At 34.3% G+C, this 243,793-nt stretch overlaps 37 protein-coding genes, 3 long non-coding RNA genes and 5 other non-coding genes across 70 annotated transcripts; 21 read left to right on the forward strand and 24 right to left on the reverse strand.

The window, feature by feature from the left end:
• The first annotated feature begins 5,703 nt into the window (after nt 1-5,703).
• Nucleotides 5,704-7,599, forward strand: LOC108207899 (E3 ubiquitin-protein ligase At1g63170). Its single transcript, XM_064086952.1, has 3 exons — nt 5,704-6,014; nt 7,123-7,246; nt 7,390-7,599. Exons 1-3 carry the CDS (start codon nt 5,704-5,706, stop codon nt 7,597-7,599), a joined length of 645 nt encoding a protein of 214 aa, XP_063943022.1.
• A 3,629-nt stretch (nt 7,600-11,228) lies between these two features.
• LOC108209486 (digalactosyldiacylglycerol synthase 2, chloroplastic) lies at nt 11,229-14,002 on the reverse strand. Of its 3 annotated transcripts, none has more exons than XM_064088500.1 (7): nt 13,862-14,002; nt 13,702-13,741; nt 13,105-13,298; nt 12,690-12,956; nt 12,245-12,597; nt 11,522-11,981; nt 11,229-11,440 (listed from the first exon to the last, which is right to left on the reverse strand). In XM_064088500.1, the coding sequence occupies exons 4-7, from the start codon at nt 12,942-12,944 to the stop codon at nt 11,381-11,383; spliced, it is 1,128 nt and encodes a 375-aa protein (XP_063944570.1). In that variant the 5' UTR covers nt 12,945-12,956; nt 13,105-13,298; nt 13,702-13,741; nt 13,862-14,002; the 3' UTR covers nt 11,229-11,380. The 3 variants fall into 3 exon arrangements, with proteins under 3 accessions (XP_063944570.1, XP_017235904.1, XP_063944569.1); XM_017380415.2 differs by having other exon boundaries at nt 13,105-13,430; nt 13,862-13,999; XM_064088499.1 differs by lacking the exon at nt 13,862-14,002 and having other exon boundaries at nt 13,702-13,818.
• A 1,789-nt stretch (nt 14,003-15,791) lies between these two features.
• Nucleotides 15,792-18,446, forward strand: LOC108209487 (uncharacterized). Its single transcript, XM_017380416.2, has 6 exons — nt 15,792-16,562; nt 16,924-17,083; nt 17,178-17,365; nt 17,585-17,708; nt 17,858-17,988; nt 18,101-18,446. The coding sequence occupies exons 1-6, from the start codon at nt 16,332-16,334 to the stop codon at nt 18,233-18,235; spliced, it is 969 nt and encodes a 322-aa protein (XP_017235905.1). The 5' UTR covers nt 15,792-16,331; the 3' UTR covers nt 18,236-18,446.
• A 1,297-nt stretch (nt 18,447-19,743) lies between these two features.
• On the forward strand, nt 19,744-25,520 carry LOC108208740 (phosphomannomutase). Of its 2 annotated transcripts, none has more exons than XM_017379265.2 (12): nt 19,744-19,941; nt 20,290-20,381; nt 22,948-22,992; nt 23,130-23,196; nt 23,575-23,651; nt 23,986-24,021; nt 24,204-24,259; nt 24,370-24,469; nt 24,551-24,646; nt 24,735-24,824; nt 25,006-25,057; nt 25,307-25,520. In XM_017379265.2, exons 2-12 carry the CDS (start codon nt 20,313-20,315, stop codon nt 25,360-25,362), a joined length of 744 nt encoding a protein of 247 aa, XP_017234754.1. In that variant the 5' UTR covers nt 19,744-19,941; nt 20,290-20,312; the 3' UTR covers nt 25,363-25,520. The 2 variants fall into 2 exon arrangements, with proteins under 2 accessions (XP_017234754.1, XP_017234755.1); XM_017379266.2 differs by having other exon boundaries at nt 20,295-20,381.
• Nucleotides 25,521-27,342: 1,822 nt separating this feature from the next.
• On the forward strand, nt 27,343-31,236 carry LOC108208739 (putative threonine aspartase). 3 transcript variants are annotated; one of them, XM_017379262.2, is made up of 11 exons: nt 27,343-27,574; nt 27,683-27,733; nt 27,945-28,065; nt 28,144-28,228; nt 28,576-28,657; nt 28,852-28,942; nt 29,355-29,521; nt 30,007-30,170; nt 30,425-30,548; nt 30,627-30,731; nt 30,861-31,236. In XM_017379262.2, exons 1-11 carry the CDS (start codon nt 27,425-27,427, stop codon nt 30,951-30,953), a joined length of 1,233 nt encoding a protein of 410 aa, XP_017234751.1. In that variant the 5' UTR covers nt 27,343-27,424; the 3' UTR covers nt 30,954-31,236. The 3 variants fall into 3 exon arrangements, with proteins under 3 accessions (XP_017234751.1, XP_017234753.1, XP_017234752.1); XM_017379264.2 differs by having other exon boundaries at nt 28,164-28,197; nt 30,861-31,189; XM_017379263.2 differs by having other exon boundaries at nt 27,344-27,574; nt 29,358-29,521; nt 30,861-31,189.
• LOC108208738 (K(+) efflux antiporter 2, chloroplastic) lies at nt 31,089-41,182 on the reverse strand. Its single transcript, XM_017379261.2, has 21 exons — nt 41,000-41,182; nt 38,962-40,672; nt 38,579-38,750; nt 38,398-38,488; nt 37,922-38,058; nt 37,765-37,824; nt 37,535-37,654; nt 36,898-36,966; nt 36,567-36,632; nt 36,281-36,370; nt 35,904-36,008; nt 35,427-35,555; nt 35,005-35,214; nt 34,217-34,366; nt 33,671-33,724; nt 33,515-33,573; nt 32,765-32,831; nt 32,508-32,684; nt 31,840-31,896; nt 31,615-31,689; nt 31,089-31,390 (listed from the first exon to the last, which is right to left on the reverse strand). Exons 2-21 carry the CDS (start codon nt 40,614-40,616, stop codon nt 31,268-31,270), a joined length of 3,666 nt encoding a protein of 1,221 aa, XP_017234750.1. The 5' UTR covers nt 40,617-40,672; nt 41,000-41,182; the 3' UTR covers nt 31,089-31,267.
• Nucleotides 41,183-43,286: 2,104 nt separating this feature from the next.
• On the reverse strand, nt 43,287-44,768 carry LOC108208455 (LIM domain-containing protein PLIM2b). The gene is made up of 5 exons (XM_017378984.2): nt 44,467-44,768; nt 44,200-44,299; nt 44,088-44,110; nt 43,911-44,000; nt 43,287-43,819 (listed from the first exon to the last, which is right to left on the reverse strand). Exons 1-5 carry the CDS (start codon nt 44,599-44,601, stop codon nt 43,511-43,513), a joined length of 657 nt encoding a protein of 218 aa, XP_017234473.1. The 5' UTR covers nt 44,602-44,768; the 3' UTR covers nt 43,287-43,510.
• A 3,749-nt stretch (nt 44,769-48,517) lies between these two features.
• Nucleotides 48,518-53,393, forward strand: LOC108209178 (multiple C2 domain and transmembrane region protein 7). Its single transcript, XM_064088502.1, has 2 exons — nt 48,518-48,798; nt 50,095-53,393. Exon 2 carries the CDS (start codon nt 50,180-50,182, stop codon nt 53,198-53,200), a length of 3,021 nt encoding a protein of 1,006 aa, XP_063944572.1. The 5' UTR covers nt 48,518-48,798; nt 50,095-50,179; the 3' UTR covers nt 53,201-53,393.
• Nucleotides 53,394-54,401: 1,008 nt separating this feature from the next.
• LOC108208456 (kiwellin-1) lies at nt 54,402-55,236 on the forward strand. Its single transcript, XM_017378985.2, has one exon. It carries the CDS (start codon nt 54,531-54,533, stop codon nt 55,110-55,112), a length of 582 nt encoding a protein of 193 aa, XP_017234474.1. The 5' UTR covers nt 54,402-54,530; the 3' UTR covers nt 55,113-55,236.
• A 489-nt stretch (nt 55,237-55,725) lies between these two features.
• Nucleotides 55,726-57,159, reverse strand: LOC108206827 (probable receptor-like protein kinase At4g10390). The gene has a single exon (XM_017377243.2). The coding sequence runs from the start codon at nt 56,968-56,970 to the stop codon at nt 55,942-55,944; it is 1,029 nt and encodes a 342-aa protein (XP_017232732.1). The 5' UTR covers nt 56,971-57,159; the 3' UTR covers nt 55,726-55,941.
• A 3,508-nt stretch (nt 57,160-60,667) lies between these two features.
• Nucleotides 60,668-66,514, reverse strand: LOC108205772 (protein pleiotropic regulatory locus 1). The gene is made up of 17 exons (XM_017375838.2): nt 66,292-66,514; nt 66,106-66,130; nt 65,895-66,000; nt 64,946-65,024; nt 64,609-64,680; nt 64,393-64,477; nt 64,167-64,259; nt 63,083-63,146; nt 62,884-62,969; nt 62,698-62,799; nt 62,509-62,592; nt 62,073-62,133; nt 61,922-61,988; nt 61,724-61,801; nt 61,469-61,533; nt 61,137-61,214; nt 60,668-61,033 (listed from the first exon to the last, which is right to left on the reverse strand). The coding sequence occupies exons 1-17, from the start codon at nt 66,411-66,413 to the stop codon at nt 60,861-60,863; spliced, it is 1,440 nt and encodes a 479-aa protein (XP_017231327.1). The 5' UTR covers nt 66,414-66,514; the 3' UTR covers nt 60,668-60,860.
• A 1,102-nt stretch (nt 66,515-67,616) lies between these two features.
• TRNAC-GCA (transfer RNA cysteine (anticodon GCA)) lies at nt 67,617-67,688 on the reverse strand. Its single transcript has one exon. It is a non-coding gene; the product is annotated as a tRNA-Cys (tRNA).
• A 49-nt stretch (nt 67,689-67,737) lies between these two features.
• LOC108206089 (uncharacterized) lies at nt 67,738-73,152 on the forward strand. Its single transcript, XM_017376273.2, has 2 exons — nt 67,738-67,919; nt 72,746-73,152. Exons 1-2 carry the CDS (start codon nt 67,806-67,808, stop codon nt 72,866-72,868), a joined length of 237 nt encoding a protein of 78 aa, XP_017231762.1. The 5' UTR covers nt 67,738-67,805; the 3' UTR covers nt 72,869-73,152.
• TRNAC-GCA (transfer RNA cysteine (anticodon GCA)) lies at nt 69,112-69,183 on the reverse strand. The gene has a single exon. It is a non-coding gene; the product is annotated as a tRNA-Cys (tRNA).
• Nucleotides 70,542-70,613, reverse strand: TRNAC-GCA (transfer RNA cysteine (anticodon GCA)). Its single transcript has one exon. It is a non-coding gene; the product is annotated as a tRNA-Cys (tRNA).
• Nucleotides 71,164-71,237, reverse strand: TRNAV-CAC (transfer RNA valine (anticodon CAC)). The gene has a single exon. It is a non-coding gene; the product is annotated as a tRNA-Val (tRNA).
• A 740-nt stretch (nt 73,153-73,892) lies between the features above and the next one.
• TRNAV-CAC (transfer RNA valine (anticodon CAC)) lies at nt 73,893-73,966 on the reverse strand. Its single transcript has one exon. It is a non-coding gene; the product is annotated as a tRNA-Val (tRNA).
• Nucleotides 73,967-74,727: 761 nt separating this feature from the next.
• LOC135150225 (uncharacterized) lies at nt 74,728-75,412 on the reverse strand. The gene is made up of 2 exons (XR_010288507.1): nt 75,232-75,412; nt 74,728-75,113 (listed from the first exon to the last, which is right to left on the reverse strand). It is a non-coding gene; the product is annotated as an uncharacterized LOC135150225 (long non-coding RNA).
• Nucleotides 75,413-77,508: 2,096 nt separating this feature from the next.
• LOC108208770 (mediator of RNA polymerase II transcription subunit 12) lies at nt 77,509-91,058 on the reverse strand. The gene is made up of 13 exons (XM_017379296.2): nt 90,747-91,058; nt 88,785-88,979; nt 88,486-88,545; nt 88,174-88,279; nt 87,202-87,270; nt 87,072-87,125; nt 86,550-86,657; nt 85,913-86,062; nt 85,313-85,645; nt 82,778-85,173; nt 79,865-82,456; nt 79,347-79,677; nt 77,509-78,510 (listed from the first exon to the last, which is right to left on the reverse strand). The coding sequence occupies exons 2-13, from the start codon at nt 88,910-88,912 to the stop codon at nt 78,061-78,063; spliced, it is 6,777 nt and encodes a 2,258-aa protein (XP_017234785.1). The 5' UTR covers nt 88,913-88,979; nt 90,747-91,058; the 3' UTR covers nt 77,509-78,060.
• A 2,282-nt stretch (nt 91,059-93,340) lies between these two features.
• Nucleotides 93,341-96,963, forward strand: LOC108205776 (uncharacterized). Of its 5 annotated transcripts, none has more exons than XR_001804015.2 (6): nt 93,341-93,825; nt 93,914-94,703; nt 94,792-95,794; nt 95,894-96,072; nt 96,155-96,523; nt 96,618-96,963. It is a non-coding gene; the product is annotated as an uncharacterized LOC108205776 (long non-coding RNA). The 5 variants fall into 5 exon arrangements; XR_010289343.1 differs by having other exon boundaries at nt 94,792-95,190; nt 95,271-96,072; XR_001804017.2 differs by having other exon boundaries at nt 94,792-95,160; nt 95,271-96,072.
• A 2,398-nt stretch (nt 96,964-99,361) lies between these two features.
• On the forward strand, nt 99,362-105,062 carry LOC108209463 (U-box domain-containing protein 33). Of its 2 annotated transcripts, XM_017380381.2 has the most exons (9): nt 99,362-100,001; nt 100,220-100,338; nt 100,619-100,740; nt 101,410-101,514; nt 101,752-102,166; nt 102,280-102,417; nt 102,960-103,490; nt 103,667-104,428; nt 104,582-105,062. In XM_017380381.2, the coding sequence occupies exons 1-9, from the start codon at nt 99,734-99,736 to the stop codon at nt 104,762-104,764; spliced, it is 2,643 nt and encodes an 880-aa protein (XP_017235870.1). In that variant the 5' UTR covers nt 99,362-99,733; the 3' UTR covers nt 104,765-105,062. The 2 variants fall into 2 exon arrangements, with proteins under 2 accessions (XP_017235870.1, XP_017235871.1); XM_017380382.2 differs by lacking the exon at nt 100,619-100,740 and having other exon boundaries at nt 99,859-100,001; nt 104,582-104,927.
• A 1,220-nt stretch (nt 105,063-106,282) lies between these two features.
• On the forward strand, nt 106,283-107,933 carry LOC108209465 (transcription factor MYB17). The gene is made up of 3 exons (XM_017380384.2): nt 106,283-106,561; nt 106,705-106,834; nt 106,951-107,933. Exons 1-3 carry the CDS (start codon nt 106,429-106,431, stop codon nt 107,630-107,632), a joined length of 945 nt encoding a protein of 314 aa, XP_017235873.1. The 5' UTR covers nt 106,283-106,428; the 3' UTR covers nt 107,633-107,933.
• Nucleotides 107,934-112,129: 4,196 nt separating this feature from the next.
• LOC108209464 (cytochrome P450 86A8) lies at nt 112,130-114,195 on the reverse strand. Its single transcript, XM_017380383.2, has one exon. The coding sequence runs from the start codon at nt 114,050-114,052 to the stop codon at nt 112,430-112,432; it is 1,623 nt and encodes a 540-aa protein (XP_017235872.1). The 5' UTR covers nt 114,053-114,195; the 3' UTR covers nt 112,130-112,429.
• A 6,374-nt stretch (nt 114,196-120,569) lies between these two features.
• Nucleotides 120,570-123,347, reverse strand: LOC108205651 (ubiquitin-conjugating enzyme E2 5). The gene is made up of 6 exons (XM_017375648.2): nt 123,083-123,347; nt 122,895-122,974; nt 122,109-122,223; nt 121,971-122,023; nt 121,743-121,871; nt 120,570-120,929 (listed from the first exon to the last, which is right to left on the reverse strand). Exons 1-6 carry the CDS (start codon nt 123,124-123,126, stop codon nt 120,796-120,798), a joined length of 555 nt encoding a protein of 184 aa, XP_017231137.1. The 5' UTR covers nt 123,127-123,347; the 3' UTR covers nt 120,570-120,795.
• Nucleotides 123,348-127,749: 4,402 nt separating this feature from the next.
• Nucleotides 127,750-135,731, reverse strand: LOC108205635 (AT-rich interactive domain-containing protein 2). 3 transcript variants are annotated; one of them, XM_064088504.1, is made up of 3 exons: nt 135,522-135,731; nt 133,924-135,083; nt 127,750-128,975 (listed from the first exon to the last, which is right to left on the reverse strand). In XM_064088504.1, the coding sequence occupies exons 2-3, from the start codon at nt 134,941-134,943 to the stop codon at nt 128,142-128,144; spliced, it is 1,854 nt and encodes a 617-aa protein (XP_063944574.1). In that variant the 5' UTR covers nt 134,944-135,083; nt 135,522-135,731; the 3' UTR covers nt 127,750-128,141. The 3 variants fall into 3 exon arrangements, with proteins under 3 accessions (XP_063944574.1, XP_063944573.1, XP_017231116.2); XM_064088503.1 differs by having other exon boundaries at nt 133,924-135,108; XM_017375627.2 differs by lacking the exon at nt 135,522-135,731 and having other exon boundaries at nt 133,924-135,515.
• A 4,664-nt stretch (nt 135,732-140,395) lies between these two features.
• Nucleotides 140,396-143,068, forward strand: LOC108206697 (calmodulin-binding receptor-like cytoplasmic kinase 2). 4 transcript variants are annotated; one of them, XM_064088505.1, is made up of 6 exons: nt 140,396-141,063; nt 141,421-141,656; nt 141,732-141,900; nt 141,981-142,088; nt 142,175-142,476; nt 142,580-143,068. In XM_064088505.1, the coding sequence occupies exons 1-6, from the start codon at nt 140,889-140,891 to the stop codon at nt 142,841-142,843; spliced, it is 1,254 nt and encodes a 417-aa protein (XP_063944575.1). In that variant the 5' UTR covers nt 140,396-140,888; the 3' UTR covers nt 142,844-143,068. The 4 variants fall into 4 exon arrangements, with proteins under 4 accessions (XP_063944575.1, XP_063944576.1, XP_017232568.1 ...); XM_064088506.1 differs by having other exon boundaries at nt 140,407-141,063; nt 141,430-141,656; XM_017377079.2 differs by having other exon boundaries at nt 140,408-141,063; nt 141,999-142,088.
• A 1,873-nt stretch (nt 143,069-144,941) lies between these two features.
• Nucleotides 144,942-149,156, forward strand: LOC108208495 (uncharacterized). Its single transcript, XM_017379028.2, has 3 exons — nt 144,942-146,308; nt 146,389-146,532; nt 148,601-149,156. The coding sequence occupies exons 1-3, from the start codon at nt 145,082-145,084 to the stop codon at nt 148,943-148,945; spliced, it is 1,716 nt and encodes a 571-aa protein (XP_017234517.2). The 5' UTR covers nt 144,942-145,081; the 3' UTR covers nt 148,946-149,156.
• A 505-nt stretch (nt 149,157-149,661) lies between these two features.
• LOC108210275 (uncharacterized) lies at nt 149,662-157,081 on the reverse strand. The gene is made up of 14 exons (XM_017381592.2): nt 156,787-157,081; nt 155,675-155,733; nt 155,350-155,452; nt 154,325-154,434; nt 154,027-154,095; nt 152,923-153,525; nt 151,899-152,440; nt 151,693-151,757; nt 151,427-151,506; nt 151,181-151,285; nt 150,879-151,018; nt 150,684-150,812; nt 150,190-150,342; nt 149,662-150,118 (listed from the first exon to the last, which is right to left on the reverse strand). The coding sequence occupies exons 1-14, from the start codon at nt 156,974-156,976 to the stop codon at nt 149,983-149,985; spliced, it is 2,484 nt and encodes an 827-aa protein (XP_017237081.1). The 5' UTR covers nt 156,977-157,081; the 3' UTR covers nt 149,662-149,982.
• Nucleotides 157,082-158,832: 1,751 nt separating this feature from the next.
• On the reverse strand, nt 158,833-160,845 carry LOC108206921 (AAA-ATPase At3g50940). The gene is made up of 2 exons (XM_017377355.2): nt 159,594-160,845; nt 158,833-159,485 (listed from the first exon to the last, which is right to left on the reverse strand). Exons 1-2 carry the CDS (start codon nt 160,626-160,628, stop codon nt 159,039-159,041), a joined length of 1,482 nt encoding a protein of 493 aa, XP_017232844.1. The 5' UTR covers nt 160,629-160,845; the 3' UTR covers nt 158,833-159,038.
• Nucleotides 160,846-162,552: 1,707 nt separating this feature from the next.
• Nucleotides 162,553-169,748, reverse strand: LOC108209957 (uncharacterized). Of its 2 annotated transcripts, none has more exons than XM_017381176.2 (10): nt 169,609-169,748; nt 167,427-167,787; nt 167,004-167,248; nt 166,457-166,541; nt 166,162-166,347; nt 165,910-166,077; nt 165,605-165,817; nt 163,976-164,147; nt 163,192-163,363; nt 162,553-163,113 (listed from the first exon to the last, which is right to left on the reverse strand). In XM_017381176.2, the coding sequence occupies exons 2-10, from the start codon at nt 167,763-167,765 to the stop codon at nt 163,017-163,019; spliced, it is 1,677 nt and encodes a 558-aa protein (XP_017236665.1). In that variant the 5' UTR covers nt 167,766-167,787; nt 169,609-169,748; the 3' UTR covers nt 162,553-163,016. The 2 variants fall into 2 exon arrangements, with proteins under 2 accessions (XP_017236665.1, XP_017236666.1); XM_017381177.2 differs by lacking the exon at nt 169,609-169,748 and adding an exon at nt 169,472-169,493.
• A 2,779-nt stretch (nt 169,749-172,527) lies between these two features.
• On the forward strand, nt 172,528-174,126 carry LOC135150882 (uncharacterized). Its single transcript, XR_010289344.1, has 2 exons — nt 172,528-173,051; nt 173,211-174,126. It is a non-coding gene; the product is annotated as an uncharacterized LOC135150882 (long non-coding RNA).
• Nucleotides 174,127-174,556: 430 nt separating this feature from the next.
• LOC108206427 (lachrymatory-factor synthase) lies at nt 174,557-175,336 on the forward strand. Its single transcript, XM_017376731.2, has one exon. The coding sequence runs from the start codon at nt 174,677-174,679 to the stop codon at nt 175,145-175,147; it is 471 nt and encodes a 156-aa protein (XP_017232220.1). The 5' UTR covers nt 174,557-174,676; the 3' UTR covers nt 175,148-175,336.
• A 679-nt stretch (nt 175,337-176,015) lies between these two features.
• LOC108208385 (syntaxin-71) lies at nt 176,016-177,986 on the forward strand. Its single transcript, XM_017378917.2, has 9 exons — nt 176,016-176,425; nt 176,514-176,639; nt 176,708-176,873; nt 176,974-177,059; nt 177,166-177,234; nt 177,327-177,371; nt 177,477-177,539; nt 177,635-177,711; nt 177,784-177,986. The coding sequence occupies exons 1-9, from the start codon at nt 176,261-176,263 to the stop codon at nt 177,794-177,796; spliced, it is 810 nt and encodes a 269-aa protein (XP_017234406.1). The 5' UTR covers nt 176,016-176,260; the 3' UTR covers nt 177,797-177,986.
• A 70-nt stretch (nt 177,987-178,056) lies between these two features.
• Nucleotides 178,057-185,763, reverse strand: LOC108206647 (AMP deaminase). Its single transcript, XM_017377019.2, has 20 exons — nt 185,228-185,763; nt 184,753-184,919; nt 184,444-184,576; nt 184,040-184,218; nt 183,865-183,916; nt 183,613-183,740; nt 183,307-183,486; nt 183,021-183,088; nt 182,764-182,906; nt 182,408-182,469; nt 181,780-181,893; nt 181,332-181,472; nt 180,691-180,843; nt 180,356-180,409; nt 180,154-180,264; nt 179,651-179,824; nt 179,485-179,565; nt 178,855-178,953; nt 178,367-178,463; nt 178,057-178,283 (listed from the first exon to the last, which is right to left on the reverse strand). Exons 1-19 carry the CDS (start codon nt 185,505-185,507, stop codon nt 178,395-178,397), a joined length of 2,388 nt encoding a protein of 795 aa, XP_017232508.1. The 5' UTR covers nt 185,508-185,763; the 3' UTR covers nt 178,057-178,283; nt 178,367-178,394.
• Nucleotides 185,764-187,656: 1,893 nt separating this feature from the next.
• LOC108209256 (granule-bound starch synthase 1, chloroplastic/amyloplastic) lies at nt 187,657-191,408 on the forward strand. The gene is made up of 13 exons (XM_017380066.2): nt 187,657-188,306; nt 188,520-188,600; nt 188,699-188,797; nt 188,933-189,022; nt 189,128-189,191; nt 189,290-189,390; nt 189,488-189,597; nt 189,678-189,921; nt 190,010-190,186; nt 190,275-190,466; nt 190,552-190,638; nt 190,719-190,847; nt 190,968-191,408. Exons 1-13 carry the CDS (start codon nt 187,833-187,835, stop codon nt 191,082-191,084), a joined length of 1,965 nt encoding a protein of 654 aa, XP_017235555.1. The 5' UTR covers nt 187,657-187,832; the 3' UTR covers nt 191,085-191,408.
• Nucleotides 191,409-191,563: 155 nt separating this feature from the next.
• Nucleotides 191,564-194,356, forward strand: LOC108209257 (probable L-gulonolactone oxidase 6). Of its 2 annotated transcripts, none has more exons than XM_017380067.2 (3): nt 191,564-192,890; nt 192,982-193,083; nt 193,224-194,356. In XM_017380067.2, exons 1-3 carry the CDS (start codon nt 191,930-191,932, stop codon nt 193,940-193,942), a joined length of 1,782 nt encoding a protein of 593 aa, XP_017235556.1. In that variant the 5' UTR covers nt 191,564-191,929; the 3' UTR covers nt 193,943-194,356. The 2 variants fall into 2 exon arrangements, with proteins under 2 accessions (XP_017235556.1, XP_063944577.1); XM_064088507.1 differs by having other exon boundaries at nt 193,239-194,356.
• A 2,167-nt stretch (nt 194,357-196,523) lies between these two features.
• On the forward strand, nt 196,524-200,907 carry LOC108205674 (mechanosensitive ion channel protein 1, mitochondrial-like). Of its 2 annotated transcripts, XM_017375684.2 has the most exons (7): nt 196,524-196,663; nt 196,793-197,615; nt 197,728-198,008; nt 198,299-198,399; nt 199,058-199,165; nt 199,656-199,877; nt 200,398-200,907. In XM_017375684.2, exons 2-7 carry the CDS (start codon nt 196,852-196,854, stop codon nt 200,509-200,511), a joined length of 1,590 nt encoding a protein of 529 aa, XP_017231173.1. In that variant the 5' UTR covers nt 196,524-196,663; nt 196,793-196,851; the 3' UTR covers nt 200,512-200,907. The 2 variants fall into 2 exon arrangements, with proteins under 2 accessions (XP_017231173.1, XP_063944578.1); XM_064088508.1 differs by lacking the exon at nt 196,524-196,663 and having other exon boundaries at nt 196,718-197,615.
• Nucleotides 200,908-202,266: 1,359 nt separating this feature from the next.
• Nucleotides 202,267-204,492, forward strand: LOC108209188 (probable polygalacturonase). Its single transcript, XM_017379972.2, has 6 exons — nt 202,267-202,424; nt 202,619-202,963; nt 203,070-203,190; nt 203,284-203,458; nt 203,544-203,614; nt 203,694-204,492. The coding sequence occupies exons 1-6, from the start codon at nt 202,341-202,343 to the stop codon at nt 204,395-204,397; spliced, it is 1,500 nt and encodes a 499-aa protein (XP_017235461.1). The 5' UTR covers nt 202,267-202,340; the 3' UTR covers nt 204,398-204,492.
• A 110-nt stretch (nt 204,493-204,602) lies between these two features.
• On the reverse strand, nt 204,603-210,604 carry LOC108209190 (mitogen-activated protein kinase homolog MMK2). Its single transcript, XM_017379973.2, has 6 exons — nt 210,156-210,604; nt 208,210-208,339; nt 207,883-208,020; nt 206,179-206,511; nt 205,217-205,400; nt 204,603-205,046 (listed from the first exon to the last, which is right to left on the reverse strand). The coding sequence occupies exons 1-6, from the start codon at nt 210,320-210,322 to the stop codon at nt 204,874-204,876; spliced, it is 1,125 nt and encodes a 374-aa protein (XP_017235462.1). The 5' UTR covers nt 210,323-210,604; the 3' UTR covers nt 204,603-204,873.
• A 2,394-nt stretch (nt 210,605-212,998) lies between these two features.
• On the reverse strand, nt 212,999-215,700 carry LOC108209110 (protein BPS1, chloroplastic). 4 transcript variants are annotated; one of them, XM_017379855.2, is made up of 3 exons: nt 215,575-215,675; nt 214,523-214,592; nt 212,999-214,319 (listed from the first exon to the last, which is right to left on the reverse strand). In XM_017379855.2, exon 3 carries the CDS (start codon nt 214,304-214,306, stop codon nt 213,248-213,250), a length of 1,059 nt encoding a protein of 352 aa, XP_017235344.1. In that variant the 5' UTR covers nt 214,307-214,319; nt 214,523-214,592; nt 215,575-215,675; the 3' UTR covers nt 212,999-213,247. The 4 variants fall into 4 exon arrangements, with proteins under 4 accessions (XP_017235344.1, XP_017235342.1, XP_017235343.1 ...); XM_017379853.2 differs by having other exon boundaries at nt 214,448-214,592; XM_017379854.2 differs by lacking the exon at nt 214,523-214,592 and having other exon boundaries at nt 215,575-215,700.
• Nucleotides 215,701-216,107: 407 nt separating this feature from the next.
• LOC108209109 (CAAX prenyl protease 1 homolog) lies at nt 216,108-221,658 on the reverse strand. Its single transcript, XM_017379852.2, has 14 exons — nt 221,513-221,658; nt 220,434-220,581; nt 220,257-220,341; nt 220,074-220,169; nt 219,629-219,694; nt 219,406-219,504; nt 219,195-219,308; nt 218,987-219,097; nt 218,222-218,284; nt 217,582-217,674; nt 217,067-217,180; nt 216,752-216,823; nt 216,592-216,657; nt 216,108-216,463 (listed from the first exon to the last, which is right to left on the reverse strand). The coding sequence occupies exons 1-14, from the start codon at nt 221,637-221,639 to the stop codon at nt 216,347-216,349; spliced, it is 1,371 nt and encodes a 456-aa protein (XP_017235341.2). The 5' UTR covers nt 221,640-221,658; the 3' UTR covers nt 216,108-216,346.
• Nucleotides 221,659-222,591: 933 nt separating this feature from the next.
• Nucleotides 222,592-227,587, reverse strand: LOC108206388 (sphingoid long-chain bases kinase 2, mitochondrial). The gene is made up of 12 exons (XM_017376667.2): nt 227,192-227,587; nt 226,838-226,914; nt 226,241-226,294; nt 226,098-226,157; nt 225,266-225,343; nt 225,126-225,172; nt 224,978-225,018; nt 224,746-224,830; nt 224,537-224,651; nt 224,309-224,431; nt 224,097-224,197; nt 222,592-222,827 (listed from the first exon to the last, which is right to left on the reverse strand). Exons 1-12 carry the CDS (start codon nt 227,349-227,351, stop codon nt 222,698-222,700), a joined length of 1,071 nt encoding a protein of 356 aa, XP_017232156.1. The 5' UTR covers nt 227,352-227,587; the 3' UTR covers nt 222,592-222,697.
• A 2,388-nt stretch (nt 227,588-229,975) lies between these two features.
• LOC108209196 (uncharacterized) lies at nt 229,976-236,853 on the forward strand. 5 transcript variants are annotated; one of them, XM_017379985.2, is made up of 12 exons: nt 229,983-230,114; nt 230,351-230,412; nt 230,608-230,778; nt 230,916-231,014; nt 231,193-231,395; nt 232,020-232,213; nt 232,391-232,499; nt 232,648-232,964; nt 233,363-233,743; nt 234,221-234,302; nt 234,427-236,019; nt 236,568-236,853. In XM_017379985.2, exons 3-12 carry the CDS (start codon nt 230,711-230,713, stop codon nt 236,720-236,722), a joined length of 3,201 nt encoding a protein of 1,066 aa, XP_017235474.1. In that variant the 5' UTR covers nt 229,983-230,114; nt 230,351-230,412; nt 230,608-230,710; the 3' UTR covers nt 236,723-236,853. The 5 variants fall into 5 exon arrangements, with proteins under 5 accessions (XP_017235472.1, XP_017235474.1, XP_017235473.1 ...); XM_017379984.2 differs by having other exon boundaries at nt 230,351-230,408; XM_017379986.2 differs by having other exon boundaries at nt 230,013-230,114; nt 230,354-230,408.
• Nucleotides 236,854-238,441: 1,588 nt separating this feature from the next.
• LOC108207900 (putative F-box protein At3g16210) lies at nt 238,442-240,017 on the reverse strand. Its single transcript, XM_017378329.2, is given in 1 exon segment — nt 238,442-240,017. A coding segment is annotated over 1 exon segment (948 nt). The 3' UTR covers nt 238,442-239,069.
• Nucleotides 240,018-241,068: 1,051 nt separating this feature from the next.
• On the forward strand, nt 241,069-243,440 carry LOC108208244 (uncharacterized). Its single transcript, XM_017378764.2, has 2 exons — nt 241,069-241,934; nt 242,047-243,440. The coding sequence occupies exons 1-2, from the start codon at nt 241,225-241,227 to the stop codon at nt 243,140-243,142; spliced, it is 1,806 nt and encodes a 601-aa protein (XP_017234253.1). The 5' UTR covers nt 241,069-241,224; the 3' UTR covers nt 243,143-243,440.
• The last annotated feature ends 353 nt before the right edge of the window (nt 243,441-243,793 follow it).

Raw genomic sequence — 243,793 nt, forward strand, 5'->3', positions numbered from 1 at the left:
TTTAACAAGCATTAAGATTGTTGTTCGGCTTATAAGTGTTTCAACTTTAACAAGCATTAAGATTGTTGTTCTGCTTATAAGTTATATTATTGCAGAACATAATGTCCTACAATTTATAAAAGTAATTTTTCTATCTTTTGATTACTGTTTATGTTGTAGAACATAATCTGCAGGTTGTCGGATATATACAAATATAGTAGAACAAAAAAAATTAAGATTTAAATGACTAGATTATATTGTATAAATCTTGTACTCCAATACTCCAATATTTTTTGTACTCCATAGAACTTGACTCATATATATATCTGTGAAGATAAATGATAATGGTATTTATTTTATTTATAATATAGGTGATTTTATTGAAGCTCGATGTTTTACACATCATCGTACAATATCCACATTTTTATTCAACATTGTCCAAAATGTTTTTAATTAAGTTTTTGATATTTTTAGTGTTAAATGAGTTTCTGACTATACAAATATCCATTTTATAACTTAAAGTTGAATATTACCTAAAGTTAGAGGCTTTAAATCCGGACAAACAAGCTCATGACGACTCTTTTGCTCTATTTAAATTTCAACAAATTAATGATAATTTATAAATTTTAATAGATCGTAGTTATTTTGATTTTGTTTGAACTTTGAAATCAACATATAGTGGATTTAATTCAGATTTTTATAGATTAATAATAACATAGGATCACTTGAATCGAGATAAATGATAAAATATATGCATCAAATACAATCTTGTAGAATTGATGCTGAGTTTTTAGAAACACAATTCATCATTTATAATATTCAAAAATATTAACTATTGAATATCATTAAATTTTAATTTTTTTTATATAAATTCAATTAAATGTCATTAGATTTTGAATCATAAATCAAAATACTCACTGAATATCAACATTTTTTTAAGGATAATTAAAAATTTCAATTAAATTTCTTGATAGTTTCTATTTCTAGTTTGAATAGAAGACTTGTCATTTTATCTGTTGTTTGAATCATCCGGGGATACGCTCTCTTGCAAACTCATGACATGTTTAAGGTTGAGAGGAATTATCTAGCCATTAAGGAGTATATCAATCGCTTATCAACCTTTTTGAAAAGGTCCTAAATTTTTTAGTTATGTAATTATAATATATTTTTTTTTTGTCAAAATAGAAAATAGTATAATTGATTAATAAAAAATTAGAAGGGATCCAAAGTTTCAGTTACCGTTGCATCAGTCAAAGTTTCGATTACCGTTTCATCAATTAAAAGAGGTTTTTCAAAATAAGGGTCTCGAGAGGAAATTAATCGGTTGAGAGGGATTATTGTTACTTTAGATGCTCGCCTTGTTATTATTTTTGTCTATTTTTAAGAAATATTGTAATTAAGTAATTATGATTAGTAACTTTTTTATGTAGAGTTGTGTACGAGCAATTGCTAGACTTCCCGGTGCTTCATCTTTCAGCACCGATGGAGGGTGGTAAACACCGTTATTCACTGACAGTCATATCACATGATATAGTAAACAAAACAAAAATTGCTTTCCAAACAAATTTGTTTCGTGTTGATATACTTGGTGGTGTGCGGATGCATATTGACAAATTCATGAAGAATATTAAGGTTTTATATTTGTTAATTATTTGGGAGAAGAGATGGTATGTCCGGCTACAGGTTTCTCCCAACTTAAAAAATTATTTCTGATCAATATGTTTGGATTAAGAAAGTTGTGGGTGGATGAAGGCGCCATGCCAAATCTTTCTGAGTTAACAATTGGTAAATGCCTTGAAGATGCTTCCCCAAGGATTGAGATACCTCACTTCTCTAATATCCCTCTGTATCACTCTTATGCCTGCTGCATTCACAAAGAGGATTACGGTTATTGATGGAGTAGAAGGTAAAGATTTTCATAAAGTTTGTCACATTTTCAAGGTGTTGGTGTATAGATAATCGAAGATTTAGCCAACATGCATGTTGAACATCAAACTGATGCTTTATGCTCATTACTTTGAGCCTGGAAGACAATTTTACAATGTTGCAGACTTGCAAGTGGTGTAAATACCAATCAAAATAAATATGAACAGTTCTCAAAATCTGTCATTACTCGTGCAAACATTTACAGGCGGAGCCTTTCAATTTTTGATGTATTTTTCATGAGCTAGATAAGTATAGTACTCTGCGGCACATTATGCAGAAGTAATTATGTACTTTTTTCTGTATTTTCATTTTGATGTCCATGAGTGCGGATAAAAACAACCCTCTTGTTAGATAAATATATATTATATAAATATGTATATTATTTATCATGATGTTATGTATATATTTGTGAGCTTATTGCACTTTGTAACCTCACACTTTAGCTGATTAGCAAATCAGACCCCACACTTTGAAACGTGACAGTTTGTAACCCTAAGTTTCATTTAGCTTTCGATTTGTAACCCTGGCCCACACAGTCGTTAAATATAGCGGTTAATTTTAACTGTTTGAGAGGTAACATTGTGTATATTAGTTTCTAACAGTTACTTTACTCCACGTGACCCCTCAAATTTTATGTATCATATTTGGAAATTATTTCTGAACACACACAACGATGTAAAACAATTTAAAATAATTTTTAAAATACGCATTTACATTTAGAATCTGAAAATTTATTTATTTTTACATAAACGATGTAACTTATTTTAAAATTTTAAAATAAATACATATTTTAAAATTTATTTGTAATTTAATATATATTGTTGTTTGTATTCAGAAATAATTTTAAAATATAATACATAAATTTTGAGAGGTCACGGGGGGTAAAGTAGCTGTTAGAAACTAATATACACACTGTTACCTCTCAAACAGTTAAAATTAACGGTTGTTTTAACAGATGTGTGGGCCAGTGTTACAAACCGAAAGCTAAATGAAACTTAGGGTTACAAACTGTCACGTTTCAAAGTGTGGGGGTCTGATTTGCTAATCAGCCAAAGTGTGGGCTTACAAAGTGCAATAAGCTCTATATTTGTTAGACCTCTTCCTATAATACTCAATTATTGTTTTATAAATCTAGCATTATTATATCAAATTTTAATAAAATGATTATATTATTACAATATGTCTCGATTTATTCAATATTATTATATTTATATTTTTGATTATATTTTTTAATAATTATTGTAGTTCTGAAATGATAAATATCATATAAATCTATCATAAAAAATATGTTAATGATCGTATATATAAATTTTAATTATAATTCAACTAAAAATATTTATTCTTATATACACAAATCGTACCGCGTTATACTTTTGCAGTGTGATTCAGATTCACGATTTGAGAGAGAAACTGACCGACTGGTGCCATGACCCTTGCTACCCGTACTTTTTCTTACACTTCAAACAAACACAAACCACATGTGACATGTATACCATATTGCACTGCTCCAGCGCCAATCCAAACTCTCAAATGCACTTCCGCAGCTTGTTCAACATTCATAATCATCACGGATAAAAAAGGTCAAGCTACATCCGAGATCGGCGATTGAAACTTCCCAATCAGTTGGCCAAACTTCACAAGCATATCTAACAACGCCAAACTGATTGGGAAGCTTTAATCGCCGATCTCGGATGTAGCTTGACCTTTATTATTCCGTGATGATTATGAATGTTGAAGAAGTTGCGGAAGTGTACTATTTGAGAGTTTGGATTGGTGTAGGGAGTAGTGCAGTATGGTATTCACGTGGTTTGTGTTTGTTTTGAGTTTAAAAGAAAGTGGGATCGTGTTGTGCTTTCTGACGGTCAGACGGAGACGGATGAGAATTCTGATTCATCAAATGTTGTATATAATCATCGCGAGGAGGAGGAGGAAACGAGGTAGTGTGTATCATCTTGTAACTTGTTGTTTTAGATTTATTTGATATACATGTGCTGATGTTGTGAATGGATGATTTTGTATATATCGTTAAATATTTCTTTCGATTTGGAATTAAATGAATTTGATCTAATTCAATAATTAGAAAAAATTTATGTAAATATTTGATATTTTTATTAGTTTTGAAATTCCAGAAATCAACAATTATGAAGATGATGGGTTTTCTGATATTTGAAAAATAAAATATTTTTCAAAAAATTTCTTTAAACATGTTAAATTCTTTTCACTTTCGAGGATATTTTCAAATTAAATGTATTCTCACAAATTTCCATAATTCTTTCTATAAGAGTGAAATGATAAAAATTATTATCCCCCAATATCACATAAATATTTTTCTGAAAAATAACTTTTTGTATAAATGAATACAATTATCTGCGTAAAAACGGGATTAAATTTGTTGATTCAATAAATTTCCAGATAATCATTGAATGGCGAGGGAATCAATAAATGATTGATGGTGGGGCACCATTTTGTTCAAGGTACTTGAGTTTAATGCCCCCCTTTTCATATTAAATATCCACTTTCAAAAAAGCACACAGTTTAAAAGAAAATTTGTCAATACTCCTTCCGTTTCAAATTAGATGTCCACTTTAAAAAAATTACACAGATTAAAAAAAATGAATGTTCACCAATCAACTGCATTAAATGATCAAAATATATGGAGTGAGATTGATTTAGGAAATATAAATAAGTGATATGTGGAGTGTAATTGATTTTGGAAATATAATTTTGTATTGAAAGTTGAAGTGAACAACTAATTTGAAACAAATTTTTTTTTGAAAGTGGACATGTAAATTGAAAAATTACACTTTCAAAAAATCACACAGTTTAAGAAAAATGATTGTCTATACTCCTTCCGTTTCAAATTAGATGTCCACTTTAAAAAATTACACAGTTTAAAAAAATGAATGTTCACCAATCAACTGCATTAAATGATCAAAATATATGGAGTGAGATTGATTTAGGAAATATAAATAAGTGATATGTGGAGTGTAATTGACTTTGGAAATATAATTTTGTATTGAAAGTTGAAGTGGACAACTAATTTGAAACAAATTTGAAAGTGGACATGTAAATTGAAACGGGGGAGTATATTAATTGCATTAAATGAACATAATACATGGTATGAAGTTGATCTAGGAAATATAAATAGAAAATACTCTCTCCGTCTCAATTTATAGGCCCATTTCGAAATAAACACACATATTAAGAGAAAAGTTGGTTAGATATAATTTTATCTCATGTATCATTAATTAGTGCATTGATAAGTGAGAATATAGTTGAGTTTCAAAAAAAATCACAATAAATATATAGAATTAGTGCATTGAGAAGTGAGAATAATGTTGAGTTTCAAAAGAATCACAATTAATATGTAGATAAAGTTGTATTGAAAGAAGAGAGAGACAAGTATTTTGGGACAATTTTTTTTTCCAAAAGAGACTATAAATTGAGACGGAGTGAGTATAAATAAGAGATATGTGGAGTAGATGTGACTTTGGATATATGATTTTAAATTGAAAATTGAATTGGACAACTAATTTGAAATAAATATTTTTGTAAAAGTGGACATGTAAATTAAAATGAGAGTATCCGATAAACCCATAAACTGAAGCTTCAAATTTGGATAAGGACAACTATATTTATGACTTACGTAGGTTTCCAAATTCGAAACTGCTGTCTAGTGGGACCCACATTAGAAACACTCGTGTCCAGACAAGAAATATAATGATGCCACCACCTTAATTCACAAACCACCGCTCCACCCACCCCGCAGCTCGTAGTTATCTCCGCCGCCTTGTCAGAATGTCCGATCTTTCCTCAGCCACCGAGCACATCCAACAACACCAAACTGATTGGGAAGCTCTACTCGCCGATCTCGGATGTAGCTTGACGTTTATCATTTCGTCATTGATGTTTCTGAATGTTGAAGAAGTTGTCGAAGTGTATTTGAGAGTTTGGATTAGTGTAGGAGTAGTGCAGTGTAGTATTCATGTGGTTTGCGTTTGTTTAGAGTTAAAGAGAAAGTGGGATCGTGTTGTCGCCCAGACGGAGAGGGATGAGAATTCTGATTCATCGAATGTTGTAATTAATCATGGCCAGGAGGAGCAAACGAGGTAGTGTTTCATTCTGTAACTCTTGCTGCTTTAGATTTATTTGTAATTAAGTGTTGATGTTGTGAATTGATGAGTTTGTATATACTATTAAATATTTCTTCCGATTTTAAATTATATGAATTTGATCCGTGTTTCGTGATGATGGATATAGTAAAATTGAGAAATCATTGATAGGTAATCTAGAGAAATGTTTAATATACTTCAATTTTTAAATTAAAATTCGACTCAAGTGCTATAAGAAAGATATTTTCCAACTCGATTGGTGAGATGATATCTCTTTCTCAAAAGTGTACGTGTTTTTAATGTGTATTCAATAATAAACGTAAATATTATCGAAAAAGAGTCGCGCAATGCGTTAGTATTTGAATCTTTATCACCTAATACGCATTTTGGTTATACGTATTTTGGTAAAAGAGGGACATTTTTCAACTCGATTAGTGAGATGGTATTTCTTGTCAAAAAAATGTTTTTACTGTGTATTCAATAATATATGTAAATATTATTGGAAAAGAATCGCGCAATGCGTTAGTATATGAATCTTGACCACGTAATACACATCTTACTTGTGCGTATTTTGATAATGTGCAATTAACAATTCACGCTTTACACTTTGGTTATCTTCATCACCTTATAACTATCTTGGTGATGTGCAATTAACAACACGCGAGGTAACTATTTTTTCCTCTTTAGGCGATATACCTTTTGTTATATTGAATTGCTCCTGCTAGTAGCAACTCATTGATCAGGATTGAAGAAGCATTGGAATATTCTTATAAAAATGAGATATTGTTATGTGAAGATATTATAGGCTAGTGAAGAGGGTACATCTTACATGACTATGCTTTATATTTTTTGAATTCTGGACCTCTGTCATGTACTCTAATGATGTGCAACTATTTCAGCAGTCTCACAAAGCATCTGGAGTCTGCAAATTTAGTCTTTTTCTTTTTCTGGTGGATCATTGGATTCTATTGGATTTATATTAAGGACCAAAATTTGACTCATGATTCGCCTCAACTCTACTGGTATGTCTGATATGCTTCCTTTTTATGAATTTCTGGATTGAAGAACCTTTTTATCTGATATAATGCACGCACTTCTTTCCCAGGCTGTGGATAGTGTTCTTGGTCTTGGTTGTGTTCTTTGTTGTTATCTGTGCTGCTGTGGTATCTGTTCGATTTGCTATTTGCTTCTTGCTACAACATGCAATTCTCTCTGCCATGGAAGATCAGGTAAACATTTTTCCCGCCCATGCTTAACAAAGGAAATTAATGCATATTTATATAAACAAGCTGCTGTAAATAACTCAATTGTAATTCTATCGATGATGTCCTTAATATCTTACCCCTTATCCTTCAACTTTCATATTAAACAGAAAGGAAAAGTTGACAGCTTTCTGCGAAGAATTCCCAGATACAGGTTTCAGAGGCATGGTGTTTGTGGTGAAAAACAAAATGAGGATCCTCAGGATGAGGAGATAGAAGAACCTCTTACGGGAAAAATGACCGAATGCAACATTGATACACCCATTGAGCATGTTCTTCCTCTTGAAGATGCTGTAAGATTTCGCTATTTACTACCCTAGTTAAATTATTGAAATCCCTCCTAGCTCCTTGCTTCTTGTATCAAGATTCAGCTCTGTTGTAACTTTTGTACGTTTAACTATTAGGCTATTACTATATAAAACTTCAGCGAGAAAATCAGTCCACCCTCTAAATGCTTGTTTATTAAATTTAGGTTTCACATTCAAATCTGATTTGCAGGGAGTAAATCACAAATTGTTTTAATGCAAACCTTTATTTTTACTAAAATTGCAAACCTAGAATTTCGTTATTGATTTCAATGAAGCTGTATCATCTAAAGCATCACTGAACCAAGAACTCATGAACTCTTATCTTGCTGTGTTTGTCATAGGTATGCTGCATATGCCTATGTGCCTACGAAGACGGAAATCTGCTTCGTCAACTCCCATGTGCACATCATTTTCATTCTGATTGCATAAGCCGATGGCTGTATCTCGATGCCACCTGTCCACTTTGCAAAAGGAATATATTCGAGGGCAAAGTGTAAGGTTGTATACCATCTTCCATTTGGAAATCGAGCTGCAATCTAGTTAAGTTGCCTGGTAGGATGGTAAATTATATTGTGTCTCAACTGTGAGTGTTTAACTATTGCATGTACTGGAATGATTCTGCTGTATGAACTTATATGATGTGTATATGAAATATTTGTTTTGCACTTTCTCTTATCCATGAAATATTTTTTCTTTTTCTACACTACTACGCTGGAAGAAACATGGATTTTTTGGTGAGTCGCTAATAATATTGTTTAACTTTCTAAATCCTGATAGAAATAGTTTAGCATTAAACTTGAATCATTTAATTGTAGAATAGAGGAAGACCCAATGATCACTAGCCATTAATTACTGGAGGAACTGTTCTCCTAATATCAATAGACATTGCCTCATCAATAAGCTTGCTATCATGAGGATTCTCAGCTGCCAATGCTGAGGTTTGGTCATCCAGCTAGCACATGTGAACTCAGATTATATATCATGTAGCTACGATAAAAGAGCTGCTTTGAAACAACAATATGCTAGCCAGTAGCCCGTTATTTAGCTAGTAGCGAGACAATGGAGTTTGAGCATACCCCATGGAACCATGCTTTGTGATCTCCTGAAATATGCCTCGGTTCATCAAAAACCTCATGACCGGCAAGGGCTGTTGATGAACAAGCCAGAGCTCAAGATAATTAGGAAAGTTTCGAAAATATTAGCTATCAAAGCTAACAGCCTTGGCTGCCGCCGTTTCAGTAAAACCAAACACGAATCTCCCGTATATAAACTTTCTCGTTGAGCTATTTCATCGTATACATTTGCTTCACTTCCGATCATTCCTCTCTATTTAATTTGTACTAATAAAAGAGGCGCTGAGTAGAAAAGATATCTGAGAATCAAATTACTGGTCTTACCGGACACTAAACAAATTTTTGAAAACTATCCCTATATAATTTTATAAATATTATAATGTTAAAAATTAAAAATGTCAAATTTTTTTTTTTACAAAAACACGTGTGTCGGTGTCTGGTAATAAATCCGTACATGTGAGAGTTAATATAATGTTAGGTTGATTATGACACAATTTACAAGCATAGAAGTCGTTATATTTTAATAATTTTTTTATATTTTAAAATTTCATATTTAATTTTTTTTATAAAAGAAAAAGTTTAAAAGTAAATATTAAATAGAAATAAGTTATTGTGTTTTTAAAAATATATCTACTGTATCTGGAAATAAGTATATATTTTTACTAAATAACGAACAGACATTATTTTTTTAATATTTATTTCATAAAATATTATACAAATATAAACTTTTCAATAATTTTTTATATAATTTATTGTATTTAGCAGTCAGTTTTTGATAATTACTTATTTTCGAATGGCAACCTCTATTCTGTACACTATTATATATTCATGTAATTTAAATTCAAATTTTTATTTACTTCTTAGTAACATCTTTCGGTATCTTCATTTTAAATCTTTTCGGTATGATATTTGTTTTTGAACTGTTATTATTGTTTTTAATCGTAATTAAGTTGTTTGTTTTATGATTTTTGTAGTTATGTAGGTTTTTGGTACTTATCGCTAATATTTTATTATTTTATATATGTTGATGGTTTTCGCTTTAGATTTATGGCTCAAAATGTTGAGTTATCGAGAACATTATCCACCTGTTTGATATTCAGATTATTTAATTTTTTACCATTCATAATATTTATTTATCGTTTCATAATATTTTTTTTTACCGTTTTACAACATTATCTATATTATTAGTACTAATAGTAGTGTTATAGTTTTTCTGATCATATACTGTATAAAAATGGGTGGCAGAATTATGGTATTTTTTATAACTGTGATTGAGATTTTTGTAATGCAAATTAATTAGAAGGAAGAGAACCCTTGAGTTCACTGATCACCTTGAAAAGCAGGAGAATTTTTTATTCTCATAAGGAAATAGAACAATTTTTTGTGAAGTTGTTTCTATTTGCGGAATGGGATCTAGGAAGCAGGAGAATTTTTTATATTCTCATAAGGAAATAGAACAACTTTTTGTGAAGTTGTTTCTATTTGCGGAATGGGATCTAGGAAAACTATTTTGACCTTTAAAATCTAATATATATTAATATTAATGACAATGTCTTGTGAGTTTTTCTTTTACTATATGACTATAATTTGGACCTTTAAAATCTAATATATATTAATATTAATGACAATGTCTTGTGAGTTTTTCTTTTACTATATGACTATAATTTGGACAATTGAGAATAATTTCATTCTCGATAAAGTTGCGTTTGTCTGAAAGTTTTATCACCACCTTTTCATCTTTATAGAAAGTCATTGCCTAGTAATATAATAAAAATAATATTTTAATAAAAATTTATGCTGATAATTAAATTATAGTTATTTCATAAATTAAATTGTTTGAGTTTTAAAAATTAAAACAAATAATTTTGTTGTCATATGATCATTATATTACAATATCCGAATTATTATGAAAGTTTTTTTACGATATTATAATAATAGTTATCATTGAATTAAAAATACTATAAAATAACTAAATTTCAGAATTTTGGTATTAATATGGGATTTTTATTTATTTGAGTTCTGAAATATGATTGGAATTTTATAGATTTGTTTTATAAATTAAATTGTTTGAATTTCTTAAATTTAAAATAAATAATTTTTTTGACAATATAATCCTGTTTGTAAGATAATCGTTATATAACAAATTTTTTATCAATATCAAAGTCTTTTCATAGTAGTATAACAATAATTATTATTATTAAATAAAAATATTACATAATCCTAATAAGTATGGAAGTCTTTTCGTAGTATCATAATTATTTTATTCGATATATGTTGTTGTAATTTGACTAATTTCAATTTGTAATTTTGATTTTTTCTTGCTTTTTTAGTCCAGAATTTAAAGTATTTGATCTGTGTTTTGTGATGTGAGGGTAAATATGAGAAATAAAAGATAGCTAGATTGGCCAATATATCACATTTTTAGTTGAGTCTCGACCGAAATATTACAATAGCGGATTTTTGTGTATTATTTATAACCGATTTGAAGAATGTGTACGTTCTTTCCAAAAAAAAAAAAAGAGAATGTGTATGAGTATACAAGCATAAATGTTATTGAAAACAAGTCGGTAACGTGTTAATCCGCAACTTTTTCAGCAGTGTTGTCAAGCATCATACAAATGAAAAGTTCAGTTAATACTTTATCATCTGCCGGGATTTGAAAAAATGACAAAGCTTATACATGTTCTAACACAAAATAACCAATCAAACGTTTTGAGCATTTAGCGTCCATCTTTCCTCTTCCATGAACCACCGAAACCGCAAGCACAGAAGGAGAATTCCTGCATCATTGATAAAATTGTACAGTCTCATATTATGATAGTACAGTATATCACTGAATCTTGTTATCTTATTAAGAATACCTTTTGCGTAGAAGGTGTAGCCAAGCCGAGCTCTTTGCGCTGTTCTTCATCTGGTTTTGAACTTAAGAGTCCAGATCCAATGTAGTGCATCAATGCAGATGCATACTCGAGATTCCTCAGAACAAAAAAGGATTTAGAGATAAAATGATTTGGAGTCTCAGGTAATTTGTTCTTAAGTGCAATGTCCAGCTCTGCAGCGCTTAAAAACCGCTCTGTTGCAGCCTCCCATGACAGTTTGTGCCTCTCCGCATCACTTAGTGGGCTGGGATCCTCAGCAAGTGACTTGCATGTAGCTTCTACAAATCCAATCCCGTCCTCGAACATTTTGCAATTTGGGAACTGCTTGAAAAATTCATTTGAGGGATGGTTGGCGCATACAACTAATTTGCCCATAGCCAGTGCTTCTGCTGTTGTTGTGCAAACCACATCCGTCGTGCTTGGATTAAGAAAAAGCTTATAGCTGTAACGGGAAAAGCAGAGCAGAAGCTAATAAATAGCAATCTCAAACATGCTGACAAAGGAAAATAAGGCAAATATGCATGTGTTTACAAATGAGATAACAAATTTATAGTTCAAAAAAAAAGAAGGCAACAGATGAAGAATTTCTGATGAAACTAATAGGTCAAAAGGGATGTCAGAAGGCTGACAATGCTGTAAGAGGATTGTCAAGAAAAAGGATCAGAATCTTTAATGTGAAAAATCTAAGATCGGTGAAAAGCTTACTCATGAAATACAATGTCAGCATGATCACGCCCAGGATGAACTTGAACCTTTAAATCCAGCTTCTGGAAAGCTTCCCGGACCTGATCAGAATCCTCACCACTGCCATATAAATCAATTTCAAGTTCTTTGAGCTCCTTTTGGTGAGAACAAAGAAGTTGAAGTAGCTCTTTGTAACCCTTGTTCCATACCATCTTCCCAATGTAGTAGGCAGCATTTCTGAAAGCCTTATTTCCAAGTTGTTCTTGTTGCTCTTTCTTTCTCCTGCCAATTTCAAGGAACTTTGGATTTACTCCATGAACATTGCAGATAACAGATCTCGGAAATTTTTGGGTAGCCGCAGATAACCTTATGACCTGCAACCAATTAAATAACAGAACTAAGACTCACTTTTATATTAAAGCAGTTTAGCCTCGTGGTTTTGTTTGATCTATCACTTCTTTCTTACCTTGTGGCAGTAGATATTAACAACCCAGCTATTCATGTTTTTAAGAAGGAATGCTTGCATTCTCCCATTCTTTTCTCTTCTGACATATTCCAAATAGTTTGTGTGAACAACTCCAACAACAAGGCGGAATTTTACTTTCCATCTCTTTCCGTGGTGATACCATGTTAAATGCTCTGGTTCTTCAAGGACAGCGATCTCTGCCTCTTCATCAGGGATGATTTCTGTAATATCTCCAACACCGAAAATGCTCCCCATTTTTCTGGAAAACTGATTAAAAAAGAGGCGTGCCTTAGTTAACATGTGTTTAGGAGAGGTTTAAGTAAAGGATTTGGGCATATGACTTGTGTATTCCAAAAGATAACACTAGTGCTTGCTCATTCAAATTTCAAGAAACAGTATTAGTATTGTGAAATACCTTTCCAGGATAAAACAATATTTGGAAAGTAGACTTAAGCCCAATTCTTTCGTCAAGCCACTGCCGTACATAAATCTCCTGCTCTGAGGGCGTGTCAAATGTGATCTTATTGGGATACACATAGTCCTGATCTCTCTTAGACAGCCAAGGAATCACCAGAGTAACATCCCATCTCTCATCTTTCGAAAGGCATGCTGCACGAAAGAGAGGGTTAACGGCAGTTCCAGTCATCCATGGAAGGCTCGCAGTAGTAAATATAGCGATATGTTGTTTCTTATCCATTCAGTCATGAAATCAACATCTATTTTTGCTCTCAGATCCACCACCTATGCATGATGATAACACGGAGAACTTAAATAAACAAAGCAAATTTCATTATTCGGCCCTCCATACTTATAATTCCTCTTCAATTCTTTTATAACAGGAAATCGATGAATGAGAATCGCTAATTAATCCTCATATGATCGTGGAGTCTAAGCCCTAAGCACAAAGACTTGCTCTAAACTGCAAAACTAGTTCTAAAATATTAAATTTATGCAGAACACACGCAGAAACCTAAAATTCGGAAATAATGAACGGTGGAGCTGAAGAAAATACCTCAACTATTCTCAGTCCTCGCGATCGATGAATTGAAAGCCTAGCAAGTAAAGAAGAAACACTAAAAGATGATGATCAGATAAAATATGTGATTTCAAATACAAATTAATTATTTGACTTAACTAGTGGTTGCAAGCCTGCAGTATAAAATTCTCTTTACCTTTATACAATATATTCTTCTATCTTTTTCTTTATCCCTTGCTTGATTTGGACACTTATCATCCAACAACAGAAGAAAAGAAATCTGATCAAACAAATACTAACATGGGCTTTCATCAGGAAAATATAGTTTGGGCTTCAGCATCAGCCCATACAATTTCTTAATTTTTGCCAAATCCCTAATTTAAGGTGGTGGTGGTGGTTCCAAAGCTAGATTAACTTGTGAATAGTTAAGACCTTATATTTGTCATCACAGAAATAAAAGTCAAGAATATAGAGACAAATCGTAAACACCTGCTTTATTAAAGCCTTCCAAACATGAACCATAACACTTGCTTAACTAATAAGAAGGATAAATAAGCAAACAATTTAATAGAAACCTAGCACAAGTGAAGTGAGAAATTAAGTAGAATTTGAACAATCGAAGACCATTAGACCTGGCATGCAACATTTCTGAAATGATCCAACTGTAGAGTAGAAAAGGGAATCCAAGAAGAAGCCACTTCAAGCGAAAAACAACCGGACTTTCTGTCCTAACTGGACAGTTAAAACCCATTCGAAGACACCCTCGACCATTGCCTTAATCGGGTTTATCACATGAACTGAGTGTGAGGAAAGATCGCGGAAAGGGTAATTATCAGTCTCCTTACAATACATGAAATAATTTATGATTTTTTTTGTCAGTTTCTTTGACAAGAACATTCTCGTCTCACTATAGTTGTTACTGTCTGTTATGGTGATATTGTAGTAACCTTCAGCAACCATTTCAGTCTCCACGACGAAAGTATTCAGATTCATTTTGATTTCTTGACGTTGAGGCAAATCACCGACTTCGTCAGATGTCAGAGGAGCAGTTGTGGCCTCCAAAGGTATCTCACAGCCCCTAACAACCATAAATTTGTCTACTGATTTATAGTAGGATTTTTTCACCGAATCATCACAGAACATGAACGAATCGCTGCCAGTGCTGAGAAGCTCATGCATGAACACTCTGTATTTGACCTTAAACCTTCCCATGAAAAGCTTTCCGAATTGGAAAGTAACAGCCTTAGCACCTTGCCAAACAAAATTGAAATAAAATGAGAAAATGTCGATCACCACAAATAACGCACTTACTAATGTTGAAAACTGATCAAACCCTTTAGCCTGCAATATCAAGGGAAAGATGGACAGAATTCTCATAAAATTATCATTCAGAAGCTCAGAGCTGGTATTGTCGACGATGCAATACTCCTCGCAGGTCTTTATGGTTCCTCCCATCAAAATATACTTCAACATGGATTCCGGCTTCACGGCCTTAACCAGATGGTATTTTCCCATCAGGACAATATCCTCAGTCGCGATATGATAATTCTTGGCAAAATGAAGGAACTTAAGAGGCTTTCCTGTCTCGAACGAGGCACAAAACCTGTACTTGTTGTTGTTGAGCTGAAACCTCATGTCATAACCATTTTCAAAGGAGAAAGAGTGGGATTCCTTCTCTTGTGCATTGTCGTAGTCCTGCCAATCGCCGCCTCCTTCTCTGCTCATACCGTCCAGCAGAAGATACTTTCGTTGCTTAAACCAAGTACGATCATAGCCATGCCACAGCATGCTCATGCTGATGAATGGTATTCGAAAGAACTTAGCATTCCTCAGAAAAGTCCACAGACTGTAGGCAGCTTGCAGCCAGAGAACCCAAGTCGGAACTGCAAACGACATTTTCTGCAACACCAACTAGCCCAAAACAACCCTTGTTATCAAGCAAATAGAACTTTAGTTTACTTCACTCTTGGAAGTTGGAAGTATCTTGTGCCTTGGCTTTGTTTTAGTACTTGAGGCGTGGAAATATTCTGGAGCCTTCGCTTTATTTGCCTTCACTGACTTTATACTTTTCTTTAATCATGGAAATATTCTCAGCCATTGCTTTACTATCCTTAACAGAGAAGAGGGACCAGTCAGAGTACAAGGTCTATTAATTCTGTCGTGAAACGTGTTTCTATAGTCAATATCATAAATGTGATCTTTCTCATTTCACATATCAATCAAAATATTATTGAAATATGCTAAATTGAATTTAACCAAAAATCTTTTGCAGGCAAATGAACACTAACCCAACATGGGCTTTTTTTTAGGAAAAGATTACTTGGGCCTCGATTATCAGCTCATTCGATAGGGTATCCAATTTATCACCTTAAATTTCAAGAACAATTACAGTATACAATATATTTTAACAATTATTCAATGACAAGATGTATATTTTACCAAGTCAAATTTGTCATAATATAATCCTTCGAAATAGAAGAAAGTTGTTCGTGAGAATCAATTTTCAATACATACTCTGCATTAATCAGAAAATGGCTCTGCAACAACCTGCATTAAGGATTCGGATTGAAATCTGAGCGGTTCTGAGCAATCACATACATGAACAAACAATAGAATCGCGAAAAACACATCAGAGAGAGAAAAAGGAAGGAGAAGCAGAGGGAGAGATGACCTGCAAGAGGGTATTAATAATTGGAGGCACAGGGTACGTAGGTCAACATCTTTTAGAAGGATTATCAAATGTAGCCCTTGAGCAAGACTTTGATCTAGCATTCACGCATCACTCACATCTTCCTCCGGAGCCATTGCTTAAAGCCATTCATTCCCATTGTCTTGCTTTTCCTGTTGATTTACGAAACGGGGATGGTTTTGATGCCATTTCTGTAAAATTTGGCCAGGTAAACTTCTCTGCATTTCATGTTTTATGCTATTTCTGGTTATTGTGATGCATGTTTCTTGTTTCTATGTTAGTGCGTTTTTGCATGCTCAACCGAACCCTAGACCACCTTTGGTAATTAAGGAGGAGGAATGTTCGCGTACATTTGGTTTGGATTGGTCTGATTTTATGTTTTTATAATTTATCTATGTTTTTTCTGTGTGTTCTTAATTACAACTCAATTCACATTATTATCAAACTTTACTAGCTTTTGTTATGATTTTTCCCAATGTGTTGGTCTGTTTATCTTTTAATGGTGCGCCTAACTTGAAGATTTGTTATTATTGTTCTCGCTATGTTGGATAATTTGTATAAAATTTCAGCCTGATGTGGTGGTGAACTTAGCTGCACTTTCTGTTCCTCGTGCCTGCGAGATGGATCCTGTTACTGCTATGTGTGTCAACGTGCCATCTGCACTTATCGAATGGTTTAGTAGCTTTGAAGATGAAACTACTCTTCTGATTCATCTTTCCACTGATCATGGTACAAAATTGAGGACTCTTTAGTTTTCTGATTACCTAGCTCTGTTCTACACTTCAGGAATATAAACTACTCTTCTGATTCATCTTTACTGCAGTTTATGAAGGGGTAAAAGCCTTCTACACGGAAGAGGACGAGACTGCTCCAGTGAATGTATACGGGAAGTCCAAAGTCGAATCAGAACATTTCATTTCCGAAAACTGGGCCAACTATGCAATTCTGAGAAGCAGTATTATATACGGGCCACAGACTGCTGCACCTGTTCGTAAGTCGCTTCCGGTTCAGGTGCATTAGCATTAAGACATACCTTCTCTTCTGTAGTATTTAGTCAACTGCTACAAAAATTAGTTTGTCGTTCTTTCTTACTAGTAGTATTTAGTAAATCAGAGAAGCCGAATTATTCACATTGAACTTTAAAATTTTAGCTCTTTAAAGTGAAACGTATGCTAGATTTTGGATGAATATCATCTGAAAATCTTATGGTTGAATGCCTAATGAATGCAGTGGCTTGATAGTCTTCTTGCCAAGGGACGAGAGGTAGAATTCTGTCGTGATGAATTCCGTTGCCCGATCTATATCAAAGATGTAATTACTATCATACAAACATTGATTAGCAGATGGATGTCAGGTTTGCAATTGAGCATTTCAGCTTCTGAACATCGGTTACACGTTCTATATGCCGTTTTTCTATATTTATGCTTTGTAATTAGTATGTTAGGCACTTGAGCTGTAATGATTAGTTATAGTAACCACTTGGAACTATGGTGTTATGTCCAGATTGTAACAATATGCAGTTGGTTCTTAATGTTGGGGGGCCAGACAGAGTATCGCGACTCCAAATGGCGGAGACTGTGGCAGCTGTTAGAGGTTATAAAAGCTCACTACTCAAACCAATATCAGCTTCATTAGTAAGTACTAATGGAACCCTAACTTAAGAGTTCCCCAAGCAGGATTTGCAATTTTTTTGTTTTCCATTTTCTCTGCATCCTACACTCTTGATAATGGGTCTTTACTTTTCAGATTGATCGCGGTGTCAAGTCCCCTGCTGACATATCAATGGATATAAGCAAGCTGATTCGAGTACTAGGCTTTTCTCCCATGAAATTCGAAGAAGGTGTCAGATTAACATTGACAGAGGCAACTCAAGGCGCCTAATCCTAATTTTGAAAGCTCTAGCTCTTGTAAATGTTGTGCTCTATCACATGCTAAAGAATATGTACATGTGTAACTGTATTAGCCCTAATTTAGTTTTGGTTTTGCATGTTAAATTAGAGAAAATCGTAGGTTTAGCCCGCATGCATGTTGTTTCATGCTCATTAGTTTGAGTCTAGAAGACAATTTTACAATATGTTGCATATTTGCAGGTGATGTAAATACCAACCAAAATAAATATGAACATGAATTTTAAAAACATAATTGTTGCAAGACATCATTATTGTAATTATAGGATCAGGGACTATGGAATTTTGTGCAATGCTAGAACCGCGGTGCTTTCACATTCTAAAAAGGCATATACACAGAGAAGAAGAATTATTATTATAAATGTGTGTAAGCATCAAATTAAATGGGCAGCACCATGCAGTGAGCATATTTAACAACACATCATGCTGCATGCGCCATGCATCCAATATCAGAAGTCTGACGTTTGCTAAAGCGGTGCAAGAGGTCTTTTTACTTTTATAACTCAAATTCTATGTTTTAAAAAATTTAACATAATTAAGTTGAAAAAGAGAAATGCTAAGATGATGTTTCATTCTGGAGTATTTTTCAGAGTATTTGAAACATCAAATAGTATAGATAAAATAAATTTAATATTATTATATTAAGTCTGATTCATAGCTAAATTACATAAATTAAATAAACTTAATATTATTATACTATTTTAATATATCCAATTAATGACCCATTCAATCATTCTAATTAATTTCTGATTATCCGATTAGTTTTTTGAAAGATTATATAAATTTGAGTGACAATATTTGTTTTCGGATAATATTTAAATCTGTTTAAATTAGCCCTATTTTTAATTTAATTGAATAATAAAAGCTAATATATGAAAATTTTATAATATGATAGAATATTATATATATATATATATATATATATATGTAAATTATATTTTTTTTTTAAAAATTACACTTAAATATATCTCTGAAAAAATATATTTAATAAAAAATGAAATATACATTATTAATTAATATACTCCTATCAATACTAATAAATACAACATTTACTCATATAAGAGTTATAACTTTTATTTGATATATGTATATGTATATTTCTCAAAATATGGCTTGGATATATAATAAATTCAGCACAACCGGATACAGAACTATCACTATTATGTAATATTTAATTTAATAAATAATAAATTTAATATATGAATTATTTATGATATAATATAATAGTGTATTATTTCAATAAAAGGTAATATATATATATATATATGTATATTATATTTTTAAAAAGATTCACACTTAAATATATCTATGAAAAATGTCTATAATAATAAATATAAATATATATTATTAATCAATATACCCCTGTCAACACAAAATCTAGTCATCAAAAAATACAGAGCTACTATAATTTTTGTTAGATATTTATTTATATGTCAAAATAAGGCTCGGATAGATAAACTCAGCCCAGCCAGATCGAAACTCAAATCAGAAAAAAGGTTGAAGACAACTCTAACTACTTTGAGTGAAGCCAAAATAACATTACAACAGATCTGTACGTCACAGATTCACACACTCCCAGAATAATTACTATAAATACCAAACACTACGCACCCATTCATTCACAAATCTACGCACAACACACAGATCTACTGTGATATTACTCACATTTGATTAGCTTTTGTAAGCCACTCTTCTCTTTTTATTAAATGCTATTATAAGTGATTTGAATTGTGAATTGAGTTGAGTTGAAATCACCCTTTTGAGTATGTGTGTGTATATGATGTAAATTGCTGGGAATTGTGTCTATCTTGTTTGTATAAGGAGAAATTTTGCTTTTCCTGCTGATACTATCAAGAACTAGTGGGAAGTTTTAAATTTTTGCATATTTGTAATGTATGTTGTGCTGTAATTGTGTTGAACAGATGATTTAAATTGATCTAGTGATTTTGAGAAAGGTTTTTTTTTTGTTGATTGTGATCAAGTTCTTGTTTTTTTATTTAAGATTGAGAAAATGGGATTTTCTTGTAGTTTAGAACTTTCAACGGCAAGTAATGGCTTTGATGAAGACTGGCGTTATTGCTTTGTTTGATGTCGATGGCACACTTACTGCTCCGCGAAAGGTATGCCATTGTTCCCCTGCGATCTTGTGCCAGATTTGTTAGTCTCTCTGGATAAAATAAGTGATTTCTTGAATTTCAATCTAGATAATCTGTGGAAATGCTGTTGACAAATATAATACATGTTTTATTTATATGTTATAGATGAACAAAGATGAAGAAGAAAGAAACGAAAGGAATGTACAAACCAGATATAGCAGTATATATTAATCGGCTACATTGTAGATAGACCCTCTTCCTAAAATGAAACCTGTGGGACTTTAAATAGTGTCCAATATTCATTTTACTATAATGACGAAACTACCCTTGTATTTTATTCCTCAATACTCCCCCTCAAGCCAATGAGTGAGAACAAAGTGAAACTCTTGGCTTGAAGATTTAAAACTACTTCTACTTGTCTTCGAAAAACAGTCTCTAAACATCTCATCAACTGCATCTTCCACTTTCAAGTCCTTCCTATTCTTCCATGCTTGGATAATCAACTTCCTTCCAAATTGCTTCAATGCATGAAGCTCTTTCCTTGTTTCAACAAGAGTAGCATCCTTCTCATTGAGCAGTGCACTCAATTTTGATTTCATTCATGTATTGTTCTATAACTCTTTCCTTTGCATTCAAAGACTTCTCTAACACGCTGTTTGGATCCATATCATCACTTCTATCATTTCCATACTCTTCATTTACTGTTTGTAACTGCAAACTTGGAACACCTTTCTCTCTCGAGACTTTAAAGTTCATGTAACTTTTGCATATTGGAAAAACTATCCTGAGCTTGTTGCAACTGATCCTGCAACAGTTCTCCCTTTCTTTTAAGACCTCTAATGATTTTTGGTTTTCTTCTGCTTTATTTTACGATTTTCAGAACCTTAAGAGCAGCGGCGGCCTTCTGAACAGCCTTATTGTTCACTCTTGGGGAGGATAATCTGTTCAAGCTCGCACTTCTCTGAGATTTCCTGCTTCCTAGACTTTAGCTGCTCCATCTGTGCCTCCTTTGTTTTAATTTGATGATTAAGTTTGCTTATGTTTGTTGTTGAAGCAGAAATCTTTTTCTTCCATTCCTGTATATCTTTCTCACACTCTTCTGACTTGAGCTTCCAGTCCTGTGCTTCAGTCTTCCAGTGATCAATTTCATCTGTTGCTTTCTCCATAGCAGACTGGAGTTCATTTTCTCTTTCCTCAACTGCTTTTAACGATGACTTTAAGGAATTGAGTGCTGATTCCAGCTTAGTAAATCGTGAATCCATGTCTCGGTTTTGTTCAGACTCTAAGTGGTACTTCAGCTTTGATTGCTGACTACACGCTTAGCCTTTGTTCAGCATTCTGTTCAACCGCCATGAGCTCACTCTCTTCAAATTCCCGGATGTTCTTCACCCCCAGCAGACTCCCTAAATTTCTTATAGATACGGTCAACAATATTATTAATTCTTTTATCTAGAGCAGAGATATTTGAATTCCTTGAAACAATGATATCTGTTATCTTTTGAAGCTCTGGACTACAATGACCAATCTCTTTTTCGATATTAACTTTCTCATCCTCCAATTTTCTGAGTTTATCAGCAATACTTTTCTTTTCGATTTCTGCATACTGAATTTTCTTCTCTAATTCACTAATCCTTCCAGATGCTTCAGATTCCCTAAGCTGCATCTCTCTTAGAGACCCATTAGCAGAGAAAAATGCCTCATCCTTGCTACCACACAGAGCCTTGGCCAAGGCATTTACTTCGACAACTTTTCTGTGCATCAAATGCAAGCCATGATATAATTTCTGAATTCAACTTGGTCTCCCTGACAAGATCAACAGCAGTGTGAAAAAGCGAGCAAGAGGTAGAAACAACGAGCTTGTCTTTTCCTACAATTTTCTCAAGCGACTCCAGAGTAGAGAGAGATGAAGCAAGATCATTGGCCCACATGTTCCTTCCATCAACAACACCAGCAAACACGTATTTCCCAGAAGGGAAACTACTCTTAATCAGCTCTGAGAGTCCTTCCTCCAAGAACCAAATCAAAACCAAAGGCTGTAACAAAATAAAACTGGGCCACACAATTTATCAAACACATAGGCCATCACCCCATCAACGCACTCCCCCTATAGAGGAAATCACAGCAGCGCCTTGGAGATACACGAACAAAGATGTTGAACTCGGGTCAGAATCGAAGGCTCTGATACCGTGTTGACAAATATAATACATGTTTATTTCTATGTTATAGATGAACAAAGATGAAGAAGAAAGAAACTAAAGAAATGTACAAACTAGATATACCAGTATATATCCTGTGGGACTTTAAATAGATGAACAAAGATGAAGAAGAAAGAAACAAAAGGAATGTACAAACTAGGTATAGCAGTATATATTAATCGGCTACATTGTAGATAGACCCTCTTCCTAAAATGAAACCCGTGGGACTTTAAATAGAGTCCAATATTCATTTTAATATAATGACAAAACTACCCTTGTATTTTATTTCTCAATAAATGCTTAATCCATTTTATTAAAGAGAGCTCTGTAAAAGGTTTTACCAAGTTATTATTGACATCATTAATCACTGAAGGCTTTTCTGTGTGAAATGTTAGGCGGTCACCTTGAAAATGTTACAATTTATGAAGGAACTTGGAAAGGTATGAAATTCTTATACCCGAGTCAGTTCGCAGAAATAATTTTGAATGATCTTTTCGTTTCTTTTTCTAAGTTTAAGATATTATTGCTTAATGATATAGTATCACATATACTGACTACTGTCATATTATACTGGCAGGTGGTCAAAATTGGGGTTGTGGGAGGATCAGATCTTGTAAAGATATCAGAGCAACTGGGGCAAACAGGTCAGCTACAATCTGTTAACCTGAACATTAAAATTATTATGTTAATGAAGTGAACTTGTAAGAATTTACAGTCAGGTTTTGTTAGCTATTGTCTGTTATTATCCCTTTTTTTTTTGAAGGAGTCTGTTATTATTCCTGTGTAATCTTTGTGTGTAATCTCATCCACAATTCCCTTGTAATGTGAACAACACCACAATTAGGTGGAGTTTCTGGAATTTTAATTGTCCTGTGCATTGTTCCTTATGCATAAGTTTTGATTCTCCTGTGGTGTTTTCATCTTTTTTGAATTATTATGAATGCACTTCTAGTTTTCACATTTCTGTTGCAGCAAACAATATATATACTGCCCTTACATGTGAAACATACTTGGCTATGCAGTGATAACTGACTACAATTATGTATTTGCTGAAAATGGCCTAGTTGCTTACAAAGATGGGAAACTAATTGGTACCCAGGTAGTGCATTGATCCCTCCATCTTTGGTTGATTGACCACTTTATGTCATGGCATTATGATGAACAGTTACACCTCAATTTATAATACATAGATGCAGTCCAACACTATCTATCCTGAAATGTCCTTCCTTACCGAGTTTTGATATCACAGCATAATTACTATCAATACTGGAGAAAGTTAGGTGTTTAGTAGCAAACAAATGGACATTGCTATTTAATTCTAAAAGAATAATATGCATATTCTTTGCTTTTCTGTCCAAAGTATACATGACTCTTTTGTTTGTTGTGTTGGATTTTCGATCTTCTAACTGTTAATATTGTAATATTGTGTGCAGAGCTTGAAGACCTTTATCGGTGAAGAAAATCTTAAGGTGACATGATGGCTTGTCTATATGATCTTGTGTTATAGAAGTTGAATTCAAGGATATTAATGCTTTATGAACATCGTAATGTACATGATTGATTCATCTGTTTGATTGGTGACAGACATTATGATTGAGTATTAATATAGTCTATAAGTTATCATTTTCATGTATTGTCAATGATTATGCAGGCAATTATAAATTTTATACTTCACTACATAGCTGACCTGGACATTCCTATCAAGCGGTTAGCAAATAAATTCTGAATCATCTCAGATATATGCTTGTTTGATCTTCTTCTACAAGTTGAGATTTGTGATATACTTCCTCATTTTTTAATTTATTGATTAATTCTAGGGGGACATTTATTGAGTTCCGAAGCGGAATGATAAACGTCTCACCCATTGGCCGCAACTGTAGCCAGGAAGAAAGAGATGAATTTGAAAGATATGACAAGGTATAGGATTAGTTCCTCCCCAATGCAGCTGAACTTCGATATTCATCATATTTATAATTTAGCAATCAAGTTACATCTCAGATTCACAACATACGCTCGAAACTGGTGTCACTGCTGCGAGAGAAATTTGCTCATCTGAACCTCACTTACTCTATTGGCGGTCAGATCAGCTTCGATGTAAGTTGTTATCATTATTTTTTTTCATCTTAAAAATCCTTTGAGTTAAATAGGAGAGGGGTGCTAAAACTTTCACTGCAACAACCAGGTGTTTCCTCAAGGTTGGGACAAAACATATTGCTTACAGTACCTTGACGAATTCACTGAAATTCACTTCTTTGGGGACAAGACTTATAAGGTACCGCTCTTATTATACTAGCTCATAATATTAAGTCAGTTCTATCTACTGAGTTTCCGTATGGGTTCATCCTCTTGTTCATTATCTATTATCATAGATTTCTTGTCCCTTCTTTTTATGCTTTATATCCGTATGGCGATTAAAGTTCTATTTGAAAGCATTGATTATTTTCCTTGAACAGGGTGGCAATGACCATGAAATATATGAATCTGAGCGAACTCATGGTCACACAGGTCAGCTTGCTTTTTCAGCAAATTCATAAACTATGCATGCAAAATTAAGCACACAAAAACAAAGTCTTAGGAGGTTGACCAGGTTGCTTGCACTAGTTATTTTTACTGATAGTGTGGAAAGGCTTGGAGCCTAGGACAATACCTGTCCATTTGGATGACCATTACAACTAGTAGCGCTAGATTCATAATTCTAAATAGTGTTATAAATCAGAACAAAGTTACAATTGTGCGTTTTGATCTGTGTTTCAGTTACAAGCCCTGAGGATACGATGAAGCAATGTACCAGTCTCTTTTTGGACAACTGATCAAAGAGTTCTCGACGGTTATCAAATGTTTCTAGTTCGCTTTGTAACTTTTGTTGATCAGTTGTAACCATATATTCATTGATGTTTTTTACACATACTGAAAGTTTTGTTTACTAACATTCTCTGTGGTTGAAATTTGTATACCGTTTTCTTTGAAATTATCAAACTTTCCAAAAATTCAATGATCACAAGGGTCTTTTAATATATAAATACGATTAAAGTAGTGGTGTACAATTTTACAGTATGTACTATGTACTTAGATCGGGTATGTCAGTGTACCAGACCGGTATATCAGTATAGGACTTTTTTAGTCTTTGTTTACACATTTTGGAGTCAAGAAATTAAAAATTTGTCATAACTAAAATAATCTTGTGAAAAGAAAAATAAAATATTTATATAATACTAATTAATATAATAAATTAATATTTTTTTTTGTTGCGTGTTAATAAATGAGAATTCATATTGCATAACCTGTCTGTTATAGTTTATTTAAAAAATATATAAGATTAGTTATTCTCAAATTAGTATCAAGTCAATAAATAGATTTTGTATATAAAATCTGAACTAACAAAATAATAATAATAATATAAATATTTGGTTCCGGGTTTTGGTCTGATTGAAAACTCCCAATTTTCGATTCGATCGGGTCTAATTCAAAAATAAGATATAACAGTTCTTTCAAAAAAAAAGATATAATAGTTAATTTATAAAAATTCAACACTTCAAAGATAAGAGATATCAAAGAGTTTATTATCATTACTGACAATAACTTTCAATTTTTTTCTAAAGCAATACTCAGACGAAAGCACCATACAACAAAAATATCACAAAGAAATATCCAAACGTTATCTCGTGAAAATAATATTTTACTAGTGCTTCAATATATATATAGTGATAAAATATCTAAACATAATCTAATGATTTATTATTCTAACCGATTATATTTTATAATTTTTTAATCAAATATTCAATACTTTACACACAAAATATCAAAACGTGATCTCCAAAGATTTATTATCATAACTGACAATATCTTTTCAATTCTTTTATGAATCAGGTATTCTTTACCTCTCTATATATACAAACCGATGCTTCGGACAACAGCACCGTAGAAAAAAATATCGCAAAAAATGGAAGGGTCGAAAATTCAAATCGCTGCGATATTGGTGTTGGTATTAGTGATGTGTTGAGGTACTAGTACACTTGCTGACAACGAATGCTGTGATCTTTGTCGTGAACTCGTGATACATGTTGCAAAGGAGATTATCCCCCCAGCTTGCCCTGCTGGATTATTTGCGTCGAAAGATGTCCTGATTATATGCAGTGCATCCACGAAGGCTGCATAACTGGCAACAATTCTATCGGTACATCATTTCTTATATTCTTTGCATTAATATTTTTGCATGCAAGTTATTCGAAATTGTATCGATAAAAATGGATTTTTTTTTTCATGTTGCAGGTAAGACGGAAAGTACAGAGAAAAATTAAGGAGAATTCAAAAATGAAGAGGATTGAACAAAATGATATAATATTAATAAATTATAATTAATAAGAAAAGCAACTAACTATATATATTTTGGTTTAAAAAAAAAAAACCAACTATGTATAAAAACCAACAAATAATTGGCGGAGCGTGTCTGACCAAGAAGATGTAATGATGTATGTATATCGCGGGTCATATTCTCTTAATTTTTTGTTCTCCGTATAAATCATAATTATTTTTAGTTGGATCATCTATTTATCAGTTTTTTTCTGAAGTGAATCCATTCATCAGTTGCATAAGAAGTTTTTCAAAATAAATAAGATCTCGATTTTAAATTTGAATGAATACAAAAATATGATAATTCTTTTATCATAATAGTGAATGTATTTTTAAAATTATTTGACAAGTTAAATCTCGGTCCATTTTAAAAAAAATAATATTTCTGTTTATATCCGAGTATTTGATACTCCTATATTGAAAAAACTTAACGTCTCTTTAGAGCTTGTTTTTTCATATTAATTTCCCAGCTTATACAGTTAGCAGAGGTTTTGCAAATTGCAAGACAGACGCAGGTGATAGATGGCAGGGCGCGAATCAGGCGATGGGAACTCTAGAACATTCTTCGTGGCGGTGCACGTCGGCGCTGGATACCACGCGCCGTCGAGTGAGAAGCCTCTTCGCCTCGCCATCAAACGCGCTTGTCTTGCCGCTGCTTCTGTTCTACAAAAGGTCTCTTCTAATTCATTAATAATCTATTAATTATTTATATAACATATAATATAAATATAATTAGGTTTTAATTATGACGATTTGATATTAATTGAATGTGTTAATTAGGATACAAATGGATGTTTTGATGCTGTTGTTGCTGCTATTCAATCCCTAGAGGTAATTATAATTATAATTATAATTATAATTATAATTTGATTTTTATTATGTTGTAAAATCTTGAAGATTCTGGTAAATGATCTTCTTGTTTATTATGCTGTTATAAGGTTACAATTATAGTAGCTGTGAATCTGTGATAGATGGGTGGAGTTTTGGTTGATATTGATTGATATGTTCGAGTGACTAATGTACTTGTTAACTTTATATTAAGGATGATCCGAGCACGAATGCTGGACGAGGTTCTAATTTGACTGAAGACGGTTGTGTGGAGTGTGATGCTAGCATTATGGATGGGCGTTCGGGAGCGTTTGGGGCAGTTGGATCCGTGCCAGGTACTTGCCTGTTTGTTGCTTGATGCGAATTTTTTGTGGTGTTTGAGTAGGATTTTCTGTTAAGTTGATGCTTATCAGGTGTTCGTAATCCGATTCAGATTGCTGCGTTGTTGGCGAGGGAGCAAATGTCAGGTTCATTGTTGCTTGGTCGAATTCCTCCCATGTATGCTTTATTTATCAATTGAAAATATGACTTAAAGTTATTTGCTTATTGAAATTAGAATGCTTCTGCAATTATATTTGGATTCCAGTGGTTTATGATTACAGAAGAATGCAATGAAATTATTTTCTTTTGGTTAGGATGATATGACTTGCGCATATTGTAACTCTTTTACAGGGTTATTAAATATTTAGCTTCCGTAGTTTTGTTAAACATATTATATTAATTTTTTCCTTGTACATCATGAGGTTGACCAATGCATCCTCTGGTTTGGACTCTCCAACATGTAAATGCATAGTATAATATTCCACCAATCCTTTGTGCTTACAGAGTCTGCCTATTGTTTCTAGGTTCTTAGTTGGTGAGGGTGCTCGAAAGTGGGCACAGTCTAGGGACATTGATCTTGAAGGATCTTCGGAAGAACGTGATAAGGTAAGATGACCCCTTGTTTTACTTGGTGAATAGATTTCTGTTCATGAATTTTTCCATAAGGTCTCCTTTATTGTGATAATTTTAATTTTAATCTTTTCTTCTTCTTCTTCTTCTTCTTCTTTTTTTTTTTTGTTTTCTTGATTTCACCATCTACACCGATGTATATATATTTTTCATAATGTGCATGCAAACAGTATTTGGTGACAGAAAAGGCACTAACCCAGTGGAAGAAGTACAAGGCAATGCTTCATAATGCTAAAGCTGCTTTAAATGTATCAAAATCAGGTATCTTTATAACTTTTAGAACCCCAAAGGATTAAACCCTCTTAAAGTGGCAATCTATCTGTACTCATTTACCAGTGATTAATAATGCTGTTCTGAATAGCAACCAAAGTCCAAAAGCACAAGGTAGTCAAGAGGGTATAGCTCGAGGTTATGGTCTAGATATTGTTTCCTTGCAATAGAATTATATGCATCTAGACAGACAGCACTGTGTCTATCAGCATCTATCCCTTATTTCGCCTTCTGTCTCTAATTTTGCAGCTATATTGGCATGTATTAAATAATCGAGAATAATGGTACTTGATTGAGCCATTTTTGTCTGTGGATTCCATTCACTTATTATGCAACATATATATAAATTTCCATTTTCTTCTGTTTGTTAAGTGACTTGATTGTGTTGCATATTGTTCACCAGCAGAGGTTAAAGCATATGATTGCTCAAAACTTAATCAGGTCAGTGAGCAGTCGTCTGTGCTAAGTACACTGGAGGAGGACTGCATTATGGATACGGTTGGGGTAATTTGTGTTGATTGTGAAGGAAACATTGCATCTGGATCCTCAAGTGGTGGTGTTGCACTGAAGGTGATATATATGCTATTCAACCATTTTGATTCTATTCAACTATTTGGATTCTTTCTGTATGGACCACATTGTCTATAGTGCATCCTTTTCTTCTTTTATTTTTAAAGGTGTGTAAGAGAGATTAATGGGCTCCTAATCGTGGACATGGCATCATAAATTTTTCTTTGCTTAGATATAGAGTGTATTTTCTGTGAAAGAGAGGAAGCCTTTTCCTTGTGCATTTGTTCCCTCTAAAAGCTTCCTTAGTCTAAGATGCAAAGCATTTTTTCTTTTGCCATTGTATATGTATGTAAATCAAGACTACTTCAATAATTGTAAGATATTCACATGTATATTGTCTCAAACACCCATTGTATACATATTTGATATTTCATTTACGTGGCACATATTTATTGATACCACGTGTATTTGGTACAAACTTGAGACCTTGAATGTTTTTCCTTCATCTCAATCTACTTACAATTTAGTGCATTCAAATATTGTAGGTTAGCGGGCGTGTGGGGGTAGCAGCAACATATGGATCTGGCTGCTGGGCATCTTCTAAGGGTCCATTTGGTTCTCCTTACATTGTCGGTAGTTGTGTTAGTGGTGCTGGAGAATATCTTATGAAAGGATTTGCTGCTCGTGAATGCTGCATATCATCATCACTGTAAGATCTACAATTTTATAATTTTAAATACCACGAATAAATTTGATTAACAAGAAGCATTTTCCATCGCCATTTGTGATTTAAGCACAAGAGGCTTGCTAATATAATGCATATACCCATCAAGGTGGAAAGTATACTGTTTCTTGTAACTGTAAATGTGTTTGGTAAAGTGTGAATAGCTGCTTAAAAGATCTTGATGTGCATTTATAAGCGTCATTTTGCTCACAGGTTTCATTAGCTATTTTGTGTATCAGCTCACAATCAGGTCCGATATCTGCCTGTACAAAAGTTCTACAGTCTGTTGATGAAATGAGCAGTAGAAACGACATAGACCAGAGTTCAGGTGTTCTATTAGTGCAAGCAGATACACAGATAATGGTGAGGGAAGTCAATATTACTCTTTGTTTTTCACCACTCTTTTGCTCAAAAAACATATGATATGCAAAATTTTGTTAGGCTCCTGGTAATTCATCAATGCTGAGGGCTGTTGAGATTGCTGCTGTATACACTTCCTTGTCTTTTGGAATAGGTTATTTCGGAGGTTCAATGAAGCGGCCCAAGGTATTTTACATCCAATAGTGGCAACTTAAAGTGTGTAGTTTAGTAAGTAATACTTGAGCTGCTCCTGGTGATTGTACTGTGCCATTTTTTCTAGTTCTCCCTAGTCATGGTTTCCTGAATCTTTTGCAGGCTACAATTCTTAGGAGCGCAAAACAGCAAATTGGGTGTAGGGTAAATCAGTTTGCTGCACGTATTGATCTAACTGATGGAAAGCCATCATAGCTGTTCTAAAGACAGGAGAGCTGGATCAGTTGTTATAAACCCATCTGCACCTAATTTACACTACTACATATTTTTTTGGCGGCGTGAGGGGTGATTTAAATTTTACCGAACTTTAAAAACTGGGTTGGAGCGATATTCATACTAAAAATATACTTATGTAGCCCCTTGAAATTTGAAAGTTGTGAAAAATATTATGTTACAGAGTTGGTGAAATTTCAATGCATAATTTTGGCAGAGTACGCTGTACATTATCAAAGTGTATATTCATCTATTTTTTCCTTAATTTCTTCACTTTCCTGTCTTTAATATGATGGTTATATTGCCAGAGTTCCTTCAGGTAATTCGTCCTCATCAGAAAGATCCAGTGGCATTGATTTGGGTTTGGTCATCATCCGAGAATAACCATAACCAAGAGAGCTTCCGCTTGCTTCACACAACTGCAGAAATATAGCATTGGTAGTATGTTAGAAACCTATAGATAATCTGGAGCATTATTAAATTGTAAAGAATAAGTGAAAGTGAAACTTCTATATTTTGTAATGGGTAATGCAAAATGCTCCGAGGGCGAGATGTAAATGAGGGAATGATAACAATACTTGGCTTTAATCTGATACAATTTAAATCAATTATACTTTAGGAGAAAAACTTAAAGATTAGTTACCTCGGTAAGCTCAGAGAGATGGCGAGACCTAAACTCGTTGATTGTTGCTGTTATCTCAGACGTCGGAAGTTTAGCCTATAGAAGAAGACATGGATAAAATTTTATAAAACATAACTACAGAAGATATTGTAATATCACCAATGGCTTTTAGATTTTCAAATGTATTAGTTTGCGTGTGGGTTTGCGGGACGGGAAAGGGAGGAGTGGGGGCATGATACTACTTACTTGTGCAAGAACAGCAGCAGCTAATTGCAGGCTTGGTTCTAACGTCTCTGGGACAACCTGCACACATTCAACTACAGTTTTTTGGATATGACATATAAATATCTCTTCCGGCTAAAAGAAAAGGTAAATTGCCGTGGGCAAAATGTTTACGGATCTCAGAAAAATCCGGGAACATAATGCATATTCTGACGGTAACCCCGTATTTTAAATCTACCTTCCTCCTATTTTTTTTGAAAAAAGACAAATTGCATGGCACCTTAGCCTATCTAGGATTTTTGTCTAAGAACCCATAGCTCCATAAGGAACACGGGTATGTAAATTGGACTAACGAAACGATAAGACCCGGCAGGTGGAAACTCCCTGCAATACGGTTTGGGACCCGATCCTGTTTGGTGAAATCTTCCCACTGTCTCTTCAACTGGGGTAAGTGCTCGAGAGCGGGTGAGATTCGAACCTGTGACCCTTTGGATCAATGCAAGACCCTAGTTTTTTTATGACATGCTAGTTTGGGGTAGGTCAAAGACAATCGCATGTTTAAGCATTTATGTATAATGGACAGAAGAAACTAAAAAGCAATGTAATCCAAATTAAAAAAATAAAATAAAACATTGCAACATCAATCTGAATGTGAAAAATATCACAGGGTATACAAGATAGTAGAAAGATACCGCTGTTGCACCAGCTTTCTCCAAATTAATCCCATGAGCAACATCATGAGCACGCACAAAGGTCTTGACATTGGGATAATACTTGTTCAGAGCCCAGACAGTTCTATAATTTGCACCTGGAGTATCCATAGTTATTGCTGCAGCACAAGCTCGTTCAGCTCCAACTTTATGCAGAACCTGTCAACCAGGTAAGCACCAAGTAGATTAGTATATCTCAGAAAGAAGAAGAAAACACCACTAATTTCACTCAACCATACCTCTTTACTACCAGCATCACCAAAGTACACGGGAAGGTCGAGGGCACGCCCAACTGATACTCGATCACTAAAGCAAAGAACAACTATGAACATTGAAGTTGCATTTATAAATCTGTTGATACAGGAAACCTAAATCTCTTATACTTATAGTGTGTCAACAAAATATATGCAGAACATAGAAGTGAACAAATAAATTTTATTTCAAGCATCCGGTGTTCTTGTATCCTATCAGAGGTTGCGCATTCTTCAGAAACGACCACCAAACGAGCTATGCAAAGTTTAGAAATATCTGACAATGAATGCTACAGTAACACCCCCCCCCCCCCCCCCCCCCCCCCAAAAAAAAAAATGAAAAAGAAAAAGAAAAAAGCAGGACATCCAAAACATCCTACCAGGTCTTACATATTTATACCTGGAATGTACTTATTAATTTCGTGCATATACATTGTAGCATGCTAACTTCATTAGAGAAAGAAAAAATGTTTTAGCTATCAAAAATTATTCTGGCTCTCTTGTACTATGGCGTAGAAACCACAATTAAATTATGTACAATTTACATAAATAGAATATAAACAACAAAACTAGTAAATAGCATAAAGCCTACCCAGTTTTTATGAAGAAAGGGTGTAGTTTAGAAGCAAGAATCTACAAATGCATTATTCTACTTTAACAGAGAAAATTTTAGAATCAAGATTTTACAGATTTATCATTCTACTTTGAATAAAGGACAGACTAAGCAGAGACTCATACCTCTTGACATCCAGAGCAACAAATGGTATTAGTCTTTCAGATAGAAGCTGAGCAATGATCTAACCAATAAAATATTGAATTAGATGAGACTCGTAAAGCTTTTTAATCCCTCATTTTAAACAGTTAATAAACAGAGTTTTAAGATTGTCGCAATACCTGGCCGACACGTCCAAATCCACATAATATAATATGATCTTGTAAATCATCCGTCTGAAAACAGAAGTCTAAGTGTTCATTTTTACGCATACAAAATCTAAATTTCAATAAACAATAGCCGCAGAAAATCAGAACAGGAGCAGCTAATGTTGTAGAAGCTGATCACCTAGAATTTACATTCATCAGGGCAAATATAAAAGTACAATTTGATGTTATTATTGTAGAAATGATAAAGTGAGAAAAATAAAAAAGCATATACCACAATAACCAGAGTCTCATGGCTACACTCTATAACAAAAGTCCAAAGCTAAAATAACTTATATAAAGAGAATGAATATTCAGATTTTTCCTGAATGCCCAAGCACCAGAAACTTATTAAACTCAACCAGTATCATATGGATTCTGTATTTTTAGAAACTATATACATACCATTGTAGATTCTGCACTAAAATGAGTCAGCATTAATATATAACAAAACCATGCTTTCGATAACGAAAATTTCTCTATCCAAACACCCAACTTTTAAAAAGATTAATTGTATTTTACCTCACTCTCAACAGGTAATAAACTTCTTACATCATGCTGCTCAAAACGAGAAGCTATAAATTGGCCTCCAGCAGCTAACCATGGTGTCAGGGCCATTGAGATACCAACTACCAGAAACAAAAGCGATGACAATTGAGAAGACATGATACCCTAAGCACAAAAAATCAAAAGTTAGTCTTGGTACCACTGATACTGCAGGATGTCTATAATTTCATCTTTTACCTTTCAATAACATTAATAGCATACTTTAAGGATTCAAGCTGACATAGTTTAAACTAATGGGTTACGTGCTTACACAAATCAATAATTATATGATGGTGCTAATGAAGACTTAGTTTGTCACATAACAGTTAAGGCGACCTTCAACCTAGCCCACCATCATTTAATGGAATTGAGAAGTACATGCTCAACTGACCATTGTGGCACAGTCTACACATTGCTCCTAACTTGAAATCTACATGATTGCCAAGTTTACACATCATTATTGGATGAAATTTGGTGTTAGGAGGGCTTACCAGGATAATATTGTGAGCATGAGCTCTGTTACCATGTTAAGTTACCAGTTCTCGTAAAACCTCAAGGTGTTAGGAGGGGGGCTTACCATGATCATATTGTATTCTAACAAAATTGTTGAAGTGTGATCATGCTATCGTTCTTCCTCTACGTGTCTCATATTTGAAGCACATACTGCATTTCTTAGAACATAATACTGAAGCTTGATAAAGGGAAAGGGAAAGGCAACCAAGTCAGAGACATGAGAGAATTTTCTGAAGTCTGTACAGACAAACCTGATTGACAGCTTCACCAAAAGCTACAAATGCGAATTCTCCACCCGGAGCAAGTAGAAGACCGACTCTTATTGCAGATATGATTGAAATACCAAAAAGCTTGCCGATTAGAGCAACCAATATCGTCTTTCCACCTATTAATAGTCCTAATGTCCCCATAATAACTGGAAAGTTTGAAAGGAGAAGTTTAGGATCAATGGACATTCCCACCTGAAAGCCAAAAGGTAGGTTTATAAAAACAGTATACAAAATAACATTTCTTGTCGACATATATCATTTGGAACAATCATATCCACATATGCTATCAGTAGAAATTCAAGGCCTGTATCAGTCAGAAACAAGTAATCACATCATAAAGTATATTTTAATGATCAAGTATCTAGAATTAATACTAAAATTCGAATAATGATGTAATAACCCACCGTCATAAAGAAGAGACCCAACAAAAGGCCACGATACGGAGCAATATCTGATTCCACCTGTAAAGAAAACTCAGTCTCGGCAAGAAGCAAACCAGCCAAAAATGCACCCAACGCCATAGAAAGGCCAGCCTGTTTCCATTTAACATGTGGGAACTGATTAGTAGTTAATATAGACAATAGAGGATTCTAGTAGCATATTTCGCATCCAGTGGTGGACCCAATGTTGTAGTTTGAGTTAATGTAAAACTTAAGTTATAGTTATAGCCTTCCTCTTTTTTTTCTTGTCCTAAAGAACCTGTAGTTATGTTCAAACGTCTTATATAATCTTGTCACTGTTTTACTGATCACACAGAAAATATTAGGAATTAATATATTCAAGATTTCGATTGGTGTGAAGCCCTACTCGGTCCACCAAAATATGCATAATCAGTTGAATGCTAGTAAGAAAGTATAAAACTAATACAGAAATTTGCATACCCTCGCAGTGAGTAGACTTGTACCAAGAATTACTAGGAGTGTGTTGGCAGAGAATATCTCCGCATTTTGATTCTCTGCGATTTGCTTGTATATTGGGCGAAGCAGCTGCATTTAAGCAAAATAGCATTAAAAAAATCACAAATACTAAAATCAATGAAAATCTTCCTCTCATGTCAAAAGCTTTCATGCATTTCAGACAATCACTTTTAATGAGGCTAACTAATTGCAGAAGTAAAAGAACTAAGGTCATACATACAAATACTTTGTGCCAACCATCCATAAAGCATTTATTCTTATGGAGACAATAACTGAGGAGTTGCAATATCATCCAGCATTAAACGAGGTCTGGTTTGAATCAGGAAAAATATTTAACTTACCAAGCGTCCTCCGGCGACAATTGCACTAATAGCAATAACAGCCTTGAGGCCTGCCATTCCAAGAGCTTCAGCAATTGCTTGGAACCCAACCTGAAATTTTGGGAATTATACACTACAGTGGAAAAGGTGCTGTATCAGCAAGGATCGCTGAGTATTGGCCAACACATAGAGTTGCCATCTATCAATCCCTTAGCGGTACAGTAATGGCAGAACACGATTTAGTTTCTTAGATACAAGGCATAAAGTATTAAGTTATAACCAGGATCAATGAAAAAACGATGTTTACCCCTCCTTTAGATGAATTCGGTGAAATAAGAGGTATCAGTATCAGCAGAACCACGACAGCCAAATCCTGGAAATACCAAATATAACCGGAATAATTATAAGAACAGCAAGCATAAATCCATTAGCTGAAAAGCAAAAATGCAAACATCGCATCGATTGTGGCATATAGAGGAATCTCATCAGACAAACAATGAAGCATAGAGGTATAATAACTGAAAAATGTAAATAGCACCACCAGAATGGATCCATGAGTAGATTTGTATAATGATTATATGTATACCTAGTACAAGGAATATAAAGCTTACCCATCGTTTTAAAGCTTATAGGAATACCTGGAAAAGTAATACAGAGAATGTAGCTCGTCCATGGCGTGATGTGCTCTCCCCTCTTTCCTGGAGTACCTGTTTTAAAATAATTACAATCATATAGGTCAATATTGTATCGCTGACATGGCATAGTAGTGTGGCCAACTTACTGAAATAACAGATTGAATCTGAACTAAATCAAATCACAAGCATACTAGACTACTGAAATTTCATATTCTGGCTTTTATTGTACCAGCCACTACTCTATTTTATGAGTTCTAGTAGTCACCCTGAGTAGCATTGGGAGGAATTAGGAAAAGCATCAATTTACTGGTATATTTTTATAAGTAATCCTTGCTGAAATTGAATCTCATCTGCATTGTGACTTAATTTAATGCATATTATGCATTTTTCCACATTTGAGCATAAACATGTACAAAATCTCTACTACTCTTACTATTTGAGGAAAAACCTCATGCCTGATAACAATAGTCATTTTATCAACTTAGACAAAGTACCAAAAAGGTTCAGACGCAACTTTAATGGACTGCAGATATATATTGAGTATAATAATATTACTTTGGTATCATTCTTTGCCTATAGAGATTCCAAAAACTTGGGCCCATGGCGGGATTATTTTTACTAAATATCTAAGAATAGCTACCTGAAGGACAACAGCAGTAGAAGATAATGCTAAACCATTACCAATGACAAGGGCTGCAGGAACTGCCTGTCCAGCAACAATATGAGCAATCATTCCAACCACTACTGCTGTTACCAATACCTGTTTTAAGCATTGTAAATTTTATCTTATAAACTAGACAATTAACGCTATAAAAGATTTATAATAGACAGATGAAACGAAAGTGGTAAAGAAGTTATGATTCCATTCACCTGACCCGAGCCCAACCCAAAAACATATTTCTTCATGGAACTTAGCCTTTCGACAGAAAGCTGCAAAGATGAGCGATTATTAGGTTTCAAGCAATTCACAAAAAATAAAGTGAGTGCTAAAATGTCTTACAACAGCTTATATCTTTAAAGGTTTCACCTCAAGGCCAATATTAAACATTAAGAAAACAACGCCAAATTCAGCTATAGCTTTTGTTCCATGTACGTTGCGGATAATGGAACAACCATAAGGTCCAATCAAGATACCAGCAGTCAAATAGCCAAGAACAGGACTGCCTAAATTTTAAAGCAAATATAGATACTACATCAGCAAAAAAAACGGACTAGTTTTACACATAAGAAAATATGAAAGTCCCAGAAATATGTGCAGATAATCGTAAATTGCTAATTTTAGGGTTAATGATGAATAACATCCTCGGAAGCAACAAAAAGTCAATATTTATTTTGGTAAGTAAAAAGAATCAATAAGAATGTTGGTAAGTAAAAAGATTACATAAGCAAACGAAATACATGTAGCATCGAGGAATTTATCAGTACACTTAAAAATGTTGAAGCCAAAAAACCCAGATGGCCAGATTATATGGCAGCTAATGAAATCAATAAGAAACTCAATACCTCCCGGAATTTTCTGGAATAGAGGGACAAATATAACACTTGCAAGAAGTAACCACAACATGTCAAAAAGAGAAGCTTCTTCCTCATTTACCTGAGTACATGTGGAACATAAAAATATTTGATCAGATAATTTTATAATTGTTTAGTATGAAGAGTAGCTGAATGTACTCTCAACGCATACCTCTTGATGAGGAATCTTGTCCATTAATAATTTTAATTTCTTCGGTAATTTCAGTACTTGTCGAAGTATAGGCTTTGCATTTGATGAAACTTCATCAATGCTAGCAGTAATGATATCTGACTGTTGGAAAATATGATTAACCTTCTCAGTGCGGGTAGCATAAAAGGCAATCCTGTGACATATATCAGCCCTTTGGTCAAAGAAAGCAAGACCTTGTAAATAATATTGCAAACTACCAGTCATTGTTACAGTTATATTAGGCAAGTAAGGCTAAACAATATGATATCTAGAAATGAATGAGTTGTATTTAAGTGGAAGACATCAAAAAGATACTTAGACAGAGGAAAGAATATTCACAATTAATTATTGATTATGATGCATACCCTGATCCAGCAAGCAACAATCCAACCACCAGCTTTGGCAGTTGTTCTCTTCCAGACTTAATAAGCCCATAAAAGAAAGAAGTTGGAGTGAACTCAGTCCCATCACCAGCAAAAGAGAAGAATGATGCAGGGAAGAAACGAGAAGATTTATTCAACAATGCTTTTGGAGCACTATGTGGAGAGCTGTCTCGATTTGAATCTTTCTGTGACTCTGATTTCCTATTGTGAACTACATTCTCTGACTTCTCTGCTTCTTCTTCAATCTCTTTTTGTGATGTACTCAATTTTCCATTCTCAAGGACACCATCTCCAGATTCACTGGAGTCCTCAAGTCTCTGTCCCTGTACATCTAACTGGTTATCTGACGAGGCATCACCAATCAAAGACGAAGTATCCTGTGGTACTTTTTTGTCTCTGTCAACATTACTATCGCCTGAATTTTCGAGGCTCATCTTATCCTCTTCAACAAGTGTACTCTCACTCACTTTAGATGATTCATTCTGCTGTAATACCCACTTTGAAGAAGTGACAGGGGAAACGGAGAGGGTTTTCTCGGCTCTCTGTAGAATAATCTCGGCATCATTTACCTGTTTTGCAGCCTCTAGTTCAAAAGCAACGGCTTTCTCAGCGAGAAGCATTATATTAGCAACATCTTCCTCTGCTTTTGAAGCATCCATTTCAGCTTTCTCTGCAACCCCGACTAGCCTGCCCACTTCCTTTTGCAGCTCTTGCTTTTTGCTCTGTATCTGCCTCAGCTCCATCTCACATTTTGCTAACCTAGCCTGACACTCTCTGATATCTTCCTGGGCAGACAAGATTGTTTCTTCCTCTTCTCTTAATGCATTAGACTTATCTCCTACATTATCGTAATCTGCATAACCTTCTGTAGATTTATCCTTATAGGAAGTCTTTCTTTTAGCACTTTCTAAGGATTCCCCTGCTACCTGAAGTCTCGCCATTGCTAAAGAAAGGGACATCGTTGCAGTCTGAACAACTTCTTTTGCCCTACCCTCTCTTTTTGCAATCTCTCGGATAGCTGCAAGTGTATATTTAACATCCTTCCATGCACTGTCTGCTTCATCTTTCAACGCTATTGCAGCTTCTGATATCCTCTCAGCTTTTTCCTCAAACATTCTGCTGTTTAGCTGTGCAATCTCTAGTTCTTTAAGAGCCTTCTGTAACAATCCTCTTAAACCCTCTAAACTTAGGATATCTGTTCCTTCAACCTTTTCAACTTCCTCTACTACACCATCACCTTCTGAACTGTCATCAACCCCGTCTGTTAGACCCTCCCCATTGGCACTCGCACCATAATCTACTCTCCGACCATTGCCATTTCCATTAATAAACACAACTGAATCCTCTCCCTGACAGCATGTTTTAACCACTCCACTTGATGACTCAATACCACAAGTAAAACTGAATCCCGAACTCCTTGGTAACATATGACAACCTAGATAACTAACAACTTCATTTCTACAACAAGTTACCAATTTTTTCAACTTTTCTGAGCGGCCTGCCAAAACCAGCCTCTTACTGCCAATGGATCTACATTTAAAGCTCAAATTTGAATTCAAACTCTCTAACAAGCTATAGTTAGAACCTTCACCGCCAGAAATCACACTCAGCTGCTGAAAACTGCAGATACAGTCCATTCTTCCCGTATTATTATCAAATCTTCTTCTTATGTTTTTTGACCGTTATAGAACACCTAGAGAATCAACAATATCATCCAAACTTAAACTCAAATCTTCAAAAAAATTGCTTGAACATTTTAGCTAAAAATTACACAATACTATAAGCTAATTTATCGAACACCTTGCAAATCAAAATAATACATTCCCAAATATCACTTATAACAACAAATATCACTTAATAAACGCCTTAGAGAACTGCAGCAACATCACCCAAATTCCAAAACTCAACCAGTACATATATCACTCAATTATCAAAGATTACATATAAAACTGAGCTGAAATAATAGCTATTTTAGCTGAAATTCAAGTTTATTAGAACTAATATACATACGAGAACTCACCTATCATGATTAACACTAATAACAGACTCGGTAGACAAAATTTGTCTTCGAACCGAAAATGAAGCCAAGTATTCAGTTCCAAAAGTAATCTCTCTCCCCCTCCCTCCACCTCACCCCTCTCTCTCTCTCTCTGTGCAACTCAGTTTGAGATGGCGGTTAGTTTAGTAGAATAATATCTCCGATTCCCCTCTGCTTCGCTTCCCTCCACATTTTATTGTATACCCATAAATCAAAAAATATATATATAATTACACTGTAGTTAATTTCCGATATACACTAGATATTGTCACAGAGCTTTAATAGTTTTATTTATATTTTTTTTTGAAACATTTTATTTATAAGTTTAATTAATATTTTATTTATAACTTTAAAAGTGAGCTCTGAACCAATAAAATATACTCCCTCCGTCCTTGAGTTGTATACATTGGGGGACGGGACGCGGCACGGACTTTAATACTCCTGTAAAGTGTAGTTGTGTAATTTATTTTTAAAATTATCTTTTTCTGAATTAAAGTTTGGATGTTATATTTTTATTCAGTAAAAGAAAATCTAAAAAATAAGTTACGGAACTATATTTTAGAAGAGTATTGAAATGCGTGTCGAGCAGTTGAAAAGAAACGTATATAATTGAATGGGACAGAGTAGTAGTCTTGAACTTTACTGAGATACTCCATTTTATTCACCGATATATATTTTACAAATTTTTTCAATTATAAAATATATTTGAAAGAGTAAAATTGATAAAAATATAAATTCACATATATACGAAAAAAGTAAGTAAAAATTTATGTTTTTTTATATATTAGGATAATCTATTATTTTTTTATATATTAGGATAATTCATTATTTTTTTTATATATTTAGGATAATTTGATTATTTATTATGGTATAAATAAATTTAATATTATATAATAAAAAATATATTCATATTTATATTTATTTAAATATAAAATATTATTTGATGTTCGAAACAAATTTTTACATATCAGATCTTTTTATTTTGAATTTGAAATTTGCAAATAGATTTCATCTTAGAAGGGTTTTTTTTAATTAGATTTGTCATAAAAATATAATATCTATGAAATATATATATATATATATATATATATATATATATATATATATATATTCGAACTAGTGCACCGGTAATTACTTTTACCCCTATTTTAAGAAGATCAATTTAAATATATGCATAATATGAGTATATATAAATTAGGAACAAAATTTAATTTCTTACCCCTGTCAGGATCCATATATCAGATTTGTAATTCAAGGCATTGGAAATGTCAAATATAATCATAAACTCCATTATACTTCTGATCTCGGTATTTAAGTTCTCCACTTCTTTTGCAATAACACTTTTTTTATTTGCCTCCTTTACAAAGTAAGCTTCAATAATGACGAAGAAGAGACTGAACTTCTTCCTCCGAAAGATTCTTTGTACTGGGTGAGAAACTTTTCAAATAAGAACAATAACGTTCGGAATATGTCAGATGACAGTGAAGAATTCTCTTTTGGAAGAGTTAGAGCCTCGAACAAAACTGTGATTTGAACTTGAAAAACTAATCGAAGATTTTGATCTTTCTAGAAGACAACCTGGTTGCTTCTCAATTTTTTTATAAATCAACATAAAATTTTTACCAAGATAATTCTTAAATACGAATTATTAAATTTAAATAGATATTTCTACATGGCACGGATTATAAGTAAATATACGTTCAGGATGTGTAAAATTTTTGTGCCGGCAGAATTTAATATAAATGTGGTTGAAAATGATAACAGCGGGAATCATATAAATTTGAGAAATGAAAATAGAATATGAAATATTCAATAATTTTATTGTGATTTGACAGTGAAATTTTCTCGTAAAATATTTTCAAAAAAAAATACTAATTTCAAATAGCAATCCACTTATTAAAAAAATATGATTTAAAAATTAATTTAACTTTAATAATAATAATTATTATTATTTCCTCTAAGAGCAAGTAGCGTTTTAATTAAAACCACCGATACTATGATCATTGATTTGATTTTTTATCGACTAGCCTTTTATTTATATGCATATATTTTCGAAAGAGTTCTTTCTTTTAAATCACATTTTGAAAGAACTAAAGATGATTTCCTAACTAAAAATTCACTCATTTTCTAACTAAATATATTTTGACAGTTTTTAAGTAAATTTTAAGTACCAATTTCTTTATAATTCCTATAAATGTTCTAGCTAAAACACATTTTTAACAAAACGAATTCAAATACATATATAAAAACTCTGAAATAAAACAACTAACAAAATATTTGTGCCGTAAGCTAGCATGTATTAATAAATTGTTTAAAGAACTTACAGAATCTTTGCCGCTGTCATAAGCTTATAATTCATAAACAAAAACTTGAAACAGTTAGAATTTCATCTAATTATCTCAATGAGCTAGAGGAGAAGAAAAATTGTAACAAAAAACACCGTGAATATTTTTTCTCGGCATCAAATAACTCTAGTTGTTTATCTTGTATTTTCTATTCTTCCGGTTTATCTTCCGGTTGATCTTCCTCCTTCTTTTCTGCCTCCTCGGATTCGACTTGTGGCACGGGTTCATCGTCCTTATTTTCTTCCTCCTCAGATTCGACGGCTGACGGGGCAGCGCTTTTGGTTTTGGCAGCCTCAAGAACATGAGACAGAGTTCCCTTCTCCATGAAGAGTTGAGAAAAGTGATTGTTGCAGTAGAAAATACCGTCTAAAGAAGCATATGATGAGGGTGTAAGAAAGCACCCTCCATGAGCACACTTGAAACATGATTTGTGGAGTGCTACCTCCTCCATGGTTATCTGTTCGACAAATATAACTAATTTCATACTCAATTTATCATAAATAACTAAGTTTTGGAGGAAATGACATGAGTATCATTTTGCCACAAACCTTCTCAAGAGGATACACAGTTTTGTGGCAAACTGAGCATTTGTCTTGAGTTCCAGAAAATAAAGATGCGAGCTTGCTTGAAGACTTTGTCTGCATTTCAGTATCATAGTGAATATTACTAACACAAAATATTATAAAAATTGAATTAAATTGAGAGAAATCAATCAAACGACTTACCATAGAGTTCTCTCTTGACCTTGCTGTTAATATGATCAAAACGAAAATAGTCAGCAAATATATGAACTCAAAATCCTAAATGCCATAAGAATGATATATATAGTTGTCTTACATGGTTGGAAGTTTTTGCTAAAGTTTCCGGATTCCTTGAAAAGCTGATCAAAGTGAGTTTTGCAGTAAAGGGTGCCATCCATGGAAGAGTAGTTGCTCATCTGCCATGCAACAATTCGTCAAATACCTCCTCATGCACATAAAAATTCAACAAAAATAGAAAAGGTATTTCATCGTCCACTCGTTTTGTACACAATCAGAAATTTATTCGAATAAATAAAATAGTAAATGAGGAGAAAAATGAATGTGTGTGAATGCGGGATCATACCACAAGAGTTCCTTTGCAGTGGCTACATTTGAAACAGGATTTGTGATATGTTATCCCATCAGCGGTTAATAAATCCATAAAATAGACAGTCTTGTCACAAACACTGCATTTATCCAGAGTTCCTGTAAACGCCATTTTAAATCTCCTTTTCCTTAGATGAAAATATTCTGAATTCGTAAATAGTAATTCTGATAAAAAATGAAATGCCGATAAGTTTCAGGATTGGAGGAGAATTTAAATGGGTTGGAAACTCTGAATGATTTTCGTCCCTCTGTGATTGAGATTACCAACAAGATATCAGCATTTCATTCATCTATATAAGCGCCATATAAATAATTAAAATGGAGGATGCATTGACACGTGAATGGTTAACCAAAGAGTGTTGAGGATATAAGGTTGATGGTAAACCAAGGAATGGATGAAATGAAAATGGAGGAGGGAAAAAAGGTTGAGATTATGACTCATTCCAAGAAGGATGAAAAGTGCAAATGAAGTTATCGGAAACAAATTTTTTATATTACAAATCTTGAATTGTTAATCTTTAATATATCAATATTCATATGAAATGCATTGCATTACTGATATTCATCAAAAATATTATATATAAAATCATATATAAAATACCTTAATAAATTTCTGTTTGGTATTATTATTGTTATAATAAAAATATCTTTCTTGAATATCATTGTTTAACATGAAGTTATTACAGCAATCAACTCTTTGGTATGAAAAAAATTTGGAAATTGTCGTTTACTCTTGTTTTTCTAATTTTTTGAGGATTTATAAAAAAAAATTAAATATTTATGGAAACAGGATTTGTGATAAAAGCAACTAGATTTAACTTTTTTCTTATATAATTTGTAACTAAATATAACTCAAAGTAAATTATTTTAGTTATATTTGTTATTTATACTGGTTTATATATTTATTTTGTATGGTTGCATTATTTTTTGAAAATATTTATAAAAATATGGGTTATGACAAAAAGCAACTGCGACAACTTTTTTAAACCGGTCACAAAATGTAACTCAATATAATTTTTTTAAATGAAATTCATCTTGATTGCATTGAATTTTTGTTACATTCGGTAGAATTTGATTGCAAAAACATAAATTTTATATAAACAATAATATCTGCAATTTTAGAAAAAACTAAATGTTTTAAAGAAAATAAAAGAAATAATTTATGCAGAGGAGAAGAACTTTAAAAAGCAGAGGAGATGGCTGCAAAACATCGTGCTACTGGACACTGGTTATGTACTGGTTATGTTCCAAAGAAAGTTCCTGGGGGCTTTGGAGGTTAAGCTTTCCTCACTGTTTCAGTCTAGTTCTCAATATAAAATAACAAATTTTTATCAAAGAAATAAAATTATTTACTATTAATATATTAGAAATTTCTAATATAACTCTTGTGTTAGGATAAATAAGGTTATGTTCACTCACAAATAGTTTATTGATCCTTTCGTCCTCAAAATTGTTTGCATATATTATAATTTATTATTAATTTTTTTTAAATATAAATTTAATATTTAAATTTTTATTAAAAAATTAATATTAATTATAGAATTATATATTTTTAAAAATATTAATACTTGTTTTGTGTATTACAAGAAAAACAAACAAAATGAATAGACAAGAGAAAATATATGAGTCGTAAATTTCGAGATAGATATCGAAAGTTCTCGTGAATATTGTAATTTCCTATGTCTACCTGAGTTGTATATGATCACGACTCATATTTTAATAATTTTTTAAAATATAGTTTTATAATTTATTTTTAATTTTTTTTCCCGAATAATTTTTTTTCCCGAATAATTAGATTTTTTATTTTATAAAATTATTAAAACGCGTACCAAACATTTATATATAATTAAATGGGACGGACGGAGTATGAGGATGTTTTGGTTAGTTTAAAAAAAATGACTTCTTGTTTAAAATGAACAAATGGAGTAGAAGTGAGAAATAAATAAGTTATTTAAAAAAGAAGTAGAATTCTTAGAGAAAAGTTAGTATTCTCATCTTCTTAAAAATACTTCTACTTATTTATATAAACAGGTGAAGAAAAGCAGAAACTATAAGAAAACCCAAACACGCCCTATATACCACGTCGAGAAGAAAGGACACACAATATTTATTACATTTGATTGGGATATGGAGACCAAGAAAAAGCGTAAAAAAGAGTAAAGTTAAATGAAAAATTGGTGCAGTGATGAGACCCATTTATAATTAATAATAGATTTGAGATAATCGAGGAAAGTAGTTGGTGTAAGAGCAAGTGCAATATGTTACCTATTTCATTACCTATTAATAATATAAAATAATGAATCCCAGTGAGTATTAGTGATTTAGGTACTTTGAGTGTCAACTCTAATAGCAATCCTTATATTTATTCTCCTATTATTATTTTAATAATAAATTTGAGGGGGAAGGAGGAGAAAAATAAAGAAGGAAGGAGGAAGATGAATATTTTATTCATAAATATGTAATAGGTAATGGCTAGAGGTTACCTAAAAATAGGTAATGTCTACAAGATTTGAGGATGTGCCAGTGATTTAGGTAATCACTAGCATAGTGTTAGAGTACTTCTTTTTTGATACATTCATATTATTATAAAATGAATAATACAATGAAATAAAGTAGTTGGTGTAATGGTATTTTATATTATAAATATTTATTATTTTTAAAATGTACTCCCTCCGTCTCTTTATTCTTTTCCTATTTGGGATGTCGGTACTGTTCATAACATGAGACAAATTACTAATTTACATCTAATCTATAAAACTAAATATAGTCATGAGTGATCTTGTTAGATTCGTATTCACGAGTACTTTAATACAGTGAAGTTTTTATTTTTAATGCTACTACGAAATGAAAGATATTAACGATTAAAAATGTGTGTTGGCAAACGTGAAAAGTACAAACAGGAAAAGTATTTAGAGACGGAGGGAGTATAAAATTGGTTGAACATTAAAAAGGATTGTGTATACAAATTACAAAGCACGGAAGGAGTATACTCCCTCCGTCCCACCAGATTCTTTACAGTTTCCTTATTTGGCCGTCCCATCCATTTCTTTACATCACAAAACTTTCCTAAAATAGTTAATGGGTCCCACCATTTTCCCACCATTTTCCTTCCTTTTCACACTACTTTTACTCCATCAACTCCCTTTTATATACTCCCTCCGTTTCAAATTACATGTCCACTTTCAAAAAATCACATAGTTTAAGAAAAGTGGATTTTGAGAAAAAAGAGGTACATCAAATCATTAATTGAACCTAATATGTGGTATATGGTTGATCTTGGAAATATAAATTTGAAATATGTGAAGGAGAGTTGATTTTGGAAATATAAATTTACATTGAAAGTTGAAGTGGACAAGTATTTTGAAACAAATATTTTTTTCTAAAGTGGACATGTATTTTGAAACGGAGGGAGTATTAAAAATCAATGGGTCCCACCACTTCACCCACTTTTCCTTCTCTTTTCCACTACTTTATACATATTTCTTAACCTCCGTGCCCAAACCCAACGTAAAGAATTGGATGGGACGGAGGGAGTAGAATTTAAGAAGATGGAGCATTCCTGGCCACACAAATACGCCAAAATCTGACTTGTAATATCATCACATGGACCCTACATAAAAAATCCGAATTAAATATGTAGAACGAGTATTGACAAATCTGGCGTGTGCAGTTGTTGATTCAATTTCATGATATCCCCTCAATTTTCTTTATATGCATTTCATTTTTTACATCTGCTGATTTTAAACGCAAAATAAAATTTTAGATGATTTTAAAAAATCAATCAAAAATAAAAAATCAAGAAAAGTTAATAATTTAATATTTTATAATAGATTGTTATAAAAAAATATTTATATATTGAAACGCTTCTATTTAAAAAAACCGAAGATAATAATGACAATATAAATTTTAAACACATATATTTGATGTCCAGACATACACAAACGAAACTGACCGAAGCGTGGACTTGGACTAATCAATGTTCTTTCTTGTTAAACTCATTAATATAGATACACATACATGTGTGTATTTATATTACCAACTCATTACTACTACGTCTCTCTCTCTCTCTCTTTCTCTTTCTCTCTCTCCCTGTCTCTATCTCTCTCTGAACCATCCCTGCATTTCATTCTCCTTTACCATCCACTTTCTGGAATCTTTAAACAACCTCTTAAATTCATTTCTTTGACTTGCCCTTTTCATTTCTTTGTAAATCTTGGTGACCCTTTTGAAGGCTCTCTCTGAAACTCAAGAAGATGATCTAACTCGGCCCCTGGACTCGGTCTTTTTGGTAGATAACTCAAGTCAAGAGGTGGTTTTTTCTGTCTTTTTTTTAATTTTTTTTAAATGAAATTTAAAATAGTTATGTGTTCTGTTTATTAGTATATGATTTTTATTGAGGAATGTTGGAAGACAACATTCTCTTTTGGGTTTTCTCAAAGCATGTTCTTTAAAGATTTTATTTGTTGGGCCAAAATCTAAGTTTAGTAAAAGTAAATTAATTAATTCATTCATTTATTACACGAGTTTGGTCCCAAGGGAAATTGCACAGTATCTTTGAAGATCTCCAAGATTTTTTTATGGACTTTATGTGGTGGTGGCCTGATCATCAATTTGAATTTTTATTTATTTAATTTTTTGCAATTTATTTTTTGTTGGGGTTGTATTATGTGAGGATATTGCATCAGTAAGAAGCTAAAAAAGTATGCAGCTTTTGTTTTTGATTCCCTCTATCATCTAATTGGCCATATTGATTTTGATTCTGTAATCCTTTTGCTTTCCCTTGGCTTTATCGTCTCGTTGAAACTCAGAAAATCTTGAATATTCTGTAATTACTTTCAATCCAGCTAGTTCTTATTCTTTGTGTAAGATATTCTTCCCCACTACTGTTTTATCTTTGTATGTATTGGTTCATAAAGTGGATTCCTTTAAAAGGCATGTGTTGAATTGCGGTGTTATCGACTTCGATGTTTAAATTTAGCATCGGTTGTGGAGAATGGAGATATATATTAACTTTATTAGTACTAATTTGATGTTGTAGTTTCTTGTTATATTTATTTTAAATATCTTTTTATGTTGATTCAACCTTGAAGGTGGATTGTGCAAATGTCTTTTACTCTTTTTGTGAAAATTAATATGCGGTGCCTAGCATAAATCATTCAATTTTTGATCGATTTATAACGCTTTAAAAAATGCAATTTGTTAGTGTAAGGTATGGTTTTTGTTACTTTAGACGTTATGTTAATTGATTTCTGATTAGTACAAGTAGGAGGTCATGCGTTACGACCACAGGATTCGGTTACCAGTCTTAGCCGGTCTTTCCTTTTGTTTTGCATAAACAAAACGTGATACTGGCGGTATTATATTTATACCGACTTATATTAAAGCTACTGGTTCTACTTTTATAGATTCAAATTTTGTAAGTAAACATGTGAGGGAAATGTGGACAAACTAACGTTTTTCTTGGTTCTTCTTTTGCCCGTGGTATATGCATCTTAATTCCTTTCTGGAACCTCAATATATATTATGTTGTTACTCTTCTATAGCTAATAGGTTGACCAATGACCATGTTCTGTCACCACTAAAACTCTACTTGCTCTGTTTTCAGGTTTTATATGTACTTTGAGGCTGTTTCTATTGAGTGATTGTAGTTCATATATCAGCATTGATCATTATCTTTCAATCACAACTCCATGAGCAGTCTCAAACTAGGAGTGGAGGTTGTCAGCGCCCACAACCTTATGCCCAAAGATGGCCAAGGCTCATCCAGTGCCTTTGTGGAGCTCAACTTTGATCATCAAAGATTTCGGACCACTATCAAAGAGAAGGATCTTGACCCTGTTTGGAATGAGTCTTTCTATTTCAACATCTCTAATCCAGAAAATCTACCCAATCTCACTCTCGAGGCCCATGTCTACAACAATAATAAAGCTAACAATTCCAAATCTTCCCTAGGCAAGGTTTGCATAACAGGGACATCATTTGTCCCCTACTCGGATGCTGTTGTTTTGCATTATCCTCTTGAAAAACGAAGCATTTTCTCCCGTGTTAAAGGTGAGCTTGGCTTGAAGTTATTTCTCACCGATGATCCCAACATAAAGTCCTCCAATCCCCTTCCAATGGAGAACTCTTCGCAGAAAAATTCGTTATCTGCCCAAGCTCAAGCAACTGTGCAGCAGACTCAGAATCGGTCATCAAAGGTCAAAGATGAGTCAGTTCGTACATTCCACAATCTAGCGACTCCAAAGCAGCAGCAGCAGCAGCAGCAACAGCCATATATTCCTAGTACTGCTATGCAACAACCAGTAAGATATGGTGTTGATGACATGAGACATGAATCTCGAGCTTCCAACCTTGCCCGCATGTACTCAGGTTCTTCATCGCAACCAATGGAATATGCACTGAAAGAGACTAGTCCTTTTCTTGGAGGGGGCAGAATTGTTGGAGGTCGTGTGATACGTGCAGACAAACCAGCTAGTACTTATGATCTTGTTGAACCAATGCAGTTCCTTTTTGTACGAGTTGTCAAAGCCCGGGACCTCCCGACTATGGATGTTACGGGTAGCCTTGATCCTTATGTTGAAGTACGAGTTGGAAACTATAAAGGAGTCACACAACACTTCTCGAAAACACATAACCCAGAATGGAATACAGTTTTCTCTTTCTCACGGGAGAGAGTGCAAACATCTGTATTGGAAGTTGTTGTTAAGGATAAGGATCTGTTGAAAGATGAATTTGTTGGCATTGTTCGCTATGACATAACCGATGTTCCTACACGAGTTCCTCCAGACAGTCCATTGGCACCAGAATGGTATCGCCTGGAAGACAAGAAAGGACAGAAAACCAAAGGAGAACTGATGCTTGCAGTCTGGATTGGAACACAGGCTGATGAGGCTTTTCCTGATGCTTGGCATTCCGATGCAGCTATTCCTGCTGATAGCTCAATGCCGTCCACCCACATCCGCTCTAAAGTGTACCATTCCCCAAGACTATGGTATGTTCGTGTTAATGTGATTGAGGTTCAAGACCTAGTTTTGTCTGACAAGACTCGTTTTCCGGATGTATATGTTAAAGTACAGATAGGTAGCCAGATTCTTAAAACAAAGCCAATTCAGGTACGATCTGTGAATGCAATGTGGAACGAGGATATGATGTTTGTTGCTGCTGAACCCTTTGAAGATCATCTTTTTCTTTCTGTCGAAGAACGTGGTGGCCAGAACAAAGATGAAATATTTGGAAGGGTCCTTATACCATTGAACTCTGTTGAAAAGCGTGCTGATGATAGATTGATACACTCTCGATGGTTTAATCTCCAAAAGCCAAGCATCACTGATGTTGAAGAGATAAAGAAAGAAAAATTTGCTACAAGACTCAATGTACGAGTTTGCCTTGATGGAGGGTATCATGTACTTGACGAGTCCACTCACTACAGCAGTGATCTCCGGCCAACAGCAAAACAGCTATGGAAGCCATCCATAGGTATCCTGGAACTTGGCATTTTAAATGCTGATGGTCTCCATCCAATGAAGACAAGAGATGGAAGGGGCACATCAGATACGTATTGTGTAGCCAAGTATGGCCACAAATGGATTCGAACCCGAACAATCAATGATAGTTTAAGTCCCAAGTACAATGAGCAATACACATGGGAGGTTTTTGATCCGGCAACTGTTCTCACTGTAGGTGTTTTTGATAACAGTCAGCTTCTGGAGAATGGTTCAAGTGGAAACAGAGATATGAAAATTGGTAAGGTACGTATTAGGCTTTCTACTCTTGAAACCGGTCGTGTTTATACTCACTCATACCCGTTGCTAGTACTTCATCCCTCTGGTGTAAAGAAGATGGGGGAACTGCATCTAGCAATCCGGTTTTCAAGCACGTCTATGACCAACATGATGTACATGTATTCACGACCCCTGTTGCCAAAAATGCATTATGTGAGGCCATTGACTGTGATGCAGCAAGACATGCTGCGACACCAAGCTGTCAACATAGTGGCAGCTAGACTCAGCCGTGCTGAACCACCACTTCGGAAGGAAATAGTCGAGTACATGACTGATGCGGATTCACATCTCTGGAGCATGAGGCGAAGCAAGGCAAACTTTTTCCGTTTGATGTCAGTTTTTAATGGATTATTTGCTGTTGGAAAATGGTTTGGGGAGGTTTCTATGTGGAGGAATCCTGTCACTACAGTGCTAGTGCATGCTCTATTTCTGATGCTCGTGTGTTTTCCAGAACTGATTCTTCCAACTGTGTTTCTATACATGTTTCTTATAGGACTGTGGAACTACCGATTTCGAGCAAGATATCCCCCTCACATGAACACAAGAATCTCTAATGCTGATTCAGTAAGTCGGGACGAACTTGATGAGGAATTTGACACATTTCCTACATCTCGAAGCTCAGAGGTAGTTCGGATGAGGTATGATCGGTTAAGGAGTGTGGCTGGCCGGATTCAGAGTGTGGTTGGTGACATAGCTAGCCAAGGGGAAAGAGTGCAAGCACTTCTCAGCTGGAGGGATCCACGAGCCACTACCATATTCATAACATTCTGTCTAGTAGCTGCCATTGTGTTGTATGTAACCCCTTTTCAGGTACTAGCTGTGTTGACTGGATTTTATGTCATGAGGCATCCTAGGTTCCGTCATAAGTTGCCATCTGCACCGCTCAATTTCTTCCGTAGGTTGCCTGCGAGGACTGATAGCATGCTGTGATTCTTCAGTTTATTTCCGGCTACATTTTGTCTAAATACCATTATTATGTCTGTTTGGAACTGGTTGCTTTTCTGTTGCATCTTATGTTATGAGTTGACTATATTGGTGGACAGAAGTGTATAAAAAATTGATGTCTGGGCGGAAATTATCATTGCTATCCTGTCCAATTATGAACATGTGTTTGGAAAATTAATTGTTGGGTTTCAAATGCTGGTTCGTGAATGTGGCTGATAGTGTTAGCTAATCGAGTTGTGTAGGTCTCGTAGTTTCTAGGAATGTGCCATGCTCAATCTAGATTAGAACATCATTTTCATTCCTGTGGGATCTTCATTACAGCTAAATCACCTCAGCACCTCAGCTTTTACTTGTGAGCATGTCGGATTTTCTATAAAGCTATATGAAGGGATAGAACTCGTTTATATATTTCATAATTATATTATCCTAAGCTCTTTAATTGCATGATTTTGTTATTTGATCAAACTATTCATGGTATAAAAGTCAAGTTGACAATCAAAAAGAGTGCAAGCTCTCTGTGTTGTTCTTCCTGTGATTGCGGACTTATGAGGCCAGGTCCTATGTAATGCATCAATGCCTAAGCATACTTGAGGTTTCATTGAATCAGGGTAAAATATGTAGACATTGTGATAGTTCTTGGGTGCTAGTTATGGATCATCTTTAGGACAGAGAGGATCTCCCTTCTGTCTGCGGGTTGAGAGTACTTTCTCAGTAAGCTATTTATTGAGGACGAATTAATTGCAGCACCTCTGTAATATAGATTCTATGAGATTGTCGTACTATTGCATCCTTCATTATTTCTTTGCCTTGTTCATCGCTAAACTTGTCCAGTTTGTCGATCAGCAAATCATTCGGTTCAGGTATATTTGTACTACTTGGCAATACTGAGTTACATCCGAGGTGTTTTCTTGTCTTATAATTGTTGGATATGAACAGCTCTAGTGACTGCCAAAATTTTAAATATCATAGCAGTCGATATCAAATACTATCTGCTACCAATCGGCTCACCAGACACAGTTAAAGAGACTGGCAGGACTTGATTGTTTTGGATATCAGCTTCAAACCTGCTGTATGTCTCTTTGTGTTGGCAAGCCAGTGAGATTACAAACGACAAATGATATGATTCTGAGCATTCTACTGCATCCATGATTCCTTTCGTTTTCCGTGCTCTTGTTGATTAAGCCGAAGCTAAGTTGTTTTTTGGACTCAACTGGTGAACAAACTGAGGCACAGAAGAATAGTTGCATTATCAGTTCTTCTGCTATAAATAGCTGCGCAGACATTACCAGTCATCATAACTAAGTTTACGGTGATAATGAAGAAGAACCGAGACTTTTTATCAGGATTCTCCGCTCTCACTCTCTTGCTTGCAATTATGCTTGTTGCAGAATTGCGAACACTTGATGCTGATGCCTGCAAGCCTAGCGGCAAGGTTAGGGGGAGAAAACCTCCGCGTGGACAATGCAACACTGAGAATGATTCAGACTGCTGCGTGAAAGGAAAGCTCTACACAATATACAAGTGCTCTCCTTCAGTGTCGAGCCACACGAAGGCGACCCTGACACTGAACAGCTTCCAGAAGGGCGGTGATGGTGGCGGTCCATCGGAGTGTGACAATAAGTACCACTCGGACCACACCCCAGTGGTGGCACTGTCAACAGGGTGGTTTAGTCACAGGAAGAGGTGCAAGAATTTTATTACGATTCACGGCAATGGCAGGAGCGTGAAAGCTATGGTGGTGGATGAGTGTGATTCCACAATGGGGTGTGACTCTGAACACGATTATCAGCCACCGTGCAAGAACAACATTGTGGATGCGTCGAAAGCTGTTTGGAAAGCTCTGGGAGTGCCCGAAAGTGACTGGGGAGAAATGGAAATAAAATGGTCTGATGCTTGATTTACAAGGGATTTCACATGAATAATACTTGTATCGGCTATTGATTGCAGTTCTGCAACCAATAACTTTGTGATACCTTAAAAATCTAATAAAACTACTCTTCATCTGTGTGTCAAAGTCAAAAACTACCCAATCTATCTTATTTCACGTGTCTTTTTCACTATTAGGCGGTCAATTTAATAAAATTTTGATTATTAATTTAAAAAATATGAAAAATGAATTTTAGAAGAGATTAGATATATTTTTTAATAAAATAAGTTTATTAATATTTTATGTTAAATAATATGTATAATTTACAGTTAAAATTTAGTTGATTTGATTATTTAGTAGTACAAACAAGACATATAATACGAGATGAATTGAATATTTTAATATCACAGTGTATGGTTGAGTACAAATTCAGGTATAACAAATTTGATGAAATTATATTTTGTATATGTAAAAATTAATTATATTTTTATATTTTCTACTGTGTACACAAGTATATTGGCCACGTACGAACGATTGTGATGGTATGGCATGTAAAATGTGGAAAATAATTGTATATTTCCTCAACTAATTCGATGCATGCCTTTCACTATTTATTGTGATTTGCAAGTTCTACCTTCCAAAAACAAAACAATTTGACTTAGACAAGCCCCTAATTTATACACCAGTAGTTCGTGATTGTGAGTTCTACCTTCCAACACATTATTCTGACCCAGACAACCTCATTAAACAATCATCATTCGATTTCGTATTTTCCTGTAGAACAATTCAATCATGGACGGCATCAATTTTTACAAATTTACAAACTCATCCCAGAATCACAGTAACTAATCTGAATTTATTACTTTGCAGAATTCTCGAAGAGATATGATATGGAAGAGACCTGATCTTTCATTGTGGTCACGATCTCTGCTGCAGAAAGCCTTGTGCTGGGAGATCTTCGAAGGCACATAGCCGAAACCGAGACCATAAATTTAGCCTCGTTCAAGTCGAAGGTGTGGTCGTTATTAAACCGCGGATCGATCATTTCCTGCACCTTTGCTGCATCGCTTAGAATTGGATCCGCCACTGTCGTCAGGTTTTGTTTATTTTCAGAACAGAAGGCCTCCATCCCGGTAATAAGCTCAAGAAGAATGACTCCGAAGCTGTAGACATCCTGTTTCTTGGAAGCGAGCCCTGTTTTTAGGTAGTGAGGGTCGACGTAGCCTTGGGAACCGACGATCATCCGATTATGTTTCATTGACGACGAAGAAGGTGGTGGTAACACTAACGACGAAAAGCCCATCTTGGCAGAGCCGAAATCACAGAGCTTACAGTCGTAATTCTCATCGAGCAGCACGTTTGCGGCCTTGATGTCACCGTGGACTATTTGCAAGCTACACTTATCATGCAAATATTCGATAGCTAGAGCAAGCTGGTACGCGATGACCATCCGTTTCTTCCACGAAAGAATCAAAGAATTCTTGCGACAGCCTCTCAGATTCTCGTCGAGAGTTCCGTTACACATGTAATCAAACACTAACACGCCTTCGTCGCGTTCATCACAGTAGCCCTTGAGCTTGATAATATAGGGATGAGAAACGGTGAGCAAGATTTTGAGTTCTTGCTTGAAAACCTGATTGAGCCGCTCGCTGCTGCACTGAATCTTGACAGCTGCGAGCGAGGAGTCGGAAAATTTGGCTAGATAAACAGAGCTGAAACCGCCGTGTCCGATTTTTCGAGAGGTGGAAAATTTCATCGTGAGCGCTTCGATCTCGTCCCAGACAAACTTATTGCATGGATCAGGTTTGGTGGCATCAGGTGCTGCAACGAGGTCATCATGCACGCGTTTACGTCGAATCTTGAACTTGAAGAACTTGAGGATGGCCATGACAAACAGTAATGAAAATTGTAGGGAAATGAAAATAATGAAGTGTTGATGATGAGTTTGTTGGGATGATATTTAAGGACCGGGAGCCAGGTGGATATTGCAGAGTGCAGAGGAAGTAGCCGAGAAGATTGAATTTTTGTAGCTCAAAATATAAAAATGCAGCAGCAACACTTGCAGACAAATAGTACCATTCTTGGTGCTTTAATGTGTTGCTCGTGTGATATTAAGTTACATTCTTCTCCGTCCACGTCAGCCAGCCTTCTATTTTTTTAAAAAAAAGTTGATCAAAATACGTTAAGCATAAAATTGTTTTATTCACAATAATAGAATAATTAATATTTATCACATGTGGCTGTAAACTTATATGTTTGTAAGAGATATACAAGTAGGAAAGCAGGAAATATGAAAAAAAACAAATTAGACTCTTTTGTTAATAATATAATAAAATTTTGTTATAAATAAAATTATATTATGTCATATGCTAGTACATTAAATTTGTGGTACTCGTGAGTCCAGACCCGGGGATGAAAGCAGAAGTTTTGGAAGCCTACTGACACGAGTATTTTCCAAAACGGGTATTATATCCAATTGTTCACGATTTTATATATGAGACTCTTTTAATTTAGTATAATTATCATATATCTATTAAGCCTAGTTTTTTTAAACAAGATATTAAACCTACTTAAAATTACACTTTATTATAAGACATATAAATTTGTGATTAAACTAAAATTTTAGCTTCAATAATATAGGGAATTTACCCTGCAGCTTACTCTTTTCGCTTCTTAATGACTGGATTTTTGCGGGCACACACACATATAATAATTTCATTTTATTAAAATCTATATCTAATTTATCTTAATATGCAATCCTTATATTATCATGATTTACGAATAAATATATATGTGTGGGATCCGATATTATTATGAATAATACTGTTTACTCATATTAGTATTTGAAAATAATTTTGCCATGACTAATTTAAACGGTGAAATAATAATTACTGATGGTCATCAAAAATAAACCGGGCGTGAATAAAAATCTATGGTTGATATATTTTTGAGTCCCAGCATAAGTATATCTTAAGGCTAAAAATGTAAGTGGATGAATCAAATATATTCCATTAAGCTTTAACAACCGACTACCTAATAGCTGACCGGCGCCTATACAAACGCTCCAATGTATCCTTGATCCAACACCGACAGACAAATTAGTAGCACCCCCTTATATTTATTTGTTCTAAATACGTTCTGCTCGGGTGGCTTTTATAACTAAAAAACTTTAGACCTTGCCCATTATGTTTGACTCATCTCTTTAATACTCCCTCCGTCCCTTTTTACATGTCCATTTTGACTTTTGACCAATCAAAATGACTTTATTTTGACTGAACTTTACATGTATCAAATAACTGAGAAAAATAATAAAAATTATATCAATAGAAAGTATATTTAGTTTATTTTAATATGCAACTTTCAGATTTTAAAAATAATGAGTAGATAATTTGTAATGTTTAGTCAAAAATTAGTCAATTTGACTCCTCGAAATGCAAAATGGACATGTAAAAAGGGACGGAGGGAGTACCCATCACCTACTAGTTGTACACACAATTTATTTAGCGCATCCCTTATATTTATTTGTTCTAAATACGTTCTGCTCGGGTGGCTTTTATAACTAAAAAACTTTAGACCTTGCCCATTATGTTTGACTCATCTCTTTAATACTCCCTCCGTCCCTTTTTACATGTCCATTTTGACTTTTGACCAATCAAAATGACTTTATTTTGACTGAACTTTACATGTATCAAATAACTGAGAAAAATAATAAAAATTATATCAATAGAAAGTATATTTAGTTTATTTTAATATGCAACTTTCAGATTTTAAAAATAATGAGTAGATAATTTGTAATGTTTAGTCAAAAATTAGTCAATTTGACTCCTCGAAATGCAAAATGGACATGTAAAAAGGGACGGAGGGAGTACCCATCACCTACTAGTTGTACACACAATTTATTTAGCGCATCGGCTAAATTTAAAAAAGAAATATTTACTATTGTCCTTAAGTAAAATAAATATTTCTTTTGAATTTATCTCTTTAAATAAATTTATTAAAATGCAGCTTGTTGAGTTTAAAATTAGTAATATAATAATATATTATAAATTATCTTGAATTATATATATTTTTATGAAATCAAAGTTAAGAAATCAAAATAGATCAGAAGAAAGTAATAATAAAAAATTATTTCTCACATTGATAAAATTTACTTATAAATTTATTAAACAAACAATACAAACAAAACGAGAGCTTAAAAGTCTAGCTAAACACCCATATTTCTATTTCATTTTAATCTCCAACTAATTCCTGAAACATCAGTATAAATATTATTATTTCAACTTCTGATATGTTAGAAAAAGAATTAAAAAGTATGCTTTAAATATTTCAGTATTAATATTATAAAATCCCAATTCCGAATTGTATACATTCTGTATATTAAAAAAAAAGGAAGTGAATTAAGTTAGGATAAACCTATCTACCAAAAACTATGTTAGGACGGTAGTACTCATGAAAGGTTCGAGAGGTCCCATGCAGATTTAATTCAGACCATGAAATCCAATAGGTAGCAAAAATGAATAATTAAAGAATAGACTTTGGTCACTTTCCTACGCGCACCATATCTTTATAATAATGTTTCATCATATTTAAAATAAATCGTATCGCAATGTCTTTCCGGCACCTTGTTGATTGATACTCCCTCCGTCCCAGCCAATTCTTTACGTTTGGTTTGGGCACGGAGGTTAAGAAATATGTATAAAGTAGCGGAGAATAGGAAGAAAAGTGGGTGAAGTGGTGGGACCCATCAATTTTTAATGAATAAAAGAGAGATAATGGAGGAAAAGTAGTGTGAAAAGGGAGTAAAAGTGGTGTGAAAAGGGATGAAAAGTTGGAAAGTGGTGGGACCCATTTACTATTTTTAGTAAGTTTTGGAATGTAAAGAATTGGATGGGACATCCCAAAAAGGAAACTGTAAAGAACCTGGTGGGACGGAGGGAGTAAGTTGGTAGAGGTGCATGGATACTAACCAATAGAGACCAATACTTTCAGCATCATTTTTTGTCATTTTCCAAGGAAGCTGCTTTCTATTTTTCAGGTCCACTTGTGTCCATTTCAAAATAATAATTATTCTGATTTTTTTATTTTTAAATTATTATTCAGAGTTCAAATATTTATTCAAAATAAAAAATTTAAAACTAATTAGTCAAATTATTATTTTTTTAGTCAAAGACTCAAAGTAACTGGATCCCACGGGAGTTGTGTACAGCAAGCTTAACGATGGTTCCCTTAATTTCAAGACCGCTAATTTGACCCTTCGTGCTTTAGTCGTGAAACAAGTCTATACAACAAGCTTTACATGCTAATCCTCTGTTTAGATAGTGGATTAGTGATAATAATGTCTGGTTCTTTTTCTTCTTTTTTTTCTGGTTACCCTGTCTGGTTCTTTTTTGATATGACGGTAAAGTTCTTTCTGGATATGTAATTTTTAATTCAACGTTATATTCTGTCTTGATTATTTATTGCTAATATGTAGTTTACAAGTTTTTAATCAAGCAAACTTATATATTTATATACTAGCATTAATTTTAATAATAATTCTCGGGAGCTAGAATCGAATCATGGACAAAAAGGATGTGTACTTGGAGTTATTAGAAAACTTTATAAATTATGCATATAGATCATACATGGTATTTATCAAAGAAATTTACAAAATTAAAATGAAAAACTAAAATAAATTGCAGTAGTATTGGAACCGCGGAGAATTAAAATATATGTTACACGTACAAAAATACATTCAAAAATTAAAATCTGATTAGATGATCCGATGCCGAAAAACTACTAAAACCTCCTGATATCTTTGGGTGGCTTATAGTTAAGGGGATGAGTTTCTGGGGTGGCATTTTCATCCTCTTTCCACATTTTGATGGTCTTGTCAGCTTCACATGTAACAAGCCTTGAACCAGTTACGTCGAATGCAGTAGCATAAATTCCAGCTTCACTGTCCAATGAACCTGAGGGTGCGCCAATGTTTATATTAAAAACGCTAATGTTGTATTAAACGCTTATAACAGCTACCACAAGCAAAATATGAATATGATCGTCAGACATATATACCTGGCTGAACAATTGTTTGCTTCTGTTGGAAATTATGGCCACTCTTCCAGTCCCAGAACCACATACTCCCATTATCACCTACAGACAATAAAACAATAGAAGGGGGGAAAAAGTTTAGACTTCTAGTCATGAAATCTTTATGTATGACACTTGTTGGATAAAACAAAACTGAGAAAAAATACAGAAATGATCCAGCAGCTTTGGGTATATGATTCACAAGTTTAGACACACTTATTTACAATATCATACGAGTATATGATTCAAAAGTTTAAACACACTTATATGCAATATAATTGAGTGTGTCTGCGACATTTATCAATGGATGTTCCTACCTCCTGTAACCATCACACCATCTTCATTGACTGCCATGGCATTAATTATGGTCTTCTGCTGTGAGCTGCAAAAAAGAGTTGGGGTTTTTTCAAATTTGAACAATTCAAAGAACGTCAAGAAACATCCTTGCTCTCTATTTCTATATAAATATATAAATATATTTTTTTAATGAACAAGAATTAGTCATGTCTTTCTACAATTAAAGTACAATGTTGTAACTATTGTAACTACAAAGAGTGTGTTCAAAAACTCACAGCATGTTATGCAAAAACTCTCCTTTTGGAAGATTAAATTTTTTGATGTTGTCAGCTGATGCAGATGCAAAGCAGTCCCTGCAAAAAGGAGGATGGCATTAGACCAAATTAAAACCCTACAGATATTAAGCCGCCATGGGAAGATCAACTGTAGGACCAACAGAAAGGAGAGAAAAATAATATTTAGTTGATACATACTCGATAGGGTGCTGAGCCATTGCACGTACAGACTTCTTATGGTGTGTGAGAGTTGCCATTGTTTTGCCTGCAATATAAGAGTAAATGAGAACCGTACCCAATAAGGAACAACTATGAATATCAGAGAGAAAAGTATCTTAATATCCTTCACCATATCGGAGGTCCCAAAACTTTATGGTTGAGTCATGGGAGCCAGTTACAACTTGTGGATCCTGAAAGCAACAGTAAAAAATGAGATTCAGCTCCAACAATAATAATTATTAGACCCATAAGCAGCTATTAACTTCCATTAACAGCAATACTACAAATGTGTATCAGTTAGGTTTTGATGAAATTGTTAACAGTTGCTCAATAATGGAAGTTATATATTGCCTTTCTATGGTTATCATCAGTTCCATTCTTCTGGTTGGGTTTAAGTTTCAAAAAATATTGATTATTACTATTAAGATTTTAATTTAATTCATTTTTATACAAGGAGTTTTATCATAACACTCAAACTTTAAAATGCTCTCATGTCACCGCACAAAACTGAGCTCTAACAATAATATAGATATGAGGTTCAGTAGTTCTGACAAATTAATGCATACCAGGGGTCGTGTAAAAACTGAACAAACTGTGTTATCATGACCAGACAGTGCATGAATTTGCATCTTGCTGCGTATATCCCAGACCTGTAAAAGTTGTTAAATTAGGATATAGAACTGATAGAGAGTTAAAATCTGTCAACTTTTAGCTATTAACCAATAGGAAATACAAGGTGTTATATGCAATCATACCCGACACACAGAATCACGACCCCCTGTAAGCAGAATGTCAATATTGGGATGCATAGCCAAGCAATAAACTCCACTGAGGTGACCGTGGTAAGACCTGATAACCTTTAAAAGGTGGGAAATATCAATAATTAAGTTTATTAGAAATACTAGCATAGCCATAGTCCATAAAGAAGCTTTTTATCAAACCTTATTTTGTTCAAGATCCCAGCATTTAACTTGTTTGTCATCACCCGCAGAGAACATATAGGTATGTCTCTTACTAACAGCAAGGCCTACAAGAAAGAGACATATTATAACTTTAACAACATGTTAATAGTATAAGCATATATAGATATACAGTCACTAACGAAAAAGAACGGAAGGAGTGAGCTGGTAGGAACTAAACCTCTTATTTGTTCAATGTGTCCTGTGAGAGTGAGCTTTAAATTTCCGGTTACTACATCCCATATCTTGACAAAATAAGAAACCAGAAGTCTCAGTACTTGGCTTAATAAATAATGGAAATAACAATATACTGTAGTCTGTACATCAGTGTTTTGGCTCAAAGTCTCTAGCATATATATGCAACACAGACACACACATTATAATCTATAATTTCCCTTACAAACAAAGAGTATCAGCTGCATTAGACAGTTATGCTAAATTGCCTACAAGAAATCACATTATAATCTATAATTTCCCTTAAATTTGCTCTGTTCGATATAGAGCCTATATGGATTGGCTAAAAACTAAAATAAAGTGCTTGTGTTTTAAAAAAGCAGCTACTTGTTAGGAAATGTTCTGCTATTAGTAAATAGGAGTCATTAGTAATTTAGTAGTCAATTGTGATGTACAGAGTTTGCAGGGTATTTCAGGATAGTTGTGTCATTCTATGTTGGTTTGTTATGCACTTAGTATAAAATTATAAATACCTGAGGAGTCTGTATTTTTCATGATTTTGAAACTATTATCAGAATATGGAAACGGGATCTTCACCAACCTCTTTCTCTAGATTTCTGTTAACTTTCTCTTGATTTGCTTCTCTCTCAACTCGCCAGTCATTTCTCTACTAATTTCTACCTAAATCACTGCAAATCTCTTTTCTCTACATTTCTAGCTATATCTTCTACAATTACTATAGAAAACACCAAAAAATACTTATATAACTCACATTTATACACTGTCAGTTGAGAATTCCTGAAACTACCTAGGTGATATTTTCTGAGTCCTAAGCAATAATATTTTGGTTTTTAGCTAAACGAGGAAAGGGCATAGTCTTATATCTTGGGTAGACATTAGAAAGAGTTTCAAACCTTTAAACTTGGGATTGGCTATATCACACAGACCAAGTAAAAGGTCCTCTTCACTACTTAGGTTTTGTATTTGAAACAGGAAATGACATACAGGAACCATTGTTGTATCGACCAAATGCAGTTGTTGAGGAAAACACCATAAACAAAAGTTGAGGATATAATTTGGAAACTTATTACCTTGATAGTACGATCTGCAGAACCTGTGCAGAACCACTCATTACTTGGATCAAAAGCAACAGATCTCACCCATCCCAAATGGCCACTTATAACCTGTACATGGAATTAATTATAATCATATTATATAATAACACTAAATGATACTACTCACACTCTAAAACATAATACCCAACATCTCAAGAAAACTTCCCTCCCGCCTTCCCATCGAAAATCTTAAGGTTCTTACCCTATAGTTTTTCCATGGAGCACGCCATATGGGACGCGGCCATCTGCTTGGTATTCTTTCCATGAGAGCAGCAGTTGAGAGGTTTCTGCAATGCAGTAGTAGAAAGAATTAAGATAGGGCCTCTTATTTCAAAGATGCATATAAATATTTGATACCAGTACACATTAATAGAAGACCAAATGATTTTGCCACACTTTCAGAGTACAGGAACAAAACCTGTCAGATGAACCATGAGCAGGAATAATTGTTGTGCTTTTGCCAGAAAAACTACCATCCCCGCTGCCAAACCTAAAACATATGGTGGACGTGCTTGATTCAGTACCCAGAGCATATTTAGAGAGAATTTAGGCACACAAATCAAGGCAATTAAGTATACTTAGACATTTGAGAATCTTGGGAGCCTGGGAGGGTCTTTTTTTTTATGCCTTAAATATAATGGAATAGTTAATATTATCCTATACCTCAAGATATCAATGGCAAAGAAACACTTTATGAGAAGAATGAGTAAGATACAAAAATTTAATACAACTAAATGAATTAAAGTAAGACATACGGGCCCTTAGGTTGACTGGAAGGAACAACCACCAATTCGTTTTGAGCTCCTTTTTTCAGATCTCCAGAACTTTCAGGCCCTGAAAGCATTAAAACTTGTGGTTAGAGTATATGTGCCATAGTTTATCTACCTTAGAATTATCAAAGCAGAATATTTATTAGAAAAATAATAAGCCGCCCAAAAGTCCAAATTGTTTACAGAGCAGCAAATAAGCCAGTCCTCAAGGGTTACTAGTGCTAATTTCTCAATTCTGTGGCAGTTAAGCATAATGTTATATCTGTTAGACGTGTTAAAATACAGACACAATGACTGCAGAAACATAAATAACTATATTTGGGTTTAATTACTATAGAAAATAACTATATTTAGGTTTAATTACTATAGAAACAGCACTAGTTTTGTTTCAACATTGAACTTGCACCTTAATGACCAAACTGAACCACGCCATCTCACCGCATGGTCATTGTTAGTTTACTGCTTTGGAAAAAAGCATACACTCCCAAGAAGGCTCGAGCCTTCAACGAAATCAAATGTCAACATAACTAATACTTTGGGTCTCTAATACTACTTAAAGTGAACAAAAATGTCTAAACCAGGACTGTTAGCAACAAACTGGTGATGGAAACACAGGAATTATTACGAAACATAGTGCAATTAGGTTTTAGGTTTTCAATTACGGGCTCGCCTCTGCAACTACGTAGCCAATTTACTCCTAACTCTACAAAGATAACAAAGCTTAGACAATGGCCAAGATAAACTAAAACGCACAACCCAAATGTAGTGATGCATAATGTACCACCATTTAAACCTTCACTTAGATTATACCTCACTTGCCATAGCAAGAAAAATATTGCAACAATTCTGCAGTCATGAGTAAAATAGGTATTGCAATAATAACAATAAAGATTACTCTACAAATCACAAATACAGCACCAAAAAGGTTCCATACCAGTAAGTGCAAGAGTAGTAGAAGCCTGCGGGACTTGTTGTACAGCCGGTTTAACATGAGACGGCTTAGCCACCGTACTTCCAATACTCCCATACTCAGCATTCAACTTCAATATCAAAATAACCAAAAATCAAAAAACTAATCGAAATCACAACGAACAATCCCTTCTAATACATTATTCTTACACATGCTTAAAAATCACAACACTAACCTTATAGCTCAGCCTAATCTTCTTGCTGCAAAAAAACCAATCAAACCCAATATAAATCAGATTTTTATCCAAGAACCACCAAGAAACAATACAAACACGCACCAAAAAGAAAACCCAAGATTAATTTTACAAATTGGGACTAAACAAAATTAGGGTTTTGAAAAAGAGGGAAAAAGATTGTGTAACCTTTCAGGGTTGGGAGGAGGAAACTGAGAGTGAGAAGGAGCAAAGAGATCAAGGGCCCTCTTTAAAGATTTGAAGCTCAGCTTCTTCAGCGACTGTGGCTCTACCGGAAGCTCTGTCTCCATGATTGGCCCTATGGTCTCTCTTGTGTTCAAGAACGTATAGATACAGAGACTGTATGTATATTTCTTGCTTGCAAAACCTCAATATAGAATGGACTTTATTTAGGATTCGGTTGTTGTGTATATATAGCAGAACTCAAACAATAATTAAAAATAATATTATGTAAATTTTGCAAAAGTAATAATCTATTTAAACTCTATTACAAATATACTAGCTTATAACCCGTGCAATGCACGGGCGGTTAACTTATTTGTTATTTTATTATATATATTTTAAAGTTACCTAATTTTATTGTAAAAATAAAACTATGATAGAATAACATGGTTTAATAAATTTTTTACTTAACAGTTGGATAAATTCTTCATAGTTAAGCCCGTTAAATGGCTAATTGAAAATTAGGTCGAACATATATATTTTAATGAGAATGTTAAAATATTTTCTTTTACATGTTATAATTTAAGGTGGCCTATAAACTCAGATATAAACTAACCAATCAACCTTTGATATTTAGTTAATAATAATTAATAATATGGTATAAAACATACGCATGAACCAAATACCTCCCCATCCTACTAACCTAAATTTGATGATTAAAAAGAATAATTATTTATATAAATAGGCCCAGAATAATTGGTTATATAGATAAGCCCGTATTTTGGCCCAAGTACCGACCGACCGACCAAACTTTTAATGTTTCGGCTTTAATAGTATAGTATAGATAGTATAGATATAGCATAAGTGTTTCTAATAGCAAAAAGCTCAATGATCGGATCCTTTATATTTTATGTAAGCGTAATTTTTATTTAAATAAAAAATTTATAATATAAAAATAACCGATTCTCAAAATATTTATTCTAAAAATTTCTGAATGATTTTTGCATTTTAATAGTGAATATACTTTTTTTATCATTTCCTAACTTTTCATATTTATATATGAGTTTATAACTAATTACACAACAACCGAATACAAAAGTTAGGAAATATATTTGTTTTATTAATTACATATAAAATGATAATTAATTTAAAAAATGTGGTAGCATATATATTGCTGCCTTGCTGGTATAGCAAGCGGAAAAAAAATATGATATTAAATTATTTTAATTTTAACATATGTGCAAAGAGAATTTGCTTAAACAGTCTCGATTATTTTTTGTCGAAAAAATTATTAGGAAAAACACTTTAATGCAAAAAAGGATACAGCGTAGAGGGCCCAACCGGGTTCGAACCGGTGACCTATTGATCTGCAGTCAATTGCTCTACCACTGAGCTATGGACCCCTTGTCTCTAACTTTAGTAAACTCAGAAACATAACACAAAATAAATATCAAGAAACGGCCAGGTTTATCAGCAGTTGTAGAACCAAGCAGCCAGACTCGTTTGTTTGAGAGAAAAAGATGAACCCAAAGTCAGACAAGTTAGTGCGGAGAACAACAATGGTGGCAACACTAACTGCTTCCTACTTCCTTCTTACTGCTGATTATGGCCCTGAACCCAATGTTCTTGATCCTGTATGTATCATCTCTCTCTCTCTCTCTCTCTCTCTCTCTCTCTCTCTCTCTCTCTCCCCCTCTCTCTCTCTCACTCTCTCTACTATCTTTACATCTATGTTGTTCTTTGTTTAATTATTGTGTGATTGTGTCATATTACACACTTTTATCACTCGACCTTTTAAATTTTAGATAATTTGGTTTTGTTATTTGATTTAATTTGTATTAATGTTATTAATTGGTGTTTCTAGTAGTAATTAAACTGTTTGGAACCTCTAGATATGGGGCTCCCTATTAATACTTACTAGGTCATATACTTATATCTCATTTGTTAGTGTTTTCGTGATTAATGTTTACTGTTTATTTTATTGAAACGTGTAAGCAACGTTTTAACTTAGTTTATTAATTCAAACCAAGTGTACTCGGTATTTGTATGCTCTAGTCGCTGTGTGGCTGAGATGTAGGCAAACCGTCTCCCTCCGCCTGGAAGAAGTAGAGTCGGTGTTTCTATGAAGAGACTAGGGTTTTGGAAAAATATAATCTAATACTAGTTCTGACTTGAATATTTGATGCCTCTAGGTTAAGGAAATCGTGACGGAAAATTATTATCCGGCCTGTAGCTTTAATAGCTTCAGACTTTAGTCATGTGGTTATATGTCCTAGGTTAAACATCATTGGATGTAGTCACGGTAATTTTTAAGGCTGATTTCGGTTCAGGCTGAAGTATGAATGTATTTACAAACAAACATAGCTTGGTTGTCTTCCCTCTTCAATTAAGAACTCACAAAGTAGGAACACCCATTGTTTTATAATTAACTAATTCTGTAGTAACTAAGGCTTACCATTTGGACAAAGACTATACCAATTAGCCACTTACAAGCTCACTAGGGGGATATGACAATTTCTAGTAAGATTGTGTTTTGTTGAGTTTTAATGAATATTGATGGCATTCAAGCTACTAAGAAGTTAGACAAAACCACCTACTCCATCTAGATGATAAAATCTTCTTGTTAAAATTTTGTGAAGTAAATACTAGTCTTGGGAGTTAAGATTTATGATATTTTTATTAATATAAATACTGATACAAACCTTGTGTCTTAGGAGGTAAGATTTTGTGATATACTTATTAATATAATTTTGTGATTTATTTATTAATATACTAACACAAAATCTCGAGTGAGATTTCAAATAATAAAAATGAATGACTTTTGATAGGGCCCAACCGGGTTCGAACCGGTGACCTATTGATCTGCAGTCAATTGCTCTACCACTGAGCTATGGACCCTTGTTGCTACACTTCTGTAAATTTAAGTAAATAAAAATAATATTAAGAATTTTTTATATCCAGGACCTTCTTCTTGTAAAACCAACCCACAATTCTTTTCATTTTCTTTGCGGAGATTAACCATATCCACCCAACTTAGTAAAGACTAAAGAGAAACAACGGTAGCAACTAGCAGCACTTGTTGTTAACTTCCTTTTTACTGTTGATGATGGCCTTGAACCCAGTGTTCTTGATCTTGCATGTGTCTATTCTATATATGTCTATATCATATATCTTGTTCTTCATTATTTGTGTTCTATCGCTCTGGTCTTGATTTTGCACAGTTTTGTCACTTGGGTTTTTGGAGGTGGTTATTTAATTATTGGGTCGTTTCATTATTGTAATTAATTCAGTTGAACTTTAAATCGTTCAAGGCTTTGTGTTATTTATATGGGGCTGACTAACAAATCTTACAGGGATTTATGCTGATTTCTTTAATGTTATTGTAGGATTTCATAATCATCATTTTGTTTGTCTACTGACAACCACCATAATTTGTCTATGTCGAAACATGTAATCACAGTGTTATGCTAATGTTGTGTATAAAGCTACTTATAACTTAAGTCTGGTAATCGAAACCAGTTGTACTCAGTATCTGTATGTTCTACTTGTAAGTCGTAGTAGGGTCCGGGGAGGCTAAGGCTGAGATGTATCTACCTTTTAAAGAGTCAAGTGATTTAAGAAGTAGAATCTAATTGTGGTTTTGAATAAAATTTGTGACCCTTTCTTAATGGATTTGTTTGATATATATTTAACAAGTATCTCCGAGTTCTCTATTCTACGAAGCCTCTTGGTTTTTAAAATTGTGATGGTAAATTATGGTCTGGCCTGCATGCAGCTGTAGCCAGTAAGTGTACGGTTAAACATCCTTATATACAGCCCCAGTCGGTTTTCAAGGCTGATTCTAATACAGGTTGAAGTATGCGTCTAGCAATGAACAAGCATAGCTAGGTTGTCTACAATTGAAAACTCCCAATATATGAACAGTCTTTGTTTCATACTTTCATTAATAATAACTCGGTAGAAAATTAAAGTTTGCCATTTGGACAGATTGTGTTGAGGCACTTGAAGAGGAGATCTAACAATCTTTGTAGTTGAATTTTGTTTTTTTGAGTTTGTAATGATTGTAATTTAACCTAATGATGAAAATTCTGGGATGACATTCAATCCATAAAACCTTGGATGAAACGCCGCCCCCAGAAAAATGGTGACCTCCCCACCCCCAAAAAAAAACAAAAGAAAAAAAAAAGAAGCATATTGGTGGAATTCTGAAGTCCTACACAAATCTCTGGAGAATATAAAAATAAATAATATTTGGAAGGGCCCAACCGGGTTCGAACCGGTGACCTATTGATCTGCAGTCAATTGCTCTACCACTGAGCTATGGACCCTTGATGTTATACATGTGCAACTAATAATTATAGTTATAGACCAAGGAAAAAGACACCAAAAGCGCTTTTCCTTGAGAGCAAAAGAGAGGAGGGGAGGGTGGCATGGACCCAAATTTAGACAAGTTGGTGGATGTTACTAGTTATTTGATTTGTGCCATTTTTTAGGTTTTGATGTTTCTTATTGTGTCTTTTTGTTGATCATGTGAATGTGTGGAACTCTAGATTAATCTTAGCTTAGCTTTTTGTTTGCTATATATGACCACATGCACAAAGCAATTCCATTTTATAGTGTTTATTTGTTCTACTTGTGTTATAAATTACGTTACATTTGATTAATTCTTACTCTAGAACTTAGTAACAACCAATTATCTTCGATCTGACTTGTAGTAGCAAGCGTCATTGGTCCAAGTGGTAGGTTCTTTACATTTGAGCACTTCCAAATTAAGAACACCCCTTGTTTTATACAAAAACTATGTCATGTCAGTAGAGACTTAAGGTTTGCCATTTGTTACAAGTACTCAATTTAACTTGCATTTTTTTTTTGAAAAAGTGTCTAAGCCCGGGTTCGAACCGGGGACCTTTTGCGTGTGAGGCAAACGTGATAACCAACTACACCACCCAGACCATGTTGTTAAAGTTGTTTTTATTGGACTACTCATACATGGAACTAATTATCGTGAAGGCACAAATGAAGAATGTGTGTTCTTTCACTACTATATGTGTGTCTTGAATTCTAAATGTAAATGTCAAAAGAGTAATAGAAAATTATCATTCTGACTTGTAATTGCAAATGGTAGCTTGTTTACATTTGTGTACTTCCAAAGTAAGAACACCCTTGTGTTATTCAGTGGAGACTTAAGGTTTTCCATTCAGCTAAAGGGCATGCCAGTAGAGCCTCTCAGAGGTACACCAAGGGGTATTGATGATATCTGCAGTTAAACTGCATTTTTGTTGAATTTGTGGTCTTTTATCGAGATATATGCTGAAAGGTTTGAGGGGTATTGTATCTGAACCGAATTGATTTTCTGCTCCAAAAACTTTATATGGTTATGCTTGATACCACACATGGTCTATATTGCAAACAGTCAAACACATTACACATACCTGTTTTTGGTGATCATCTGTATCATTCTTTTGTGTTATTAATACTTTCAAGTTCCAGTCTATTCATATAAACTAAACAATTAGGCATGTAAATGTATTTGGTTGTGATGTATTGTCTGATCATATCCATAAAAGACCTTTAATTTTCCTTTCCATGTTTAACTTATCTAGACAGTCCTTTCCTAAATATTTTTACTCTCTTGCATATTTTGCCGGCCTAATCCTTTTTTTTAATAGTACTTAACAGTTACCCGTACAATCTCACATATTCACCAGTCACTAGGATGCCAAAACAGGAGATAGTATTTTTACCTTGTGTAATATGATCATGCTACTACGAATTAAGAGTTGTGATTGTGGTGGTACTTTTACTTACATGTTTCAAATCTGCGATACTTATCTAATACAGTATATGTGAATGATGTCAATTGTCAAGTTGTTTTGGTTAATCATAGACATGCTTTCAATGTATTGTTCTATTCTTACTTAAAAACATTTGATCTAATCCTAAAGTTATATAGATGATTTCATAGATCACATCATGTGTTACTATGTGACTTATAGTAAGGTTTTTATTTTACCATATTCATTTCTACAACTGTTTAATTTATTGTTTTTCAATTCAATGCTTTTCATGTTGGTTTCTTACTGCATTCCTGTTATAATTATGCTCTTACAGTCACTCAGATGCCTTGTGGTTCTTCACACTAGGATCATTTATGTTTTCATTAAACTAATAGTATGAAATAAGAAAGGATCATCCAAGATTTTTATCCCGCCCACATAGCAGTAAGTAAGGATTCCTCATACAAATAAAAGAGCTCAAAATCCTTACTGTTGTGTAATGTTTCTATGATGCATGCACCATTTATTTATTTATTTGTCGGGAAAACCTTTTTGAGTCATAATTTGATGTGCTTCGATGTGCATACTTGTAATGCCTACATTTTCTTGTTTAGTTCTTATATGTTTTGAGTTTGACAACCTCTCTTGTGATGTGTCTTTTCCTCCCTACCTTGTAAGTACAGATAAAGGCGGCAATAAAGTCAGCAGAGCATTCTGTGAAAGAGTTTATTTTTGGCCCTGATAAAAGAATTGAAGGAAGCGAGGCAGCGAAACCAATACCCAACAATGCAGAGAAACATCCATAGTGGGTCTAATAAACGATCTGTGTAGTGGCAGGGAGACGATCATCCTAAGTATTTCACTTTACAATTTCTGGATTACAGTTTTTACTGCTGACTGGGCTGAAGGTACTGTTTTGTGGAATCAAAAGAATTGTAACTACAGCTGTCATTAGTTTTTTTTACCAGTGTGTTTACTGTGTTTATGCTTGTGATGTTTATGAATATAGGGACCGTTTGGCGTAGATTAAACAAATGCTTATTGCTTATAAATGAAAGTTAGTTATAAGTGAGAAATAACTTTTATTTTATGTGTTTGGATAAAAATTTTGGTGTTTACAACTTATTTGATATAAAAATTATTAATATAATAATAAATTATTATTAATTATTTTTAAAGTGGTCCTTTACATATTTGAAAAATCAAATTTCAAAAATTGAAAATAAGGCTTGAAAAAAGCTAGAATTTTCAACTTTTTTAATTTTGACCTATAAATGGGAAATTGATTTGTAAATTCATTACAAAAATATGTATGAATAAGCTGCTTCTGATTTATAAATTCAGAAGCCGGCTAATAAGCCCCGTCAAACATCCCGTAATATGTAGTTATGTAGTTTAATAAATTCTCGCACTAACAGTGCTCCAGAATAAGATTGTGTTGGTTAGGGAAGTATAATTCAACTTGCAGCTATCACCGAAGCACACAATGTAAATGAATTCTATCCTGCACTTAATGGCGATGTTGATACAGTTCTACAAAGATCAGTATTCTCTATGTTGTAGTACTTCTTTGTTTGCATATCGTCGAGCATATTTTATTTTATTTTTATCACGAGTGTCTTGTTGTGTTGCCAGAACACGACTAATGTTAAAAAATATAAATAAATAATTGGCGTTACAGATGGCCTTTTTAATTAAATTGCAAAATGCAAACCATGTTTGAGAAGTGGACTAAGCGCAAGAACTAAAATTTTCTTAGAAAACCATGTTTGAGAAGTGGACTAAGCGCAAGAACTAAAATTTTCTTAGAAATTCCAATGGATAAAACGATGTCTAAGCCCGGGTTCGAACCGGGGACCTTTTGCGTGTGAGGCAAACGTGATAACCAACTACACCACCCAGACCATGTTGTGATGATGCCTAATGTTTAATATTAATTGATGTTGAACTAATCTTTTTGAAGGCTCATGGGATGGGACCCCAAACTGAGAAACTGATATTTCAGCCATTTTAATTTGTTCTTTTACTCCATATGAGTTATGACAGATATGTAAATGTAACATTACTCGTATGTATATGAATATAAATACAAAAATCATTTTGGAACCAGATACTACTTATAGAGGTGTATTCAATTGGGATTTTAATAGATTGTTTTTAGTCTATAGATTTTAATAGATTTTATGTGATTTTAATTTTGTGCGGATTCTTGATAAAATATCGCAGAGTTGATAGGATTTCAGCACAATGGTTCAAAATCCCATTGATTTTGGTGGGATTTCAAAAAACTTAAAATACATCGAAGAATGCCATAAAATCCATCATTCTATAAAATTCAAAAAAACCCATCAGCATTTGCATAGCATCAGATTTTAATGGATTTTAAACAATCCCAATTGAATACAATCGGATTTTAAAGCATAATTAAATCTCAATTGAATACCACCAGATTTTGTAGCATAATTTAGAATCTCAATTGAATACCTGAGAATTTTAATGGATTTCAAACAATCCCAATCGAATACCTCAGATTTCATGAATTGCAAAAAAATGTTTTAAAATTTCAATCCAATACACCCCTCTTAATAAGAAAAATAAATTGGTTCTTGTTCTCTCGCATTCCATAGAAGTGCCTGAAAATTGAGAAATTTACTATTGTATCACATAGATAACCAAAGTCACATTGAGAACTTTTCAAAGAAATTTACTACTGTATTACATAAATAAGCAAAGTTGGATCAACTCGATCACACAAGAGTTCATCATTGAATCAACAATTTCCCGAAATCTAAAATCAGACATCAGTCAATGATCCACTCTTCAACATCAACGGAAAGAGCGGCTTGAAAGGCAAAGAAGACTCGAAAGCTTCAATCTTTGGCCTGCATTTGGAACTATCTCCTTTGTTTTCCTCCATACATTTCTTGAAAGCTGCTTCATCTTGCTCTTTCACATTGCTTGTGCTCTTGCCTTTTTCTGCTGCTGCATTCTCCTTCTTTTCGGCTTCCATGGCCAACAATCTAGCTCTGTTCCGGTGGAAATATAAATTTCCTGCAAGCAGAAAACAAACAAATCAGACCCCTCATGGTTATTGCATGTATATAATAAAATAATATTGTAAAACACATTGAAACATTAAAGAAATTGATCGCAAAGGAGAAATAACCACCTACTCTTACTTGGGTTGCTCTTAAAATTGGACTTGACGGGGTTATATAGAGGAGCAGGAAACACCGAATTAGGCTCAAGTCCCGGTTTAGGGAAAAAAAAAAGAATATATTATTATTTTTAATTTAGTAGTCATTTATTTCATAAGAATCTGTATTTTGAATAATTAATTCTCATTTTAAGTTTTAGGCCCTCAATGTATAGCAAAACAACGAAATAATGCAACATGTTCAAAAATAGCATAAATGTGGGACCCACTTTCACCTCCACACACAAAGATCGACGGATGAACAGCTGGGATTGTGTGAAGGGTTCGAGTAACAGTGATATGAAGTGTGAAATGGTATTTGTAAAAAGGTGGTCAGTACCTGGTTGTTCTTGGGTTGTTTAAAATAGGGCACACGTAAATACTCCCTCCGTCTCATTTTAGTTGTCATATTTCTATTTTTGTTGGTCAAATTGATCAAGTTTTGATCAAAAATTATAAGTCTCTTTTTCATTATTTTAAAAAACTGAAAATTACATTTTAAAGTAGATTAAAAGTATTTTCCGATAACATATTTTTTCTATATTTTCAATTGATAAGATATTAATAAATTTCAGTCAAACTTTGGTCAATTTGACCGGCACCCAGATGTAACAACTAAAATGGGACAGAGAGAGTGATTATTTTCTGTTGATGTGGAGTCTTTTACTAGTCATGATTTTTGAGTATACATGGCCATTATTATTAACGAGATTGTGGCTAATAAAACCCTCCACCTCAACAGAAAGTGATTGTTAGTGTGTATTTATGAGCACACGCTAGATCACACTAGAAAATCCGTTTAAAATATGCTCCAACTTATTTTTATATAGTTTTTGTTAAAATGCTCCATTATATAGATTCCAAAAATAGTAAAAAATTTATATTCTAAAGATTTAATTATATTAATTACTTTCTTTCACTATATTCATTTATTATATATTAAATATTAATTAGTTTCACCAATTTACTGACACTACACTTATTTTATATATTAAATACTAAATGATCACCCCATTTTACCCCTTTTTTTCTTCGTCAATTACAATTTTTTTAATCTAAGTGCAAACCCCCCCCCCCCCCCCCCATGCTATACTATTCCATGGAGAGAGTATTATATAAATATTATATATTATTTTCTCTGTCATTGTATTTTAGGCTCGGCACTCTTATAAGATAATATAATTTTATAATTAATTTTAAAAAAATTAAATAATTAATTTTCTTATAAGATAAAATATAATTTTATAAATTATTTTAATGAATAAATAAATGTATTTCAAAAAATATTTAAAAAAAATCATTAAACTATACTCGTATAATCTGCGGGGGTAAAATATTGTTCCCAGATATTATTTTTTTTAACGTAGAAACCCGCAGCTGCTACCCTTGGATGCGCACTGGATAAACCCACGAGCTCACGTAATAACCACGTGAGTTAAGGTAAACCGCATTTAAACGACAGGCTCTGATACAGGAAGCATAATCACAAATTTCGCTCTTTTCGGGAGTCGAACCTTTGACCAAGAGTGAACTTTTTTGTATGCTGTTTTTCATACTGTTGTATAAAAATGACTAAATTATGTACTTGATATCTTGTACACAAATGAAAAGATATAAAAATGAGAACACCCAATTACGACGTCCCTAAATTACAATGTCCTTGACTCCTTGCACTCAAGATGTGAAAATATAATATTAATCATTTTCGTGTCAAAATTGAAAACACAAACAAAGAATTTTTGTTTAAAAAATTTATCGGATCAAAATATTCATGTTGTGTTTTTGTATATAAAATTACCAAGTCAACTTGAAGGCACTCGTGATGTATTGAAAATTTTACTACCAAAAGACTATTTTCTAAATTGCGCTTTTCCAGTAGAAATTAGCTTGGAAAATAAAATTGCTGAGTAGGGCTCAAAATGTTTTTAAGCAAAAGATAAAGTCATAACGAGCTTCAGTTATGGCTTTAAGGTCATACTCCCTCAGTTTTGAAATATAAATCTGACTTTTTGACACACACTTCTAAGTCGTTTGACCGCATAATTAAAATTATTATTTTCAAAATTTTCTTATTTTGAATAAAAATATATAATTAATATTATAATTCAGAAAAGGAAAATTTTAAAAATAATGATTTTTTACTATCCGGTCAAAGGACTTAGAAGTGTGTGTCAAAAAGTCAAGCGACTTATAATTCAAAACAGAGGGAGTATATACTTTCTAATATCAATTAAAGAAGCAAAAAAGTAATGATAAGCTGAAGAAGCCAACCCTATATATTACTGCTTAATTAGTATCTTACAAGGGAGTATAACACAGCTATTCTAGTCTATTCTAGTAAAACAAATTTCGGACGTTAAGAAACTAGTACAGATTTCAATTAGAATTAACTGAACCAAGCAAATTTGCGCACTTTAGCCTTCTGAAAACGCAAAATCTATATATATGGATGCATTTATCCTATATGGAGAGATTCTGGTAAGAATGTACCTAGATAACAATGACAATGAAACAACAACAGCTCATGGGGAGATGCTTGGGCTTAGCTAAATTTAAGGGAGACGATTACCTCCCTATATACAAAGTTACAAACCTCTGAACTGCACCTACAAATGCCACATCCAAAGATCGATCTGGGGTTAGTAATCGAGCAAGGTCCAAAAGGCAGGTTGGTGGCTCTAGAGTAGATCTTCATTCTTCAGGTTCTGTTTGCAGCATCAAATGCTCTCTTCCCGAGCTCCTTTCCCTTCGTCAGCTAACAAAAGAATGAATTTGCATGTAAGATATGAAGCCCAAAAATTATCAGCTGTCCTCGTCCACTGAACCAATATATGCGAGGTCCATCCGTCTCACCCTAACAGCCCCTTTTAGCCAGGAGGACGCCTTCACTTGGTCACTGCCACCCATTATGGCAGTGTTGCTTGATGATGGGCCAGATTCTGTTCCTTCTTCCAAAAGAGTCCAGGGATCCATTTCCATACCCAGGTCCTGCTGCAAGGCAGAAGGCTTGTTCTTTCCTGCTCCTTGAGTGGTGCCTCGTGCTGAAGCACCCAGATTTCTCTGGCTCTGGTTTATATTTCCAGGATGGAGTCCTGAAACTAAGGTGCTGGGCTGTAAAGCAGCAAGTGCAGAAGCAGAGACAGATGGCGGTTGGCACGAGATAGAGCACCGAAATGAAGAGAAAAGAACTGGCATTGCAGTTTGAATGCGCCAACGGATAATGTCTGGTAATGTCATATTATTCAAGTCATTCTGCATCCACAAAAACTACGTAAGATACAATGATGTGAATGATGTGATGCCATATATATTTATATAAATACATCTGTGTGTGTGAAAAACATTGAAATGCAAACTTTAAATGATACAAATAAAAGCAAATTTAAAATAAAATCCCCACAGTTCTTATCTAAAGCTAGAACAAACCCCCAGATGACACACATACATAGTATAAAGATCATTTCCAGTTGATGATAACAGTCCAGCACAACCTCAAAATGTGACAGGCAGTATGCAAGTGATGAGATATCTCATATCAAGCTATGAAGAGAGTGCCTCGACTATTTCATTTAAGCCACAGAGATAACCAGTATATCCCGCCTGCAGAGCAGGTTGGGGATAGCTAATGGATACAGAGCTCACCTTTACTCCTAGGCCCATAAATAAGACCTCAACTGTTGATGAACAAGCTTAAAAGAAGCTCTCCTAGGGAAATAAACGCTTAGCAGAGTACTCAAATAGCCAGTTAACAATGACCTCAGATGTCAGTGATAGTCAGTCTACATGATAAGAGTGGTAACTAAAGTCAAGCCTACTCAGTTTTCACACAACACTGGTTGACATGGGAGAATTCACAAAGGGGTGACCACTATCTCAGCCCCGAAACAAAAATTAAAATCCAAAAACTGAATTTCACATTACATTATCAAAATTACGGCATGCCATCGCCACCAGATAAATCTAGTAAAAACACAAGTCCCTCTTTTTTCTACCTCCCTAAAATAATAGAAGCATGCCTATAGCTGTAATCACTACTAACAAAAGGAAAACAATGAAATACACTAATAATATGTTGACAAACATCATACCTGCATGCTCTCTGCCACGTCCCGGTCGAAAACAGTGCAGCTCCTGACAGATTCAATGGCTGATTTTGAGTTGGATTTCAACTTTAACCAACTTGGCTGGCAGCTGCTCAATAATACGTGCAGCACTGATAACAACCGATCAAAGAGATTCTCACCAGATAAATCTACAGAAGCGGCAGAGTAAGCATCCACCATCAACTCTACCTCCCTCTTTGATGACATTTCTAATGTTAAATTGGACTGATCTAGATCCTCGTACACAACTCTACTTCCTAGAAGATGGAGAATCACAGCAGCAAGCATGTACCTCATATTACGACCCGAAGGCGCCCTGAAAGCGAGTAGATATGTGAATTTGAGGCTATACAATCAGACCAAAATATTTGATGAATTTGGTAAAAGAACCTTGACTTGAAACTCATCTAATACATTATTAGTTCTAGACAGTAAAGCAACATACAAAACAAACAACTTGATCTACAAATCAGTCTAGACTGAGACAAAAGTCCATTATTTACCTATCTGCACACACAAGAGGAAGCAATCTCAGGAGGAACTGCAAACGCAATGACATGGAAGCTCGTAAAGCAGAAGAGGAAGGAAGTACAGTTTCAACTGGTACTGCAGATCGTCTTGCTATCCCAGGACTGCCGCCTCTTGCACCCTTGCGCGTATTTCCTTTAACCGAAGATGCCTCAACCCCAGAAGTAACAGTTCCTGGTTGCTTACTTGATCCACGAGTAACTGCACTTATTTGCTGATCAATTGTATTCATCTGCTTGATCAAATCACTAGCAAAAGTGTTGCGAGAGTCATCAGAGCTTTGATCAATGCATGGAACAACTAATTCAGTTAGAGCTCTTTCAGTTTCATGTTGCTGGTAGACAAAATTAGTTTTGACATCTAAAATTTTTGATGGCACTTTGATGTTACGATTCGAATCAATTCCTTCTTCAACTACCTCGCCTTCTTCAAAAGAGAAGACATCAAACTTCCCCTTCTCACTCTTACTTTTAGGAAGATTAAAATTAGAACTGCACCATCCCCATGGCCTCCAGAATTGAGCCTTAGTTGACAGACCTCTACTTTCAGCAATATTGATAAGCCTTTGCCTGATAGATTTCCTTCCGAACAAAACATCAGGGCCATTGAGAAACCACTTAGTTGCCAAAAGCATCGACTCCTCAAGTGACCTCCCAAAAAGATGCACCACCTCTGAATAGAGGGGGGCTGCATCAGGTCTTACCAGCAACCTTGTAAGGATGATTTCAATAAAATTATTCTCATTCTCAGAAGCAGCGACTTTATCAGGATCTGGATATAATGAGTGAATAGCCTCGGCTAGAGGGGTATCAGATTCCAGTTTTTCAACTAGGGCTTGCTCATTCAAAAGAAGTCTAAGCTCAACCCACTGCCAGTGGAATTTGGCAGGCTGCAGAGTGTCCAGAACATGGACCAATTTATCCAGAATTTTTGCTTCATTTTCTGCATAATGAAGTTTTGACTCGCCATGTCCAGGAACCCGACTCCTATCATCCTGTGCAAACACGTGCGGCAATTTACAATCAATCATGGTATTTAGAAAGAGTCTAGACCGCAAAGGGACAAATGCCAAGGCTTTTGAGTGCACATGCAACCCACTCAATTCTAGCATGGCAGCAAATTCTGAATCGGTACTATCTGCAGACACAATGTCATAAAAACCAGGAGTATCTCTCAGACAAACATCACGGAAAGGCAGGTGTCTGATGACGTCATTGATTGCCAATGTCAAGGAGTTATGCAACTGTGGGGGATCTTCTCGGGCTATAGTGTTGAATTTTAAAATGAATGGCCTCCACACTATAAACGCAAAAATGGAATAAGCAGGTTGAAACACTAAGCTGAGTGGAAGCATTCTCTGCATTCTCGACAAAGCTAATACAGAAGCTTCACCTAAAAGCTCAACAAGGAATCCATCAGAAACAGTTCTGCAGTTCCCAACAAGAACCCTAAACCAGTGAACAGAAACTTCAATCATGTTTTCAACCTTCAATGCCCCTACACGCGAGTTCCCATTTGAGTTTGACCTCATACTCCTAACATAATTAACTACATCCAAACCTTCCTTTAGTCTGAAAACAGTTACCATTCTTTCCAAGGTAGCGATTCCCTGAAGAATCGATCCAACCACAAGTGCAGTAACAGCAGCTGTGGATTTTGCAGCCCTACCAAGAACAGGTTTTGTATTATTTATTGCATCATTAGATGAGTTTGGATTGAAATCTTGTGCTTCAGGAGACATATGAAATTGACCACGGGGATTCTTTCCAGGAGCAAACAGTTGGGCAATGGCTGAGGAAGCCTCTGTTGCAAGAGCAATCTCAAAGACACGACTTTGACGCTCTCCAAGTGCTTCCTTAAGTAATGCAAGGCAATTTATATGAATGCGTAAAGTCCGACGTGCAAAGCATAGTGAAGGACTAGAGGACAGAGAATTCCCACCGGCTGTTAATTCAGGCATCTTAGCTATAACTTGCCCAATGTTGTTAACAATTGCAGAAACAGCGGAAGAAACTAAAGTAGGGTCGCCTTCTTGAGCTGCCCCACCAGTTTGCCTAATGCATTCCATTAATCCCATTACAGTCTGTTGAGCTATTTGATGCCCATCATCTACTTTCTCCAGAGAAGGGTGGTCTTTAAATGTACCGCCAGAATTAAGTTTGCTCTCTCTGCCATAGTGGTGGTATGCTTCATCAACATGTCTTTGCACTATATCTTTCATGCTCAAACCGAGTCTAGATGCTCGGATACCAGTAATTTTCTGACGTAAAAAATCGTCAACATCTTCAACTCCAGCGGGAACACCCAAAGGAAATCCATATTCACCATCAGATGATCTTCCAGACTCAAGTTCCGAAATGAGTCGCTTGTCACCCGTTGCTTTAAGATTTTTTTCCCACTCACTGACACTCTTCACATTTCTATATTTCTTCAGCAAATAGCAAGCATAAACCAGTGAAGGTGAACCAGCAACCCTTCCATTTGAAGCCAAAACAACTGTAGCACGATTAATTAAGGCTGACAGCGTTTCAGGTATAAGATCAGTTGCAGCAAGCATATTTTCATACCTGAAAGTTCAAGTAATCCAGAATGATAACAAATCAGGGAAACAAATCATTTATTAGAAGCACGACTAGGCTTCACAGATGCAGAAGTAATGAATAACATCTCATGAAAATTCCTATACACCTAAGAAAAAAGGATGCTTCAATTTGAGAATAGCACAACATCATGACGGATTATTGATCGGTGTTTTTTTATAATTTCATACTGATATTACGTTAAGATCAGAAACACTAATATACTTATGATACAACCTCCTCCATAGAAAAGCAAAAAAAACAAGACTAGAGTAAGAAATGGCTATGTGATAGAGTTCGCGAGCACACCTCCGCAGAATTGATAAAAGAAATGTCTCCCCAATGGCACAGACATTATTTTCCACATTCCTTGGCAACATGAAACTGTTTCTCCCTCCATGTAATGAAGCAATGTGGCTAACCTTAGGTAATAGCATAAGCAGAAATCTGACTCCCGGAACTAGGTCATAAGAGATGTCCATCAAATAAATTAGAGCAGACAACTCCTCTTCTCCGAGCTTCCATCGTGAAGATACACGGTCATCAGCAGCAGGTACCTGTCTACTGTATTGACCAACCTTGACAACATCCTTCTCAGCCTCTTCAACAAGCTTCTTTGCAGTGGCCATCAACCAGACAGAGATGACCCTCTTCTCTACAAATCGGAGCTGCTTTAGAGCTTTTCCAATTGAAACAATGTTCCCAGCAGATAGCCCAATCCCGGCCAATTTAGAAGCATCCACATCATTACCAGATCTGTGGTGAGGACAACTTATCCTACTATCACAAAGGTGACTAATAGATGCTCCCAGACTACCTTCAATTCTAGCAGATGCTAATTGGGCTAAACTTTGAGTTTTACGCACAACCTTTTGCCTGCCCCGTGAGGCCTGTTTGGTTGCCTTAACAGGAAGGTCTGTTCTATTAGATTCAGATGACTTGGACCCTTCTTTCACCCACCACATGTCTTCATCATCAAATTGATTAGGGGAATTAACTGGCAGATACTTCTCATCATTTAACTTTTGTCTCTTTACCCTTTTACATTCTTCACATCCAGGTGTTCCCTCGCCACTGTCATTCATGGGGATTACTGACCCAACAGACTTCTTATTAGTCCCCTGCATATCAACACTCCCCGCATCTACACTTGTAGAAGAAAAACTTGGGAATTGCAACAACATTGAGATTGATACCTTTAAATCTTCCAGGTGAGCAACACTGTTCACATTTTTCCCAGATGAATAGCTTGAAGATGAATCCTTTGTATGCTGATCAGCAGCCAATAATAAAGAATTATCTATGCCGTAATTTAAATATTTCTTTCGTTTCCGAGATGAATTATTTTTCCCGTTATTACTTCTGCGATTACCAATAAGTCCCGAAAGCACAAATCGGCGTTCATTAGAGTAAACATGCATGGCTTCTGCCATCAATTCCGTTTCAACAGCTTGTGCTTCTTCTAAAGCATCACAAACATAGGGACCTGGAAGCTGCTTTATAATTTTGTAGTGTCTCATCCTTCTTCCCAAATCAGCAGCAGGGTCATCCATGATTCCACTAACTATAAGCTGTCTTACATATGCCTGTGGGTAGAATATCCCAGAACGGGTTAACTCAATAACAAGTAGTTGTAGGCGCTTAAAACCTTCTCCATTTTGTGTCTCATGTTGATCGACCCAACATACTATGATATCATGCAAAGGACCTGGGCTTTGAAAAACTTCAGACAAATCCTTCCTTTTCCCTTCTAAACTCTTTAATTTCCTTTTTAGCTCAGAAAGATTCCTAGAAGATCTCCTTTCAAAAAAATTATTCAGATGACCAGTGCCTCCCACAGGGTCATCAATTTCTGAGATGTAATCGCTCCTGCCTCGCACTGAACTTTGTATGCTCTGTTTTGTAAGCTTCAAAAGTCGCAGTGCAATATATATTTGAGAAAAGTCCCTCCCCCCAGTGAATTTTAGTCCTTTAATTGGGCCAGTCCGTACATCCCTAAAATCACACGTTGCCCATTCGCAAATGAAAAACACGGAGCAAAGAAACGATAAATTAATTGTGCCAATCCACTTAAGTGATGATAGTAAGCATGGGCTAACTTCAGTCATCCACCTTGTATCAACAGCTCCATCACAAATCTTTTCAAAGAGAAATCTATATGCGACTGTGACATCACCCTTTATCAGAGCTCTGTCCAATGCTTGTACAGCTTTAGCCACATTATGACCAGGATGGCTAGGTCTTGCAGCCCGGGCAAGATTAGTTGCCCGTTTTTGGATCGATGAAACAACACAATCAATGGACAATGGCTGACCCTGAACCTCAAGCCCTCTGTCTCTACCCACACAAGAAATTTCCATTGGACCATCTCTTTCTCTCCTTGATTCCTCAGATAACTTTGTCAGGATTCCCCCGTCAGTTACAACATGAGATACTACACAAGACGGCAACGGAAAGCAATCCAAAGCAACAAAAGTATCAGGCACAGCAAGTAGTAAATACCGAAGCATCTCCACCAGAGCAGAGACTGTGTATGCCCTCTGTGAGTTATCCACAAGATCAGAACCACGCGGAGAAGGTTCACGGATGAAACGAAGGGCTAATCCTGTTAATTTGCGAACATATGACTGAGATAAGACAACTGTTTCTAAGACAGAATATAAGATGGGCATTAGCAGCTGCAATATCCCAAGTGATTCTCTTTCCTGAAAAATTATAACAGTGACGGTAGAAACAAAAGAGAAAAGCTTAGTACCTAGATAAACGCTGACTAGAAAGATAAACGAAGCTACAAAATTCTCACATATGAACAGGGTTATGAAAGTTTGGCTGGATAGATTATACCTGTAGCTGTTTAAGAATCCAATCAATGATGAGAGAAGGAACAAGCAACTTCTCTGAGTAGTGCCATTGCAGAATCCGCACCACATACCACCATTTAAATTGAAAGGGAGGATCCTCGCTATCGACCGTGGATGATATTTTCCCGTTTTTGTGATGCATTGACCCAGAAGAAATTTGTGATGCCCGGTCTCTGACATTTACAATAGGAAGCGATTTACTTTTCGAGACAAATTCATCCAGAAGGTGCTGCAAGTAATCAATCACATCTTTTGTCCACTGCTCAGACCGGGTATACTGAGTCTTCTCAGGAGTACTGGATGATCCCGGACGAATCTGCAACATATAAAATATAATTTGTTAACCTGCAAGGATAAAAGACCACTAAGAAAATGTCAAGGATCCCAAATTGACAGGGTTTGGGGAAGTTCAAATGTCACAGACTCTCCCTTGTTCTAAATTGTCATAAAATGCTGTTGACAGGGGTCAAACCCTTAACCTAGCACTAGCAAGCAGAACTTGCCACCGTGCCTAGCACGATACAACTAAAGTAGAAAAATAGAACTAACCTAACAATAGTGAAAGCAACCAATGTAAACATACCTGATTAAGATAGGTTACTTTAATGAACCAAGTTGCCCGTAGTATAGGAACATTATTCCGGATTAGGACTTCAAAAAGGGTTGTCTTCTTATAACCATGAGGAATATGGTCAGCCAGTGAACGCAACTGTTTACGCGGCTGAGATAAACCCTGCAGATTAGAAATCCAAAAGACATTAATAACAACTTTTATGTTGAATAAACTGGAACAGAAAAATCTTTGCATACATAAGGTCCTGTTTGCATATATGCATAAACAAATATAGTACCACCTACACTCAAAAAATTGATGTGCACTACACATGCCTAAGAATCACAACACCCTAAAAATTGCCAAAAACACAAATTAACAGACATAAAATTTATTTGGATTGGATTTAGGTGGCACCATCTGCATTTCTCAGGTACTATAGTGTTGCTTAGGCAAATGGCAGTGCTACACTTATGTGTCACATAAACATCAAATTATTTCCTTGTGCTGCTGCTACAATGCATGGGTACTATAATGGCACAGTCAGGTCACCTATCCTAATTCCTAAACATGTTTCATAAGTTAATTACCACATATTTTTAATATAAACAAGATATAACAACTGAATAAACATTTATAGGTTGCCTATTTGAAAGTAAATTCTGACCTCCATCCATTTTTTCCTGAAGTCCTCTCCACATGGCTTTTGTTCCACAAAAGTACCTGGTTTGGTCAATAAATTACCAGAGAGGGGAACTCCATAAACTTGGCCCTCCTGTAACATTTAGAATATAATGCAAGGTTCACCATCAAATTCAAATTAGGTAAATATATAGAATAGAGCACTTAAAAACATAAGACCAAGGACCCCATTATTTTCACTTATTCATGTGTTGGCTATTATAGCTCCATCTATCTTTTGTTCAATATTCAGAACAAACTATAGCATAGTTCTATTTGAGCACATGGTATAGAGCACCATTGGAGTGGTGATTTTTAGTTTTTGTTCTATAATATAGCTATACAACAATATATAACACACCATTTGACTTGCTCTAAGTGATAATGCTGAACAACAAAAGCAAGAGGCAACATATGGGAGAGTATCCCAGGACATGCCTTGTGGCAAAACATTAACAAAGTTGCAAACAAATTGGCAACCATTTAAAAAGAAAGAAAATAATATCACCTTGCGTTTTCGTGCACGAGCTTCATTAATGGCCCTGTGATATTTTCTGATTGACTGAAAAACAGCATATAAAATTAGTAAAGCAAAAGAATAAAAGATCGTCTTTCGAGCTACAAAATTCAATGTCTACCTCTTTGCACTTTAAGACTAAAGGTCGAGAAAAAGCTTGGGCCTGTGATAATGAGATCTCTCTAGATTCCTGAGAGAATATCAACAAATATAAACAAATTACAAAACAAGATTATACAGATATTGTATGTGTAAAAGACGTAGGCAAATTACTGAATCACAAATGAACAAAAGCCATGTGCACAACAGCTTTACATCAGTCCTACCGTATAATATCAACAAACTGATTCTGTAAATTAAGTTTTGCTAAATAGATGTTATCACCTTTAACTAAACATATGATGATTCGTGACTTGTTGTCATTACCATTAGAAATACATACCAACTTAATTGAGGGAAAAACCCTTACTTATGGCTACCTTTAGTCATGGATCTGGTAACAAAATACTACAATCAATTGAGATTGTTTACAATTATGATGTAAAATCTATTTTATGGGTACAGTTGCAACATTCATAAATACTTTGGTCTCAATCTTGGTTTTTCTTCCTACATACAAACAAAGTCTCATATTAATATTACATTTACAAATTAGTTTGTGGTTTGATTAAGGTACCAACAAACCGCCAATGGGCCCAAATACTTTTTAGCACGAATAAAAACTAATCAGTGTTTCTCAATGGGTATTAAACTTCTTCAATGGACATATCAAAAACATAGTACAAGATACTTACTATGTATGTTGCAGAGGTTAGACAAATCTTGTTATAAAAAATCTAGGTATCCGATAGTGCATATGATGTTAGGGTAGTATACATAAATCATCAGTATAAGCATATACCAGTATTTATGGTCATTACACTTTATGAAGTAGTTTTAATTTTTAAAATTTTGAAACATTATCATACTTACGGTTTAAAAAAAACGTTAGCAATACAAGTTGTGGGTGTAAAATTCAGTTTTTAATGGACACTCAAAATATATTTGTTAAGATTGAAGTTCTAACTGATGTATTATATACACATTTTCATACCTCGAGTCCCTCAACAGTCTCCCTGTATCCGGATTGTACATATTCCCTGGTAAGTGTCTCCTCGGGGCAATTCAGAGTTGGTGGGTTGAAGTCAGGTGGCCCGAGCCTGTAAAAATTATACTATTTAGATCTAAAAGAGAATTATTAAGCGTCTGACATCTATCTCCAATGATTCAAGTTCAAGGTCAAGCCACTTATTAGAGCATATCGCAGTAGTTAAGAAAACAGAGGAAGAAAAACAATAACTGGATTTAATTTTGTCAATAATAGTGAAACTTCAAAGAAAATCAATTATTAGGTTGCCGAAATTACCGTGAATTAAGCGATTCTTTCTCACATCTTAGTTTGTATGGAGTCACCTGTATTTGCCGCCTGCCAGAATATATCAAGTTTTACAAAAGCTTACTACAAATATTTTTCTTCCAAAATATAGTACTGTATAAAATAGGGAGATTCATTGGTTTATTTGTTGCTACATTCTACACTATTTAAACTGCATAGCTCCAACAAAATTGTCTCCTTTTATAGAAGTAACAGGACCATGAGTAAACATGAACATGCAAAGACAAAAGTCCCTAAGAACTCAACAAAAGAATGCAGAGAACATAAACCTTGAGTTCAGAGGAAAGTTTGAGGTAACCGGAGAGGCCTCAGATCGAGATGAATCCTTAGCTGATCTCCCGCCAATAGCATTGTTATTGACCGCACTAGTGCTGCTGGTTGCATGATACCTTTGCATTTCCAAAAGCTATCACCTGCATACTGCCTCCAGCATTGAAGAGCTATAAACTTCTACTTAAATGAGACTGCATAAAAGTCGAAGAGAAATTAACTCACATGAAAACAAGATGGATCGGCAAAGGTTATATTTTGAGAGGTTACTAAGCATATATAGAAATAAAGATCGGTCACAATGCATGTTTCACATAGAAGAGACTTAAAACTAAAAACATTATTCTACAGAGACCTATCCAAGCATCAAGTCTTACAAGTGTATAGGTAGATAGGTAAAATATTACTTAATAGTTCAATGCTGGAAATTAGCAATTAACATCCACAAATAAAATCTGATCACTGATCTAGATTAATAAAGCTCTATTAAAATGGGAATCCATTAGGAACAAAACTTACAAACAAATTACTAGACTAGCAACTATTGATATAAAGCAATTCGAATTGTCTAATAATGGGTTTTAGATGGAATGTTTTAAATCATTTTCTATATATGTAATTCAGATTTCCAGACCCTGAGACAATGACTTGAAAGTGGATAAATGTGACGGAGGTAGACTCTACCAAGCAGCAATTACATGCACTCCGACATGACTTGGGGATTCTTAAATTGATCAAAGTTACCAATAAATCTTAAATTCTCTCAATTTTCTTCCTTTCTCTTATATGTAGGAACCGCATTCCAGGCACTACTTGTGTCGTGTCATGTTGACAGTGATAATTCTGGAAATTAAAAAACTTTGTTAACATTTCCCCCCATTCTAATGGTCTTCGAAGTCGAACTTGCTATATTTCATTTGATGGGTAATAAATGACAAAAACCAAACTATTCCGTTACAAACATATTTTGGTTTCAGAATAAATGCTACAACAAAATGACAAGGTTTTAGATAAATATTCGAAGTTTCGTTATACCTTCATCTAGCAATAACATAGCATTTATATATACAACAATCAGAAGTTCTCATCTACATTAATTACTGCATGCTTGGTCAAGTTCTTTTATATATGACTTTTCTAAAAAAAGATTGCATAACAACTTTGAACGATAATAGGCACGTGACCTAGTTATTAATGCTAATACATATATATGTTCTTACAGCCTATTACAAGGACCTCAGTTCGGAAACCAAGCATGAGAATCGGAGATATACCAATTCCCACAAGTCGATGTGCCTAATACCTGGGAGTATTAAAAGCCGTATGGGCCTTTAAACATAACTAAATGGAGTGGATATCTGATTAACTACTGTAAAGTATGGCTAATCACGTATAACCTTTAAATAATTGACCTCCAAATACTTGGCGCGAACAAGTTAATTCAAATAGTTGCATACAGTTACTAAAGCTCAACCTCATAATACTAACTGATATAACAAACAAACAATGACAGATTCCTGTTCAGGGTTCACTATTCATACCATCACAAAAACTCGACTACATAATCAATTTCCCTCATATGCACCTATAAATAAATGAATCGTATAGGAAACCCAAGTATTAATACAGTATCATGGCAAGTAAATTATTATTTCTTAATCAAACCACTGCAAGTCCAAATCTTGTTGATATAACCGGATGTAAACTTGGTTCCTTTAATCAGACAAGTTCATTTATACATACATACATAAAATAAAATAAATACACGCACTAAAACTGAAGCTCAAACCCCATATAGAATTCATCAAAGAAGGAAAAGAAAACATAATTAAAACCAAACAAGAGCTAAATACAATCAAGCAGCTACATCGTTACACCATATCATACACAACCCAGATTAAAAAACCCAAAAAAACTGAAGCAAAATTCAATCTTTCTACTAAATTCCAATCAAAACATACCTTAAAACACAAAACCTAGCACAAAAACATGAATCTGCACAAAAAAGATACAAACTTTATTACGTACTAGTGTGTTATACTAACACTAACTTGCAATTCCCCAAAAAAGTGAACTAGGGTTTTTAAAGTTAGGGGAATTTAAGAAAACGGGTGCCGAGATTTTGAAGAAAAATCAAAGGGGTAATCGAGAATTGAAAAAGGAATGTGTAGGATTTCTAGGGATTGAGAGATGAAAAAAACCCAAATCGACAGAGGTGATATGTGTGTATTTGTGTATGTATAGAAAGAGAAAGTAAGCGATTGGTTTTATTTGTTGTTATAAGAAGGGGAAGGGGGGGTTTGACTCTTTTGTGCTGATGAGGATGACGATGTGTGTATGTAGTATATGTACTCTGTATGTTCGTGCGAATATTGTTTGTTCCTTTTTTTTTCCTTTTTTGTGATTTTGAATTCTTATGGGGTGAAATTGATGGATTTGAACTAAGAACTAGAATTCTAATAGTGTTTGCCCTTTATTGATTCTGAATTTTCAATTCTGAGCAAGGAGAAAAAGTATTTTTTCGAAAAATAAGTACAAAAGTCAAAATCAAAAAATATATAATAAAATATGAAAAGTGTTAATCAAACAAATTAAATATATCAAATAAGAATACGTCGAATAATGGATAATAAAAGAAGATAAGATAAGAATAAAATGTACGTGTATGTCTGTGTTTGGAATAGAATGGATCGACAAATAATTTCATTAATTACAAAAATAATGATGATAAAATCATACTTTAAGTATGAAGAATTTTTATAAAAAAAAACATAGCACGAAAACATATTAAATAAAATTGAATGTTTTACATGCATGTACATATCATAAAAGAAGAACAGACAAAAAAAAAATGCAGGCATGTACTAAAAAATCATTATAAACGACAAAAATAATATCAACACCAACAAAAATAGTGACGTTAACAACATCCGGCAAGTAATAATGCGGAAGAAACAAATATAACAAAAGATTCTTGAATAACATAAAATAAAGACAAGTAAAAAAAATATCTGACACAAAAATAATATAGTGCGGACAAATAAAATTTGAAGTATCACAGCCGAAATCTCTAAATCTCCAACAGAAATACTCTATATTATACTAAATTTCTTCCTCAAAAAATTCTCCTACTGTGACGTAATTTACATTATCCGCTTTTATCTGAGATCGATCGACCAAATTTATAAAATTTAAGTATACTATTTACAATTGAAACAACATTTTCTTACAAACATTATATACTTATTATAATTTCAAGACCGAGTGTTGTATCAGAAAAACACGATCACTAAAATATCATAAATATGTTATCTAGTGTTATTCTCGAATTCATAAGCAACTTGAAGAACATCTTTGTGGTGATTTTTAAAAATATTTGTCCTTTTTTTTTTGCAAGTGACATGTATTTAATAGCTAGCTCTTCAAATTTGCATGTTTACGATATACGATTTTGGAGTGAAATTTCAAAGTTCCATCAATTTTTCTGCGTACCACCGATTTGATGACAAAACTTGTGGGTTCACATGCCACGTATTCAACTTCCATCTTAGTAGAGAGTTAATCAAACAGAGAGCATTCACAAAGTTATTTCAAAATGTAACCGATAAATTTGAACACATAACAAATTTATTCTTGATTTTCCAGAGCGACCATCTAACGTATAATCAGCCAAAATTATATACACACACACAAAAATACATACATATATGAAATACACACACAACAATATATCAAATCTCAAAGTGCACAACTAAAAATACATATACATAAACATATTTATATTAAAATACAACAAGTGCATAACTGATCAAAATAATATTAGTATAAAATATGATATATAATAATTAAGAAAAGACATAAAATTATGTGAAAAAATATAATTGTATTATAATATATTATAAATAATACGTCATATTTAAAAACTAGTGACATGATTTTTGTTTGAAAAATAAAGTTGGAATTATCAAAAATTTATATACAACTAAAATAAATAAATAAATAAATAATCCCAAAAATCTATTAAAACTAGTATGAATAAAAAAATTAATTCAAAAGTGATATATTATCTATGGACAAGCATGAACACAGATCATTTTGAGTCTGGAAGTGTTATTCCCGTTCTCGAATGAGAATTTGATAGTAATTTTCGAACTTATTCCAAATCTCAAATGGGGATTCTTTTTCTCCCTGCCCAAATGGGAAAGAGAGATCCCCTGCAATTCTAGAAATTTTATTAAAAAATAATTATTTATATTATATAATACTTTCTAATAAAAAAATCTAATAACTTATAATATACTAATAAAATTAGATTATCTCATATATTTAACATCAAATCATATTTAAATTGATTCACAATATAGTCAAATGATGATTTTAAAATTAGAAAAATTATTTCAACATCAAAAATTGATCAATAAACTCATAGATCATTTATTAATTATAACAATATTATAAGTAGATTACTTTTTATAATTAATCTAGTATATTTATATATCATGAATATGAGAATATATTATATTTTTAGATATATATAATCGGAGTCGATCGGACCGGACCCTCGCCCCGACTCCACCCGATCCCCTAGAAATTACCCATTTCTCATCTCGCTCCCGAAAAATTCTCGGAATCTCCTGTCTACTGGGATCGGATCTGTAATTGCCCGTTCCTAGCTATGGAACTCTATTCCATATAAAATTTTAATAATTTATACTACTACAAAATCATAACGAGCCGACATGAGTCGTGGGTTAGTTCAATAGTTTCTGAGGCGCAAATACGGCTAACCAACAGTCCAATTTCTCGAGTCCGATGATAAAGATTTTGGTGTTTTGTGCTTTCTTGGAGGAAAAGTGTACCGAAACGAGGAACGAAGACAATGGTGGCCGGCGCGGCTAATAGTGAATTTACGGGACATGATCATACAGAACATGGCCGGCTTCTGTGCACCAGCTCTCAAGTCAGACAAATCTCGTGCACATGTAAAATTATATAGCAACTCTGATCATCAAATTGATGGTTTCTATCCTCCTATTACATGTAAGTGCTCACGCTAGTTTTCACCTTTTTTTTTTTCGAGATTTGTTTTTCAGTGTAATGAGTTTTTTTTGTATTGTTACAAATTCAGGATTAAGGGAATTGGTTAAAAAGATAGGGCTTCTAACGTGTTTTTGAAATTGAGGATGTTTTTTGGCTTGATGTCTGACGAAATAGCCAATGCAGTTCTGGAGTTCGATGAAAAGGATCCGTTTACTTTGTTCTAACTCGGAAAAAGAGTGTTCCAGAGAATTCCTGAGAACGAGATGCAAATACAGTGGTGGTTGGTTAATAGTGAATTTAGGGAAGATGATCTTGATTTGATATCGAGAATGGCAGACTTGTTTCGACCAATAAATGCTTCTAATTCGGATTACAGTTATTGTGTGCATATAAATCCTTATTTTTCAAACTCTGATGACCAAATTGTTGGTTCAGATTCGCCTGTTATATCATACATGTAATTAGTTTGTTTTTTGTAAAAAATCTTGTAAGTTTTTGCTAAGGTATAACTTTGTGTATTTAACTGTATGATTACTGATATGTATTCTGAGATTTCTCTTGTTGCAGATTCCAGATTGAGAGACTTGGTTAATAGGATCAGGGGCTTTTCTGCATTCCGAGAATCATTAGGCCATCGTTACTGAATTTGAGAAAATCGGTCCCCATATATGTTCTTCTATCTTTCCCGTTATTACTTCTGTGATCCGTTCGTGGGGGTAACATCATATGAAATCAAGCAAAGGACCTGGCCTTTGATTGAAAAACTTCTAACAAAGCCCTGTTCCCTTTCTAGACTGTTGAATCTCCCATTTTAACTTAAACAGATAGCTAGAAGCTCACCTTATGAAGAAATTTTATAATCAAATCGCCTGTTACATGTAAGTGCTCACGCTAGTTTTCACCTTTTTTTTTTCGAGATTTGTTTTTTCAGTGTAATGAGTTTTTTTTGTATTGTTACAAATTCAGGATTAAGAGAATTGGTTAAAAAGATAGGGCTTCTAACGTGTTTTTGAAATTGAGGATGTTTTTTGGCTTGATGTCTGATGAAATAGCCAATGCAGTTCTGGAGTTCGATGAAAAGGATCCGTTTACTTTGTTCTAACTCGGAAAAAGAGTGTTCCAGAGAATTCCTGAGAACGAGATGCAAAGACAGTGGTGGTTGGTTAATAGTGAATTTAGGGAAGATGATCTTGATTTGATATCGAGAATGGCAGACTTGTTTCGACCAATAAATGCTTCTAATCCGGATTACAGTTATTGTGTGCATATAAATCCTTATTTTTCAAACTCTGATGACCAAATTGTTGGTTCAGATTCGCCTGTTATATCATACATGTAATTAGTTTGTTTTTTGTAAAAAATCTTGTAAGTTTTTGCTAAGGTATAACTTTGTGTATTTAACTGTATGATTACTGATATGTATTCTGAGATTTCTCTTGTTGCAGATTCCAGATTGAGAGACTTGGTTAATAGGATCAGGGGCTTTTCTGCATTCCGAGAATCATTAGGCCATCGTTACTGAATTTGAGAAAATCGGTCCCCATATATGTTCTTCTATCTTTCCCGTTATTACTTCTGTGATCCGTTCGTGGGGGTAACATCATATGAAATCAAGCAAAGGACCTGGCCTTTGATTGAAAAACTTCTAACAAAGCCCTGTTCCCTTTCTAGACTGTTGAATCTCCCATTTTAACTTAAACAGATAGCTAGAAACTCACCTTATGAAGACATTTTATCATCAAATCGCCCCCCCCACCCCCCACCCCCCAAGTCATAGTGCATTATAAGTGTACTGGAGTATTTTACTAATCAAGTTATTTGCGTGATATTCCAGTTCAACTCGTTAATATTCAATTTTAAAAAATATACACTTGTGCTTGAGTTCAAACCATTCAGATATAAAAGGAGAGCTGCAGTTTGATCTCAGAAGCAAAACGATTTCTTTTTTTTCCACATCATAGAAGTCATGGTGTGTGTTCAAAACTAATTAGTATGTAATTTTATATTTGAACGAGTCAAGGACAACTTGAACTTAACATATTTGAGTTCATGTTATGGACTGGGGCAGACCATAAAGAACTGGCCAAAGCTTTGCAGTATCATGATGATGACATGATCTTGATCTGATGCTGAACATGACCGGCTTGTTCGCACCAGCTCTCAAGTTAGAGAAATCTCGCGCGCATGTAAAATTTTATATTTCAAACTCTGATCGTCAAATTGATGGTTTGGATTATCCTGTTACATGTAAGTGCTCGCTTAGTTGTAATACGAGATTTTTCAGTTTTATCTGTGCTTTTTAATTTTATGAGATGTTTTGTTGTTACAGATTCAGGATTAAGGGATTTGGTTAAAAGGATGAGGGATTCTCCTGCATTCTGGGAATCACGGATGTTTTTCGGCTTTATGTCTAACCTTATTGCCAATGCAGTTGTGGAGTCTGATGAAAAGGATCCGTTTACTATAATCTATCTTGGAAGAAGAGTGTTCAAGGAAACTCCTGAGAACGAGATGCAAAGACAGTGGTGGTTGGCTAATAGTGAATTTAGGGAAGATGATCTTGATTTGATTGTGAGGATGGCAGACTTGTTTTACCCGTTGGATACTTTTAAATTGGATGACGGTTACCGTGTGCATACACACCTTTATTTTGCAAACTCTGATGATTAAATTGCCGGTGCAGATTCGCCTGTTACATGTAAGTTTATTTTATGTAATTTTTTGCCAAGGCGTAATTTTGTGTATTTAATTGTTTTATTACTGATGTGTATTCTGAGATTCTCTTGTGGCAGATTCTGGATTGAGAGACTTGGTTAAAAGGATCAGGGGCTCTGCTGCATTCCGAGAATCAATAGGCCATCGTTACTGAATTTGAGAGAATTGGTTGAAATATATGTTCATGTGGATTTTATAATATATACTATGATCTGTCTCGAAGGATTCAGAAGTAAATAGTAATATCTCTGTGGATACTGCTTTTTCGTGTTTTAGGCTCTTGGAATTTGTTTAAAGTCATGAATGGTTTTTTTAGATTAATCAATGAAGCTAAAACGGGAAAAATTCTTGCAGAAACCCCATTTACATGCTTAGGCAGGAAAAAAAAACAACTTACTACTTCAGGGCTACTGCATAAACTGCCTTGTTCCAAAAGTATATTGAGGGAGATGATGCTTTTTTGTAGAAGAAGAATTTGCTATAGTTGGCCTTAGGTCATTCTGTTTTGACTTTTGCCAGTACACTGGCTATTGAATGAATTTCTCTACTAATATGACATTAGGAAGTCATTATTCCAGAAGAAAATTTCATTTGTTCTAATTTGTCCAAGTACCCTGTACTCATGTAATGTTTAGCGTTTTAATTTATCCTAAATTGTTGATGATGCTTAAGATTAGATTAAGCCGACTGAACATGCATTCCAACTTCCAAGGGTCACTACTCACTAGCATCTTTTATAGTAGGATCAAAACACCTAAAAATATGTGTCGAAAAATCAAACCTTCGAAATAAAACAAGACCGAGGAGTATGATGTTTTGTATGTTTATGGACCAAATATGAAGCAATACTGGAGACTGGAGTGTGTACTTTCTTAAGTACGAGGAATTTGATAATAATATATTTTGTTTTGTCTGTTTGATTTGTTGTCCAATATAGGAACACTCGTTGAATGCATGTAGACAAGTGTTATCGATGATCTTATGTACGTCAGTATTTGCAAACGTTGATATCAATGGCGAACTTTAGCTTTTTTACAAGAAGTTAGAACTATGATTATGTGATCCTTGAACTGTTCTTGACCTCATAACAGCTTCTGAATGTTTATAACTTACTCTTGAGGTTGAGGACGACAGGGATAGTACCTTCTAAAGAGTTTATTCTTTTTTGATTTTCCAGAAGTGTTTTATTTATTCATCAATAAATTGATGATCGAATTTTTTTCATTTTGTTTTATCTTGGTGATCGAAATTTTAAATTTATATTGTTTAATTTATAAAAAAAATGGTTAATGATTATGAGAAAAAAATATTATATTATATTTTTAAAATGATGACCCTCAACAAATTTTTTATGATTTTTTGAAACATAAAAGTAATATCTGATTATATATTTGTAAATTTAAAATATAAATGCGAATGTGTTTCAAAAAAATTAAAAAATAAAAGCGAATAGAATTAAATCCTGGTTTTACTCTATTATAAATTTTCATCCTATTTGAATTTTGGAAACTGACACTTGAGCCGGCCAGTGATGTATTGATATTTCGTCATTAATAAAAAAAATAAGGGTAAATTAATTTATAGGTCCTTGAACTATTGACGTTTTATTGTCTAGGTCCCTGAACAAAGATTCCGTATTTTAGGTCACTTAACTTTTCTATTTTCTGATCTAAGTCCTTCCGTCAAAAAGATTCTAACGGTGTTAACTAGGGTTCTTGAGTTTCATACAGATCAAAGCAATTTTGAAGGTGTTAGTGATATCCAAACTCAAAGTTCAAGTAGTCAAATTAAAGCTTGAATCACTAGCGACACTCATATGACAACAATTTTCACAAATTAGATTTAATTTTAAAAAACCCCAAATTGGACCATAAATTTAGGGTTCTTTATCGAATTTAGTGACCTAAATTTATACAATTTAAAACTGAACATAATTTTTGAAAATTGGTGTCATATGAGTGTCGCCGGCGACTCAAGCTTCAATTTGACTACTTGAACTTTGAATTTGGATATCACTAACACCTTCAAAATTACTTTGATCTGTATGAAACTCAAGATCCCTAGTTAACACCGTTAGAATCTTTTTGACGGAAGGACTTAGATCAGAAAACAGAAAAGTTAAGTGACCTGAAATACGGAATCTTTAGTTCAGGGACTTAGACAATAAAACGTCAATAGTTCAGGGACCTGCAATTTAATTTTCCCAAAAAATAAATCATACTATATACTACTCCCTCTGTCCCATTTAATTGTATACGCTTCTTTTCAACTGCTCGACACGCATTTCAATGCTCTTATAAAACATAGCTCCGTAACTTATTTTTGAGATTTTCTTTTTCTGAATAAAAATATAACATTCAAACTTTAATTCAGAAAAAGAAAATTTTAAAAATAAATTACACAACTACACTTTACAGGAGCATTAAAGTCCGTGCCACGTCCCCGTCCCCCAATGTATACTACTCAGGGGGACGGAGGGAGTACTAGTCAACTGAAGAATCAGAATATTCTAGGATCAAATATTTCACCATCTAAATTTCAATTTTAAATCTAACAACGCGATGCAACAATTTAAAACACGTCCGCCTCCCATGTCTACTTCTGCAGACACGAGAAATTATAACGATGAAGACGTGGGCCCATCGAACATAAATTTTTATACTAGTTGATTTTTGAACCGACCCAATTACAAATGAGGCCGTAACATATGCAGCTAGAATGAGATTGTGCATGTAATTACCAGGCAGTTTCTTGGTACTATGCTGTAAGCTACCTAGTACATTGTTTGCAATATATATGGAGTTGATAATAAATATGTGTAACATCAAAGTCAGCTGATGTGGTTTGATCAGCAGATGCCAAGTATTTACTTTCCGTGTTTCATGTGGTTTATACCATATGCTCTCCTATATTAGTCTACTACTGTCTGTTTGCTTTTAGCAGTTTGTCAGCCACACACACACAGAGAGAGGATAGATACACAGAGAGAGAGAGAGATCAGAGGATTTAGGGTTGCAATCAATTTTAGAGCAAGTTTGAGGAGTATTTAAAGCAAGAAAAAGATTCTTGATTAATTATACTAGTATTTCATAGAGAGGATTCTGGAGATTGTTATGTGTAGTAGAAGGGTTTTTCTTGAATTTGTTTGACAGGTTGAATTGGGGATATGGGCTTCAGAATTTGGTGAATCCCAATGACTTTGGCAACTTCTTTAGTTGCTATTTCGCATCGAATGACAAGCTTGCATGATACAGCACTAGAAGGGTTCATGACAAGTTTAAGCGAAATTGTGGAAGAGCTAGAAGAGAGGGAAGAGGTCCAAGAGGAGATGATCTATGTTTTGGTGGGTAAAGATGTCAAGGAGAGTGAATCCACTTTGAAGTGGGCATTGAGGAATTTCGGTGCAAAGAAGCTGTGCATCCTCCATGTTCATCAGCCATCGAAGAAAATACCCACGCCATGTAAGATCTTCATATTCTGTGGCAGTAGATATTATTCTCCACTGCCCAGTTTAGACTAGAATTATTGTGAACCAGTTATTCATGATCATGCCTAATTTTTTTTATTTAATTGGACAAATTTCTGATTTAGCAGTTTATTTTTGTGCTAAAGTCTGTTTTTCTTCTCTAATTACTCTGGTTGCTTTGATGCATTTCTCATATAAGTTTTTCCATTGCAGTGGGTACATTCTCAACAAGTCACCTAGACAGCGAAATAGTCAAAAGATACCATGATACAGAGAGGCAGCACATGCGTAATCTTCTTGAAACATACAAGCTTATCTGTGAGAAAGCAGGGGTATTCTTTTCTTCTCTCAACTCTGCATTTGCTTTGCCAGACTTCTCACATTGCAGAATGCATAAATTTCATCATCAGCAGGAATAAAGATAAATCTTCAGAGTACACCTAATAAGATTTTGATGAAAAATACTCTTTTCCTACCAAAATGCCAAAGTTGATCTACATATATACATATTCTTTTTCAATATGATTAATATCTTTATTACTAAATTCTGGGAAAGCTTTAGCAGTCAATTTTCTCTCTTTTAGTTAAATAATCCATTATTACTTACTCTAGGCCAGGGCAGAAAAACTGCACATTGAAATGGACTCTGTTGAGAAGGGCATCGTGGAGCTCATAACCATGCACGGTATCCAGAAGCTTGTAATGGGAGCTGCTGCGGACAAACTATATTCAAAGTATATAAGATGATGAGTTGCCAATGATTATGTCATTTTTAGCTTATCAATTTTAATTGAAGTTAATGCTGTCATCTAACACATACTTAAATTTGCAACTAAAATAGATGCCTTTTTCTCATATTTAAGTACCTGAAGATAGCAAGTTATTGTTTGGGGTTAAGGGCTCATACCATAATTAAGATGTATAAATTATAATAAAACGCGGGGATATTGTGTCATTTGTCATCCCATAATATACAGATGTTTTATCTTGTGGCACAATTAAAAATCATATATAAGTAGCTTAATTGGATTGACCTATTAGCTGGGGTATCGTCTATCGGCTATGGTGTTTCCTACTTCAAGGGAACTAGGATGATTATTGATTGGAAAGGGGGAGGGGGTTGTTTGTTTGTTAAACAGATAAATTTTTGTACAGAATGGTTCTGCTTCTGGAGCATCTAAACCCTTAACTTATGCTCCAACCCTCCACTTACCGTGTCTAATTTTGAGCTTTAAATGCACTGAGATGGCTACTTGATCTCAGGCAGCACCATGGATATATTTACTTCAAATTATAAATTCATGGGTGTTGGGGATTTGTTGATAAAGCTTGTTTTTTAAGTGGACAGACCGCTGTGGTAATGCACAAATTTAATTTCTGATATGGCTGGATTTATGTTTCAGAAAAATGATGGAGCCGAAGTCCAAGAAGGCAATATATGTTTGCTGGAAAGCACCTGTTTCTTGTCACATTTGGTATGTCTGCAATGGGAACCTCATATACACCAGGTAACACTATAAGTGACATGCTTCTTTAATATAACAGAACGTATTGGGTTTCATAGGAGCACAAACTTATGTAGAAGCTTTGTTTGCTTGCTCTACTGATCTTCCCGATCTCTTCATTTTCAAAGCCCGATTATTGATAAGATCAATTGTAGCGCTCAATCATAAGAACTCTTGTAATATACTGTTGTTATTCTTCAATATTGATATTTCACTTATTTTTCACGTGCAACTGTTTAGGAGAGGTGATACAAAGAAAGCTGATTCCAGAGAGTTATCCCCGCCACTTCCATCAACTTCTAACATTCTGTTACAATCAAGATCTTCGAGACCAAGTACTGGTCAAGAATGGAAACTCAACTTATCAGCACCATACCTTCGTAAAGTAAGGTCCGCGTTTTCTTCTTCAGATGCCAATGGAGGGGTAACTCCTAGAAGCAGTGTAAGCACTGAGGGGAACTCTGATTGGGATATTATTTCAAGGAGAAGTGCTTCAGTAAATTCATGCGTTTCGCAATATCCTTCTAGTGAATTAGTAGATGATTTAAGTCTGCTAAATTTTGCAAGACCTGAGGGAAGCCGATATTGGCCAGAGTGTAATGCGATTCCTCATTCTGAAGTCAGTCTTTGTAATTCATCGCCTCACAGTGTGCAGGTACAAACAAATACATATACTGATAATCTGAGCTCTAATCCTTTTGAAAATTGAAGTTATAATTTTCAGTCATCTGAAGTGTTCTCAATAAGAGGTTTGAAAAAATGTAACAGGAAGAGATTTCAATCAATAAACTCTATGACGAGCTTGAAAAAACCATGGTGGAGGCAGAGAGTTCCAGGCAAAATGCATTTGAAGAGTCAATCAAGCGCAGGAAAGCTGAAAAGCTTGCAATCGAGGCCATAAGCAGGGTAAAGTTGAAGATGCACTTATTTATTTTCTTTCCGACTTTATGGTAATTGTTTGAATGAATAATTAAAATTCCAGTTAAGTTATCCTGGTTGAAGAAAAAAAATGATACATGTAAAGCTACACAACCACATGTGACATCCTTATTTTGCCAGATTGTGATATTATTTTGCACTTATTTGATGAGAATTTGGAATCATCTTACTTTAACAGTCTAAACTTTCGTTCATATAAGTTGCAAAAGCTGCATTCCATGAAACTTTGTCTTCAAGGGTTATATTAATTTATGGTCTGTTTGGGAATTTGAATTTTATTTGAAATTCTAGATTTGACCAAATGACATGTTTGGATACACAAAAAAAACGGGATTTGGATTTCATTTGAAATCCATGACATTCAAATTATGTCTTATGTTATTCAGTTGAACGGTCTTCGATGACATGATTCTGTGCTTCCATCTGCTATAGCCAAGTGTCGACTGTTATTGCCTTCGATTCATGCAATTTTGAGCTCTCATTCATGGTTTTTCGTAATGCTATTGCAGGTCAAAGCTTCAGAAAGCTCATATGCTGAGGAATTAAAACGGCAGAAAGAAATGGAAGAAGCCCTTGCTAGCGGAAAAGAAGAAATTGAAAAGCTGAAGCCTGAGTTAGATAAAGTAAAGAAAGAATTACAGCTTGCCCTTGAACAGAAATCATCTCTGGAGTTAAAAATTGCAACTTCTGATAAAATGATGGAGGATCTGAAACAAAAGATATTTTTGGCTGTTGATCTATTGCAACGCTACAAGAAAGAAAAAGATGAATTGCTGGTGGAGTGTGAAAATGCACTTGGTTTAGCTGAGGAATTGAGGAAAAAACAAGTAGAATATACCTCAATTGAACGCCTGACTCAGTTTTATGATGAATTTTCTCTCTCAGAAATCAAAGAAGCCACTCACAACTTCGACACGTCCTTGAAGATCGGAGAAGGCGGTTATGGAAGTATCTATAAAGGTGTCCTTCGTCATACTCAAGTAGCTATAAAGGTGCTGCGCTCTGATAGCTCACAAGGGCCTTTAGAGTTTGAACGAGAGGTAATGGTCGTCTGGACATTATTCTCATTTTATAAAAAAAAATTCTAGTTCTGGCTTAATGCTGGGAAAAGCTGAGTATTCTGTGAATTTAAAAACATGGCTTTTTAATTTATCTATGACATGGAGTGCGATATATAATAATCGATGCTTTCTTTATGCTCATTCTTATGAACCAGGTCAAAGTTTTGAGCAAGTTGAGGCATCCAAACCTTATCACTCTTATAGGAGCCTGCCCAGAAGCTTGGATACTCATATATGAGTATCTTCCCAATGGAAGCCTTGAGGATTGTCTGAGTTGCAAGGATAACACCCCACCACTATCTTGGCAAACACGCGTTCGTATTGCTGCTGAGTTGTGTTCTGTACTCGTCTTTCTTCATTCTTGCAAACCCCGCAGCATTATACATGGTGATCTAAAACCTGCCAACATACTTTTGGATGCGAACCATGTCAGCAAATTAAGTGACTTTGGAATCTGCTATCTAATCTCTCAAGATGAGCAGTCGAGCAACAGAACTGCATGTTGCCGGCCAGATTATCCAAAGGGCACTTTTTCGTACATTGACCCTGAATATCTTACCACAGGAGAGCTTACTCGAAAATCAGATGTTTACTCATTTGGAATAATATTGTTAAGACTGTTGACTGGAAGACCAGCCCTGGGAATAGCGAAGGATGTACAATCTGCATTTGATAAAGGGAATTTAAAAGACCTTTTGGATGCTACAGCCGGGGACTGGCCATTTGTGCGAGCAAAGCAATTGGCTCTCCTTGCATTGAGTTGTTGTGAGATGAGTCGTAGTAGAAGACCAGATTTGATATCAGAAGTGTGGAGAATGCTTGAACCGATGAGAGTTTCTTGTGGAGCGTCATCAATCCGGTATGGTTCAGAGGACCATGTTCAGATTCCCCAGTTTTATATTTGTCCAATCTTCCAGGTTAGCATGCTGCTGAAATCTCACTCTTGTGTCTCCATCAATTTGTCTCGAGTTTATGTTAAGTTTCTATTGCTTCTTTACACCACAAGTACTGAGTTTTCTTTGAAATATGGAAGTTAATAACATATTCTTTTGTGTGCTTTGATATTGTAGGAAATTATGCATGAGCCTGTAGTGGCAGCTGATGGATATACATATGAATCTGAGGCTATTAAGGGGTGGCTTGAGAGCGGAAATGATACATCACCAACGACAGATCAAAAACTTGCAAATGATGTTCTCGTTCCCAACCACGTTCTTCGTTCTGCAATTCAGGAGTGGCTGCAGCAACGTTAAAAGTTAAAACAGTCTTCCAAGATTCTTTCTCATGAATAGTCCATTCTTCTTGGCGGTTAGTTTGTATAGGGTCCGGTCCAGCTTTGGTTTAGCCAATCTTCTTGTTGTTTTGCATAGGTGGCGGCAGATTATCATCTTGATACGAAATTTGAAAATTTGTATAGTATTATGGGCAGTAGTAGTAGTAGTAGAATGTCATGTGCCGGAGGCGATAGTATGACGAGGTGTATGTAAAACTGCAGATGTTAGTAAAAGACTGAAAATTTGTAATCATTTTTTAAAGATTTTGAGAAGTGAACTAACTCCATGGACCTGGCAAATAACTTCTAACATAGTGTATGAGTTTTGAATTCTTATTAATCCAAAAATCGTTCCAAGTGCACAAGACGACAACACAAACGGGGAGATTCCTTCATTTTAGGCTCACTTCCCACAAGAACATATATTTTTCACCTATTATAGTTTCAAGGTCCCGTTCTCTGGATAACTGCTGCAGAAGTAAGTATATCAGTAACTGAGTAAACCAAAATATCATCGCAAGTCGCAACAACATAATGCAGCATTCAATTCCAGAAACAGTACAGCAAGTCAAGAGTGATCAGATCTCCGAAATCTAGACCAGTGACTCCCATTAATTCCTCCTTCTTTCTGTCCGTACACAGCCCTTCTCCCTATCTCTTACAGTCTTTCCCCTTTCATAGATGTACACTTGCATCCAAAATTGAATTATATTACACAGAGGAAGAAAGAAGATAAGTCCATTAGTCCATTCATTCGGAACCGCCTTTAATGCTTTCTCCTCTTCTTTCCTCTCCGCATTCAATTCATCTCCACTCATCTCACCTGCAATCTGTGTCCTTGCATTTATCACCAAGTCAAAATCCGACCAATTACAAATTTATAAATTTTCAGCAAAAAAAAATATATCAAAACTTGAGGTTTTTATGAGAAATGTCTTGATTTTTGGTGTATTATGTGATACATAACGAGAAAACTCGAATTGTCAGAGGTAAGGCATGCGTACATCTATCCGAGTTGGCGAGATTATGACTGAATACTATATTTCATAAAACCAGCAAGAACTGGGGTATCTCTGTCCCTGTTTCACTCGTTTTACTTTCTCTTTTGATGTATAAATAGAGAAAAACATCGATTACGTACGAATTGAATAATCACTATCCACAAACATACATATATGATAGTTGATCACAATGAGTTAATTTCGAAGCTAGACTAGCTCAAAAAGAACAGACACCGAATTTATATCAGAACTGAATTTTTGTTTGCTTTTATCTTTACTAGCTTCGAATTATTTGTTCCGATTTCCATGCTTTGAATCTTCGCGTACAATAAATGAAGATTCTTCATTGTCTTGTCTTTTCACCTGTACATTTATACAGACCTCACAGTCCGTCAATAATAATCTATTTCACTCAAGTTTTTCGCGGCTAAACTGTGCACAAGACAATAAAAATCCACTTGCATTTGTGAAAGTACGTTCGATGAGGAAAAGTTAAATTATTTCCGCCAACAGGAGTTGCCAAAATAGTCGTCTCAGCAATCGGTTTGGGTGTACTGGCCTAATATATATGTGTGGTTTTTATGTGACATTTGAATGCTACGAACATTCGAAAGCTGTTCAGCATTGTTGAAAGAAAGAGAGAATGAAGCGAAAACCCTGCTGTGATAAGGAGGGAATGAAGAGAGGGCCATGGACTTCTGATGAAGATGAAGCTCTTGTTCAGTACATCAACAAAAATGGCCCGGGAAGCTGGAGGTCTCTTCCTAAGCTTGCTGGTAAGCACAAATTTATTTTTTTGTTTGCAATTTGTTCAGTTTAAGTAAATGCCTTAAAAAAAGGACCAAGTACAACTTTGTAGTATGAGTATGTAGCTGGTTTTTGAAGCAAAATGAAGCGATTATAGTTTGTTATGTTTTAGGCCTTCTCCGGTGTGGGAAAAGTTGTCGCCTGCGATGGACAAACTATCTTAGGCCGGATATTAAGCGAGGTCCCTTTACTCCTGAGGACGAGAAGCTTGTCATTCAGTTGCATGGAATGCTTGGGAATAGGTAATACAATCTGAAATTTATGCTGAATGCTGCAGTTTAAGTCATTATGTGGTTCTGTTTGTGTTCACCTACAAGAGCAATTTCTAATTTTATCGCTCCTAAATGCATTGATTCAGATGGGCTGCCATTGCAACTCAGCTACCAGGCAGAACAGATAATGAGATCAAGAACTTATGGAATACGCACTTGAAGAAGCGGTTGATATCCAAAGGCATTGACCCTGAAACTCACGAGCCCTGCACTTCCATGAATGGTTCACTCATAAGATCATCTGCATCCCCTTCAGCACGCCACATGGCGCAATGGGAGACTGCCAGGCTAGAAGCAGAATCTCGCCTCTCAAAAGAGTCTTCACTCGTGATTCCTCCTTCACATACAACAAAACCAGATGCTGATTTTTTCTTAAGAATGTGGAAGTCTGAAGTAGGAGACTCATTCCGAAACCTCAACAAAGTAACAGAACCCGAAAATTGTCCAAGCCCATTTTCTCAAGCGTCTTCAGCAAAAAACGGATCTGTTTCTGGCATAACTACAGAACTTTGCCTCACAGCAGCTGCATCAGAATTTCCACTGGAGAAAAAACTTAAAGAAGCCGATGATGACCAAAACCTCAAGTCCAACACTGATCATTATTATACAGCAACATCGTATTCTTCGAGCCCTGATGATCTGGAAGATCCATCCAACACTGCAGTACAGTTGCTCTGGGATTTTCCTGGCAGCAATGACATGAGCTTCCTCGAAGGACATATCGATAACTATGATATTTATAGAGCAATTTCAGATTATAGTACTTGAGCTGTTCCATCTACATTTTCAGATCAGCTAAATCGTAAATCCTCCAAGTATTCAGCTGTATTCGCATTCACTGTTGTAATGCATCAATTAGTCCCATATCGTCTCCTCATGGAACGATTCCTGCAGCAGATATAATATTATAGTAGATGCAGGGAAACTCAAAAAGAGAAAGTTGTGCTTGTTACAAGCATTCGGGTGTTTTCTAACTAGCCCTGTTTTGTTTCGCAGGATTATATATCACCGAATTATTAGCATATCTACTATGATTTTCTATTATATGTCATCCTTGAGTTTTTCCGTGTCCAAAGTTCATTTTCATGATATGAAATCAAACCGTGCTACGCCGCTCTAGAGAGCGGCTTATAAATGAATATGAAATAAGTGAAAATCTTTAGGAGCATATATTCTGTTTGGAGGAAATTAAAAATATATTCTTAGAGGCAAAATAATAAATTTAGGGGCGCAATCATTTTTCTATAAGAGCGCTAAAAAAAAAAAACTTTCAAGACTATCAACTTAATTAACGAACAAATTAAAATGAAGTAAAACCCGTTTTACTAATTTTAAAAATTATGACTTATAACTTTAAATGATTTATATGATTAGTTTGGAATTTAAAATGCCTGTTTTAATAATTTTGATTTATTTATAATTTGTGAGTTCTGTATATTTATGCGAAAAAATATAGAAAAATTTAAGTAAATGTTATACGCACACCTTAATGATAAAAAAAGGAGAAAGATATATGGAAAAAGTATATATATATAAAGAAGAAATAAGTGAATATATAGAATTTTAATTTTTATATGTTTTCGGATTTTAATTTTTTACTATTATATATGTTTTGGAATTTCATTTTATTTCGAATATATGTTTATACTATAACAATATGTGTTGCTTAATAAATTAAGATAATATAATATAGTATAAATTATGAATAAAACAAATATGCATATAAGTCGTGAGATTAACTGAGAGGACCTTCATATATTTCCTTTATTTATAAGTTTTAAATGAAGGCTTTTATACTTTTAAGAAGAAAAGGAGGGTTAAAGAAAAAAAGAGGAGGGTTTGCAATTGAAATCAAGTCGAAATCTATACTATTATATACTTATATATATAATATAATAAGCGTAAGGGAGATAATTTGGTCGCATGGTCACATGGTCCAAAAATTTATTATCCGTTGGATCGTATATTGAGCAAATAAGTACCGTTAGATTAGAACAAAATTAACTTCTAATTCTATAAAGCAACTGATATCTACTTGCATCTTTATAATTCTTTTTCTGAATTCAAAACAAATTTTGTCTTTCACATGTTTATGATTTTTTTAATCCGAAATAAATATATCCTACCAGCTTTAATTGTGGAATCATATAAATCGCACCGTCACAAAATTATTTTTATTTAATATATTTTAAAATTAATAAGCCAGATATTTTAATCCAAAATAAAAATTTCCTACCAGTTTTAATTGTAGAATCATATAAATCGCACTGTCACAAAATTATTTTTATCTAATATATTTTAAAATTAGTAAGCCAAATTTAAATCATATTATAATAATTTTAATATAAAATACATTTATAAATAAAATCTAATGGAAGTTGACGTCACATATTCTACTCAATATATATTAAAATTTGATAGAAAAAATTAATATTTTGGCATGATACATGAGAGAAAAGGAATGACTTGATTACAATAGTTTATTTGAAACCATTAATGACTGTGACAGTGTATTTTATACGGCATCGCCACTGTCGGATGATCCAACATGTGTAACCAGTTTTTTTTTTTACAGAAACAAGTCTGAAAAGTAGAACCTATATATTTTTACAATAGTTCCGACTTACAAACAAATCATAATTTCAAATTTTATTTAATTAAAAATTTTAATTTATTATTTATAAATTAAATTCTTTCGCACCACTTACAATATATTTAAAAAATTTATAAATAATTAAAAAACTCCCGTGCCTTGCACGGGCTATAAGCTAGTACTATTAAAGCCGAAAGATTGAAAATTTGGTCGGTCGGTACTTGAGCCAAAATACGGGCCTAACTATATAACCAATTACTTTTTTAACTGTACTAGAGTGACTATACTATTAAAGTCCAAACATTAAAAGTTTGGTGGGTGGGTACTTAGCCCAAAATACGGGCCTCACTATATAACCAATTACTTTTTTAAATAAAATATATTATTTATATTTTTAAGTAAAAAAACTCAATCTTTCAAAATAATATCGAGCAACATTCTAATTACTTTTTTAATTAAAACACATTATCTTTTTTAGATTTCTAACTAAAATACGGGCCTAACTAAATAACCAATTACTTTTTTAACTATATTATAATATTAAAGGCCAAACATTGAAAGTTTGGCCGGTCGGTACTTGGGCCAAAATACGGGCCTCATTATATAACCAATTACTTTTTTAACTAAAATATATTATTTATATTTTTAAGTGAAAAAATTCAATCTTTCAAAATAATATCAAGCAACATTCCAATTACCTTTTTAATTAAAACGCATTATCTTTTTTAGATTTCTAACTAAAAAACTGAGCTTCCATAATTAACACGGGCTACATATATATAAAAATATAATATTATTATATATAGTTTAATAAATAAATGGTGATATTTTCAACCAAAATACATTAACATTATTTTAAAATACTTTAAAGGTCTCATTTTAAAAGTAATATTATAACTCTATATTATACTATATATTACCTGTACAATTAAAGCCGAAACATGAAAAGTTCAGTTGGTCAATTGTAGGTAGGCATGTCGACGTTCGGTAAACCTCGACTCATGAACCTCTTTAATTTATAACATGTTATGATATATTTGTTATTATCTATAAAATCAAAACATTAAAAATTAGATTAGTATTTTTTTATAAGCAAAAATTAGATTAGTATATGGATTGGTATTTAGATTTACACGTCTTTTTAACTTATAATATGTTCTATATTATATTATTAATGATTAATAACGAAATATTAAATGTTGATTGGTTGGTTTATATCTTGGTTTTTAAGTATCCTTAAATTATTATATGTAAAAAAATATAGTTTAACATTCTCATTAAAGTATATATCTTCGGTCTAATTTTTAATTAGCCAATTGACGGACTCAATTATTAAAAATTTATTCAGCTGTTAGATGAAAAATTTATTTAACTAAAAAATAAATTAGTTAAGTTCAAAATATACATAATAAAATAACAAATATTATAACCGCCCGTGCGTTGCACGGGTTATAAGCTAGTATTTTATAATATGTGATCAAGTAAAAAACGCAGGAGTGTTGCTTGGATTAGTTCAGACTGAGTGCTTCGTGAGAATTTAATTATAAATTAAAAATGAATTTGTAATTTTTGTGTTTGGATAATTTTTTTAATATTTACAATGTATGAATTATAAAAATAACTAATATATTAGTAAAATATTATAAATTACTTTTTCAAATGATTTTATATATTTTTATAAAATTGAATTTCAGAAATAAAAATGAATCATTAAAAAACTTAGAATTTTCAATTTTTCAATCCAAGCTTATAAATTAAAATGACTCAGAAAATTTTTACACGACAGTACAGGTGAATTGATTTGGAATCATAAATCTGGAGTTAGGCCTCGTCTCTGTTTAGGCGACTCCAGTCTCCAGCACAATGTACGTACGAAACAGACCACTGCCAACTTGCTGTTGGTCCCTTCAGTAAATAAAAGGAAATAAATTATGACAATTTTCATAAATGTCGAACATTTAATCTTGTATACTCAACGAGTCAGTGTAAGCTGGCAGCTGTGTGTATCGTACATTACAAATATAAATTGACCCAAACTCGGATTTAAATCCGTTCTGAAAATTCACTTGTTTCGACATTATAGTGATTAAATTTTGGTACGGACGGCAGTGAGTATTAATTTCAGAATCATGAAAATGAGAAAATATTTCTGATTCTATTATCTGCTATACTGAATATTATGCTCGCTCATTATTCTCATATCTCGTCAAAGGAGAGTCGAGTCGAGCAGAATTGAGACACCGATTATTCAATAACAACATGTTTAAGACATATGTTTGGCACATCTTTTTCAATATGATTTAACATAGTCTCCTGGACCGATAGCGAAGGTCCATGATGTTTAATTATTGCTGTATTGTTTTTGTTGTTCAGCAAATTGTTCAACAACTATTTGTAGTTCACCAAACTGACTCTCGTATAAATTCAAAACACCATATGCATGAAACTAGAAATTCATAGACAACAGCACATGGAATAACCGCAAGTTTTCGTGTCTTTTTAATGTTTTGAGTTCGATTCTCGATCATTTTGATGCTTATATATAGTCAAGAAAAATTGTAAAACATTACAAATATTTTAATGAGAAAATAAGATTTTATTATAATGTTACCAACAAAAGCATGAAAGAAAATACAGCAAAGCAATAGTCCTATTACTAGAAGCTAGTAAAATATTAAAACGAAAAAAACATATATAAACAAATCAATAATGTAAGTAACAGATGGAAAGGAGTTTCCTAGCTTCACAAAGTAATCAAGAACCCTCATAGTCTCTATTCAGTTCTGGTCACAATCAATCAAATGTACCTACATACAAGAAGCAAAAAAGGTACCAAACACTTCAATTCTGTAAATTCAAATGAGTCACTCTTATGAAACGCATCATTTACCACCGTCACAGCTTTTTGTTATTGATGCCCCACGTCCCTTTTTACTGCCACATAAATATGAGTATTTATGCCTCCAATTAATTTATCCAACCACCTCAACCGGCTCACTTACTTCCCCACCACCACCACCACCTAGACTCGCTTGTTTGATGCCACTCACAACTTGTTTCAAGTCCCTTTGATGCACATTAACCTTGAACCCGTGTTTCATGAATAACGTGAGCGACATTTTCTGCTCGATTTTATGATCGGGGACTATAGTGAGCTTGTGTCGTAGCAGCACGGCTGCTACGATCGACTTCATTTGTAAATAAGCCAAATCTTTTCCGAGACAGATTCTCGGACCTGCATTGAACGACACGAACTTGTACATGTCGTGCATTGCGAAGGTCTTGCCGTCCGGGGTCAGCCACCTCTCGGGTTTGAATTCCATGACATCTTCGCCCCATGTACTCTTCATTCTTCCAGCGGAATATATTGAGTATGTTATGGATGAGCCTGATGGAACGAACGTTCCATCGGGTAAAATGTCGTCTGCCACGACATGTTTAGAGTCCTCTGGCACCGAAGGATACAATCGGAGTGTTTCGGACAATGCGGCTTTGAGGTACACCAAACGATCGACTTCCTCGTAGTCGAGCGGTTCGCTGAGCCACTTGGACACGTCATCGCCACGTGTCTCGACCAGCACGGTGCAGATTTCGCGCACAACTTTTTCTTCCACGGATGGATTGTTGATGATCAGCCAAAAGAACCAGCACATCGCGACGGATGACGTGTCGCGTCCAGCGAGGATGAAGTTGAGTGCCACGTGTTGCAAAAACTTGTCCGAGTAGGATTCTTTTTTCTTCATGAACCTTGACAACAAGTCATCATACTTGTTACAATCCCCTGCCTTCTGATTCAGCAATTCGAGCTTACGTGTATCGATGACCTCAGACAAGTACTTGTCCACGTGTGTAAGGCTCCGGCTCAAGCTGACCTCCAAGCCGAGTCGGAGCCATTTCTTCAACTTCCAAATAATTTTCGGAAAAATCATCCTCTGCAATGAAGCCTCCGTGGCTCGATCAAAAGCCGAGGCAAAGCTGTTATCAGGCAAGCCAGGCGCCAGCGTCTGCGGGTCCTTCCCAAAGGCCAAGCCGCATATGTTATCAAAAGTGAGCCGAAGCAACAGATCTTGCAAATCAACCGGCTTATCCTCCAGCTGAGCCGTTTTCAAAATCGGACAAAACCTCAGCTTAATGGCTTGATTCACCCACCGAGCCATGGCTTGTCGCAACGTCCTGGTCGTAAATTCAAGCGCAGCCGTTTTTCTCTGAAAAAGCCACGTCTCCCCATCCGAATTAAAAATCCCCTTGCCAAGTAAATCATGAAATACCGCTTGCCAAGTCGGCCCCTTGGGGTAATTTTCGAATCTCGTCTTCAAAATGTGCTCTAAATTTTTCGGATCACACGTTACCGTCACGAGGCCCTGCTTCCTAGCCAAAAATGGTATCGCACATATGCATGTCTGGTACGTACCACCGCACGCGCTGAGATTCTCCGCAATCCAGTCATGCAATTTGTTGCAATTCTCGATCAATCCCGGCAAGCTCCCCACCACAGGCCACACTCTCGGACCCTTGAGCGCCCTCGAGAAGAAAGTGAACCATATCAAATACACCGTAACACAACTGACCAACAACAAAACCACAGAAGTATCCATATTTTTCGAAAATTATGAATAAAAACACAATGTGTATGAGATAAATTTGTATAGAGAGGATTGTGTATGGAGAGGTGAAATGGAGTTGGAGCTTGAGATTGAGATAAAAGAGAAAGAAAGTAGATAATATTTATAGGTAAGAAAATGTGGGAGAAATAAATAAGGCCAGACTGTTATGAATTTACATCACTCACCTCAAATTTATTTTTTTTCTTTCTTTCTAACCATCAGATGCAAACTCATTAATGCACTAAAGAGCAGGTCGTTGGAGGTTTTCAAGTTAAAAGATGAGAGTTGAAAACTCGAAACTAAATCAATAAACTAATCGAATATTTTTGGAGCTGGGCTGGATCCCGTTAACCATTCTACTCGATCTTGCACAGGTCAACAAGAGAGATTATTGTGAATTTACTGCATGCATGGCTCTGGATTCTCGTAGAGATTAGTCTCACCAATAAGATACAGAAAACGCGTTTTCAACAATCTGAGAATTTATATCCCAGCTATATAGACATTTTGGATACTGAGATGAAAGTGGTTAAAAGGTAAAAATGGTAGACCAACCACAAACTAACCTAAAAAACAGCTAGCTAGTAGAGTGGGGTTGTTACTCCAAACCAACACCAAACAAACCACGGGTTATTTTTATGTATTATTTTTGAATTTCCAGTTTTAATAAAAAGTTAGACGTTAAATTATACTATTATTAAGCAAATATGTCTTTTAATTACTCTCTTTAAATGTTAAAAAACTAAAATGAGAGACTGATTTGGACGGATTCGAAATAGAATATAAAACAGTAAAAAATATATAACTCTCCTTCCGTCCAACTAATTTCTGCAGGAGGAGGAGCTGGAACTCTTCAATGCATTCACTCATTGAAGAGTGGAATTAATGAGATTAGTTGAGAAATCTGTGGATTCTCATTAGAGATATCAAGTGAAGGAGAGTTATAATGAAATCTAAAGGACATGATAATCATGATGATTCTGTAACAATGACTTTTAGTTTGAGACCAGGACTTATGGTTCATTCCTTAAATTAAATGAAAATTATGGGTGTTTGTTTAAATGAGAAAATGATTGATCCAAGCTGGGTTTTTTTTCATTTAATTTAGAACTTCAAACAAAACTCTGATAGATATGTGATGGATATTTGCTATATTAATTTGATTGCAAGAGGATAGTTACGTTTTGCAGGTGTAACACTAATTGTGTCAACGTTTTATATATAACTTCTTATTTCTAATAATGAACAGAAAAATTGATAAGAATACTGTTTTATGACATTTGCTTGTTAACTTCACTAATAGGAGAATTAATATCAGCAACCAAATACAATTGAATCCATTTAAATTTATATTAATATGATCCTGATTATATATTCAATATCTTATATAAACATTTATATTTGATTCACTTAGGTATCAGAGTTGTGTTTTAACAAAAAAAAAATGTAAAAATTGCAAGAACTTTTGAAAACCTTAATAAGATAATCACTGAATATATTTATTGTAAACTGGATTTAAGAATTCGACATATCTCACTTAGATTTTTAAATCTTATTAGTTATATTCAAATAAAAATTTGAAGAAATTTAAAATATTGTGATGATATTTAATATATATTTTAAAAGTTAATCATAATCCTTAGAGAATCTACACGAATTTAAAATATGATTATACACAATCAAGAGTTCACAAAACTTATCGATATTAAATCCAAATTAAAATAATATTTCAAAACCTAATTATATCCAACAGCTTATTAATTTTATTAATGAATTTTATAATTTATACGACTGATAGAATCCAAATCCAAATCAATTACAGGCTTAAATCATAGAGTATAAATTATCAGATTTTTAAAAATCCGTGTAAATATCCCAATTTCAAGCAAGACATGTGCTTGTACTTGGCTTAAAATTAATAATTTCGTTCCTGGGAAAGAAGAAATCTAATCAGTGTCTTTTCATTTGATCTTTCTAAAAGCAGATTCCGTGTGCTTATGTGTGATGTTTTTTTGTTTATGAACCTAAATAATTAAAACTAAACATTTTTTTCCCGAAAATCATAAATGAAACATGGGGTTTTATTCAAGTCACAGCTCATAGTTAGGTGAACTGCCTACTACCGATATACACGTAGAACTGCATATGTAGCAATAACTATGGATGCGTTACTGAAATTTAATCTCTGTCCTTTCAGGCCATCGTTTAAAAACAGTTTTTATTTTATGCGCGTATTTTAGTTGCTTTGATCACGTAGTTTTGCAAAAAAGAAAGCTAAAATAATTTATAACATTATCGATTTAAATACATAAAATGATAAAATTGGAGAACTCCTTAAAAACAACCCCTCCTAATTTGTAATAGCAAGAGCATTTATGATTTCTGATGTCGTATAACTAAAAACACTCCATATTGTAACCCTTAACTGCCTGCAGAATCTTGTGGTTTTGACTCTGGGGACTCACTGGTTTCAATGCCATGAAATCTGCAGCGAGCAAAGTCAACCAGGTCATGAATTTTTGGATATAGACAAAAGTCAAACATTTTATGAACGGAGATAACATAAAATATTTTGGATATCTCTGCAGGTATTTGACAGAGGATAGGTTAACGCTTAACTACTTGGAAATTTCGGGAGTCTGTGGATTGACTTGAACTCGATAATTCCAATGCAGTGATGAAAGTCAACGTGGCTTCATGAATTTCTGGGGAAATAAAAGTCAACTAATGTGTGTGTACTGACACAAATTTGGGAGAAATAAAAAAACGTCAGCTATCTAGTTTTGGAATACGGGCCAACGGTTCTGAGTTTTACTGCTACGTATATCGTGTGCATGCAAGCATGCAGAAGCCTATGCAAACATATGAAATTGGGGGAACAAAGCGGAAAGTAATTAGAGATTTAGAGGACATTTGATTAATGATTAATTATTCCAATTAACGGGAATCAAAATTTCATACTCCCTCCGTCCCGAAAAGATTGAACTGTTTTGACTTTCACGGAGATTAAAAAAAAAGTACTCCCTCTGTCCCTCTCATTTCTTTACAGTTACTATTTTGGGATGTCCCTCTCATTTCTTTACATTACTATAAATAGTAAGTTTTTCTAATCATTACACCCACTATCTTCCTCTACTATCTCATATTTAACAATAAAAACTACTATTACACCCACTACTTTCCTCCACTATCTCAAATCTACTATTAAATATTGGTAGGTCCCACCACTTTACCAACTTTTCATCTAACTTTACTCATTTTCCATACATTGTCTTGGTCTCCGTGTCCCCCTCCAATGTAAACAATTGAGGGGGACGGAGGGAGTAGTAAAAGAAATTAAATTAGTTGAAAAATTGGTAAAGTGGTGGGATCCATCAAAATTTTAATAATAGATTTGAGATAGTGGAGGAAAGTAGTGGGTGTAATAGTGTTTATATTATTATAGAATAGAGATAGTGGAAGAAAGTAGTGGGTGTAATAGTTAAAAGTAGTGTTCAAAAATAGTAAGTTTAATAGGTTCATTTTTTTTGGGATGTACCAAAAAAGAATAAGTGTCAATTAAAATGGGACGGAGTGAGTATAATAAAATGTATTTAGATTAACAACTTTTTTGGATGAAAACCTCATTCCTTGTGCAGGTAAATCATTCCATCCCCATTCTTCATTCTTATATTAGGTATCCTCATTATCCATTCTTATTCTCAATCAACCACCCGAACACCTTCTAAATAAATATTAATTCCTTCACCATTTTTAAGATATTTATTAGTGATATTTGAAAAAAAATAATTAATTAATTTTTAATATATGTGATGTTTTTAAAATAGACCTGTAAAAAGAGATGAGGAGGTAGTAATCTCTATTTGCACAGGCCTATCATTGATTTTTCTGATAAATGACTGAGCTCTTTTTACCTTCACGAGTATAAAGAATAAATGAGTATGAGATATTTTTTATTTTTTTGTCAGGAAATGAGTATGAGATATTTAAATTAATGTTGTGATCGAATTTGAGCTTGCAAAAGGAATAGACTATGCGATATGCCTATGTCGGTTTTAAAGGCCCAACTGTGCCATTGTTGTTTGCAAACGCTAGTTAACCCCAATCTGTTATAATTCTTGATCCATAGGCCCATATTGTTGCTAAACGCTTAAATTTCAGAGTGGATCAAGCCTGTCCATTGTAGTATTGGGCTATTAGAGAACCCCTTGGGCTAATGTTGTTTACAAATTATTGACTATTCTCAAGGATGGTACTCCCTCCGTCCCACCCAATTGTTTACATTGGGTTTGGGCACGGAGGTTAAGAAATATGTATAAAGTAGTGAAAAAGAGGAAGAAAAGTGGGTGAAGTGGTGGGACCCATCGATTTTTAATATATAAAAGAGAGATAGTGGAGTAAAAGTAGTGTGAAAAGGAAGGAAAAGTGATAAAGTGGGGACCCATTAACTATTTTGGGAAAGTTTTGTAATGTAAAGAAATGGATGGGACGTCCAAAAGAGGTAACGGTAAAGAACCTGGTGGGACGGAGGGAGTATCAATTTTTTTTTTTTTTTTTGACAATGATATCAAATTCTTTTTATTTTATTATTTTTGACAGGAAAGGATGGTATCAAATTAATGGAGGCGATTTTTATATGTAACTACGACCGGGGCGGATCAGGGACAATACAATAAAAGTTAATTTCTGAATAATAATTTTTGTCCAAAAATTAGTATCAACAACTTTTTTTGAAAAAAAAAATTTAATTCAATAATGGAAAGCCATACGGCATCTACAAGAACTCTCCTCAAAACCCTAAAAAAAATCCTCTCAAGTTTCTTCCTTTCTCTAGCCGTCGTGAGGGGCTTCCATCGGTTTTCAACGGTGGAAAGCCCCAAATCATCCGTTATTTTTTTTGTTTTGCTCTTGTTTTCAATAATACACCTCCTCAGGTACGGATTTCTATCTTTCAAGATTGTATCAATCTTCGTTTGATAAAAAAAAAATGGGTGAGTTTTGTTCCCAATTTATTTGGGTTTTGTTTATTCTCTCCTTGTGAGAGCTTGGTGTGTTTTGATGTGATTCAATGTCTAGGACGTTAGATCTACCAGATTTTTAAGGGATTGATTCTGTGGTAAAGATTTATATGGAAATGCAGTTACAATCGATAGCTCAAACGGGTTTTGATGAAGTTTTGATGAAGGCTATATATGTATATATCAATTTCAACAAAAGTATCAACAACTTTTTTTTTTTTTTTTGAGCAAAAAGTATCAACAACTTAATTTTGAATATCAACTAATTTATAAAATATAATATTTTCGGGAAAATATTGAAAAAAAATAAAGTAAAGCCCAATATTTGTATGGCCTCCTTGGTACAGTTCGACCAGGGGCGGAGCCAATTTTGGGTCAGCCTGGCCGCTGTGCTTTTTTATCATACTAGCTTATAGCCCGTGCAAGGCACGGAAACTTTTTAATTATTTATAAATTTTTAAATATATTTTAAATGGTTTAAAAAAATTTAATTTATAGATAATAAATTAAAATTGTATGTATCATGTCAAAATATTAAATTTTTTCTATCAAATTTTAAATTGTTTAAGTAAAATATGTGACGCCAACTCCTATTAGATTATATTTATAAATGTATTTTATATTAAAATTATTATAATGGGATTAAAATATTTTTCTAAAAATTTTTATGGTTCGAGATTAAAATTGATAAACACAATTTGTTTTGAATTAAAAAGATGAATCATAAACATGCAATAAGATGGTAGAATTTGTTTTGGATTAAGAAAAAAAAATTTGTATTCGTTCCTCACATAAATCGGGCTTATTAATTTTAAAATATATTAGAAAAAATAATTTTATGACGGCGCGATTTATATGATTCTACAAATAAAATTGGTAGAAAATATTTATTTTCGATTAAAAAAATCATAAACACGTGGAATACAGAATTTGTTTTGGATTCAGAAAAGAAATTATAAACATGCAAGTAGATATTAGTTGTCTTATGGAACAGAAGTTAATTTTGTTCTAATCTAACGGTGCTTATTTGTTCAATATACGATCCGATGGATAAAAATAATTTTGTAACAGTGTGATTTATACGATTCTACAATTAAAATTTGTAGGAAATATTTGTTTTGGATTAAAAAAAAACCAAAAACACATGAAAGACAGAATTTGTTTTGGATTCAGAAAAGGAATTATAAACATGCAAGTAGATGTCAGTTTCCTTATAGAACATAATTTAATTTTGTTCTAATCTAACGGTGCTTATTTGTTCAATATACGATCCAACGGATGATAAACTTTTGGACCATAGGACCATGCGACCAAATTATCTCCCTTACGCTTATTATATATAAGTATATAATATAGAATAGTGTCTTCAGCAGTCCTTGCACAAGCATCACCAGCAACAAGACCGTCTTTTGCATCAATGTCACATTACTATTGTTTATTCTAATACTCACTGAAAATGAGAAGTAAAAGTATAGTATCCAGCTTCAACAAGATCTCAAGTTACTTTCTAGTTTCATTGCAGTGAAATCACACAGTACAAACAAGAAAAAAGAATTTACAACATGGTCTGAATGGTTATTTCATACATATTTACATTGATAGATGAAATGGATGGGAGACTTCTTCGGTAAATCCCTCCAGATAATTTGTCTTTCTAGTAGCGTCATGCTATCATTGAGCACGGCATATATGTACATATACATAGATGAGATATTGCTATGGATCAACTGGACCAGCAGCCATTACCTCGTCACTAGAGTCATATTCGGCTTCACTCATTTCATCATCACTTGAACTTTCTTCTGGGGCTTCGCCAACATCTTCTGCCTTGGCGTATTTCTCACAATATTCTGAAAAAATATTTGGCATCAGTCAATGTTAAAAGATATGCAGGAAAAAGACAGCAAACAAAAATTGAGTTTTATGTCTCAATCAGGAGGGGATGACAACAATAGAACACATAGTAACAAATATCGTAATAAGTATCAACCAAGATCCTACATTTATTAAGCTTTCATGATAATCATAGTATAAAGGACAGCAAGTTTTGTTAGGAACTGAGATGGAACTTGAATCAGTGAAACAGATAATTATCGGAGCATTATACTGCTTCAGGCGGTGCTCTATCAGTTTCTGGAAGGAAAGGAATAAGATGAAGATATAGGAGCTCTTTTGAGTTGGGCCAGTGTTGATGCTTTTACCAACTATGCTATCAAAATCAGGCTAGACATGTTGATTTGGTACCTTGTACTGATTAGAGATTAAACATCTAAAAGGTAGAAATTTAGGATAAAATACCACATTTAACCATTATCTTGTACCTCAAAATACCGGTCAAGGGGTCACAATTTCAATTCTCTCTCAGACCATCTTTTTGTTCTGGTCGAAGGTTCGAATCTCATGATGAAAGGGTTCTAAGGCCATGGCCCTGTGATTCCGACAATTTTAAGTTGGAATTTAAACACTTACCTTGAACAAATTCCCAAAGATACAGATATCTTTGGGTAGATATTGGACAACTTTTTTTTTTCTTTGCTAAGTGATATTGGACAACTTATTTATGCTTCGCAAACTTCCTTTGTTACTGTTACCAGAATCAAACTTGCCAAATTAAAGTGAAAAAGTGATTCATTAGATGCACAATATTAGAGGAATATCATTACCTTTGACTCTTTGTTCATAGGAAGTTCGGTCACGCATCATCAGAGCAGCTGCCTCCCCATTGAGTGGGTCTGATGGATTTGGATATAAGAGAAGTTGTGGAAGGAACACTTCAAACACATTTACCAAGTCTACAGGGATAGGTTTCAACATCAACAGTAACAAAGTTTAGCCATAAAACTGGATGTAAGCCTTTATAATTGAGTGCATATATGAAAACGATACTTTACCAAACATGGGACTCCAAGTCTGATTAATAACATCTAAGCAGACAGAACCAGACCTGAAATCAGATAGATAATAGGATGTCAGAATTGAAATATCTGTACAAGAATATGAATTTTTCATTTTTGAATTGAATTACTCACATTTCATCTACATTCGGGTGATAGATCTTATTAATAAAGCCTATGGAAGGAGATTTATAAGGATAAGCATCTGGAAGCTCGACTCTTATCCTCCACACACCTCCTTGGTAAGGACCTAACAGGGTTGAAATAAAGAATAAAGAACAAAAGCTAAACTACAACAGGCGTAACATCCTTAAAGAATTGAAATTACCACATTACTAATCCATCGCAAAATATCATTTGTTAAGCAGCCAACACAACTGTTTCTAACAAGAAAAACTCCGGGTCTAAATTTTTTTGATCCGAAATCAATTCTAGACTCGAGACTTTACAAGCACCAGATTGACTACCACTCATTACCAATTGCCAACTCTACAAGACGAAAAATAATATATGAATATATGTAGCCTATCAATCATCCATACAGTTACCTTGAGAAATCCAAAACCCCTCTATCTAATTTACAGAAAAAGGAAAACCTCGATAATTATGTTATTTTGACATAAGAATTGGTAATTGGTTAGGAGTTAGGACCCTTTCTATTCTTGAACCAAATACTTTGAAAGTTGAAATCCCCACATAGATTGCTTCTTTCTTTTTAAAGTAAAAACCTTACAAATATAGAATTCAAAGTAAAGTTAATATATCAAAATTCAGAAGCTGCAGACATGGTCAAACACAGTTAAATCAAGAACGATCAGTACGAAGATTAACAACCAAGAACATATAAACATACACAAATAACATTTTTTTCAGTTTAGATTGATAAAGATAAAAAATTGAGAGATGGGTAAGAGAAATTACTGTCACTTGGTCCATGAAAATGCACATAGAACTCTTGCATGCCATCATTCATCATCTCCACCTTGTAATCACTCATCATCCTGATTAATCCAACAAAAAACAATTACACAAACAAATATTAAACAAGTAAAATAAGCTGGTCAAAAACATCAAAGAAAACATAAAGATGATAAATTTAGAGTATTAACAGTTTCATCAAGTCCATTTCTCTGCGCTTGCTTGGGGAAGACATGGTTTTTTGCTCTTCCTTTTGGTGGTTTTTCTTGAAAGTTTGGTGGGCTGAGAGAGAGAGGGAGGGAGGTGAGAGAGAGAGACGAGAAGAAAGGAGTTGCTTGAGCAGCTAAAAGAGATTGTAATAGGTCCTGGACATGATTGAGTGAAACTAGGCAGGCAGCAGTTTTTTTTTTTAGAGTTTCTATGTAACATGATTTATTTAAACATATTCGCATATACAAAACATCGTATGAGGGAGTTATAAACAAATTATAGTGAAATGACCGAATCAATCATCGCCAGAAAATGTGATGAGGTATTCAGAGATTATTAAAATAGTTATCTAAAAGGATTATTATAATCAGAAATTTATGAAAAATTGAAAATAATCGAAGGAAAATTGATAATAAAAATTAATATATAATGACTAATCGATAAAATCAGTGATTTAATATCAATTGAGGCATCAATTAATAATCAAAATAATATTATAACATAAATATAATTATATATTAATTCTATTATAAGATATAATGGTTTTAGATAAAAATATGTAGTGACGAGTCAATTTCAAAAATTGAAATAGAGTACAACTAATAAAATATTTGATTAAATTAGTATTAATCTAATCTTGTTATGACTATAAACCTTTTTCCCTTACTTCGAATCTTCGATCAAAGATAAGTTCGTCTATGCCCTCACAATTCCCGTCAACCCCTCCCCGGGAAGCTGTTGAATAAATGGTAGAGTAACAGGACTAAAACTTCGTTTGATTGGATGTAAATTGAAATTTAATTAAAACTAATATGAGTTACTTGTACATATAATGATTTTAATTTAATTTTTTGTGATATATTTTATGTGATATTTTCTATTTGTAATTTATTCATATTATATGAATTTATATTAATATTAATTTTTATAACATTATATCTACTAACTATTTACAATACTAATTGTTATAGCATTTTTATATATATCAATTATTTTTATATTTAGTTTGATTTATGAATATATATATAATAATTATTTTATATTTATATTAGTATAATAATTATTATCAATTTATTTTTAAGTTTTTTAAATAATATATATAATTCTAATTCTAATTTCCTATTAAATAAATTTATATTTATATATATCATTTATAATTGATATAACTTAATTATCTGATTATCTTATTATAAGAGATTTAAATAAAATTGCTGATACTATAACACGACACCTGTTTTATCATTCTCAAAGAAGTCTCCGCACTAAATTTGGAGCATGCTTGTCTCCAACTTCTAAGGTTTAAAAACTGTTTCTGATTTAAAATCACATTTAAATAAAAACTAATTTAAAATCACATTTAAATTTATTCATAAGTCATAAATTATTTATAAATCATTTTTATTTATTATTATTTTTTAATAAATCATAAATCATTATTAAATCGCATCCTTCATATTCACGGTTTTATTGAGTTTAAAATTGTGAGTTAATATGATAAGATCAGATTTTAAAATATCTCTTTAAGTAATTTTGATTTGTGAATTATTAAAAATGTAAAAATAAAATAAAATAATTTATGGGTAATCTTTAATTAATATGTAATTTTTATTAAAAAAGTTTAAAAACTTAAACCATGCTCGAAAAATGAATTTCAAACTCATTTTTTATTTTAAATCGTCTTTTTTTCAGTTTGAAATTGGAAACAGATTTAATGTTATGAATTAGGCAAAACTTAAATGAACAATATTTCAATATCAATTGTCAAGTATGAATTTTGTAAATATAAAATCCATACTTATAATCCTATTTTTATAGCTATCTATCTTAGGATCTCACACAATAATTGATAAACTAAAATATTTAATTTAACTTGCGACCGTAATTTAGTATTATATATTATAGCATAACAGAATTGCATATTAACATATAATGAAATTTTAATTGATCTAATAAATAATTAATTTTCTTTGTGAAACATAAAAATTAATTAATATATTACATCAACATCATAACTCTGTTTGCATTATCTTCGTCCTTTTTAGAATGACAATGGAATACAACTCATTGTAATGTGGACCTTCCGTTTGAAGATTCCATAAACAATGAATCTGGATAAACCGCAACACAATCCTTGCGCAACCATAGATTATTATACCAATTATACTAGTATTATAATCTCCTTGTTTGTCGTCATCCGATGTTTAAATCATTTTGCACGTAAGTTTTGTTAATTATAAGACCAGCTTACTTTCTTTGGGGAAAAAAAAAACAGATACTTGCGTGTAGAAATGTATACAAAATATACTCTTTTACTGCATAAACTGTTTAATCCTTTCATCCCTGGCTCTTTTATTGTCATATTAGAACAATAGAACTTATCTTTTATCCAGACAAGTAACTGTTTGTTAAGAATTTATACTGATTTTTGAAATATTGATGTATTTAATATAATTTATCATATTAAATTAATAATAATTTAATATAAATAAATTTGTTCTCACATGGACTAGAAAGATGGACGGTGTCACGGTGGGAGGGAGTATTTTAAAAGTAAAATAATATCAAATATTTGTTAACGACTTATTTTCTTTAAGAAATACGTAAATACATAAATTTTTAATTTCTCAAACTCGAATACTTGTGATTAATCATCAGTGTTTGGTTGTGAACTAGTGGGTGGGTTGTAATGAAAAAGACTGGGAAATATTCCATGTTGAAGCAATGAAGCACAGAGCTCAAACCAGTCCAAATTTCTTTGGTGGAGATGACAGGGATGGGAAGCTTTTTATCAATGTCATTCCCACGCTCTTATTTAACCTTCAACAGGACAATTCAATGGACATTTCAATTCCGGTCTTTAGTGATATAACAAGTAAAAACACGCCTTCTATTACCACATTTAGAATTTATATTACGTACAAAATTTTAAAATTAAAAGGATTATAATTTTTAGAACGGAGGGATGATTTTTTATTTGTTTTATAATATAATGACAAGGTCATGTTTGACTTAAATTATTTTTTAAAAAAAATAAATTACTTATTTCTAAGAGAAAATATGTAGGTACATATTTTTTCCAGAAAATAAGTAATACAATTCTGTATATAATAAATATTAAACACCTGTCAAGTTATGAAATACTAAAAAATACTATATAGATTTAATTTTTTATTACAATAAATCGCCATTTTCATTATATAACACAAATAACGAATCATATTTAGATTGAACATTTACAAGAATCTTTCACAGTCAATCAATGGGGTAGGATGACCGTTTCAATATTAACGTGACACTAGGAAGAAAGCACCCATCAATTCAAGGCATCAAGTGGTGACCCCAATTATTGTTGTTTAATTAGGTACAGATATACTTCTAATCACATGATAATTTTTACCTTGATGATATATACCGAATATCTTTAACCCATATACATTCGCAAATATTGTAAAGGACATACTCACCGATTATTAATATTCTTCTTAACATCACGGGTGCTGAATTTAATTATTCGTAAACTCATCAACGAATAAGTACTAAAAAAGAGAGTAAAATTGAATTAAAACTCGAAACCTTATAAAATCACAATAAATTAAATAATTTCCAGACTCTAGATGGACAATTTGTGAGTTTAACGATACAAATCGTTTAGATAATTTCACAGAAGTCAATAAAAATTGGGAAGAAAGGATAGAACACCGACACAGATAAAAGGCCTCCTTCATCTTGATATCTATATGAACTTTGAACTGAGAATATCAAAAATTCATAGCAATACAAATTACAAACCTAGTGCTTTTATAGTACATTGTATGAAAACTTTGGCAGAAAGCCATTCTTGTTTACATGATCACGCAACTGCAATCACATGTTCTGCCATACAAGTATTGCTTCAATGTAAATCCACAACACCATGTTGGCACCCCGGGTAATCCGGAGCGGACAAATAACGAAACAAGAAGAAATCCCGATTTATTTCTCCATAAGCCTTCTAGTTAGCTGCTTAGCCCCTAAATAAAATATGGAAAATATAACTCTAAGCTTTTAAATAAAATATAAAAAATATAACTTTTGATAAGTTTACATATTTCTGAGGGTGTCAACTTCAACAATATTTCATGCACTCCTTTTTTGTTTGATATTTATTAATATTTTAACTCCATTATATCAATATGAGTTGAAAAAGTAAAAGGTGTGGACGGTTTTTTTATTAATTAAAAATAAGTTAAGACTCATATATTGACTCTTAAACATAGGATAGTTGAGTCGCAGACAGTGACTTGAAGCTCTATATATGTTGATGCTTTTGATATTTTGATATTAGAGCTTTTTCAGTAGTATCTTGAAGATGCTCAAGCTGAACTCTATTCTTGAAATTAACGGATTACATAAGCAAGCACAAGCGCTAGCAACTGTCCAGGTTATTACCAAAATAAAAATCAAAGGTACTCTGTAGTCTGTACATACCCTATGGAACCAGGATTGAAATACATACATAGGACTCGAGAGTAATGTAGTAAAACGGCTGTAACCTTACTTCTATTCTAATCAAACACATTCTTACATAGTCAGTCTATGAAACCAGTTCGCAGATTAATAGCTCAAGTGAAGCAAGCATAAATGGAAGACAAAAGCTGACAACATAAACTAAGGAGCAGAAAACCAACATTATATGTTTTTCATCATCATAAACTGGTCTTCATAACTCTGTAATTGTCTAACAATAAACAAGTTCCATGACTTTAAAATAAAAAACACTAGAACTAGGTTTTGTATGCATGATGAATGAGCAGAATGAACCATACCCATCAATTCTAGAAATCTTTTCAACCAGAAACAATTGATACGCACCATTGCCTATAAATAATTTATCCATCTGTCTATACTACCGATAATAAAAGAAATCTAAAATTCAAGATTTGTAACTTTCAGATACCTCGTAAATTGTGTGCCTGTAAGACGGGAATGCTTTGTTCTTTTCAAGAAAAAGTACTACACCTGCAAAATGCTGCAATTTACAGCCCAACTCAGACTTTTACATTAACCTGTCTTTGGATTTCCTCTGAAATTCAAATGAGTCTTCTTTGGCGAACAATAATTGAATTTAGGAGACTTCATAGCCCCATGTCCACTGCAATTTGTTGTTGTTTCGAATTCTAAGTCATCATCATCACTGCTAATTTCGATTGGTATTGACCTGTTTTGTAGACCTCTTCGCCGGAGAAGAAAGACATTAAAGTAGTAGCTCACCAACTGTTCCCTCTTTTTGTAAGGAAACAATTTATGTATTTCTTCCCAGAAACACTTACCTTGAGAAGGAGGATTTGACTTCACTATTTCATCAAACTTTATTTCCTCTACTTTGTTCCAAGAGAATGCAACCTCCTCACCCATTTGGTCAATTTGCCAATGGTAAAAGGCCAAGCCCAGTTCAAGCTTTAGCCTACTCCTTTTCTCAGAAACATGAAATCTAACACATTCAAAGGAACCTCGGAACTCGCAACCACAGAAATCACGTCTCCCAACTCCAGTGTGATTTCTTTCAATCATACTATCACAGCTCAATTCTTTACCCTGAGGCCAAACACGTGTACCCAACCACTTAGAATCACTTTCACAAGACTTCCCATCCCAATCTGGAAGTTCTGCTTGAAAATATACCCCAACAGGAATTCTCTTCCGATTATAATTTTTAAGCCATAATCCAGCAAGTGATTCAGCCAACCGTAAATTCTGTCTACCAAATGTATCTTCAGAGTCACCCTGAGTGTCGGAACATAATCGCGCTTGTGACCTCTTAAAGGACGGTCCTCTAGATAGTTTTGCAGGAACCGGATAATCTTCATACATCGTTGGATGCATCTTTTGCTTCTTCTATAAAATGTGACAGTTGATTAAATTTAGTAACGTGCCTTTGTTGTTTTCACCATAATATCTACACTAATTCACATTAACATAACAAAATGCAGCATACTTTTATACTAAAGTATACCAAGATATAACAATTCATAAATAAATGGGAATGTTTCCGAAGTAATATAAGCTATCACGATTCATTAAACAATGGAGACTTATCTTTCCAATAAAAAGCGCCTGTCTGGTATTTTTATTGATAAAATAAGTGCTTATTTTCAAAAAATAATCCAAGACAAAGAAAGCAATGTATATTTCGTATAACCATTTCAAAATTACTAAGATCACTTACAATCGGAGTATTACATTAGTATGATTACAAAACTACAGTAACCTTAATACTATGATATTGTTCTCATAAGATACAAACTGAAAAAATAAATATAATGAAATACAAAGCAGGAATTCTTCCACAATGGGAGGAACTACGTATCCCGCATGCACTCTACGGGTGGTGCGTACTGCGGTACTGGATACGCTACGTGGCGTTTGGACACAGTCTCGGACAGGGGTGTGGGGCAGTTCGAGGCGGGGGCGGGGGGATGGCATATGTTGTAATATTTAAATTTTGCTTCTTATCTTCGGCGATTTGTATTAGATTCCTGCTTAATACTTGTGGTTTATTTATTCAAGTTTGTATTTTAATTGATGCTTTTAGCACTGAATAATGATACTTGAATACTGATTCCGCAGCACATTTCTTGTACATGTACCCTCATTTTAATTTACATCTGCCTGTACTCTGATTTCTACTAGATCAATGTATAAACTATAAAAACTTCCAGGTAGTATGATCAGTATTACTAAAAGTGCGCATATGCGAGATGCGATGCGATGCGCAGCTGAAGCACATCACTTCGCAGATGCGATGCGCCTTCAATGATGTGCTCGCTTTTATGCGCACTGAGCACTTATGCGCAGTTCAAAAGCGCAAGATAAGCGCACTTTAGTTAAAATGAGTCATTTTTAAAGGAAATGGTTAAAAAAACCCTACGGACCTTATAGCAACTAACACCAACAGATACAAACCACATATACATACAAGAACAAGAGATATCAAACAAGAGACAAAGATTAATATCATCCTTTATGATTCTTGCATATAGATACACACATATAAGATACACATATCTTGTATACACTGATATATTTATACATACAATTGCTACATATACACATAAGACTTGAGGGTGATGAAGAAGACTTTGTTGACAATCTGAATTATATTAGTGAAGGTGATGATTTTGTGAATATTAATGACAAATAAGAATGGACTAACTTTGGAATTCTATGCTACTCTGACTTCAAATTGTTCTACTTTACATCTAAATGATGATAAATCTAGTTGCTTTACCGATTAAATGTCTTCTTATCTTTAAATTAACAATATTATACTTATATATCATGGGTCATGTTCCTCTTAGAAACATTAGCCTAAGAACCCCTAGAACCCTTAGGCTTATTTATAGTATTAATCAGGGTTCTGCTGCAAAACTACACATGTAAAAAATGTCGCATTTATGTATTATGTTTTAAAATTATTTTTGAACACACACAAAAATGCAAAAAACATGTATTTAGATTTAGATCCTGAAAATTTATTTAAAATTTGGGGTTCTGCAGCAGAACCTTAGTGGTTCTAAAGTTCTATATATCATTTAATAACACTATATATCATTTATATATGTATATTTATATGTCTCCGATGAATTCGCGCATCCCGCATTGCGCTTATGCTCCAGGTTTGTGCTTCTGTGCGCATATCACGTTTAATAACACCAAGTATGATTTAATATAAGAAAGCTGTAATGTTAAACAAACTTGTAGTTAATTTAATGGAAGTATATTTGGTGATTTTTACTATATATAATGTTTTAATATTTTTCTTGTCCCCCCACCTGAATACTAATATTTTTAAATATCCCGAATTGACATATCCCCGTACCGCGCACCCCCACTTATGCTTCATAGATAATGAAAGTAAATAAATAAGAAAATTGCCGGATTAAGGGAATCCGACATTCTAACAAGAAATGAGCAAATCATATTAATATATATATATATATATGTATGTATGTATGTATGTATGTATGTATGTATGTATATATATATATATAGGGGGCTTCTCCTTGAGTAACCAATATAGATGGGTAACTAGGAACCAATATCTTAACCTTACATTACTAAATCAAATGAGCGGATGTGATGACATTGATATATACTACGTGCATCTCATCCTGTGTACATCTTATCCAATCCTAAGCCAATCACACCATAAACATAAACCGTAAAACAGTTATGATGAAACATATCAACTTCTCCCATTTTCACGTGCATAGTCTAATATAATGTACTGTAAATGTAAATCTATTCTGTAAACTATTTTCTTTTGAATATATTTTGTATTACAATTATAATCCAGTTACATAAATTATAAACATAATTATAATTATTTTGTAAACTCTTAATTTTAAATTAGAACATTTATACTTCTAAGAAAATATAGAACATAGCTAAAAATACAAATAAAATATGTAATATAAGAAGGATTCTTGTTTTATGAATTTTCAAATATAGAACAAAAAATTTATATTTTTCATGTAATTTATATTTAATGAAAAAGAACATGTAATCTCTTATATTTCAAATTTTTAGTGACGCATCTGCTGTTTTTGTATCTTTTCTTTTTTCAAATTTTGTATTCAATATTTTTTTGTACTTAAAATATATTGGATATAATTTACAAAATATGAGAAAGAAACTATAAAGCATGAATATAAATAAATTACACACAAGTTAAAAAATTATTGAATATGAAAATAAATACATTACATAACTCAAAAAAATTATTAGATTTAAATTATAAAATATGACAAACATATTACAAAACATGTACATAAAATAAATTACAAAACACGGGGAAAAAATGCAGAACATAGAAATAAATAAGATGATATTACATAAAAAATTACTTAACATAAAATATGAATTACAGTTAATAATACAGAACATGAAATAAAAACTACAGAACATGGAAAGAAATTACAGAACATGAGCATAAATAAATTAACAGAACACCCTGACAAACAAAAATTACAGAACATGAATACAAATAAATTACATAACCAAAAAATTGTCATATATAAATTATAAACTATGACAAACAAGTTAATGTACATAAATAAATTATGAAATAGTAAAAAACAATTATCAAATATGAAAATAAATAAAATTATATATCAAAAAAATTATTAAATATATATATAAATAACAGAATATGAGAAACAAATTACAGAACACGTGCATAAACACATTAAACTTTTTGAACATGAAAATTAATAATATTATATAACACAAAATACTAAATGAAAAATAAAACAATACAAAAGATGAGAAAAAAATTACAAGCTTGAGTGGCAGTTGTGTTCCTACTTTCATACGTGCGTGGTTGTTTTGGTCCTCCGTGTGTGTTTTGTTTCTCTGTGTCTAGACATACATAATGTTAACCTGCACATTCACAAATCTAACGACCCAGATCAAGTTACTTAGTTACTCATATAAATTAGTTCCTCAATGAACCTTCCCCTATATATATATATATATATATATATATATATATAAGACATAATTAAGTAATTAGATTTTTCGGAGAGGGCAGGACTGGAGGGTATTGAATTTGGTGAAAGGAAGCTAGTTGATTCAATTCACATTCCCTTTTTGGGAGCATAAATATAGAGCTTTACACTCCAGATCCTCATTTAATAATTCTCTAAACTCTTTTTTTTTTTTCCTTTTTCATAGCCATATATACTATGTAATTATGTATTTACAAAAAAAGTGAGTCAACCAGGCAAGCATGGATTCTTAACCAAAAGCGAAATAAAAGCGATATCCCTAGCCACAAATAGAGATATATTGATCATCAACCAGGCAAGCATGGATTCTTAACACAAACCAACCATCATAATGATGAAAAATTACACACAATATGAAAGAAGGATCAATTCATAAAATCAAAACTAAAACGGTACCTATAATTTGGGTTTTGTTTCTGCAAATAAACTAATAAAAGAAATAGAACCAATTACAAACAGTTCGAAGGAAGTAGAGGTTTGTTAAGGTTTTAATGCATTGGCAGACAAATTTTTTTTTTTTTTTAAGTTTAATGTGCAATTTGAACAGGACTACAAGAAGGAAAATGGATGAAAATCTGATATTAGCATATAAATTGAAGCCTTTCAACTCCTTGGGATTTACATGATTGTTCAGTTATGTTTGTTTACATGGATTCATAACCCCTTAGAATGAGACTGTTCTCTTATGTTTATTCTAGGCTAACCGGAGACTTATGTTAGCAATGGATCTAGTAAGCCATAGTCCTGGTCCGATGCCAGATACATCCACGTGTAATAGCTTACATCCTGCAATAGCCCTAAAATCGCTATGGTAGCCCTACGGCAACTGTAGCTACTGCAGTACATTTTATATAAAAAAATATGAGGTACACTCACTTATCATGTTACTACTGTACTTTCTCTTTTGGTGTCACAAAGTTACAAGAATGACATTTACGTTTTTTGTAAACATCTGCTTAAAGGTAAATTTACCTATACTTTTCACTGAAAAGTATATTTAAAGTGAAAGATAAATGAAAATGACATTGACAAAAGAAGCATATATTAAAGTGAAGTGATCAACTACACAAGGAAACAACTTAAAATTTTCTCTCAAAACAAAATACGGCAATAATCAGAAACGGAGAATCCAACACCGATTCCATCCATAAAGAGTTAGTAAATTACAGCAGTATGAAGCCAAATTTATAAGATAGCAACTTGAGAATCTAAGGATAATTATAACTGGCAAGCATGTACATCATTAGCATTTATGGAATATAGGTCAGATATACCTGCCAGATGGACTGCTCAACACTTGAACTAGCACCCCTTTTTACCATCATTGCCTCGCGAACAAACAGAATCTGCTTCCATAGATGCTGGTTTCCAAAATACTTCCATTTAGACCTCTCTGGTAAACACCCAATGACTGGATTACATGGATCCCTGGCCACCTTAGTGACCCAATTAAGTAATCCCGGGATACACTCACGTTTCCTCTTTCGATTATAAAAATCTCCAGTACCCTCACTTTCGAAGTTAAAATCACGTGTTTTGGCATCATCAATCAGTTTGTCATTTTCAATTTTTTCATTTCCATTAAACTGTACCAAACTCTGAACCTCGTCATTTGGACACTTATCTTCATCCAACTCACCTTCACCACTAGACTCAAAGAGCATGTTAATGACACTTCTCTTGGCTTCATCCAGATCAGTAAAACTCCAAATCTTACTACCTTCACACAACTTTCCACCACCAGTTATATTTGATTTACTCTCCTCCAAATCCAAATGCATTTGTTCCCTGTCTTTCTCATCCTTAGCAACATTTTCATAAACAAAACCTCTAGCATCCTGTTTTAAGTCCCTTACATGCTCAGTCCTCACTTCTTCACTATCTCCCAACCTACTCTCCTCCAAATCCAAATGCACTCGACCCCTGTCCTTCTCTGTCCGATCCATTTCTAATTCCATCACCTGCACCCCCTGAACCTCTTCACCACCTCCAATCTTATCTTTCAAGTCTTTAACATTAAGAGTCCTTTCCACCCACTCACCAATCGAGTTCAAGTACTTAACATAAATCAATTTCAAACATGAACCGAACTCGAAACTCAAACCAAACTCCTTCGCAACACAACCCCACAACCCATTATCCGAAACAACATCATAACCACCTTTATCTCTCACTACCGAGTACAGTTTATACAAATCAACAGCCTTCCCATTTCCAAGCATAGGAGGCAAAGGCCTAGAAAACTTATCCCCACAAATCTCACTCAAAAAAGCCGAAACGACTTGATTAAACATACACTCTATATCCTCCTTTTTGTCACCCTCAAAAAACCCTTTTGAAAATGGCACTATATCTTCCAAAATATCATTAAATTCACCCCCTTCAACCTTATCAGGAGAATCTAAAGCAAACCCATCAGCTATCTTCGAAAACCCTGCCATGTATTTTGAATTCAAACCCTAAAAACAAATCACTTCATTCACACCCTAAACATTAAATAAACCAAAACACAGACAAATGAAAATGCAACAACACAAAAATCGAAAATTCATCACTAATCACTACAATTCAACTTCTGGGTTCATCAAAGTTCTGGCGGGAACGTTCATCTGGATTAAATAAATTAATTCACGCCACCATTTAAAAAAAGATAAAAAACCAGATAGTCAAAAGACACACAAGTACTTAACAACGGAAAATAGAGACACCCGGTAGATAAAAACATCATCTTTATTACGAAGGTTATTCAACAGAAGATACAGAGACAGACCAAATTCTTGAAATTCGGATATATTAAATAAAAATTAAAAAAACTTGGATTTAATGCTCAGAGAATTTAATTTGTGACATGAGAAACAAAGGAAAGTCTTACCTGTAATTGAGGACTTGAAATGGTTGAGACCCCTTCTTTTTTCTCTCTCGAGTTTTTGCCCCTTTTTCGTAATTGTAATTGTAATTCACTCTCTTATTTATTTTGAAGACTATTTATATATTTTCTTGGGATTTGTGTGGGGTGGTTTTTGACATGATGGGGAGAGATCTAGGTAGACGAGGGGGAGTTTATGGTATGTGGATTTAGGGTTTTCGATATTTTCAATTTTTTTAAAGTGTATTGGGAATTATGTGTGTTTAACTATGGTTTGTTTTTAACCATGGTGTTGGGTTTGTGGGAAAGAATAATAAGGGTGTTTTGGGAATGCAAATTTATTTTTAAAGTTTTTGGGAATCATTAGATGTATAGATTTATGGATTTTTGGGTGAAAATCTCAAATTTAAGTTATAAGATGATAAAAACACTAATTATAAAAAAAACACTAATTATAAAAAACTCAATTTTTTTTACTTACTTGTAGTTAATATATGAAGTAATAGACCTAAAAAAAAGTCATGTATAAATTATTGATGTCATGATTATGATAATAGTGAATATTGAATTTTGGTTATTTTTTTCAAAATAAATTACTAATTTTAGAGATAAAAGGATCAAAGAATTTGTATTGTGGAGATCGAATTCTCTTTTCTTCTCTTATGGAGAAGTTCTATTTATTGAAGATGGAGATGGTATAGTTTTGTGCTTAAATGTCGTTTGCAAAAAGTTTGATGTCGGGTTGGCCATGTGAGATTGGATAAAGGGTATTTCGAAATCTAATAATTAACAAAATATCCAAAATATTGTTTGTTTTGTGTCTAGCAATTGTGATGTCTAACAATAAAGACTTTTTGAGTTGGCTCTTCCGGGCTGAATGAGATCATCTTCAAAGAAAACGTATGCAGGTCAGTACAAGAGATGATCTTGAATTCTACCAGTCTGGATTTCATTCAGATTTTAAAGAAATGGACCCTTTTTTTTTGTTGAAATATGCGCTGGATTTTAATTTTAATCACTTCTGATCGAATTGAGCATCTAAAAAATAATTAGATTCGGGAGTGAGCATTCGAATATAATCTTCATTCCATTCAAGTTTGAGAATTACAGAAATGTATTTAATTGAGATATTAAAAGATTTTTTTCATTAATGAATTACGAGAATATTCAATTCGGATTTTAAAAAATGTATCAGAATCTTGGATATTCGATATTCGATCTAGATTTTAAATTATATTACAAAATCTGGTGATATTCATTTAGGATTTTAAATTATGTTTAAAAATTCGATGATATTCAATTGAGATAGTCTAAAATCTATTAAAATTTAATGGTATTCAAATCTTGATAATTTTTTTTGGGACTTGATAAAATGATGGATTTGTCATGCATTTTAATGTTTTTGAAATCACATCAAAATCAATGAAATTTTTGCGGTGCTTTGGAATTAACGATAAGAGGATTGAATTCAATATTTTGACTAGGTGATTGAAGTAAATGTTAGCAGTTTCTCGTAAAACTGTTTTATAAATAACTGATTGGTTCGTTTTTTATGACACAAAATAAAACCTCTAACCCCAAAAACTTCTCAAAGAAACTTTTTCAACATTAGTTTTTTGGATCTAAATCTCAATTCGCTAACCACCAAACTCTAATATTAATGAATTATAGTTGTCAAACTTATTAAACACCTCAAAAATCTAATTTTGCTTAAAACCTCTAACTTTCAAATAAGGTATTGAAGTATTGCGCTTAAGCCTTAAAAAAAATTATATCAACAATATTTCATCAAAGATCCACACAAATCAAAATCAGACACAATTCATCAAAATTCATTCATCAAAATTCAGAGATTAAAGATAATCTACTAAAATCCCAGCTGAATATATCCCCAATAATTTCTCACCGTTTTATGACATGTAAGTGGACACATATTATATATTATGTTTTAATAAATTGATTTTAGTTAAAAGTTATATTAGGTAATAATGTAATATATAATATAAATTTAAAATATAACAACATTATTTGGTAAGAATTTCCATTCCCCATTTGGAAGATGGTTCGAGAGGGGAATATCGGGCCGGTGGTCAAGGGGTAGCCGGTGTTCTTTCCGTCCCCTTTTATATATTTTTTTATAAAAAAAATTACCTATCTTAATAAAATATTAGTTGAATATTTATTTTTCATTGTATATTCTTGATAATTATATTAAATTAAATTATATTGTATATATATATAAGTCAAATATTCAAAATTATATTTTATTTTCTTAAGAGAAATTTAAAAAACTTCTGGAAAAAAACAAATATTATAGGATAATAATTTTCCAAAAAGAACGGCTGTGTAACCAGATCATCATGAAATTTTTTAGAGAAGCGAGACTTCGCAAGTCAACATCAGAGAAGCTCAAGAATTTTATCGAACCGGTATTTGATAGACTCCAAAGAGCTGTGGTGAACCGGATTTTGGTCGACTCTGGGGTTTGCAGCTTTTTTTTTATAAATCACCGCCCTAAGTCGCAAGGGCGTCTTATGATCCAAAAACCCAAATTTAAGACACTTTTGTTTCAAACTACTCCAGTTTGAACAGTACTATTCACTGATACAAATTTTTTTACATTAAAATATTATTATTTTTATGATTTAATAATTTGCTTAATGTTGTTAAAGATAGTTTGTTCCTCCTGTCACAGCAAAACAGAAAAAGTAGTTCACCAAAATATAGATTTATCGACAAGCAGTCAAGCCCAATACTATCACCATTTTGTTCAGAATAAGATGACTGACACCATAATCTCTTAGATAATATCATCTCATTTAATTGTATATGTTATTTTTTGACACGTATTTTAAATTTTTTTTAAAATATAGCTTTATAACAGATTTTTAAATTATTTTTTTCAGGAAAATTTTTTTTGATATTTAAATTTTTATTAAAAATCAAAAAACATTATGAAACAATATTTTTATACAAATATCGAAATACGTGCAAATAGTAAACATATGTAATTTATTGGCGGCGACATAATCTCTCGAATAACATCATTTTCATTGTTCGACACACATTTTAACTTTTAAGTCGCATATAAAACTTGGTTTATACCTTTTTTTTCAAATTTTTTTTTTTGTATAAAAGTTTAAATGCTAAATTTTTATTCAGAAGAAAAAAAATTCAAAATAATTTATCAAATTGTATTTTATAATAACATTCGAATGTGTGTATAATAACATTCGAATGTGTGTCGAAACCGTCCCAAAGATAAGCAACTGAGGGCACTGAGGGAGTACCATTTTCATCAGATGGTGGCGGCAATAACATAATCTCTATAGTATCAATTTCCATGTCAAAACAAACAGTCATTTTCCAACCCTCCCGGTTTATGCTCCCTACCCAATACGCAACACCCTTCACAGCTACAGAATGACACATTCTTTTAACTGAAAATTCTCCACACTTAGCATCCCTAACCGACTTCTAAGAATCACAACATAGACTATACTACACATAAACAAAAAACTGAGGCCCTTCATTGCCGAACAATTTCGAACACATCTGCTACGGAGAATGTATTTTACAGGCAGTCTTTTGACAAGAAGCTTCTTTTATCACTTCCGACATATCTTCTATTTCTCAAACACTTCACAGCTGTGGTTCTGTAATGACAATTGGGGTCGGTGTAAACATCTAAACGATAGGGATTGAAAGTTGAAACGGGTAGGGATCTGAAGGAGTCGGGTCGGGTCAGCTCCACTTAATTCACACGATCATGTTGTGTTTTTGAGTGAGCCTGACTTTAAGAAAAAATAAATTGTGTTTGTGAAATCACAAATAATAAGTCAGAAAGTCAAAAATTAGTTGAAAATATTTTTGCACTGACTAATTTGTTTTTGATAAAAAATCATATACTCCGTATTATTCAATAATCATTTATTATATTTATATATTTAATAACTCATAAATAATTAATAAATCAAAATTATTATTCAAAAAAAAAGTTCAAAATTATTCAAACATACATCATAAACTTCCGGCTTATAATGCTATCAAGCCTGCAAGGGTTGGTTCAGCTGGTTAAAGACCCGAAGGTAGCAGAATTTGTGAAATGCCTCCTGGATCAGAGTCTGTCGCGCTTAGGTGCGATTTAGTGATTATGCCTCCAGGATCAGAGCCTGTCGCGCTTAGGTGCGATTTACCTTGGTTCATGTAGTGAGCTCGTGGGTTTACCCAGTACGCACCCAAAGGATAGCGGCTGCGGGTTCCTACGTTAAAAAAAAAAAAAAAACACTCCAGCTATCGATATATATTTAACTATCAGTTAGAGTGGAACCTTAATACCTGATGAGAATGGTCTATATACTAAAATATTTTATCATAATCAAGTTGTGTTCGTAAACTATTTCATGTAAAGTTAATGAGTCATATATTAATAATTTCATCATTTAAATACGCATCAACTTAGAAATACATTTAGTTTAGAAATTATAATCATCAAAAAATATTATTTTATGTAAATAAGTTGCTCACAATTTGATTATCAAAAAATGATAACTTTTTCTTGGAAGGGACAAAAAATTATACTTGTTCAATATTATATCATTTTTTTTTGTCACAATTCAATATTATATCATTTAAAATAGAAAATATGATCTAAAATTTAATCTGCCGATCCAATTGAATCAACCTGATGTTTCTCCCGGCGACTGATACATTCAAACAAATTAAAAATATAGTCATATTACACGAGCAGTAGCAATGTCTTTGTCCTCGGGCATTAAAGATTCAAAGCTCAGGTTATGTGCTTGTGTAATACTCTAGGAGTCTCAGGTTATGTGCTTGTGCAATACTCTAGAAGTCATTGAGGCCGTTCGGCTAAACTTAAAATAAGTTTTTTTTGTTTAAAATAGAGAAATGAAGTATAAGTGATAAGCTAGTTAAAACTTATAAGTAATTAAAATGTTTGAGAAATAAGTAGAATTCGTGAAACAAAAGATAACATTTCTAATTTTTTATAAGTACTTCTTGACTTTTTACACAGAGTGTACAATTTTCTAACTTATAAATCCACAAGCCGGGCTTAAAAACTCACCCAAACACCCCATTGTTTTAGAGCAGGACTTGATCAAAACAGAGGATACAGTTGACCTGAAGCCTTCAAAGAAAAAACATTGACCTTGACGGACAGAAAAAGTCAAATTGCAATATACTAGTACCAGCACTCGTAGACTAGTAGTAGTGTAATCCTAGTTGGCGCAAGCCAGCCACTACTTACTAACCTCCACTGCAGCCGCGCATGTTAGCCTTGCTCGCCATTTCACTGCTCAAGGGTCACGATAACTAAAAGTCTGCGTACTACAAGTATATAAAAATTTCATGAAAACTCCAGACAGTTTTCACGGTGGCCGGGACCGGAGCTCCGGGACTCCTTCACAAACTCCTGACCGTAGAGTTCAAATTTCTGCAGCCAGATCACTTAAAGGAGTTTTTCTGGCTTGTTTTACTTCTTCGGAGCCGATAAATTCCAGCGAACTTTGTTCCCCTCCAGCTGGTACAATTTTGTTTTTTGGTTGCTTAAAGTTCAACTGCAATAGAAATTATTAGTTAATACAATATATTATATATAATCCGGTTAAATCCTTTTCGTAAAGTTTTTAGACAAATCGGTAAATTAACCTAGGTATTCAAAATCAAGACTGTTCTCGTTGTTGTTATTCCGTCAGTAGTTAACAACGGATGTGTTTTCATTGCTAAATTTCGTTATACTATGTAGTTATGTCATATTTTTAAATTTTGTTTGATATCCAAAATTTAGCGATATTCTTATAAGCACCGGGGGTCTTAAAATTTTGGTTGTTGCTTCGATTGGCGGGATTTGTATTTATGTATATTCTTAGTTAAATTTTAGTTGTTTCAGAATCTTCGGGTGGTAGCAGCGAGAAAAGACATCGCAGTATATATGGCAGCTCAAATGATTCAACCCACCTAAGGGATCCAGGCACTACTAAGTTCACAATTGGAGAAATATTACAGGCAACAAGGAACTTTTCCCCGAATCTGAAAATTGGTCATGGCGGTTTTGGAACAGTCTACAAAGGTCGACTTGAAGATGGAACCTTTGTTGCAGTTAAACGAGCTACCAAGGTTGGGACTTATTGCTGGGAATTTACAACAAATTAAGGTTTATTGCTTAGTTTATCCGTCCAATTTATTCTGCAGAGTGTGCATGATAGGCATTTGGGACTGGAATTCCAGAGTGAGATTGTCACTTTAAAACAGGTGGAACATCTAAATTTGGTCAAGTTTTATGGTTACCTGATTCATGAAGATGAAAAACTCGTTGTGGTGGAATACGTCCCAAATGGAACTCTTAGAGAACACTTGGAAGGTAAAGTACTCTCCGTCTCATCTTATAGTGGATGCTTGTGCGTTTTTTCTCTCAGGGGCGGGTGCTGAAAGGACTAAAAGTTTTGTGCATCAATGCAGGTATGCATGGAGCTGTTCTTGATTTTGCAAAACGGTTAGACGTTGCTACAGATGTAGCCCATGCTGTTACTTATCTCCACATGTACAGTGGTAAGTTCATCCGGGAAATATTTTAGTAAATTGTGACAGGGAAATTCAAATTATGTATTATTAAGGACTTAATTTGCTACAAGCAGATCATCCCATTATCCACAGAGACATCAAGTCTTCCAATATTCTCCTCACTGAAAACTTCCGAGCCAAGGTTGCTGACTTTGGCTTTGCTAGAATAGTAGCTGATGGCGAATCAGATGCCACCCATATTTCTACCCAGGTTAAAGGAACTGCTGGATATCTTGACCCTGAATACCTGACAACTTTCCAACTTACCGAGAAGAGTGATGTCTACTCATTCGGTGTATTACTTGTGGAACTGATGACAGGCAGACGTCCTATTGAACCAAAGCGAGAATTGAAAGAGAAGATTACTGCTAGATGGGTATGGTTATCATAATAACAAAGTTGAGACTATAATAACAATGTTGAGACTTAATTTTCATTATATATTGATAAAAAAAAATTTATTCTGCTATTTGGCTTAGGCCATGAAGAAGTTTACCGAAGGAGATGCCATTTTAGTTCTGGATCCGAGACTGGAAAGATCTCCTGCAAATAATGTAGCTTTAGAAAAGATTCTTGAACTAGCATTACAATGTCTGGCACCTCATAAGAAAAGCCGTCCAAGGATGAGAAGGTGCGCAGAGGTTCTGTGGAGCATCCGGAAAGAGTACAGACAGATATTGGGCTCTGAGACTCCCTCGATCTCTTCTGATTCCCAAAGGAGCACCTCACTGAAAGAAGAATAGCAGATGGTATCTACTCGTGATTGCATTGGTTTAGTTCTGTTAATGTAAGAACCTGTTTCAAGAGAAATAATGATGGACCATTCATGGTTTGGAACAAGAACGGCATGTTATTTGGCTTCATAGCACACAAGTTAAAATCTGAAGTTTGCTGTTGATACATAATGATCACTGTATGTGTTTCTCTTTGGGTGGATTCAGTTATTAATGTGATCTAGTTTACCACAAGGCTTCATATTGCTCCATTATTTATTCTTTTTAATTCAAATCATTCTTCAAATGCGAGTTTATAGAAAGGGTCTTTCTAATGTGTGCCCAAGGGCACACAATAAACACTAATGTGTTAACGAAATACTCCACTCTTACAATTAAGGCCTCATGTCGAGGTTCTACTTTGTTTCTGCTATGTACTGTACCTGGTAAAAAAAAATAAACGGGTGTTTGGTTTGGGAACCAATTAAAAAGAATTATTCGACTACTTTATTCTGATATGAAAATAAAATAAAAATCATGTCATTACCATTGTTCCTTAGTGGTCCGTTTGTTGCTTTGATCGATTGCTGGTTGTATCGATCGAGTGGCTATCCTTATGTACTGTTTCGATCTTAATGGAAATTTTGATTTATCAAAAAAAATATATCATTATTGTGATATTATATACTTTAAAAAAACACAAGGTTGTATTTATATTTTAATAATATAATTTATTTATGTATGGAACAAATTAATATAATTTATTTTATATTATCATTAATTTTTATTAAGTTATAATATAAGTAATATTAAAAAGGTTATTGGTAAAATTAAATTATTTTTGATTTTTAAAAGTTCTTTACATGATAAGTTCTTTTTACTGATTTAAGATAAATACTAATTAAGATGAAAAACAGATGAAAAGGAAAAAAAAATAAAATAACGAATGAGCTATAAGAATATGCGATAAATCTAAATTTAACAATCATATAAAATATTATATAAATTTTGCCTAGAAATAAAAATGGGATTGAATTTAAATTAGGAGAGAAATATAAAATGAATATAAATTTATTCATTAACAAGAAATAAATGTATAATAAAATAATAATATTTTATCCATTCACCGCGTGTGTTAAGAACATTTAGCTGTTGCTGAAGGGAAGTTTTTATATTTTTAAGAAAAATAGGTCTTTTTATATTTTTACAAAAAACTATTTGTGAATTTTGCACATGATTTGATATATATTTTAACTGAGATGCTGCATGTTTCAAAAAAAAAAAAGAAAAAAAAACTGAGATGCTGCAGTTTTCCTCCCTATACAGTATACACAGCCTGCAGCCAGAGGTTATACCAAAGTATCTAGACAAATGATTTCACTCCCATAATTCCGTAGTTGGCGATAACTTTTTATGATTCAAATTATTCAGTTCAGTCATATATTTTGTATTTTGATTGTGACTTCAATTAGTTAGGTGCTAGTAATATAGGATTATTATTATGATTTTAAAATAATAATATGTATATATTCTGAATTATTATTATAAAACTATTTCATTAAGTTGCTTTTTTGACTTAACAATATTATATCTAAAATCTTAAAATATTTATTTAAAAATTTAAAAAATATTTTGAGAAATACAATAATATATGTTTAAATCATATTTGACATAAGTAAATATTTTTATGCAATGATAAATAATGATGAATAACTATAAAATAAATCCGAGAGGTGCATCCTTTTTTATTCGATTTTAGTTAATTTTAATTTTATATATATATAAAGTTCAGAAAATCACGTTGTAAAAAACATATTTAAATATAATTTACAAAATAATAAAATTTAGAATCTAATTCTAATCTGATATAATATAAATTTGATATTATATTTTTTCTATACTTAAAACATCTACAAAATTCTTAACTAAAAATTTGGATGATATGTTAAAATTACAATTTATAAAAAAATATATAAATTTCATAACTCAAATAAGCAAAATTATATTGGGCATTATATATCATTTTATTAAATTTTATTTATAATATAATATTTTTAAAATATATCCGATAAGTATAAGACACAAGACCAGATACAATTTAGCCGACCATGAAAAGAGGCATGCGGAATTGCGGATTGATCGATGCTTCTAAAGGAAGTCGGGTCTCCAGCTGGTCTGCTTCTTAGCACACTACTGCAAGAGTAAGGTAACTCACTTCAGCTTAGCCCCTTTTATCAATCAGGGTTTGATTTGATTTTTCTTGGATTCATGACAATGTGGAGTTATAATTACCCAAACTACGAGCGGATGTTATGCAACTCTTCACCAGGGGCTAGCTATGCCGACTATTTGCTGCCTGTGGCTTTTGACTCTGAATATTACAATTATCATTATTATTATTATCCTAGCACTAGCATCAGTAACAACATTATTCTCCTTAATCATCAACAACATAATCCATATCACTACCGGATGGATTACCCATCTGTTCCGATACGGAACCTGTTCGCCGGTGAATTGCCATTGTTTCACCAATCTGTTCCGATACGGAGCCACCGTGCACATCCTCATCCTTACCGTGCATCATACCCTGTTAGGTCTAGATGGGCACGACGGCCTGATCCTGCACCATGCTCTGTTAGGCCTAGACGGGCATGTCGGGCACGTCCTGATCCTGCACCATTCTCTGTTAGGCCTAGACGGGCACACCCTGATTATGCACCATGCCCTGTTAGGCCTAGACAAGCAGATCCTCATCGTGCACCTTGCCCACCTTGCCCTGTTAGACCTAGACGGGTGCGAGTTTTGGCTCCCAGGAGAAGAAGGAATAATACCAGGAGCTGCGGATTGAATGTGCAGTTCTCTTTGCAAGTTTCAAAAGTTGGAAATCAAAGACGTGTTTTCCGCAATCCATCCTGTTTTCGAGGTTTAGCTCAGGGGAGAACAACCACATACCAGGGTTCTCGGCATTTGGGGGAAGGGAAAGGGAAAAGGAGCCGCAACTTTCCTATGCGGACCCCTTTGCAAGTTTCAAGTTTACCTAAAACAAGACGCATACGCTATCCCTCCCATTTTCAAGCTTCAGCTTTTAAAAAGAGAAAGAGATCACATGCTCGTACAAAGTCGTCTTTCCAGGCTCCAGCTTTCCAGAAAAGAAGCTACAAACAGGTCCCTTTGCGAGTATCAAATCAGCGTAGGAAAAGAAGCCACAAATTTAAGAAATGGTTCCCTTTGCGAGTTTCAAATCAGTGGAGAAAAAGAAGCCACAGAAGTTATGCTTGTTTCAGATGTAAAAAACAAGGTCACTTTGCCATCAGGTGTCCCCTAAACTTGATGCACAACAAGTCTAGGATTCCTTCACCAGTTCCCGTCTTTGTAGGAGAAGATGGCTTACAATACTCTCCCCCATCCTTGATTTGTCAGTGTGGTCTCCGTTGTTTACTCAAATTTAAAAAATTCCAGGAGAAAACTAGTCGGAAAGCCTTCACTTGCTCGGTCAGTTAATAACTTTTTATCATAGTTAACTTATTTTTCTATTTAAAGTTATTACCATAATATTGTGCTTCTCCTTGCAGCTTAGAAGCTGCAGAATTTTTAGATGGGAAGATGAGGTGAACAAGGATGAGCTGATAAGTGTCCCAAAATGCCAGTGTGGGGCGGGCTTTTGTCGCCAATGTACCGAGTCAGGTCGCAAGTATTTTGCCTGTCCTATTAAAAAGGTAATTTTTAGCTCCACCGCCAACACTGCGAGTTTCTTGCATTTTATTAGTACTTTACATGTAAAATTAATTCAAGAATCTGTTTTGGTACAACGAAATATTCTTGTTATAAGCTACTTATGATCTGCCGACAATTAAGTTGTCCTCATTAGTAGAGGTAGATAATACAAATATCATAAAAGTCATGCACTTACGAAATAGATATTCAATTAACTGCAACATGTATCAGAGTATCTTTGTTGAGATTAAGGAATATATATAATAAGATATTAAGGTTCGGAGAGTAATACTTTAAGGTTCGATTATGGACCGTATTAGCCCTGAATATCATGCAGTTTATTAGTATTAACTGTTAATTCTGATTTCCCATAAAAGAAAATAAAACTGTCAATTCTGAAATCTGAGACAATATTAGTAATGATGCAGAGAACGATAGGAATTTAGGTGTTCTAAAAAGAAATTGGCCAATGACAGGTGAATATAGCCGTCCACGCCTCTACTTTGTGCACCTCAGTTAGTTGTTCATAGCTTCCGCTCTAAAATCTTTTCAATGTTATGTATCTACGCTTATTACAGATGGATTGGTCTGCTTGATTTTTGTTTTACAAATTGAGATTCTTTGACATAGTGACACTAATGTAGTTTCAATTGTATAAGAAATATTATAATTCCAAGTTGGTAAAATTCAGTTTGCATCCTCTAGTTTTAGCAGTTTGGCATTTTGGTATATTCACTCTGGAAACAAGCATTTTACATCACACTACTTTCAATACACTGCCAAAGCACAACCCCAGGCATATTTCCAGTAAAAAGTCAATTGTAATATAACTTTAATGTAGATGGAAAGTGTCCTAATATTTAATTTTGATGAGATCTATTGTAAAAGAATGAATTGTAATGCCGATAGATTTGATAAATAGTTTCTTATAGAAATTTGTAAGAGATATCAAGTAAGAACGGATTTTTTTATTTGAAAATAATAATATTAATATTATATATAGTATTTTATCGGATGATTAACAAAATATTAATATTAAATTACTGGTTGCATAATGGGATTTGCAATAGCTAATAATATAAAAAATACCTTTTGATTTAATTACAGATAAAATACATTTTACACTGACAAAATCAGAATACAAAGGCAATTAACAGTTGTTTATACAATATCTGGCTATTTGCTTTACCCTCACTGAATTTAAATTACCTGTGACGGTTTAACCAAAAAGGTGTCATGGGTTGTACTTTGATCTGTGTCTTAAAGCTAGGGGCTGTTAAATGTTTGTATACAAAGTAAATCTACGAAAATGCCAAACCTCCGGTGCTAAGGTATGTAAGCTGAAATTTGCTATCCAAGTTATTAAAATCATCTCAACAATAATCTATCTAGTTATCACCTGGAAACATTCCTTAATTGACTACTCGCCATACTCTAATAATAAATAATTTTAATGATCTTTTTTATTCAAAGCCTGATAAATTTGTACAATTTGAGATAAACAGTGTACAGAGTGGCCTCACAGCTAGGCTCCTGAGGTCACACATCCTGAGATATATAGGATAATTCTTTTAATTTTAGTTTGACCACGGAAGAACAATAGTAGAAGTATCATTAAAAATGTTTATATTGTTGATTGGATTTTAAGACATCTCTAATACAAGCATTGTATTGCATATATGCATGACTTGATAGCCTCCCAGTCGAAATAAATCATATTAGAATGGGGATGGATTTATTAATTACACTGCAATTGAACTGTGTCACCTGGTCAGCGCTTCCGGAGACTTGAAGAACCAGGTAGATTTAGAATCCCATAAACTAAAAAGTAATGTTGTAGAGTAGATTATCCACGTCATATTTTTCTTAAATGATGCAGAACAATGTGCACATAATTGCTGTATTTGTTTTCTGAATTAATTAAACTCATCACATATTTTCTCAGTTATTTAACCCTTGCAACCATCTGAGTTGTCGTCATTGATGATGTAATTAAATATTTAAGAACTTTAGGTACTGGATATTGATGGCACACATTTACTAATTAACAAATTGATGATAAATTTTCAGGGACAGGGAGCCTGTACATTTTTCAAGTTGCTTAATGATGAATCACTGATAAATAATAAACATGTGGACGAAAGAATTACCCCTCCTAATCTTACAGTAGGGGATTGCACTGGTACCTTCCCTGTGAACAGTGTTCAGAAGGAGAGCAGATCGTCTTGTGTACCGGACACTGTTAAACGTTATCCTAAACAAAGAAAAATATCAGGTAATCAAAAGTTGGAACTGATGGAGATGGAGTTAGAGTGTGAAGAAGATGCATCAAGTAAAACTCTGAGAAAGTGCCACAAACGATTTCGAAATGGAGCTCCAAAATATGATAGGTCTTTTCTCCAACACTGTCGTTGAGTTCATCAATGTTTCCTCAATCCTACAGTGAAGGGGGAGATACTGAAGGAGTTAATGTCAGGAAAGTATGTTTCAGTGACGGACCTCTTATGAGGAAAATGCTCTGGCAGGTCTTTCTGTCCTGAAGTAATGCCGTTTGTCATTGTGATATTAATACTGTATGATTTTTGTTGTGTTTTTAGTTTTTACTGCATGACATCTTATTGGTGTATTTCTCACTACTTCGGTACTTCCTCTTCTCGCTTCTATTTGTCGCCGCTCAGAGGAGGTTAGATAATAACCGCTGCAACGAACGTGAAATCAACTTCAAGTTCAATCAAAACCATTTTGTGGACGGAGTCAAAATATTTATTGAGAGTGCATCTAATTTCTATGAAGTTGAAGGTTTTATTATCCCGAATTATCAACCTTTAAAAGATGGTTCGACTTCTTATTCTTGAGTTTTCTCTTAAATATAGATACTTAAAAACTTTTTTTTAAAACTTTTTTTTTAAAAAAAAAAAAAAGTAGATTATATAAATTAGGTTTTATTCGCATGTAAATACTGGTGATTTTTTTAACATCAATTTTAACTGTCGAATCAAATCTTGGGTAGGGATGTTTTTGAGATGTTACATTATAGAAGTGTTGCCATAGCGTTGTGTTATGGATTCATACAATTACGTCAGAGCTGTATCCTAGAATGAAGGAGGTATAAGCAATTGAAGAAATTTAAATCCAACGCAAGGCTATCAAGACATACCACTAGTATACAGCTTGATAAGTATATACAGATAAATTTGATTCAACTGATACGATTTCTGCCTGTAAAACACACAATAAAAGATGCACTCATCATTTACAAAGACTATTGCTGTATCACTAAGTTCACTAGCTTATAAACTTCGGCTGCATCTAGAGCTAAAGAAGTGATATTGCCCAGCTTCTTTAGACGGTTGCTTTGCAGTTCGCGCCTATAAATCTCCAGGCTACAAACGGAGATCTTCTTTTTCACTAAATCTTTAGATATCTGCTGATCCAGTTTGTCCCTATATGTACTATTCTCTCGAGAATGAATTTTGCCGAGTTAACTCATAGTCCAAAGCAACAGGTCTTTGATTTTCAACTTCAACCAGTTTTGCTTTTGAACAAAGGAAGAGAAAAGAACAAGTGTATATGGAAATATGCCACATGCTGCAAATCAGTGTAATGATTCAGTATAAGATATATTTAAATACATATCGAAAGAGATCATGATAGTCTACCTGTGCCAAATCCAGTAGTTTTCACTGGTTTCCAGTTCCCAACTAATAGCAGCCATCGATAAGGCTGTAAACCCTGCTAGTATAAATCCCCAACGGAAACGCTTTATAACTTTCTTTATTACAGCACGAGTCCAATCCTTGACCCTCTGCCATCTATTATGAATGCCAATTTTAGTTTAATAATTACTAAAGAAAAAAGAAAACAATTTTACATCATATTTGCATAATATCCACATAAAACCCACGATATTTTGGAAAGTTAAGTCCCTTTACATTTTTATAGGGTTTCTTTTGAATTCATCCAACTCAGTCTGAGTGCAATTAGAAGTCTTAAGCGTCATCTTACAAATTGAGAAATCCCATGCATGGAATAATATTTTAGTTAGCTACTAAAACATGTTGAGGACCACTTTTTGTACATGCTTATTAGACAATTACACATACCTCTCCAAGCAAAATGACATGCATTATAAAGATATGATATGGCCACTCACCTATGAAGAATATTTGCAGAGAACAAAGGAGATAAGGAAAGTGTCCTGTAATTAGTAGCCAACTCCATCAGCCACCCCACAAGTAGACCCGCAGCCCCAATTGCTATTACAAGAATAATATTAGATGACCTGCGAGTATTGAGCATGGTTAAAATTAATCATTAACCTTAGGAAATCAGTCATGTAAATGAATACCTGGTGGCTCCAGTTTCAGCCATGAGAGCAGTAAGAATGGCAACTACTGTTTGAATTGTTCTCTTTGATGCTTCATCAATAGTAGCCAAGTACACAAAAGTGCTCACTACAGCCATGAATGAAAGCCAGAAATCCATAAACTGAAATTCTCCAACCATTCAAACAGTTAGAATTGATGATAATATATCATTCTGCAAGACTGCCACAGCAGCCCCAAAGGAAAAGAAAAAAGAAACAGGAGCTGCCAAAAAATTTACAGATGTAGATAACCAAGTACATATCACAAAGCTGAAAATTCATACCTGCAAGACATGAAAAGATAGAGGGCACCAGGTGCCGACATCACATGCATGATATATTCCACTAGATATCCCACTAGATGTGTAGAGAACCCATTCTGCGTATGCCTACACATCAGTGAAGAACCTTTATTAAAGTATTGATGGTCAAGTATCGCAGCCAAAGTTCAATAAGAAAAAAGAACACCTTGCTGGGACACAATTTTTCACAATAAAACTTACTAATCAGAATAAATTACTTAATATTACCCTCTGACGAAGAGCCCAGTAAGCAGGAAGTACAGCCGCAGCATTGGATGCAATAAGGGAAATTGATTGCCATATGTGACCTACATGAGTTTCCGGAATTTTACCTTAGAAAGGGCAGACGTACCACATTACATTGAAAGTGGAGCCAAGTTCGCTATGAATACTATTTAAGTTGATCAAGATCAATAGTTTAAAGGAGATAATATGAAGAAAGTTCTCAGATAATTTTATTTAAGTTGTAATGAATTTCTGTGAACACAACACACCTTGGCGTGATACAATTTCAACACTACAGTCAAACCCTCCGTGGTCATTATCACAATGACAGTAGCTGAGAAGAATCACAAAAAACAAAATAAAACAGGAGATATAAGATTAAATGTACAAGGTTACTCCCCCAACTTTAACCATTACTAAATGCAGGGATATCAATGTAGCAAGCTTAGAACACAAATAAATATACTGTGCAGACCTGTATAGTGTCAAGCCATTTGCATCCATCACAGTTTGACATGACCCATGAGGAGAGGAACATCTTCTCGGACATCTTTCAATTGAAATAGACATAGTAGTTTGGCTTTTGTTAGCACTACCAGGAGGCATTAGATTCCTTAATGCAATACTCCACGTTCCTCCTCTAACATATAAAATGTAAAAACTAACAGTAACCTCACTTGATTCATAGACCTTGAAGAACATGGAACTACTGCTGCTGCTAGTTGCATTTGCATAGTAGTAATCCCAGTTATCAAGAGATGACAGCCCACCATATCTAGCATATATTTGATACTCAAGTTTCACATCTGATGAAAGTCTGATATGCATATTACCCCCAGCGGCAGCAGACGGTATGTCCAGAAGAAAATATGTCCAATCATCATCTAAACTTCTTCGGTAAGAGGTGTTCGTCAAAAGAGGTTCCAAAAGGAAATTAGCAGTAGCTGACAAAACCTTGTTACTGACTGGTAAATAATACGACTCAAAAGGTCCAAACGTATTTTTCCTGAGAACTGTCTGCAGAGAACCATTTGCAGCTTGTCAATAAATTACTCCTGCCATAAATTCTAACAAATCAAAAAAAGAATATGTGATAGATACTTATTAAAATTTACAGCATAGCAGCCTTCTGCAGAGAAGTGTTTCAGCATGCAACCACCCAGGAAGTATGAAATTAGGTTGTTTTTGTTTTTTGAAGAGACCTCTAGGTAAATCTTCATGAATATTTACAAGTTACACTTTTTAGAAGTAAATTCTTTTTCCTTTCTAAAAAGCGCATCTCCCACACTTTAAAACAATTAAAACATAAGATATTATACGATTAGTTAATTTAAAATATAATAGTTCAGTATTGTACAGAGTGCAGGAGCAAAGTTATTGACATGTATAGAATATGGATAGACCTCTCTTTGGGTCAAATCATATTCAACTGCTCTTTTTTCTTTTACTTTAACATCTGGTAATATTATGTAAAACTTTCATATAGGTGAGTTACCCACCTGAAGTGCATATGTTTCTGATAAACAGCTTGATCCAGCCTTACCAAAAGGACACTGAAGCACTTGCCAGTCCAAGGAGTAACAAACTTCAATGCTCGTGTCCTGAAGCCCTCCCAGTGCCTTTGAAAGATTAACAGGCTGAATGGCAATATACCATCGACCAACTTTTGGTGTTTGTATAACCACAGAAGCATTGTTGATATTACCAGAATAGTCATGCAAAGTTTCCGCCGGCATTGCTCCATGCCGTGCATAACACATTAGAACTATACTGCTGCTGTTTGTGGTGGTGTTAAAATTTTGAGTTTGATTTAATTTGATATTATTTACTGAAATTATTATCTTCTCAGAAGTTCCCATGATGTCCAGATAGTAGACTTTTAGCTCATGATCACGACTACAAGATTCCTCATCAACATTCCTGCATGAAGTCATACTTTCTGCTGTTTGGTTAACACTGTCTGTATGAGTTGTTAGATTGTAGGTGTTAACACATGAAAGCTGATCAATGGTTTGGTTGCAGTACTTTCCCCACATCATGGGTATCACACACCCTTCTACGGATACGTTCCCATTAAATGAGTATGACGGACCTCGATTTATCTGCAACATGACCAGCGATATTTATGAACTTGAAAAAGATTATGGAACAATCCTAAATTTCCAAAATCATGTTATGAAACTTATTTTGGTGAAAGGACATACAAGCTAATACATAACAACCTCAATTAATTAAAAAATTGCAATTAACAGAAACCTTTTTATTTTTATATTGTAAGAACCCCTAGTATCACAAGTCCACTTACTCCAAATAGTTCAAGAAATGCACATTTTCTCTTGTTTAGAAAATCTGAACCATCTATACTGCATGGTTTCTAGGAATACACATTTTCTCTTATTAAACTGAAAAACATACTTTTCATGTTTACCAGCCTTTATTCCAATAAACTAAATGGCTTGCCTAAGAAATCAATGAAATGCAAAAAATCATTACAATATATCTTTCTATGCACTACACACACACACACACACACACACACACACAAGCACACACACAATGAGCACTATTGATTATTCTCTGTTCACAAGTAAAGGAGAGAATACCATTTTAGACTGCGTCCTTGTTACTCCGATCCCATTAAAGAATCCAACATACCATGTTCCTGCAGAGATCTGTTTAGCAATTTGTTCGTCATCTATCTAATCAGCTAAAAGCACTTCAATTTTACATGGATAAAAATACGGCAACTATAGAATATCATTTGTATTTCAAAGTTTCAATCACCATAGCCCATAGGTAGGTGAGGTTGCAGCTTTGAAATATACATTCGTTAATATACACATTTATATATAAAAGCTGGCAACAGTTAAAAAATAACATCAGAAATGATCTATAACAGACCTGCTCATTGCTAAATCTCATTGTTATATGTTTCTGCATAGGATAACACACTTCAGAAATTTGAGTTCCTTGCACTCCTCCAAAGGACCCGTTAGTGATGGGACTTATAGCTGCAGTCGGAAATAAGCAGAGAAAGATGAGGAAAAGATCCAGATCTGCTGGTGCTACTTATTCCTTTAGAACAGTTATCAACTTGTGACAAACCAAAACAGAAATATAAAGAGGGATTCTAAAAGTCAAAATTGTTAATCTACAAATCTAATATACAACTAGTTATCTAAGAATAGGTTAGAGTTGATAGTTAATTTGACCTTAAAACCATGTTAGAGGATAAACTTAAACTCAAAAGCATACCATGAACATGCTTATAAGGATCACGACAGAACATTGACCATATTAGGTTAAAAACTGTTACAGAAGTTTTTATCTTCTGGAAAAATATTCAACCCCCAGCAAAACTAGCTAACATGGGTATAATTTGTAGTCCAAGTTTTTAATTATATTTTTTGGTTTGGTACTCTTCTTTTGAAATTACAAGTCTAGAACATATTGAGGTTTATTACTCTTACATTGTTAAATAGTTTTAAATACTAAAAACACTCATGACAACACATTATCATATAATATCTTATATAAAAATTATGATGATGTTAAAAATAAAATTATAAATATCCAATTTTGAATTCTTTTTTAACAAAACCTTCATATAACTTTTTTTAACTCTAATGTGTTCTATTTCAATACAAACACTAACCATAACATAAAATATTTATAAATGGATAATAAATTGTAAAAGCTAAATTTTCGTGAGAACGTATAATCAGTTGGTTAATATAATTTAATTACAATTCAACTCATTAATACTAAAATATTATAAAATGATGTTAAAATTTAAATAATAAATTATGAATTATACATGACAAATTTTAAGTAATATGTGACCTCATATAATCACAAATCACGAAGAAAAATGATGATCATGGGAGGCATGGATATAAGGTAAACCTTTAGCTCATAGCCTTTACCTGTTGAAGAAGTGTTGTGAACATCAGGTAGAGGGGGACTTCCTTGACGGAAACATAACATTGGCAGATTGCTTTTAGGCCCATTTGTGAAGGTTTTGGGATCCTAAAAAGAACCAGAAGAAATCAAGTTCAATCGAAAGTCCACCAGAACTAGAATCTATTGACTGTGACCCATTACTATAAGCTCAAGATTGCACACATAATGGAAGGCACAAAGGAAATTTCTAGAAGACCAAACCAAGCAAGAAAAAAACTCGTTAAACATTATATTCTTTCAGCCTTCCCTGCAGGTAGAGAACAAGTAACAGAAGCAACAAATACTTACAAGGTCTACATCAGAGTCTAAATCTACAGCCATTAAAGAGAACCACGGCGGCAATTCAACTGCAAAATTACACAGAGACCAAAACAAGTTAGACAATGTAAATTATGTATTGGTCAACGCTAGGTTTTAAATAAATAGGCCAGTACAAATGATTCATGAACAAATGTAGTCTATTGCATGAACCGAAATTCAGGTACATGTACTATCATCAGGGAGGTCCTTTGGTCACTTAAAGAAGTTCAATTTAAAACTGACACATCTCAAACAAAATATATTTATTATATTTTATATCATGTATATTGAGAAGCTTACATCAATGCGGGCATGGAAATCCGACATGAAAGTCAGCCCCAAAACACACAGTTTTCCGACGTGTAGCTTATATACAAGTAATAAACAACTTAATCCATTTCAAGATATCCAACAACCCAAGACAAACACAGAGCAGCTAGTTAATCTAAACACCTCCCTAACTGAGCACAAAGTCAATAGGTGTCTACGCTGATTTTAAGTACAATTTGTTAGGCATCTAGACACAACCAAAACCTCCAACACTCTAGATTAACCAGTATAGATATCATATCAAATATATGTATATGTACTCGAGAAAGCTTATACTGATCTAAGTACCAAACGATGTGCCATGAACTAACTAATCAAACTTTACTAATTTAAAACAAACTGAAAGTCAACAATCATTAAATAATCACTCTTAAACTAAAAATAGCACAAAAAATCAGAATAACTCCTGTCCCGAGCACAAAGGCAGCAAATTCTAAGCTGCTTATTAATATATTGCTATGCACTTGGCTGAAATACCCTTCTTCCATATTCATCAATCATCTTCGTCTTAACAAGAAAAGATGAACAGTCACTAAGCTACAATGCTAGGGATTAATCAAAACCTTATCAAACCAGTTCAACCAATGAAGCTATCATATCATATACATATAAATACAGATATATACATATACCATTAACACATTCAAGAAGAAAAAAAACCAAAATTCATCACAAGTTTCAGAAAAATAATAAATTTTGAAAACAACCCATAGAATTAACACTTCATAAACATTAAAATTCCCAACTAATGCCCAAGAATCGAAAGGTACCTCTGACATAACGCCAATCGTAAGGCTTAAGCACAGTTTTGGCATAACTAAAGCTAGAAATTAAATAAGAATTATTCTGAGAGACCCCATCATCTTGAATTGAATAGCCTACAAAATACAAGAGAATATATACAGACAATAAAAAAGTGTATCTCATTACAGAACTACACAGAATCGAAGTATCTGCCATGTCTGAAATTCGATGATTCTTGAAACTGAGTGTGAAGACACAAAGTGAGTTGGGATCAGTCAAACAGAATACTATGTTATTTTATTCTAGAAGCGATTAATATTAAAATTACTGTCGTTGAAACAAAATTACTACATGTATAGAGGCTGTTGCTTTCCTTTTCTTGTGGGTTTCGTGTGGGTTTAAGATTAATGTAATTGTAGGACTTTCTATCACGGGTATGCTAAATGAAAAACTTATAAACATAAAATTAATATACTTTTCTTCAAATAGAAAATTTAATTTGATAATGCGTAAATATAATTCAAGTATGTGACCTAACAATTTTGCGAGAATAATTTTTTTAAAAACTATCATAATATAATATTATATATTTGACAAGTATAATTATAAAATAATTAATAATATATACAAGTATAACTCAAATTTGGTAACTAACATTATAACATAATATGTTTCTAAAAAAAAACATTATAACATAATATTATAATATTATTGAACTTTTGACGTGCTTGATTTGATTTGTGAAGGAAGACTTCAGTATTTGTGATTATTTTAGTACATATTAGTAACAATGTAAACACAAGATAGACAATTACTAATGTTAGAATCAGGTAAAAGTTTTTATAATATTTTAATATTGATAAAAGATAATGTTGTGTGCACGAATCTTGTCCTTCTCAAATTAGATAATAATTGCATAAAGGAAAATAATGTGAGTGCTAAACGCAATTCAAAACTTAAAAAAACCTAGTTATGAGTTAGCATATTAAAAATAAAAAATATATAAAATTATATCTTGAGAATTTGACACTTCAAACCCTACATTCTTCTATAGTCAACTGGAAAACTATATTTCTTAAAACTCTGCCGTATATAAAAAATATGTAAAAAATTACATATTATTTATTAGCATATTAAATGATATGTTATATTTACAATAATTTAAAATATTAATAATATATTACTTTTAAATCATAGACAATCAATATGATCAATACCAAACGCCATGTCTTGGAAGTTCAATGAATTTTACTTAATATCTTATAAGTTAAAATTTAGTTAGCCATTATAGACAACATTATTGAAGATACTCTTTTTTTTTGACGAATTATTGAAGATAATCTAATCAATAAAATACGATTAATTAAAATTTGAGGAAAATAATTGGAAACAATTTGTAAAATGATTAATTAGAATTTAAGAAAAAAGTTGGAAATAGTTTGTAAGATGATTAATTAGAATTTAAAAAAAGATGGGGAATGATTTGTATAATATCTAGCATTACCGCCTTAGTCATACAATATATTTAAAAATACTAACCTTTAAAATAATAAACTCCACGAGTTAATATTCTTTCTTCCGGAAAGATTTGCATGATTGTGATCGTGTTTTCTCATCAATTCAAAATTCTGAATATGAATCAAATGCTAAATTCCTGTCGGTGCTTCTTTGTATGAAGATCTGTTAATGGAGATATTGAAAAGAATGCCAGTAAAATCTATCCTCCGATGCAGATGCGTAGAAAAACAATGGAATAGTCTTATACGACCTCCTCACTTGATAGCTCTCCAGTGTGTCCACTCGCGTCATCGAAGTAACATGAATGAATATTTATTTTTTCTATAGTCGAAAGAAGGTTTCGTTATGTTTTAATGATGAACAATGTAAGGTTTCCCAGTACAATTTTGTAGTTGCAGATAGGCACTTGTTGGCAACATTGCCAAGTTGTGGCACCTGCAGGACTACAATACTCGGACAATCTTGTGTCGTTTATTTTTATATCCAAAAAATACTATTCATGCTCAAAAGTACAAACTCATTTCAAAAACCCCAATGTAATTATCCGCAAAAGATGAAAATAATAAATTTATGTAAGCATTGTATTAAACCCCCTTGTAGTATACTTGGACCTAAAAACTCATATTGTTATAGCTTTGGATAAGTTGTTTCGAAGCTGTGGTCGGTTGATAGACAACCAGAGAGGACTTATCTTTTGCCTATTATACAGCAGTTACTAGTAATTACAGAAGTGAAAGACTTATCCATTGCCAAAGCTAGATCATTGCCGGCCATTAGCTTTTATTCTTTTGGTTTCTGGGACCGGTTGAGTCTCATCCGTGCTGTCCACATCATCCTTGCTCTCGACGCTCCTTCCCCTCTTCCTTCCTCTGAGAAAATTGACGAGTCCTCCCAGACATAAATCGGCGTCATTAGTCTTCATGAGTTCTTCCGCAACTTCAGCTGGTGTGACTTGAACACTTCCTAATAGCTCTTCGATCTCTCTGTACCGCCAATGCTGGTCTTTGATGTCCAGGTAATTAGAAGCTAATGTTTTGAATCCGTTATTGGAAAGATAAGACATGTGAATGTGCTTGTCCATGCGCCCTGGACGCAACAATGCAGGATCAAGCTTGTCCTTGTTGTTGGTCGTAAAGATTATGATCCTCTCGTCTCCACAGCTTGACCATAGCCCATCTATGAAGTTCAATAGTCCTGATAGTGTAAACTGAGACCACCACAAGTAAAAACACATTCAATATTATAGGCAAGTTTTAGAGTAGAGCAAAAAGTAAAGAACTGCAATCAAAAGAGAGAATTTACGAATAATATTTACCTGCAAATCGCGAGGTTGGCGATCAGAGGGCACTGGTTTAGTGTTTCTATCCGGCAACTCTACACTACAATCAATATCTTCGATGACAAGGATGGATCGATTGGCAGTCCCCAGCAACAATTTCCTGAGGCCGGAGTCATGCTTGACATTCATTAGCTGCAAGTCGTATATATCAAACTTGAGATAATTAGCCATGGCAGCTATCAAACTTGATTTCCCCGTCCCGGGAGGCCCGTATAATAAATAACCTCTTTTCCAGGCCCTTCCTACTTTCTTATAATACTCCTTCCTCTGCACAAACAAATCCAAGTCATCCATCAAGGCTTTCTTCTCGCTGGGCTCCATTGCCAATTTCTCGAATGTAGATGGATGCTCTAGGTTGATGGAGTCCCAAGCAGGAGCTTCTGAGTATAAGGCTTTGTTCCCCAGTGTGTGAAGCTTCACAACTTTCTTGTCATTCTGAATGGCCTTTGTTTTTTCGAGGACGAATGGTATGTAGGAATTTATGACAGTTTCCTTGTGTAGTTTCTCGAATCGAAGCTCGAACCACTTCTTAGTTTTGGAGTCCCCTGGACGATTTCCATACTCATTGGGGTATTTTGAACCGTTCCTACCGTTGTTTCTTCCAGGCATGTTCTCCGATTCTTCGCAAACAAATAGCCACTTGATCTTAATCCCTTGAAAGAACTCAACTATGTTTTCATTTTGCGCTAATTTGATACTCACATGCTTGTCCTTGGATCTTTTCGCGATCTTGAGACGTTCTGTTTTGGGATTAGTCTTCGTAGACATGTAAATTTCAAAGGAATCGAAGAGATCATTACGTGACATGCCATCGAACTGATCCACGACGAGAGCGAGAGTAGAAGTGTTGGTGCGCTTAAAGATTCGGAAAAAGGCTTTGAGCAGAAAATCTTGAAGCTGGCGAGGAACTACTTGGTTAAAAGTGGTCCGAAGGAGCATGGCAGACGCTGAAACTGAGGCGTACGCAGCATAAGCCGCTGAGGGAGAAGGCAGATCACTGAGAGTCACCATGGTTTGTTTCAGATGATTTTTTGTGCAAGTAGGATAATAAGGCTCGGAAGGTTTGAGGCTAATCTGATGGAATTGTTGAGTCAACAACGAAAGCAAAACCCAAACGCGAATAAACAAGAACAAGAAAAATAAACGACAATCACACAAGATAAAGATTTTACGTGGTTTGGAAAAATTCTACTCCACAAGTCACACTAATTTTATTTGATCTCTCACAATTTGTTGTGTTGTGATTTTACAATTACATGAGAGTATTTATAAGAGAAGAAATTGGCCTAACCAAAATAGAAGTCTAACTTTGAAATATCTAACTCGTCCAAATATTTTAAACTAAATGTTATTCTGAATCTGACTCCACAAACCCAAGAGGAATCTTTTTCTGACTTGTTCAATTATTTCAATACATGCTTCATTTTATGTGTCTGACGTGAGATTTGAGTATGCATTTACCTATTTCTGACGTATTATTGCCAACTTTGTAGTCTTTATGTTGTGTTTGGTTGGGGACAATGGAATGGAATGGAATGAAATGAGTAAAAATACTTGAAACTAATAGAGATAGGATGAAAGTTTTGAAAAAAATTGAGGAGGAGCAAAATTGCTATGATGAGATTAGATTAGAAATTGAGGATGAGAGAGAATGGAGCATTCTATCTCAAATAGAAGGTGTGATATCTAGCACATGATGTAAGGAATGGAATGGAGGAAGGAATGAAATTTCTTAAAAATTGTCCACAAAATAGTTCATTTTTCATTCCATTCCTTCCGGAATCATTCACCCCAACCAAACACAACATTAATGGATTCCACATAAGTCCTGCAAGCCTGATTCAGACTACCAAAACGGCCATTTCATTGCTTGAAGCCAATCGCTGACAAACGATTGATGGCAACTAATATTTTTTAGTGTTTCTTTTTTACCTTAAGACCAAATCTCTAGAATTTATTTAATTTACTTTAATTTGGAAAGTTATGGAAACACAAACAAATTGTTATGGGGACAAATTGTGATGGGGTCTGCAAGATTCAGAAGATGAGAAGGTGAGGGAGCATGGAAAACGAGTGAAAGAGATGGGAAGAAACAAAAGGAAGCAGTTGTTATGACAAGACATCCACCAGAAAGAAGACTTGATTGGTGGAAGATGGAGTTGGTACTGATAGTAATTTACAAGAAGTTGCCTTGTTTCTGTCATTACTGAATCTGGGAAACTTTTTATAGGGGAACATATATTTTTAAGTCATATATGTCGTCTTCACATACATGCACCGCGCTGATCCTACGAGAAATTACTTATGACAGAGATTGATTAGTAGGTTATTACTACTTTGTTTACTGCTCACATTATGACATGTATGTTGGATCCAGCTTTATCGTTTCTCAACCTATCCATTATTTCTGTCAATTCCATACAACTGCCAATCTCGCATCAATTTCTTTGCTTATGAATTATGACCCAGACCTCGTTGCCGTTTTTAACCCAAAAACATTTCAACAAGTTGTAAACAGTTTTTTGCAAAAGCAGATCCCGGAAGGAACTTTCTTTCGGAAACACTTATCTGTCGAAAGCAGCTGCTATATGTATCATTCTCAACCTTTATCGTCAGTTATATGATTTCAGCAACAATATCTTTTTATGGAATTTTAGTCCCGATAGTGTACATTCTAACCAGAGACGTCTGTGGTTAACTGCTACCATCTCCCACAGAATATCACAACAAAATTTTCATATATGTGAATTTCGTTTGACTTCTTTAGTTAATAGTTCTGAGCCTCCACGTATTGCTGTCCTGTTTCAAAACAGCTATACATTTGCTCTTATGAATGCAAGTCGCAGCTATCGGCATAAATTTCAAAAGGATCAAAATTGAGATAAGAAACAACTGCCCAGAACCAGCAAAGAATTTAGACCGTCAAGAATACACATGTAAAACAATCTCCATGAAGTTGTTCCAATTAACCAAGGAAAAGTATCCAACACCAAACTTCCTTCGGCCTAAACGAGTGCTCCCTTGCAGATCAGACACAGATAACCAAGGGCAGCGACAAATTTATATCTGGTCGTCAGTGGATACATTACTAATACACAGGGTATGTTTAAGTATCAAATTCAAAATGGAAATTCTAGCAGTCAAGAGATACATTTCTGGCAAACTTTCTCGGTTCAAGAACAAAAATAACGCTAGAATGCATCTTCACGTTAAGAAACACTATTCAGCAATCCAATATTTCTTTATCTTGTTCAAGCCACAATGTCAGCGGTTTCATATTTCTTTATCTTGTTCAAGCCACAATGTCAGCCACCTTAATTGAGACACTTATATATCCTCGCTTCTCCGGTCTCCTTGGCTAAAAAGAAACTAGTCCTTTCGGCAATAAGATTATAGAACTCAGTGCTGTTGCTGCTCATAAATCTGCATATACGTCTCCGAAAGTGCAACCATCTGAGGAAGAGTCTCAGAAACATGTAGATCTTGCATCTCGTACCTGTGATGTTGCGATAATAATGGTTAGTCTATTAATAACAAGAAACCGGAGCATTTTAAATATTATTATATGTTTTACCATAATTCTTCTGACTTCCGCTGTACAAACACTCTATAGGATCCTTCACCTGGTTTCCCGTCATGTACAATATTGGCAATTAAGTCATACTTAGACCTAACCTTCTCCTTTCCTTTTGGGGCTGGAAGTGGGATGTAATCCTTCAGCTCCAAGTTTTTAACAGGAAAATTAACTGTAGAAGAGCAAAAAGGGACAAATTAGAGATATGCGAAGATCAGCTTTCATGGTGATCTCAAGGCACTGAATCAATGAAGAAAGTATGGCCCAAAAATGAACCTTTGTGCGACCAAGCTATTCTCTACCTCCACAGAATATCAATCTTATTCACAACTAAGCAATTTAACCAACAACCTGACTATTTATAAAATGTATTTATGATATGACATCCTGTATACTTGGAAAACACTTCAGAATAATTCACTGTAAACCAAGGACGAGTGTATCGTGTACCTGTGTTCTCCATTAAATTCAATTTAAAACTGAAATCATTTGTGTCCATTAAAGCACCCTATCTCAATAATTGCACGCCCGGCTTAAATAATTATGTATTACTCTAAACCTATGATCCATCATGATAGTTTTCCCTTACAACACATTCTTACTTTATCACATGTAACAGAGAATCTCAAACTATATTAAAAAGGGTATCACACTTTGCAAACATTTTCTCAAGCAACCTTTTCAATTTGGGTTTTTGACAAGAGGTGTCCCAGTTTTCAGTAAGAACGGACTCTGATTCAAGCTAGGAAATGCTATATCAAATGTGGTAAGAGATGGAACGTACCCAGAGTTGGATTCTTCTCCACAAAGAAATTATTCCTTGTAAATCGACGCATATGGAGTATCAGATACTGTGGTAACTTGGTCACACGGTATCTCATCCTTGCTATACGTGGTCGTACAACTTCTGTGACAGACTCACCGTCGAACTTCTTCAGAATATTAAAAAGTGGAACCTAGAAAACATTCTCATGAGGTCATAATCCATACCCAGATAAGTTTATATATTTTGGTCAGTAGAAGATACACAATCATACAATACATGTCGCATAACCCGTGTTTTTTTTCCTTGCAATGTTGATGCATAACAAATGAAATCCCAAAAATAGGGAAGGGTTATATACTCTACTATATATGGAATATTCCTAAATTATCTGTTCAGCTAATAATATGCTATGTATTCATCATATGATGTTAACTTTTTTTTGACAATGTGGGCTTATATGCCTTACAACTTGGTATCTGTTCAAATACTTTTCGGATGAGCCAGAGTTGAACCCGGGTCTCCCGGGACAACAGAGGATAAACCCACCACTTGGGCTATCCAATCGTGCTCATCATATGATGTTAACTGAAGTACATTTACATAGAAAAAATATCTTTTCAATCAGCCGACTTTAGAAGCATTTCCTATAGTTAACCTTAGGTACATTTTACCCTAATCATAGTTAACAATATACCTAATTAATATCATAAAACAAACATCAAATGAACCTTTAATTTCTTGCACCACATCAAATATTTAGTCCTTTCAAACTTTTGGACTTGATTTATTTATTCCTCTATATCCTCATGTATCAGGATATATCCCACCAAATCACCAATCATGAGTATTACCACCAAGATTTCTCTTTTATAAGTGGCCCATATTCAAAGTTCTAGTTATCAATGCTAAAGAAGATAAACAGAATATATCACACCACAGAACATCAACTAAAGCTAACTATGATATAATTTAACCATTTTATAAATTATATTCTACAGGCTAAGAAACATAAACCGGACCTTCGCACACTTCCATTTAAAGTTGAGTATAAACATTCTACCTCTACGAACACGCAAGTCATACCACACCCATAATGATCTCACACAAATAGAAAAATATAACAACTGAAAATGACACTAACCATGGAAAAAATTAACTAATACTCCCTGTAGCTCTCTACAGGAGCAAGAAACAGTGTTGCCACAATTTTTAACTTCTTTCTGCTTTATGCTACATAGTAAATAATTTTATGAATCCATATTTAGTAGTTCTAAATCACTTCTAAAATGTCTTGTATTTATTAAAGGAGAATGCTGGAAGCCCAAAACATAATGAAATTGCATATAGTATATTCTTTATAGAAGAAATTATCAGATGTTTTTGGGTTATTATTCTCTCCGTATTTCCTTTCTATAACATGACTGTTTTATGTATAAATCTCATGTCCAATACATGAATGAAACCGGTTCCAACAGACTAAGAGAAACATCCATCAGTTTTCGTGACTCAATGTGGTATACAAAAAACAGGTAAAAATGAATCCGCCTTCACGAATGTGTTATTAGATTGAATTTATAGCAAACATGAACATTGGCAAATAAAAGTTGACAAAATTATGATTAATGACAAGATATAGAAGAGAAGTACCTGAGGAATTATATTTTTCTCCATCACATCCTGAAAAAGTGGTGGTGGTGGCAAATCCAATCCCAACATCAAAAATGGCATCCTGCTAGTCTCGGTGACAACATTTTTACCTCCAGCTGCACCATCACTGCCAGTGCCATTATTCAGGGCATCGTTCTCATTCCTCTCGCCAATAGCCTTCCCATGGACTTCTTTCACAACCTCCAGTTCTCCCTAAAAACCCAAAGGTAAGTATTTATGCATATGTTAGAAGGGGAAAACAATTAGATATATGTCCATGCATAGAAGATATAAACAAAGCAAACCTGAAAACACTCATGGATGATGCTATGCTTTTTCTTTGAAGACTTGAGTTTTTCATGAAGCGTGTTAAGAAGCCATGACATAAACTCTACTGGGTCAGACTGAGAACCTATTTTGAAGCGTTTTTTACTTGCTTTCATAACCGCCTGTAGAAACTCATGTGGACTCACCTGCACAAAGTGTAAAAATAAGTAAAGAAAAAACATTCTAAGCAAACAATAAGAACAACTAAAATGTACAGAGAGGAGCATCACCTGTCCTTTGAAGTTCCTAGCATGCCAAATTTTCCGTGTAAGCTCCCCAAAGCGCTGCACAAGAGGAGATTTGCTGTGTGCATAATTTTCAGGGATTAGGAAGAAGTTCCTCAACGGAGTGACACGCATTAACGACTGAATTGTGACATTCACAAAATCTGTCTCTTTGATGTTGTTTAGTCCAACCTAAAAATGACAAATGTAAGCATCAGCAATTAAAAGAGACACAGCTCACCTGACAAGTAGAACCAGGGAAAAAGATGCAAAAAAGTTCTAAGATAAAGAAACTGGGTACCATTCCGGGAAGGTAATCAGAACCATCAAGTGCCCTAGACCATTGCCTGTTTTTATCAAGCTGATCAACTTGTTCCTGACTAAATCTGTGGAGGAAAGAATATTGTATGAATGTACTACTACGATACGATGACATCACGACAACATATCTTGTAGTGTTGATTAGCTTTATTAACTTCCTGTTCCATCCCACAATAAACGTCCTATTTATTTTCAGATTTTTTTCACACAATTTTAAGTCTATAAAAGATGTGCTTGCAGTATGTAGATACTTTTTCCCGTTTTTCTTGTTTTGTATAAAAGAATAAAGAAAAACATGAAAAAAATAATAATAAACATGAGAATATACATTTATCTTTTTATTCACCTACAATTCCATGGAAAAGCTGGGGGGGGGGGGGGGGAGAGGATGTTTATTATAGGGTAGAGGGAGCACATGATAGTGCACGAACATGGTAAAATAACATATACTAACATGAACGGATTGAATCCAGACTGAGCTTCAGAGCAAAATGACACCAATGAGGGAAGAGATTAGGTTAACAAACCTTGGATTTAGAACATGTCGAATATCCTCCAATGATGGGTCATTTATTTCATATCCATCAGGGAGACAATAAACTCTCTCTGTCTGCATATTGATATAAACATGGTGCCCGGCTTCAAGGCTATGAGTGTATGCGTGAGATTTCTGCCCTCTTCCTTGGAAATACTTCCCACAAACTAGACATGCATATACATTCAAATTCGAGAGAGAAACTGAACAGAACCTTTCGAAATCAAAATCCAAAACCTGCAACAAATTAAGTGAACAGTTAACTATGAAGGCAAGCATACAAAACCACAATTACATTCTTAATATGGAATGTGTGCAAGAGGATATGAAGAGATATGGCATAATGTTGGTCTATCAGGAACTGGTTTTAAAAAAAACTAACTCGAACAGCTAATGTGTGCAAAAGGGCATTTACCTGGCGGTTGACAGTGTCAAGATATGGGCAGTCTCTGCGTAGCTCTATCATTCGACTACGTTGCCCTTGGGCTACACCTACCTCATCATCTTCATCCTCCTCTTCCTCGCCTTCCTGATGTTCAATACCATTTTCCTTACTCTGTACAGGATCATCTACAATATTATCCAAGTATGTTTGTTCATCCTCCTCCTCATCATCATCGTAAGTAGCAAGAGGAAGGAGTGCATTTTCGAAGGCAGATTGAGGAGGTGATGAAACCGTAGATTGATGTAGCAATTTCTGTCTCTTTGCTTCATCGGCGTCCTCAATCTTCTCTTCTTCTCTCTTCGACTTCATATTCTTTATCTGTCACCTTTCACTATTCACAAACAATACTTTAGCATCGCACAGAATGCAACACGGATGACAAATTACGCACTACTTGAACACCAGATAACCCACTGAAATATAACACTATTTACAACTGTAGGCATTGACCAAAGTTCAAATTACAATCCTAATATATTAACACAAATACACACAGCAACAAGTTTCTAAAAAAAGGAAGGAATTCAGCTAAATAGAACTGATAGATATAACACACTTATGACACATGTTCGGCAGAAATATGACGTCAGGCAGAATTATATGTAAATTCATCAAGCTAAATTCAATTTCAAGTTACACAGCTTCTAAGACTAGCAAGACTGAACAAATTTTTATTGTAGTATTGTGTATAATATCCGACTTGAATTCGACTTAATCTAACTTTAATCAAGTCGAATTACATATTATATACTCCCTCTGTCCCATTTAATTGTATACGTTTCTTTTCAACTGCTCGACACGCATTTCAATGCTCATAAAATATAGTTCCGTAACTTATTTCTGAGATTTTCTTTTTCTGAATAAAAATATAACATCCAAACTTTAATTCAGAAAAAGAAAATTTTAAAAATAAATGACACAACTATACTTTACAGGAGCATTAAAGTTTGTGCCGCGTCCCCGTCCCCCAATGTATACTACTCAGGGGGACGGAGGGAGTATCATAAAACTGGAGTTTGAGTCCGAAACAACTTGGTCAAACTAAAATTCGAGCATGACATTATTCAACTGACTTGCTTCTGAACATAAAAGGTAAGGCAAAGGTCATTAGGCCTAAATAAACCACAATTCATACTAGAACTAGGCCATCCACCACACCAGCACCCAACACCGAGAACTTGTATGGAAGCATACAGTCGGTTTCTAGTTTGTTGCAACTAGCAAACACAGTTCAGTTCCTAGGATGTTGTCTCCGAATGGACCAGATTCCAGTACTCCTAGGGTTTGAAGTGTTAACTACTTTAATAAGCCTGGTCAAGTTGAAGGGAAGGGGCAGAGAAAAGACAATATGCAGCTTTGCTTTCTTATGGTATTCTGAACAAGCTAGCATGAACAAGACTGAGCTTGTGTTTATTTGTTTTAACATCATTTTCATCTAGTACACATTTTACACAGGAATACAGGATGCGTACAGTTAGCCCTAAATTTGGACCAAAAATTTATATTATATCAAGAAGAGTTGGCTCGTGAGATCCATATAAGTTAAAACTATGAATCTATTCATCTGGGCAGTCCACGATCCCCTCAAAACATAACTCAAGTTCAATAACTGATAATTCCAAATTCAAGACAGAAGTGAACTTGTGTCCTAATAAGATAAAATGAAGGGGAAAAAAACCTATTAAGGAGATACAAACTTACTCTTTGATTTAAATAACCACATTCCCAATACATAGATGGATTCAAAAACAAAATAACACCATTCACTTACATATAGAAACACATTCAAATAAATTCGCAAAAACAAGATTGTTCCATAACTTGGGCGAATTGAGCAAATTAGCTGAGCACAGTTCATCAACTAATTCTCAGAGGACTTTCATCAAACACTTTAATGTCATTAACACAAGCTAGCACACAACCAAGTAAATACTATCCAAGATCGAAAAGTAAATACAAATATCAACATGGGACATCACTAATTACAAAACCCATTATTATTGAACACAACTCACCAGCGGAAAAAAAGTTAAAATAAAGCCCAAGAGAGGGTTTAAAGAACAATAAAGCCCGCAAAAACGAGAGTGTTTTTCATATAAACGAGAGAGAGGAGGAGAGGGGGGGGGGGGCGGGAGGATGCGAGAGGCGTTACCGGAAGACGATGATTGAGATTTACAAGAGATACGCGGCTATGCCCGGCAAAACCGAATCGAAATCGAACCTCCGAAGGTTCGGTCTGTTATTGGAAAACGTATCTATTTGGACCGGTCGTACTAATATTATGAATTTATATTTAGGGGCTGGTATTGTATCATGACTTTTAATGACTTTTACTGACTTTTAAAATCTAGGTGTATTCAATTACAACTTTTAAATACTCTTTAAAAGTAAAGAGGTATTGTATCAGGATTTTTAAAAAATCTTTCAAAGTTTGAGGTATTGAATTACAACTTTTAAAGAGTTATTAAAAGTCGGTTGTTATTCAATATATCAATGACTTCGGTGGAAAAATATAATTGATAGACTTTTAATGACTTTCTATGGAAAATTGCATATATTTTCTCAGAAAATTGTCAGGCCATTCTTGAAAAGATTTGACATGACTTTTTTTATCTTCCCTCAATTAACCGGTCGCTCCAACCTAGGGTTCAACCTCTGCGAAAAGTCTCCCCAATTCATCCTATGTGAAAAAGGTTCCTTTTTTTCTCTATTATGATTCTCTATTATCATTATGTGTTTTTACATATATATAGATCTACTTGCTAATAGTAATATGTATACGTTACTTGTTTTTTATTTTTTATGCATATACACATATATGTATCAATATGCACAGAAAAATGGGCGATGCATGTCAAGAGAACGACAATCCGAAAGGAAAAACTGCTGGGTATAAGACTTGGACATTTGAGGAAAGTAATGAGTTATTGAATCTCATGATTGATGCCGCAAAACGTGGTTGGCGAGATAGTAATGGTTTATTCACGAAGGTTACCGTGGAGAAAAAGATTCTTCCTGTTCTGAATGAGAAGCTTGGTTGTCAAAGAACTCATCCCCAATATGTTAGTAGTTTGAAGTGGTTTAAAGCTAGATACACCAACTATTCAAAATTGATGCTGTTTAATTCTGGATTTGGATGGGATCCTATAACAAAAAAATTTACTGCTCCAAATGAAGTTTGGGAGGAGTATTTTAAGGTTATTTATTTATTTATTAAAAATTGAGTTTTTTTTCTAACTTTTGACATGATTATTATACTAACATAATGTTTTTCATCAGGTACATCCTACTCACAAAAGTTATCGTACGGACACTTTTTCTTCCTCTTCTTGGTTTTCCATATCCATATTCATGTTCATTATTAAACAACTAGATCAAAAAATACAAAGTGAAATAAAAAACACATAAGATATTATAGTAATTGAAGGGCTGCAAAACAGAGAGAGATTATATAAACTTAGCATGATAACAATATTAGTGGTTACAGACATAGCTCTTATAGCTTTGCATCATTATTAAACATGAAGAGTGAAAAACACATAATTCTCGAACCCTAAAATCCGTAAATTTATGGTATCAAAAGTGAATAAAAAAACTGATACAAGGTCACGATTAACATTACGTTTATATATATGATTCAATAAACAATATTATAGTATATATAAACAGTAATAATACCTTGTACTCGATTTTGTAGTCGCCAGATTTGTGAACATACACCCAACTTGGGTATAGCAGAAGATCGAGAGGGTATAGCAAAAGGTCCAGAGGGTTTCAGAGAGGCTATTTATGATTTTAATAAAAAGTCTATTAAAGTATTTCATAGTCATGAATTTGTAAAAAGAAGTATGTTAAAGTTTTTAAAAGTCATTGTCTCAGGAGTCATGAATTGTTTTTGAAATCTTAAGAAGTCAACGAGAGTCATTAAAAGTCTATAAAATCCATTAAAGTCATCCTCCCAAAATTTGTCATTAAAAGTCATGGTACAATACCAGCCCCTTATATTATGAGTTAATTGCAATTGGCACCCCTTTGGTTTCGGCTTATTGCACATTGCACCTAATAGTTTTAGAAAATACACTTTGCATCCCTAGACTTTTAACCCGTAGACACTTTGCACCCTTTCCGTTAAATTTTGCCGTTACCGTTAACTTTTGCAGGGGCATTTTGGGAAATTTAATTATATTTAATTAAAATCAGACCCTTATTTAAATTTTTTGACCATCTAAACGATATTTTCCGGAAAAACTTAAAGAACGAAAGTTGTAGAGAATAAAAAGATCTTCTTAGAAAAATTTTCATAATTCTTTTTATATAATTATTTTTAAAAAATTCAAAAATTAGCAATCTTGTAAAAATGAACAATTGTTTTTAAATAATTATTTAAATTTTGAACTTTATTGTTTTAGAAAGATCTTTTTATTCTCTACAACTTTCGTTCTTTAAGTTTTTCCAAAAATTATCATTTAGATGGTCAAAAAATTTAAATAAAAGTCTGATTTTAATTAAATATAATTAAATTTCCCAAAATGCCCCTGCAAAAGTTAACGGTAACGGCAGAAATTAACGGAAAGGGTGCAAAATGTCTACGGGTTAAAAGTCTGGGGCTGCAAAGCGTATTTTCCGAAAGTATTAGGTGCAATGTGCAATAAGCCGAAACCAAAGGGGGTGTCAATTGCAATTAACTCTTATATTATATATAATCTGTATTACTTATAGTAGATTATAATTTCAAGAAATATAAATCTATGATAGTACACATTATCCAATTGGGAATTTATCATAGCTATAAGCTACTGGTTTTTCTAATTTTTTTTACGATTTGCTGTCTTTTTAAAATATAAATTACAAAACCAATACAAATTCAATTAATTGACCTACAAGGTTACAAATTACTCTCCAATTTTGATTTTGTGCATGTAATTTGAGATGTATAAAAAACACACTTCTACGTATTAATTTTTTATATTTTGTTTTTTAAAAAAAAATTAACATCAATATTTTTATTCGAAAAAAAAAATTGAGAAATAATGTGTAGAATATTTTTTTTTTCACTGTGAAAGTTACGGAAAGGAAGGGAGGGAGTATGATCGTAAAATCAAAATAGACTAGGAAAGTAGGAATCATCATGTAATAAAATCATACTTGAGTTCGACCAGAAGACCCTAACAACAACAGTATATAGATACAAACGGGGGACGTATAGATATCAAGAAGCACTAAACAGAAAAGATGAGAAGGTGCAAAAAAGATGAAGAGAAGCAGGAGATTATTATATGTAAAGAGCAGTGTTGAAGAAAATCATGGGCAGATCTCGATTTGGATGTGTTGGGAGAAGTAAAGAAGAAGCTGTATTGGGGGGATCACGCTCGATTCAGCGCTGTGTGCAAGACTTGGCTGGCCGCAGAGCATGAAAAAAGGGCCGGTGATGTATTGCCCCGGTGGTTAAAGCTGTATCATGAGCTTTCGGATCTTAGGAGGATCACATACCACCTGTATCAACCCTTGAATATGGACCAACCAGTTATCACTCGATCTATTAATTTGGATGACTTTTTTGACTCATCCACTGTTTATACTAAAGTTACGACAGAGGTTTATCTCGATGGATTTTTGTTAATCTCTATGTATAACAAGTACTTACTAGCACCTATTTTTTGATTGTCTCCATTCTGGATAATAATACATTCTTTAAACTCCCTCAGTTTCACCATCCTAACCTCCCTCTGGATTGGTATGTGAATCGCTTGACAGGTGTCTCCACCTGCCCTGCCTCTTCAGATTGCGTCTTTTTAGCTCTTTTTGTTGTTAGTTCTAAGCACCGGACCCTTGGTATTTTTCGTCATGGTGATGCACACTGGACGATGACTCAATTTGATTTTCAACAACCTTTGTTCCGTCCTTGTAGCGAAGCTGTTGTGTTCATTCGAGGACTTTTCTATTTTCTCTGTCACGGCCAACGACTTGCATCCTATGACATTGCTTCCGGGGATTTAGAAATTAACTCCTTTTCAATGCCAGCTAATTGTGGGAGAGGAGTGCGCAATATGGGATTCTTTGCATTAGATGGGGAGCTCATGCTTCTGTATTACGACCCAAAAGTTTGCAGACATGTTCTTACAACCTATGATTCGTCTCGTAAACTTTGGGTTCCTCTAAAAAGTTTAGGGGACCGTTCTTTGTTCATCAGCGAGTATTCTGTTTATGTAGATTCTATGAATTATTATGGAGCATCTCCCAACAAGATATATTACCAAGAACATGGGACCTGCGACGCTTATTCCTTTGAGAATGGTCTCTTGGAATCTACTAAATCCGGACTTAGAAACTGGGATGGTCTAGATTGTTCTGCATCATTTTCCATATGGGTTGAACCTCCTGCTCTTTTGTTGAAAAAAATAAAAGCCAGCATAAAAGAATATGACACTCAGGCAAATTGAAGAGGTCTCTTATGAGAGATGTAAGTGATCCCAAGTTCGTCCAAGTATGTGTTTGCGGAGTCATAACTATCAAAACATTCTGATATCTTTTCTTTATCATAAAGCCTACTATTTTGTAATATTGATATATTTCCTATGTAATTTAAATGCCGTCTTTTTCTAACATTGGCATTTATCTTGTCATTTTAAAGTTCCGCCTTTGTATTCCTAATGAATTGGCTACCTGTCCATCTCTACTTGTTCTTCGTAGGTCTTGGGATTGCCTACTTGTTAATAGGGTTCCAACTATAGTTAAGAGTAATTAGTTATGCAGCTTTGTTTTACTTATCTACAGATTAAAGATCTTGCTTTACTTGGTACTCCACAGCTGAATCTTACTCCCTCTTCTCTGATGGCTGTGCTACCTGGTCGAAAGAAAAGCTGACAGCCATTGATGAAATTAATCAGAGCTTAAGTTATGAGATAGTTGATAAAATTGATTTACTAAAGAATTATAAAAAAATAAGTTGATAAGAAAATACATCTTATATTTTGGTTCTAAGTGCTTATATTTAATTTTAAGCCCTTTTTTGATTTATTACACAAAAAAACATCTTTATGCTTAAAATTGAGAATTACTTACATTTTTTACATATAAGCCAAAGCAAACACGTACTTTGTTTTCCAAAATATCCAGCTCACAAGGTCACCAAGTGACAACTACTTTCTACCAAATCTCTAACCAATCTGCTCCACAACTTAGCCATTTGGTCCTAACCGAAAAAACCTTGCATGTGTTAAATGGAAGGAAAAAAGTGGGAAGGCAAGGTATCGACAAGACTAAGAAGAGCAAGAGCAAAACAAATATGGTCTCTTTTTAAAGACTTCTTTAACCTGCACAAATGGTTTTCGGGTTTAGAAACTTCTTATGGGATCTATGGATCCAACGGTGAACTTGGTTGCATTCGCTACTGTTTGGGTGGTTCAATTCCTTCGTCTGATGGCTGTGCTGCCTGGTCCAAAGAAAAGCTGATAGCCATCGATGAAATTAATCTGAGCTTAAGTTATGAGATTGTTGGTTCTAATATCGGCTTCAACTCCTATGTATCCACGATTAGAGTTTCTCCTGCAGATAATGGTGATGGATGCATGATTGAATGGTCATTCGTGGTTGATCCGGTGAATGGCTTGAATGTGGAAGATTTGGTGACTAAATATAAACTTGGACTTGAGTCCATGGCTAAGAAAATGGAGGAAGCTCTGAATTACTGAATTCAATCTGATCTGTACCCTTTTTTTCATCCTCTTGTTTCAGTTAAATAAATTAAGCAAGAATGTGAAGTTTCAATTGTATTTGGTGTTATTAGATTAATCATATAACTGCAGTCATTTGATACTTCTAGCTGAGTTCTAGATGAGATATTTACACGATAATGCATTTTTTTTCTCTTTTCAGTTTTAGATTGTTATTCATTTTCTTTGTTTATCGGATTTCATTCACTTTTCTGGTCATTGTGCTCTCAGCATTGTGGATTTATGATGCTGCTAAGTTTTTATTCCAAGAATTGTCCGATAGGCACCCTTGTTCTGTGTAGTAAAATTTGGTAAGTCTTCTCTGCAGTTTATCTGAAACTATCGGTTTCAGGATATATGGTGTCAAGTATTGGGGATCTATTCCATGGTAGACCGTCATTTACAAAATGCACTTGTATTCTGCAATGATTGTTTTCGAGAGCTTGGATGGAAAATATTGGAAAGAAGATCAAGAGGGAAGCTTATAGTGGAAACTCAGCTGAATGTAAGGGAGGCACTCTCAGGCCTGCTTTGAAATCTTTAAGTTTTAAGGAATTTTACACACTCTGCAAATTGGGCTTCTGAGAAGAGTGCTGTCAAAGCTGTCAAAGGTAGTCAGTTGGGGGATACGAAATAGGATCCTGAGGACCTTGATCAAACAAATATGGAAGAACACGATTCGTTAAGATTAGTATCAGCGCTAGCTTGTGCACCAGCTCTGAGTCAAGCAACAGAAGCTACATCAGCTCTACGAGATTTTACCTCAATTAAGCTACACGCGTTGAAATCAAAATCAAGTACAATCTGTTTAAATCCATAGATTATTTAAAATTCATTAAAACCTGAATTGAATACATTAGACCACTTTTGTTGTATTCTCCAACTTGAAAAATAATTTCTCTTAAAAAAATGATTGTCTAGGCTCTAGCTACCTCCGTCTCTGTTTCTCTCTCCTGCCGGCTTCCATTTCTAACTGCTGCTCTGTTAACAGGCTTCATTCTTACAACCTAAGTCACCCCCTCGAAAACACAAACACGCCGCAATCTGTACTTCAAATAAATATACTTGTGTGTTGTGCTTCAATATATCAACATGGGTGTGTTGGACATAATAACTAGAGTTGATGTTATCTGCAACAAGTATGAAAAATACGATTTAGATAAGCAGAAGCAAGTCAACATTGCTGCCGGCGCTTCTGATGATGCTTTTTTACGCCTTTACGCGGCTGTGGATGCAGACCTTCATCAAATTCTTCAGGTTTTGTCAAATTTAAAGATATATGAGAAGTGATAATTCCTATGTTCATTTTCACCAAGAGGGTGTTTGTGTGTGTTTAATGTCGTAGAAAGGAGAGACAGCGGCATTGGAGATGAAGAGAGCAGTAGCTGTAGCGATTAATGCTGAGATACGACGCTCCAAGGCTCGTTTGCTTGAGGATATCCCCAAGTTACAGAGACTTGCTTTCAAAAAGGTTTTTGGAACTATGATCTTTTAGTTTTATTGATTTGCGAGTTCATGGCTTTGATGATCAAGCTGTAGGTGAAGGGGCTTTCAAAGGAAGAGCTTGAGGCCCGAAGCGAATTGGTTGCTGCACTCAAAGAGAGGATTGAGGCAGTGCCTGATGGATCCACAGTTGCAACTAAACAAACTGGTGGTTTAACAGCCTCAGGATCAAATGCTGGATTCGTATATAATCAAACCTCAGGTAGACTCGCCCTCATGGGTATCCATGTACTTAACTGAGCCGCACACATTCTTGTTACAGTTATATATTCTTATCATAACTGGTTTCAACACAATGCCAGATGGAAATTTCGACAGTGACTACTTTCAGCATACTGAAGAGACCGATGCTTTCAGGCAAGAATATGAGATGAGGAAAATGAAGCAAGTAATGTGATTCATTTTTTGTGTAATCATATTTCCTTTATCAGATTGTATGTTTCCTCTGGCACTTGATTCCATCCGAGGTCCCAGATAATTAAATTGGATTTCAGGATGAAGGTCTGGATGACATAGCAGAAGGCTTACATACATTAAAGAACATGGCCCATGACATGAATGAGGTTTGCATTCTTACCGATCTTTTTCTCAGACTAAATTCCAGGGGCTAAGAGCATAGAATACTGATCTTCTCGATTTGTTTTGATTTTTGCAGGAACTCGATAGGCAAGTCCCCCTGATGGATGAAATTGATGACAAGGTTCGGCGTTATCTCCCTCCAAGATTCTTTCAGTCTCCAGGCAGCCTCTTTGCATCTTAGAAGCAAGAAAGCTGATAACATTACGTTTGTTTGATTCGATTGCAGGTTGACAAGGCAAATTCGGAGCTAAGGAATGCTAATGTGCAATTGAAGGATACAATTACAAGGGTAGATAAAATATACGAATCTCCTCAGACTCTGAATTTAACTTTACCATTCAAATGTCATCTAAGTTATCATTGTCAATTTCTTATTTTTTTCAGCTTAGATCAAGTCGCAACTTCTGCTGCGATATCTTCCTCTTATGCATAATTCTGGGCATTGCTGCGTATCTGTACAAGTAAGTTTTTCTCCATAATCATATCAACCTGAGTTTCTGAATGTTCTCATAGTTGTCTACTACGCTCTGCAGTGTCCTCAAGTGAGCTTGATACGAAGACAAATATGGAAACTCCAGCATATCTACATTATAATTTTCTGTTTTAACCAGATCCAGACATTCCGAAATTTATCACTGTATTTTCTTGTCCGTTGAGTAATATCTAATGTTTTGTTATCAAAATTGTCTTTCAAGACAATGTTAAATTGTCATAGCACGAAGCTCAGATTTACTTTTCTTATATACTCAACTGTTATATGGGAAGAAATAATGATTTATTGCTGGAAAATAAAAGGGGCAGCAGCAGAAAACTGAAAAAGGATAGCCACTAATATGTCCAAAAATACTTTAAAATACTTCACTGAAGTTATACAGAGAGCTTGCTCTGAGGTGCCTTCAAAATACTTCACTGAAGAGTTTTAGCACTCAATATAACTTCAGCAAAGAGTTTTCCTTCAGTTATACAGAGAGCTTGTTCTCGTCTCAGTAGATTAGCAGGCAGGAATTGCATAGATCTTGGTTTCTTCTGACATCTGACAATAATTTAAATGCAATTAGATTCATCTACAGTCTACAGTGATCCACCACATATTAAATTGAAAAGAGAGAGAGATACCTTGATATAAAAACATTGACCACCATCACTAGGTTTCAATGTGTCTAGGAAAAATGGCTTTGCCCAGATAAACCTGTTGCATTTCCTCTCTCCATATCTGCACGAGAAATGTTGAAAATGTTGTCACTCGCAATTCTTTGTTTAGACAGGGAAAGGTACATAGGTTCGGAAAATTAATATTTATATAAATATTTTGTTAGCTTGATCCTATCTATCCTAGTTTCAGTATAATTTAGTGAGGCAAGTAAATTACTAAAATTTTATATTTGTGCAATTCGGGAACCAATCTTCCCCATTTTCTCAAGGTCTAAAAAATCCCTTTGGAATTAGTTTTATTTATGTGAAAAGGGCTTTTAAAAGCATTAACATAATGTTTCCAGGATCACAGAAGAACTCATATGTAAACAAAAGATTAATAGTATTTAGTTTAAGAAGGGTGCACACGAAATATTAATTAAACAGAGTTTCTGAAAGCAACTACGAGGTACCGAATCACGAAATTCAAGTCGAATATGAGGCACATTGGTTCTGTGGATATCATTTCCTTCTGGCCCTCTCTTGTAGTACTCCTTTCCAATCCAATGGGACTGGGAGAAAATCAACACACAAATATAAACTTAATTTAGTTAGAACCGGTAAGAAGCATCACATAATAAGAGATCCTACACTTCTAAACTAATAAAAAGTCAAAATGACACGATAGGTTGTTGCCAAATAGGATAAATCTGATCAAAATTTGGCCGACATCCTCCAAGGACATAATCAAGTGCATCAGCAAACTTACAGATGATACTCAGAAATAGAAGTAGTACCCAAAACGTTGAACAAAACTGGATATCTTATAAAGATGCAAATTTTATTGATTGGTTAGCTAAAACTCGTTGCCAAAAAAATAACAAATATCAACAAAGTAATATACACTTTCTTTCAATTTGTAAACCATCTTGATTAGGAAACGTGGCACATAATTCATATGCAGTAAAATTGATCAAAATGACTCTCATATATGAAGTTATAAATTTTCATGAGTATCTTAAACTCCATGTCAACAAGAAAAAAAATAACATAACAATGGACCCCAACTGAGATATAAAATAGATGGAAGTAAGAACTTTTACCTTCAAAGCATGCGAGAAACCTGATTGGTAAACTGAATTACGGGCAATCTCGCATAAATCACATGAACTTAACTTCCATACCTGTAACAAGGAAACATATAAACCCTTAACATCTACTCACAGCACTTGGTAGAGTTCAACCACACAGGATAGGGAGGTTACTTACTGAAGCTGCTATACTATACTCTTCAACAAGCGGTTCTTTCGTTAAATGGATTTGTAATGGATCATCAGTCGAAAGGGACACATTGAGTCCCCTTAAGAAAAACATAGGAAAAGGGTTTCGATGATAATCCACAAATAAGGAGTTGTTACTCAGTGGAGACATTGCCAACCCAATCTAGTAGCCATCAAAAATACATGCGTAATTAAGACTTTGAAAAATGTTAGTCCCTCCGTCCCTCTCATTTCTTTACAGTTTTTTCCCACTGTTTGGCACGCATTTTAAGATGCATATGAAGAATAGTTTTAAAACTTATTTTTAAAATTTTATTTTTTGTATAATAAATTAAAAATTATAATGTTATTCAGAGGAAAAAGTTAAAAAATTTATAAAAAAAAAATATATAGGAGCTTTAAAATCTGTGACGAAACTCCCGCTCCCAATGTAAAGAACCTAGGGGGACGGAGGGAGTAGTAATCAGGTCAAATGTACGCATTCTTTCTTACCTGGGCCAAATAGTATAAATACTGAAGAACAGGAGATTTTCTTAAATTGATTCCATGGGCGATATTATGACAGGTGAGAAACGTTGCAGCAAGATGGTCAATATCACCAGCCTGACCAGGGGGAAAAAAAAAAGACAACTTTAAACAATCCCTTGCTATAAGTAAAATAATCTGGATTCTGGAAGTAGATTCATACAAATACCTCCCCAGAATGTGGACGGAATCTTATGGTTGTCATCCCCTTTGATTCACGGAGCTAGATGGAAAATTGAATAAGGAAGAATTTAAGTATGCAACTATCTCTAGAAAATTAATCTAGTTTACCAGGATAAATTATGTATTTCACACTCCATTGTGGTGCATTACTTAATTATGAGCTATTAAAGAATCAAGATATAATCAAACTTACGCTGACACATTCATAAAAAAAAAAAAAAATCCATTTCAGGGAAAAAAAATTACACACAAACAGATTATGATGCAGACATATTTTCACCATGAACATTAAACAATAAGCACAAATAAATCAAGACGCACCTTGTTTAGTGTATAGAGGTTAGCATAAAAATAATACACATAGTATGAAAAGGCAGGATTGAATATATTTGTCCACTGAGCTGGAGTCGGCATGTGTTTCGTGGGACGTCTTTCAGGCTTGCTTTCATCATCTACTAAATCCAAGCCAACGACCTACAATAGTCAAAAGATGAGAATGTATGGTAACCCAAAAAATTTGATTAAGGTGTTAGAATACACAATAAGGTAATTACTAGCTTAATATCTTCTTTTTATCTCTGTCAAACAACTTAATGTTTGAGTATATGCTACTAATTATGCATTGTATTGTCACTACTAGTGAGTGTTGTCTACTGTCCAAATCTTTCAGTTAACGTCTTACTTCATGTTAAAGGAATAGTGTAAGAACACTTGTATGTCCTCTTCACATGCACATGAATAGTTTTTGGTCTAATATAAATAATTGAGAATATCAATTGGTTGCTAACCCAACAAGAAATGAGATGTGTGAAAGGAAATTTAGAGCAAGTTTTACGGACAGCTATCAGTTCAATGGTCATTGCAACCAGTTCCAGAATCAATTAAACTTGTACATCTACTTGTAAAAATGTAATCTAATATCATAATACCCGGTAAAAAGTAATAATGCAAGAGTATAATACCTGCTTTAGAAAAACATGCAACTGAGGATGTGATTTGGGGTCCACGGTAACTTCAAACAGAGGAAGGAAGAAATTGTCGAGAATGTTTTGGAATGATGTAACAATCCCCATCTCTTTGTATATATTGTACAGTCGAGGAAGCTGGAAAACAAGGAAATAAAACATTACAGAATTTTAAGTTTTACTTGGACTTAGATGACATAGCACGAATATGGGTGTTCTTCTTTGCCCATCCTCAAATCAAGGTTAACATCACGGTGATTTCTCTTTTCTGGGACTACAATAATATTCGGTTTTCATAAAAACTAAAAGACAATGAGATAGCTTTCACCCATACAAAACAAACAGTCAGCTCTACTCACCATTCCAACAATTTCTTTCCAACATCGAACAGTATGTGTCTATGCATTAAAGATCTTAAAATTATAATCAGAATCAAGAGCACTACCTGAATCAACCAAACAACATTCTTGCTGTACAATTCATTATTGACTATCCAACTGGCAAGTTGGTCCCACTCACTTTGCTTTCTCCCGTATATTGAGATCCGGTATTCAGCCATCTGTATCAGTAAAAAGATGACATTAGACAATTATAATATAATAAAACCAAGAACGAAGCAGAATCCATGAGGGACAGGTGGTAGATGCTCTTTGTGTATTCAGGCATGGTATACTCTGCTATGGGAAACCCTACTCTTATGATATTACCCGTGGAACAAACAGTGGGAGAGTTAATAGAAATGCATGCTATGATGCATCAATGTTTATTTGTCGAGAGATAAAAGGAATTTTCAACAAGTTTTTCATGTGCTAATGTTAAAATAGGGCCTAAAAAACAGCGTAGATATAATCACTAAGGTTCAATGGAACATGAAAGATGGTGCTATCAGTGTGACAGCATTTCAAAATTATAATTCCCTACATGCAAGAACTTGTTTGGACATTACTTTCCTATAGCATCATAAAAAAATCAATATGCCAAAGAATGTGGTAATTTGGCAGCATTTAATAACTAATATCACGTTATCCTTTCATACTCAATGCTCAAGGTATTAACTGTGTTCAAGCACGCACTTGGTATTTACTTGTATCAAGATCTGAAAATACTTGTTGTGTCACCTCAGCAAGGAAGCGCCCTGTTGAAAATTGGAGAATGATATGTCGTAGTCAGCATAATGATTATAAATATAAGCAAAATATGTAAGATCACAAGAATGCACCTCCATTCAGATTGTCAATTTCCAGATTTATATAGATGATTACTCAAACTACAATAGCTAGGGACTATACTTTGACTGCCTACAATGGGCACATATCATATTGCATTTACTATATAACATTGCAGATCAGGATAATTTTTTGACTTATGCATGATTACAAGTTACAACCCAACTCAAATTTACTTAATAACAAAAAAAAAAAAAACATACCCTGAATAAGGTTGTCTTGCTTTAAGAAAATCTCTCTAAGCCTACTTTGACCACAAGGATTATACTTCAGGTTGAATTTGTCAAAACGATGAAAGGTGCTCTTATCAGCATGAACATCTAGAAGGTCAACATTCAGATCATATCTAATAAAACCGATAAGAAAATCTTTAAGTCAGTAAAATTATGTCGGTGAAGATTGAAGAAGCTGCATGCAATATATCTTTTCAGGCAGAAATTAAGATGGAAAAAAGAACAACCCAGTTAAATCCAAGCTTTCAAAAACCTCTTTCAAGGTGAGATATGTCCCATCTCGGAATATTACAACCTGAATTACAAAAGAAGGGAGGTTACATATGTGCAAGATATTTTATTTGCAGGATAAGGAAAAAATGTCATCAAGCAAACAAATATGACTGAATTGGAAAACCTCGAGAAACAAGTAGTTTGTGCCAAGAAAAGCCTACACTATATAGTCTTTCTATATTAGTTGATTACATACAGCACATTATCACAATGAATCAGCTATCAAATTCAAATAATTACCTCATCCGGCTCCTTTTTCAACTTAGATTTAATAAACCTCAAAAGGTGTTTTTGGTTCATACAGGCAGAGTGATGGACATGTGTGTCAACTTTCCTGACATTGTAAAAGTCTCGATGTGGTGCACTTTTCTGAGCTAGGAACTCTTTATCAGCATTAAGCATTAAATGAAGATTAAATTTCTGCAGTAGAAGTTGAGTAAGAGTCTTGTTAAACATCAAGCTATACTTTTTATAGAATAAACTAATAAACTAATCGCACAGCCCTTGGTAACAATAAGCATAGAGATGGAGTGAAAAGGTATTTACTTGTTCCAGAAGTACAAGACGGTGATGGCACAATGTTCTGATATTTCCTGCTGCTATCACTTTCAGAATGTAGTGTAGGTCGGTAAAAAATGTTGTTGCATCAGCAACTGGATAGAGCTTCTCTGTAGCTGGGGACAAGAAAAGAAAATATAGGTGTAATGAGTAGTGAGTACACTAAGAACTAGATCAGTTACTAAGCCATTTAAACCGGGTATTATTTGCCCAGTCGGCAATGCCACTGCAACAGCTTACCATCTTTATTTGCATAAACCTGAACCACTCCATCCTCCATCTGAAAATAGTGCTGCACGAAGAAAACACAGCATGATTAGCAGAAAGTTAATCATTATAGATCAGCCTAAAAGATTGTTATACATTCACAAAACTAATTGACTGTTCCAAGAAAATGAACAGATTGGAAACTCACTTCAGTTTTTTCCTCGGGAGTATAATCAAATGGATTCTGATTAGGCTTCAATGTACTGGAATCATATATATTTTCTCTCTCCCATGGAGCTATAGATTCCCTGAACATATAACTTTCTCGCATTTCCAGACAGGCTTGAATAGTCCGAAAGACCTCTGCTTCGTCGGCTGATGGCGTCTCTAAAAGTATTACGAGATTACTGTTAATATGTTCATAATTTGAACTTCAATTGAACCTTCCATTATATTACGAATGTCCCTATGGTTAACATATTGTTTATAACTCAGTATTTTCTAGTATATATATACTGAACTCTTCTCTTATTCTTATACCTTCAACATCTTAGCTAATTCTTTCAAAAAAAAAAAATTATCTACTGAAGAGAGTAAAAGAGGAATATATACCACTTGGAGATATTTTGAGTCGAACAAAAGTTGCTTGCTCTGGCTCTTTCCGAAGAATATCAGCTGCCACAGCTCTGGCTCCGTTCACATTAGCATGCTCTGGCAAATTCTCATATAAACTTGAATCTAGGTTCTGCTCATTGAATGCATAAAAGATAACAAGTTTCACAATACTGCACTTTTATATTTACGTAACCAGCCATATATAACAACTCAAAACTAGTCTCCCTCTAATATAATCCATCCCACTCAAACATACAAAAATAATCAGATGAACAGGAAAAACACAAGAATGATCACGAATCTTACAGTGTCTTCATTGGTATAAAGATATGGAGAGTCTACAATACAACTGTCAGTCATATTATCTTCTTCATCCGACCCCTCCATACTTTCAAACACACTAGCCGTAGGTGACCTTGGTGACATTGGCCTCATAACGTGCCCAACTCTCAAAGTGGAACCAGCAGATTTTCCTAAAACATGGTAAAAAAATTCCAATAACAAACACCAACACCCCGAAAATAACAAATTAAGCTACATCTTACATATCCTATGCATCCATTTCCTACTGGTAACTATTCAAACATGGAACAAAGACGATTTGATTTCAACGACGCAACAGCCAACTAATTAATTTCTCAAAAATCATAATCCTAACACATTAAACTTATACATTCATTTTAAGCCTACACATGTGATCAAAATTCATTAAAACAATAAAACGACACAAAACTGACACGTAAACGACGAAAATAAACGGAACAATCTTACTGCAAATTACCCTCGGGGATCGTGTGAAGTTTAGGCAATCCGGGAGGAATATCATCAACAAAAATGGAACCGTTACCATCACCGCGATTCCTACGTTTATCGGAGTACTTATTCAACGAATCGTCCTCGAAATCGGCATCTCGAAGATTCCTGTCTCTATCTCTATTCATAGTCTTGGCAAACTCTAGGAGCTGCGTTAGGGTTTTACGGTCCATATAATAAACAGAAACGGCTACGAATAGAGCTCCGATCAGTGCCGCCATTGCTAAATGTAACACGTAGATATCCATCGTTCTTGTGCACTATGAGTAAACCCTAGTTTTAAACTCAATGTGCGTGTATTTTGGAGATCCTGAAAAGACGTGAGCGAGATGAGGGTGATATTTTTTTTTTTATAAGATTATGATTGAGATTCGTGTGATAATGGGGAAAATGAAGTGAATTAGGGTTTGTATAACGGTAGTAAGAGCTGGTTGCCTGGTTGTCGCCAGAGAGATGAAAAGATCGATGATGATCGAGTATTTATACGTTGCGTGATTGTCGGGAATTGGCTGGGCTGGGCTGAGGAGATCGAATTTTATGGTTGGTATGTATGCTCAACATTGGGTGGAATTTTAGTGGGCCGGGTCTTTTAACCACACGGAAAACTGATAATGTTTGGTATGTTTTGAAAAATAGGTGTTCAAAGTATTTTTGATTTAATCGGTTAATTCTCGATTAATTATTAATTATTATTTTAGTCGCTTTGGCTTTTTGCACGTATTTTGAGGTAAAAATACATATTTCTATAAATTATTTTTCAAATATTTTTTTCCTAAAAAAAATATGTATGTTAAATTTTTATTAAAAAAAAATTTGAAAATAATACGTCGAAGTATGTTTGTGTACACCTCAAATTACTGTGCACAAAATCAAATCGACTAATATAAAGGAACAGAGAGTAGTAAATATATATTTGTGAATAAATAACTAATAACTAATATAATAATAATTAAATATTAAATAATATTTTAACATTTGAATACATCCGATTTACACTTCCCTAAGTCCTTCCAATTAATCTCTCATTTTTAATTAATTACGAATCAATGACTCAATCGATTAGGTTTGATTTCCAATTTCTGTAACCTGCTCGAACCCGACCCGAACCCGCAATCTGATTTACTGAAACAAAACCCGAAAGTGACTCAAAAATCACCCGTTTGACCTGAAATGACCCGAAGTTAGAATTTCGTTTTTAATGACTTCAATTTTGAGTTTTATTCAATTTTAGATAATTTTAGCTTGACCCAAAATCGATTCGAAATAGACCCGATAGCTGACACGAACATGACTTGTTACTCCGAAACTGCCAACTGTATGTAACACTGAAAAATTTGGGCATCCAATTAAATGTTGTTGGTGACTTTGTGTGCGGACGACTCTGAAGTATGAGCAAAAGAAACAGAAAGCTATCCAGAAATTCACACACAACTACACGAGACACTAGACTCGAGTTGAACACCCAGGAGCAAAGGAGGAATCCTAGGAACAGTGATTTGAATACTACTCCCTCCGTCCCCTTTTACATGTCATTTTTGAAAAAAAAATTGTCCCAAATTACTTGTCCACTTCTTTTTTCAAAGCAACTTTTTTGTATGTTTTTTCAAAATGTAACAACTTCCAATGTTTGACTAGCATATATATATATATACACAACTCTATCTAATTCATTATATCCACCTAACATTTTCTTAAGATGCGTTATTTTTTCAAAAAGGACAAGTAAAAGGGGACGGAGGAAGTAATATAGGCAGGCAACGGCCTCCGGGGAACAGTGGCACAACATATAACTAAACAACACCTCTTTTTTTTTACATGACCTTTTTTTAACTCTATATTAAAAAAATTATTACTCATATTAGTAGTTCATTTTTAAATTCCGACTAAAATTTATATATAAATTTTACAAAATTTTAAGATATGAAAATGAAATTTTAAAACAGATTATTTATAATGTCTACTCTTGCATAATTTTTTAAAATTTTGTAAATATACATATAATTCAAACAAATTTGAGTTAAGTCAAAAAGGGATAAGTATGAATTAATTTTTGTGAAATAAGATTTTGGTTGCATATTTTTATTGATGAAAAGAATTTTTGATTTGATAAGATGAAAATAAACTTTTCAATTTTACTCTAAAATTAAAAAAAGGGATTGAACATGGTGAAAATTGTTTGCTAAGATAATTAGTTCCCTTTGTGCACCAGAACCAATTAAACCGTAAACAGTTGAAAAGATCTGATCTTCTCGAACGAAAAGTTAATTTTTGACCACAAAACTCTGAACTAAAATTTGAAGAGTTCTTCTTTATCCAAAAAATAAACGTTACGTTAGGCATTAGCGAAAGGGAGTTGAGAAAGAGGTATATTCGGCTATAATTATTGAGCCCCAATCACAGAGACAGTGATGTGAACTAGTTTCAGTAACAGACCAGTAGTACAATAATTTCCATCACTAATGCAACGGAAAAGTAAAATAATGCAATGCTTCCAAGTATATAGTGAGATTATTAGCTCTGTTTAGTTTGCGGTGGCAGTGCGAGCTTTAATATCAGCCGTCACTTTTCTTCACATGCACAAATACGTTGTTAAAACAGAGGACAGAGCCATCTCCTTCACAATTTCAGCACTCAACCTCCTCTCTCTCATCAGGTCTCCCTCTCTCTCTCTCTCGCTGAATACTTTCTTTCATCATACACAGCTTCTATTATATTTCCATACAATGGCAATAGCTGTGAGTGCATCCACAAGTTCACAACTAAGTGTTGATGGGTCAGTGATGCCAAGAATCAAATCACTTAAAACCCCCCACAATAATACAACCCGTCAAAGTTTAAGGCTTCTGAACAATAAGAATCAACTCCACATGATGCGGAGAACAACAATGTCTAGGCCACGAGTAAGCTACTTGCAAAATTCATATAATAGTGGAGTCATAAGGTGTGGAAGCGGAATGTCCCTCATATTTGTGGCCTCGGAAGTAGGTCCATGGAGCAAAACCGGTGGACTTGGAGACGTTCTTGGTGGTTTGCCACCAGCCATGGCTGTAAGTTGCTGCTAATTATACGTGACACTTAATTTGGGACGGAGGAGTATTTGTTATGCTTTTCTTTTTAATAATTTAACACACTCACGCACTCGCCTTGTGTTTGATAAAATTCCATCCCTCGATGTTTGGTAAGTGAAGCAAGGGGGATACTTGTCTATATTAGTATCAACCAACAGATGCAAATTAATTAACTGATCTTGTCATTTCTAGGCTAATGGGCATCGCGTGATGACAGTGTCGCCGCGTTATGACCAGTATAAAGATGCTTGGGACACAGAAGTTGTTGTTGAGGTACATTAGTATTTCGGTTGTCATACTTGGTCGATGATGCTTCACTAAGTATATTTATGTTGTAATCAGCTTTTGTTGTTCATTAATCTTGGATGCAGCTTAAAGCAGGGGACAAGACTGAACAAGTCCGGTTCTTCCACTGTTATAAGCGAGGGGTAGATCGTGTTTTTGTGGATCACCCGTGGTTTCTAGAAAAGGTTACTTCTCATCTTATTAGAAAGTTTAATTGTATGTGTGTAATGTGCTTATAAGGATCATCTCTTCTAGTCTCCGAAAGTGATTGCCCTTTCATTGACTGATCCATGTTAGCTTGCTTGGTTCATTAACTTTAGGTTTGGGGTAAAACTAAATCAAAAATTTATGGACCTATTACTGGAAAAGATTTTCAGGATAATCAACTTCGATTTAGCTTGCTTTGCCAGGTAAATAGCCCACAGTGTTCTGTGTTTAGTATACAGTTTACATTCTGCATTTGTGTTCATTAGGAATTTATGCTTACTTCCCTAGTCTGCCCTTATTACTGTCAGGCAGCTTTGGAAGCTCCGAGAGTTTTGAATCTTAACAGTAACAAATATTTCTCTGGACCTTATGGTATATACGTCTCCCTCAATATACAAGCCATAAGCTTTGAATTGTTGCAAAGGGATTACAATTGATAGTACAAAGATTTAAAATTTGGATTTTCGCAGGTGAAGATGTTGTCTTCATTGCCAATGACTGGCATACAGCTCTCTTGTCATGCTACCTGAAATCTATGTACAAACCAAATGGAATGTATTTAAATGCTAAGGTAGTGAGGCCTTTTTATATTCTTCTTTAAGATATGCTCTTTACCCAACTTATATAGAGCAGAGAAGCGGTAACCTTCTACTTGCCGACCCAATCAGGTTGCTTTTTGCATTCACAACATAGCTTACCAAGGCAGATTTGCATTTGCTGATTTCTCACTGCTGAATCTTCCAGACGAGTTTAAGAGTTCTTTTGATTTCATTGACGGGTATTGTCGATCTTTTTAGTCTTTACTAGAACTTAAATCCATGAATATGAATATTTTCTAGAATTACTTGATTCAAACAGGTATGACAAGCCTGTGAAAGGAAGAAAAATAAATTGGATGAAGGCTGGAATACTTGAGTCGGATACGAATGTCACTGTTAGCCCATACTATGCTAAAGAGCTTATTTCTGATGATGCCAAGGGAGTGGAATTAGATAACATTCTCCGGAAAACAGGGATCAAGGGTATTGTGAATGGAATGGATGTGCAAGAGTGGGACCCACTGACGGACAAATATACCAATGTTAAATATGATTCTACAACAGTAAGAGTTTTTTCATGAAGTCCATGCCTGCAAATTGCAATGTGTGAATCTTTCAATTATCTTACATATAAAGTATTGACCTTTTCAGGTAATGGATGCAAAACCTCTGCTAAAAGAAGCCCTCCAGGCAGAGGTTGGACTGCCTGTGGACAGTAAAGTCCCTGTAATTGGCTTTATAGGGAGACTAGAAGAGCAAAAGGGGTCAGATATTCTTGCTGCAGCTATCTCTGAGTTCATAGATGAGGATGTGCAGATAATAGTTTTAGTAAGTATTTGATACCCCATCCGTGTTAGCTTACATTTCACAAGCATAAGAAGTTTCTTACTGATGATTGTTTCATGGCATTGCTCAGGGTACTGGTAAAAAGCAAATGGAGAAGCAGCTCGAGCAGTTGGAGATATTATACCCTGACAAGGCCAGAGGAGTTGCAAAATTTAATGTTCCATTAGCCCATATGATTACGGCCGGTGCTGATTTCATGATTGTTCCTAGTAGATTTGAACCCTGTGGTCTCATCCAATTACACGCAATGCGCTATGGAACTGTAAAATAAACCCAAATTATCTCCTCCATCACTACATTATAACTGTTTTGAGTTCCATCATATAGCATTTAACCATCTACTGCAGGTACCTATTGTTGCGTCAACTGGTGGGCTAATGGATACGGTTAAAGAAGGTTTTACAGGGTTTCAAATGGGAGCTTTCAATGTTGAAGTAAGAATCTTCTTTTTACATATAACAACCAGAAGATTTTGTTTCCAAATTATGCTCAATCTAATACGATGCATTTCCAGTGCGAAACAGTTGATCCAGCAGATGTGATGGCAATAGTGACCACTGTGAAAAAGGCAATAACAACTTATAGTACTTCAGCTTTCACCAAGATGATCATGAACTGCATGGATCAAGATCTATCATGGAAGGTTAGCTTAAAATAATACACTTCTGCAAATTTTGTTGCCTGAAACTACCAAATATGGTGATACATGCAATCAGACTCATATAGCTTGGTGATAATAGAAGTAAATTTTGACTTTACTCAGGGACCTGCGAAAAAATGGGAGGAGATGTTGCTAGGTTTGGGGGTCGCTGGGAGTGAACCTGGAATTGAAGGTGATGAAATAGCACCTTTAGCAAAGGAAAATGTTGCCACTCCATGAGGATACAGGCTTTAAGCCCGGAGCCATGCTGCTCCACCTCACCACTGGCACTGACAGAAGATTTTGTGCCTATTTTTTGCTCTTGCACCATCTCGCTATATATTCTGGCCTTTAAGAAAGCAGGTGAATCGAACTGTCTGTAGTTTTAATGAAATAATCATAATACATTTTCCAACTATCCACCGGAAAGTGCAATGCTAGTCTGTAGAGTTCTTGTCTATCACCTCAACGATTTATATACTCGTGTTATTGCGTTTATTGTACTGTAGTGTACATGCAGACATTCGATATTTAAATGTAGTCGATTCAGTATGATTGACGGCATGATTTCTATTACATTTAAAAGTAATATTTACTTTGAGAATGGAAGCAGTCTGATCAACACAAAAAGGACAGCAATTTTTGTAGCAGCCTTTTGTCTAACAAAATAATCGGGATGCTTGAGCCTTGAAGTAGTCATCACTAATTAGACCGCAATTTAGCATAGTAGTATTGCTTCTAAAGTTCTGCGGGTCTATGGAGTTTAATGTTCAGCTGTTGAAGCTTCGAGATATTTTTCCTTGTGGTAAATAATTTGTCCTTCATTTTCTAGCTAGTAAATTTATAATATCAAGTTGTATTATTATATAACCGCATTATCAGACACCTTGAGAGAATTTTGATCAAAGCATGCCGATGTGGATTCTTGAATTTGAAGGAAAGCAATTTTAGACAGCAGTGGGCTCACTAAATTGCTTAGTCTTGACTACCTTAGGAAATGTTCTTCAACTACAGCACCCTCCTATTTTACGCCATCCCGATATAAGTATGTACGGGCAGGGATATACTATTTGGCCATAGTTGTTATGATGTTTGAGCTAGGTAGATACAGAAGTAGAATTCTAAGAGATGCGCTGTGGAAGTGCTTGCTTTTGCTGATGTGTGTGCTAGTGAGGAGTAGTCCTCCGGAAAATCCTATAAGATGTACAACGTTCAACAGCTCGACAAAATGCACCATTACCAACTCGTATGGTGCTTTCCCTGATCGTAGTACTTGTCGTGCAGCTGATGCTGTTTACCCGACAACGGAGGAAGAACTTGTTTCTGTGGTGGCCATGGCAACGAAGAATGGGAGAAAGATGAAGGTGGCGACTCGGTTTGGCCACAGTATTCCGAAATTGGTCTGTGCTGATGGGGACCAAGGGCTGCTCATAAGCACCGAGTATCTCAACCGTACCTTGCATATCAATGAATCGAGTGGGATGATGAGAGTTGAGACCGGTGTAACGTTGAAGCAGCTGATTGAAGATGCAGCCAAGGCAGGGCTGGCACTTCCATATGCACCATATTGGTGGGGATTGACCGTCGGGGGGCTTATGGGCACGGGTGCCCATGGTAGCAGCCTTTGGGGCAAGGGGAGTTCTGTTCATGACTATGTTGTTCAGCTACGCATCGTTACTCCAGCTGAACACGCGGATGGCTATGCAAGGGTTCGGAATCTTGATGATTATAATCAACTTGAGTTCAATGCCGCTAAGGTCTCCCTTGGAGTTCTTGGAGTTATTTCAGAGGTTACTCTGAAACTAGAACCGCTATTCAAACGATCTGTCACCTACATAGAGAAAAGTGATTCTGATTTAGCAGAACAAGTTATCGAGTTCGGGAAGCAGCACGAATTTGCAGACTTGATATGGTACCCAAGTCAACGTAAGGCCATGTATAGAATGGATGATCGAGTCCCCTATAACACCTCCGGTAATGCCTGGATCGACTTCCCGGGATTTCAATCCACCCCTTCAGTCGCACTCGCCATTTTACGGCTAACAGGTAGGTAACCTATTCACTAATACTTGCAGTGTAATTGCATATAAAGTAAATGACTAAATCTTTTCATCGTTTCATTTGTAACGAATAATAGAGGAAGCTGAAGAATCTAAAGCTGATGCTGATTCAAAATGCAGGAGGGCCAAGCTTATTACATCTGCGCTCAGGCTTAGTGGCTACGGGTTTACAAATAATGGTATGCACATTGAAAATGTGTTCGGTCTGTTAAATAAGAAAAGTTTTCTGTTCATTAGGTAGTTAAAGTATGTCGGGTTTTATAATCACCAAAAATTTCTGGGGATATTCATCATCTTTCTTTGATGCTATTTTAAACAGGTATAATCTTTACAGGATACCCGGTAATTGGATACCACAACCGCCTCCAAGCATCAGGAGCTTGCCTCACTGGCCCTGAAAATGCACTGATCACCGCGTGTCCATGGGACCATAGAATCAAAGCCCTGTTCTATCATCAAACGACCTTCAGCATTGGTTTATCCAAGGTCCCTGATTTTATACGAGACGTCCAGAAGCTGGTCCATTTAGCCCCAAAGTCCCTGTGTGGCGTCGACCTGTACGATGGTATCCTAATGAGATACGTAACAAGGTCCAATGCTTTTTTAGGCAAACAAGAAGATGCAGTCGACTTCGACATCACTTACTACAGAAGCAAAGACCCCCTGAGGCCTCGACTTTTCCAAGACATACTGGAAGAGATAGAGCAGCTCGGGATGTTCAAGTACGGAGCGTTGCCACACTGGGGAAAAAACAGGAATGTGGCATTTCACAAGGCCATCAACAAGTACAAAAAGGCAGCAGAATTCATAAAGGTTAAGAGAATGTATGATCCTCAGGGACTTTTTTCTAGTGAGTGGACTGACCAAGTTTTGGGGTTAAAAGATGGACTAATGATAGTTAAACAAGGATGTGGCCTGGAAGGCTTGTGCATTTGTTCAGAAGACAGTCATTGTGCACCAGATAAAGGATACTTGTGTCAACAAGGCAAAGTCTACCCAGATGCCAAGGTTTGTGCATTAGCATCTACATCTAGTTAACACTAGTATTTTCTTACTCCCTCTGTCCCATTTAATTGTATACGTTTCTTTTTAACTGCTCGACACGCATTTCAATGCTCTTGTAAAACATAGTTCCGTAACTTATTTTTGAGATTTTCTTTTTTTGAATAAAAATATAACATCTAAACTTTAATTCAGAAAAATAAAATTTTAAAAATAAATTATACAACTACACTTTAGAGGAGCATTAAAGTCCGTGCCGCGTCCCCATCCCCCAATGTATACTACTCAGGGGGACGGAGGGAGTACAAGTTTAAACGATGTGGCCATTATTCACCCTAAACCAGCTTTTTCATTGTAATTTAAAATCAAAGTTATAAAAATCGGAAATCATTTCGATTGTATCGTTTAGATCAAATATTTGACCCAATTTTTAAGTACTTATTTTCAATATCCAAGGACTCTTGAACATCGTCAACTGCCCATGCTTTTATGGTATGCTTCGGTGGAAGTTGTTTATAAGACTATACACATGTTTGTTTGTTAAACATTTTGTCTCTAAAATAGCTATTAACCAAAAAAAACAATCAACTAGTCAATTTTTTGCAAAAAAACCTTTAAACTTCTATTTTCATTAACAACCCCAATAAATTTTATTAAAATATATTAAAAAAAATACAATATAAATCATGGTTAAATCTGCCGATCTGACTTGTCAAGTATCTTTCCTAATTTATATCTTTTTATACACGTGAGTGCCATGTCGTGCTTATTCATTAATAATAATAATAATTTATCCTTTAATAATTTATAATATTCTAATTTCATAAACCCATTGAATATCGAGAGTTTCATCATCTTTATCAAAATTACGCTTATACAAACAAATTTGATTTTATATGATTGCTAAATCCTGGAAATGATTAGAACTTCTCGGTGACTTTAATGTTCATGATTATAGTCACGAGCAATCTGCAAGGCATGTATGTGATTTTGAAAGAGTTATGCACACATACTGGAGATAGTATTCACAGAGAATCGGAGTAGACCTTTGTATATGATCATGTCTTTTAGTGAGAACGTTGTGAAATTAGATTTTAAAGATTGAAAATCAATAGACATAAAATCTGACATGTTGAACTTACAACGCAAGCCAGCAATATCATAATTTTTCTTAAACTTTGTTAATTTTGAATTCATTTATCCAGTCAAATTTCAAGCGTTCACTATAATGATGTATAATAGTGAAGTTACTGTGTGTATTAAGGAACTGCATCATAGTGAATTACCAGAACAATGCTTGCTGTAACAAGAAGGGGAAAGGTAGCACTAATGGTGACCAACCCATCTTAAAGCTGATTTTAGTGGTGCTGATATATTTTTCCGTTATTCTTACTATTTTTTGATTAATTGTAATTAATCTGTCATATAAGATATAATATGATCATGGTTAGTCCACGTCAGCTGTAAGCAACTCTAGTTAATTTTTTTCAAAGATTTAGTAAAGTTTATTGAGGTTATTAGTGAAAAAAAAGGTATAAAAATTATTTGGCAAAAAACCAAGTTAGTTGGATTTTTTGATTAATAGCTCTGTCTAAAAAGATATTTCCAATTTGCTTAGTATTAGTGTATTACCAATAATCTAATTCATTTATCAGGAAAAAAATCGTTTATCTCGTTTCCTCGCATGAAGTTTACATTTACTTTGCTACTACACTATTCAGTGGCCCCAAACAGTTTTATTTTCTTCATTCGGATACTATGGTGCTTAATGCTTCATTTTCATATCAAAAAGTACTGGGAATGGATTTAAAGATTCGAGTTATTTAACCCAGTTTTTTTTAGGTAATAATGCATGAAGGACTTTTTTTTTATTATGTGGGACTGGGATAATTTTTACATATACGAAATAATTAAAGAAACTCGGGTAGAATATTTTGTAAACTAGACTCTTCTTTGTTATCTTGACTTGATGACGAATAAATTTAATATGATGAATTCGTTTTATGATTAAAATTTAATCAAGTATCTTTAAATGAGGTATTAACCGCGGATTTAAGATTTTCTAAAATAATTTGTTAAACATTTGATTAATATTTATTAAACAATATTTTATAGAATTAACTATGTGACCGTAAGTTATACAGAAATCGTTTACTTTGTCTGATAATAATTTGCACTTCCTTTCAAAGTATTATTGTTTTGATAAAAATATAAATTGTGGATATTTTTAGGATAATTAATGTAACGGTCTTTTGAATTGCCAAAAATCGTAAATAATACATGGTTGCCATATATGCATATATGTGCGAATATTACGGATGCCAGATGCTCTGGGATGATATATTTTTTAAAGGAAACGTAGCTGAATAGCCTAAATGGGCCTGTAAGGATATAACGACTCTATTTCAGGAAGGGAGTTTAACTTAAGAAGCAGCTAAATGGGCTTCAAGTGGATAATCCAGTTTATAATGGATCCAAATTGTGAAAAACTCGCACCCAATTTGCTTGATCACAAACTTAGGCAGAAATCAAAATATATTCGAATCAAATGGGCCACCTCCGGATTAGCCCGTCATTCAATACATATATTTTCACGACATTGTCTCCGTCTCTTGCTCGACAAGTTAAAGAAAAGGCAGATATGTCATGGCTTTTCTGTTTCACATACAGTAACATAAAATAAACATTTTATTGATTCAACAAATGAATACTTTTCTTGTTATTCACTTCTCAAAAATCACCAGCAGATGATTACAGGTTAGTAAAGCTTCAATCTCTAGTTGTTTTTTTTAATAAATCTTTAGTTCTTTTTCTATTTGTATTTGTGTATCTATTTTCTTGGCTTAAAAGTTGGAATATGATTATGTGTTTTTGTGTGTGTTTCAGTGTTTATGATTTGGTTTGAATTCTGGGTTTTAGTTATTTAGTTGAATGGTGTAGTAAGAATGGCTGCTTTGAGGTTAGCCAAGAGTAGATCACTAGGCAGTAGTTGCTTTAGTTTTGGTAGGGATTTGAGCAGAATTGAGACTAGGGTTTTGTTTAGTTTGATGAATACTTCTAGTTTCTGTACAAATTCATCTGGGTTTGTGTTGGATAATATTGGTGGTAAATTTGATTGTAAGGGGGGGAAGGATTTAGGGAGTGATAGGGCAAAATGGTGTGGTACATTTTCCGCAATGCCTGTGAGGTTAGGGAGTAATGTTTTGGGTTTTGGGGGGAGTTTTGGGATGGTGAGTCAGAGGTTGTATTCGTCGAATGCTGTGGGTGGGAATGTGGATAAGAGTGGGGGTAGTGAAGTTGGGGTTAGTTCGGGTGGTGTGGATGTGAGTGATGGGGGTTTTGGGGGAGGGGACTGGGTCGAGAAGGTTAAGGGTGCTTGGAAATCTGTTATTGATGCTGGGAATTATACTGGGGAAAAGGTTAAGGAAGTGTCTGATGAACTTATGCCTTATGGTCAGCAGTTGCTTGATACGCATCCTTATCTTAAGGATGTCATTGTGCCAGTGGGATGCACTTTGACGGGTACAATATTGGCTTGGTTTGTGATGCCTAAGGTTTTGAGGAGATTTCATAAGTTTTCAATGCAAGGGCCTGCTCAACTGTTATCGGGTAGCTCGTTATGGGGTCCGGTGCCATATGAGAGAAGTTTTTGGGGGGCTCTGGAGGATCCACTGCGATATGTCGTTACCTTCATGGCGTTCTCCCAAATGTTAGCACCCCTTCCTTCTTTTTTACTTTTAAGTCAGCATGCTTATTTTGACTTTTGAAATTCTATCGTTAAAATATTTGTTTGTTTGTTGTTGTTTTCTTTATGTATACAGCGCAAATATGGTAGCACCTACTACAATTGCATCACAATACATTTTACAGACTTGGAGAGGTGCTGTTATTCTTTCAGTTGTATGGTTCCTGCATAGATGGAAGACAAATGTCATTTCTCGTGCTTTAGCCTCAAAGAGCTCACAAGGACTAGTCGATCGAGATAAGCTGTTGGCCATTGACAAAATATCATCTGTTGCTCTATTTTCGCTTGGTTTAATGGCTTTAGCTGAGGCATTTGGGGTGGCAGTGCAATCGATACTTACTGTTGGAGGCATAGGAGGCAAGTCTTACATAAAAAAAATTATGCTCTTCACCTCAATATAATTTCTGTATGTTAATTTAAAGGTGTTGAAATATACGCAGGACGTGAAACTGTTTGTTTAACATGGACGGAACACTTATGTCACTGATATATTATTCTTTAAACTAGTTCATTTCTTATAATTTCTCATGATGATCGTTTGGAATGGCTTAAGTCGTATAATTTATAATGTACACGCCATCAAGCAATAATTTAAGTTTTTGAAGATGAATTGAGTTCTGAGTTGACATGAATATGTGCTTGTGCAGGAGTTGCTACTGCTTTTGCATCAAAGGACATTCTGGGAAATGTTCTTAGTGGGTTGTCTGTACAAATGTCACGGCCGTTTTCAGTAGGAGATACAATTAGAGTAAGTTAAATTTGTTATGTGAATTTAGTTATAGATCTTTGTTTTTTGTTGCCAATTCTAGTAATGATAATCGAAGGTTTTTTCCTCTGAATTTTCTGATTACCCTCATAATCATTTGAGTCCAGTACAAGTATTCTTACTCTTTTACTACATAATCATTGGTTAACTTAAGAAACCAACTTCTGCATTCCATATCCATCTACAGTATTATTTTGATGAATCAACTGGCATTTAGTTCAGAAGAGAATTTGCAGTTTTCCTAGGCCTTCTTATCTTGCTCAGTCTAAGAGGCAATTTAAATGGGAAAAAGTTTCATTGAGCAATCCTATCATGAAATTTCAGAATTATAAGGAATGATGAATTAGTAACAGGCTAGCTGCTGATATACAGTGATGAAGGCTGTAGTTTCAAAAAAAGATAACTGAGCTCTATTTATTGCCTAAAAAATTGTTAGCTCAGGAATAATTTCTTCTTGTGGATAATATTTGTGTTTATACCATCTTATCACCATTGTAACATCCAAAGTCAAGCTCTTATCCTCAACCCATAGTGTCTTTAAGATGATGTACTCTCAGAAGATTAGATTTAAATCATAACCTATGTTTGCTTTAAAACCCCTCTCCTAATGATATTCTAAGAGGTTACTGTTTTCCTGCAGGCTGGATCTGTGGAAGGTCAGGTGGTAGAAATGGGACTTACAACCACCAGATTGTTAAGTGCGGAAAAGTTTCCTGTTATAGTTCCGAACTCACTCTTTTCAAGTCAGGTTGGATGTTACCCTCTTTGTCACTTATTTGTAAATGCTGCATTTCTGCAACTGTTATGTGGAATTATCATCGTCAAACTAAACTTGCTATTTACACTCATAATCTAGCATACATTTGGGTCACCAGGCTGCATAATAATGACAATACTCACAATAGTACGAGCCTAAGATAAAGTTTGGTGCAATATAATTGGCTATGGCCAGCGTACCAAGATTAAACTGTTTCTCGATTTTCTTGTTAGTTGGTTGTAGAACGTGAAATATCTTTTCCCAGACATTCATTTGTGTCGTAATTAATCCTAGATTTATTATGTCGCATATCTTCATCAGTACTGCTAGCCTTTAATATGTTCTGTTAAGAGTACTTCTAGTATTCTGGCACATTGCCTTCAGTATGATATGATTTTTATCCGCATATGTGTTACTATGGTATATATAATTTGGTAGTAACATGTTTCCGTACCCTGTTATGCTTTTATGTCTTTTGTAGGTTATTGTGAATAAATCACGTGCTGAATGGCGTGCTATGCTCACTAAGATACCTTTACATATCAGTGAGTTTGACAAGATTCCCCAGATTTCAGATGATATAACGAATATGATCAAATCAAACTCAAATGTGTTCTTGGAAAGGGAAGTACCTTATTGTTTCTTGTCTAGAGTGGAAAGATCTTATGCAGAACTGACTCTTGGCTACAATCTAAAACATATGGTATGTTCGTACTGTTTTCTCAGGATAAGAAAATCACAGGTCACAATTAGGTTATTGTTTTAAAGCTTGCCAGTTACTGTTACAATCAACATTGCACTTTCTTGTGTTTTGGTTGGCAAGTATAGTAAGGATTTATTTTTAAAATGTTACTTTTTGGCTGATGAATCCGGCATACATAGAAGAAGAAAATGGCTATTCAGGTTTAACTTGGACTACAAGGATTAAACCTACTAAGGATAATCAACCCATATTATATGACTCAAAACAATAGCATCTCTAATATTGCTAGGTAATTACTTATCAAAATGTTCTGATCAAATAAAATATATTTTCTTGAACCTCTTTTGAATCCTGTTCTTTATGTGATTATTTTCACTACTTGAGCTTTCTGCACACAGTTATTCTCACAGCTCTTTCTAGTCTCAATGCAGTGTGCTAGATACATCTTTCCTAATCTCATCACCACTTAATATGTATGTATATTTGACTCCATTATATTGATTTTCGGTTGTGGTTCTAGAGGAAAGACTTGTTATGCGCAGCAGAGCAAGATATTCTCCTGAAATCCGTCCAGATTATCCAGCAACACGGTGCTACACTGGGCAGTACTTTTGAAGATTCGATTGGCCAATGATTCCACTTCCTGTGTTTTTGGTGACCAGCTACTGTCTCACTGATACTGTAGCATGTACAAACAATCTCGAGTTTAAAGGTTTAACCTGATCTCTATAGTATCTCTTACGTGAGTAGTTATTTAGACTTGAAGCATGAGTTGTGATGCAGAAAGTGTGGGTTCAGCACTACGATGATATGAACGGAGCTTGACAGTGTTTGTTTTGTGTTGATCGCTTTGTTCATACCAAAGTAGTTGTGAGATTAGTGTGATGGTTACCTTTTGTGAGATTATTGCAAGGGCTACCTTAAACCGCAAGAAAATGAATCTCTTTTTTGACATTGAGCTGATACAGCCATATCACTGGAAGCATTTATGCATTCGTTAATATTTATTAATTCGCGGCTTCCCTTGTAACACCTTATCTAATTTAGGTCCGGTTTGGTATTGTTGTTGAGATAGAAAAATTGTTTTGTAAATTTAAAAGTAGTTTTTTCAGAGGAGTGAGTCCCGTAAAGTTGCTCGTGTGATTTTGCAATAACACGTCAGTTTTTAACGGGACATGGATTTTTATCGTATTGTACATGGGTGGGAGGTTGTTAAGACAATTGATGACTAGGTTCCACTCTTTGTCTATTTAGAAATTAAAAATTTTATCATCGTCCCTTTATGCACGAGCAAAAAGCTTCATCTGCAGCTTCAAATGTTATAATATTGCAGCCTCTTGGTCCCCGATGAAATAAAGAATTGTTCTTTAGTGGACATAATCATCACCTTATATCTACCTGCATTACTCAGCTTGATCAAGGGTCGTTTTTGGTTGTCTTTTACATGTAAAATTGTGGATTTTAAGAATATTCATTATACCGAGATTTAACTATTTGTATAAGATATAAGTGGGGGATAAATACAAGTGGAGGCATGTTCACCCGTGAAGTGGGTCGGCAGTAGTGGGGATGACTAAAGGAGGTGGTGGAGGAGGAGGAGGAGGAGGAGAGAGGCTCACGAGAAGCGAATATTAAGCTACCCATATAATTACCGTCAACGGGTCCCACTGATATACTTTCCAACTGAAGAATTCCAAAACAACTGATAAACTACACATGTTTCGCAGTATATTTAATTTTATTAATCACAGATGCACAGAGGACACAGTTGCTTTTTGTTTTTTTACCTTTTTTTTATCGATTCGATGAATGATAAAGTTGATGGTGATTTTTTTTTTTTCAGAGATTGTCATTGTTATAAAAAGTTCTGTTAATTAAATTACACAATCTCTGTTTTTTATACAATGTTTTGACTTTTGACATGCATATTTAGGTTGGTTGATCAGTAAAATTATTATATTTAGTCTTTTTATGAATTAAAATTTTGATATTATATATTTTTATTTAAAATATAAAATTTAATTATATGATTAAAATAATTAAAAATATGTGCCAATAGTCAAAATGAATAACAGAGGGAGTGGTGGTCATTGCCCAAAGGTGTTCGCAAGAACAATATTCAAGCTTCGAGTCAATAAAAACACTCGAGCATTTTTGGCACTTTTCTAGTTCATTGCTTACAAGTTTTGTATCTTAATTCTTAAGCTTGTTTTTATTTAATTATGAGAATACGGCAAGTGATTGATGTAAATTAAATTTGATCTTCGATAAAACCTTCTCATCCTACTTTTTTGTATGAATCCAAGAATTCTTGTTATATGACATTTTAGAGGATTTAATTTTCGGAGAAAAAAGATGCAAAAGAATGACACAACCCCATGAATGCTCGCTCAACTGCTCAAGTAAAAAGCATATACTAGTGGTCCAGTTGGTGCTGAGTCCTATAAATACTCATTTCTGTGTATGCTTTTAGTTAAAAAAACATTCCATATCACATTCTCAACAATGGGCATAATGTGCAACACCAGCTTTAACAAGTACTCTCAAGTAAGAAACAAGGTGTTGGTGTGGCGGTAGAGCTCTTGTACCCCCTTGCGGGAGGTCGGGAGTTCGACTCCCCACGTGTGCGTGTGTAATCAATTAGCAAAAAAAAAAAAAAAAAAAAAAAAAAGAAACTCTACGAATAGGCTTCACCGCCTAGCTTCTTCAACTTTGTTTAATCATGTGTTTTCTACTCACAGGTGATGAAGACGATATGGGTACTCGTTGTGTTGATGGTGGGAGTGGTGAATTTAAGAGGAGCCGAATGCAGAAAAGCCAAGAAAAGAGTGGAGAACACCTTAGAGTACAGTGCCATAAGTTGCAGAGCTCACAGTGCATCCATAACGGATTATGGAGGCATTGGAGATGGCAAGACATCCAACACCAAGGCCTTTAGAGAAGCCATCTCTCATTTGAGCCGGTACGAAGCAGACGGGGGAGCTCAGCTCTTTGTTCCTCCTGGACAATGGTTAACCGGAAGCTTCAACCTCACGAGCCATTTCACTCTTTTTCTACACAAAGACGCTGTCCTCCTTGCTTCCCAGGTATTTTCCTTGGTCCCTGCTTCCGGGGTGGTCCTGGCTATAGACGAACTAGCGTTGTGCCCTGTGACACGGAATGTAAATTAAATTTTGAAAATGGATTGTTCAGGAAATTAGTGAATGGGCGGTGATTGCACCCTTGCCATCTTACGGTCATGGAAGGGACACCGCAGGTGGAAGGTACATCAGTCTCATTTTCGGGACAAACCTCACGGATGTTGTCGTCACAGGCAAGCCTTATTAGATAAACTTTATGATTGGCTTCTCAACAATAACTCGTATATCTCCTAACAAGAAACTTGATGATGATCATGTCAAACCAGGTGAAAATGGCACAATTGACGGCCAGGGTGCTCTTTGGTGGCAACAATTTCATAAGAAAAAACTGAAATATACACGACCTTACCTTATTGAAATCATGCATTCTGATAACATTCAGATTTCAAATCTTACATTTCTAAACTCCCCGTCATGGAATGTTCATCCTGTTTATAGCAGGTATGTATGGTTTTTGAGTTTTGCTGCGGAAGTTAAAAGATGACTCTAGTCTGATAGTCACATACTCTTTAAACATAATTTGCAGCAACATCATTATCCAAGGGATTACGATTTTAGCACCCGTCACATCTCCAAATACGGACGGAATAAATCCAGGTTAGCAGAGTTTACCTGTCTTTAACACATTATGCTGAACATCCTCACCAAGCAAAAACGTTTCTTTTTTCACCTACAGATTCTTGCACAAATACGAAAATTGAGGATACCTACATTGTCTCTGGAGATGATTGCATAGCTGTTAAAAGTGGTTGGGATGAATATGGTATATCATACGGTATGCCTACCAAACAACTGATCATCAGACGGCTGACATGCATTTCGCCATACAGTGCTGCCATTGCTTTAGGAAGCGAAATGTCAGGTGGGATTGAAGATGTCAGAGCCGAAGATATCACAGCCATTAACACAGAATCAGGGGTCAGGATCAAAACGGGAGTGGGGCGGGGAGGTTATGTGAAAGACATATACGTAAAAGGCATGAACTTGCATACAATGAAATGGGTGTTTTGGATGACAGGAAACTACGGCTCTCATGCTGATTCTCACTATGATCCTAAAGCGCTACCAGTGATTCAAGGGATCAATTACAGAGACATTACCGCAGAGAATGTGTCAATGGCTGCTCGACTTGAGGGCATTTCAGGCGATCCATTCACCGGGATATGTATATCTAATGCAACGATAGGTTTGGCAAAGAAGGCAAAGAAGGTACCTTGGACTTGTACTGATATTGCCGGAGTTACAAGTGGTGTGCTTCCTAAGCCCTGCAGTTCGCTACCTGATCAAGGGCCGGAGAAAGTAGGAATGTGTTCATTTCCTACTGATAATCTACCAATTGATGATGTAGAAATCAAGAAATGTTCTTATAGAATGGGCTAAATACAGATTGCTTCCATACAGCTATATTTCACCTGTGTCTCTAGTACTGTATAACTATTTGGATTGTCAGCAAAGCATGTTTTAATTCTTTTCAAGGATAAGTTAAAGGCTAATTTGCCCTAATATTTACAGGTTAAAAAAACAAAATTTGAAGTGATTGCAATCATTTTATACTACCTGTCGATTTGAAAATTACATTTTCACGTGAAAAAAGAAATATCATTTCACCACCAAGGTACAGAGTTAGAAAACTCAACAAAGAGTAACACTATAAACTCTACTAGTCTACTGCAGCTCAGAATATTACAAGGATGATAAAAGAATCGCAATGTTAATAGTAGAAACAACTTTTGTTAACCCTCAATATATCCACTCTATTTATTTGAACTGTTCTACTTGAGGATCATTCTTAAGATGATATTGGCTCTGTAACACCTAACAACATTCGATAACACTCACTTGTCAAATGAAATTCCTTAATAAATCGGGTCAGGATTGAATTTCACAGATTCCCTCCAGATGAGTTCCTTGATATTCTCTTCAGTGCAGGATGGCTGCTCAAAGTCGAAACTAAAAGGCTGAGGGCAAACAGGCTCCTCATTTATGTCATGAAGGGGTGCCAAGTATGGGTGGCAAAGTGCCTCATCAACTGCCAAAAAGAAGAAAAAAAACAATTGTCATTACCTGGAAATGCGAACAAAGAAAGTTAATTCAGGACATGAGTTCAAAATTGCAGGTGCCCTGTTATTTTTCTTTAAAAGGATCATCCAAATTCTAAATTCTTTGAAAGAATGAAAATAACTAAAATATAAGCCAGACCTGTGATACGCCTGTTGGGATCAAAGATGAGCATTTTCTCCAGCAAATCTAAAGCTCCTGGAGATTTGTTAAGAAATCTAGCTGAGAATTGTTGCCTTGGATACTGGGGAAGCTGCCTCACGTATCTCCGGGCATTATCACTTCTGAGAAACCCAAGACTGGCATCATCAGGTGAACCTATGAGCTTTTAAACAAACAAAAAATAACATATGTTGTCACGGCAATCCAGATTGCAAGATGAAAATCAAAAGCTTTAAACATTTTTTTCATTTCCATATCGCTAACAGATATATTAGAAGTCAACAATACACAGTAGTGCAGAACTCTGCAGAACTCCTGATAACTTTATAACAAAGGAAACAACTTCATTACCACTGTTTTTGCATCTACTATATAAGGGAGATGGTCCCTGACAAATGATTGTTGTCAACAATCTATACACTGTAAAAGATCGCGGAAAGGCAAAAACCCTAGAGTGGGTGTCTAATCCGCGGATGGGCCTGATGGGCCCCCTGCTTGCACATAAAAAACCTAGTGCAACAAACACTTGTTAGGGAGCCAAACCCATATAATAATTAGTTGACACTACTAAAACTAAATATATATATTTTTAAAAGGTTATGCCCAGATGCCACAGGCAAACATATCCACCTAAACTCACCTACAGAGAATATAAACATAAAGAATATGTATATGACTACTTGCCATCGAATCTCAGAAAACTTGAGCAGAAGAACAAGCAATTTCCAAAGTTGCAATAGACATCACGTGTCCTAGTAAGGTGATTTGATTATTTCCTGATGCGCACACAAGTATATAGCCGCAAAACTAATATAACATAGAGACTAGAATTTCTGAGAATGGACTAATGGTTAATTTGTAGCAAGTTAAATACCTCATTCTTCCTTAACCAGTCCCCAACCCCTCCACAGCTAACAAGAAAAATATATTAAAGGTAATACCTCAGTAATCAGTCTCAGCTGATGTACATAATCTTTGCCAGGGAACAAGGGCTGTCGAGTCATAATTTCACCAAGTATGCAACCGACTGACCAGATATCAATTGCTGCAGTGTACTCTGAACAATTAAGGAGCAATTCAGGGGCCCGGTACCAACGAGTAACAACATATTCAGTCATGAAATCAGTTTCAGAAGTTGTCCTTGCAAGACCGAAATCTCCAATTTTCAAGTCACAGTTTGCATTAAGGAGCAGATTGCTAGGCTTTAAGTCACGGTGCAAGACATTTGCAGAATGAACATACTTCAGTCCTCGCAATAGTTGGTAAAGAAAATACTGCACAAGTAACAGAGAACTTTAGACCTCTCCTATGTCAGATTCACGCAATCTGATTTGGAGAACACAATCATGTGAACTTCAGAATGCTTCTTGTAGCTGACCATTCCTCATTGGTTACAATAATGCAGATCAAACTGATATACAAAGCCAGTAGCACTTCTATGAATGGGGAAAGGTCAAAATACATACATGTTATACCTTACATCTTTATATTAAAATACTGATGATATCATCAGCAGTGTGGATTTGAAACAAGTGCTACTTCTCCCGTCTTCACTAATGTTGTATTTGGTTGGGGTGAATGAATATGGAAGGAATGGAATGAAATTTGAACCATGTGACGGGCAATTGTTTATAAATTTGGTTCCTTCCTCCATTCCTTTCCTTACACCCTATACTAGAGATCACATCCCCAATTTGGGTAGGAATGCTCCATTCCCTCCTATACTCAATTTCATCTCGAATCTCATCATAACAATTTTGCACTCACTCATTCTTTTCCAAAATTTCCCTCCTACCTCTATTAGTTTATTATTTTAGTCATTCCATTCCATTCTCCTCAACCAAACACATGATAAGGGTTTCATATTTTAAGTCTAAAAGGAAGAGTGGAAGACACTTAATATTAAGTTTTCGACCAATACATGTAAAATTCAGAATGCTTCATTGGTCACCAATAGTACAGATCACGCTAATATACAAAGCCATCATCACGAGTGGGTGAAGGTCATGATACATTAATACATACATGTTAGCCTTGCATTTTTATGTTTTAATACTGATGATATCATCAGCAATTAGGATATTAAGCAAGGGCAACTTCTCCTGTCTACACTAAGAGTTTTCTATGTTAAGTCTAAGAGGAAGAGTGGAAGACACTCAAATACTCAATATTAAGTTCTCGACAGATACAACTTACAAGTGTGTCATACTGTCATCACAGTTCACATAGATCTAGTCTAAAGGCCTTCATAAACAGTAGCTAGCTTGAAGGTTGTCAAAGTAGACCAATAGTTGATGATCACTGATCAGCCTAATCACAATAAGTCAAAGTTCTACCAGTCAGCCTGACAATTATTTCTTATAAATATATTTCTATTAAAATAAGCGTTATGCACGGAAATAGAACTGTTGGCTAAATGTAGATCGGGGAATGGTGAGAGGTGGCAAATAAAGCAAGCACAGTGCAATGAGGACAGGACTGAGTTTCACTGCGGCAATGAGTTTATTTCATTGTCAATTTTAGTACTTTATGAGGTGTTTTGTAAACTAAACATGATTCCCAGGCTTGTCGAATCAAATAAGTACAAGAATATGGCAACTATATAAGAAAAAATATTCTGTGTGAACCAAAGTGTGAGGTCAAACCCGACAATGATCATCTGTAAGTTGTTGGTTAGAGCGAATTATCTGATGAAGATCTGTGTCCATTAATTCATAGACAATGTACACATCATTAAAAGTTTCCTTCTGTGGAGGCCTTATGATGTCTTTGATGGCAATTACCTGCAATTGTTAAAAAATACAGAAAGCTGAACTTTAAACATTCTTAATTTATTAGCTGGATTTGTAAATCAACATGAAGAATAGTAAAATATACTCCAGTGGTTAGTCCACCAACTAGGCAATAGAATCAGTACCAAATGAAGGTCTGCTATCTTCAGGTTATTAACTATGAAGTTGAGCAGGACTTACATTTTCATGATCCATGTGACGAAGAAGTTTAATTTCCCTAAGCGTCCTCTTCGCATCTATTCGATTGTCAAATGCATTACCAATTTTCTTGATGGCAACTTCCTCACGAGTATCAGAATTCATAGCGGCACTGGAGCAATTAACAAAACAATTTTGTTATATGGTGTTGATTAGAAAGAAAAACAAGTCGACAACTTTATACACAGACAATAAAAAATATTTCATGGTGTCACTCACTGACACAAGGCATACACAGTCTGGTTCATCGATGTATGTAGAATCCAAGATACCATGTTTGTTAACTACTACCTCCGTCCCTATTTATCTGTCCACTTTTAACATTTTCACGCATATTAAGAAAATTTAAGTTTGATAAGAAACTTCTATCAATACCCTTATTTAATGCCTTAATTGTAGGAAAATACTAGTGGGATTACTCCATTATCAAATACAAATATGATGAATCAGTGAATAATAGTCATGATATTTATAGCTTGAAGAACAAAGTCAAAGACTTTTCAGGTTATTAAATGAAAAATTTTGCTTTGATTATATAAATGGACAGATAAATAGGGACAAGTTTTTACTTCCAAAATGGACGGATAAATAGGGACGGAGGGAGTAATATATTATACTCCCTCTGTCCTTTTATAGTCAGCATTTTACCAACTTTGTAATGCATATAATATTTATTATATGATCAAGATAACTCAACAAAAGGAATATAATAAGAAACTGCATTTAATGCATCATAAGATTCTGTTTTTCATATTTAGAAAGAAATTAAAAAAACATACTTTTAATCTTAATATATAATTGGCCAAATTAACCAAAATACCAATATGACAATATAAATGTGACGATGGGAGTATTTTTAACTAATGTAACATCATATACCATTTAAATGATATCAAAAGCTTTGATTGTAAAAAATGGCTATAGAGAATTAGAATAAATAAATGGAAATATAAAATTAGGTGAAAAACATTTTATTTTTTTGGTAAGGTCGATCTAAAAAAAATTAATATTCACGCGCACATTCCTCTCCACTGAGACTCGAAATTTTGACCATTGATAACTAAGAATGACGGATATGTGCTGGATTTGAGGACAGAATGAATTGACGAAAGTGAAAATGGACATGAAGGTGACAACCAACACTAATACCAACTGACTAATAAGGTGACATCGCGATAAAGTAAATATGTAAAGAACCAAGGAGGGACAGAAGCAGCTAGTAAACTGCATGAGTCACCAAAAAAGAAAAGCAATTATGGTGCTATCATTCACATAATTATACATCGATTAATTAATGAGCACCATATGCATATGCAGTCTGAACTTTACAGCATTGATGACAAAAAAAGAGTACAAAAGGGCTTTTATCAACGTGATTACACGGTAACAACTTGCTAATAAACAGCTAACCTAATCTCAAAAGCTTGATTCCTGCAGGGCACTTAATTCATTAGACATGTGCAGTCTCAGTGCAGTCACGCGGACAAAAAACTAGATTCTAATCATCATGATAACAGAGTTCAAGCACGACTTCAACTACAATCTAGCTTCCACTCAGTATAATCATCACCAAAATCTACTTAATTTGGGGATTTAGGTCTAAGCATAGTTCCACCGTAAATCAGAGTCATTACATGAAACACAAAAACAGATCAAATTTCCCAAACATCCATCAACTTCCACAAGACCAAGGCAAGTCAAGTAAACTTAACATGAAGTCATTCACAAGATTTCAACAGTCTAACCACATTTGACATCTAAAAAGTACTTCCAAATTCCAATTCAAGAACTAACCAACTAAAGACACCAAATCACAAACACATAATCAAGATTTACTTCCTACTTATATCACACCGTTCATCAACAACTAGAAGCACAAATACCAACTAAATCAAGATCAAAATACAGTAAAAAGGAAGAGATTATACCAGACAATCCCATAGGCCCCACGACCGACAGGGCGGATCGGAGGGACATATTTTCTTGAAACCTCAAAGAGATTGCCATACACATTGTACTGAACATATCTTCCACCATGAGTTGGAACTCCTTTAATATGTCCATGATCAGCTGCTGCTGCTGAGCTTGGTTCCATAGATTGAAATGAAACAAACAAAGAAAACCCAGAAAATAAAAAAACCCAACTTGAAAATAAAACTCTATAAAGATTGGATTTTGGAGAGACAAAAACAAGAACAAGGTGCTAACTTTGGGGAAAATGCAAAAAGAGGTTTGTGGGTTGCTATGGATTTATGGTTTTTTGACATTTGTTTGGGGGAATATGGTGAAAATTGATAATGGATTCTGACCTATTTTTTGTTCTTATTTATTTTAAAAGAAAAAAAAATCAAAACAAAGGAAATTTACAGGAAAAGAGGAGAGAGAATTGTAAAAAAGAGAAGTCTTTTTGAACTAAATATGACATGATTATCCGTGAAGAGGGGTTGATAAGTTTCATGTGTGAATGCAACACTTTACATACATGTGTAGTTTTTATGGAAGGTGATAATGATGTATACACTTGTCATACATTTTTTTAGATATGAATCAAATTTTTAGATAGAAATAAAACGGGTATATACGGGGAAAAGGTGTGAACGTGGTTAAATAGAAAAAAATGAAAAAAATAAGTTTCAAATATGAAAAAATTGACATGGTTAAATAGAAAATTTTAATCAATTCGATTTAATATGAACGGTGGAAGGGTCAATTTCATTTTTAATTCATATAATAAATACAGCAAATCAGATCACGGTGTGTGATATTCTCAAACTTTTTTGTGAATCCCTTTGAAGTTCTACTATTTTTCAAATAATTAATATATTTATATGATATGCTATTATAAATATGAATAATAAATCTTGCCGTGAGTCTAACGAGGAGTAACATATATTTTATGACAAAGTTGCATCAAGGAGAGAATATGTATTCAGCCTCGATAAAGTCCTGTACGCATTTGTGTACCCAGTGCAAAATACATCTAACATATAATTTAATAAAATCAAGCTGCTTCACATAGACGAGAAAGAGACGACCTAAGAATACTGTATATAGAATGTGGTAATTCACAATACTAGGGGATTGATTTTCTGACACACTTGTAAAAAAGTACTCCCTCCGTTTCTTTTTACTTTGCTCATTTGAAATGTCGGGACTGTTCATAACATGAGACAAATGATTAATTTACGCCAAATCTATAAGACCAAATATAGTCATGAGTGATCTTGTTAGATTCATATTTATGAGTATTTTAATACGATAAAATTTGTATATTTAATACTAATATAAAACTAAAGATATTAACGATAAGAAGTGTGCGTTGGCAAACGTGTCCAAGGCAAACAGGAAAAGTAATAAGAGACGGAGGGAGTATTGACTATATATAATAATTATATTTAATATCTTATTTTTTTCTTCAAAATAAAAGTTTAAATTTATTCTCAAATTTATAAAACGAAAATTTGAAAAATAATAACTCAGATCAATATACTTAAAAATATGTATCATAAAATTAAATACTACTATTTATTTGAAACAGAGAGTAGTCGCAGAAAACCAGTTTCCTCTCCATTTCTTCCACAAATTCAAAGAGAAAAGTCTTCAAGACAAATGCTTGCAATAACCGATTTACCAACCAACACTAAAAGATGGACAAAGTCAGAGCTGGCTGCCTTGCCTTGGAATACCATAAGAAAGTTGAATGACCAAACACCAAGTTCAGTTGACTTAGAATGTTTCCAGGCCATTGTTTCTCCTCCATTGACCCAAAAAGAACCTTTCTTGGGTGTTTTCGGTGTTCGGTTTATAGGTCACATTCCAATGAATGACTTGTTACGCGAAGATGATTAGTTGATTATAGCATTAAGTTAAGAATTTTCGTAAAATTAAGAAAATCTCAGGACAAGACTTCATATAAGTATTATTATATTATACACGTAGTACTTATTTTGTTTTAGAACTTTCTTTTTGACACATATTTTTATATCTTTTGACCACACTGTTAAATTAATTTTTTTAATTTTCATTTTCTGAATTATAATATTAATCATATATTGTATTTTTAAAAAAATTTGAAAATAAGAATTTAAACTATCACTTTAAAAATTTTAAAATGTGTGTCAAGAAATAGAATGAGCAGTTAATTGATGTCACCTAAATCTTCTCGAAAACAGCCCAGCGATGCTAGAGTGATCTTCGTATTCATTCTCCATTGATCCTTGTAATGAATTAATTCATCTATATGAGAACGAAGAGAAGAGCGGCAAGATAATTCCTCCATCAGAAACAAATAGGTTGCCAGAGACAGTAGAATGTAGCATATGCAGCATAGCACTCGGCTTCGACGTATTCATTTTCTTGGCTTTCGAGTGTAGAAGGTGGAGGAAAGCAATTTGTAGAGACAACACAACATATACGACAATCAGGATCCCGATTGATGACCACTTTGTTAAAACCTTCCCTGTTTCCGATTATGCTTAACGAAGTTCGATTATTATTGAAGTATAAATAAATTTCCTTATAAGCTAGAATTCTCCTACATAGATTGGCTTTCACCTTCCCTGGTCCATTTCTTATATGTTTATGAAAGTTGTAATTATTAATAAATATAATTATAAAACTCTATCAAAACAATATATACACACATTCATTCATTCGTACGTACAGGTCACCCTTTTCATCAATATTCATGTATCCTGGTAATAATTTTTGTAAGATACAAGCAGTAAGTTTTTTAGTAATACAAACATTATTACTATAAACAACAAAAACCAATAGAAACATTTCCTTTAAATTTGAACAATTTACATATAGTTCTGATTACAAACATAGAAGACCACCATATACATAAACTTGACAATAGATAAGAAAGCAAATACATATGAAACACAAGAACCCTAACACATGACAAATTGCTACCTTCACGACAACTATTCTCCCACATATACTTTACCTTTCTAACCACCCGATTACATAGAACTTGCAAACTACACTCATATATATATAAGAAAGACAAAAAGATTCACCTCACGACTTGTTCTAGATTGCTGTTTCTTTGCACAGGGCTAGAAACATCAGTGCCCACTCTCAGGTTACATAGCAAGGCATCACGTCCCGTCAGAAGAATTTGGAAGAAGCCATCTACTTCCTTTAAGAGGATATCTAAGCCTTCTGAGAAACTGGATGCACTCTTCCCCAAGTTTGATATGCAATTCTTGTACTCTTCAGCCTCCATAGAGTTGGGGCCATCTTCAACTAAGGGGTACAGCTTCTTGACAACAACATGAATTGCTTGGAGTTCTTTCAATACAGTAACACCCCCAGAGGAATATATAGTTCTTATTTCTCCATTAACAAAAGCCTGCAAGCTGGTAAAAGCCTCTGCCCACAAGTACTTTTCTGGGACATGTAGATCCATTAACTTCTTTGAAGAACCAGAGAAAGCAGCGGCAAATATTCTGCAGACAAAAACAGTAAGTACCTTAACACCGTACATAGCATGCAACAAAACTTTCCCTTTGGATGAGTTTTTGACTTTTGGTTCATTAAGTGTTGCAACAAGATTATCTAAGACGGAAAAGCAATTCTCAGTTTTAGAACTTTTTAAAGTAATGTGATGCTTCCAGTCATCAAGTGAAGATCGTGCACGTATGAATTGCTTTGAAGGTATGGAATCCAGATTGCGCATGACACATTGGAGAAAGAGGTGACCTTGCTTGAGTCGTGATAGTTCTGCTGAAAAACCAATGCATATATCAAGCATCTTAACACTATTGTCCAAGTATACATCAATCCATTTGTCATCCCAGTCGGATACAGGAAGTTCAAGAGCCGTTATTAATGTTTTTATGTCTGTATGTACTGCACAAAGTGAATCCATTGCAAGTCTCATCCAAGACAAGGTCAACACATCTTCACTGTCCTTTGGCTTAAGCTTTCTCAACCTCTCTGCCAAGGCTTCCTCAAAACTGTTTAAAAGAGCAATCAACCTGGGAGAGAGATGTGATCCCTTGGGTAATATCATGCGGAAAGGGTTTCCAAAGGGGAAGAGAGGTCTTTGTGATTCCTGTGGGCGACTCATTTCAATGTATTATCTGCAAAACAAAACAATGTAGCATTCTAATACAAGATTGACAAGGATGTAAAAAGGAAACCACACCATAATATCAGCTTAGGCACATAAATATATCATTTGGCTTTGGCCAAAGTCCAAAATGGTTACATTTGAACTCTTTCTGTTCTGCATTCCCTGAACCAGGTACTAGCGTTCCGAATCGTGGTATAGGAACTTCAATACCTTGAGTATGTGCTATAGGTAGTGTTCCTCATACCCTTTTTCGTCCCGTGTACCATACTGATCAGCATTCCTAATAACCACAACACAGTATACATCATATGGGTATATGAAAATTACTAGACCCTGTGATGGAAGCACGCACAAGAAGCACAAAACAACATCATCTGACAGATCATAAACGTCCTAAAATTCATGAGACATACTGGACCTCGTATTAAAATCATATCCCCACGCATTAAAACAGGAATCATGCCCTCATGTGTTCTAAGTTACAGTGTTCACCTATGTTACTCGGACTCTTCATTTTGCCTCGAAGTACCCGTGTCGGACACTCGACACTGGGACATGGGCACTTGGACTAGGACACTTATTTTAGGCCAAAAACATGTAAATTTGTCATAACTTGGACTAGGACTTCTAGCCGAGTCCGAGTAACATAGGTGTTCACCAATAAACACAACACCCACACCACTCGAACCACATGTCATATAAAATCCTCATGGTGCAATTGCAGGTCTAACTTCTTCATAATCAAGCAGTCCAAATCGCCTTACAAAGTCATGTTACACAAAACAAAAATTACTTCCACTTACAGTTAACACATTTCATAAACATCAATTCCGGGTAGTTTAACTCATATTTCTTAACACAATTACGTTGACTTTGTTTTCCGCCCTAAATTTTAATCCAAAACAATTTCACGCTAAACCGTAAACTCAAGCGTAAATTCAACAGAAACTGCAACTAATCAACCAAATCAAATGAAATCAATTCCAAGCTAGTAACAAACAGATACATATGTCCAGATCTACACACATTATAAAGTTTGACCAAACAAAAATGAGAAAATCTAACAAATTAATGAAAAATTAGCTTTAATCATTATATTTACAGCACGAATTGAACAAATAACAAACCAGATCATCAATTACACAAATGCAACCGTTACAAAACAATATCAACAAAAGATACTTAGAAATAACACATATATGAAATAAACAAGATTAATTAATAACAGAAATACTGACATATAGAAAGAGATAAAAGCGTACATGATTTAACGAAAGCGGCGGCGATTAACGAAGACGAAGAGGCGATAAGAGTAGTAGCAGAAGTAGTTCTCCTTTGCTGTGGTGTTTGATTTTTCTCACTTATTTACTTTATTATTATTATTATTTTGGAATATTATTATATTTGTACACGTGTCGAGTTCTGGCTGGAGCCATGGCCTTTTTTCTTTTTCATCTTTCTTTTTTCTTTTTCTATTAAATTGGACCATTTCTTTATTGGACTTTGACTAGTTGTATGCTGTGGCCTTAGCCCAAGGGTTATTTTTGGTATACGTTGATTTACTACATAAGACTGTAGAGCTACAATTTTGCAAATTGGGGGATTATCAGTTTTTGTGTTTAATGCTTTTGCCCTTAAAATTTTAGAACTAAATTTTTGCGATATTCTTGTTACACAACTTTCCAAAAGGGGTATTTAGAATCAAACCGGATAAAAAATTTGTAAGACATTACACCGAATAAATAAATAAGAAATAAATGAAACGGACCAAGCACATGAGACTAGAGAGAACATATAGCAAAATGTGAAGTCTTACTATAAAGAGAGAAATTTAAAATGCACTTGCTTGCCCCAAAGGCTCCCTCTGGCCATTCTATCACCTTTACTACCTCGGTAGCTATCCCTTTAGATATGACTCCCCATAACTGGGTGTAGACGTGTTATGTTCCATATGCAAGAGAAGCAATGAGAATAACAGAATATTCGAGGAATTAACAAAGTGTTACATGTAATTCTAGCTGCTGTTGTAATCCTTTAGTCTGTCTTCTTATCGGGTTCGTCAATTGCAGCCAATCGTTCAACTAGTGGAGGATGTGAGTAATGATAAGCGGAATACCATGGATCTGTGTTCATAGCTGATAGGTTTTCCTCCTGAGTCACGGAAGTTGGGCATTGAGATGAGGTGAGGCTTTGTGATAAAGTCAGCAATGTAAAAAAGGCAAGGCATCCAAAGTAACGAAATGTTTAGACATTTAAAGTAAATGATTGCAGAAAATTACCTGCAGTTTCACAAGAGCGGCTCGTAGTGGTGTGGAATACCCAAGACTCTTGGCAAAAGCGTCGGCCTTTAGTTATAAATGTAAGTCAGAATTTAGATAGAGAAATGAACATGTTTAGAGAGAATAAATATCAACTATGCTCGCAAGATTACTACAGTACCTGGAACTCAAAAGCTCGGCTAACAAGATTAAGAGCAAAGCTTACTACGCGCTGGAGTGGCATTACAGTGTGCTGTCAAAAGCAAAAAATTTAAGATTGTGAAGGACACAAGAAAATATTGCCAAGATACTAAGCACCAACATTTTCAACAAAATTTAGAATGTTAATCTGTAATAAACACATTTAATCAGATTCACCATTTTCTCTTTTCTAATACCACTAATGATATATATCTAACATGTCATCAATATAACAATATTTTGACATAAGATAAAGGGCAGAGTGGGGCATGACATTCATTCAATTCAACATTACCTGAAAAAGGATGAGCCCAATGAGGACTGGTTGTGTATCAAAACCAAAGCTCTGAAACAGATCGTTGGAATTTCTAACAAGAGTATACCCTCCAAACTGTGAGAATGAGAGAATCTGCAACAGCATATAAGATGAGAAGATCAGTCACAGAACCCCAATGTTAATACTATTAACCTAATCATTCATTTAGTTATTAAGTTGATTGAAACAAAAACCAAACACAAAAGTTATAAGAACAACTAATCATAATCACTAATTGCTAGTGTTGGATTTAGATTAAATTTAAATGAAACATTCATCGAATTTTTAAATATATGAAAACATTAATTTAATTACACAGGAATGCAAACAGAGTGACTCAATGCAATCGAGCAATTGATGTTGGACTGAAATGATCAACAGTCACCTTTTGCATAACCGTACAAGATTTTTTGAGGTATTACAAGAGCAAAAAACAATATAGATCAAGTGGCAAAGCATGACAACTTAATAGATTATAATTATATATACCATACCTGAACAGCAACAAATGTGAACATGGTGTGATTAAGCTTCCAGTGACCCAATTCATGGGCGATAACAGCAACGATTTCCTCCTCATCTTTGCACTGCATATCATCAAGTGTTGAAGTCAGATGATATTTTTATTTTCCGAAAACAAATTTCTTGTCAAAATTACGATTTGAGGTCGCTTGAAAAATGCAGAACAGAGATGCTTTTCTTATTACATGGAAATAAACAAACTTATATGGCTTTTGATTTCAATTAACTTAAAATAGGAGTATGAGATAATAGCATAATGCTAAGGCTCATGTTTAAGACCAGCAAAGTTACTGAAGAGACACCAGATGCATAAGTAATTAGGTCATAATTCAGTGAACATATCAGCACGAAGGTATTTCTGTCTTGGCATAAAGTCTCCGTCATGTAACTGTGACCGAGAGCTTAGCAAATGATGAAAGCATGCCAGGCTTAACTCTGAGTGCCAGAAAGCAAATAGTGAGGTTTGCCAACTATACCATAACAAAGTGTTTCTTATAGAACAGAATAAAATACAGAACACCGTACGTAAAAAACAGGTTTTCTATCAATTTAGAATAAATATAGAAATCATGTTGATTATGAACTGGACAATTGTGATTGAACTAGTAATACCTGTTGAATCAATGTGTCATAAAGAACGATACGCTTGTTCTTAAAGAATCCATACATATAAGCCTGCATATTGTCAAGAAGTTGATTATTTCGAAATCAGCACGGAAAGGGACATCCAAAAACAGGTATAGTGCACATTGTAAACCAACCAACCAACTCCCCCCCCCCCCCCCCCCCCCCCCAAAAAAAAAAAACAATAGCCTTCAATATTATGCCTCTCACAAACAATTTAAGATTCAGTAAGGAGACTACAATATTCTTGAGACCTAAATATAAGGAAATCCACCATGTCATCACTCATAATTTTAGAACTACAACATAATAATTTCTATTTGCCTACTGATAGTAACTGTAGAAGTAGAAATTCTAGAACTGTACTTCGAAGGGGGCTAGGTTTTTATATCAGCATTGCTTCTCCTGAAGTTATGCTCTCACATCATGTCTCTCATCCCATCATGCTCTAGATTTTACAAGGTATGACCACAAATGCAAAAAGGAATCCAATTTATTTTGAGCATCTTTTCGGCATAAGCTTGCTGGTATTATATTTTAAAGGCATCTATATATGGGAGAGTCTCACAAGGAAATTAATATAATATGAAAGAAGAAACCAAACTTAGCTACAAATGCTATCTAGGCTACTAGGCTCTTTTGCTGTGAATCATGACTAGGTGCCCAAAATTTACTTGTCGCTTATTGAACACCAAAAGAAATTGTTACCCAACAAGAACAAGAGGAATACAATATACCAAGTAGAGTTCTCACATTGCTGTGGCTTGACCGAGTAGATCCATCAACAACAAACAACTTCTTTAAAGGAAATTGGAGGGAGGAAGCAAGTTTCTCAATCTTTGATCTAAGTTCTCCTTCTGGAAGCTATTTTTTGCATCAAAACTCTAGGTGTAAGCATTTGAAAAGAAAATTATAAGATCTTGAGTATGACATTGAAATATCCCCAAAGAGTGGAGCTTACAGGAGTGAATTTGTTAAAGAGTGGAGCTATTAGAATAGGGTAAATAGTCATCATCACGAGAGATAAAACGAACATAAATCCCCAAAGATAAATTGCCAAGTAGGGACCTCCTTTCTGCAAAAGAATTTATATCTTTATGTAGTCACTATAAAAAATAACTGTTAAATACTAGGCAGGAACATATAACTCGCAAATACTATAGTTTAAGTACCTGTACTATTACTATGATCGCAGCAACAATTGGAGGCCCGATTACAATTGATAGGACAATTCCTTTTATCATGTCTCTAAAGAATAACCATATTGTTTGCTGCATAATAAAAAAAACATTTATAACAAGTAATCTATTTGCCCAAAACAAACCACGGGAGAGAGAAACTAAACATATACCAGATATAGACAAACTTTATCAAGTTCTAGTAGAATATACTCACTTTGTTGAAACCATGGCGGGCTTCAATCACAAAAGTTGAATACAGTGAAAAGGGCAAATCAGTTATCTACAAGGAAATAAAAAAACAACTGGTGATGCCATATGAATGACAAAGCTTTCAGATATATCTGGAACAATCTAATTATAGATATAACAGTTAATGTAGTATTATCGAATGAAATGTACACTCAATGAAACACATTATGACCTTAAATTGAACTACAATGAGCTGATATGCTAAATACATTTATATAGCCTTTTCAGGAGGAAGAGAAAGTCCTCTCCTGTATAAATGCACTGTCGCAGAAATCACTTGTGGATTGAATTTGTCAAACCTGACCCAGATGAGAGAAGGGCTGGATCTTGCCAGGCAACAAGATCAGTGCCACATAATATTATTTTAGCTCCCTGGTTTAATGCCACGTAATATAACATTAAAATCTCACCTGTGACCAAAACATAACACCAACTAAGAATGAAAGAGTGCGTAGTATCTCATTCTCTGCATTGAGGCCGGCCGTCACCAAAAATGATCCTGATTTCTGCAGAGTAATACACACAATATAAATTACATGATGAAAAATACAGTAAGAGATTGAAAACTTAGAAAAAACACACTGGATACTAACCTTCCAGAACCAGGGCAATACCCCAAAGTACAAAATTGCAGACTCCATCAATATACTTACAAACTCGTGAAAAATATGGAAGTTGCTGAAAGCCATCAGTGAAAGTTATCAATTATAAGCAGAAGATTGCTTAAGCGAGCAGTAATCACTTTACAAAGAGTTATATGATGAGAAAACCTTTTATCAATACTATATGCTCTTGACTTTTCAAACTTTTCTTGGCTTATCACACCTTCCAAAGTTTTTGGGAGCTTCGGCAACTTAAGAGCAGTATGTTGGCGTAGATCAAGGTAACTCTCAAAGATATACATCAATATCATAAACCCTGAAAAATAACATAAAGGAGAATATAAAAACATTAGAGACAAAACAAATAGTACATTATTTAGAACTTTGTGAAATGCAAACAGATGACATGACCAGGGGATTATGAGTAAAAAAATAATTATTATCAATAATGCATTTGGTAGAGACAGACTGGTGAGGCTAGAGAGGATAGAAAAGAAGTTGGTGCATTTCCTCTGAAAACAATCAGCAATCTGTTGTGCCACATATAATAGACCTAGCCTAGTTTCAGATTTCCTTAGTAAGCTTTGAAATGTACGAATGTGACCATTATGTGCAGGAAGCGCTTATATAAGCTCCGTAAAATTAGAAGCGCTTATATAAGCTCTGTAAAATTAGGAAACGCTTATATAAGCTCCGTAAAATTAAGGAACTTCCATCAGTAGTCTCAGTAGAAAAGAACTGGTTCAGTTCGGTTACACCTCACCTATGTCTTTACGAAGCTCAAGAAAAACAACTAGTTCAATCCTATTGCATCATCAACGTACACGCTTAAAATTGAGGTCTAATTAGCCACTGCAGCAATCAAGCAATCACATACCTCTACATTTCGAAATTACTAGTACAATCTAAACACAACTTTTTATCTTACAAGCAGCCAACCCAAACAACCAAAAGCACAAGAAGAAAAATTAAGCACTCGGGTGTTCTTGTTGACAGTCATTAAATTAACACCCATTGACCTAAAAACACATGTGGACAAACCTCAAGAAAACAGTAATTTCCACAAATATATATTATCAAGAAAACCCAGAAACAGAATCAAAAGAGAACCATTTACTAATCAAAAATCAAGTCTCTTGAGTGAGTTTTTTTTAACGAAAAAGATTTAAAATTGATGGTGTAAATGTAAAAATCTGTAAAAACGAAAAAAAGGGTGTTAAAGAAAGAAAGAGATAGTGCAGATGTACCAACAACAGCTTCCATATATGGAAACGCCATGACTGATTCTGCAGCTGAGTTGTGCAGCCTAAACAAGGTAAAATATCTATTAGCAAGATATGTGTGATTATAGGGTGAAATTTGTAAATGGGTCATCCACCGGGTCGGGTTGTTTATTTTTCATTTTCATATACAGATTTGGATTTGGAGACCGTGAAATTTTTTTAATTCGATCTATTATATTAAATATTAAAAATTTGTAAATTATTTTATGTTCTCTGATATATTCTAAAATAAAAAGGGTAAAGTCAAATATATTAAGTGAATATTTTTATTTATTATAAGAAAATCTATTAATAATTTTATCATTAAATTAAAATGTGTTAGAATTGAAAATGTTTCAACTCATATTCATTAGTTGTGTGGTTAAAAGGACACAACAATCAAAAATATTAATTAATGAAACATTGTTTAAAGTAAAAAAAAAAAGAAAAAAGAGAATAGTTGTTACAGAAAAAAAAAACATTTATAATGCCACAGGATAGTAATTGTATGTTTCTATAGTTGTATCGAGGTCAAGGGGCATTTGCTTTTCCAGATCACAATTTATATGATAATGATTTTGGTAAGCGCATGTCCCAGCAAGTCAAGTCTGAGAGACATTTGCTTCTCAAAATCACGATCCACATATTATCGATGGACATGGCATCGACTTTATAAGCACGGGTCATAACAAGTCCAATGCAGCTCTATAATCTGATTTGATTGTATCACTATAATGAGCACTAATACGAGGTAGACGCATGAAAGAAGTAGTTAAATTCAATATCATACTTGAATGAATAATAATTGCACTGCCCAAAATGCGTACTTTGCAACTAGTATTGAAAGCCTAAATCATCATCTCTTAGCATCAAAACTCACTTTTTAATGCCATATGCCAACATATAACGACTATAGTTAGTTTACAATTAGCCTCTTGACAATGACTAAAGTCATTTTACAAATAGCACAGACTACCTCTATATAAAGTATATACTATAATTCTTTTGCTAAAAAAAACTGTATACTAATTTCTCTTCCGCTATAGACAATAAAAAAATATACGAACCCAGAACCACGAAACAAAACATTAAATTACATCAACATCTAAACATCTAAGTTACCAAGTCTAGAATGAAAAAAGAAAAAAAAAGGTGTATGAGGCTCTTTTTTTAGATAATCATCTCGATAGATGCAGGTAATATACAAAACTTCCGAGGAAGGAACCCTAAGAACTCTCCATCCGACTGAACATATATGTTGCTGTTACCAGAGACCTCCTCTATTTCCAAAGTCTGTGCACTGCAGGAAAAAAAAAACAAGATTATAACAATCATTGTTAAAAAATTATTGGAAATGAAAGGCAATTTACAGGAACAAACAATCAGTACTCATGAGCAACTATATGACTAAACTCTAATACAGTAATACCTCTTATCTGACTGCTTCCCATATGTAGTTAGCACTTAGCACAACTACGGAACCAGTAGAAACACAATCATATGATCAAGAAGACGACTCTTTACATTATAACTATATACACTGGTTAGATGTCCCGCGAAACAATAAATTAGACTCGACAACATCTGTCAAACCAAACATCTCTCTAACCATCTCTATCACTCCTTTCATGACTTAAAATATAAACCTTCGCCAATTTCAATTTATGCCAAATGATTTGAAGGGATATTACATCACCTTTGACTATTTAGGTCATAAAAGATTGATCCACTCAAAACTACACATTGTGAACTAAGTTTGAGATGAAGACAGGCATTATATGCATAAACATCTTAATCATGGAGTAATGCCCTCCATGTGATACGCGGCATAGGCAATATTAACTGCATTTAGATTAAAATTTATCTTGATATCCTCTATGATCAATCTACTAGCCAAAAACACTCTGTGACACACTAGTATGCAAGCTATCAAGTAAATATGCAGAAAGAAGATTTAGAAACCATAACAATAATATAGCAACTTTTCCAAACTTGATTACCCTTCAAACCACACTCATTCTAGACATCAAATTTGGGTCCTTTAAATTTAATTTTATCAAAACTAATGATTTTATCTCATCAAAACCTTTTTGAATACATCTAATTATGTTCGACCTACTACTCGCTCAACATTTTGTTTCTAAACTTTTTGTAGTAATTCACATCGAATCTGAATATGGAAAGTGAGCCAAAAATTAATTCAGAGTCAAAGCAATATCCAATCAAACTCAGGGGGGGGAGTATAATACTGAATAGGAATGATACTGCGAAAAATTGCAAATGGGACATGGTATTTATTTTCATTCATCATAACCAAGTTGCATCTTTTCCAATAAATTCAGCCAGTTACAGTCCTAATAGTGCACTTTGTTTCCATTTAATTTTTCATCGAAGCATTAAATAAACGATAATTTTACATGCTTAAAATTTAATAATCTTCAATTTCATGAGACTGTGCTCAAGAAAAGTCCATACAAGTTACTAAACCAAGCAAGCAGGAAAACATATCGATGGAAAGATATACTCCATTCAATACAAATGAACAAGATATACTGGAAGAAAGAAATACCTTACTGAAGACACATTCTTTACTGATAAATGTGTACCATTATACAACCTGTGCAAATAACGGATGAAGTGATACCATTTGAAGTCCTGAAGAGTCACAACCTGCAAAGACAGTTAGGAGCTGATTTAATTACATGGCCAGCACTAGTGATGCATATAATAAAAAATATGAACAAACTTAGTCGTGAATATATATACACACATTAAGTTTACCTCAAAATTTCCGCTTCTTGGGTCAGCATTAGGAGTGATCTTCATTCCACCGCCAAAGAATTTAGCATTTCCGATACACAAAGCTGTAACTTGAGAATATACTTCCCACTCACCCTCATTGACCTGAAGAAGCCAATGTCAGTTCAATCTGAATCAATATACACGTACTATCTGTAATACTAAGTTACAGATATAGTGCAATACGAAACAAATCGTTAAACACATGACCTTAATCTTAAGATCCTGGTTCTGATGCCCAAAAAAGGCTTGCAATGCACCAATAACATAACATAGGTTCCCAAATCTTTTGTACTTGGATGCATAATAACCTGCTTTCGCAGTCCTGCAATATTTAAGGAAAAAAATTATATGCAGCTAATTTATGTGTTTTTCATGACCTTGGTTACCAGTGATTTTCTTCAAAAAAGTGTCCTTACAAATGGATGTCTGCAACATTATTGAAATAGTGATATTCACCATCTTCTCCCCTGATAACTCCAATGTCAATCCGAGACCTTTGTCCTGCATGACCCCTTCAATTAGTAGACGAAAGAATATATCCCCCAAGCAGCAACTTTTAGATCAAAACAAACTTTTGCTGCTAAACCAATTGAACGAAGTACTAAAAGAGAAAAAGGAGAGAATCATCCGGTGGATCATGGATGTAACCTTTTGCTATGCGTTCAATTGCATCCTCAGGATTGTTTTTCCTGATGAAATAAATTACAGCTTAGATTTCTATCCAAGGACTTCCAAACAAACGATATAAATTAATATCATACAACAGGGGATAACAAAAGGTGAAGCGTAGACTAACCAATTTAGCGTCCTTGCAAAGTCAGAACCAGTTCCCAATGGAATCAACTGCGGAATATGCATAGCAGAGATCGAGGGTTAAATTACATATATTGTAAGAGCACAAAAATTTAAAATTGTTGCTAGAGCTGCCAAGCTTACACCAAGCGCAGTTGTATGAGAAACTTCTGGGTCTTCACAAGGAACGGGTTTTCCGCCCCAGAAGAACCCATTAGTAACCTGACAAGAATTTAAATATATCTATATAAGACACTGTTTAAAATTTTTTAAAAAAAATATTTGACGCATTTTATAGCAAAAATCCAAGAAAAGGATATGTTTGCACGATCCAAAAAGGTAGACGGAAACGACAAAAAACAACACATGAAACTTACACAAGAAATATGAAGCCTAAGCCAGACTAGGTTCCAACAAACCAATAAAAGGTTCTACTTCCAAAACATTCTATCCAGATACTTTACACAACCAACTGTTTGACTGCTTGTAATAAAACAAGTGTACATATTACATTTAAGATTCTTAATACCGGTTATTATTAAAAAAAACGAGAACGTCATATGATCTTGCAAGCCAATTTCAGATAATTTTACTTTGAAATAATAGCCTGAAATGCATTCTTTATACTTGAAAGTCGATGTGTGTTTCCCATTTCCATATGTAGATTGTAGGATACATCTTGTATGCTACAAGTTTAGATTCCTGCCATTAAATTCTATTAAATTTACAAGTACAAAGAGATCATTGGTTTATTACCAGCCAAAAAATACTATTAAATAGATCAGGTATAAGGAGGCCGGAAGTTTATGCATACATTTAAACAATTTCCAAAGATAGATGGAAACGACAAGAAAACATGTAATGCCATTTTGTTTTATTTTTCGTCTGACTTAATTGCTTGTCAATAGAATTTATACAAGATAATTTCAAAGGTCCTAAAAGGAGCTTTATGTTCACAATAGGAAGCAAAATACACCTCGTGAAGAGTTCCATCACCTCCAACTGCAATCACCGCATCAGCTCCTTGTCGTATAGCCTGTCAAAACAACTTACTAAAAACTTTAAGTATTTCAAATCATCTGATTCAAGTGTCAAGACGAGAGGGGCTAAAGATATTACCTCTCTTGTTATGTCAATAGCATGGCAAGGTCCTGAAGTGAAAGATTCGGATATCTGGTCAAACACGAAAAAAAACAAGGATCATGAAATTGTAATTAAGATAAAATATCTAGCTATCAACTGTTTGTATAAAAATAAATGCAGCAAACTAAAAACAAAGCGTACAAAGATGATCAACTGTCAGACTCAGACAAGTCACTAGAACAACGTAGCAAAGCTTTTGATACTAATAGAGGAATCGAAAAAGCATCCCCCCAGGAAAGTACAACCTAAAAACCCTGCCTCAATGTAGTTTCTAACATGTCGATAAATCATAATGGGCCACCATAGAAACAATAAAGGCCATACAAGTGCACAAAATGCCGTAACTAGCACACAAGGCTCTCACTTAAGCAGGGACTGACAAAATGTCAGAAATAAGCAGCATTTCTTGCAAATTTAAATAGAATTTTGGGACAATACTGATGTGCAACCAGTTATCATCGAGCTAGCATGCTAAGTACATATTTAAAATCCTGTAATAGTCACTAATAAACAGAGAATATCATAAAAAGGCGCAGACATAACTAGGAAAGGAAGCAAGTTGATACAACTCACATTACAGTCATTACCGAGGCGAGACCTCAAATATGGAAGCAAATTCTTCCAATCTTTACCTGTCCGGCCATTAGCTCCTACACAATTTGTCATAGAAATCAATCAGTTAAACACTCATTAAATGAATACAGTAAAGCAAATAATAGCACATACATGGAAATATATACATAGAGAGATTGAGATAGAGAGAAAGACAGAGGGAGGAGGGGAGAGAGGGGTGGGAGAGGGAGAGAGGGGGGGGGGAGAGGGAGAGGGAGAGGGGGGGGAGGGGGGGAGAGAGAGAGAGGGGAGGGGGAGGGAGAGAGAGGGGGGGAGGGAGGGAGGGGGAGAGAGAGAGAGAGAGAGAGAGAGTACCTTTAGGGTTGACGACGAAAACAAGGTCACGACGGCGAGAGTCGGTGGCGGAACGAGCGGGGGCGGCGGAGAAATCGGGAGCCATGGAATTTTGTGGAGTGAGAAACAAGGAAGAAGATTTAGGCACTGGCAGCAGCATTGCTATTCCGTAATAAGCCATCGCTTGGGTTCTTAATATGTGTGCCCCTGTAAATGTGCTGATGTGTAACTAGTATTCAGTACTACTAGTTGGAAGAAGATTAGCAGGATGGGACTTGGGAGAGATTAATATGGATGTGAGAGAGATTAATTGGGGGCGATCAGAATGACATCTATTACCATGTCATCCTTCCTTTGTCTCTTCCTTGGGTGAAACGTATGCAGCCTCGCTGTCTAGTTCTTATCTACTGTTCATCTCTCCCTTCCAGCTTCCGGTCTTGAGAATTTATGAGGTTTTTCAGTTTGATTTTTGAAATAATACTGTAAATCAAATCAGGCCTTTTTAATTTAAGGTCTGTGTGCGAGATTTTATATTAATAAAATGATGTTCTGTGTTATTGAAAATATGGTAAAAATAAATAAATTTAATACAATATGCACACTACATGTGGTAAGAAAGTTTTTGGTTTTTTGACACCGGATGAGACTTTGGATGAAAAGATAAAAGTAAAAATGGTTAAACAAAATTTATAAGAAAAAATAATATTGTAATTTGGAAGAACAAACATAGTCACATCAGGAAAAAAACTTGTTAAATATTTGCCCGAACGTTAATTTCTCGTGGCAAAGACTTCTTAGTTAAAAATTTAAAATTTGTGTGACATATTTAAATAGATATAAATTAAAATACAAGTCGATATCTACCTATATTTCAGGGGAATGGAAGATTTACGCGTCTGTTCGATGATGGGTGTGTATAATTGAGATTATAAATAAATTTCATTCATGAAATTGAGAATATTCCTCTCGGTATTTTTAAATTTGACAAAATTTTGGGATATTCGATTAGAATTTTAAATTATAATGACATTCTATGGATCTAAAATAATCAAAAATTTCGTTATCTTTCTCTTTAGATAACATCCTCTGGATCTGAAATAATTAAAAATTTCGTTGTCTTTCTTCCAAATAAGTGGATTTCAGTTTTATTTCTTTTAATTTTGTGATTCTCCTTTAGATCTATTCTCGGAGATATTCTTAGGTCTAACACCACCGCAGATTTAACTGTCTTTTTTTTTTGTCATGATAGATTTAAATGTCTTTATTCTATGTATGAAGCGTGTGGATTTTCGATCCGATTTACCGTGTTTTTGTTGTTTTCCTCCCGACTTAAGGTTTATTAACTTTTATTTGGTACTATTTCGGTTTGGTGTAATTGAAACGATAACACATGTGTTCACTTTAAATGAGATGCCCATGCACGAATTTTCATTAAGTTTTTAGTTTGTTTGTTTTTTTTTGGGTTAGGAACTTAGGATCTACATTCTCGTACATGAGTTGTATCACAAATATAATAAATCGTAATACAGATTTTTTTTCATCCATCAAAATTTATCATTTAATCGAAAGATACATAAGATATCTCTGGACATTTAGATAATAATACTTTAAAATCTGAATAAGAAAATCCATCAAAACTTGCAAAAACTTAAGTAAAAAAATATATATATTATGTGAAAAATTTAAATCTGACAATGACATATATGCCTTTACAAAAAAACATAATATTTTATTTAACAATAAGAGTGTAAGAACTTATAAAAAATATCAGACAATTAGCCTTTTGTTTTTATATCTAAGATTTCTTATCAATGCCAGTCTATCATTATGTTATTTATACTCGTTGATCATTTCCATTATTCGGTGATGCAATTTTGTAATTAGAGTCGAATAATATGTAATTAGGAATTTAAAATATATTTGAAAAAAATAAATCATTATTATATCATAACTAAATGTTTCATTTTCTAATTTTAAAAACAAACGATACGTGATTTCAATTTCAATTATCATAAAACTGCATCAGTTAACATCCATTACGTATCGCATAATTAGAAACATGAATATCAATATATCATATCTTAATTTGCACGTCAATTTTATGACTATGAAAATCTAGAAACAGAAATTATCGTTTAACATATCAATTTAGTATTATCAAAATAATCAAATAAATTTTATTATCAAATCGAAACTGAAGTGGAATAAAAATTTATCAAAGTTTATAATATCAAATAGTGATGGTCAACTTTTTAAAGTTTAATGTGACAAAAAAGAGTTGCAATCGTTAAGTTACGAAAATGACAATAATTAGTTGATTTTACATGTTTCACTAATCAGATTTATCAATTACTCCCTCCGTCCCTATTTATCTGTCCACTTTAGAAGTAAAAATTTGTCCCTATTTATCTGTCCATTTATACTTTCAAAACTAATTTAATGATAGTTTTTCAAATATATCTCCATAATTTCAATTTTCAAGGCTTGACTTATTTAAAACTTGGTTGAATTCATGTTTTCAAGACATAAAGTAGGGGTATTCCACCATTTTCAAGATATTAATTAGAGGTATTTAATGAAAAAGTTCATACAATCAATTATTCCTTGGTATGTGTTTTTTTTTCCAAAATGGACAGATAAAAAGGGACGGAGGGAGTATCAATTATTATCAAAAATTACACATTAATACATTAAACCAACCACACGCTCTAATGGAGTGGGTGACATAGACGGCCCAACTCACACGCCACATAGCCTGACACGCAGGACAATTGCGCGTGATAAAACCGTCAATTATTTCGAGACTATAATCTCAGCTTCTGGGCACAATTTCATTCCTGGATATACAACCCCCCCTAAATCCATATATCTATATCTACAGACACCTATATATACATCTCTCTCTCTCTGGATTTTCAAGCTTGAAACTATACATACGATCCAGGTAAAACCTAATTTTCTACTTTCTTAAAGAGATTTTGATGAATTCAATTGTTATAACTCCGATCTAGCTAGTTCGTTTGATTATTGTCTTGTGAAATTTCAGTTTGTTGCTGTTGTGATTTGATACGATGATTAGTTGAAATTGTTGTGATTCGTGCGTGTTCTAATTCGAATGAGATGAATTTGTTATGAATATAGCGATTTCTGTTGTTTAATCGATGAAGATTTTGTATGTAGAAGTTGATTTGACAAGGATTTGGATTGACATCGCATGATTAGGATGAGCTGGATCGCGGTGTGTAAGAACTTAATTTTAGTGTTTGGATTGAGTTTAGTTTGGTCTTGCGTGGTTTTTAAGTTTAGAAGGTGGAAAGTGATGCACATATCGTTCGGTTTGAAATGGGATAAGTTCTAGTCATGTCTGATGTGGGAAATAAGATTTTACGCCCTGGAGATGCTTTTTTGTGATTTTGATGCAAATTTTTTTGATGCAGGTTTGTGTCCGTAGTTAGGGTTTTGATTTTGAGGATTTTGGCGCGAAGTGGTGTTATTATTGGCTGGGAGAGCGAGGCACTTTGTATGTGGTAATACGGCATAATGAGTTTTGAATTTGAGGAACCAAGTTTACAAGACAGCACATCAGAATCACGTGACGTAACACAGAAGTAAGTCACTTGCTTCCTTTCTGTTGTCTTTTTCCGGGTTTGCCACTTTTTTGCCAATGTATTTATAGTTGCAATGATTCCCCCCCATCCCCCCCCCCCCCCCCCCCATCCCCCCTCCCCCTCCTCTCATAACGCAGGTTGTGTAAGATTTCCTATACACGGGAGTTTCTTTTATCCTTGAGTGAGTTGGATATATGCAAAAATTTGCCGAAAGGATTCGATCGATCAATATTAAGGTATGAAGTTTATCTACTTTTACTATTAGAAACTTTAATCCGATTTCTGTATTTTGTGGATAAATGTCATAACGAAGGAATATCATATTATTTAACATTCTTTTACAATTGCTAGTGCTGCGTCAGTTCTTTAATGTGCATGCCGTTGGAACTAAAGTTGTTACTTTGTTTTAATCAGTGAGTTCGAGGACACAACACAACAACGAAATTGTGGTACCGGTAGCTCCCCGTTGTTAGGTTTTAGACGTGGTGATTACAGTTCATCTCCACCTACCAGAGGCGACTCAAGTAATTACTCTAGAGGAATATATGGAAAGTGGGGAAGTCGATCTTCTGGACAGAGCGATAAAGACAGTGATTCTCAGTCTGACAGGGATTCAGGTTGGTTTGTCTGGTAGTATGCTTCAATGGATTCTTTCTGGTTTGATTGACCACATCAGTACTTGTCTCCTGTAGAGAACATTGTTTTTTTCTTCCTTCCACGAGCCTGGACAATCACTACTGGGACTACCTAATTATCTTTTTTGGAAGCGTCCTAAGTTAAAGAATTTCCAAATATTGTTTGAATTGTAATCTTGATATTTTGTTACTTATATAGTTATCTAAATGGTTAGCAATCCCCTAGGACACTACTTTAAATAGGATTCAATTTTACCCCTACCCCTTCTGCATAGATAACCATAAAGGTCCGTACACCATTATAAGCCAAATTTGAAAGACTTTGGTCATTTTGCAGTTGCAGTATAGAAATTTTGAATTAGACAGACTTGCTTCAAATCTACCAAGTTTTTTCATGTTATGTCGTAACCATGTTTCCTTGAAGTAGTATTTACTGACCAGAGAATGCTTTCCAGATTCGTAACCAAATTAACCTTTTTCCCAGTTGAAGAAAGATATGTTTCTAAATTGAACCTGGAAAATTATGATATAGAATTTTAGAAGTTCTATGCAAGATAAGCTTTAAGTCTTAACCTTTGTCCAAAATTTTCAATCATATTCTTCCAGAGTCTGGCAGGCGTCAAGGAAACCCTTTGAGACGGTCTTGGCAAAGTAATGATCATGATGGGCTTCTTGGAAGTGGTTCTTTCCCGAGACCATCTGGATTTGCTGCTGGGATGATGGCTTCAAAGGGTCGAGGAGATGATCACTTTCAGCTAAAGAAGAGTAACGAGCCATATCACCCTCCTCGTCCTTATAAGGTAATGGCTGTAAGAATATGTTCCCTATTATTTTTTCGTGAGGGTCTTTTTCGATTTCATCTAGTCTACTATTCTACTGTGCATATATTATAGAATTATATTGGTTAAGGTCCTTTGGTCTCAGTCAAGGTTAATTCATGTTGATCCCATTGACAATTCTATTTGTGTTCTATTCAGGCGGTTCCTCACACACGGAAAGAGAATAATGATTCAATCAATGACGAAACTTTTGGTTCTAGTGACTGTACAAGTGAGGATAGGGCAGAAGAGGAAAGGAAGCGCAGAGGTTTTATATTAGTATTATTTTCAAAATACAACACAATTTTTTTTTTTCATCTTCAGCATTTAGGTTATGGCTATACATAACTCTTCCTTTTGAATTTTTGGCTGGATTATCTGCTATCGACTAAAATTGAAACTGACTTTCTTCTCAGCTTCCTTTGAGTTGATGAGGAAGGAACAACAGAAAGTTCTACAAGAGAAGCAAAAACTGCATGTTGATAAGGAAAAAGATGCTTTTTTCAAAGGTGATCCTGCATTGCTTAAACAAGCCATTGAGGGTAGAGCCTTGGAGCAAGGCAGAGAACTGGATATATCTGGAAGTCAACCTCCATCAACTATTGACTCTGTACCTAATCCTTTTCCTCCCCACACTTCTGCACCCAGACCACTTGTACCCCCTGGTTTTGCAAGCACCATTTTGGAGAAAAATTCTGGGCAAAAAGTTATTGGTTCTACGCAAGAGAAAATGGCAAGTCTTGTCCTTTTAATATTATCTCGTATTTATTTTCCATTTCCTTGACCTTTGTCCTCAATCCTCATTGAGTTGCTCATTTTCCTTGGAGTTATCTATTGGAGAGAGACAAGGACTTAAAAATATAAGTTCATTGTTAAGGCCATTTCTGCATCTGTACTTGTTGCAATGTATTCACTGCTCTAAATTACATTCTCTCATGTTGTCTACTCTGTGAGGTTAACCAATTACTTTCGGGTTCAGTAAGGCTTCTGCTGTACTATTAACATTGTAAAAATTCTCCCTTCCAGGATCGTTTTACTGACTACTGATTGTTTTAAATCGCCAAAAGCATTACAGAAACATCATTTGATTATTGTAAGAGAGACCTAAAAACTGTCTCTTTGTATATGTAGATTGGTAAGCAGGAGCTTGAAGAAAAGATATTGCATGCGAAGGCTATGCCTATGGAAAATGGGATTCCTGACAAGCTAGATGAGAGAAAATCTGTACATGACCAACAACATAAAGATGACAGCATTCATGGTTCATTTGCTACTAGGGGTAAAATGGCGGTCAATCCGTTATCTGGTTTGGAAGTTACAAATCAAATATATGGTAGTTACAGTGTTGTCAAAGCCACTGAAGCTTTGGATGACGGTGAAATTATTCAATTAGATACCAAGGTGACAATGAATGATACGATTAGCGATTCAAATCAGGATAAATCAGTGTCAATCCTGGATAAGCTATTTGGTAGTTCTTTAACAGCAAACACTTCTGCAAATTTAGAGGAGGTACATCTGCTCACAATGGTTTTTGTGTTGACCCTTGCACTCTCTATTTGTATCTTATTTAAAAACAAAATAACTGGATCAAGGTATATCAACTCAAAGCTTCTGTGAATTTTTGAGATATGAAGAAGTATGATTTACCCGTGTTCAGCATGTAAAGCATTTAAAGCATGTAGAGCATACTCCAACGCTTGTTGTTTTAATTGTTTATTCAAAATTCTATTGAATTTATATCATTTTCTTTGGCTGATAGTTGATAGTTTTGAAATTGATCCTGGTTCTTTATTTTGTATTTCTTTTTCTAAAGGCTAATTGGTCTGGTGCGTTCACCTCCTTGTGTTTATTTATGTGTACCGAGGATTTTCTGGTGTTTACTCTGTGTTTTAGGAGCTAAGTTGGAGTAACTGGTCAATCTTTCATATGCTATCCTTGAAATTATTAGTAATCATAATTTGACAAATTTTGTTGCTTTCCTTGTAGCATTATGATGGTCAACCTGATGTCAAGCGAAGTCCTAACATGGTCCAGTCTTCCAAATTTTCCCACTGGTTTCTTGAAGATGGTATATTATATTAGATGTTTACTGAGTTCTATTAGTTCAAAATATTCTGTATGATCTGTCTATATCATTTTGTAGATCTTTTTTGTAAGCTGTGTTCCCTTTTCCTTGCTTATTCTCTTTGCAGAAAAGCAGTCGCCTGAGCATCTCACATCTGTCGGCCCAGACAACTTGCTTTCACTGATTGTGGGTGGTGAGAAAGGCGGAATACAAGCATCTGATATTAAAAGTTTGCAACTTATTCCACCGGAACCTACTCTCCAGAGTTCTGAATGTAACAAGAGACTTGCATCTAGCAGCATATCCTCGGGCGGAACTGGGATATCTGAGCAGTCATACAAGTATAAAGTAGTTGAAGCCATTCCCGCAGTCCTTACATGTGAGGATCTTGAAGAGAAGATTCTATCTGAATATAGTGAGAACAGTTCGTCTTTGCAGCCACCTGTATATGAAGATAGTGCAGCTGATGGTGAGAAGGCACAATCCAAAGCCAGTATAGACAGTCACGCATCTTTGCATCTGCTTTCACTGTTACATAAAGGAACAAACCCTAAAGTTTTGACCCCATCCTCCAATGTAGAAATTGGACCAGCTGACCAAACACTTATTCCTGAAATACGCAATACTGGGAATGCGCTTGACAAGTCTACAGAGCCAGAGGGGCCTCTTAGTAACTCTGGGAAGAATATAACCCTTGAAGCACTTTTTGGAACTGCGTTTATGAAGGAGTTGCAGTCAGTTGAAGCCCCAGTTTCTGTGCACAGAACTGTAGCTGGGTCTGCGAGAGCTGATTACAGTGAGCCTCATGGATTAGCTTATCATGGCGGACATGATAGCTCACTTCCTGCTATGGGCGATGAAAACAAGTCCAACCAGTTAAATTTTGAAAATGGATTTTTGGCATCAAATTCAGAGCAGCAAAACAATACGGTGAATATGGAAAACTGGTTAGGATTTGCAGATCCTCAGATTAATATAGAATCTTTAAAATTGCGAAACGAGGGCAGGGTCAAACATGGAGCACACAGGCTAGTTCAAAATCAGCTGCCTGAAGAGGAAAGTTCACTTCTTGTTGGTGATCCACTGAACCCTAGTAAATCAGGTCATGTACCTGCCGGGAATTTGAAAAATGAAGAAGTTTCATCAAACACGTCATTTGATATTGCAGAGAAACTGGCTGCTCTTAATGCTGGTTACATAGATGAAAGGTCTTTAAGGGCTCAAGGAGGTATTCATTTAAACCGTGGTCCCTATGAACTGACCGAGTCCGAGAGGCAATTTCACAACTTTTATGCTAAAGCATCTCCGCCACAATTCCATTCTCCGCAAATGAGTCACGGAAGACCGTTATTTCATCCTATCGATTCTCATTCCGCACACATGACTTCCCAGATGAAATTTAGAGCTCCAGAGGGTATCAACCATGATGGCCGGATCAATAATCAGTTCCCTGTAAATATGATTCGTCCTCCTTTTCATCACCCCAACACTCCTCCCTCAGGGTTTGATCTACCAGTGCACCATCAAATGATACAGCATATGCAAGCGCCAGCAAATTTTCCTCCGCCAAATGTGCTACATGAATATCCAAGAGGTGGACCACTTCCTCCTCACCCTAGCAACCAACAGAATGCCTTTATGCAGGAACCAAACCTGTTGCAGGGATTCCCTTTTGGGCAACGACAACCAAATATAAGTGGCCTTGGGATGCAATTGCCTGGTAACTTCTTATTAAATATTTTAATATGAATATACATGAATTTTTGCCCTGCTTCTTGAGTTGTAAGCCCAAAAGGCCCTGCTTTTAGCTCCATTTAACTCTGAGTGATTTTAAATTTCTGATCTATCTAGTGACTGATTTTAGAGTGGTCTCCTGTCAGATAACTAACAAATATACAGATAAAATTTGCAGATATTGGAACTAATTAATAGTAATTGTTTTGGATATATATTTTACGAAAACAAATAATATTTTTGCCAATATATTTTACAAGTTTTCTGGCACTGTTTGGTTGGCTACTAGTGGCCTTTGTTTATCCGTCATTGCTTTTCACTCAGCTTACTATATGCTAATTGCCTTTTGTTTTGCACCTTACTGGAGTGATCTTGGTCGAAATTTATGTTGCCTTTAGAATGCCTTTCTCTGTGTAGTGACTTGACGACTATCTTAAGGCTATTCATTTGATACAACAAGCTTTGTTCGGCAGTTTTTAATTATCTAAATTCATAAATGTGCTTACAAACATTTCCTTGGCAATATTTTCCCAGCACCTGATGCAAGTGGTGGAGGCAATCATCCGGAGGCACTCCAAAGGCTTATCAGCATGGAACATGGAGCAAACCCTAAACCGATGCAGACTTTTGGGATTAGTAGTCAGGGAATCTACAATCATGAGCTAGACATGAGTTCTCGTTATAGATAGTTATCATGATTAAAGTTTAATGTGGCAAGTTACATCCATGACTGTAGATTACAACTCCCAACATTTGTTTTAAATGGCTGCGGAGGAATGGTGTTAAAAGGTTTTTTTTAAAAATTTGTTTTAACATTAGAGTCTAGTGGGTTTTTACCGTCTCCCGATTCATCCGATCGAATGAAACAAACCATAAATAAATGCAAGAAATACTAGTAGCCTGATATAACGTAGTTATCTTATAGTTGAATGTTTATTGTCAGCTCAGCAGTTATAAATTACAGATATTGTTCGGATTTGGGAAGCTTTCTGAATTTTGAATGGTACCCGAGATATAACAGTTACTGCCAGGGTGCCAGTCTCAAATTGTAAGGTATAAGGTAAGGAGTGCTTATAATGAATGTTCCTATCAAAGATGGTTTTTCTGGGCACGTACATCGGAGATTTGCAAGTAGTATGAAAATAAGCACATCAAAGGACAAATGTATGTGATGAATGCGCCCACGCACGTACTTGGAAAATTTATCTAAACTTGGTCCCTCTCTGGCAAAGATTATTTTAACACTTGTTTTTAAGATTTTTAAAAAATATAATTTCATAATTCTTTAACCCATTTCTTTTTTCACAACATAAATTTAGTGTTTGAAATTGTAAATCAACATCATTAATTATTATTAATGGCTGAAATTGAACCACTTAATCAATCTTTGAAAAAGAAAAAAAATCAATATTAAAAGAATTCCCTTTTTGTAACTAAAAGTCTACAATAATGAGATCTCTTATTCTTATATCTTAAATAATTTGAAAAACTAAAAATACTAGTAGGGTAGTATAAGAAAAAAAAAATATCATTATCCTTTTAAATATAATTTATAATTGGCTAAAAAAATTAAAAAACAATAAGTATTACTTTCAATAACAATATATTAATATTAAAAGATATTTATTCATAGATGTATAACTTTAAAAAAAAGTTATATCTAGAAAGAAAACGTATTCAATTTTTAAATAATATTTAATCTAATTTTAATACATTATTAATTTTTTATATATAAATTATAATGACATTAAAAATTAAATTAAAAATATTAAATTTTGAATTATATAATTGCTCATATCTTTTTAAGAAAAATAAATAAAACCTATTATATAAATAATGAGTGCGAACCAAAATATTTGTTCATAATTTTAGTTATAAAATATTTTACTCCAAAACAAACACACCCATCATCAAATACGAATATAACTTTATTTAAATGTTCTACTCCGAAAATAATCACAAATGATTAACTTTTTTAACTTCGACATTGGTCTACTCCAAAACAAATGAGAAGATACATTATAAATAATATTTTGTCCTTACAAAATGAAAAATATAATTTAAAAATAAACAAAAAACACATTATCTCGTATTTATATTAGAAAATATTTACAAATAAATTTTAAAAATATATATTATTTATACTACCGATTTATAATATATAATAGATTATTATTTTTTTAATTTTAAAAAAATAATCAGTTCGTTAATATATTTTAATCAAATTTTGATTTATTAATATTAAAACACTAACAAAATGACTAACAAAATAATGCTATAATCTAAATTACAAATAATAAATGCACCATACACACCCTCGTGCTTGTATCTGCGAGCTTGGGTATAAACTGCCAACTTAAATCAAGAATCAGAGTACCCCAAACAAGAAATACATTACACGATTTCGACAAGCATTTGTGTTAACTGTTAACTAGTAAAGCCGGAAGTACATATGGTAATCTGGATAGATGAGGAAGTGAAGGATACTGATCAGTGTTGAAATATATGATCAAGCATGCATGGCAAACTAGATAACATAGGGAATGCATATAAAACTCGCATATACAGTCATTTGATTTGTTCAAATATAGATCCAGTATTATGCAGTTCGGTCCGAAAAAACAGAGGGAAGACATTGTCCTTGAGCTAAACAAAACAAAAATTGTAAAATGTCTTAGAAACTGTTCCACCTGAAAATTATATTAGCAAGAGAAATACATAAATGAAATTTTAAGGAATAAGACCTTTATACTAAGTAAGAGTAGAAAGTTTTTCATTCTGGCCTCCATGTATTTTGGCTGGTCTGCAATCCAACTTTATTGGTCATCATCGAGAAACATCAAATTCTCTTGGAAAAGATTTATGTGCAAAGGGCGAGCACCATCTGTATGATAACTGAAACCTTTATAAACATTGTGAATAACTCTTAAAGACCCTAAATCCGATGAATCCTCTACCATATCTGTCGCCTCGTCCTTCTCAAGATCATAGGACAAAAAGGCACATTCCTCGATATTTACTAGTACCATCTCATCCCTACCCCTGAAACCTATAGGCCACCATCTTCCATCGAACAATTTCACCTAGATTAAGAGTAATTTTCTTTGTCCAAACGTCGTTTATGTCTCCATCTTTCCTTAGTAGCCATATGTCAAGTATATATGTTGACTGGTTGAAGTAGAAAAGAGAAATCAGTTCACCACATTCTTGAACAAGCGTAACAGTATCATCGGTAGTATTTGTAGAATCTTGTGGCATCATAATTTCTCGGAATATCTCATTCTCCATGTCAAAACAAAGAATAAAGTTCATATAAAGGCCTCTAGTCACCACCCAATAAGCAAAGCCATTTAAAACTACTGAATCCGATAAGTTGTTAAATGAGAGTCCCGCAAATTTGTCTTTGCTTAAGGGCTTCCAAATATTTGTGCTCAGACTATAAACATAGGCCACACAAGCTAATCCATGCCGAGATTCTTCTCGCCTGGGTAAATAGTTCACAATTTTGACTACTTTGTAGTCATTGATCTTGTCCAAATATCCAAAAGCTAAACCTACATCAAAGACTCGGCTTGGATCCTCATAAGGTATGGGAGAAACCGGAAGAATTATATATTTTCCAATAACGGGGTTTCAAAGATAAATCTTGTGCACCTTGAAGCTGAACAGACATATTAGACCATTCGACGTCCCATATGTACATAAATCTGAGTAGTCGGGCATGTCTTTAGGAAATCGCAGGGGACAATATTCTTTACATTGTCTATCATCAAAACGTAAAGAGACACGAGGTGGATAAAAACCGTGAAAAAGAAGATACTTATTTTTATGGTTTCGATTTTGAGAGTAAAGGTTGATGAAGTAGGGAGTTTGTACAAGGTGATACCATAATTTCTGAACAGACCTAAACCGGAGAAGATATTTTACTGGCAGCCGTTTTAGAATTTCAAAAACTATTTCTTCAGAGAAAAAAGCAGCAGCCATTGTTGTTTGTTTTCAAGACAAAAATTGTAATATTTATATACAAATTGGTGTCAATAGTTGGAGTAGGAAACTGATGGCACACAGTTTTTTCATTGACCGCATAGCTACATGACTTATTTTTAAAATTTTATTTTTGCAAATAAATATTTAAATATGAAATTTTTATTTACAAAAGAAAAAATAAAAAAATAAATTTCGGAAGTAGACGGTCAATGCACTTAAAGTTACGTGCCCAAAGTCAACGGGCCATCTAATTTGGGAGGGAGGTAGTATATTCTTAGAATTCTAGGGGCTCAGGAGTTCCCGATAAAGTTCAAAAAAAATCCCAAATATGAGATGGATCCTGCATACTCTAACCCTCGGCTCTGTTTTTAATCTGTTTTTGTATCTAAAAAGGTAAACTACTGTAGATGAGAGTGTACAAGGAGGGTGATCACACACAACCTAAAATTTAAAGTAATATTCGTTTCAAATAAGGAGAAAAAAAGAGAGAATTCAAAAGTGATGCTAAACTTGATTGGGAAGTCTTCTTTCAGCATTCTTTGTAATCTTGTTCTAGGACTAGGACATATGATGATTGGATATTTTTTTTCTTTCAACTAAGAACGAAGATGTGTCCAACAAGGAGACAAGAAAAGAAATTTTTCAAGGCCGACATTAATTTATTGAATCGTCTTTTTCTTTTGCTTTATCGTTTAATTTATTAAGGCTTCAAGTCATCAATGCTTAAAGTTCTCTGTGAAGTTTCATGCCAGTTGGGCTTTGTTAGGCTCTGTACTGTCATCATTTGTATATATGATTTGTGGACATAATACTATTAATCATGAAATTAATTAAAATTATACTAATGAATATATGCTTCTAAAATCTAATGATATCATGAGTGACAGGTGAAAAATTGATCAAGCTTATACAATCTAAACACAGATTTCATTCCAATCTTTTATTTGAACTGCCATCAACATAAAAGTAGAATTGGAAGCTTGACGAGCATAAAAGTGAGTTCAAATTGAATCTATGATTTGTTTAGGTCCCTACCTGGTCAAAAGATCATCACTAATCACTGGGAATATAGTACTCGTGTTTTCTGCAAGCTTCATACGATGGCAGAAGCAATTGTGTTGTATAAATAAGTTGAAGTTGAAGCTCTAACACATAAACCACAACAAGTAATAATCCCATTTCTACTTCTCTCTCAACTAAAATAATGAGTTGTTCGACGGTGGAGCACTTGAGCCATCCGCGGCACCCACTAGTACTCAAAGAGGATGTTGTTATCGGAGTGGAGGCTACTTGCTCTGTTTGCAACAATCCTGTTTTAGGCTCTCCTACATACACCTGTACTCTTCGTGTTGATATCGGTTGTCAGGATTTCTACCTCCATAAGAGCTGTGCTGAATTACCCAAACAGATCATTCGCCATAAGCAAGACCAACACCCCCTTGGTCTACTACCAAGGGCTGGCTATTACGTTTGTGATATTTGTCATAACTCTGTGAAGTTCTCTTATGCATGTGTGGATTGTGATTTTGACATATGTGTCATTTGTGCTTTTGCTTTTGAAGACAGGGTGATTAGTCATCAAGGTCATCCAGAGCACACACTCACATTACTGAGGGAAGCTTTGTTTAAGTGTGATGCTTGTTGGGAGAAAGCTACAGATTATTCCTACGTATGTCTCCCCTGTGATGTTTGGATCCACAAGAAGTGTGCTTCTTCTCCGCCCATAATTCCAGCTCCTACTTATCACCACCACCCTCTCACTCTTATCTTCTCTATTCCACAAATGCATCGCAATTTCATTCGTTATTGTGTCCTCTGCAAAGAAGTGATTTGGAAACGCTGTTGGTCTTATTACTGTCAAAAATGCACATTGTTTGTGCATCTGAAATGTTCGACGTCTACAGTCTCTTTGGTGTGAGTACCTTTATTTTTTGCTATTTAGTATTTTTTTTTTTTCAATTTTGTCATGAGACAGATGTGTTCACTGTTATCATCGCGTAACTAAATTACTGTTTGCTGTTTTCAGAGAAGAGACTGAAGGGAACGACATTGGTGATAATGAAGCTGCTGATTTGGTACAGTTTCCTCTGCCTGACGAAGAATCACTACTTGATTTGATTATCACCCAGTGTAGCAAGTTTCTAGATGAAACTCATGGTGAGGGTGACAACAGCAGTGAGCCACATATTATTGAAGAACACTGGAGTCACTGGAACCATCCATTACAACTGCACCAGTTTACTGTTGATGTGGATGATGATGATAATGATGATAGAAGAGTGTTGATATGCGATGGGTGCGTTCAACCCATATCAATTAGGCGTCCAAATTACTATGCGTGCATTGAATGTGGTTTCTTCCTCCACTCCTTCTGTGCCAATAAAATGCCAGATGAGTTGCCAGTAGGAGCATCTCCATTACACCCCCACCATTCACTCTCTCTTTGGCAGCAGTATAAATTCTATAGTTTCGTGACATGTGGAATTTGCCAATACCCCACAAATGGGTTCTATTATCAATGTCAGATTTGTGATATGAGATTCGATATACGTTGTGTATTCTTGCCCACCAGGATTAGACATAAATCTCACAAAGACCACTCCCTTGTTCAGACTCAGCCCTTGGACAAAAAATGTGATGCAAGTGGGATTAATTTTGATGGAATGAGATATGCATGTGAAACTTGCAGTCGCTTCCAGATTAGTCTAGTATGCGCATTTTATCCAAGTAGGATGGAACACAGATATGAGGAGGATCACTCGCTAATATTGAGACATCCTCCATTCTTCTACGAAGGAGTGTTCTACTGTCAAATATGTGAAGAACAAGTTAATAATCAGGAGTGGCTTTATAACTGTGAAAAATGTGATCAATCTTTTCACGCTGAGTGCGTCCGTTGGTACGAAAGCATCAAGCTGGGAAGAAGAATTAAACATAGTTCTGGCGATCAAGAACACACACTTACGTTGGTTATAAAGAAGACCCTAAGAAAGAAATCGCCGCCCTACTTATGTGGCATTTGTGGAAAAGGCTACAGGTTACTGTGTTTTTTGGAATGTCAAGGATGTGGATACCTTGCCTGTGTCGTCTGTATTAGAAGAGTCCATGGCACCGGTAAGTAGAGAATTTCAGATCTTCCCGTGCTAATAATATTCACTACCAGAGACCCATTCAAGCCACCTAATTTTTTGTTTTGAAATAGAGAACCAGAGATTATGTTACCCACCCCCACTATATTCAATGTATCATCGTATCATATCATATCAATCTCCATTAGTCGTCATACAAACACATCATGTATATTTGCACTTGAAATAATTGGGCTAGAAAGATGATGAGGTTTGCATCAAGAAGCTTACGATTCATCTGACTAAACTCGGTGAAAAAGAGTCACACTGAAGCTAGAAGAATAATATTAATAAGACTTATTTCTCAATCACCAATTTCTTTTACATAGAACAACTCCTCCGAATTTCTCAAAAAAAAAAAAAAAAAACTCCTCCGAATGTTACACCCTATTTCTTTCTGGGTAGGTCACTCGTTTCGTCCAAATATATCAATTGAGTCACTGATTCCCAAATTGACTCAAATGAGACACTCATTAAAAAAATTTGTATCAAAAATATTACTTTATCGTTAGTCGAAATTTTGAAAGTATTATATATTAAGTTTCGCACATTTTTTATGAATAGTATTACATCCAAATGAAAGATTCCGAGTTCTATTATTTTCGATAATATTTTCAGATTTTTAAAATTTTATCAACTATTTAT

The sequence above is a fragment of the Daucus carota genome, chromosome 2 (genome assembly GCF_001625215.2).
Source record: "Daucus carota subsp. sativus chromosome 2, DH1 v3.0, whole genome shotgun sequence".
NCBI classification, from domain to species: domain Eukaryota; kingdom Viridiplantae; phylum Streptophyta; class Magnoliopsida; order Apiales; family Apiaceae; genus Daucus; species Daucus carota.

What these genes read in the sequence shown, in the direction of transcription:
- LOC108207899 (XM_064086952.1), top strand. Translation starts at nt 5,704, where the DNA reads ATGTCCGATCTTTCCTCAGCCACCGAGCACATCCAACAACACCAAACT. An exon ending in GGCCAGGAGGAGCAAACGAG is followed by an intron (nt 6,015 to 7,122) that starts GTAGTGTTTCAT and finishes CTTCTTTCCCAG; the next exon opens with GCTGTGGATAGTGTTCTTGG. An exon ending in TCTCTGCCATGGAAGATCAG is followed by an intron (nt 7,247 to 7,389) that starts GTAAACATTTTT and finishes CATATTAAACAG; the next exon opens with AAAGGAAAAGTTGACAGCTT.
- LOC108209486 (XM_017380415.2), bottom strand. Translation starts at nt 13,386, where the DNA reads ATGGATAAGAAACAACATATCGCTATATTTACTACTGCGAGCCTTCCA. An exon ending in TATTGTTTTATCCTGGAAAG is followed by an intron (nt 12,957 to 13,104) that starts GTATTTCACAAT and finishes TTTTTTAATCAG; the next exon opens with TTTTCCAGAAAAATGGGGAG. An exon ending in CTACACCTTCTACGCAAAAG is followed by an intron (nt 11,441 to 11,521) that starts GTATTCTTAATA and finishes TCAATGATGCAG; the next exon opens with GAATTCTCCTTCTGTGCTTG.
- LOC108209487 (XM_017380416.2), top strand. Translation starts at nt 16,332, where the DNA reads ATGACCTGCAAGAGGGTATTAATAATTGGAGGCACAGGGTACGTAGGT. An exon ending in TCATCTTTCCACTGATCATG is followed by an intron (nt 17,084 to 17,177) that starts GTACAAAATTGA and finishes TCTTTACTGCAG; the next exon opens with TTTATGAAGGGGTAAAAGCC. An exon ending in AACCAATATCAGCTTCATTA is followed by an intron (nt 17,989 to 18,100) that starts GTAAGTACTAAT and finishes TTTACTTTTCAG; the next exon opens with ATTGATCGCGGTGTCAAGTC.
- LOC108208740 (XM_017379265.2), top strand. Translation starts at nt 20,313, where the DNA reads ATGGCTTTGATGAAGACTGGCGTTATTGCTTTGTTTGATGTCGATGGC. An exon ending in TCGGTGAAGAAAATCTTAAG is followed by an intron (nt 24,022 to 24,203) that starts GTGACATGATGG and finishes ATGATTATGCAG; the next exon opens with GCAATTATAAATTTTATACT. An exon ending in TTGGGGACAAGACTTATAAG is followed by an intron (nt 24,825 to 25,005) that starts GTACCGCTCTTA and finishes TTCCTTGAACAG; the next exon opens with GGTGGCAATGACCATGAAAT.
- LOC108208739 (XM_017379262.2), top strand. Translation starts at nt 27,425, where the DNA reads ATGGCAGGGCGCGAATCAGGCGATGGGAACTCTAGAACATTCTTCGTG. An exon ending in AAGCAGATACACAGATAATG is followed by an intron (nt 30,549 to 30,626) that starts GTGAGGGAAGTC and finishes AAATTTTGTTAG; the next exon opens with GCTCCTGGTAATTCATCAAT. An exon ending in GTTCAATGAAGCGGCCCAAG is followed by an intron (nt 30,732 to 30,860) that starts GTATTTTACATC and finishes AATCTTTTGCAG; the next exon opens with GCTACAATTCTTAGGAGCGC.
- LOC108208738 (XM_017379261.2), bottom strand. Translation starts at nt 40,616, where the DNA reads ATGGACTGTATCTGCAGTTTTCAGCAGCTGAGTGTGATTTCTGGCGGT. An exon ending in ATTCCAGAAAATTCCGGGAG is followed by an intron (nt 38,059 to 38,397) that starts GTATTGAGTTTC and finishes TTTAAAATTTAG; the next exon opens with GCAGTCCTGTTCTTGGCTAT. An exon ending in CTGCTGCTGTTCTTGCACAA is followed by an intron (nt 31,690 to 31,839) that starts GTAAGTAGTATC and finishes CTTCTTCTATAG; the next exon opens with GCTAAACTTCCGACGTCTGA.
- LOC108208455 (XM_017378984.2), bottom strand. Translation starts at nt 44,601, where the DNA reads ATGGCGTTTACAGGAACTCTGGATAAATGCAGTGTTTGTGACAAGACT. An exon ending in ACTGCAAAGGAACTCTTGTG is followed by an intron (nt 44,300 to 44,466) that starts GTATGATCCCGC and finishes GTTGCATGGCAG; the next exon opens with ATGAGCAACTACTCTTCCAT. An exon ending in CTGTGTATCCTCTTGAGAAG is followed by an intron (nt 43,820 to 43,910) that starts GTTTGTGGCAAA and finishes TTTGTCGAACAG; the next exon opens with ATAACCATGGAGGAGGTAGC.
- LOC108209178 (XM_064088502.1), top strand. Translation starts at nt 50,180, where the DNA reads ATGAGCAGTCTCAAACTAGGAGTGGAGGTTGTCAGCGCCCACAACCTT.
- LOC108208456 (XM_017378985.2), top strand. Translation starts at nt 54,531, where the DNA reads ATGAAGAAGAACCGAGACTTTTTATCAGGATTCTCCGCTCTCACTCTC.
- LOC108206827 (XM_017377243.2), bottom strand. Translation starts at nt 56,970, where the DNA reads ATGGCCATCCTCAAGTTCTTCAAGTTCAAGATTCGACGTAAACGCGTG.
- LOC108205772 (XM_017375838.2), bottom strand. Translation starts at nt 66,413, where the DNA reads ATGGAGACAGAGCTTCCGGTAGAGCCACAGTCGCTGAAGAAGCTGAGC. An exon ending in TCCAGTCAACCTAAGGGCCC is followed by an intron (nt 64,681 to 64,945) that starts GTATGTCTTACT and finishes CATATGTTTTAG; the next exon opens with GTTTGGCAGCGGGGATGGTA. An exon ending in GCAAACAATTGTTCAGCCAG is followed by an intron (nt 61,034 to 61,136) that starts GTATATATGTCT and finishes GCGCACCCTCAG; the next exon opens with GTTCATTGGACAGTGAAGCT.
- LOC108206089 (XM_017376273.2), top strand. Translation starts at nt 67,806, where the DNA reads ATGAACCCAAAGTCAGACAAGTTAGTGCGGAGAACAACAATGGTGGCA. An exon ending in AACCCAATGTTCTTGATCCT is followed by an intron (nt 67,920 to 72,745) that starts GTATGTATCATC and finishes TTGTAAGTACAG; the next exon opens with ATAAAGGCGGCAATAAAGTC.
- LOC108208770 (XM_017379296.2), bottom strand. Translation starts at nt 88,912, where the DNA reads ATGCAAAGGTATCATGCAACCAGCAGCACTAGTGCGGTCAATAACAAT. An exon ending in CTCGTGCACGAAAACGCAAG is followed by an intron (nt 86,658 to 87,071) that starts GTGATATTATTT and finishes TAAATGTTACAG; the next exon opens with GAGGGCCAAGTTTATGGAGT. An exon ending in CCTCTTGTGTGTGCAGATAG is followed by an intron (nt 79,678 to 79,864) that starts GTAAATAATGGA and finishes ACTCGCTTTCAG; the next exon opens with GGCGCCTTCGGGTCGTAATA.
- LOC108209463 (XM_017380381.2), top strand. Translation starts at nt 99,734, where the DNA reads ATGACTTTGGCAACTTCTTTAGTTGCTATTTCGCATCGAATGACAAGC. An exon ending in GCGGACAAACTATATTCAAA is followed by an intron (nt 100,741 to 101,409) that starts GTATATAAGATG and finishes TTTATGTTTCAG; the next exon opens with AAAAATGATGGAGCCGAAGT. An exon ending in GGGAACCTCATATACACCAG is followed by an intron (nt 101,515 to 101,751) that starts GTAACACTATAA and finishes GCAACTGTTTAG; the next exon opens with GAGAGGTGATACAAAGAAAG.
- LOC108209465 (XM_017380384.2), top strand. Translation starts at nt 106,429, where the DNA reads ATGAAGCGAAAACCCTGCTGTGATAAGGAGGGAATGAAGAGAGGGCCA. An exon ending in GTCTCTTCCTAAGCTTGCTG is followed by an intron (nt 106,562 to 106,704) that starts GTAAGCACAAAT and finishes GTTATGTTTTAG; the next exon opens with GCCTTCTCCGGTGTGGGAAA. An exon ending in CATGGAATGCTTGGGAATAG is followed by an intron (nt 106,835 to 106,950) that starts GTAATACAATCT and finishes GCATTGATTCAG; the next exon opens with ATGGGCTGCCATTGCAACTC.
- LOC108209464 (XM_017380383.2), bottom strand. Translation starts at nt 114,052, where the DNA reads ATGGATACTTCTGTGGTTTTGTTGTTGGTCAGTTGTGTTACGGTGTAT.
- LOC108205651 (XM_017375648.2), bottom strand. Translation starts at nt 123,126, where the DNA reads ATGTCTTCCCCAAGCAAGCGCAGAGAAATGGACTTGATGAAACT. An exon ending in TTTTCATGGACCAAGTGACA is followed by an intron (nt 122,224 to 122,894) that starts GTAATTTCTCTT and finishes CAACCCTGTTAG; the next exon opens with GTCCTTACCAAGGAGGTGTG. An exon ending in CACCCGAATGTAGATGAAAT is followed by an intron (nt 122,024 to 122,108) that starts GTGAGTAATTCA and finishes ATCTGATTTCAG; the next exon opens with GTCTGGTTCTGTCTGCTTAG.
- LOC108205635 (XM_064088503.1), bottom strand. Translation starts at nt 135,090, where the DNA reads ATGGCAGGGTTTTCGAAGATAGCTGATGGGTTTGCTTTAGATTCTCCT. An exon ending in TTGAGCAGTCCATCTGGCAG is followed by an intron (nt 128,976 to 133,923) that starts GTATATCTGACC and finishes CACATTTTATAG; the next exon opens with AAGAAGCAAAAGATGCATCC.
- LOC108206697 (XM_064088505.1), top strand. Translation starts at nt 140,889, where the DNA reads ATGAAAACTCCAGACAGTTTTCACGGTGGCCGGGACCGGAGCTCCGGG. An exon ending in TCTTAGAGAACACTTGGAAG is followed by an intron (nt 141,901 to 141,980) that starts GTAAAGTACTCT and finishes AAGGACTAAAAG; the next exon opens with TTTTGTGCATCAATGCAGGT. An exon ending in TTATCTCCACATGTACAGTG is followed by an intron (nt 142,089 to 142,174) that starts GTAAGTTCATCC and finishes TGCTACAAGCAG; the next exon opens with ATCATCCCATTATCCACAGA.
- LOC108208495 (XM_017379028.2), top strand. Translation starts at nt 145,082, where the DNA reads ATGACAATGTGGAGTTATAATTACCCAAACTACGAGCGGATGTTATGC. An exon ending in GGAAAGCCTTCACTTGCTCG is followed by an intron (nt 146,309 to 146,388) that starts GTCAGTTAATAA and finishes TTCTCCTTGCAG; the next exon opens with CTTAGAAGCTGCAGAATTTT. An exon ending in TTGCCTGTCCTATTAAAAAG is followed by an intron (nt 146,533 to 148,600) that starts GTAATTTTTAGC and finishes ATAAATTTTCAG; the next exon opens with GGACAGGGAGCCTGTACATT.
- LOC108210275 (XM_017381592.2), bottom strand. Translation starts at nt 156,976, where the DNA reads ATGGCAGATACTTCGATTCTGTGTAGTTCTGTAATGAGATACACTTTT. An exon ending in TAGACTCTGATGTAGACCTT is followed by an intron (nt 155,453 to 155,674) that starts GTAAGTATTTGT and finishes GGTTCTTTTTAG; the next exon opens with GATCCCAAAACCTTCACAAA. An exon ending in AATGGCTTGACACTATACAG is followed by an intron (nt 151,758 to 151,898) that starts GTCTGCACAGTA and finishes GATTCTTCTCAG; the next exon opens with CTACTGTCATTGTGATAATG.
- LOC108206921 (XM_017377355.2), bottom strand. Translation starts at nt 160,628, where the DNA reads ATGGTGACTCTCAGTGATCTGCCTTCTCCCTCAGCGGCTTATGCTGCG. An exon ending in GCCAACCTCGCGATTTGCAG is followed by an intron (nt 159,486 to 159,593) that starts GTAAATATTATT and finishes TGGTGGTCTCAG; the next exon opens with TTTACACTATCAGGACTATT.
- LOC108209957 (XM_017381176.2), bottom strand. Translation starts at nt 167,765, where the DNA reads ATGAAGTCGAAGAGAGAAGAAGAGAAGATTGAGGACGCCGATGAAGCA. An exon ending in AGAAAAATATAATTCCTCAG is followed by an intron (nt 164,148 to 165,604) that starts GTACTTCTCTTC and finishes AATGTTTTCTAG; the next exon opens with GTTCCACTTTTTAATATTCT. An exon ending in CGGAAGTCAGAAGAATTATG is followed by an intron (nt 163,114 to 163,191) that starts GTAAAACATATA and finishes GCAACATCACAG; the next exon opens with GTACGAGATGCAAGATCTAC.
- LOC108206427 (XM_017376731.2), top strand. Translation starts at nt 174,677, where the DNA reads ATGGAAGGAAAAAAGTGGGAAGGCAAGGTATCGACAAGACTAAGAAGA.
- LOC108208385 (XM_017378917.2), top strand. Translation starts at nt 176,261, where the DNA reads ATGGGTGTGTTGGACATAATAACTAGAGTTGATGTTATCTGCAACAAG. An exon ending in CGTATATAATCAAACCTCAG is followed by an intron (nt 176,874 to 176,973) that starts GTAGACTCGCCC and finishes ACACAATGCCAG; the next exon opens with ATGGAAATTTCGACAGTGAC. An exon ending in AGATGAGGAAAATGAAGCAA is followed by an intron (nt 177,060 to 177,165) that starts GTAATGTGATTC and finishes ATTGGATTTCAG; the next exon opens with GATGAAGGTCTGGATGACAT.
- LOC108206647 (XM_017377019.2), bottom strand. Translation starts at nt 185,507, where the DNA reads ATGGATATCTACGTGTTACATTTAGCAATGGCGGCACTGATCGGAGCT. An exon ending in GTCTTGTACTTCTGGAACAA is followed by an intron (nt 183,487 to 183,612) that starts GTAAATACCTTT and finishes CTTCTACTGCAG; the next exon opens with AAATTTAATCTTCATTTAAT. An exon ending in TGAAAAAGGAGCCGGATGAG is followed by an intron (nt 183,089 to 183,306) that starts GTAATTATTTGA and finishes TTTGTAATTCAG; the next exon opens with GTTGTAATATTCCGAGATGG.
- LOC108209256 (XM_017380066.2), top strand. Translation starts at nt 187,833, where the DNA reads ATGCACAAATACGTTGTTAAAACAGAGGACAGAGCCATCTCCTTCACA. An exon ending in ACCCGTGGTTTCTAGAAAAG is followed by an intron (nt 188,798 to 188,932) that starts GTTACTTCTCAT and finishes CATTAACTTTAG; the next exon opens with GTTTGGGGTAAAACTAAATC. An exon ending in ATGTGCAGATAATAGTTTTA is followed by an intron (nt 190,187 to 190,274) that starts GTAAGTATTTGA and finishes GGCATTGCTCAG; the next exon opens with GGTACTGGTAAAAAGCAAAT.
- LOC108209257 (XM_017380067.2), top strand. Translation starts at nt 191,930, where the DNA reads ATGATGTTTGAGCTAGGTAGATACAGAAGTAGAATTCTAAGAGATGCG. An exon ending in CGCCATTTTACGGCTAACAG is followed by an intron (nt 192,891 to 192,981) that starts GTAGGTAACCTA and finishes AACGAATAATAG; the next exon opens with AGGAAGCTGAAGAATCTAAA. An exon ending in CTACGGGTTTACAAATAATG is followed by an intron (nt 193,084 to 193,223) that starts GTATGCACATTG and finishes TATTTTAAACAG; the next exon opens with GTATAATCTTTACAGGATAC.
- LOC108205674 (XM_017375684.2), top strand. Translation starts at nt 196,852, where the DNA reads ATGGCTGCTTTGAGGTTAGCCAAGAGTAGATCACTAGGCAGTAGTTGC. An exon ending in TTCATGGCGTTCTCCCAAAT is followed by an intron (nt 197,616 to 197,727) that starts GTTAGCACCCCT and finishes TTATGTATACAG; the next exon opens with CGCAAATATGGTAGCACCTA. An exon ending in ACTCACTCTTTTCAAGTCAG is followed by an intron (nt 199,166 to 199,655) that starts GTTGGATGTTAC and finishes TGTCTTTTGTAG; the next exon opens with GTTATTGTGAATAAATCACG.
- LOC108209188 (XM_017379972.2), top strand. Translation starts at nt 202,341, where the DNA reads ATGCTTTTAGTTAAAAAAACATTCCATATCACATTCTCAACAATGGGC. An exon ending in GTTCATCCTGTTTATAGCAG is followed by an intron (nt 203,459 to 203,543) that starts GTATGTATGGTT and finishes CATAATTTGCAG; the next exon opens with CAACATCATTATCCAAGGGA. An exon ending in TACGGACGGAATAAATCCAG is followed by an intron (nt 203,615 to 203,693) that starts GTTAGCAGAGTT and finishes TTTCACCTACAG; the next exon opens with ATTCTTGCACAAATACGAAA.
- LOC108209190 (XM_017379973.2), bottom strand. Translation starts at nt 210,322, where the DNA reads ATGGAACCAAGCTCAGCAGCAGCAGCTGATCATGGACATATTAAAGGA. An exon ending in GGGGCCTATGGGATTGTCTG is followed by an intron (nt 208,340 to 210,155) that starts GTATAATCTCTT and finishes TAATTGCTCCAG; the next exon opens with TGCCGCTATGAATTCTGATA. An exon ending in TTACAGATGATCATTGTCGG is followed by an intron (nt 206,512 to 207,882) that starts GTTTGACCTCAC and finishes TTACTTGTGCAG; the next exon opens with TATTTTCTTTACCAACTATT.
- LOC108209110 (XM_017379854.2), bottom strand. Translation starts at nt 214,306, where the DNA reads ATGAGTCGCCCACAGGAATCACAAAGACCTCTCTTCCCCTTTGGAAAC.
- LOC108209109 (XM_017379852.2), bottom strand. Translation starts at nt 221,639, where the DNA reads ATGACCCATTTACAAATTTCACCCTATAATCACACATATCTTGCTAAT. An exon ending in TATTGCCCTGGTTCTGGAAG is followed by an intron (nt 220,170 to 220,256) that starts GTTAGTATCCAG and finishes ATTACTCTGCAG; the next exon opens with AAATCAGGATCATTTTTGGT. An exon ending in GTGTTATGTTTTGGTCACAG is followed by an intron (nt 219,695 to 220,073) that starts GTGAGATTTTAA and finishes ATTTCCTTGTAG; the next exon opens with ATAACTGATTTGCCCTTTTC.
- LOC108206388 (XM_017376667.2), bottom strand. Translation starts at nt 227,351, where the DNA reads ATGGCTTATTACGGAATAGCAATGCTGCTGCCAGTGCCTAAATCTTCT. An exon ending in TTTGCAAGGACGCTAAATTG is followed by an intron (nt 225,019 to 225,125) that starts GTTAGTCTACGC and finishes TTATTTCATCAG; the next exon opens with GAAAAACAATCCTGAGGATG. An exon ending in CAAGAAGCGGAAATTTTGAG is followed by an intron (nt 224,198 to 224,308) that starts GTAAACTTAATG and finishes CTGTCTTTGCAG; the next exon opens with GTTGTGACTCTTCAGGACTT.
- LOC108209196 (XM_017379983.2), top strand. Translation starts at nt 230,711, where the DNA reads ATGAGTTTTGAATTTGAGGAACCAAGTTTACAAGACAGCACATCAGAA. An exon ending in TTCGATCGATCAATATTAAG is followed by an intron (nt 231,015 to 231,192) that starts GTATGAAGTTTA and finishes TGTTTTAATCAG; the next exon opens with TGAGTTCGAGGACACAACAC. An exon ending in CCACTGGTTTCTTGAAGATG is followed by an intron (nt 234,303 to 234,426) that starts GTATATTATATT and finishes TTCTCTTTGCAG; the next exon opens with AAAAGCAGTCGCCTGAGCAT.
- LOC108208244 (XM_017378764.2), top strand. Translation starts at nt 241,225, where the DNA reads ATGAGTTGTTCGACGGTGGAGCACTTGAGCCATCCGCGGCACCCACTA. An exon ending in ACGTCTACAGTCTCTTTGGT is followed by an intron (nt 241,935 to 242,046) that starts GTGAGTACCTTT and finishes TGCTGTTTTCAG; the next exon opens with AGAAGAGACTGAAGGGAACG.